The following is a 203,104-nucleotide window of genomic DNA, read 5'->3' as shown; positions in this document are numbered from 1 at the left end:
AGCCATTTTTGTCATCGTGAGCAAGTTTTTTTCTTATCTGGTGGCATAATACCTATCAGAGAGAGACAATTTTAGACACGCAGCTGAACCACTTTGAGTAACATTTATAAGAATATAATTTGGTATTTTGCAGAGCATACGAGGGGAAGATAGATGTGCAGCACGCACGTTGGGAAAATGAGCTGGGTGTAAAGAGGTGAGACTCAGATATGAGGCGTGAATAACAGCGATGATGGATGAGTGGACCTAGGTAAAGCCTCCTGCACAGAGAAGCAGCCTCAAATTACTTCACAGAGCTCAATGGATGAACGATTTGGCGGCTGTGCAGAGGGACAAAGCAAAACCTGCGTCTCTGAAGCACCAGGACCTTAATGAGCAGACTCCATCTTTTTATGCCATCATGCTATTATTCTCATAATAGAGTTAGCAGTAATAGTATTAGGAGAGTGGGTGTACTCCCACACCAGAACTCATTTTACTTTTGAAAGCATTTTTTGGTCGTTTCCTATTAGAGAACATGAAAACTGACAGTGAAGTGCATGCTGCTTCAAAGTAAACATGAAAAGATTAATCCAACATCTGGTCCTACCTTGTAAAAATGTGTTATGTTGCATCTGCTTGGCCACTTTAACATATTACTGGTTCATGTTTGTGATTATTATCCTGATTATTCTCGTTCGTGTGTGTTTATACAAACTTTTATGCTGGTAGCACTGAAGACAGTCATACCGCACAGCTCTGATGTCAGTCACTGCTGCGCTGCTGTTGATGGTCTCAATGCCAGTGTGATAATCATTAGCAAACTGGTTCTCTTTATGTTTTAAAGGTGCAAGCTGCAACACAATGCTCAGAAAATCTATGAAAAGTGAACGCAGTCCAGAAAAATGTGTGAACTTTTACAAGAAGTTCAGTAAAGCACACTCTAGTAAAGCAAGCAGTGGAAGCTGTGTAGCTGTGTGGAACTAGGGGCACTTAATTCCGTGTCAACACTTGCATGGGAGGTGAAATCTGCAGAGTTTCCACATGAAAAGTCATCATTAAAGCGGGCGACTCAACGCAGGAAACGAGTGATGAGCACGGGGAGACGACAGAGAGACAGTGCACAGGAGGGAAGGGCAGTGTGAGAAAAATCTCCCTCGTTTAGACTTTTGAATATAAATGTGACCTTCAGCAGGTGGATTTCCAGTGGATTAATAATTTAATGCTCCTTCATCACAGATGGGCTGGAGACCTTGTTGCTTTCGGTGATGAGTATGCGCAGTTCATAACATAAAGGCATAAACCCTACTGTGACTGATCATAATGCTACAGCTGACAGTGGCATGTTTTGTAGTTATAACAATAGTCTATTGGGGCTGCTGACAATTATTTAACAATTATTTGATTGGCTTCAGTGGATTTCTTCTTTTTGCTTGTAAGATTGTCAAACTGGTATCAATAGCAAGCCAGAGAAAAGCCTTCTGACTTTACGGTTAATTCCCAAACCCCTTACAGTTCACGCTTTGGGTGCTAATCAATTTCAACTGCAGCTGCAGTGAGATCTGACTGATCTGACTCGGCATGTAATCTGCAAAAATCAAACCAACACAGCTTGAAACAAATACTTGATTGTCCTGTGGTGGTGCACAGTCAAGACTGAAAGGCTTACCCATGTGTTTATGAAGATCCAACTTGTTTTACTGAAGCATGAGATATAAAACAATCTTTTTTTCATTTAAAATGTTACATTTATTTCCAGTTTTTCACCAAAGTTTCTTACACTTCTGTTTGGCACTTTTGTCTTTTTCAACACCCTGATTTGTTTTCCTGTATGTTGCTGCCAAATTTAGCTCATTTTAAAAAACTACCTCTCTTGAATATTTAATGAAAAAACACTTAAGGGCATATGGCCAAAATGCCAGTCTGATGCAGTCCTCCAAAGATAGCATTTTTTCTCACAGAACTGCAGCAACAGTCCTTCATTAATCTTTCATCTAACTAGGGCGGTGAGAGGGGCTGGAGCCTTTCCCAGTTCACAGTAGACAGGTCTCCACAGGCTCAAATCCAATCCCTCTCCTACTCCACTATGGTGTAACTCTATTGAGTCTCTGCTATGGAGTTCATAGATTGTATAAAAACAAATAGATGTAGTCACATAATGTCATCCATCAATTTGGCTGCTAACATGTTTTTTGATGCCACAAGTGATCGTGTTCGGATGAGAAGGTGGCGTGCTAAGTAATCAGCTAACAATAGCAAGATTCATAACCCACTTCTGCTTGAGGCTGTTTGGTTTGCAAAAGGAGTCAAGTGTGTAGCCAGAGGGTGCGGAGGCCAGATTGGTACCAGGACTGTCACGGGGCTGACACAGGGAGACAAACAACCCTTCATCCTCACATCCACACCTGTGGCCAATTTGGAATCACTGCCTAACCCAACATGCATGCTTTCTGGACTGAGGGGGTCCTGTACAGATTTGAAGTGGCTATAGAGAGATTTAGAGGGTTGCGTTGAGGTTTGTCCTCTCTGCGTGCTTTGGAAACTTTTTTGCTGATTAGCGGAGGTCACCGTTTTAAATCCTCTGCTTTAATAAAACATGTGAGCATGAGCCTGATATGAATGATCACATCAAAATAATCCTTTTGATGGAATGAAATGAGCATGAAGTCATTAACAGCGAGCTGACTCACAGTCTCACAGTGAGTCAGCTCACTGTTTCTGCAGTCTCCCACGCAGCCCGCAGGGCCTCGACCTATGCACCATGAGGAAGCCCATCACCATCAAATAGGGATCTGCTAGAAACAATAGACTCTGGGCCTTCTTATTCACATGCACTGCACACGTACACACTCACAAAGTCAACAATAGTGGATCAACAAGAACATCCCTTCCAACTCCGCTAAATTATATTTGTTTCTGCATGTGTTGTTACATCTGCTTTTGGGCGGCTTTATTTTACCCCATGGTACCCCGCTCTGCCTCTGCGAGCAGGACAGTTTATTCTGTTCGTGTTTATATTGAGAGACGCTGTATTTATTCAGGTGTGTGACTTAAGAAGAAACAGAGAGGGCCTGCATGCCGAGAAGCCTCAAGCTGTCTCTGCTTGTTTCCCTCATTCAGCAGTGTGTTCAGAAGTGCAACAGCAGTTTCAAACAAACAAGCAACACTCCGATGACCCAGAGCTGACGGGAAATGAAAAACATGTGTATTTGTAGCATTTCTCACATGTATTTCAAAGTGCAATTGAAACATATTTCCATGAAGACTAAGATGAGATAGAATACACTTCATTTATGGGAAATCCCTGCATTAGAACAGTTATAGCAATGAGCTTAATCTGGAGGGAGGCCTGTGAGCTAGTTCAACCAGTCATCTCAAGCTGCACTGTGTCATATACATCATATCTCTGTCCCCTCCCATCATCCCCACCCCACTTTTGGGGTGCATTTAAGCTCCATATGTTCAATCTCTTTGCCACTGTTGCCCTATAATGACACCAGCTGTGTCAGCCCCTCCACCACCTCAACATCCACCTGTATGGGCTCCCTGATTTTTATATGTGACATAACTGTGGGGAACTCTAACTATATTTTTCTGGGGCCATAAATCATCTCAAATGTGGGTTTTCTGACTAAACAGCACATCTGCTTCTGATTAATCATCCTCTTTATCCAAGCATCAGTCTGCCTTGCCACAAGGTTTTAAGAGATGCTTTAACATTATAGAGAGGGAAACCTCCCATTATGTATGCTGACATGGCTTACTGATACTCTTAGAAGGAGCCTAGACTGTGTTAGCATTAATTATTAAATAAAAAGCAGAATGCAGAAAAGCCCATTACCTCTTTCTGCAGCAGTTGCCCCCCCTGTATTTCCACTTTTCCATCAGTCCATTTCTGTCCATAGGAGTAACCCCAATCTCTATTCAACTGTTGTTTTCCTACCTTTTTTTTTATTTTTTTGGTTTTGTTTGCTGCTGCTGTCAGCTTACATCTTGCTGACCTATATCCTTCCTGTTGACAAATCCTATAAATCCTGCTTTTATCCTGCTGCTCTAAACTGCTTGTTGGTGTCAGTCAAGAAAGGCAAGTGAAGGAACAGCAACTCCTGCATGCTGAATGTGAAATACTGCAAATTTAGAGCTCACTGAATATTTTTGCATGGTCCTAGTTCATGAATAAATCCAGTCTGTTTTGTATTATTGTAAAAAAAAAAAAAAAAAAAAAAAAAAAGCATTTCCAAACGCTCTACCTCATTGTTTAGTGACAAAGATGCATCCCCTCTATAGCAAATACTATATGGATCAAACACAGGACCAAACAAGACATTTCCAGCCTTGTGTTTACAACTCACCATATGTTTCCAATTTGGGTGACTATTGCTGACAAGCTGTGAGCCATATTTGAGGCCACCCGGTGATGATGCAATTATCTTGGACAGGATGTGCATTAGAGGGGATCGAAGCCCAGGGGACTCTCCCCTTTACAGTAATGTAATCACCTGACTAAAGTCATCAGAGTGAGTGCTCACTGCTCACTATATTCTCACAGTCTGAAAATATAATAAAAATGCATTAACTACTAAATCTGTTTGAGACACTCCTATCCCCATGGAGGCACAGCACAACATTAAAACTACATATTAATTTGGAGGCCCCCCCCACCACCACAGCAGCTCTAACCCATCAGTGTATAGACAGGGGGGTTCTGGAGGTAACCTCTAGTGCAAATGTAGAAAACATACAGCCAGAGGGCCAGAACTGACCCATGCGCTATCTCAATATGACCCCTAATGTCTTCAATGGGAAATTAAACATCCGCTAACATTTAAAAAATCTATAAAACACAGCCTCCAATTAATGGACCGTGACGTCTTTGACTATAGCAAGTCTGTACTGCCCTATGACTTGATTTTAGCACAGGGTAATCCAAATGTTTTTTCTGCAATAAACTTCAGCACCTTTATTCTAAAGATTAAAATTATATTGTGAAAAATAAAATTGATATAGCTTTTAAATGGATTGTTTTGTGCCACAATACACCATACTGAGGAAAAGTAGACAATTTCTAACACAAAGATTTTTGTTTTTGAATTAAGAATTCATTCTTTTCCCCACAAATGTTCATAGAGTTGAGCATTATGTACAGAATGCTTCTACTCAGTTTGTTCAAAATGCAGCTCTTCATTCACTTTAGCAAATACATTTCTAAAAAATGTTGCCCACCCCTGCTAGTGTGGCACCTGGAAAATGACAGTTGATCCTTTGGATTCAGTAGGTGGTGGGGTGACGCCTCCGTGGATCGGGCTTGTTACATTGCACTCAAAAAAATGAAATTGGGTGGTTGTTACATTTACAAATTTCAAGCTTGTAATGTGAACAAAATAATTTCATGTTTCGGTGGTGAATGTAATTAAATCATGTAGGATCTGCATGAAATTCAGCAACTTAAATTATTCTTGTTGAGCTGACATGATACAATCTACTAAGAGTGGTTAGTTAGCTGGACTCACAAAATTCACAAGATCACCCAAGAGTTCAAACCACAGGAAAATCACTGGGGTTAGAAGAGACAGACAACCATACACACACTATGTACATGCCTTTACTATTTATTGTGGTTTAACCTGTAAAGGACAAAAACGTACAGAAAATTCTACATCAAGCCTTGTAATCATAGCCTCCCTATTTTTTGAAGTCTATATTGACAGCTCGGTGGCACAGTAGTTAGCACTGTTGCCTCGCAGGGCTGGACTGGGACAAAAAATCAGCCCGGGCATTTTGACTAGAGACCCGCCCACCAGGTATTATAGGAAAAACCATAAAGCCTTTGAATGAAAACAAACGCTGTTGTCACAGTGATATACACTGTCTTGTTGGCATATATGTATCAATCTAATAAACTTAAAGTTTATTAGACTGATACATCTACAACACATGGTGGAAACACATGGTGGAAACCTGAAATTAAGACAGAGAAGACTACAGGTGAGACATGACCATTAGTGAATATTAAAAATAATAAATGACAGATTTAAGGGTATTTTCATAAACTATTCATTTACCACATCAATAATCAGCATGGCAGGGCAAGATATTTTTTCTAACATAACCTTTAAAAAGTGAAAGGAGATAGAAAGACAGGTGAGAAAGAATAAAACTTAATTGACTTTTTGATGGTATTTTACACACAGTACTGGTACAGAATCTAGAAAATGTGGGAAAATACTGGCATCATATACAGTACTTAGCTACTTCTGAAGAAATTATGATGGGACCCTAAAAAAAAATTACTATGAACAATAATGGATTTCTATACATTTAGTCAGATGACCACTTTTGTTGTAAGATTCAGATAATTATGTATTCAAAGTTTTTAAATGACATAACAAAGAAAAGTATTTCTTTGTGCCCCCCTTCCCTGTTAATGCCCTACCTGGCCCCCTGGACAAACGTTGCTAGACCCGCCCCTGCACAGTTACCAGCTGTCAGCTACTTAGAAAAGGATCCTGGTGTTATTTGTTTCTCAGAAACAGTTCATAACTTCCCTTCAACTCATTCATGTCACCTAAAAGGTAAATCTGTTTCTCCATCACCTGTTCAGCTCTGATGATCCAGTAAGGACATCTCCTGGTTGCATCTTCATGTTTCCCTCTCACCACATATCCAAACCGACATCATGACCAGCAGCTTTTACAGCTGTGGCTCCAGCAAACATCAGTTGATACTAGAAATTAATATCAAATAAATTCTAACAACAGCTGATCAAGCTTTTCATAACTTCTTACCTGAAATTCAGTTCACCTGACACTCGGACTGGCGGCCGCCTCGGGTCTGTCCTCCTCCTGCCTCCCCTTTCTCTCATCCACCTACTGGCCTCCACCACTTGCTAATGTTACTGAATCTGTGGAAGCTCCGCGATAGCCACCACCAAACAACTGAGTTATTTTTACACATCTCCCAGCATCTGGCCAATCCACCACCTTTCAGTGTTTATACCGTTACGGAAAAACAAACAAAGATCGGCCCATAAAAATGAAAAATCACATCGGCCCACCGGGCAAATGCCAGGCATGCCCGATGGCCAGTCCAGCTATGTTGCCTCGCAGCAAAAAGGTCTTGGGTATAAATCTGTAATCTGGCCAAGTTTGCAGTGGGTTCTCTCTGGGTACTCTGGTTTCCTGCCACAGTTAAAAGTCACGCAGTAATTAGGATTAGGTTAATTGTCGTTTCTAAAATATCTGTGAACATGAGTGCAGATGGTTGTTTGTTTCTCTGTGATAGACTGGTGACCTGTCCAGTACTCTGACTGTCACCCTATCACATCTGGGATAGGCCCCAACCTCCCTGCAACCCTGGTAAAGATAAGAGGATGGATGGAGTGGAAGTTATGATAAATGCCTTAACATTTTATGTTAGCCAGACCCTAGACTGTTGAACACTCCAAAAAAATAACTCATTTAATGAACTTAAAATAATCATGGAAAGGATTTGCACATTAATAAATGGCTTTCTATTACGATTAAGCATTTTTGTCACACTAACGTACACTGTAAAAAAAATCCGTAAAAATACAGTACAATCTACTGTATAAACGTGAAGGAATTTTCCGTATTAGTCATTTACAGGTATTTTTCTGTATTTCTCAACTACTGCAATGCATTGTGGGAAAAAGAACCTGAAAAGGAGGGAAAAGTAAGCGCAAGAGCAGCCATTAGGCTTCTTTCAGGCTTCATCTGGATTTTGGATTCTGAAGTTGGAGAAACTGCCTTCAAATTTCTGTGGTAAGTATTAAAACTCATGTTTCGTTTTATTAAAATAATGTTTTTCAAAAGACTCCGTGTTTTTATTTAGAAAGAATTGTTAATTTATTTGTTAACTGGTTTCGGCTGTCTCCAGACAAGTCAGGAATATTTTGCTGACTCATTTTTTAAAATAATTGTTATTTAGGTTTAACATGACTTAAGCTTTATTTTAATTAATGTTAAAATAATTTTTACTGTGATACCACCAGTTTTGCCCTTCAGTGGCTGAACCAGTTTTCATAAATATTATAGTTAGCTGTCTGTGTCTCTCTGGGTATTACACAGCTGTGACTGCTAACTAGCTAATTAGCGAAAGTCAGCGATGTGGATAACTGGGAAAGTGAGAACTTCATGGTTCTAGAAATTATTCTAGGACTCTAATAAGTACTGTATCAATACCTGTGTTTTACAGTTGGCTCTACTGTACACTTTAAAGGGTTTCAGGCAAAGTTACACTAACCCTAGTTTAAGCCTCAGACCTTCCTGGCTGACGTTAGCAAATGCTAATGTTAGCCTCTGATTTGGGCTGCTAAAGTAAAGACTTTTAGCTAGCTGACCAGCATAGATTATTTCGGTGGTTAACAGACTGTAGTGGTAAAATTATTGAAAGTATAGTTTCACCTCAGCACATTTACAATTACAGTATGTCTATTTTGTAGCACATAGAAATGTTTAGTTAATATTTACAGACAGACACATTTTCCCTGTAACTGTGTTTTTACTCCAACATTTGTTGAAAATGTAATTTATGAAATGCTGAGCAGCATTTCTTGTATGTGGAATATTTTTGTCACCCCACTGTGCTAATGTGATTAAATACTAAAAATTATTACTAAAAAATTCAATAATAAATCAATAATAACTATTTCTTGATTGAACTATAATGTAAGCGCAGTGCTGGTGTGCAGGGGCTCTATATGCCTTGTCTATATCAAGCTTTTAGCCAAATATAAGCAGAGATATTTGTATCTTTCTTAAAAATCCAGATCCTTACAGATTATTTGAGAAATGGATCAACAGCTATCACTACTTGAAGCACTTTAAGTCCTGCAGTGGAAAAATATCCCTTATTTCACCTTTGATCACACACTTTGGTTTTCCAGTGCAGAGCAATGGCCAAGAAAAGGAAAGACTTCCCCGAGTGAAAAAAAAGATGAAGATACAAGCTGGTGATGATCCAGAGCAGCTGGTCTCAGGAAATGAAGAAAAACCCTGATCACCTTCTCTACAAACACAAGGTGAGTTTAATGTTGTGGTTGATTTAGTTTTTCAAGGTATGTATGTTACTTTAATTATAAACTGCTTTGGTTGCAACAGAATGGTGTTATGTGTATGCAACTCTACGTGAATTATAATCCTTTGTAGGGCTGCGTGATATGACCAAAGTCTCATATCCCAATATAAGACGTATCTCTCCTGATAACGATATATATCACAAAATAGTGCATTTTCTGTAAATTCTGTGATTCTCGGGCAACTCGACTTATGTGAAATGTTTTCAGTTGGGCGTCGTGTACCTGGAGTCGAGTGTTTTGACCGATGCATGAAACTATACATTTTTAGACATGAGTTTAAATGGCCGCCATTTTCTTTCTGAGTATTTATTAGACTGCGTGCTGCAAGGAAAAGCCTGTTCTAACGTTTGAGTCTAAGGATTATTTTGAGCACCTGACGACTCTTTTTTTGCTTTTCATTCGTAAACTCTCTCGAAACTCTTTCATGTGATTCTTGTGTAGGTAGTTAAAGAGGTTTGTCGTGTTCGAGTGGTGGTGGGGACCAGTTTGTGGCATAATTTGCATAGTACAGTTTTCTGGGGCGTGTCAGACTTTTCATAACCAAACCATGTCCATGCTACAGAGGTAGCCCCTCATTTAACAATAAGGTCCTCGATTTCTTTTGACTGGTCCTTCTGGTTCTGCCTCATCCTTGCTGGCCATGCTGGTATTCTCTGTGCCTTCATCTGCGTGGTGACTGTAAGCGCCATTTATAGTTACTTGATGTTTTTATTTGAGGTCATTTGTTTGATGCATATTCTGAAATTTTATGTTTGAGAATAATGTATATCATTTCAGTTTAGTTTGAAAAGTCTCAACAGAAACTTGAGCTTTATTGTGAAAGGTTTATGTGGAAAATAAACAAGCGGACGGCGGAGCCACACGATGGTTTTATCCTCATTGTTGGTAACGAAAGTACGCGTAAAAACAGTCACTTGTCCGTCCATAGTGTGGTTATTTTAAGTATAAGAGAAGGAGAGAACTTTAAGAAATAATATAGCAACTACAGTGACCATCAAAACCATGAAAAAAATATTGTCGTAAACAGTTTATTTTGCAACACCACAAAACAAAGAATAGTGTATAATATGAAACGATAGACATTTTTATATCGTAATCTGATATATATCGTCATATCGCACAGCCCTAATCCTTTTTTTGTTTATGTTGTTTATGCTCTAGGTAAAAAAAAAATTATAAAAATACAAACTTTTTAAAAATGTCTTGTTGTTTCTCTTTTTTTCCTCAGAATAAATTGCGACTAGTCTCAATGGCTGACACGGAGGAGCAACACAGCGACACGTTAACTCCAACTGCTGCAGTTCCTGTATGAACTGAGCAACTCTTAAAATCCAAGGAAAAGCTGAGTGTATTTTACTTAAAGCTCAGATGGACCTTGATGTACTAACATGCAGGCTGCATTCAGGACTTTGTCACACTGTTATATGAAGAGCGGTAACAAGACTTTGTAGTAATTTGTCTTACTATTGTCTTATTTGTTGTGATTTAGGGTCTGTGCGCACAAGCAGAGGTTTTTGTTTGTAACTGTAACCTCGTTTTCAGAGCCTTGTCTAACATTTAATGGTCATGAAATATGTCAGACTTTTCCCTCTACTTAACCAGCTTAGAGAATTTGAACACCGTGGAGAAAAAGGTGTGCATTAAGGATTTTGAACTATGATGTTTAAGTGTTGTCACTGCTGAGGATTCGTGGACACAGATCCTTATTTATGCTGCTGTTTACAGTTTAACTTTTCATCAGAACAAGCACTTCTAATTATACTTTGCTCCTCACTGACAAAACAAGTCCCGTAAATACACTTTTATCTTTAAGTTTGGGACAGTAATCTGTCTTAATTTATTATGTGTTGTAGTTATCATATGGGGAAAAGTCCTGTGGTTATCCATCAGTCCTGTTCGAATAAACCCAAAGTTCAGGAACATCTTCTTTAGATCTGTTCAGTTGTATTCATGTGGCACCACTTAAACAGTCAACAAATTTTGACTCAAGTATGTTATATTGTAAGGTAAAGAGCCCAAAGAGTTAATCTCAGACAAATGTTCACACAAATGTGAATTACATTCACTTCATTAATGAAGTGAATGCAATTCAGTAATCAAAGGTGTTTGGCTATAACTGACTACATGTGTATACTGTATCATAAGTGGACAGAGATGGATGTAAACCACACCTTAACCATTTGGCTGAGGCAAAACTACCACAAGGCAGTGATTCTAACTAAAAGGTACTCTGGATATTATTAAATGTGAACATGTCGTTAAATATGACATTTTTTGTTTGTCAGGTGTCCTGTTTGAAGAAAACACTTGGTAGCCACTTGAATGAATGTAAATAAACACATTTACATGAGGGCAACCTGATTTCAAGGAAATAAAAATGCTCAAATTTGAAAGCTTGTGAGTTATTTTGTTCATGTATCAGCTGTTTAGTAGTTTTATGACAAGATGGATGCTGTCATTATATTTAAGTATAGTGTTTGAGTTAAGGAGAATAAAAGAATATTTAACATTAATTGTACCAATGTTGTTGTGTACGAAGCACAAATTAATTTAAGTTTTAATTTATGAATTTTTGAGTACATGGTGTACTAGGTTGTAATTGCATAGAAATGTACGTTTAAGGATATAAAGAACTATATTTAATGAGTTACAGTGAAAAGAAGTGCTTGGAAATAGTAATATAAACAGAAATTTCAATTTTTCTATTAACGGAAAATATCAGTTAATGATACAGAAAATATACTGTGAATAAACGGAATTTTCTGTTTTATAGCTGAAGGAAATGTCCGTAAATAGTACAGAGAGTATACTGTAAATCTACAGAATTTTCCGTTTTATCATTTACAGAAAGGTCCGTCAAACCTCCGTAAAAAAAACAGAAAATGTACTGGCAGAAAATTACCAGGACATTCTCTGTTTTTCTACGGAATATTTTTTTACAGTGTAATTTGCATGGGTTGGATCAACTCAATTAAATTAAGTTGGACTCAAATGTAGTGAAACAGTTGATTCATCATTAATTAATCAAGTGCATTAAGTTGGAATAACAGAATTGCATAATGCTAAAATAAAGCAATTTTAATTATGTGGAAATTCTTTCCATGATTTTTTTATGTTCATTCAAAGAGTTATTTTTTTGAGTGTGCTCGCCCAATTTAAGTCTAATGCTCCATCGCTGTATTTGGCTCTTTGTCATTTTCCTTTTGATATTTCTGACACCGGATTTGTCACGTGGTGTGTGAAATTATTCTCCTGTAGGAGGTTTGTTCTATTGAGGAGCGCCTTTAGTTAGTAAATGTCAAAGTCACATCCATCTGAATCCCAAAACCCACAATTTCTCAGCAGCACAGTGTCACTGTGAATGTAGAAGGAAGCACTTTGTACCCTCTTGCTGGTGAGCCACGCTTTGCTTATTATATGCCATGGATGTTTCCATGCTTCCAAAAAGGCAATTAAGACATGTAACAATTTTGCATGTTATGGCTTATTACCAACAGCTGCCACAAAAAACTGTGTCTGTATTATATCCGTGTAAAAACCAGCTAAACACCTAAACATCACATGCAACTTTCCCCACAAAAATCTTGCTCTTGTTGTTTCCTGGACCCTTTAAATCATGTTCAGGCCCACAAAACGCCCCACAAAGGACAAAAAGCAAACAGTGGGAATGCACTTGTATTGAAATAAGCACTGCTCTTCACAAGAGCTGCATAAATACACTTACCTGCACCCTTTTCTAATCATATGACAATCACTTACATTTATGGCCAATGCTGTCTCTTTATCTTAAAGCGTCTGTTCACTATGCACTTAGTAGCGGCTCAAGGGCCTGAGAGAAGAGCATTAAAAGGATCAATATCAAATCAATAAATGGTTAATGGTTCTCGTGTGTAAGTTTATGCTTCTCAGTGTGCAAATGTTCTACCTAAAAGTGCAAATATGCCCAGAAAAGTGTCTAGCAAGGTTTCTGATTGTAACAAAAAGGGGGGGGGGGGGGGGGAAATGAAAATGCAAACCAGACTGCTGATACATGATCGATTGCAAATAACTGTTAAATACGAGGTTATATTTGTAAATCATAGAGCATAATGCACAAAACACGCTGTAGAAAAACCACTTATTCTAGATATGACTGACGGAATGCTTATTTTCCACCCAAAGATATTTTTCTGCTGTGAACCATGCCTTAAAATTCTGCGGTCGGAAACACAGACGCTCAAAGATCAGCTGCATGACTCTGCACTGGTGCTGCGCGCTTTGCCTGACCCTGGAGCCACCACAGAGGGGCCCTTCTGCCTTAAAACAGGCAGTCTGCGCCTTTTAGGTGACGGGGGACTGTGTAATATGAGTCGGGATGAAAACTGCGCGCTGAATCCGGCTGCCAGTCCAGATGCTGTTCGCTGGAGAGAGAGAGGAGGTGCATGATGGATCCCGTCCCACTGCTGCTCATCATCGTCACATCTCTGCCAATTTGCTCGGCAGTCTACACTGGGCCCCTGCAGCCCGAGATCTCCAATGGCACTTTCCATCACTTCTTCGTCCCGGATGGAGATTACGAGGAGACAGAAGATCCCGAGAAGTGCCAGATGCTGTTTAAATTTTCAGACGTGTATCCATGCGCGGCCTTAGAGGACAGTGACTCTGTAGTGAGGGAGGACTTCGTCCTCACGAAACTGCAGGCGGAGGACTCGGCGCGCCTGCTCGAGGGCATCGGCCGGACTGTGGCCCAGGATCTGGACGGAGAGGACAGCTACGGAAAGTTCCTCCGGCGGGAGATCTCCCAGATCGGCGAGGCTTTTTCAAACGTGGACAAGTCCCTGGTGGAGCTGGAGGTGAAGTTTAAACAAAGTCAAGAGACTGAGCTAAGGGAAGAGCAACAGCTGAACGGGCATGTGGTGAAGCAAGTGGGTGACGTTAGGGACGCACTGAAGGAAACCACCGACATCTCGCTGGGCCTGAAAGATAAACATGAGCTGCTGTCTCTCATCATTCGCAGTCACGGTACCAGGCTGAGCCGCCTAAAGACTGAGTATCTTAATGCTGGTTCTTAGTGGGGCTGTGGGAGCTTTAAGTGTGTGTTTGTGTATGTGTGTATGAAAGAGAGAGCGAGAGACTGAGGAAAAAGAAAGAGCGAGGACGCTCCAGTTCATTAACCAACTGGAAAGTTTATTGTGGCTTATGAATATCCTTCTTAAGCATTTGAACTTCTCTGACCTTTGGTTGTTCCCATTCCTTGGAGCTGTATCACTGAAGGAGCTCTAACAGAAATATTAGCACATTCCTCTGAATCAGGAGGGAACAAAGAAATGTGGACATAAGTTATGTCTGCAAGGAACCCTCAGTGCCACCCCAGAGGAGAAATCTTATCCAGAAGAGAGAGTGTGAAAACAACCCCCCCCCCCTCCCCCAACATGGATTTATTGTCAGTAAAATATGTAACTCTGTATGATTTTAACTATGCTGTTCACGCTGTTAGGTTGTCATAACTGATCAAATAAATATTAAATATCTGATATTTCTCCCTTTCTTTCAAGCAAGACAAAATGTTCTTCATTCTTCTCACCACATCAGGACTTTCAGGTATTTTCTTTTTCAATGTGAGACGTCTCCCATCCTTTAAAATTTGCGATGTGCAATAAGAACTCGAAATCTTTGAAATTGTAATTTTTTTCACTTTCATCACTTTCATGTGACCCTCCTCCTCCCTCATGTCTTGACATCACCGTGTTTGCTGTTGGCACTACAAGTGGCAGGCTCGACTGTCCCTTCAAGTGGCCGTGGTTAATTGGCGTCTGAAGTCTGTCACTGCCTCCCACTTCCATCTGGAAGTAATCTGCTCGAGTATGAAATATGCTTCTTCAAAGGCCGTCACTGTCATCATTATCTAGTCTTTTGTCTGTCATAATCCACGCAGTTCGAGGTTGACATGAGATGTTACTGTGTTTAAACTCTGAGCTGTTTTGGATTATGTCATTTTTACTAAAAATAGGCTTTTAACTGGCAAGTTGTTTATATGCCTATAAAAAAAGCCCTGTTTTGCTCTTGAGTTTATTTCAGAGACACTGTTTATGGATGGAAAATTGTTTTGAATTTCCAAAATAAGCATTAACCCTGGCTAACAGGGTCACACATAAACACATCTGTTAGGCAGTCTTCATTTGAAGTGCCTTGGATTTAATATCACAAATGCCTTTGGTGGTAATCTCTGTATTTTCTTTCTCTGACTACCGTAAAATGTTCTTATTCCAGCCAACGTCTGCAACAACCACAAAGTAACAGCTACAAGCATGCCCACTTTTTTTCTTTCTTACTTTTTTTTGTTAACAGAGATGATGTCTATGCAGATGTGAGTGAGCCAGATGGGCTGCAATGGGCGCAACTGGGTGTGATTTCCTCTGTCTGGTTTTCCTCACAGTCCAGCTTCCCCTGAGGGACCCCTTTTTAAAAAAACAGCTCTTTCTTTCTTAGCACAGTGCAGACCAGCACAGCAAAAACCCAGAGCTGCAGGAGCTCCTGAGAAACCCTATATGTCTATACAGCTCTTAATTTCCAGGGGCACAGTACAGGGCTCCAAGATTTGATTAAAATATTTGGACAAAATTTCCACTGTGTTAGTAAAAGTGGAGCTATTCGCAAAACCTCTCATAAGCAACCTGCCCATCATAGTTAATTTGTCTTTTTTGGCTCTGATATAAATCCACCTATAGGAAAATATTTTTTTCCCGCAAGATTAGATTCAGATCCACGCTGCTTAGAGGCACGACTGCCCGAGCGTTAAGCATGCTGTTGAAGAATTTATTCTCCTTAAGAAAAAGAAAGAAAGGTCAAGAATGCAGACCACAGTCGACCTGAAACTACTCTGACCCGAAAATGACAGGCCTCTGGGGTGCTATTGTTAGAAAGGAGAGATTTGTTAAGTGCTCCATCTGCTACTAGTCTTACCGTTATTATTACTGCAATGAAACGACTGATCGTTTTAATATGATTCAACTGCATCTGACGCTCTTTTAAGGAGCTCTTGTTCAATAAAAATAGAGATACTGTTTAACTTCTCAAGTTTTTTAACACATCTCAGTGGACCAGCTCCATGACAACAGAGAAATTTCCCACTGAGCAAAGTCTGCCTTCTGCTAAAGACCATGAAAGCTCTTGAAAGAGCAGGAAAGTGAACCTTGAGATAAGACTTTTTTTCAGATTGCTGTGTTGAAGGCCAACGCCCCCCCCCCCCTTTCACATACTCAGGAGCAGAATTAATTTACATCCTTAACAAATGTTGCTGATGTAACAAGACAACATAACTAAGTCAAAGACGAAAAGAAGTGAGAGCTTTAACTTCAGTAAAAAAGAAACACTTATACCAGTGTGGTATGCAGGGATGTAAGCAAAAATCCTACATTTAAAATTAATTTTAGTATAGGAAGTATTGTTAAAGAAAACAAAATGCAGAATAGCCCATTCGGAAGGGACGGATGACCTCTTTCACTGCTTAATTGCAATGAAAAAGCATTACTTTGCTGTAAGTGGAAAAGTTGATTCCTTACTCTATAGTAGCTGGTGATCAACTATAACTATTTATGTATATCAGTCTGTCTTATTTTTTTATATTTGTAAAGTCATTACTTAATTGATGAGAAATGGAAAGTACAATATTTTTTTCAAAAATATATTTTAGTATAAACCCGAATAAAATACCAACATTTAAGTACAATGGCCTTCAAACTGTACTTTAGTAAATAGTCCTTGCTACTTTCAGCATCCAGGCCTATGGAAAACTAAGTACACTCTTACTGCTTCCACTGAAATTCAAAGAGTAAGGCACAGTGAGGTGCTACTAATTACTTGATTACACTTGATTAATTAATCATCTGTATGTGTGAGCACCCTTGTAAAACCAGATGTTTTGGCAGTTTGATGTCTGCAGCATTCAGGTGGGTGTTAATGGAATACCAAGAACTGTTCCTGCCCATCAATTTGAGATGAGTTATGAGGCCATTTCCAAACAATTTGAAGTTCATCATTGTGCAGTGAGGAAGATTATTCACACGTGGAAAGCTTTCAAGACACTTCAAGCTCAGACTGTGCAATGCTCGGAGAAACTGCCAAAAACAAAACAAGAGGTACATCTCAGACTCTGCAGGCCTCAGTTAGCATGTTAAATGTAAAAGTTCATGAATATCACAATCAGGAAAACAAATGTGGTTTGTTTGGAATGGTTGCCAGGAGAAAGCCTCTTCTCTCTGAAAAAAACATGACGGCACAGCTTTGGATTGCAAAACTGCATCTGAACAAAACAAAAGGCTTCTGGAACAATTTCCTTTGGACAGACAGGACCAAAGTGGAGATGCTTGGCCATAATACACAGCACTCATCCTGGAGCGAACACTTAATACTAACTGTCAAGCACGGTGGTGGAAAAGTGATGATTTAGGCTTGTTTTGCAGTCATGAGTCGACAATGAACTCTTCTGTATAGTCAAATGTGAAGCCATCTGTCTGACAGTTAAAGCTTGGTGTAAAACTGCATTATGTAACAGGTCGATGGTCCCAAACGCAGCAGCAAATCTTCAACAGAATGGCTGAACAAAGATGTTGCAATGGCCCAAAGTCCAGACCTGTTTGAAATGCTGTGATAGGACCTTAAGAGAGCTGTGCATAAATGAGTCCCTCAGTGAACTGAAGCCACGCTGTAAAGAAAAGTTGGCTACAAGCTACTGAATCATGGGCTGCATTTAGCTTTTCTTTTCACAAGACTCCACAGAGTCCCATTTGACCTTATATAGAGAAAAGCATACACGCTTTTTACTCCACTTATCTGACATGGTATTAGTCACTGTTGGGGTTGGGGTTTTTAATGCAAAGCATACTTAAAGTTCAAGCAATTGAATGCACTTTGGCCAACAAGCCATGGGTATGTAGCATAATTAGACCACCTACAGCACCGGATGACTTTTTAATGATGTGGGCACATGTAGGACATGTATGATTCCTCCTCATTAACCACACAGTCCTTTGTATCATTGATACCAGACACTGTAACACTGCAAAACAAACCAGTCTTCACAATTCGTTTGAACAGTTAGATACATTTACAACAGAGGACTACTGTTTGTTTACATGAAAAATGTTTTCATGTTTCCAGGGGCTGTTAACGGAATAAAAAGGAGCTCTTTGCAATGAATTAACGGTCCACTAAGAGAGTCTGTGCATCCTCTGGCAAATGATTTTATCACTGAATATATTTTGTTCATTTATGATGGAGAGTGTCTGTTTACTTAAATCTCCAGTGACTTAAGTAAACAAACACTGTGCCTAATCAACAACAGGGATTTATTTGAAGACTGCAGATGAAGATTGCCACAATCTGAGCAACAGAATAGCACCGATGAGCAGCAAAAGTTCAGGAAATGAGTGAAGCCAATATTTGAATTAGCTGTCAGAACGATTAATTTTTTTTCTTAAAACTAGTACGCATGAAAAAAAAAACACCTTGAAAAATTATCAGCAACATCAGTGTGTTAATCTGTGAATTGTCAGCATGTTGTGATCCGAGAGCTTTGGATGAAGTTATCCGGACATTCCTCATTTTATGTGGCCCTGCTGTTTATAAACATAGATTGAATTTCCACTGAAGCGTGCAGGCGGAAAAAAAATTACTTCACTTTCATGTTCTATTAAATTTGGACTGATTTATTTCTGTCAGTTTTGTCACTCAGTTTTGGTCACTGACGCACATTTTGGCCACTGACATTTGCACATTTAAGCATTTAGAAGTGGTTGCATAAAACGGTGGCCTGCAAGCAGCTCCAACACCAAGAGAAATAAATTCAGCTGCAGTTTTAAAACAATGCTGTAAACGCCTTGACTCGGTTAGCAGGCCTCTTCTGCCTGCTGGCATAACAGTGAACACATGTTAAGACATAAGACAACCACAAAGGTTTTTTTTGCTTTTGTTTCTTTTTATATGATGTCTGTTCAGTGCATTACATGAGGGGGGAGGGAAAAAAATACTTTTGCATGGCTCTTTTATTTTTCAAAAATATTCCGACAGGGGTAAGACCTCAAGAACAACAAAACACTTCCCTCAAACACAGTTTGGTCTAATGCTCATTATTTTTTTTCCTTGAATAAACACAAATGCATCTGCATACATACAATTCATAAAGTACATGTACATATCTTGTTTTGAATGGGTACATAATGATACACAGTTGCCCTTTGAAATGTGAATTACAAGTCCATGGTTTGATCTTCAGTTCCCATTTGAAAGTTGTGCTATTGACCTCCTGCCAGTGCATCTTTTTCTCTTTTTTATTCTGTTTTTCTTCTCAAACTAGCAGATTTTACAAGAAGAAATTGTTATATTCTCCTCTTGAAGAGCAAGCAATGACACTCAACAGTTTATTCATAAAGAGGGACAGAAGAAAAAAATCAAAAAGCACCAGAGGAACTGAAACCGTCTTCAGTCAAATGTCACCTCTTTATCATTTCCCATGTGAGTGCGAGCAAGTGTCCCATGCTTTCTCTGTGCCTGGCTAAGTGAAGGCTTTCTCTTCTCTCTGAGTCCCTGGGTGAAGCTGTCTCTGGAACAGGGCTCGTCACTGTTTCACAGATGAGACAGGTGTCTGTTTGGTATGCCCGCGGCCTGTCACACACAGCCGTTCTCCTGTCTGGGCTTGTGCACCGCACTGGCCTGTGGGGGGTAGAGGGAGGGAGCGAGTGTGCACAGGAAGCCAGCCAGCAACGTGAGGCCCAGTCCACCCCACGCACAAAACATGGACCAGCCGTAACCATGACTGATGTCCTCTGGTATGCCAAACATGTAGCGCGGATAGCGGGATAGTTCAAAGTTGATTCCGGCCACACACGTGCAAAGGGAGATTATGCAGCACGTCCCTGCCAGAGAGCGAGGATGAAACAAGTCAGCAACCCGATTTGATCCCCCCGTTTTGATGCGCCACGGTTAATAAAGACCACACCGCCCCTCTGCGGTGAGTCGGGGCAGTGCTCTTTATGTAAAGAACTTCTTACCTCCCATGAGGAAGAGAAGTCCGGCGACATACTGCATCAGATCGTGGTCTTGACAGCAGCCCAGAGCGCCTATGATCCAGCCGAACATGATGATGGATATGGCCATTCCTATGAAACTGGCAGTCATCCTCTGGAGATCTGCAAAAAAAAAAAAGGCACAGCAGAAAACACCGTGTATGTCAGGGGGCGTGCTCAGTTTTTCTACATTAATTCATCAGATTAAAAAAAGGTAACTCACGAAGCGCGTGCCACTCATCCTGCCTTATTGTCTTCGTCAGATTGATTGGCAGATTTCTGGGGAGCTCTGATGATGAGTAGTAGTATTTTATTGGTGTGCAGCGTGGAACCAATCCTGTGGATGTAAACAACACAAAAAGGATGTCTCACATTAGCACTGAGACGAGATGAAGAGGATATCACAAGGCTCGCTCCTGCCACCCCCCACCTCCCAAAAATACGCACCCAGCCCCCACTCCACCACCGCCCGCCCATCCACCCACACCACTGTGGAGTAGCTTATTGTACGCATCCCGAGGCTTCTGTTACTACAGGCTGCCCTTTTGTGCTGGGGCGAGAGAAAAAAACAGCACGTCGATCGCATTGTAACTGTACTCCGTGCGATACTGCGTAGGCCTCGAGGGTCTTTGCGCAGCATCAGCACCTTGGATAGCGCATTCGTGCACAAAGTATTGTTACCGACAGCGCCTGTCACTCGACACAAAGCTTCCGAAACAAACACGTTACAGCACAAAAACACGAAGCCCGACACCAAACCTTTAAAGATCAAATCCTCCGTCTCCAAGTCAAACCCTTCTCTGTGGCACTTCCTCCACAGTCCGGTGACGGTGGAGTTGAAATGCCGACTGCAGAGAGACTCCATTGCCGGGGCAGGAGGCAAGAAGTGCCGCTTAGCCCGCAGCAGCATTTCGCCGCTGACACTGGAGCCCTTTCTTTCAACGTTTTTCTCCTTTGGCAGCATCCGAAGCGGAAGGTTGTTGTTGGAGATGTAAATGTAGCCGGGGTCGTTTCTTTTGTTTGAGTAATTCTTGCAGCGTTCCCGGTGCCTCCTGGCGTCAGTCTCGTACCAGTTGTCGGTGCTGATCGCCACCGCGATCAGTCCCAAAGCGCAAAAAGCCAAAAACAGACCTGCCACGGTTAAAGTCCTCATAGCAGCCATGTTCCATGCGTATCTCGCCTCTGTGCCGTGATATTTCCACGGGACAGCAGGACTCCGCTCCTGGCTGCTGCTGATGTCAGTGTCTAAGGTGGGGAGGAAATTTGGCAATACTTGGAAATCGGAAATGCTGATCAATCGGCGAAGCCCTCATTTCTCTAATTTGTCAAGCATCCCCTAAAAGAGCCATATTCGGGGGCGGAGGATAAATAGATTTGGGCCTCGATGTGCTATTTTGGTTGTCTCCTCTATGCCTCTGAACTCAGTCTAGCCTAGATACTGGCCAGTTCAACGTTTCTTTCCAGTAGATGGAGACAGAGCAAATATTTGAAAGCACGAGAAGCCCCAGACCTGCACTTTACGCACCGTGGGTCACGGTTTGCAGTCGTCATAAACACGATTTTCTGGGGTTAAACAAAATAAAGGAACCTTTGCCGTCTTTTAATAGACCATGTCTCAAGGCACCTCAGCTGATGTGTTCCGTGAAACACAAAAATGCAGACAAACAACCTGCTTTTCTCCCTGTGGTGTGCTCACAGGAAACAGTTTCATCACAGCCAGCAGACTGCCTCTGGTAAGTTTCCATTAAACAGAGGCAAAGATGTCAAAGCACAGCGTAATAATGTTTGACTCATTCGATTATTTTAAAAGAAGTCATAAAAATCCACCTCCATGCCAGAAAAAAAAAGTCAGAAGGTGGTTATAAAAATCTCAGTGTTGTATGTATAAAAACGTAGACAAGTTACAGGGACAAAGTGAGTCCAGCTCTTTCCGTCTTTTTTTCACTGGTTTCATCTCATGGTCAGAACTTCCTCAATTGAAACCATAATGCCAAACAAAAAGAGGAACAAGGCTGGTCCAAACTTCACTTTTGGTTTCGACTGCTGCCTGCAGTAGCGATTAAAAAATTCCTGTGTGAATAAACCATACTCATTGTAATTGAGAGTTAGAATCTCATAAAGCCTGCTTTCCTCTTCAATTATGATGTGTTAAATGAAATAAGTGTTGCATTATCTTTAAGTTTAATCATGTTAGGAATGAGTGCAAAGATTAGAGTTAATGTCTCTCTAATCACATCAGTTGAACTGATGAGAGAGAAGAGTTGAAGCAGGGAAGGGCTCGTCATTTAATATGTGATAACCTTCTCCTCTCACTGCGTCTTCTTTAAGGGTGTGAATGTTTTCACAGACATGTGGAGATGTTTTGCACTCAGAGTGTGCTATAACACACAAAAAAAGCACACTGGGCTTCAGACTTTTAATGCATGCATGTAAACATGGTGTATGGCCATCAGGAACTAACTCACCATATGAACCTAGCAACTGGATATGAATGCAGACTGTATATGTTCCAGCTTATTTCTCACTTTCAGTTCCCATTTGCGTGCTGCAGTCAGTGCCTGGCGACACTCCGTATTTATCGGTGAAGCAATAAGAAAAAGTTAAAAATTACCACAAGCTTAAAGAACCAAGAAGCTCATGAAGCCTTGTTTACATGATGGATGGCTATGTTATATCATCTGTAAGTGGATCTCTTTTGATTTTTTTACCATGTATATGTCATACACCAGGAGATAAGGCTTTGATTTCAGTTTGCGACATCGTGAAGGTATTTTGTTTTCCATGTGGGTTTCTGTTAGATTGAGTTTTCAGTTACCTTTGAAGGTTATTCTAGTGACCAAAGTAGAGCTTTAAGACACTGGAGGTGGTACTTTATTTGTTATTAATGTCTGCAAAGATGATTTTTGTTTGTGTTTAAACAGGATATACTTATTTCACTGCATTTTAACCGTTAACATATGGTAAAGTCCAGTATATAATCTGCACTCCTGCTTTATTCAGCTGATTTGATTGTTTTGTCTGTTTTATGTTCTTCTAAAATCATATCTGAAAACATTTTGGAAAGACAAAGAGACTCAAACTTTTAATTTTTCAGAAACAACATCTCATATTTCCCCCCCAAAAGGCTTCAGAGGAGGTTATTGCAAATGAGGCAGAGAACTATCGACCGTCTGTGGAGCTGTACCCTTACCTCACCGGCGTGGGGGAGATTTGCGATGGTTAGTAGACTGGATTTCAGTGTTAGAAGGTGACTCATCATACGGCCATGTGCTTAAACCTCGGTCACTTTTCAGAACGTAGATGGACCTTCCAATCTGAGCGGGTCCAGGCGTCAGACTTTGAGAATCCCCTCACGGAGCTTCAGGCCGTGTCTCCCCCACAGCTGATACCACCCTACCGCTATGGCAGTGAGTCACTGTACCTCCAACTTGATCCTCCACTCGTTCCTCTGTCTGCATCACCACAAGTAAGTCCATGTATGGTAGCTTGAAAAAACACAGTTTCCATTGATGTGATTGGAATTACTGACAAGTGGCCTGACAAGTAACGAACCCCCTTCTATTAGGATACACTCACTGCCCAAGCTACTATTCTAAAGTAGAGAAATCCTTTTAAGTGTACTGCCGGGTTGTTTTTTTTTAATTTGTTTTACTGTGATTGAGGTATTAACATGTAGCAGTGATGTTAGGCAGTGATGAAAAAAACATTTACTCAACTGTTACTACACTGCGTGACTCACATCAGTCTGATTGCTCATTATTTCTTCCCTGAGGGAGAATACATTTACTGGAGTCTTTAAAAAGACCTCAAACATTAAAAGAAACTCAGAAAAAAAAAAAAAAAACCCTAAAGCTTTGGTAATTATTCTCACTGTCTTGAACACAGCCATGTCTGAAGTAACAGTAAATTATTTGACTTTACTCTGATTCATTTGACATTAAAATGTTCCTCATGTAAGGGTCACGTTCACTATGAAGCCTACATAATGTCAGAAAATTGCCTATAACAATTTTCTATACTCCAAGCAGAATCACAGGCCAAGAAGACCAGACAATATTTGGTATTTTTCTACTACACACTTGTAATGAACATATTTAGTTGACAGATTAATCAACAAATGGATTAGCCATTTCACACATAACTGTGTATATAAACTGTACGTGCTCCTGACTTTCAGAATCATTCAACTGCTGCCAAGAAATGAAAACAAACTGTGCTGCTGTGAACTGAATCGGGGATTTAGAAGATTATAATGTGATTTTATCTACACAAATACAGCACATGATGTGGACAGTCTGGGATATTTCCTCTGAAATGTCATCTGCACTGTTGGGTACTGCTGAGCACTGAATTCTAATTCTGGCACGGCAACTTCCTCTTTTAACACAATGACTGAGTTTAAATGAAAATGTCAGGTGATGAATAACTGCAAAACAAAAAATGTTGCCCGGTCTGTCACTTCTGTGCATAAACATGCTTTAAATTTCCCCTAAAGATCCCATATTACACCTCACCCCTGTGCTACCAGTACCCGCCTTCGGCCTCACCTGGACAGTACTACTCAGAGGAGGACCAGAGAGGAATCAGTCCACCGCTTGAGGTATCAGAGGGCGAGGATGAATATGAAGGTCATAACCCTTCTTCCTTCAGGAGAGACACTAGTGGGTATTTTCAAACCTCTTTTTTTTTTTCTTACATTCAGTCATAAACCTTGTAAACTGAATAAAATTGCTTTAGCAATTCTTATACTTTCCACTCCAGACAACAAGAAGAAAATCCGTCTGTACCAGTTCCTCCTGGACATGCTAAGAAACGGCGACATGAGTGAGAGTATCTGGTGGGTGGACCAGGACAAGGGCATCTTCCAGTTCTCCACCAAACACAAGGAAGCCCTGGCGAACCACTGGGGTATTCAGAAAGGAAACCGCAAAAAAATGACCTACCAGAAAATGGCTCGAGCTCTGAGAAACTATGGTAAAACCGGAGAGATTAAAAAAGTGAAGAAGAAGCTAACCTACCAGTTCAGTGAGAATGTGTTGAGAAACTTATATTCACGTCAGTACCCTCAATGACAAGGGAACAAACGCTGTCTTTAATCATGCTAAACTACTCAAATTTTGTCTGTAGATTTACAATTTCAGTTTGTTTTTCTACCATGTTTCCTTCCTTATTTATTTGTAATCTGTGACATTTGCTAATGTCTATATAAACAGCTTAATTTTAAACTCAAATTATGGGTGAATAAGAACAAAACTAAGAGTAAAAGATCAGTGACAGCTGCAAATAAATGTTTTAAAAATGCATATTGTAATTTTCTGAATGCTGTAAATAAATATAATGCTCTGCTATTTTTGTCAAATTATTCAAATGAACTGGGTCTGTCTTTGAACAAACAAAAAATGTGTTTTACTCCTTAAAATAAAAATCTTCCTAGCCTTGTTAAAAAGGCAGAATAGAGCTGTCCCTCTCTGGAAAGATAGAGAACTCATTAGAATATTAAATTAAATAGATGTCGCAACAACACTCTTCGTGCAAAAGATTAAGTACAATAGTTGCTACGAAATGACCTGCGAGTAAATTATAAAGGTGTATTTAGTCTGTACCTATGTAACGTCCTTCCTTGGACAAAACTTTTTCTTCACTCGTCAGTATAGTCCTTATACCTGGCTATTTAAGAGGAAGGACTTTTATTTTTCTTTGTTTTGTTTTATTTTGTTTGTTGCAGACATTTCAAACACTTTTGTATGAATCATTAAAGCAATGTATCCCCATTTACCTCTTGCTGAAGACTGCTGCAGCCCCGCGTTTGGACAAGTGGGAGAAGTTGCACGTACAGCATAAGCTTTTATTTTACAAGTTCTCTGGTTCCGCTCCACAGCTATTTCCGCTTACGTCATTTCACCGGCCAATCAGAGTCCAAGCATTGTTTCGGTCCAAATTTCAAATGCACTCGACAAACGAACGGGCAGTCGGGCAACTACACTGACTTTAACCTAGATTTTTTTATTTGAGGAGTCAAAAGACCGTCTGCAGGAACAGGACGATTCTTTTTAAAACATTTCAATTGTCTGCGGTGGCGAAATGAGAGTGAGGTTAGTACTGAATATAAATATAATTCTTAGCGGTTTATGTAAGTTGTGTTCTAAACTTGCTGATTAGCTTTAGCATTTAATGTTAATTGTGAGAAAGGTCGCACAGCCTGTTTCACACATTGAGACGGAGCAGTCGTTAGGTTATGCTGTCATTACTATTTGGGTTTTTTTGGTCACTCATATTGTTCAGGATTAGGGATACCACGGATATGCTACGCCGTCTGCAACTATTTAAATGTTAGTTTGCTCGGTCGATGGTGGAAGGGCTGTTGCGTCTGGTTTTGCGGGTGCTAACACAGCTGTTTCCTGTCTGGTTTTAAAATCCCTGGCTTACTGTAGTATAAAATAATATACTTTTTTGTTTACATTTTGAGTAATTGAAACACTAGTTAAAATATCAAAGTCCTGCTAACGTACAGGCCGCCCCCCCACCCACCCACCCCGAGGGCCACTTTGAGTCAGGAAAAACCCAGTGAAACCTGTCTGATTTGATTGTTAGCCCCGAATACACACCCGTAACCTCTGTGTACACCAGCTTATTTTATTACAGTATCCACCACACTTTACACTCGGTTACCCTGAACCTGTGAGCGGATACGTTTTTCCGTTTGATGAGCTCTTGAACTTTATTTTTACTTCATGAAATTAAAATTTTACTTGTATTGCGTTGTCATGTTGTATTTTATTTCATTGAAATGTATACCTTTCTACTTTTTTATGCCATTTTGTTATGTTTTTTGTTTGTTTTTTGTATTTAGCTTATTTTTGAACTGCTGCAACAAAGGAATTGCTCAACTTTTGTGGTAAAGTGTATCTTAACAAACTTGAGGATCTGGTTCTCTTCCAGTGAAGTCCACGCTGCTGAGTCTGTTGCCTACCTGAACAGAGCCCTGGTCAGGTTGCAGGATATTTGGGAAGAGATAGGGATTCCTGAAGAGCAGCGCCTACAAAGAACCAATGATGTTCACAAGCACATTAAAGTGAGTTCTGACACTGGTGTACATTATGGTACCTTTTGGCCTTGTAGGACTAATCATACAATTGCCTCTTTGGTTTTTCTTGCCTTCAGGGTTTGCTGGACCTCATGATTGCAGAAGAAGAGGAGCTCAAGAAGAGAGTACTCAAAAGTATAGAGTCTTGTCGCAAGGAACTCAGTATTTTGTATAGTGAGCTTCAGATGGCCCCTTTTGAGGTATTTACATTTGAGAAGTGTGTCTGAGTGTTTTTTTTTTTGTTTTTTTTTTGTTTTTTTTATAACCAACAAGACGATCTGTGTTAGGCCTTACCTTTTGGATTTCTTTGCAGGAGGAGGATGGCTGCAGCATGTTGCAGATGGAGAAGAACTGCCGCACACATCTGGAGGTGATGAAGGAGCACAAAAAGCAAAGAATGGAAGAGCTTAAAGGCCTCGTTGTCAAAGACCGAGAGCTGTGTGATGTTATGTGCACTACCCCATTTTGCATCAACCAGGACTCTGTTCCATCATTGACACAGCTAGAGAGCTATCGGGCCTACGTTGATGATCTCACCAAAGAGAAGGTGTTTTTGATTTTCTGTTTGTTTCTTTAATATTACAGTTTTTGCTTTTGGTTTGTAACCTGTCTCGTCACTGCAGGAGCATCGTCGCAAGGAATTTGTGAGCATCAAAAAGGAGATCATTGTATGCATGGATGATCTGGAGCAGCAGCCAGAGACGAGTTTTGAGACTGATGTGATTTGTGAGGATGAAGAGGCATTTTGCCTGTCGAATGACAACATTGCTGCTCTCAAACTCCTCCTCGGTCAAGTGAGTTTGTGATCTTTCCTTTTCTAATATGATCCGTCTATGGTATTGCATAGAATAACGTGGGTGATTTCTTCTTCTTCCAGTTGCAAAACCGCAAGGCTGAGAATGAGCTCCTTTGTTCAGGTTACCGCACTAAGATCCAGGAGCTCTGGGAACGGCTTCAGATTCCCCAAGAGGACAGGGAAATTTTCTCAGAGCATATGATCAACACAAAGAAAAGAAACATGGAAGCGGTACAAACCTACCTTTTGATTTATAATTTTAAATAATGTGTCTGTTTACTTTCCACCCAGATCCTCTAAGCCCTCGTAAAAGGTTCTGATAATGTGTATCCTGTGTTTCTAGCTCCAGGCTGAGGTCCAGCGTCTAGAGGTGCTGAAAATGCAGAGCATGCAAAGTGTCATTGAGGCCATCCGAGCAGAGATCGCCCTCCTATGGAATAAATGTTTCTACAGCCCCGAACAGCAACAAGCTTTTGCTCCATTCCATGATGGTGAATGTCTGTTTTAATAACAACTGCTTTATTTCAAACATATGCACCAAAGGTCACAGAGGGCGTTACTGTTCTGGTACATCTTTTCTTTACTCAGATGATTTCACAGAAGAGCTCCTCAATCTACATGAGGCTAAGATCACGACCTTGAAGAAGTGTTATGAGGACCACAAAGATCTCTTTGAGGGAGTCACTAAATGGCAGGACAACTGGACGTTGTACTTGGAGCTTGACGTGAGTGCTGTCTCTAAGTTTTTTGTGGAAGCTTTTAAAATGCTTATCTCTGGGCATGGTGACATGTGGCTGTATGCTTCCCCTTTTAGAAAAAGGCTAATGACCCTTCAAGATTCAACAACAGGGGTGGGAACCTTCTGAAAGAAGAGAAGCAGAGAACTGACCTGCAGAAAAGTTTGCCTAAGGTGAGAATTTCTATGCTGCTTCAGTAAAAATAGCATTACTGTAAGCAGATGCCAGCCTGTAAGATATTCTCTTAGAAGACATTTCAAAGATGTCATATTGGATGAATTGGCAAATAAAAGGAGATGAAGAAAAACTCCATTGCTGTATTGCAGGTTTTGTCCAACAGATGGGGATATTAAATGACTGTCACTCTCTGGTTCAGGTGCATATGTCTGTTCATCAAAAGCATTTCAGAAATTGATGTAATCTGAAAGTCCACTGTCAGTGCAGAAGCTGTTAAAAGGGAATCGGCTGAGCTCTACTAATCCAAAAATGCGCATTTTGCTGTTCAAAATGGGCTTTATTTAGATAGCCTAGTCAGGGGACACATGCAGCAAAGGGCCTCTGGTGGGTGGCCCTGCATTTCTGCCTTGCAATCTATGGTCAACTGTATATCGTGTGAGTTCAACTGCTTTGGGATTTTCTCTGGAAAAAGAACAGTTCAGAGCAAATCATTAAATGCTCAAAATTACTCTGACATTATGTCCGTGATGACTGGATGTAATCTTTCCTACCTTACTTCAGGCCCACACGGTCTTTAAAAAACCAGTTGAGTGCAGTTTGAAGCCTTGAGTTTTGGCTCACAGGGATTTTTCTCACATTAGACTCCCTCCTCATTATTAAGTATTGGTATTGTTTCACAGTGGTGTCTGTTTGTTTTTTAAAGTGTACATATAAGAGAAGTAAGTGTAATAAGGCCCCTTTTTGTGACAACATAAAAACTTATGCTTGTTTTCAGTTGGAAAAGAGTCTGAAAGCCCAAATCGACGTTTGGGAGCAGGAGCATGGCAAAGATTTTCTGGTGAATGGACAGAAATTCCTCGATTATGTGCAGCAGCAGTGGGATCAACACCACAATGAAAAGGAGAAGGAGAAGCTTGAAAGGGTATGTGAGGTTATTGCTGTGACACACTCTGTCGTGACTTTCACTTCCCTGTAGCAGTAGTTTTGCCAGTGCATTTTTTTTTTTTCTTTAAATGCATTGTTCTTTGGAAAATAGCAAATGAAGAAAACTAAGCAGATGCAAGAGGAAATGCTGTATGGAACGATGGTGAAAACCCCGTCTAAAAGGCGGATAGGAGGGACTCCAACACCTGGAAAAATGAAAAAGGTAAATGGGTAGATATTTCTGTGGTTTTTCTCAATCAATCAAAGCTTTATTCGTCACATGCAGGTTGCCCTGCAGTGAAATGGGACCCCCCCGACCTTACACATATAGCACAAACATTACATGGGGATACAGGTCGGAGATTGGTAGAATCAGAGAAAAAAACATTGAAATGTACACTACAGTGGGGAAAGTACAAGAGGGGAAAAAAGAGACCCCTACTCATGCTGTGCTTCCATGGTAGGACAGCATGAGAACAGGAAACAAAAAAACTCCTCTGCACAAAAAAGCACATAAATGTCCACAGCACAACATTGTGAAGACATGACAAGCCACAGGGGTGGGTGGGGGGTGAGGAGTAATCCGAAGCGAACACAGCAGCCACCCTGCACAGCGCTACCATTCCAGCGCGGCACACAGACCCGCCGTGTTCCCTCGCAGGAAACAAGGCGTTGGAAAGGGAGGGGGGGATGAGTGAGTGCCTATCAGTGCAAGTGTATGTGTGTGCGTGTCCATAGTTCAGCTGAGACAGTGTCCTTCGGCCTATCAGGCTAAGTAAACAGTCCTCCAGCCAATCCAGGTGTCCTTGCATGGGATGGGAAGAATAGCCGTAACACAGTCGTTATCAGGGAGTGATTGTTCGGCTCCAGCCTTGGGCCTGCAGCTGGCGCCGTGATGGGGATCCGCAATGTTCATGTTGATTTTGTTAATTTCCATGCGAGCAGCCCAGGAGAATTTTCAGGCTGCTCTTTAACACTCCGACGCTGGTCTCTCAATCTCCCGTTGGAGAGTCGCGAGCCTCCCCATGATGGTATCAAACTTCTGTTCCATGGTGTTATCATTCTTTTGATTCTGAGACCTCACAACTGCAGTGATCCGTTCCGCGATGTTTTCCAACTGTCACTCAAGGGTCTCATTTTGAGCAGGCCTCTCTCTGATGTTTCCCCCCATACGCTCAATGGTGTTGTTTGAGCCTTCACAGCAGCTGCAAGCGTCTCCAAGGTGTTGACCATATTACGTTCGTTGTGAGAGGTTGCGCCTCGTTCCATTTCGATTCCAGCGGGCAGCCTTGGGGGGGGTTTGAACAGCCGGTTCCGCTCTCTTATTTCTCCAATAAACCAGGGCTAAGCCAACTCCGATCAGCATGAACCCTGTTATCACGGTTCCGAATAGATGGATATCTTCAGCGTCCTCGATAGACAGTCCCGCCAGGCACATGATCCTCCAGTTCTGCCACCCGTCCATCGTGTATCCGGCAGGGAAAGTCCCTCCAGGGCACTCAGGCTCTCCCGAGCCCAGATTTCTCGTTGAGAAAAGGGTGTCAATAGCATTCAGAGACCAGTTGATCAAATCCATAATTCTCTTTTAGGTTTTAGAGAACGACAGTGTGAGGCTATTCCAGGGAAAGTAATGCACACAAGACAAGGACATAGGCTAAGTAGGGAAGATAAGGGTGAGGAGGAGAGGAGAAAAGTGCGACCGCCTTCGCTGAGAGCTGAAGAAGAAAAATATTTCTGTGGTTTTTCTGTAACTGTGTTAATGTCAAATGTGAGCACTGACTGAAACGCCTGTGTGCCCTGTCCACTCAGCTCAATGGCACCTCAACTTTCTCCACTCCAACCAGCTTCCTGAGTTCAGGCCTCAGTGGGACCATGTGCCTGTCGTCCACCCAGAAACCACCGTTGTCTGCTAGCAAGGTAATGTGCTTCATGTTGTTTTTGACAGTCAAACCATCAGGATTAGATTGGCTTGTTCAGTATCTTAGACAGGTTTGATCATCATTATTTTCATATTGAAACGGTAAAACCTCTTACATTAGTTTGTATCTAGACTCAATGTTGGTCAACGTTTGAGTTTAGTGTGCTCTGAATATGATGCAGACGTTGACACTGATAATCATTCTACCCAACTAGTCAAGTCCAGTGTCGTTAACTAAGATAAATATACATAATATCAAATGCATTATTTTGTATGTCAAGATATTGGACACGGTGAAAGTGCTCATCTGTCATAATGTCCTATATAGTCTTTAAAATGAAAGGGCTTGCCAAAACACATCATCATTCTAGTTGGTCTCATTGTAGGGTCTTGGCCTGCGAACCCCTGGACATGGAAAGGCACCCCGTGCGCTAGAGCGAAACAAGGAAAATATCTCCCACCTTAATAGAAACACTCCAAGTGGCACACCACTAAGGTCTCAGGATACTCAAGATCACACCTTCACCTTTAACTCTATTGCTGGCTCCTATTCGGAATTTGCGGTAAATGGGGTTTTTACATCTGTTTAGTCAACTCAGTGGTAAAGATTATTGTAAGACTAAACATTTGGCTCACAGTTTAAGTTTACCACCAAATGTACAACTTATTTAATTTCTTGCTATGTGGGTGTACATGTATTTTATAATGCAGATGAAATTCCCACATTATGCAGTTGTGATGCAAAGAAAAAGCTACAAAAATCATTTATAACATGATGACAAGACTTTAAGAAACAAAGCTGTCTGCCATCTTTTAATGTTTGAATACATTTATTCCAAATTTCGTCATACAGTCAGCAGTAATTAATATATAGAAAATGTTGATTATTTGTAATGAGATTTACACGAACCACCACCTTTTACATATAAGTATACATATAGTGTTTGACACATCCACTGGGAGAGCGGGCAGGGGGATTGCGTCAGAAGGGGCAGCCGGCATACAATCAAAGTTACTGATTCATCCACTGAGGCAACCCCCTGTTAATAAAGGGACAGCCAAAAGAATCTGTCTACAATGAATGTATAAATTTAAAAAGTCAAAGTACACTAGGTCTTATGAAAAAAATATTGAAATGGCTACGGCCCTGTGCTATAACTAATAAATAAAAAATAAAAAATAAAAAAATCCTGTCATGCCAAAGTTTCAATGACTTATTTGTCTGAGCTGCAGCTAAAACTTTCCACCACATGACTCAAATCTGGTCATCATGAGGTTAAAGGTTTCCAAAGTGAATACATCTACTTAATTTGTCATGTGAGAAAACCATGTTGATACACAAATATTTTACCTTTGATCTTTTTTTTTTCTTCTTTTTTTTTTTTTTAAATATGAAAACATTAATTTGGACTGTTTCTTACAGAGGGACCTCACGAAGTCTTCTAAATCGAATGTAAAGTCAGGACTGCTGAACTCGACTGTCAGTCATCAGTGATGGTTCAACAGAGCTGCTCTGGCACAGAGGGTCGCCCACCTCAGGGGTAGTTTGGTGACACAATGAACAAGAGGGAACTTCTTACAAAAAACTGTAAATATTTTGTCAACATTTCTCTTTATTAGAATTTTTTCCAGGGTTTCCTCTGCTCTTTGCATTTCTCTGGCATTTTAAAAGTTTTACGATGTCTTTTTATTTGATCCTATTTTGGCTTAGATTAAATATTATCTGTTATCTACGGCACTACTGTTTTACTAAATTGGAAAGTGGCACCATGATTTTCTTTTTCGAGCTGGATTGACAGCTAATTTTGCTTATCAGAAACCAAACATAGGGTGGTTTTATTCTTTTCTTTAACCTGTAAATAAACGTTTTAAAAGCAGTTTGTTCTCTGTGGCTATTATTTTCCCATCATTCCTGCCCCTAATTTTTCAGCTGAACATGGTTTTACTTCAGCTGAGTGTAAGCCAAAACGCAGTATTTGATTTCAGCCAGAGGTAAATCCTTGCCAGAGTTATCATTGTAATTGTAAAGTATTGTTCTTTCTATAAAACTATAGGTAGGGGACTGGTCTGGAGGAACTGAGCTCTCACGAGTGCTCTTCTCTTGGATGTAAAAGTCCTTCCCTTCTTTTCACTGGAAATGTGATGACTTATTTAAGCCATGCGTGTCATGAGCTCCTCAAGAGCCCTCTCACGGTGATTTTCATTAACAAGCAGCACTTCTTTGATTGCGCTTTGCTGGAAGCCCATCTCGTTAAACTGAGCCAACAGGCGTAGGAACTCAGCAGCCTGGAAAAAGAAGATATTGTTTTGCTCCTTCACGTCAAGGTACAATAGTGTGTGACAGGTGCTGACTTGGAAAAACTGGATTTACCTTGCTTTCACAGTTCTGAAACATCTCCAAAGCCTCTTCCACCTGTGCTTGGTCATAACCCAGCTGACACAGACGATCACAGGTAACCAGATATTTTAACACCTGTCGATAGCAGAAAAAGCATGAATTTTATCCATTTCTGTGTACAATTTTATGAAGTCTATTCATTAACGTTTGGGAATGTGAATACAGGATATAGCTTGACCGACATACTATTACTTTACAGATGTGTTTTATGTTTACCGGTAATGCATTAGAAAAACATTGGTTTGCCAAGTATTGCAAATTAGGTGAGGGATAATTGTGATTGCTGTATTTTCTTTAACCTCTTCTGATGCCATTACTTTTTTTTTTTTTTAAGTATGTGTGTATTGGTTTTTAAATACTTAAAAAACGCATTTATACAAAACAAACAGGCCATTGGTGGCGGCTCAGAAAAAGCATTACTTGAGTTATAAGTATTCATAGTACAATGTGATATTGTTAATCCACAGGACAATGGATAGAATAAAGATTTATTTTGATCACCAATTTCATGGTGATTGGTTCCCCAGGAGTTCCCTATTTAATGCCTTGGTGGAAAAACTCAAATTAGTTACCCCAAAACGTCTATAAACTGTTACTGTAACTTGTTGAACTCATTAGATAGGGTTCCTTGCTCTGTTCAAAAATTTACACACAGAGGTGAAGTGCCTTTGAATATTTTACTTAATCTAATTGGATAGAAGTATGGACAGCTTTGAATTGAGGTGTGCTGAGCATTTATAGAGATACTGTGAATGTTTACCAATCCAGTTTTACATGCCAATCTGCCTGGAATGACTGAGGATGGATCATTTACATTTGGTTGGATGCTGTAGAGTTGAGACACAGCTCATTTGGAAAATAGCTTAATTTTCAGGAGACCATCCAAGACCGCGTGGCTGGGCTTCTGTTCATCTTTAAAAAGGATACATGTCTCAAGTTTGCGCACGTCTTTCAGTTTTTCAATGGAAAGCTTGAATGTCTTCTGTAATTTTTGGAAAGGGGCAAGCTAGCCCTCTATAGAGGTCTCCCAACTAACTTATACCCTTCTGCCTCCAGATTTTAAACACACAGTCCTCCAAACCTGGACTGAATGATTGATTGAAGCATATTGGGGACTCGACATATACCTTGGGGCCTTTCAGTAGTAAGAGCACCTGAGGCCAGACTTGATGCCCAGTGTCTTTAATTAAAATACAATAGCATATATCTTATCCCACCACTCATAACTGTGATGCTGGGCTAACAAAGAGACAGATACCATTCATGCTCACTTTCACACCTATGGCCAATTTAGATTCACATATTAACCCAACATGCAGGTATTTGGACTGTGCAAAGAAGCCAGAGAACCCACACAGGCAGGAGAACATGTAAACTCAACACAAAAGGCTCCAGCTGGCTAGTAGATTTGAACCTTCTTGGTGCTAACTACTGTATCACTGTGCCGCTCTATCCTAAAAGTTTTAATTTCGAGTCAGAATTTACTCAGTCAGACTTAAGAGTTCACAGTTTCGTAGAAAAATGCAATCATTAAACGGCATGTTCTAGCCCCAGTGTGTTACGTACCTTTTCAGGGCTCCTATAGCCTGTCTTCTGCAGCGCCAGAATAGCTGTTCTTAAAGGGTAGCCTTTCTCAGTGATTGTTTCAAGTAACTCTCTCTCTTCCTGGCTGAGGGCTGTCAAAAGCTCTGCTGCACAGTCGAAGAAAACCCCCCGAGACACACCGCTCGTCAGAACCTGATGATGACAAGGGAAGACCAGGCACAAATAATAGAAAACAGCTTTACCTGCTTCAAGTATTATATTGTTATGTGACGCTCTCAGAAAAACCAACCTTCTTTCTGCGGTTTTTTAAAACAGGCCCTGCAGAGGAGGGTCGTTGTTGCTGCCTCGGTGGGGAAGGTCCAGCGGGTGGTGTGTTTTGGGAGAACTTCCTGCCTGAAGAGCGCTGCCTCTTCTTGATGTTCCTCTGGCCCTGAGGGAGCGGGCTGGCTTGCTGTGATCTGTGCTGCTCGAGCACACGCAGAGGCTGTCTGCACTCTTGGGGAGAAGACGTGCCCCTGTGACCTCTGAAACACTGAGCTGAGCCAGTCTTACAGTTGTGAGGGGAAGCAACAAAGTGCATGTCTTTGACTCTGGAGATTGGGCCTTTGAGTGAAGCGCTCCGGGGCCGCTCCCTGCAATTGATGAGGTGAGGGGCATCTTCAGTAGAGGACATTTCATTGTCCTCATGATAACCATCTTCATCATCAGAGTCAGATACGAGGAACTTGACGGTGCGATGGCGCAGCCAGTGAGCGTCTGCAGAGTTCAAGCTGTGGCTGCGGGGCCGAGGGTTGGGGACCCACTGATCGCTGCTCCTGGGAGTGACTCTGTGACTCTCCTTAGGGCTGCTGAACATCAACCAGTAAGGTGGGCAGGATGGAGCCTGGCAGACTGGCTGCTGGCCAGTTAAAATCCATCTCTCCAGGTTGAATCCGTACTGCAGAAAAATTATAAAGATTTGGAGCATTAGCCTTTTCCACAGCTGACATTTACAGGTGTGGAGGTTACTAAAAACCGTAATAACTGTGTAGTATTCAAGTGTGGACATGACCCTAAATATACAAATTTTATCATACAACCTGTGCTTTTCTTCCAGGGGAAAAAGACCTATACCAGTAATGTTAATAAGGTGCAATAAAAACCATTTTCAACTTCACAGTAAAAGCCCAATCTAGCTTTTTTATTTGAACTTAATCCTTCATTACAGTGTGCATATTGTTTCAGGAGAACATTGTCTTCAGCACTGTTTAAACTCTTATTAGAATCTGTAACTTCAGAAGTGCATTAAAATGAAGAAAAAAAAAAAAGCTTTGCTAAACTCCAAAACTCAAACCCTGGATTTTAAAGTAATTAAACTGAGAAAGTAAAATTGCAAGCAGATACTGAACAAGAAAGAACACACAGGCTCTATATTGAGAAATTTTTTGAAATGTTTTTTTAATGTTTGACCTCAGTTTCCTTCATTATCTGTCGGCAGTCTGGTAGAGTAATGTCCGGAGCAGGCAACAGCTGCATTTCTTCCTCCAGTGGACCCAGCTCGGTCTGAAACGGGACATCTTCCAGCATGTTCATCACCACCAAAATGTTTCAAATCACCAACCTGCATCAGAAGACATGAAGATCTCCTGTATCTTCAGCTTTAAGTTTTAAAAGAAAGTTTTACCTTTTGACATTTTTACCTTGGTCAGATATGTTCTTCCAGGTCCACGGTCCTCTGAAACAATCGGCAAGTGTTTGGAGTAAATGACTCACAGACAGCAGACGCGATAAACCCCTTCGCCACTAAGCCTCTGACATCATTGAGTTTGTTTACCAATACCTCAGGTGCCTGCTTTAACCTCCTAAGACCCGAACTCTTAAACGGCATGCATTTTTAATTTCTCTTTGATATTTGGGCATATTAGGGCCCGATGAATGTAAAAACAAAGAATTACCAGATTTTCTTTTTTTTAACCTTATTTTTGTTTTTAGAAAAATAAGAGCCACAAATGAAGATATTCGTTTAAAATTTTAGAACAGTAGCAGTATAATGTCCTCGTAAGTGGATATCAGGCCCTTGTAGAGCAAAATTGAGTATGTTGGTCTAAATAACCCAAAATGTGATGTCCACATATGTGGACGCCAGGTCCTAGGAGGTTAATCCCACAGTCATACAGCCATTAGAAATATATCAAACAAACATATCAAAATTAAACCATGTAACACCAAAACATATTATACATATATTTTGAAAAACAAATACAGTTGTCTAACATTTATAAGTATTATTATTAAAACTTCACTATTTTATCCCTTTCAGCAGATTGTATCATTTTCCATCTGTATTCAAGGCCACACTAAAGACTTTGTACGGACACTTTGTGACTTTCCTGTGTACTAGGAGGAGGATTAGGGAAATGCTGAGGTATCAGGAAACAAAGCACAGCACAATACTTTCCAGAGATTAGCTGATTACATAAAGGTGACAGCCTAACAGTGCATCGCAACATTGTGATGTCTGTTGCATTCATTTATTCGCACCTCAAACTTAAATGAGAATGAAAGAACAATTAAAAAATTGTACCGAGATATACATTTTATTTGTACACTTTAAACAATCACAATAAATTTAAGATTCACAATATTTTGGGGGTAGGGGGGTACAGGTTCTGTAACAGACCTCTGAAAACTTTAGTAAAATAAAATGAAGCTTCAAGCAAAGGGGGGAACAAATCTAGTTTAATCTAGTTTGAAAGCACAAACAGCATTTTAAAGACAGCAGCAGCATGGTTCAGTCAGAGCATTTAAGTAGAGGCTTGATTACAGACGTGTACTGAGGTACCATTTAGTAACAGGATATTACATCACTAAAGGTAAGGTGAGCTTCCAACAACCAACCAGGCAACCACAAGGAAAATAAAAAATATCCATGCTGCTCTGAGGGGTGTTTGACAATGCAGGTTTGGAGAGGCAGCCAGCATTAACAGGAAAGAGAGCATCTGAACACGGTTCAGTTTTTATAAAACAAAACTTCAGAAGCTATTTCACTGATACTTCAAAGTGACCCGGCTAACCAGCTTTGTGAAACAGCCCTCTGTGAGACAGGTCTGTAAGTAAACACTTATACATTCCCTAAAAAGTGTGCTAAAGGAGGAAGCCAAAAACTGAAAATAACCATTCTGGCTGTTTAAAAGGTCACCATTGTGTCTCACCTGCTGTAATTAGTGTGCTGGTGCATTATACCTCACAATATGTTTTAATAATTAGAGGTCATGTCATACAAACTGCTTACAAATGCTACCTAAGCAGCGTGCCTAAACATTTACAGCTGATTTCACTGTGAGCACCATTATTACAATGGTGGTAAAGGAAAAAGAAAACATCAAAAATATTGATGTGCTCATGGAATATGATGCCCTGATGAGGCATCAGCTAACATGTTAACATCATATCGGGTCTTTCTTTTCTCAGCATCCCATGTTTGCAAGTGTACAGTATGATCCCATAATTTCCATTTGCTTCCCTTGCCATTACAACCCCTCACTACAAAAAGGAAAAACAAACTAGCTACAAATATTTCCATGAATAAAATTTCATTATCTTTATATAGATAAAATGTTAACAATCCCCAGAGATTGAAATATTTTAAGGTCCACCCTGTGAGTGCACCACTATAGAATCTACATCTGATGCACAGGACCCAAGGCTGTTACACTCTCTTAACTTCATCACAAAAACCCTCCCCACCAGTGTCCACAGCTTATTCGTCAGGGGCTTTAATAAAAGAGTTGGTACCAAACTTGGTATCCAAAAGGTTCATAGTGATCTAATGATTTGCGACAGCGTGGCCTTTAGGGTAAAATGGTTCAGTTGTTAGCAGCGTCTGCCTGCCTAGGCCAGTTGTCCTCCTCGATGCCAGAGTCGTATTCCTCTTCTGCCGAATCCTTGGCAGGAGTTCTGAAATTCAAATAAAGGATGCAGGTCGAGTTTCAGTTACTGAGTCGCCATGTACTCTGTGTAAGAAAACTGATCTCTAGCATGACCCATCTACCCCGAAACTGTGAGGAGAGGTACTGACCTGACATATCTGGGTTGGGATTTTCCTTGGACAACATCTTTGTCCAGCTCAACAGCCATGATGTCAGAGTGGGGCACCTCAAACATGGGCTCAAGGAGGAGTTTTTCCTGTGCATAAAGACAAGTTTTCACTTTACACCACACCACAACAAAAAAATAAAAACCTAAGTTTGGCACCTTCTGTAAAAATCACATACCATGATGGATCTGAGGCCACGAGCTCCAGTTTTCCTCTCCAAAGCCATTCTTGCTATTGCCCTCAAGGCATCCTGAGTCACATTGAGATCACACTGAAACAACAGATATTGACCATTTAATTTTAATTCTAAAAATCAAGTCATTTAAGTCACAAACACAAATGTATTATGTTTCTGTACATTGATCTAACAAAAGAAATAGAGGCTGTGTTTAGAGAGACATGATTTTTTGGTACCAGTGAAACAAGAAAGTACATGCATCAGATTACTCTCTGGAAAGTGTTTGTATTATAAATAAAAGGACTGTGTGCAGATATTTGAGAGGACACTGCTGTATTTTGACTCAAGAAAACCTTACTGTGCAAACACAGCAGCCCAAATATGAGAATGTCTACCTCCACCACCCACACAGCGTTGCAGCAACTACAATATTAGAACTCCTACTTTGTCCATGCTGAACAGAGCCTGGTACTGGGGCACTACAGCATTGCGTGGTTCAGTCAAGATCCGGACAAGCGTGTCTTCATCCAAGCTGTGCAGAGGAACGATAACGGGAAGACGGCCAACAAACTCTGGGATCATTCCAAACTCAATTAGATCCCTGGCCTCGACGTGCTTCAGCAGCCTGTCCTTCTCCTCAATCTCTGCTACGGTGTCTGTCTCGCCGCTGGTATTTGCCAGATCTGCAGCAGCAGCTGCGCGGCGCCCTTTCCCCAGGTTAGAGGGAGTTCCAAAACCCAAATACTGGACAGATATGAAACACAAGGAACATTTTAAAGGCAGGAATAACAAACAGGCTGAACACCTGCTGGCGTGCAATACATCTGAGCCTTGTCAAGTTTACCTTTTCATTCTTTCTTCTGCTAATGATTCTGTCAAGTCCATTAAAGGCACCAGATGCAACAAAGAGTATGTTTGTTGTGTCGACCTGCACAGTTTCTCCTCTCAGTTTCCTGGAGTTTTTCTCAGGAACGTTGACAACTGTACCCTCCAGAAGTTTAAGTAAACCCTGACAGAGCAGAAAAAGTGAATGTAAGTCTCAGTTGACCAATACAGAATGAAAAGGACAACAAACAGAAAACCGCAAGGTCATAAATGTAAACAAAATCTGTCTGTGTTCGCACAAAACAAACCAAAAAAAAAAACCTGGACTGTCCTAAAACTTTAACAAGGAGGAATAAATCGAACATATGATCTCTAAATTAAATAAAAGTATAATCAAAAATAATTTGTTGCAGCCTTTAAACAAACTGCTGCATAAAGATTGCACACTAACCTGCTGAACTCCCTCACCACCCACATCTCTCAGCTGATGGATTCCAGGAACACTGCCAATCTTGTCAACCTCATCCAGAAACACAATACCTGCACATGAAACAGGAGAACAAAGCTTAATGTCTTACAAAGACACTGCCTGAGACACTTCTTGTCTTTGATGAGCTTTCTGTGGATAACTGCTTAGTATTTTCTTCCAATTTCATGCTTTCTGGTGCATACACCTCACCAGTATTCATGCTGAAAGCTTGGAAACATGCAGTGCAGAGTACAGTGCATGTGTAAGCTAACTTGTTAATTTAACCTGAAATCCAATTAATTTAAACCTGTTCCTCTTCTTGTCAGTATATTCAACATAGTAAAGCCATAAACACATTCTTTAGCACAGTAAAGGATGCAACATGAAAAAAAGCATTCTAGTTTTTAGATGTGTTGTAGCAGAGTAATTCAGTAATGTATATGAAAATGAAACAGCATTAATCTTCTCAATGATTAAGCTTCACAAAGTGATTTTCCATACAAGAGTCCTATGGTACCATTTTAATTTGTTTATACTCTAATCTTATCTACTCCCAGTCCTCTAATCTAATTACTACTGAGTTTTGGTCTCGCAGTTGAGGCCTTGTTTTTATAAAATACCACTGTGATTGCTTTCTTTTAGGGTCACCATAAATGAATCTGTAAATAATCAGGTACATTAATTTGTACAACAATGGTTTGTATGGTAAACATTGTGACATTCAAATATTTTCTCATTAATCCAACACTTGTCTTAATTTTAGGTAATGATTTGAGACTTCCTATATCAAATGAAATATTATTATTAATTGCATGTTAACATTAAAGAAACAGTTGGGTGGATGTGAGGGGGAGGAACGAGATTATGTTTGTGTTAGATACTGCTGGTGCTTGCTGCTTGTGCTCAGTGTTTTCAAAACAGGCAGTTTCTTACTTAGTAAACATACGTATCATTCTGACACTGGAAACTCCTTCTGTAAATAAAGTCCCTCTGCCCACCTTGCTGTGCTTTTTCCACTGAGTAGTTGGCATCTTGCAGGAGTTTGGCAATAACCGACTCGATGTCCTCTCCCACGTATCCAGCTTGAGTTAGTGTGGTGCAGTCGCAAATTGCAAATGGAACATCCAGACAACGTGCCAGTGTCTGCGCCAACAATGTCTTTCCTGTGAAAATTTATGTGAATCATAAAATTGTCTGGAGAAGGACATAATACAAACACATTGCACAGTGTATCTGACAGAATCAGCTTAAAAGTATTACAAACCAAACTTACCTGAACCAGTTGGACCAAGCAGAATAATGTTGCTCTTCTCCAGTTTAATCTCAGTGTGTGTAGAGTCCAACACTTCCCCACCTCTCCTTTCCTGAGGTGCCTGTTGGCTCGCCTGCTGCTGCATGGACGCCCCGAGAGCATTTCCATGAGGGCTGATTCCTGCAATCTGCAACAGCTCTGGAACAACAAGCCAACCGGACAGGTCACCTCATTACTAAAAAGAACTGTAAAAACTCTATGCTTCATAAATCACTAAAATGCAATGCAATGATGTAATGGATTCCTTTGAGTCACTGTTAGACAAATATGCCATTCACTGATCATGAATGCAACCATTTGTGTAGAGTAACAGTTCCCATACATGGGCTAAAAATACACACACCCTGTTCAGTGTCACTGTGACTTACTGAGAACAGCTCAACTAAAATTAGCAAACATCTGAAAGTCGGTCAAAGGTCAACTTCATCTGCTTGTCTGGTCTGTCAATCATTGAAAAGTGTAATTTTACTGGTTCAATTTCTAGGTTTTATTTTATACAAAAGGTCACCGTTACAAACTGGAAATATACCCTACTATCTGATGTTGACAAAATGCCTTAATCATTTTAGTTCAAAGTTCATCATTTTTTAAATTGGACACGGCCATAAATGCATAAAAAATGTAATCTCTCTGAAAAAGGCAAAACAAACCCTTGACTGTCACAGCGGTCTGTACACTTTGGCATTTGCACAATTTAAAAACAACAAACTGCTGATTAAGTGACTTCAAAAGTGCTAAAAGACAACAGCGAGTAGGACAGTCACTTACTTGTGAACCTGTATTCATCCTCTCGTCTTCTCATCTCTAGCTCTACAGGGAGAGGGTGAAAGTGCTTAAATCAATATTAATACTAATATTGCTATATTACCATTATAACATTATCAATGCAGTTGCTGAAAAAGAGCTTTATGAAATCATATGATAAATATTGAACAAATGCCAAATAATACAGATTATAACTTAAGGCCACAGCTGTAACCTCTCTACGGTTATTTGTAAGGACGTTTCAAGAGGAACCGTTGATACTCTTAACATGCAAATATTAATATTGTTTTCAATACTTAATATTGGGGGTGGCTGTAGCTCAGGTGGCAGAGCAGGTCAGCCACTAATCAGAAGGTTGGTGGTTCAATCCCAGGCTGCCTCCTGGCTGCATGCCAAATATCCTTGGGCAAGATACTAACCCCGTGTTTGCCTACTGGTGGTGGTCAGAGGGCCCGGTGGCGCCAGTGCCCGGCAGCCTCGCCTCTGTCAGTGCGCCCCAGGGCAGCTGTGGCTACAATGTAGCTTGCCATCGCCAGTGTGTGAATGTGTGTGTGAATGGGTGAATGACTGAATGTAGTGTGAAGCGCTTTGGGGTCCTTAGGGACTAGACAAGCGCTATACAAATGCAGGCCATTTACCATTATTGTTTTCAATGTGGCAAACATTAAAGTCTGCTTATTTATTTTGATATTTGCATGAACACATTTCAAAGTGAAAACTTGCATGATCATATTTTGTTAATTTATTACCAGCTTATATAAATGAGCTTTGCTTTTAGGACATACTGTTGCTGTGTCCAAATTCAACTTAGAATTCACCAATTCTCTACTCCAAGTTTGACAGACATTCAGCACAGCCTATTTTCACTTTGAGGTTTAGTTTTGAAATCATTAAAAAAAAAATTTTTTTTAAAGATTCATATTACATTTCAGCTCTTGTTCATTTATGGATCGTGTTTCTGCTTTTAAATGAAGACAAGAATTTCACACAAAATTTGACTAAGCTCGGCACTATCTACCAATACCGAAAAAGGACTTTCATAAGCTTTAAAAAATAAATAAATAAATAGATAAAATCAAGTATGGTTTCCATCAGACAGTAATGGTCGATATTATTTGAAATAAATCCTTAGATGCAGAATGATGCCGTGTCTGCAGAGAAGACTGACACTAACCACGAGGTGTTAAAGATGGCTGTTTTTCCACCTCCACCTGCTGTCGGCTCCCAGAGGGGATGTTATTGTAGATGCGCTTATAGTGATTATACACAGCAACTGCCAACACTTTTTTTGCATAGGACTGGCCAACCACATACTTGTCAAGATAGGCATATATCTGGGAAGGAAAAAAAAAAAAAATCTTTCACAACAGGAGAAAAACACAATCAAATTCCCAATCGAATGTTAAAAGCTTGTTTTGACAAATTGTTTCCTGCTTCAGTTTCTTACCTTCTTTGGAGGTGGAGGAGGTTTCTGTGCAAATGCCAGTTTCACTGCCTCCGCAGCAGATTCTGGCTCTTTGTTTAGCCCTTTCTTAGAGTCAGTTTCAGACAGCACCACGAAGAAGTGATGACATTTCTCACATTTGACAAATCGTGTTGATGCTACAAAAAAAAAAAAAAAAAAAAAAAAAACACCACATACAGTATTAAAGACATTTTTAAACCAAGCTGAAGTAATTTTTAAAGACACTTCAACATAAATTTATGCATTAATCCCACTGATGCTGAAACCTAAACTAAATATGGAAAAAGTGAAAAACTGCACCTTATTATGTTTTTGATCCTTCGTTGTTTTGAATACTGTTCAGCTTTGATTACCAATAACAGTCAACACATGCTCATTTAAGATCCAGTTAAGGACAATCACAATCTAACACATAACAAGCAGTTCTCTTCATCGCATGCATTACAGGCTTAAGAAAATAAACTCCCCAATAACCCCATCAGATTTCCTGTAGCTGCTCATATTCATTTCCTCTGTAAGCTATAGATAGTTCATGAATATTTCTGAGATGTGTTGACTGACTAGTGTGGTGTCGACCATCTACCCCTAGACAACAGGAAAAGCTCAACATTTTCTGCATTTGTTTGTCTTACTGAGAAATAATGAAAACCCAGATATTGATTTTTCTTAGGCCTTTGTTTATAAAGACCTTTATTACCTGCAACTCAGGTTTTATCCTCCTAACTGGAACACCTGATTCTCAAGCTTTTATTTTTGTTTTAATTTGAGCATCAAAACAAACCTCCACCTTTTCCCTGTGGTCTATAAGAGGATAAATTGTTAAACAGCTCACGAACTGTACATCATAAACCACTTCTCTGTCTGGAAAGTGTATTGTAGATTTAGATTGGCAAAAATTAATAAAGCAGGTACAGCTGATGTAAATGTGATTTTTAATTGATAGTACTCACTATGATTGGCCGATTTAAAGTCAGAAAGTCGTAAAAACAAATATACCAGCCCCTCTTGGTTTAAAGCAATGAGTCAAAATGTTTATGTGGCACCGCAAACTCTAAAACATTCCTGAGACAGCAATAAAACCGACATTACACAGTTTATATCCACATCTTTATTTTGACAAGCTGTGCCAGGAAAATACTTGAAGTGGTGGTTTGTGGTGCACTATTCATCTCCTGTGTTTACACTAGTGTTTATAGTTATTTCCATGCACAAAGGTCTGTGTAACAGAGAAATATGAAAGTTGATGTTAACATGTTTTAACACTAAATCATGAATTTAAGTGACGTCTAATTCATCTTTTTTTCTCCCTGCTCATCATCCATGTTGAGAGGAATCCAGTAACAGCAACCATTTATTCAGCAACCATTAGTTTTCTAGCAGTGATAATACCATGTATTTATTTATAATCAGTTTATTTACTTTGGTTTGTTTTTTTTAACAACTGGTAAACAACAACTTTATATCGTAAGAAAACATCTGGGACACAAACATTTCCACAACTGACACAACATGACATGACATCATTCAACAGTTAGACCATTTGTAAATAATTGTTGAAGAGTAATATGTGAACTCACATACAAAGGTCTCTACATGTGTGCAGGGGTCCCCACACTTAGGGCAGCGTAGCTGGCTTCCACCCTTACCCGATCCTCCGGAGCCAGACATTCTCTTCCCCTCACTGAGGCTCTTCTGTGTAAAAACAACTGTGTTAGCACGTGTTAAATTAAAGTATTATCATCCACTGCTTTAACTAGGTTGTGTACGTCCACATTTACAAAATGTTGCAAATAAAGATTACCTTTCCACCATCACTTCCACCATCCTTGGTTGTCCCATCTTTAGAGCCATAACAGACAGAGGTCTCTGAAAACGACCTCACACGTACTCGAGGAGGCAAATGAGTTTCTCGAAACCCGTGACGACTCAGAAAAAACAACTGAATCCGAGAGCACGACAGTCCTGTTAAAAAATTTTTTTTAAAATTTTAAAAAAAGCAACATCCCTTTAGATTTCTATCAGCCATAAGTCTGAAAACTAATGACATTTACATATGATTTTAATTGCGTTTTCCTATACAATGCATAGTGTCCTTAGCATTAATTTTGGGGGAAGAGGGCATAATATTTTCACTTAAATTTTCTTTTAGTTTTCAATTAGGCTTCACGTGTGTCTGGGAAATGGGCAAATAAAGGTTAAAAGTAAAACAAAAATGTTTTTTAGAAACGTTTAAAGATTTAAAAAGGGGCATTTTAACAACATGTCTAATATTACATGTTATAAGGCTACATAATGCATAAATACCATAATACCAAAGACCATATTTCTATTTCATGTATATTATTAAGAGCAGTACTTCACGGTCTGATGCAAGCATTGTATTTACATGGGGTAAAATCGCTCCTTATGTTTTTGTTGTTTGTCATGAAATCATATGTATTGTTGGTCTAAAATCTGAAATACGAAAACGTAGGTGATGTGACAACATTGTCCTAACTTTAGCTTCTAAACTGTCATGAATTACCTTTTTACCTCCTGTTGACGTTAGCTACAGAACTGTCATAACAAACAGTAATCTAGGTCAGCTGGGGCCCTGATTCCACAAGTTGAAGCAAATAGCTCAATGTCATGCAGCTTAACGCAGCTGTAGGGCAGGGAGTGTGTGCGTCTTCCCTTTCGTACCTCTGTTAGCAGTGTTTAGGAACAACCTGGCAGCCGAAGCACATGGACAGGACATCTTTTCTTCTGTCTCAAACTCCTTAAACAAGCAAAAAAGTGTCAAGTTAGCATCGTGCAGCTAACAGACTGCGCTGAATAAGACAGGCCGGTTTAACGCCTCAATACTCCAACGTCACAGTTAGCATTAGCACAGCAGCTCGTTGACGAGACTAGATAGTCGCCACTACAGTCTAAATATTTACACTGTACACCACACGAAAAGGTGTTGGTATTTTAAGCTATCACGCAATGCTAATGCTATAAAGGTACCCTTTATGAACACTCTATCTAGTTAGCTTACGTAAATAGGTAACTGTTAGCTTCGCATGCTAGGCCTTAACAAAATTCACTAAGCGTTTTCTTCTAGAGGAAATGACAAGCAGCCGACGCTGCAGAGCTAATAAGCAGAGTGACTCCTAAGAAAAACAAATTTGCAGGTATCGTTCCCAGCTTATTTAAAACTACTAACTACGAAACACAAAGCAACATTTAACTAGCTTTCCAGTTTTACTCACAGTGCGCGTTGAAAGCAGTCGCGTCTTGACAGCCCCTCTCTGAAACACAAATTTGATAAATCACTAAAGCTTCTGCACGTTTGTTACAGCTAGAAAGGTCAGTGTGTCATGCTAATGCCACAGTGCCTGTTACATGGACTGAAAAGTGTCAACTTCTTTAGACCGTTATTTCACAGGTGTGACACGAACTAAAGTGATGTAACGCCTGCTGTTATGAGCTAGGTTATTAGGTTGGTTACCCGGCTAGCGAACTAGCCTTCCCCAAAGGAAGCGTTAAAAACAGTGTGCAAGGTGTCAGCAGCATGGTGGATTCATTCGTGCCAGAGCATTCAAACCCATCCAGATATTTTGAGATCTGCTCAAACATAGCGCGATTCGTGGTGCGTTCATGACAACATAGTAATATGCAACGTTAACAAAGATATTGTGAAATTAAGTTGCGTTTGGTAGTTAAGGGACATATCACATCTAGCATTATAACCTGTTAACAGTCGTTTCAGTCACACTTTGTTATTTGATAGGCTCAGTTCAGATTCAGTATGCATTATTATGTAGAAGTTTAACACAGCCTTGGTACTCATGAGAGTTAGTTTGACATTTTAATGCATGTGATGAGATGAGATAGCCTTTATTTGTCAGTTGCAGGTCTTTTGCCCACAACCGAGATGACAGACCTTGCCGACCGTACATACAATACAAACATCACATTGGGGGAGACAGGTCAGGCCAGGTAGCGAGGGAAAAAAAACATTGAAATGTGCAACACAAAAGGATAATACAGGAATGCACAGGTATCAACACACCATAACACAATAAACACAGACAAGCAACATGGGAAAGAGTTCCAGTGTGTACACCAGGGCCCTGTGCTTCGTACGTCGCTTACTACATCCAAGATCAAATGAAACATCCAAGACCAAATCATCGCGCTAACTCTGAGCTCGCTATTCCGGTTCCCCGAACACACCTGTTGTTGACGATTAGTATAGCTGGATGAAGTAATGTGAGATCACTGGGTGGCCCAACAGGGGCTACGCATCGATAGTAGAAACATTGATCGGCAACCCTTTGATTGGTCGGCGAAAATGTCGAAGGAGCGCGCTCGGTATTTTTCGGCAGCAGAGCAAGAACTCTTGAGTGAGGGATTTCAGGAGTTTCAGAGTTTAATTAAAACGCAAGGGAACACTGCAAAGGCTGCAAAAGCAAGGAGAGAGGGCTGGCAGAAAGTTGCTGACAAATCAAACTCGTAAGTAATTCAATAATAACAATAATAATGGAGTGGATTTATATAGCGCTTTTCAAGGCACCCAAAGCGCTTTACAATGCCACTATTCATTCACTCTCACATTCACACACTGGTGGAGGCAGCTACGGTTGTAGCCACAGCTGCCCTGGGGCAGACTGACAGAAGCCAGGCTGCCATATTGCGCCATCGGCCCCTCTGGCCAACACCAGTAGGCGGTAGGGTAGATTTATCATATCACACCATATTATCCAATATTATATTACATTATATTATATTATAATATGTTATATTATATCCCCTTTCACATTAGAGCCACAACAGGACCCACTAGAACATGGGAACAAGTAAAAGTGAAATATAAGAATATTCTACAGAATGGTAACATTTATCACTTATATTGCTTGTCGTCTCTTGGAAAGAGACCCTGGAATACTCTGTTTGTTTGTTCATAACAGCAACCAAGAAAAGGGCAGAGCAAAAAAAAAGACAGGTGGTGGTCCTGCACCCCCTCGTCAACAAGTTGGTTAAGTGAATAATACCCTCACGGGAAAATCGATATCTCTCTATGAGCACACTGTCGCGCTGAGCTAAAGGATCCTGTCTGTCCCGCAATATACGCTGAATTCTGAGGACTCTCCTTATCAATCTTGCACCTTCCGCAATGGGTTGCTCGCGTAAACGGACAGGATATGACTGCGACAGACTTCCCAAATCCACCTTCGCTTTTATAGCCGTGGTCTCTCATCTTGATTACACGAAGTAATTTACAATTACTACTCTGAAATATGAATTACATCTGTAATAATCACATACATGTAATAGAATGTTAATAGTACATTTCCCTTTTTTAGGGAATGACCTGTATGTATCTGTGTGACATCAGTAAAAGACTTGTGTCAAGCCAGCCTCCAATTCGAGACTTGCAGTCAAGCCAGCCTCCAGTTTGTTTTACGTTCCCTGTGTATTCAAAGTATTACGGGAATGGATGTGGAAACCGGATTTCAAAATAAAAGCCAACTTCGAGTGAATTAACAGATATGTTAAGAACATAATAACATATAATTTAGGCTTTTTTTTTTTACAAACTCTAATGTTAGATCTATATGACACAGCCTTGTACCCTAATTGTGCCCTGTCACTATCAAGGCCATCTTATTTTGGATTTCAAAGTAAAAGCCCTGTGAATCTTCATTTTTGAACTACTCTTTCAATGACTTAATAATGCTCTTAAAAGCAAAAGTCGTATTTCCAAATACTATTTGAACTTTATATCAACACTTTCCAACCACAGTCTTTTTACAGTGATACCATATCAATATCAAGTCAGTCTGATTTTGCCTTTCATAGTAATGGCCCTTTGAAATTGTCCATAATTGACTTAATCTTCTAACGATTCAAAATGCTCTAAAATGAAAAATTCCTGTTTCCACAGGGTAATTCCACCTTAGATCAACAGTATACAGCCCCACAGTGATACCATATCAATATCAAGTCATTCTGATTATGCCTTCCAAAATAAAAGCCTTTTTAAATTGTCCATAATTGACCTAACTTTCAGTGATTTCAAAATGTTTTAAAATGGAAATTTCCTGTTTCCACAGGGTAATTCCACTCCAGATCAACAGTATACAACCTCACGATGTTACCATATCAATATCAAAACATTCTGATATTGCTTTAAAAAATAAAAGCATTTTCAAACTGCCCATATCTGAGTTGCTCCTGGAACAATTTCAAAATGCTCTAAAATGGCACATTCCTGTTTCCACAGGGTAATTCCACCTTAGATCAACAGTATACAGCCCCACAGTGATACCATATCAATATCAAGTCATTCTGATTTTGCTCTCAAAAATAAAAGCCTTTTCAAATTGTCCATAATTGACCTAACTTTCAGTGATTTCAAAATGCTCTAAAAAGGAAAATTCCTGTTTCCACAGGGTAATTCCACCTTAGATCAACAGTATACAGCCCCACAGTGATACCATATCAATATCAAGTCATTCTGATTATGCCTTCCAAAATAAAAGCCTTTTTAAATTGTCCATAATTGACCTAACTTTCAGTGATTTCAAAATGCTCTAAAATGGAAATTTCCTGTTTCCACAGGGTAATTCCACTTTAGATCAACAGTATACAGCCCCACAGTAAAACCATGTAAATTTCATGTTGGTCTGATTTCGCCTTTCAAATTAATGGCCCGTCGAATTTGTCCATATGTGATATACTCTTTCAATTATTTCAGAATGTTTTAAAAATGAAAATTGCTGTTTCAACACATATTGGGTTTTCATTTTGAAAAGCAAAATCAGACTCAATTGATTATGACAGAATTGAATCATAAAGATGATGTAAAAGGAAGCTGAAATTGCCACTAGGTTGTAATTGATAGTACGTTTATATTTTAAGTCTGTGGAAAGATGTCATGGTTGGTTTGCAAGCTGTTTTGTAATTTCTTTATTTAGAATGACATCTTTCCACAGACTTAAAATATAAACGTACTATCAATTACAACCTAGTGGCAATTTCAGCTTCCTTTTACATCATCTTTATGATTCAATTCTGTCATAATCAATTGAGTCTGATTTTGCTTTTCAAAATGAAAACCCAATATGTGTTGAAACAGCAATTTTCATTTTTAAAACATTCTGAAATAATTGAAAGAGTATATCACATATGGACAAATTCGACGGGCCATTAATTTGAAAGGCGAAATCAGACCAACATGAAATTTACATGGTTTTACTGTCGGGTTGGATACTGTTGATCTAAAGTGGAATTATCCTGTGGAAACAGCATCTTTCAATTTAAGAGCATTTTGAAATCGTTAAACGAGTAGGTCGTCTACGGGCAATTTGAAAATACTTTTATTTTGGAAGGCAAAATCAGAGTGACTTGATCTTAACATCGTATCTCTGTGGGGTTGTATACTGTTGATTTAAAGTGAAATTATTCTGTGGAAACAGAAAATTTCCTTTTTAGAGCATTCCGAAATCACTGAAAGTTAGGTAAGTTATTGGCATTTTCAACAGGCCATTATTTTGGAAGGCAAAATCAGAATGACTTGAAATTGAAGTAGTACCATGGTGTGGATGTACACTTTTGATCTAACATGGATTCATCCTGTGGAAAGAGCAAGTTTCATTTTTAGAGCGTTCTGAATTCTTTAAAAGAGTAGGTCGTATATCGGCAATTTGAAAAGTCTTTTATTTTGGAAGGCAACATCAGACTGATTTGATATTGATATGGTATCACTGTGGGGTTGGATACTATTGATCTAAAGTGGAATTATGCTGTGGAAACAGCAATTTTCCATCTTAGAGCATTTTGAATTCGCTCCAAGAGTAAGTCATATATGGGCAAATTGAAAAAGCTTTTATTTTGAAAAGCAAAATCAGACTGACTTGAAATTGACATGGTAACATCGTGAGGTTGTATACTGTTGATCTAAAGTGGAATTACCCTGTGGAAACTGAAATCTTCCTTTTTAGAGCATTCTGAAATCACTGAAAGTTAGGTAAATTATGGGCATTTTCAACAGGCCATTATTTTGGAAGGCATAATCAGAATTACTTGAAATTGATATGGTAACATCGTGAGGTTGTATACTGTTGACCTAAAGTGGAATTATCCTGTGGAAACAGCAATTTTCACTTTTAGAGCATTTTGAAATCTTTAAAAGAGTAGGTCGTATCTTGGCAATTTGAAAAGTCTTTTATTTTGGAAGGCAAAATCAGAATGACTTGATATTAATATGGTATCACTGTGGGGCTGTATACTGTTGATCTGGAGTAGAATTATCCTGTGGAAACAGGAAATTTCCATTTTAGAGCATTTTGAAATCACTGAAAGTTAGGTCAATTGTGGACAATTTGAAAAGGCTTTTACTTTGGAAGGCATAATCAGAATGACTTGATATTAATATGGTATCACTGTGGGGCTGTATACTGTTGATCTAAAGTGGAATTACCCTGTGGAAACAGGAAATTTCCATTTTAGAGCATTTTGAAATCACTGAAAGTTAGGTCAATTATGGACAATTTAAAAAGTCTTTTATTTTGGAAGGCATAATCAGAATGACTTGATATTGATATGGTATCACTGTGGGGCTGTATACTGTTGATCTAAGGTGGAATTACCCTGTGGAAACAGGAATTTTCCATTTTAGAGCATTTTGAAATTGTTCCAGGATCAAGTCAGATATGGGCATTTTGAAAATGCTTTTATTTTTGAAAGCAAAATCAGAATGACTTGATATTGATGTGGTAACATCGTGAGGTTGTATACTGTTGACCTAAAGTGAAATTATCCTGTGGAAACAGCAATTTTCACTTTTAGAGCATTTTGAAATCTTTAAAAGAGTAGGTCGTATCTTGGCAATTTGAAAAGTCTTTTATTTTGGAAGGCATAATCAGAATGACTTGATATTGATATGGTAACATCGTGAGGTTGTATACTGTTGACCTAAAGTGAAATTATCCTGTGGAAACAGCAAAATTCTTTTTAAGAACATTTTGAAATCGTTAAAAAAGTAGGTCGTATATATGCTCAATTTGAAAGGGCATTTATTTTGGAAGGCATAATCAGAATGACTTGATATTGATATGGTATCACTGTGGGGCTGTATACTGTTGATCTAAGGTGGAATTACCCTGTGGAAACAGGAATTTTCCATTTTAGAGCATTTTGAAATTGTTCCAGGATCAAGTCAGATATGGGCAGTTTGAAAATGCTTTTATTTTTGAAAGCAAAATCAGAATGACTTGATATTGATATGGTAACATTGTGAGGTTGTATACTGTTGAACTAAAGTGAAATTATCCTGTGGAAACAGCAAAATTCTGTTTAAGAACATTTTGAAATCGTCAAAAAAGTAGGCCGTATATGCTCAATTTGAAAGGGCATTTATTTTGGAAGGCATAATCAGAATGACTTGATATTGATATGGTATCACTGTGGGGCTGTATACTGTTGATCTAAGGTGGAATTACCCTGTGGAAACAGGAATTTTCCATTTTAGAGCATTTTGAAATCACTGAAAGTTAGGTCAATTGTGGACAATTTCAAAGGGCCATTACTATGAAAGGCAAAATCAGACTGACTTGATATTGATATGGTATCACTGTAAAAAGACTGTGGTTGGAAAGTGTTGATATAAAGTTCAAATAGTATTTGGAAATACGACTTTTGCTTTTAAGAGCATTATTAAGTCATTGAAAGAGTAGTTCAAAAATGAAGATTCACAGGGCTTTTACTTTGAAATCCAAAATAAGATGGCCTTGATAGTGACAGGGCACAATTAGGGTACAAGGCTGTGTCATATAGATCTAACATTAGAGTTTGTAAAAAAAAAAAAGAAGCCTAAATTATATGTTATTATGTACTTAACATATCTGTTAATTCACTCGAAGTTGGCTTTTATTTTGAAATCCGGTTTCCACATCCATTCCCGTAATACTTTGAATACACAGGGAACGTAAAACAAACTGGAGGCTGGCTTGACTGCAAGTCTCGAATTGGAGGCTGGCTTGACACCAGTAATAAAAGGATCAAGTGCTGCATTATCTTTAGTTACATTGATGTTATTTATTTATGGTGAAACAGTGGTGGAATATCGCTGTTGCTTTCGTATGAATGACGCGGACATACCTGCGTGGCCGCGATCTAATCCTGTTTACATAAAGTAAACCTGCTCCCCAGCAGGTTTACGCTTACGGCTCTGTTGCTATGACAGCAAGTCCCGGATGGGCTTCGGGGAACCGAACGATCCAGGATCACGCGAAATCGTCAACAATCTCATCCAGCTAACTCACTTAGCGCGGTACGAAGAACAGGCCCCTGATCTGGGACCGCTGCAATCTCTCGACTGCGCCTCCAGCTGACCCGATGTCCACATCATGGGGGAGGTAAGCGTTGGAGGTGGCGTTGGATCCGGGGTAGGGAGGGTGATGCGTCAGTGAGTGCTTATCAGTATCAGTATGTGTGTGCGTGTCCATAGTTCAGCTGAGACAGTGTCCTTCGCCCTTGTTACAGGAAAAATGATTCTATGTTTCTTTACCTTCTTTTAAATGTGCAAGCATGCCCTTTTGTCTATGGTTAGATTAGTTTAGAATTATCTTTTTAGACTTTCTCAGCAAAGACATACTGTTTTGGGACATATTGTTTTAGATTGTTTTATCTCTCACAGCTTTCTCCCAGCTCTCTGCTGACGAGACTAGCGCCACATATGGAGTTGTTTATTTTATCTGTTTTGTATTTTTCTTATCCTGTTCTCACTGTCTTTCCTATAAAAAGTGCCCAGCCTCTGTACACGTTGTGAGTTGTTCTTAGCAGCTCACCCGTGTACACGTTTGATAAAGAAAGTAACTTTGTCTCATTGTGTCTTTATTTCTCCTGGGTCTTTTACAGAGTTTTCCCCCAACATTTCTTGGTCCTTCGACAGCTGGAGCGCCTCCATCGTGTCCCATCTCCGTGACCAGTCCACGTTGTTCGTCTGTCGACAGCTCACACACCAGGTGTGTGATAAAAGTCCAAGAGCGTTTAAATTCAGGTCTTGGCCAACGTCTTAGAAAGCGACCCACGGTGGTGGGACCCAATCGAGGTGGACCAGACCCGGCGACACTGACCAGGTAGATACAGACACACTGACACAATCTTGCGTAAAAGCGCATTTTGAATTCAGGGAATTTAAAATAGCGGAAGTAGCTCGTCGACTGGTAGCTCTGGGAGCTCGTCGACTGGTAGCGTAGCTCGTCGACTGGTAGCGTAGCTCGTCGACTGGTAGCTCTGGGAGCTCGTCGACTGGTAGCTTTGGAGCTCTGGGTAGCTCCCCCAGCTGGGTCTAGACTGGGTCTAGGGAGTAAGTAGCTCTGGGAGCTCCCCTTATCATAAGGGTTCTGGTCGCGCGCGCGTCGAAGCTGTGAATGTGAATGTGTGTGTGTGTATTGTTTTAATTAATGGAGCAAGCTGAATTTTCACGGTCCAATAAGAGACTGAGCTGCTCCTACTGTGTTTTTCTTTTACTGCTATTCACTGACGTGCTGGTGAGTTGAGAGAACGGTCGAGTTCCGTCTCGTAAAGTTCACACCGCTTTTGGAAATAGTCCGAAAGTAGAAGGGCGTGTGAGCAACCACTCTCGTCTCTAATACCAGCGAAGGTGATAGCAGCTGTATTGTGTATATATTACTTAAACAAAAATAAGTAAATACATAAATAAGATGGGTAATCAAGCAAGTGAAATTAAAACTCACTCCTGCTGACGAGCAGTGGTGAGAAAAGAAAAGTCCAGACGCCGGACAAAAACAGTGTCTGTAAACTGAGAGATTTAAGAAAACAAAATATAAACAGTCAGAAGAACAGAACTCAACTGCCAGTTTAGTAAAACCAGAAGACGAGACACTGTGCAGTTCCCACAATCCTTTTAGTAAACCATCACTCACTCCTGCAGCCGCATCTGCAGCAACACCCATATCAGGAAGAACATAATAATCCCTTATTAAGTGAAAACTAGAGATCACAGTAGTTTTGTAGTAGTTTAAAAGGGTTGAAAACAGACCCCACTGAGTAGATATAAATATAAAAAGTACGAAATAAAGATGAACAAAGGGAAAGTTACAGTAGAAATTATCTTTAGAGTATTTGAAATTAATAATAGCAAGGATAACAACCTGTAAAGTGATATTATCAATGAAACACAGTTGGCATGATGACCATGCCCAGCATGTATAAAATGAATATAAAGCAAATAATTCACACGAAAATATTTTAATAAAATAAATAAGGTATATTAAGGCTGTGTCATTGTTCAGCCAAGGACAGTGTGTGAAAAGGTAACTGTCTCCACCCTGGGAAAAGGATGATTCTGCAGGTCATCTGAAGCCCTTGATGGATACAAAATAAAATATAAATAATATATTATAATAGAACTGCCTGGTCCGTCATGCAACAGAGAGAACAAATGTGACCGCAGATTGGATGAATTCTAAATTATCTGTTTGCTGAATAAGATGATCCTAACTAACAAATTGGCTCAGGAGTAGTATAGTGGTACACACTGATAAAATATTATGCTATTGCTGTTATATAAGACAAAGAGGATAATATTAACAATGACATAATATTAATATGAAGAGGCACCTTAATCGGTTATGATGTGAGGTGGATAATTGTTAAGCAGTAGTCTGCATCAAGCTTAAGGTTTGCTGAAACTCAGTGTAATGACATGTGAGATGAAGACAATACAGAGAATAACTAAACTAATGAAGTGCATAGAGGCACTTGACCAGCTTGAAACCTATCATCCTAGAATGACACATTGCTGAGATATAGAGCACACCTATAATAACAACCAATAAGCAAAACCCTGTAGACAACAGCTAAAACTACAGGATTGAGAAGCTGAATTAAATATGTAGACACTGCTAAGCTGATGAGCATGTTACACATTTTCTTTTCTTTTTATTTATTTGTTTCTTTTAGAGCAGAAGCTGCTGTAACACACCCAAAGAAAGACTCTAGGTCTGACCAACCGTTTCAGTCATGGGCAAAAAGATGTCAGTCAATAAAATTCTAAAAGATAATTTATTGACAAAAAATATATCAAGAGATAAAAGATAAAACAGTCCAGTGTCCCACTTAAGAATTGTATAAAAACACACAGTCCCAAGGCCAGAGCCAGCTATGCCACACAGCCAAGTTGCACTCCACATGTTGCCTTTAACAGGGTTAGAAGTTGTCCTTGGAGACCCACCACCCTGCAAGCATATAGTCAGTGGTAGTGATGGCCCGCTTGAAGCTGACGCTCCGGAGCGTGTGTCGAAAAAAACAACACACTGGTTCAGAAGCACTGTGTCGAGGCTTGCTTCGTTTGGCAAAAGTCACGTGACCAGTGACGTCCGAAGCTTCATTACGCACGTAACTGCTTCGGTACCTGATTCAAACGGATATAAGGAAGTGAATCATCCACGGGATTCGTGGAGTGTGTTGATGGTGACAGAGAGCGAAGAGGTGATCATTCCACTGACAGATATGGAGCCAGCGAGGAAGAGAGGACGTTCTGGCGTGTGGGAATATTTTGAGTTGATTTTGCTCAATTCATTTTATCTGCCGAAGTGAAAAACTTGAAATGTCCAAAATCATGTTTTCATAATGGAAATATCATTACAGCATATGACTTTAGGAACACTTCCATGTGAATTAAAGCTAATGAAGACTACAACAATGTATTTGACACTATACGTACATTACATTGCTACAGTTTAGAAAATCATTTTGTTTATTGTTTTTAGGTGATAGTCTGCAGGACCCAGGAATACCTGCATATCTACCAGCTTGCAGTGTAGTTCCTGCACTCCACAGCCTCTTCTGTTCCATGCAAGTGGATTTTCTCCAGGGCAGGAGAAACTATTTCTAAGAAAAGAAACAGACTCAGCCAGCGCACAGTAACACTAATCCTCTTTTTAAATGTAAATAACAAAAGGGCTACCTTACATTGATCATGTTTTTACTTTGCAAGTTCTTGATTAGGGGTGGGTTTTGATTATCGCCTTTCTGATTACAATCCATGCTAAATTGAATAAAGTGATATTGATTCATTAAAATCCCGTGTCGATTTGTAAATTAACGTTATTATGCCTGAAACGCCAGCATCTCAGGTTAAACCTCACAACATGTCGTCAAACACCATGCAGCTAAAACAGTAACTGGGAGCAGGTTTATGGATTCTGCATACAAACGTGAACACAGAGCGCGGACCCGACGCGTCAGAATCAGATTTTGGTGTGTCGTCGGGTCCGCGCTGTGTTTGCCTCTTTTTTTTTCGCTGGCTTCTGCAGCTGCAGGTTTCATAACTCTCTGTTTACATCTCTAATTAAGTCTCACATGTGTCAGCTTTCTTTTAATAGATACGAAATTATGGATATATACTGTTAAATGATCAGAATTATAATATTTCTGACTGAGGCAAAACTTTCCAGATTCCAATCAAATTGAATCGGATCCTGTATCGAATCAAAAATGATTCTACAAATCAGTGACGATGCAGCCGTACTCAGCTCCCTAAGCATTTTCCCTTTCCAGTTCACAATCAATCCCACCCCTAGGTCAAAAATATGTATAGGACAATTGGCCTCATCTAATATTTTGTATGAACCTGTCCAGCTGTCCAGTGATTAAACGACAAGTAGATGGAGGCAGGACTTCACAGCAGGGGCATACTCCATAATGTGCTGTGCATTCTCATATGTATATTATATATATTGCTCACTTATTGTATTTACCAACATCAAGGAGTTATGAGCAAAGAAAGGCCACACCATAGTGCATGTTTAAATAGGGAAAGTTTATTGATCAAAGTGTATTACGCAGATACGCATTAATTTTTTTCAGCCCCCCAATCGAGAAAACAAAACCAATTACATGTTCAAAGCAACGGAACGGTGGCCCAATATCAGAGAGAACTCCACTCTTGAGTGAGCAGTGATAATTGAGCAGTCCGTTTTATTTTGCAGATTCAAGCTGCTCTTCAAAATTTTCACCACCAGATGTCACCGGAGAGGACTGTGTTGAAAAGCTTCGAGTAATGAACCGTTTTTCAATACAAGCTTCAGTGCTTCGGAAAGCTTCATTTGTCAGTGGTCACTCAAGCCTCTGCAACTCTGCTGCCTTTAGGCTGTGGCATATAATAGGCCCTGGCCTGCACAGAGAGACAAAACGACACACTTAATATAAAATTCATAGGGCAAAACCCATCCATCCCAAACATATCTGATTTCATCACATTACATACCTGCACAGAGAGACAAAACAACACAGCAGTGTTTGTAGTGTGGGCTATAAGAAGACCAGTGTATCAGTGCAATCAAGTACACCTGCCTCTAATTAGTCCAACCCCATTCCAGCCATTGGCTCACCAAAAATGTGACACACACAAAACCACTCCCAACCCAGTGCAACTTCACACAATAATATGGAGCTGAATTAACACAGGCACATTAGTCTACCATGTTACAAGCTGCATGCTATTACAAGCCAACATATGCAGACTTCTGCCTTGTTCGGGTGGCAGCATTTTTCTTTTTTCTTTTGTGTCCTGACACGTTTATGTTTTTTGTTTTTGTTTGATTATTGTGTTGGTTTTGGAAACGAATTTAAACGAACTTGTGACAATACTTGAGAATCACAGTGACACATAGTGATTAGGCATATGATTGAAAAATGCCTAGGTTTAGAGCTGTGAGCTATGAGCAATGCAAAGTTAAATATATATATATTTGTATAAATGGGAAACAACCCTAACTTGAAAGTTTGAAATGTGTGAGATCCATGAATTGTTTGAAGAACTAGAAATTATCTAAAAATGCCTTAAGTGAAAATGTAGAGTTGCATCTATTCTCCCAAACCAAAAAAAAAAAAAAAAGGAGAAGAAGCATTCTGTAACTTAGAAATAAGGCTGACGTGTTGACAATAGACTAAAACACTAATTCGCAGGTGGCTACCAGGAACAGAGAGGCGAGCAAAGTCACAAACACCAAGGCTGCAGACAGCCACGCAGAAACAGCAGATAACATAGAGACAACGCCTGCTAGAACCGTGGAGAGGAAGGTCACTTCACACGTGATTGTAGGAGTAGGCCACAAAGAAATAATGCAAAACAGTTTTGAGGCAGCCACTTAAACTGACAGTTTTCAAAGGACAAATTAGTTGTAAAGTCAGCTTCAGGCCACACAACTGTACAACAATTAACTGCCCCTTTAGAACTAGTACATACAGCAAGTGGCCGCAGGTGCTTTATTAAATGCATATATGACCCGTCGTGTCCAGTAAATTTGCTAGGTAGAGACGCTCTGACAAAACTTAAGATAGCAGTCATGCCATTCTTTTCTGGTATTACACCTGAGTGCATGCTAAATGACACCCGCCACATCCACTTTCCAGAAACCGACCGAGTATCACAACATTCTGAGATTTAAACAAACTCCAGGCCCAGATCCACCTTATGATCAGCAAGTGTGGAAGCTAGGAGAACAGCATTTGACCTTACAGCACAGGCCGAAATTGTGTAGGTTACGCAGTAACCACAGATAGTAAAATAATAGAAGCAAAACCACTTTCTTCTTCATATTCTGCACAGAGCGCTGAGCTGTCAGCTGTGATTTGCGCATGTGAAATACACAAAGATAAACAAATAACCATTTATATAGACAGCCAGTATGTTTTCTCTGCTGTGCATCATTTTGCAAAAAATCTGGAAAACCAGAGGAATGATTACACCAACCGGAAAACCAGTTCAGCATGCCAACCTCTTACAACGCCTCTTTCATTGCTACAGGCAATAACTTTGCTGACAGAGCAGCAAAACTGGCGGCACAAAAGACAAACATCACATTGATGGCAGTAAACACACATCAGATTCCACTGGATGTGTTGAAAAATGAACAAAAAGCAGCAAGCACAGCAGAGCAGGCAAAATGGCTAAAACACGGTGCAGTTCTGACAAACGACTTAATGATGTGTTATGGCAAGCTAGTGCTGCCAAAATCTCTCCACAAGATGGCGGCATTAGTGACTCATGGCTATACGCATTTGTCATCGGGGGGAATGACCTGTATTGTCAACTCTCATTTCTACACTGTAAATTTTGAAACTTCAGCAAAACAATTTGTCAGAACGTGCATGACGTGTCAAAAATATAATGCTCAGGGAAATCTGCGACCAAAAAGAGGCCGTTTTCCCACTCCACCTTATCCTTTTCACACAATTCATATGGATTTTATTGAACTAAGCGAATGTCAAGGGTCGAAATACGCCCTAGTGGTTATAGACGTGTTCTCAAAATGGCCGGAAATCTATCCAGTGAAAAAGGCAGATGCAATTTCAGTAGCAAAGTGTCTGTGCAATCACTTCATACCCACATATGGCATCCCAGCTTTGATACGATCAGACAACGGCACTCATTTTGTAAATGATGTCATCACTAAGGTCTCTGAAGCACTCGGTTTCAGCATAAAACACCACTGTGCTTATCACCCTCAGAGCGCAGGCCTTGTAGAGAGAACTAACGGCACTATAAAACAAAGGCTCAGGAAATGCATGGCAGAAACAGGAAGGCCGTGGCCTGAATGTTTGGGTTTAGTGAAAATGTGGATGCGCTTAACGCAAGGCTCCCATAAACTAACTCCATTTGAAATCATTCATGGCAGGCCGTTCCCACTGCCGATCACCAGTCAACCAATTGTAACCAACTTTAAGGTATAAAGGTGAATTACAGCGCAATAATTACTTGGGCTCGTAATAAGACCCTGGCCAGAATCAGAAGACACCAAATTCGTATGGAGCCAAAGTATTGAGCAGCAATAATGACCTGGACACAATGTTAACTTTTGAGTAGCCACTCTTGTATTGTTACAAAGTATAACAGGTATTTGTCCAATTTGTACAGATAAAGTATAAAATAAAATAAATAGTGTGCACACTCAACAAAATAAAAGTACTCGTTGGGGCCCTTTAAGAATTTAGAGTTAAGCTGGCGATAGCCAACTTCAAAGGTCCTTGTGAATGTAACTGGAATGTATGAGTGTGTGGTGTGTATCTTCTTTGGGGTAGATCGTCCTCAAAGTGGTTGGCTCGCCATCTATCACAACCAGAATATCGTCCTGGTCCTTGGACTTTTCCGTCCTCTCCAAAAAACCTGACCTATAATCCAGGTCATAAAATGTACATTCTAATCAGTCTGTTTCAGATGCATTGTTTAAGGTTAAAATACAAAATCAAAATATTGCATCACCTCATATTCATTGCATCAACATCTTAAATCTTATCAAATCTCACAGTTCTGTTGTACAACATTCAATTTTCAAGCATATCAAATATGAGAACTAAACATCTAAGTTGCTCAAATATTTCTCTATTCATGTAAACATTAATTAAACAATACTTATGGTAAGTAACCATTGACACTCAAAATACAATACACCATAACAAATTCAGAACTATGTGCAAATAAGCAACAAAATATACATATGAGTTCAGTTCAGAGGCATTAAAGCAGTGTGCTTAATTTCTCCACGCTATAGGCCTATTCGTGAGAGAGAAATGCACTAAAAATTACCCTCTAGATTACTTTAAACTCACAGTGAACTGACAAAATTTAGCTTTAGAGCAGCTAAGAACATGTTGCTCACCGTTGCTCTGTTTCACAAAAGCCCAACACACACTGGCGTTGGAATTGCAGCAGCTCTCCGGATGAAAGGTGAGTGGTTAGCCTGTGAGACACCGAGCTAGCATTAGCATGATCGCGACGGTAAGTCTCTACAAGTTTTTTCCATCAGAATAACACTCGTCTTACCGACGTTGCCTCTCTCCTTCATCCAGCCACTCGACTCCGGACTTCCAGCAGGTAAGTAGGCTGGTTTTCCTTCCTCTCAATCCTGAGTTTTCCTCTCTTTTGTCCGTGGATTTCTCGGTTTGAGTAGCAGATGCCTCCACTCCTCTTGCTGAGATAAGAAAAACCCGGGACACCATGCACCTCCACCTCACTTCCTGGCTGACAGGGTCAATGCGGCCTGGGTAGGCTCTGATTGGTTGCTGAGCTAGGTGCCCTCACGTGGGGTGAACTGAGAGGTGCATTCAATGGTCATAGGAAATACGACGCTTGTTGATGTGGACAGTTAATATAAAGAGAATAAGTATGATATTTTTCATCTGGGCTACACCCTCCCCTCCTGAACTCATGCACGTCCCTGTGCATGGTAGACAGTTAAATGATGATTATTTGACGGGTCAAGGAAGAGGGCGAAGCAGGCTCTTCACCATCACTGATGACATCGGCCCAAGCTGAAGACAGTCCTTGCAAGAATGATTTTGCTGCAGTGATCAGAGGATTGCCTAGCTCCGTATAGTCAAGCCGTCGTGGCGGACGACGGTTTCTCTCAGATCTCCTTACAGAATCATTTGTATCCATGTTTTCCCTTGTATCCACTGGGACTATCTCCTCCACTCTCTCCTCAGAATTCGCACCTCTGGTGCCAGCCTCCTGAAATGGAAGTTGCCTTTCTTGGACGTCTGGGTCATCAACAGGTGAGTCAGTTTCAGTTAAGGTTATTTCATCCACTTGTTCGGTCGGTGTGACTCCATTGGTAGATAAGTACTCAGTATCATCTGTAGTACTGTTAGGCATATCAGGTATGTTGCCAAAATCAGATTGGCTGTCAAAAACAGGTGGGTTGTCAATATCAGGAACATTTACAGGACTCTCACTCACTGTGTGGACAGGGGAACTCAACCAAACAGGAATGAGCAAATCATCTTCTTCGTCTGAGGAGTTCTCTTCCTCTAGCGCTGGATTTGCACGGGTTCTTGGCCTGCGTGACACTGGCTTCTGTACATGCTCACTGCTTTCCTCCACAGGTAGGTAGCCACATGGTAGCAACAGATCCCGGTGTAGTGTTCTTAGGGGACCATCTTTGTTTTCAGGCTTAACTGTATATACTGGGAGGTTGCCTGCCCTTCTCACCACTACATGCACAGTGTGTTCCCACTTGTCTGAAATCTTATGTTTGCCCCGGATACGGACATTCCTGACCAATACCCGATCTCCAGCTTCCAAGTCTGATGCAGTTACATGTCTGTCAAACCTCATTTTGTTCTTGTGAGCCATCTTTGCAGCCTTGTCCATAGCTAACTTGTAGCTTTCTTTGAGACGTGACTTGAGTTTTTGCACATATTCAGAGTGAGATGAGTGTTGTTCCTCTTGCACTGGCAGGTTGAATGCAAGGTCAACTGGCAACCGAGGTTGGCGTCCGAACATCAGTTCGTACGGGGAGAAACCAGTCACTTCATTCCTGGTGCAGTTATAAGCGTGGACCAGGGGTCTTACATGGTCACGCCAACAGGACTTATCTTGATCACGGAGAGTTCCCAACATATCAAGCAAGGTACGATTAAATCGTTCCACAGGATTGCCCCTAGGATGGTATGGGGTTGTCCTCACCTTGTGGTTACCAGCCACCTGACAGAGCTCCTTGATTGTGCGGGACTCGAAATCTGGACCCTGGTCACTATGCAATTTTTCTGGGATGCCATAGTGTACCATAAAGTTCTCCCACAGACACCTTGCCACTGTGCGGGCCTTTTGATTAGGTGTTGGGATAGCAACTGCAAATTTAGTGAAGTGGTCCGTGATCACCAATATATCTTTGGTTCCACTCCTGTCAGCTTCCAGGGACAAGAAGTCCATGCACAAGAGTTCAAGAGGTCGTGTCGTATTAATGTTGACCAAGGGGGCCGCTCTTTCAGGCCGTGCCTTCCTCCGCACGCACCTGCCACACGTCTTCACTTTCCTTTCCACGTCCAAAGCCATCCTTGGCCAATAAAATCTTGACCTTACAAGGTCCAGTGTACGGTCGACTCCCATGTGACCCATATGGTCATGCAGGCTGGTGAGAACTGTGTTGCGAAGCTCAGCTGGAAGTACAAGCTGGTAGGTTTTCTGGGACCTCTCTTGGCGTCGCCGGTACAAGACATTGTTGCGGAGCTCAAGACGGTTAAGCTCTCGGAGGAGCAGTGGAAGCTCAGGGAACTGTGTGCGCACGGTTGGAGGTGGTGTGTCCCCATATTCGATCTGAGAAATAACATGCTTTATACACTGATCGGCTCTTTGCTCGTCTGCCAGCTCTGCCTCAGTTAGATGGGGAATGGTTGGCAGACCTCCAAACTGTTCCTCTTGCCCATAGCTATCAGGTACAGCACTAGGAGACACAGCAAGCACCTCCACCAAGGCAACACAATCTGCATCTGCCTCTCTTTCATTGTCAGGACTGACGCTGTAGGTGAACTGCCTCTCACAGATTGCTTTCACCACAGACTGATTTACAGCATTGATGTTGTCTGGATCACAAAGGTGATCTTGAGTGAACTGTTGTATGCGTTCAATCTCTTTTTGTGATTTCAGGTCGTCCGCTAGCCCTCCGTGTGGTCTGCGTGATAATCCATCCGCATCTCCATTCTGCTTCCCTGGACGATAGAGGAGTTTGAAAGAGAATGTGGACAGTGCTGCTAGCCACCTATAGCTAGTTGCGTCAAGTTTTGCTGAAGTCAGAATGTAAGTCAGCGGATTACTATCCGTTACAACAGTGAAGTGGTTGCCGTAGAGATAGTCGCTGAACTTTTCTGTAACTGACCACTTGAGCGCCAGAAACTCCAACTTGTGCGCTGGATAGCGATTTTCGCTCCGTGACAGCCCTCTACTTGCATAGCCTATGACTCTAAGTTGTCCCTCTTGCTCCTGATACAATACAGCACCAAGCCCGGTGGTACTGGCGTCGGTGTGCAGTATATAGGGTTTCTGGGGGTCAGCGAAGGCAAGTACAGGGGCAGTGGTGAGACTTTGGATGACTGACTCGAAGGCTTCCTGGCAAGCTGGCGTCCAGCGACCTCCGAAAGGGTCTTTTGGGTCATGGTACTGATGTGCACTTTGTCTTGCGTTTACTTTTGATTTCTTGTGGCTAGGTGGGTACCCCGAAGTTAAGTTGTGGAGAGGTTTCACAATGCTGGAATACCCCTTAACGAACCTTCTATAATACCCAGCAAAACCAAGGAACGACTTTAACTCTCGCAGGGTCTGTGGGACAGGCCATGTTTTAAGGGCCGAAATCTTCTCAGGGTCAGTCCGAACTCCATTTCTGGAGACCACATGTCCCAGATAACGGACTGAAGTCTGGAAGAAGACACATTTCTCTGGTGACAGCTTTAACCCAAACTCTTTTAGACGAGTGAGCACTTTCATGAGTCTTTCTTCGTGTTCCTCAAGGGTTCGGGAGAATACTATCACGTCATCAAGAAAGACCAATGCATCCTTCAAATGCATATCCCCCATGCACCGCTCCATTAACCGCTGGAACGTGCTGGGGGCGTTCGTTACACCCTGAGGCATTCTGTTGAACTCCCAGAAGCCGAGAGGGCACACAAAGGCCGTCTTCGGTTTGTCTGCTTCTTCGACCTCGATCTGGTAGTACCCTGATTTTAGATCAAGAACAGAGAACCACTGTGAACCATTGAGGGCTGAGAATGTGTCCTCTAGCTTCGGAAGGCTGTACGCATCTTTTATAGTCTGAAGGTTTAGACGCCTATAATCGATGCACAACCGGACTTGGCCGTTCTTTTTCCGGACTTGGCCGTTCTTTTTCCGGACTACCACTATGGGTGACGCAAATGGGGACTCTGACTCTCTAATAACTCCTGCATCAAGGAGTTCCTGAATGTGCTTCCGGACAGCCTCAATGTCCCGTGGGTGGATTGGCCGGGCACGTAGTTTGAAAGGCGTGCCATCCGAAAGTTTTATATGATGTCGCACCTGGTCCGTCCGGCCAAAATCCAGGTCGTGCTGTGCAAACACCTCAGGCATGCCGCTGAGCTGCTGAGTGATGCGCTGTTTCCATTCCAATGGAACTGGGGAGTCACCAAAATTGAAGGTTATGGTGGGCTCTTGGAAAGACGGAGTGTCTGGAGTTCTCTGGGATAGTTCTGACTGTTTGGTCTTGTTGTGTTCCTTTAATAGGATGGTCTGATAAGCACTAACCTCTGCAATAGTACACTTGGCAGGGATGACAATGTCGTGGTCAGACTCGTTGCTTATAACAACTGGCAACTTGTGGGGCCGCCGCTGGGGAAAGTCCACCAGACCGGCTTTAAGTAGCAGGCCACCGGGCAAGGGGGACGATGATGGGTACTCAATTACAACTGATTTTTCATCCTGAAGGCCCTCGCCAAGGGCGACTCCCTCCACCACTACAGTTGAACCAGCTGGAATGACTTGAGGCATCTTGCCAAGTAGCTTCACTACCCCCTGATGGGTGTCACTTGTCTGCTTCCGTCTCAACTCAATGATTTTGAAGACTACTTTGTAGCCATGTGGGAGGGGTTGACGATTGGCTAAGTCAGTCTCTGAGTAGATGTCGAACAGTACATCTAGGGTGTTTGTGCCTATGAGCATGAGGGATTGTGAAGTGTCAGGGACGATTAAAGCAAGTGTGTTTACATCTACTGGAACACCTATAAAGTCCTTTGGAAAAGTTATGGTCATTTCTATATAGCCAAAGTAAGGCACTAGCTGGCCATTAGCACCTTCCACTTCTAAGAGGTCATGTAGTGGCTTGATCTTTTGCTCTGAAAGGTGCTGCTGGTAAAATGACTCAGGAACAGTGGTAACTTGGGAGCCTGAGTCAAGAAGACAGTTGACTTCTTCACCTCTCACAGTCACTTGAGCTGTACTTCTGGTACCAATCAACTGTTTAGGGAGTTGGAAAGATTGGTTCTGCTCTGAATGGTTTAAGCCAGAACATGTTTGTGCTTTGACAGTCTTTGCTGGGGTACTTACTTTGTTAACCTCAGCTGTGATTTTGTCACCATTGTTTACGTCTGAGGGACGTTGTTGACTCTCCTCAGCTCCTGTTTGTCCCACAACAGGAACTGTTAGATGTTTAAAGGTGAATCTGTACAATCTCGCGCTTCCCACTGGCGTTGTTTCTCCTCCAACTGCTTCTTTTTTTCTGCTACTAGGTTGGGGTTAGCGGGGTCAACACAGCATGGAGCGATATGTCCATCTTCACCGCAGTTGAAACAATACCAGGGCTTGGGTCTGCCCCTTTGCCTCTTTGAAGTCTGTCTTTGCATACGTCCATCTACACCATGTGGCTTTGACATCTTACTCTGCGGCTTCCCTGCAGGGTCCTTGCTGTTTGCAAACTTTGTTTTTTTCTGTGACATGAATGTAGTTAGTTGACTTTGCAGACTCGCCACCTGCTTTCGCAGATCCTCAATAGCAGCAATGCTACTCCCATGTTTCTCCTCTGGTTCACAAACATGTGCACCCTGGAACTGTAACTGAGTTCTCTGCTTTGTGGTGCCAATGTGTTTTCTCATACGGTTAGTTTTTGCTTGCTGTCGATCTTCCTCAGAGCGAATCATTAACAACAGGTCTGAGAATTGGGGTGGGCTGCTCTTCTTTTGCTCAAGTTGCAGGGCGCTGAGTAGGTCGTTGTCCCAACATCCCCTGCAGAACTGTTTAAGTAGATGTTTGTCCACTTCTTCACATGCGACTCCCCCCCTCTTCGTGGCTCTGTTTAATGCTAGCTGTAGCCGGTGAAGGTAAGTGGATGACTTCTCACCTGGATCTTGAAGGGTGTTCAGGAATTGAGCGAAAAGTTCCTCACCATCTTCTACAGTGCCAAAGGCTGAATCTAGAAGCTGCAAATAAGTCACAGGTGGTGACTCAGGCCGCAAACTCTTAACTATATCAGCTGCTGGTGGGAGCAGGCTCTCATGGATCTTTCTGGATATTTGCAGGGGGGACATGCTGGGATCATTTTGGAGCAGTTCAATTTGTGTGCGCCATGTGTCATAATCAGTTTCATTGTTAGGTCTGGGAACCTTACCGGAGAAGGAACGGAGTCTCACCTGGGACTGGATGTGTGGGACAACATCTTGCCTTCGTACGATATGCTCTACCACAACCTTCTGAATGTCAGGTGGGTTCAAGTCACTTACTGAGAGGGACGCTGCTCTCCTTCCATTAGTGAGGGGAACATCATCAGTGGCACCAGTATCACTTGGTGTAACATCTGAATGTGAGGTGTGACACTGTCGCTCTTTAGAAGCGGGCGGAGATACAACAGTGGTCTCGACATACGTGGGAGAAGGTTCTTCAGTGGTAGGTCGCATGGCTTCAACATCCTCCCCAATCTGACACATCATCTCCTTCAGCACCTCACCGTAGTCTTTGCCACTCAGCTTGGCTAGTTCCTTGAGTTCCGCCAAGTAGGTTTTTGTAACATTACTCCCAACCGTGGTAGTGTACATGCTACTGAGTGTTTTAATTTCATAGACAACGCTGGGATCAGCTTGTGCTGTGTATGTGTATGGTAAACGAGGTTCTAAACCTTCTAAGGCTGAACTGCTAGAGTATTCTACGATCAGGTTTTGGTAGAAGTTGGACAGTGAATCATCAACAAAAAGGACTCTTGTGATTTTACCATACTGCTTCAGAAAGTCAATGACCTGTTCATCTTTCTCAGATACCTGTGTTATCCCAGCGACAACAACCGCATTAGGTATTTTGACACCAGACTTTTGTATGAAATCCATGCTGGTCATTGCCTCAATATTGATGCTCAAATCAATTGGCTCCTGGCTGGCTCGCCACTTCTGTAACCAACTTTAAGGTATAAAGGTGAATTACAGCGCAATAATTACTTGGGCTCGTAATAAGACCCTGGCCAGAATCAGAAGACACCAAATTCGTATGGAGCCAAAGTATTGAGCAGCAATAATGACCTGGACACAATGTTAACTTTTGAGTAGCCACTCTTGTATTGTTACAAAGTATAACAGGTATTTGTCCAATTTGTACAGATAAAGTATAAAATAAAATAAATAGTGTGCACACTCAACAAAATAAAAGTACTCGTTGGGGCCCTTTAAGAATTTAGAGTTAAGCTGGCGATAGCCAACTTCAAAGGTCCTTGTGAATGTAACTGGAATGTATGAGTGTGTGGTGTGTATCTTCTTTGGGGTAGATCGTCCTCAAAGTGGTTGGCTCGCCATCTATCACAACCAGAATATCGTCCTGGTCCTTGGACTTTTCCGTCCTCTCCAAAAAACCTGACCTATAATCCAGGTCATAAAATGTACATTCTAATCAGTCTGTTTCAGATGCATTGTTTAAGGTTAAAATACAAAATCAAAATATTGCATCACCTCATATTCATTGCATCAACATCTTAAATCTTATCAAATCTCACAGTTCTGTTGTACAACATTCAATTTTCAAGCATATCAAATATGAGAACTAAACATCTAAGTTGCTCAAATATTTCTCTATTCATGTAAACATTAATTAAACAATACTTATGGTAAGTAACCATTGACACTCAAAATACAATACACCATAACAAATTCAGAACTATGTGCAAATAAGCAACAAAATATACATATGAGTTCAGTTCAGAGGCATTAAAGCAGTGTGCTTAATTTCTCCACGCTATAGGCCTATTCGTGAGAGAGAAATGCACTAAAAATTACCCTCTAGATTACTTTAAACTCACAGTGAACTGACAAAATTTAGCTTTAGAGCAGCTAAGAACATGTTGCTCACCGTTGCTCTGTTTCACAAAAGCCCAACACACACTGGCGTTGGAATTGCAGCAGCTCTCCGGATGAAAGGTGAGTGGTTAGCCTGTGAGACACCGAGCTAGCATTAGCATGATCGCGACGGTAAGTCTCTACAAGTTTTTTCCATCAGAATAACACTCGTCTTACCGACGTTGCCTCTCTCCTTCATCCAGCCACTCGACTCCGGACTTCCAGCAGGTAAGTAGGCTGGTTTTCCTTCCTCTCAATCCTGAGTTTTCCTCTCTTTTGTCCGTGGATTTCTCGGTTTGAGTAGCAGATGCCTCCACTCCTCTTGCTGAGATAAGAAAAACCCGGGACACCATGCACCTCCACCTCACTTCCTGGCTGACAGGGTCAATGCGGCCTGGGTAGGCTCTGATTGGTTGCTGAGCTAGGTGCCCTCACGTGGGGTGAACTGAGAGGTGCATTCAATGGTCATAGGAAATACGACGCTTGTTGATGTGGACAGTTAATATAAAGAGAATAAGTATGATATTTTTCATCTGGGCTACACAATAGACAAAGCAATCAGAGAAAACACATTAGCAGAATGGATGTCTAAGCTATTGGAAAACAAAGAGATCATTGTACATAATCAACAACCTGATGATGTTTCTCCAGTGTCTTGCAGACTAAAGCCCGGTGACTGGGTTCTGATCAAGGTGCTCCAAAGGAAAAACTGGAGCACACCCAGGTGGGAGGGGCCATACCAAGTCCTCCTCACTACACCGACCGCTTGCAAAATTGCGGAACGACCATCCTGGATCCATCAGAGTCACTGCAGGCGAGTAAGTGAAGCCATCTAAACACAGCTGACAGCAGGCTTGCCCACTTGTTGTGATCTCGCCCGGTGGAGGGGTCAGCTTTCCTGGCCGGGGGGTCTACTCGCGACAGGAGGGTGTGTCCCGTCGTCATGAGGTGGTGGCTCTTAATAACTGCAGTGGCCCTGACCATGGCCGGGCTCCTCATCTTTGCTTCCGTGAGGGACAACAAGTCACGCAATATGAAGAAAAGGCAGACACTGTATGACAAAGGACAGTACACCAAGTTTCCCCATGGCTACGCCACTAACTTTTGGTGGCAGTTTATGAACACTACAGCTCACTGGAATAATAAAACTGACTGCTATGCATGTACCCATATGCCCCTATCCTCGCAGACGTCTGGCCTGTGGCCGTACAGCATACCTGAAGATCGCAGTTGGTGTCTGTTGGGCCTGGCAACACATCCAGGCTACGGTACTCTTTGGTCCAAGGCCAACTACAGCATCCCAGCAAAAGCAACCTGGAGGTCATCATCACCCACAAATGTGAACTGTTCCGGACAGACCTACCTACTGACCTGGCCCCAAGTCTCAGACCCACTGCCTGATGTAATTCTACTGAACAAGCTGAACGCAGCGCAACTGCCAGTATGTGTGATGAACAATGGATCGCGGGCAGTGGGGGAGCTGCCTACTCACCTATCTACCGGATGCCACTACAAACAAAGACTCAGTACCAGACAGGATGTGCACGGACGGCACCAAGCAGTAAAGGAACCAGAGTTTCGCATCTGAGGAGGAGTGAAATTCTTACAGAGCTTGATCCCCGGCATTGGAGCTGCCGAGGTGCGGGATCATGTGGAGATCAACCGATATGCTCTGCTACGACGCATCAACTTTGACAAAGACCCTGGGACCGGCTTTAGCAGGAGAACAGAAGGCCATCAGAACGATGGTGCTGCAGAACAGACTGACTCTAGACCTGCTAACAGCATCACAAGGAGGAGTTTGTAAGCGGAGACATTTATGAAGCTTTGCAGAATTTGACCATTCTGCAGAAATATGTCACTGACCACACATCTGGAGCAGCTACACCGCCATGTCTAAGAGTAATGATTTCAAAGATGATAACAACTACAATGACTGCTTATGTTGCCGTGCCTCAAGAAGAACAGCATCCCGTTGCAATTCTGTTAGAGGAGAACTTGTAATAACTGCTAATGAATGACGTGGTGATTAAAAATGACTTGTCAAGTGATCATGCACTGATTAACACATTAGTAGTTTATGCAGGTACAATATAAGGTTTTCATCATTTTAAACATAAGGTTTTCATCCTTTTATTTTTTGTAGTTTAGTTTTATTATTTTTTCTTGTTTATTCCACTTGTTATTTCATTTACTATGATTTTCATTTACTATGATTTTCATTTACTATGATTTTCTTTGTTCTTTTTATTATTTTATTTTGTTTTATTCTTTAGACCAAATGATTTCCATTTCTGCTATGCTGACATTTTGAAAATTAAAAAATTGCTTAAGATAATAAATAACCTTCACAGACAATTGTTGTATACATTTAAAATAAGTTAAAACAGGAGGGAATGTTACAGGAAAAATGATTCTATGTTTCTTTACCTTCTTTTAAATGTGCAAGCATGCCCTTTTGTCTATGGTTAGATTAGTTTAGAATTATCTTTTTAGACTTTCTCAGCAAAGACATACTGTTTTGGGACATATTGTTTTAGATTGTTTTATCTCTCACAGCTTTCTCACAGCTCTCTGCTGACGAGACTAGCGCCACATATGGAGTTGTTTATTTTATCTGTTTTGTATTTTTCTTATCCTGTTCTCACTGTCTTTCCTATAAAAAGTGCCCAGCCTCTGTACACGTTGTGAGTTGTTCTTAGCAGCTCACCCGTGTACACGTTTGATAAAGAAAGTAACTTTGTCTCATTGTGTCTTTATTTCTCCTGGGTTTTTTACAGAGTTTTCCCCCAACAGCCCTGCCAGGCTAAGTAAACAGTCTTCCAGCCAACCCAGGTGGCCTTGTAGGGAATGGGAAGGAACAGACTCAACCAAGTCGTTATCAGGGAGTTTTTGTTCTGGCCTTGAGCTCCGGCCTTGAGCCCACAGCTGGCGCCGAAGGGGTAGCCGCATTATGATGGTACTTGAGAATTTCAAGCTGTTTTTAACACTCCGACACTGGTCTCTCAATCTCCCGTTAATAGCTGCGAGCTTCTCCGTGATGTTATTAGCCATCGATTCTGTGGTCTTGTCACTCTTTTTTGCTCACATAGCAGATTCTGAGACCTCACGACCGCAGCCAAATGCATGTAACTTTAAACAAAGAAAGAAATGAAGAAATACTCTCAGAAATATGGGCTAGGTTTGACATCACCCGTGTTATTGGCAAATATGCACTATTTTGTCTTTGTTCTTGATACTGTGCAGTGTTCTTGTTAATTTGTGTATTTCCTGTTGCGCTATCCAATAGTGTTTGCGATTTTATAGTTCAGTACATCACTTATGGATTCTTGTGATATGTGTCCGCCTCTGTAACCCAGAGCCACTCAAAGTTAGGGCCATTTGTCTGTCTATATGTAGTGGAAGGGCCCGAGGGTTAAAAAATACTGTGCAGTCCTATATAAAGTTGTCTTTGTGTCACTGTTTTGCTGACAAGGTTTTTTGGGACACTTGATGAGATCGAGTCTGTGAAGTGAAAAAAAAAAGTGTATGATTATCTTGACCGTTTCATATGTCATGCTGTTTCTGCACAGCTAATTCTTCACCCTGTTAAAGCAGCTTGATAAAAGACAGACAGAACTTTAAATCAGAAGTTATGCCCGTTATCTATGGATGACAGAAAAAATACAAATTTTAGGGACATGTTTCATCAGAAATATACTGTATGCTACAAACAAGAAGCTGTTTTTTTGTTTTAAGAAGGGGCCATGACACTTTGTCATGGATGTTATATGGATAACGGAAAAACTACTAATTTTAGGGACATGTTTCATCAGAAATACTGTATGCTACTATCATTCAAACAGACGGCTGTCACAAGATGTCTTGTTAAATATAAGTGAATGAATGTGAGGTCAGAGAATAATGGCCAAACTTCTCTGAGCTGATTGGAAGGTAACAGTAACTCAAATCACCACTTGTTACATCCAAGTGTATGCAGAAGAGCATACCTTGAAGCTTCAGCAGCAAAACATAACACTCAAGACTGCATCTCCTGTCAGCTAAGAACAGGAAACCAAAGCTACATTGAATTCACAAATGCTCACCAAAATTGGACAACAGAAGATCTGAAAAAACATTACCTGATTGAATGGTTCTCAGTTTATACTGCAACATTTGTATGGTAATTAAGGCAGTTCTAAAAGCAAAAGGAGGTCCAGCCCGGTACTAGCAAATTGTACCTATAAAAGTAGCCAATGAGTGTATGTGTAAGGTTACAACTTTTTTCCCAGTCAGTTGTACAAAGTAAGACATGCAAACAAAAACGACTCATATAAATTTACATTTAAAGTCTGATTTCAAATGTCTCAACCCAGCTGCACAGTTAGCTGTAAAAGCTGTTCCAGTGTGTCATCTCTTAAGGCTCCTGGACAAAACTTGGCTTGTGAGCTTCTGCCGTCCACCACCACCTGTACACCACCATCATGTATTCAGATAGCTTTATCACATGCACATACTCATTAAGGCAGGCTCTCGAGAGAAGTGAAAAATGCTAAATATCACGTTGACACAGCAGAACCTGATTATTATTAAAGAGGTATCACACACCTTTTATTTGACCGGATTATAAGACTTTCAGTACAGAAGTCTGTCTACAGAAAAATACAAAAATATACGTTGCTATGAATACTATTCATCCTTGGTTTTTTGTTGTTTTTCACAAACAAATTAAACTGAAAAGCACACATCAAGAAAAATTGCGCTTTGTAGCAACTGAAAATAAAATAAATTCATAATTATAATAAAGGTCAATCAAATGGACCAATATGGCAAGGCCATGATGATCCACTTGGTAAAATAAATCCGCTTGGCATCTTTCTTGGCCTTAAGACAACAATTCTGATGGCTAAAGATCCAAACGGGACACAAAAAAAATAAAAAAATTGTAAAAAAATTGCGCAATTATTTACCTGTATATTGTGACAAAACTAAATCATACAATGCCTTGTGAAGCCAACTGCATGATGTCATAGAGTTTGATTATTTATTTTTAGGTCTTTTTGAATTTAACTCTGCAGGTATTCACACTTTTGTTGTCCCACACGTACAAAATCTTTTTGTTGGGATAGTACGACAGCATAGCTAAGATTCCATTACCTGATCTTATGTCAAAACCTGCATCCACAGGACTCTCTTTCTTTAAATCATAGGCATATGTCACCCTTCTGTCTTTGTCATCTGTGAAATACAGCACCCCACACACAATGAAAGCATTTCCTGCTTTAGCTGTCGGGTAGGTGGTGTTTATGACAGACTCTATAGAGAATGTGTCATCGTCGAGCTTTGCGACCAGTGTGCTGTCATCTGCGTTTGAGGCAAAGATGACCCACAGTCCACTTTCATCCACAGCAAACTTGAAGTATGTCTTTGAGTTTCGAAAAAGATAAGTCAGGTTGTGATATCTGGTGTCTGGCATGGTCAGAATCTGCGTTCTCTTCGTTTTCAGACCAAATCTGTAAAAATTTAAAAGATTGACCATTAAATAAATGTTGCAGGCATCAAACACCTCAAGACAGGTGCAGATGGTGCAGCACTTACTTTATAAGTCTGTTTTTTCCGCCGTTGTGGTAGTAAAATGATCCTTTATAAACAACATGGCCACACCCCTGGTAGAACCTCTTGGTGTCTATAGTGTTTTTAGTGTTTTGCAATGTTGAAAGGTCCTGATATTCCCACAAATGTCGACCTGGTGACAAAAAGTTCTTGCGTTAAATCCAATCAAATAACTCTCAAAAGTCTGTTATGAAGTGAGAATTCATGGATGTTGTGTAAGTCACCTGAAAAATGATCGGCCAACCAGTACTGATCTTCATCCAGCTGCGACGCGTCTGACATCCAGGCTCCATAGGTGCTTTCCATTTCAGTGGGCTTCTCTGAGCATTTTATGTTTTTAATAATACACTCTAAACAAAAAAAAGCACACACACACACACACTTTTGTATTTCAGTAAACTATACAGTAGAAGGTAATTAGATAATGGCATGATTTGAAGCTTAATTTAGCAAGTCTCTAACCACTTTCTGTTGATTTGTCACCGGTGGTCACACTGATCTTATTATCAGACCAGAGCTTATTTGAAGAATCTGAAAAAAAAATGAAAGATCATTTTTAATGTAAATATTAATGATGTTTGAGTCATAGCAAGTGATCATTACTTTGTATTTTTGTGTGAGGTGTGAAGTGAAGTGTCAGTATTGAGGTCAAAATGGGACACGTGGCAATTCCTCACCAGTTGTCATGGGTTTATCATTGACGTTTCCACTGTTATTTAAAGTGTCTCTGTTTTTATCCAGTTCTTCAGAAAGTGAACCTTTAAATTGAAAAAAAAAATGAAAGAGTGTATAGAGATTCTAATGATATTATAGTTTCAAAAACACCATATTAGGCACATACTGGCACCAGGTTGGGCCCTCTTTTTCCTTCACACCTTTGATTTTTTTGGCATAGATTCAACAAGGTATTGTAAACAACACTCAGAGATTTTGGTCCATATTGATATGATAGCAACACACAGTTGCTGCAAATTTGTCAGCTGCATATCCATAATGTGAACCTCCCACCCAACATATCCCAGAGGTGCTCCATTGGATTGAGTTCTGGTGAATGTGGAGCCCATTTGAGGAGTCATGTCAATTAACCAGTTTGCTAGAAGCAGCCATTCAGAAGACGTGTACACTGTGGTCATAAGCACATGGACATGATCAGGATCAATACGCGGGTAGGCCACGGTCTTTAATGATGTTTAACTTGTACTTAGGGGCCCAAAAATCCATGCTGTCACATGGTGTTTACGTAAAATTTTAACCATACCATCCAAATGTTCCAGCAAAAATCAAGACTCCAATATAAATAGGATGAAATATTCCATATAAATAAATAACGCTATGAGAGTAACGAGTGTGTTAGTCTTACCTATAAATCGTGTCACTAATGCCTCTGTAGCATTTCGTATAGCAACATTGAAGGCAACATCTTTATCAGCCTCTTTTAGCTCTAGAAAACAAAGTAGAGTGCTTACTCTCTTGTTTTTTTTTCTCTTTTTTTCATATATTTAGACTTCAGTTTATCTCTAGTGTCTTAATGTTTTACCAGGTTCTATTGTTTTATCTGCATCCTTTTTAGAACCAGGAACAGTAAAAGCATCTCTGGTGTTTTCAGCTGGATGTGGAGTTGGTGTTACTGCAGATACAAAGATACAAGTGAGTTAGTACACGTATAAACAGTATAACCAGAATCAGATACAGTATGGCAGTTTTTTACCTGTTATTGTGCTTGTTTTAATGATGGTTCTCCTGCCATTAAATGTATCACTCTTTATGTTGGCATCACGTGGGGCTGCAGAGTGAAATTGGAGCCACATTCAGAACTTTTATTACGAAAGAAGTAACTTAACCATTCAAAGCATATGATTTCCTACCTATTAATACTCTTACTGGCCCCTCTGTGACATTTGCAGTGTCTGTATCATTCCAGGAGCCCTGGCTGTCATTTTGATCAAAATTTAAGGACTCTGGAAAATTTAAAGAAAAAAATGGCTTTAGCATTTTCTCTTCATGTAGTCAGACTAAGGTTTGTCTCATCTGAGGTTTACCAAGTTCTGTTGTTGCATCTGAAACATTCAAAGCACCTCTGGATTTTTCTGGTGAATGTTCTGTTGGTGATTCTACAAAAAGAAAGAAAACTTTTACTAGAAGAGCTGGCACACCAACTAGAATCAACCAGTCCTTATAAGCTTGAGCTTCTTGTCACTAAATGTAAAAAGTTAAGATATTTAAGGTTTAGTTAAATATTGAACCTTGAGTCAGCATAGCTCCTGATTTTGTCAGCAGCTCAGGCATCATTTTGGATATTTATTCAAGATTAGAGTGAAATGATAAAGTTCAAGAATTTTATATAAATAATAACCAAAGTCAAATAGGATATTTCATAATCCAAAGCAATGATTTCATACCTGTTAACAGCATTACTGGTCCTTTAGTTTCTGTGTCATTCAAGATCCCCTGGCTTTCATCGTCATCAAATGTTACTGGTTCTATGATTTTAAAAAATAAGTATTAGGTTGAATTTTGTTTTTTAATATATTCAAACTTATGTTTGCCTTTGCAGTCTTGGTTGATTTACCAGTTTTCACTTTCATGCTCAGATGTTTCTCAGATTCAGAGACATTCAAAGCATCTGTGGTGGCTTTCTGAAGAGGATACGCTGTTGGTGATTCTTCAGGAAGAAACACAAGATGTAACTACAATTTCTGCTGCACACATTAGATTTGTATACAAGTAATATATAAAAATTGGTTTCTCACTCCTGGTTAAATCTCACTGTTCATGAGATAAAAAAAAATAAAAAGCCTAAACTATATATTTTCATAATTAATGATGTTTAAGAGATAAAGCTCTTACCACCCCAAAACATTTACTACAGAAACATAAAACAGCACTGAACTTTAAACAGCTTGAATTTACCAGTTTTCAGAGTTGCTTTAATGAAGGTCTCGCTGCCATTAGAGGAGTCACTGTTTAAATCTGCATCAGGTGGAGCTGTGAAAAGAAGACAACAAAGTTCAACACGTCTTCTTTGCATACCAAGCACAACAAGAGGAGGACATGCAGTTAATAACTCAAAGCACAAGGTTTATTACCTGGTAATAATTGTACTGGTCCATTTGTAACATTTTCAGTGTTGGCATCATTAAAGTTGTTCATAAATGGTTTTGTGTCTAGAGGAATTAAAATGTTGTCATTAATCAGTCCTGGTGAATTTTTTGTGTTGGATTTTTGTGTCAGAAGGGTTACAAATGTTCATACCTCCTCTGGTGTTTGTAGTGATGGGATTTCCGGCTCTTTTTAGAGATCCGGCTCTTTCGGTTCCGCTCACTAAAAAGAGCCGGCTCTTTCGGCTCCGAACCGGCCCTTCAGGTTGTTTTGTTGCTTTAATTAATTTATTATTAACAATAATATAAAATTATGCACAAAAGGAATTACTAACGTAAAAACAAGTGGTTTTATTTATATATGTTTATATATAAATATATGCGGTGGCCCCTAGAGACAAAACACGTACAAACTCCAAAACACATTTCTAGCATGAACTGAACTTCCAAAGCAGAGCTACTAGATCACTTAAATTACACAATTGAAAGCATGTGTGTATTGTTTGTGTATTTATACACAGGCACTCATATATATATTCAAATAATTTTAAAAAAAGTTCATTTACCTGTTATTACCACACACCAAATCCGGTCATTGGTACTTGCTGGCTTGTGTAGCCACAAGATAACAAAGGCTCAACACTGCGCCCAGCATCCTGGAGCACTTCTGTTGTTCTTTTGTACGTGTTTTGAGTTTTTATGTGCTTCTGAGTTTTTATATGCTTCTGAGTTTTTACGTGCTTCGGAGTTTGTACGTGTTTTTACGTGTTTTGGAGTTTTTACGTGTTTTGGAGTTTGTACGTGTTTTTACGTGTTTTGGAGTTTGTACATGCTTCAGAGTTCGTACGTGATTTGAAGTTTGTATGTGCTTTGTCTCTAGGGGCCACCGTAAATATACTTTTATTTATTCACTCCACATAAAATGTAATAAATAAATCATCTAATACAAAAATCAACTATTCACATTTCAAGTTTTAACTATTTACATTTTCAGCTTTTTCCTTTCACAAATTTAAAGTGAAAAGAACACAAAACACTGCAAACCACAACACAATTAAATATAAATTATAATATGAAAACTAAAAGAACATGCATATTCTCTGTCATATGGACCTGCATGAATAAACTTTCTCAATCCTTTATCATCTGCAACCGAAAATAGTTGTGGATGATTACTATACCTTTCTAATGTTGTTGTCCCTGCCTCTCTTTCTCTCTCTCTGGCTCTGTTCCTGTGCTACTGAGTGTAACTACCGCCCCTCCCCCCTCTGCCCAGCGTAAAGCACAAGGCTCGCGTGCAGAGTGAAGCGGAAAAAAAGTGCGAGAGAGAGGCTGAGAGAAAGAAAAAAAAAAAACAAAACCACGTGACGGCTCGCGATAAGGAGCCGGCTCGCGATAAGGAGCCGGCTCGCGTCGTTCACGTCAAAGAGTCGGCTCTAAGAGCCATTTCGTTCGCGAACGACCCATCACTAGGTGTTTGCAGCTGGACCATCTGTTGGTGATTCTTCAGTAAGAAAGAGAAGTTGGTCCACACATTAGAAAAATTATATATTCGAATAGTTAATTGCTTCAATTTGGAGCTCAACTTCATACTCTGCTGCAAGTATCTTAAACAGTTTTTCATTCTTAGGAAAAATTTAATTTGCAGTTTATTTTAATCCCAAAATTGGAAAAATCTTTTTTCATAGAAGTTAAAATCAAGTTAAACACTGCAGACATGATTAAGTTGCTTAAATAAATAGAGCTCAATAACATAGAATACAGTATGATCACATTAGGATTAAAAACAAGTGTTAAAAAACAATCTGAAAGCAAATGAAGTAAAATAAGTATGGATTAAAAATATGAAGTGATAATATAATACTATATAACTAAGGTAAGTATTCAAAGACATTTAAAAGATATTAGTGCACAGTCTGTTAGTCAGTTGTAACGTCAGCTTGTGAATGATTGTGAACGAATAAAGTATCTGCAGCCAGTAAAACTAATCAAACCAAGTATGAGCCCGTACACTCACAACAGGAGCATTTTTAAAACACACCAGTTTTTACTGTTGTTCACTGACAGTTCTGCTGCCCTTAAATGCAGCACTGTTTAGATCTGCATCACTGGGGTCTATACAGTGAAAGCACTTCTAAAGTGACAGAAAGAGGATGTTTTAGAGTTTAATACCTGTTAATTTTCCTGCTGCCTCTGTGATGACTTCAGGGTTTCTAAGAATTGCTGTGCTGTAGCTGTAATCTTCATAAAACGGTGAACGGTCTAGAATGGGGTTTTTTTGTTTTTTTTGGGGGGGGGGGGGGGGGGGGGGGGGTTTAAACTGTGTGGTTTAAATACATTTTTCATATATTCAAATTTAGTTTTTTTGATCATTTACCTGATTCTGTCTTATTGTCCAGTTTCTCAGAGTCAGAGACATTCAAAGCATCTATGAGGTTTTCAGATGGATGTGCTGTTGGTGATTCTGCAGAAGGAACGTAGAAGATGTCACTGGATGATTGGACACACAATTTATCATAATTGTAGAAGAAACTTGCTGGTTTATTACAAACAGCAAGCGATCTTTATGTCATATCGTGTGTAATTTAAAATCACATAATTCACCAGTTTTTGTGTCTCCAGTTATTAGGTGATCGTAAATGTATCGTTTGCAGAAATATAAATGAATTTGTTAACGTCAGTTCTAAAACATTCAGCCGTCTCTTAAATATCTTAGCAGAGACACTCTGACACTCAAATGGTTTCTTACCAGCTTTCAAATATGTGTCTAAAGTTTCATCAGAGAGAGCTTTTCCAGCATCATGCGGCTCACCTGGTGTTGGTAACACCGTGGAATCAAAGAGGAAATCCAGTACAATGAGTATAGTGTGAAATAAGATTTGTGTGTACAATGAATGAGTACCAATATTAACCTGCTAATAAATTCATTGGTGCTTCTGTAACATTTTCTGGGTCGATTTCAGTCAGGTTGTCACTTTGGTAATCTGGGTGAGGTGATATCCAGTCTGCAGAAAAGAAACATGATCAGCATAACCATAAATGTTTTAAATGAATCCAGATACACTATTATACTGTATATGTGGCCAAAGTTTCAAATCCTTTTGAGCCAAAATGGAAATAAGCACAAAAGATCGCATTTAAGGTTTAACTGAGTGGGAAATGCAATTATTCAACCATTTTTATTTGTGTTCTGAAGTGATGTGGCAATACTGATAGCAAGCACAGCAGACATTTTCTTACCACTTTCCACTGTAGTAACAGTAACATTTCTGAAGGAGTCGCTGTTGTTGTCTAAGGCTACACTCAGCAGGCCTGGAGGGAAAAAGAGGACATTTACAATTCTGCAGCATTTTCAGTTGTGACACAAAAAACAAATGATCGTGGCTGCGCTGACTGTTGTTGAAGTTCAGCACTTCTCACCTGCTGATGATTGGGACCTCTCACCTGCTGGGACCTCTGTGACATTTTCTTCTTTGGTATTGTTGAAGGCGTCTTGACTGTGGTTTGGATAAAAAGAACCAAAATCTAGGAAATAAAAGATGTTGAGTTTGATGCTTTTTCTTAGTCAAATATTCGTCTGCCAAACAAGACTTCTTATCGCTCAGAGTGGTAACTAACCTAATTTTATATTTGTGCCACTAACATTCAAAACATTAGTTGTGTTATCAGCTGGACGTGGTGTCGGTGATTCTGTGAAGAAGAAAAAAAGAGACATAAATTGCTACCCTTATCTCAGAGCAGTTACGAAGCACACACCATCCATAACATCCACCCATACAGACATACATATATACTTTGCAACTTGTTGTTTTCTGTGTTGTTTTATTAGCTATTAATTTTAACCCTGTGAGGTCTAAGTCATCATCAGTGATCACCCTGACTCTGACTCTAACTCTAAACAATCAGAAGATGGATGAATGGATGAACAGTTGTCGATCAGGCTAATGGACACCTCTATGACCAGTGTGTTGGGAACTTATCTTTAAGATCAACATGACTGAAACTAAGAGACTAAATAAAATAGAGACAAATCCAGACAATCAAAGAGTTTAAATTAAAATCTAAATAACAGTCTTAAATCTTGTTTCTGTAGGAGAATGGCTTCTGTGCTTTTAAAATCTCGGCATTAATCATGCCTTTGACCAGTCTGATTTGTGAGGAGAGACGTGAAAAGATTTTACTTTGTGGTAAAACAACTAGAACTGTGAATGTTACACTGCTTAATATCATAGTGGATAAACAAGTGATTTTTAACTACTACTGAAATTGAATATAGAGTGAACAAAAGCAACTGAACACTCTTCAGGTCAGCCAACACTGTTTTTTTAATAATCACACAGCTTCTCATATCATGTTTGCGGTCCTTGGTCCACTGGCTCATTGTGGCATTATTCCTACCTCTCCATGCGTAAATTTGACGACTACTTCCTTCAGTAATCTTGTTTTTCATGTCACTGGAACAACAGGTGGAGCAGGGTGGACCAGGTGGACCAGGAAGACCTTTATGTACACAGATTATTAAAAATATGATGTGCAGAACAGACCAAATTAACAATACTGCTAATATAGACTCTTTAATATTAACCCAATTATATTTATATAGTGAAAAGTCAAAACATAAGTCATCTCAGAGTATTTTTACACTGTAAGGCTAAGACTTCACGTGGTGGGTGGGTGGGGGCTCTGATTCTATATTCATTTTGAATGTTACCAGCCAAAGAAGCTGTTATCAGTTATTGCCACTTTCATAAATATCACTGGATGCATAAATATGAGGTGAGTGACTTTAACATGAAGAAAGATCAGCCTGGGCCACACTTATGAAGAGCACACATCAGCCTTGACTGGTTGGGTTAAAGGGAGAGAGGAGAAAATAGGTCAAGGAGACAATTAAAACAAAGAAGGTTGGCTGAGTCAGAAATGTTCAGCTCCAGAGCCAGAGACCTCTGCTGAAAGCACAGGGAGGTAATGGCATGCAATGTTCATGGCCCTTTGAAGTCTGTGGAGTAAAAGAGAGAAGAGTAGAGGAAAGGTGCTCGATGCGTCATGGGAGGTTCCTCTGACGCAGCAGCATAACTAAGTGATGGTTCAGGGTCACCTGATTCAGCCCTAACTACAGGCTTTATCAAAAATGACCGTTTTAAAACTAATCTTAAAAGTAGAGATGGTGTCTGCCTCACAAACCCAAACTGGGAGCTGGTTTCAAATGAGAGCAGCATGATATCTGAAGGCTCTGCCTCCCACTGAAATGCTGAAAATGTGAGGATCAGAAGTAAGTCTGCCCTCTGGTGCTATCTACAGAATATGGTACCATGAGATCTATAACATGTGTCAGAGTGTGATTAAGCAGGACTGCAATTCGGTTCTAGATTTAACAGGAAACAAATGAAAGGGCCTTATTATGACAGAAATATCACCTCTCTCTACTCCCTGTAAGTACTCTTGCTGCAGAGTTTTAGAACAGCTGCATCCTGTTATAAGGTGTATGGTAAGTACAGAAGTCTGGCACAGAAGTAACAAAAACAATAAAAGAAAAAGGAATGCTGTGATGTGGGCTACCCTATTAACTGTTCATATAAGACTGTTTTAACCTTAGTAATGACTTGTTGAAGGAAAAAAATGTCCATCCCGGTTTTCCCTCCAAGGCACGAGCGATAAGCAGAGTTCTGTCCTTTCCTTCTAAGATTCCTAATTATTTAAAGTAACACTCAGGTATGCCATTCAGCGTGTTAGTACGAGCTCGGGAGCAGCTTGGGAGAACAAGAAAACAGAGACTGCTTTAGGTTGCCTTCCCAATCGACTCAAAGGTTTATTTAGTACATAACAGCTTATATAGAGGAAAAAAAGGTTCGTGTGTCAGCTTTCCCAGTTCAAACTGGTACAGACTAAATAAGGAAACGTCTTCCTGCCTTGTGAGCAAAGAAGTATCCTGTGTGTAGTTTATCAGTTCAGCTACAATTTATGATCATCCCAGCAAAATACACTCCTAGACATAGAATACAGAGTTCTTTCATTAGTGAATTCTGAAACAAACCACCTGGCCTTTAACAAGCCTTTTCCAGGAGATAAAGAAAAAGGGAGGATGGGAGTAAGGAAGTGGTCTCGTCTCTGTGGTGTTTTCGACCTTGGGGTACCAGCTTGTGAGTCTTACACATTAATTCTTGGGTCACAGAGAAAGAGAAAAACAACTAGTAGATGGGCCTTATTGAGTAACAGTTTTCCTGTATAAAACAATATCCTGTAAATGCTAACCGTGGTATCAAAATATCACAACACTTGTGATGCCTCAAATGTATTCAGTTCAGTTACATTTTATTTTTATCGTATTAAACCACAACAGCCAACGACCACAATAAAGGTGCTTTATATTGTAAGGTAAAGATGCTACAATAACAGAGAAAAAGCCACAAAAATCAGGTGATATGAGCAAGCACTTGGGGACAGTGGGAAAGAAAAACTACTACCGGGGAGTGGCAGCCTCTGCCATGACTGGTTTGGGAGTGAGTGAAGGGAAACAGGACACAAGACATATTAAAGGTGTGTTTTTTGATGGAAATTAGAACACTGGGGTTTTCAGGTAGCCCTAGTGAGCTGTATGAGCAGAGATTACCCTCATTAACATTTGATGCACACCCAGTTATTTTGTTCTGGAAGCAGGCCTGAAAAATGACAAAAGCTACTCAGTTTAGAAAAGAGAAGTAAGGATTAGCCCTACTTAGCATAAATTTAACACATCACAAAAAGACTGAAGAGTTGAAGGAAGGAAAAGGAACCAATAACAGTTAACAGTCTTTTAAGGTAATGTCAGGCTCCCTGAGTATTCATCAAGAGCTTCATGTTAGTTCAAAAACCTAAATTTCTTCAGAATCTCAGATTAATCTCAGAGTTTAAGCCATGCAGAGTTGGTAAAAAGATACAGTGAATGAGTGAAAGTTTAAAAAAAACAAAAAAACATTGCCCACACTGCAATTTTCAGTTTCAAAACAACAAAAATACTATAATTTGGGCTAATCAGTGCTAATCAGTGCAGCAAACACTTATCCCACTGCAGTAAACAGCTATGTGGCAGCTAAATACAAGTTTCTTGCAGACAGTGAGTGGGATGCTCGTGTTGTGCAATCACAGCAGGAACAATGAAAGACTGTTTGAAATGCACGAGAAGCTTCTGTTCTGCAAATTTGGTTGTTTTCATACAGCTTTTCGCTGAATGGGAGAGGAGATGGGTTCTCAGATTTCTTAGAAATATAAAAGTTCTCACCTTTTCTACCTCGTCTCCCCTCTGGCCCCGGTGGACCTGGGGGTCCAGGTGAACCAGGTTTACCTGACAGAACAAAAACACTTTGTAATGCAGTAGGAATTTAGCATAATTTGAGTAAATTTACTCAGTAAATTTAAATTTCAGTTTTTACCTGGGGGTCCAGGTGGGCCTGGAAAGAAAAAAACAATTCACATATTTAAAAAAAACAACAACAACAACTATGGGCAGTAAATACGCAAATGAAAACAGTGGAGATGCATGTTTTTATGATGTGCACCTGTTAAACAAATTCCTTTGGAGCTCCTGCACATGTCTGTGAAGGCTTTGACCTGAAATAAAGAAAAAGACAGGCATGAGGAAAGTTTTGATTTAGGTGTAAGTTAACCACATATAGGGCCATTTGAGTTAGGCCCTGTTAACACAGAAAGGACAGGGTGTTTTCTAAAGGTCTATATTTTAATCTTTTGCCATGTTCAGTGTTTATTCCCAAAATCCAGCAAAAGAATCATTCTCGTTAACAGAGCTGAAGCAGTTAGAGTATAACAACAACAACAACAACTAAAATTCCCTAAAATTTTCTCACTTCTTAAATGTCTGCTGTTCTTTTAATCTTTAGGCTTTAGATGAAACAAACTGAAAGTGAAGATTAATTGTTAATAAAAACAATGATACTGCCCCCGGCTCCCTCACAAAATATACAGTAGCACGGCTTTGAAGAAATGCCAGTTTTGTAGTGGAAGAAAGTGGAGCCGAGGGAGGAGCAGTCACTCTTCACAGCACAAAGTACTTTTCCAGGAAGCACTCAAGACTAGAAATTTGTTAATGGTTACAACAGACTCCTGGATTTCTTAGATTGCAAGGAGATGCCTCACATGATCGTATTAAAGACACCAAACTCTGGAAAAATAAAAAAATTCAGTTTTTGTCATAATAGAGTAAACAACTTTTAGCATTAGTATTCACAGTCCTACAGAAACATCCAAGCATGCTGATGTCTTACAGGAACCATAGAGTATGTCATGAGCATCAGCATATCCTTCTGATCTTCGCTTTGCATTGGATCTTCTTCCTGGTTTCTCCTGCGGCGGTGGAGCTTCCTGAACTCTCGGGCCTCTCCGGGGTCGATGGGCAGGATTCCCGTCCGCAACCTGCAGCTCTCTGTCAGCTCCTGCATCTGGGACTCCAGCCTAAACAGCTCATCTGCCAACTCTTTCTGCCGAAACAGCAGAAACACTAAACCTGCCGTGCTCAGGAGCAGCAGCACGCACATCCCCACCAGCAACACTTTCCACATGGGAGAAACAACACTTCCCTCTTTCATGTTTGTGCCCCGTTCCTTGGTCCTCGCTGCACAGTGATCCGGGCTGTGTAATTCAGAAGCACATACAGCACATTTCTGAACACCTGCCAGCAGATGACACGTCAGAGAGAAACCACAGTAGAGCAGTTGGAGAGGAATAAACATGTCAAAATCTGCCTGGAACTACAGCGAGAGAGAGAGACACGTGATGCATTGCATAATAACAAACATCTGCAAGACTGCTGAAATCTGTAGGCTTGCATGATTTAAATGCAGCTAATGGACATATTTCCAGAATGACACATCCTCCAGACAGCATAGGGCTTCCCATCATTCTGGTGCCTGTTTTCCTCAGCATTTTCACTAGCTTGTCCTACTCAAAATTACATGGAAGTGGAATAAATAAGCTTCGAACAAGGGACACATTGTTGGGATCTACAAAAGAACTTTCAGAGAGCTTTCAGCAAATGTCTGCGAGTGTGCGGATGTACATGTGTGGGTGTCAGAATATCCTTTTTATGAAAGGGTTTTGTTTTTTTCTATTCATTGCAATATGAATTTCGAAATTGAAAGTTTCGTAAATAGTCAATGTTACATTTTTTTTGATTGATTTTTGATTTGCTGCTTTTTCGGGGGTGGGGGGAAGAGGTCATTGTAGCTTCTGTTGCTAATTTCAGAGCAAGACCAACACATCCACCCCTAGATGTGTGGCCAGTATCTTTAAACAGGGCATACCAGCTATTCACAGGTACCAAGCATGAAAGCCAGCTCATTCACAAAAGCTTTCCATGAACAGTGTTTTTTCCTTTCAACTTTGCAACTATGATTTCTTACACTGGACTAACTAACATGCAATCAATCAATCACTTTGACAGCACTTTTAGATTAAATTATTAAAACTGAGCTTTTAAGAATATAATTATGACATTTTTTAATTCTTCTTTTCCCTTTCTGAACTCCTGAGTAAGTCCTTGTCTCCTTTGACACAGGTCAGTCTGACCCAGCTAATTAATTTCCCTTTCAAAAGCCTCCCGGGTTGATGAATTGGACAGTGGGGTTTCTCTGGGTGCAACAAAGCTAAATGTGAAGTAAGCCCATCTAAACACTAATGCAGAGCACAACCAGTGAAAGCCTTGCAGGTTCTCCATTCTTATGAATAAAAAGCACCTCCTTTGTTCTGCTGGAAACTGCTTTGTGGTTCAGATATGCACTGCTGTGTCTCAGGTTCACTCCTCTGCCATGGTGCTTGTAACCCTCAAGTGACCACGTCTCCAGGCAACTGTTAAAGTGAAAGCTCAGCCAAAGGATTTATAAACACTTGAAACACTGGATTTATTTGCACAAAGGATGCTGGTCACCTTTAAAACCAGTAGAGGAAGTACTGCACCTCTTCAAATTATACTCTAAGTTGGACTGGAGCAGGAGAGGAAAGAGAAGTAAGTAGAATTATTCAACCTTTTTTTGTTACAAAGATTTATGAAGCAAACCTCTCACATAGACTGTTAATTTTTTTAAATTTAGATTTTCTATATATATATATATATATATATATATATTGTATTTGGACCTTGAATTGAGACACTGTGTTTGATATTAGACTTTAATATTAAATCAGTTTCTGCGTCTGGCATCTTGCTTATTTAGTCTATTTATTTATAATGAGCTCACATTTCGCTGCTCATCAGTGTCCTTCTGATGCAGTCTGACAGCAGCAAATTCATGTTGTTCAATTTTCTGCAGCACAGTGATGAAAAACTTAAGATACATGACAAAATACTGTAATTGTAAAATAACTATAAAGGTATAAATAGTTTAGAAAATATCAAAGACAATAAGTAAGATAAGGGCTAATGACCCTATAATTGTAAGATAACAGAGATCATCATGAAAAAAAATCATAATGATGTCTGTAATTACTGTATATTTGATGCTAACTACTTCAGTAATACAAACAGTTAATGATAAAGGTTGATGTGGGTGTATTTTGATTTGAATGTGGCTCAGTGCTATGTTACGTCCTAGACTGAAGGACAGACTCCACAGGAGATAAGAGAGGAGGAAACCCACAGGTTGATCATTTTCTGTTTAGTCTGCTGCAGACTGCAAACACAGTGCTCCATTGGGTGTACCTGGCTAGAGAAATGCAGAGGATGCTGCCGGTAGAGGAGCTCATCGCTGGCCCCATGGTGGCTGATAGAGCGTCAGAAGTCACTGCTGTCCTGCTACTTCTGCTGCTGCTGTTGCTTTTCACCACCTGGAGACAAAGAAAACAGTCACACATACCAGGTAGGCACTAATATATATATATATATATATATATATATATATATATATATATATATATATATATATATATATATATATATATATATAATAAATGGTAAATGGCCTGTATTTGTATAGCGCTTTACTCAGTCCCTAAGGACCCCAAAGCGCTTTACACTACATTCAGTCATTCACCCATTCACACACACATTCACACACTGGCAATGGCAAGCTACATTGTAGCCACAGCTGCCCTGGGGCGCACTGACAGAGTGCGCCCCAGGGAGCCTTTAATTAATATGGTATATAAATACTTATAGTTAGTACAGTAATTACAGTAATTACACTCTAAATACACTTCAAATTACAATTAAAAAATCTTTACCTTATTTATCAAATCCTATTATTCATCCTAAATATCTCTCTATAAGGAACATATTATTCCATTATATCAACATTATATCAATATGAGTGTGTGTGTATACTATATATATATATATATATATATATATATATATATATATATATATATATATATATATATATATATATATACACAGTGGGGCAAAAAAGTATTTAGTCAGCCACCGATTGTGCAAGTTCCCCCACTTAAAATGATGACAGAGGTCAGTAATTTGCACCAGAGGTACACTTCAACTGTGAGAGACAGAATGTGAAAAAAAAATCCATGAATTCACATGGTAGGATTTGTAAAGAATTTATTCGTAAATCAGGGTGGAAAATAAGTATTTGGTCACCTCAAACAAGGAAAATCTCTGGCTCTCACAGACCTGTAACGTCTTCTGTAAGAAGCTTTTCTGTCCCCCACTCGTTACCTGTATGAATGGCACCTGACATACAAGACCACTGATAATCTCCCTCGATCTGGGGCTCCACGCAAGATCTCATCCCGTGGGGTCAAAATGATCATGAGAACGGTGAGCAAAGATCCCAGAACCACACGGGGGGACCTGGTGAATGACCTGCAGAGAGCTGGGACCAAAGTAACAAAGGTCACCATCAGTAACACACTACAACGGCAGGGAATCAAATCCCGCAGTGCCAGACGTGTTCCGCTGCTGAAGCCAGTGCATGTCCAGGCCCGTCTGAAGTTTGCCAGAGAGCACATGGATGATACAGCAGCTATAAATACTAACTATAAATATGTAACTATAAATATATAAATGTACTAACTATAAATACTTATAGTTAGTACGGTAATTACAGTAATTACACTCTAAATACACTTCAAATTGCAATTAAAAAATCTTTACCTTATTTATCAAATCCTATTATTCATCCTAAATAACTCTATGTATATATATATATATATATATATATATATATATATATATATATATACACATAGAGTTATATATACTATATACTATAAGTATTTATATACCATATTAATTAAAGGCTCCAAAGTGTCTTTTTATATCATTTAGCCATCCACTGCGAAGGAATCAGATACAGAGTAAAGTCAGCAAGCATCTAATGACAAAGAAAGGGAAACCCTCATATACACAGAAGGTCTGCATCAATGACAAAACAAGGTTTACTCAACCATCACAGAGCGTGTTCCTTGTCTATTAAAACTATCACAAACAGTCTCTGTTTTGCAGCTCCAGGTGCAAATTCCTGTATACTGATGAAAATGGTTCATGCAGAAGTCAAATAACAGTTACACACAGAACAAAGAGTGCCGTCCTTACTTGCCACTCTCCTATATACTAAGATCAGAGCCTGGCAGCTATCCCAAAAAAATACACTATCTTTCTCAAATTAAACTCAACAGACAAGGTTCTTGCTAATTTGCAGTAGAAGTGGGAGTCTACTATCATAACCTATTTCTCTCTGTCAGGCCCTTCCTTCTTAGCAGGACTCGGTCCCATTCTCTCCTACAGCAGGTTCATCTGGTCTGGGATTGGAACAGCGTGTAACTACTACAACAACAAATATGGGAGCATTGTGCGGGTGTGGATAAGCGGAGAGGAGACCCTGATTTTGAGCAGGCAAGTGGGTTGTTTTTTTTGTTTTTGTTTTTTAGAGTAAACCGAACTTGTTTTACAGTAAATTTTCAGATAAAGGTAAAGCCTGGTTTCTTCTGCAGGTCCTCTGAAGTGTACCACGTTTTGAGGAGTGCCCACTACACCTCCAGATTTGGGAGCAAAAAAGGACTCGAGTGCATCGGCATGTACGGAAATGGTATCATTTTCAACAATGATGTCCTGCTTTGGAAAAAAGTGAGAACATATTTTTCTAAAGGTGAGCGATTACCACACACTGACAGCACATACTGTGGTTAGACTATTGCTTTCTTGAACTGTGGAGCTACTGAATGTTACTGTGCAGCTCTGACTGGACCCGGCCTGCAGAGGACCGTAGGAATCTGTGTGAGCTCCACAGCCAAACACCTGGACAACTTACAGGATATGACTGACCCCTCTGGATATGTGGATACTCTCAGTCTCCTGAGAGCCATCATTTTGGACATCTCCAACAGGCTGTTCCTAGGAGTGCCGTTAAATGGTCAATTGCGTGTTTACTGCACATAGATTCCTAAAACCGCATACTATCTGCAAGAAATTGTGACGCATGAGCTCTGGCGCTGCATCTATTGATTTTTTGTTGTTGTTGTTGTTGTTCTTTTTAATAATTCAGAGAAAGAATTCTTGATGAAAATTCACAACTACTTTGAGACCTGGCAGACAGTTCTAATAAAACCAGATATATTCTTCAAGGTTGGATGGCTGTACAACAAGCATAAGAGAGCAGCGTAAGACACCTCATCTCACAGTAAGTCAGTATTGTGGTTTGCGATTTCTTCAACCTAATGTTTGTGTTGCTTTTTGTGCCAACAGACAGGAGCTGCAAGATGCGATGGAGAGCCTGCTTGAAGTTAAGAAAAAGATGATTCATGAAGCCGAGAAACTGGACGACGAGCTCGACTTTGCAACAGAGCTCATCTTTGCCCAGGTCGGTCTCTTTGGAGGGATTTTTGTCGTCCCCCCAATTGTCTTTTCTTATTCCCGTCTGTTGTGTTTAACAGAACTACGGAGAGCTATCAGCAGATAATGTCAGGCAGTGTGTGCTAGAGATGGTAATCGCAGCCCCCGACACACTTTCCATCAGCCTCTTCTTCATGCTGATGCTGCTGAAACAGAGCCCGGACATAGAGCTGCAGCTAGTGGAGGAGATGAACACCGTCTTGAGTTAGTGCAGCTTTACAGTGTTTCCAATATTCCATATTCACAGTTTCACTCTGGTGAGTAGAAGTATTCTGACACATCTTTCATTTTCAGATGAAAAAGACGTGGAAAATATCGATTACCAAAGTCTGAAAGTGATGGAGAGCTTCATCAACGAGTCTTTGAGGTTTCATCCTGTGGTCGATTTCACAATGAGGAAAGCTCTGGAGGACAACGACATCGCAGGTACAAAAATCAAGAAAGGCACCAACATCATTCTCAACATTGGCCTCATGCACAAAACCGAATTCTTCCCCAAGCCTAAAGAGTTCAACCTCACGAACTTTGAAAAAACGGTAAGTGAGCAGAGTGTAGTTCAGCAATAAATGTTTAATGGTTTAAACTAAAAAAAAAAACATGCACACACACACACACACACATTTGAGTCTTTGCTTTCTCTCTTTGGCAGGTACCCAGTCGTTACTTCCAGCCCTTTGGCTGCGGGCCTCGTTCCTGTGTGGGCAAACACATCGCCATGGTGATGATGAAGGCCATCCTGGTCACTCTCCTGTCTCGGTACACTGTGTGTCCTCGTCAAGGCTGCACGTTCAACAGCATCAAGCAGACCAACAACCTGTCACAGCAGCCAGTGAAAGATGAGCACATCCTGGCCATGCGCTTCATCCCACGAATGACATAACCCCACAATATCAAGCTGCGAAACATAACGGCGCTTTTTACACTTCAGATGAAAACATCTTGAAATGGGTTTAAAGGCCTTAATGAAGTCCTGTACTAGGAAATACTCACAGTAAATTTGTATTAACAGCACATGTACTCCAAATTAAACTTTACTAATCTTTAACAAAGTACACTTGTTAAGTATAGATTTCTGATTAATGTTTTGACAGTGTACACAGCTCATACATTTAATAAAGATGCATTTACAATGATTGAAATAACTGAAGAAAAAAATCACATGCAGAGGAGCAATGGTTCTGTATTTACATTAGTTTTATTTGTATTATGTTTTCAGTTTGATATCAGTTTCTTCTCATCTCATTTAGCATCTGTTGTTTTGTAAGTGGGTCACCCAAACATTACATTACTACAGGAGCTGCTCAGCTACAGAATCTCACGCTATGAACCTTTCTCAAAATTTCTCAAACTACAGTAAACTGTTGCAATGGTGGCACAGTGATTGGTCCTGAGTTCAACTCCACCACCTGGCTTGGGCATGATCTCTCCGGGTACTCAGTGTAGTCTCATTTTTGGCTGTGTTGACAAATTTGGTCAAATTAACTTGAGACTTTTTACTCTGTGGTTTTGTAATTACCCAACATTATGCCTGATTTTTAAAAAAGGTTTTTTAGTTTATATAACTAAAAATAAAGCTATAGAAAAAGTACATTATGGCTAAGAACAATAACCCTTTTCATGAATGATTTACCGTAAATAAAATCTGCATTTACTTTGCCTTTGTGGGTATTTCTATGTTATATAATCAGTGTAGAAATATGCTATAATGCTGTATATACTTCAGCTTCACCATGCAAACAACTTCACATAAAAAAGCTCATTTTAAATATTCATTTTCATTATTGTGCAGAATCAGTAGTTCATATAAATTTTCGTATTATTACTTCCTGTTTCACACCCAATACATGTGTTAATAAGCATAAACTCCATGAGAGCCTCAATTTATTAAATAACCAATGAGTCAAAGTCAAAGGGTCATTTTCACATGTTGAATTTATTCATAAGTTAACTGAATGTAATGACAGGCACTCCAAGAAACAAGGATGTTTTTTTTCCTCTGTACCACAGGCACAAATCAAACATGCCGTACTGGCATTAAAACATAAGGCGTAGGGTTAAAACTGAGTATTAGAGACACTGTTAGCATCACACTGTGCTTCAAACCAGCACACAGGCATAGAAGAAACGCAGAAAGCAAACTTTCCCTTCAGGCTGAATTACTTAAAACAAGCCAAAACATGTCAAAGAAACATACAGGTGTAATCTGGCACAGACCAGTCAAACAGCACATGAAGAACAATGGTTCCCTTTCTTTCAGTGAAATGCATGTAAACATTTTGTAAGAATATAAACGCATAAATATGTTCTTTTAATACTGCAGTCATACAAAAATATAACAACCCTTAACATCCACCTAATGAGAAACATGAGTGCTTAAATAATCAGTCCATACCGTCCAAGACAGACCGCTCACTGTACGTGTCAGAAAGAAAAAAGGGGAAGTTCACGTCAGCCGCGAGCAGGCCAACTGGATATTTTACAAATATTTACAACACTTTAAATTTCATGAATATGCCAAACATGACCGATCAAATGCTTCAATTTCTTATTAACCTCCACGTGGAGTCGTTGTCAGTATCGTCCTGTGCTTTTTCAATAAAGGAGCAAAAGAGCTGCAAATAAAATGAACTAGTGCAAATATACTGTGCGCTCATCCATTCAAGAGACTAAATCAAAATCAGAGGACAAGCTGCTGATTCTTGGAAAATAATCAAACACTGCACTTCTGTTTAGCATCTCATGAGACAAGTCTGTAAAAAGTGAACAAGAGAGCATCTTTCTTCAGTTTTATTTGCATTTCAGCCTGCTGTTATTATGGTGAAAGTCAAAAAAAAATTAAAAGTGTAGCAATTCTGTAAATCCGAGGTTCAGTTGTAAGCAGGAAAAGGTGGTTGGGCTGGTTTTACCATGAGATTTATCGCTAGATCATGATTAGATCAAGTAGAAATAATCTCCATTAAGCGTCTTTAAATATTAAAGCTAGCATGCTTTACATTTACTGGGCATTAGCCATCACAGCTCAATAGGGCTAATATGTTAAAGGTGTAGAATGTATATAGTGGTGCTGCTAATTTTGAAACCGCAACGTTTGCATTTTATCAGCCACCGTGCTGGTCTTTTGGAGAGAGAAGCAATCAATCAGCCTCAAGGGGCCATTTTTGGTTAGTGCTGCATATTTAGCAACCATGCTTGGCTAACGAACTAATAGAAAGTGGCTTAGTGATGACATGATCCTTCAGTTTCTCTGCCGTGGCCGTCATGTAATCCTTCTGATTTGTCTGTGGTTATTCATACACTGAAGTTGCTACACTATCTTTTCTTCAGTGCATCTGTTGTAAATGGGAAAGTGGAAGAGGGACAAGTGACTGTGGACTTACTCGCTCCACTGTTATGATTGTTGTAGCCTAGAAAATGTATTTCAGATCACAAAAAATATATATCTTCTCTCTGGTGTACAGGAAAAAGAAACAACTGAGAACTTCATTATTTTACACTTTGAGAATTTTCTGTTATACAAAGCATACCATCAGAATTTAACCAGGAAGAAGGCTTCAATTGTTTAGTGATTATGGAGCTCTTTCACGACTAAAAGGCAATAATGAAACACCCACAGATGATTAAACACCATCATTTGACCCTGAGCTTTTAACCTGCCATGTCTTTCAATGAGTTATAGTTCTGCCAAATAAATAAAACCAAATCTTACTAAATAACTTTGAGTGAAATTCATAAAGACCGCAAAATAAAGATCAAAAGCCACAACAGCAGGTTTCTCCTTTTCTGTTCAGCACTTCAGCTCTGTGTACCTTCCTCTTCAGTGAGGGTCTAGTGGGTTTAGTTCCTCAGTGGTTTCAGTGGTGGTGAGTGGTGCTGCAGCTCTGAGTCTCAGAGGCTCTGTAAAGCTCTCTGGCAGTGGTAGATCAGGCAGTCGGGCAGGTCGGGCACCGGCGACCGCAGCCAGACAGCCAGCCAGCCGGCATTCACCCGGCAATGCATCAGACACGGCAGATCCTGAAGGAGACGGCAAGCTACGATTCCTTCCATGCCTGAGCAGAAAACAATGAAGGTTACTCAGCAAAAAGTATAGGACACATTAATATCTATGTCTCCTTTTCTATATGCAATTTTAAAATCTTCTTCTTCTTCCCCTTTGTAATGCTGTTTATTGGTACCGCCGTGTTATTTAATGATGTTCATGCTGCATACAAGCGAAAGTTAAAGTTGTAAGTTTTCTTCATAAACTCCTAAGTACACCTCATTAGAGGCATATTTGACGTATAGTCAAGCTGCATTATCTCATCTTTTTAATTAATGTAGTTTTTTAAAACAGTTATTCCTAATGTTAAGAATAAATAAACAGTAGTTACCACAGATGAGTTGGTGAATATTCTAACACACATGTTGATGTGAATGCTGCTTTTATATGCATTAAGCATAAAATGATACTCTCAGTTTGAACAGCTTGAATACGAGCAGGAAACAAATGTTCATTCACCTATAACTTCCACAACATGAAGCTGGAGCTTCTTCTTCAGAGCATTCAGAGTGGCTGTGAGAGGTTCTTGGTTGTCATTTATCAACGTCAGATTCTGCTTTGTGTCGTGAGAGAAGGAAAGCCACATCGTCCCATATTCCTCTGTGGACACCACAAAAGGCCTGCAGGAAACTTGGATTAATTTTATGTCACTTAAATGCTGCACTTCAAATACGAGCACTACATATCTCACCTGATGAAGCTGGTTAAAGGGACTTTATATGAAAACTGCAATGACTGAGACGTCCCAGCAGGCAGCTGGTAAGATACCGTCCCGACCACCTCGACGTGAACCGCAGGCCTCTTCACAGTTAGAGAATACTGGCCCACTGCTACACTGTAGCTTGTCACCTCCCCCGCTGGACTATCACATAGGCAGGATACCTAAAAATAAACAATACAACGAAGCAACCTCATTATAAAAGACTAATGGACACCAAACGACTCTATTGATAATTTTCTACTGAATAATTTACCTCAAGTTCTTCAGAGTCGACCTGAAGCAGCATCTGTTGTATGGCAGACTCGGAGGAGTTCATAATAAAAACAACTAATATTAATGAATCTTCCTTCTGCACATGACAGGCTGAGAGATTCAGGCTTTGGTTGGCACACAAGGGAGCGATTTCTGAGTGTGAAAGGCCAGAAAGCTCTGCAGGAAGATAAGAATCCAGACACACTTCTGTTAGTCTGCCTGGGTCGTTATGTGGACCAGGACCAGCAGCTACCACACAGTTATCCCTGCGGAGAGCAGGGTTACATCCCTTTGTGTCAGATTCAGTTAACTCTGCCTCTGCGTGACAGGTGCCATTAGCAGTAGTGAGGCTCTGAGAGAGCTGAGATGTCTGTTCGGCCAGCTCTGAGGCGTTGTTGGAGTCTAGTAGGTTGTTACACAGCAGGTTATCTACAGCACTAGGAGGAGAGATGAGGGAGCTGGATATTTGCTCGTTTGCGATAAAGGACGAGCCCAGACCTTGACCTTTGGCTTTTCTTCGGAATCGCTGTGGCATCGGCTCAGATTTTCCCATCTGTTAGAAGCAAAAACACATATATGTAGGAAAAATGTTCAGAATCAGCAATGCAAATAGCTGCACAAATAGCTCCACGTTAAGCACTTTCACTTATAGCAGGGGTTTTAAATGAGAATTGGCCCTGCAAGGTCTCCAATGGACTTTGAAACGTGTTCAAGACATACCTATGCAAGTTTAAATGAAAGTTTAAATGAAAGAACTACTAGAACTTTTTATGCATTTATCATGTAATTTCAAAGATCTGGCCCACTTAAGATCAAAGTGCGCTGCATGTGGTCTATGATGTAAAATGAGTTTGACATCCTTAAATTAATAGCATTAGTAGATCCTACCACCCGAGAAAATGTTCAGCCAATCATTGAATATGTTCTAAAAAGCAACACCTTTTGTCTCATCTTAGACTCACCGAGTAGCTAAATGGGCCTCACAAAAATGTAAGAAATGTTTGGTTCATCATCATTAATTTTGATAATAAAAACAGACGAGTGTTCATCCGGTCCTCTTTGTTGCCCTCTATGTTGAAATTGCCAAAAATGTAAAAATAGATTAACACATATTTTATTCAGGGCTACCTTCAGGGATGAAGTGCGATCATAAAGTTCCACAACTCTGGCCATAAATATCAAAAACCGTCACTGATTTAAATGCTCCTTAAAGATCATCTCCTTTGGCAACACTCCAATGTTTTCAGTGTGGCTGCTATTTTTGAATCAGAGGAACTCCTGTTCTACCCCACTGCCCTTGTGGGTGATGCATGCTTTATCTCCTCCTCATTTCAAAATGATGACCCTTCAAAAGAATGAATGAATTAAAGGCAGGCAAATCTGGTGAGTTGGGTGATAAGCACAGACTGAGTTGTCGAGGCCAAAAAAAAATATTCATTTTAATTGTATGTTAAATGTGCTGTCAGTAGGCACATTATGACATGTACAAGTGATGAGCTTGTTTACAGCATAACTGACTCCGGTGACAGTTTAAACTCTGACCTGATGCCCTAAAACTCCTGTGGCTAAAGTGTTTTCGGTGATCCTCCACATAAAAATCAGAACAGTCTGAACCATAAGCTGATGCTTGTTCTTTGCACATATGGTATATGGACTGATAACCTCACCAGAGACACAGAGCTTTGGGAAGCCAGGCCAACAAACAGCGAAGAAGCCAGCTGCTGTTTCTCTTGTTCAGGCTCTGGGGTCGGTGTCTGAGTTGGAGTTTGGCTGTGCAAACTGTCGCCTTCGCCCTGCCGGCCGGGAGACTGAATGGGACTGGGAACCTCAACCTGTGCAGCTTCCTCTACAGGTTCTCTCTGGGCCAGATAGCCCTCCCTTCCCCACACCCTCTTTATGCCATCCAGCTTCAAAGCTGAAGAGCTGAAACACAAACAGCAAGTCTTCAGTGTGAATTCAACACTAAAACTAGGAACTTGATTACACCAACAAATGCATGCATGTGGTGTCCACATACCCTCCTTTGTGTGAGAGGTCAGCGCTATCCCCTGACAGACCCGAGCTCATGGACAACAGTGTAGGAGACTGTCTGTCAGTGATGCTGCAGGAGGACATGCTGATAGGCAGAGAAAGGCCATAGGGCTCCAGGCTCAAGGCTGAGATAGACAACAAAGTCAGAACAAATCCAAACAAGATGCCGAATGTGCTGCCAAGATATTTATCTACATTTTACCTTTTGACTGATCTAATTCCTCCTGCCGTTGGTGGGGAGGTTTGTATGGAGCAGCGCCGGCAGCCAACGCCTCTGACACAAATCTGTCAAGAAATGACAGCGAGGAATCCACCTAAAAACAATCAAACAGTCACGCAAAATTGCCGCAGGACTGAAGACGTTGCGCCTGAGTGCTCTGTGTGCTTTGCTCAGCTACACAAAAACATATAATTACTAATTTATGTGTTTAAAATAAAATTCTTGGCCAAAAGAAGAGAGATTGGTTTTCTTGCTCTCTAAATGAATGAAAGTGAGTCCGATACTGAATGAAGTTCTCTGGAGAGCTCCGCCCTTCAGACTTCTCCAGACATGTTACAGGTTTGATTACTCATAAAATGAATAATGTGATTACAGTAAAGGCTGTCATCAATCTAATTAATTTTGCACCCTGAGGGGTGTTTCCATAAAGTGTTTGCAGGTTTTCACAACCGTCAACTAACCTGCTTTTACTGTGAAAAGAGCTACAGAGTTAATATTTAAATGTTATTAATGTGGCCGGGTTCTCTGCTCACTGCAAACAAGTTAAACACGTTACCTCCAGAGTCTCTGGTTTGGCACCTCGTGGCAACACCCTGGCTCTTAGTTCAGGGTCTTGGCTGAGGTACTGCAACTCATGCGCCCTTTGTCTCAGCACTGTATCCAAGGAGCTGCTGTATGTCTCAGAAACCTCCTGAGTTACAGAAGCATCAGCACCACCTTTGCAGAGTTTGGTCATGGCCATGAGGACCCAGCTCTTGGTTTCACTGCTGCTGTTTTTCATGTCCAAAAGTTTGGCTAGCAGGCTCAGGACTTCAGCAGGTTCAAGATCCTCCCTCAAATGAGAGTATTCCCCAAGCACCTGGGAATTACAGAGAGTAAGTAAAGGTTTAGCATATGTAGCCCTGGCTGTATAAGTAGCTCATTATTTAAATTTGTTCATTAATATTGATAGTTAATTGCAAATGTTTAATGTGTTCAAGAATGTATACAAATGCCTGCAAAGTATGTGATGTGTGTCAGTTAAATGCACAACCTTTTTATTTGTATTTTGAGGTTTATGTCATTATTTTTGATATGGTATTGATATGTACTACAGCTCCAGTGAACCCTGAAGTAGTCTCAGGTAGAGGGGTGGGAGTAAGTGGGGAGCCGTGTGCACTCTGCAGGAAGCGAGAGAGACGAGAGCTGAACAGTGTCGAGTGAACGCAGAGTTCATAGAAGGGCGACACGCATTTTCGGGTTGACGGATAGTTAACTGGAGTCGAGAACTGTTGTACCCTACTGTGAGGTAAATGTGAATTTTGTCTGACACTTGAACCCAATGTTATTGTGTAAAACAGGCTAACTGCTAACCGCGACTAGCCGCTAGCGTAGCCTAGCATATTCGCTAAGCTCTTGTTCTGCTCTGTTTTTATTTATTAAGCTAATGCTAAGATTGAATGTTAACGCGTGTGAACTGGCATTTAGCGGGGTTGTGTGATTCAGTAGGAGGAGACGGACGTCTTGCTGGCGTGTCAGAGAGGCCCCTTCTGCTGGTGTGCTGAAGTTATGTGTTCACGTGGGAGCACGTGGAAAGGACGACCGTGAGTGCTGCTGCCATGGCCTGCTGGTAGCCGTGACCCAGTTTCCCCGCTATCCCCTTGAACTGCCTGGAGGTGTGAGTACTGTTGTTTGCACGTGCTTTTATTTTTACTGCTTGGCAACAAGTGAAGCGACCATATTGTTTTAGGTCCCAACGCACCCGAGCCACGACTCAGGCCTGCAACGAGGGGTTTGCTAGCAGAAAGACTGTAGCACTTGAGGTGTGTGTGTGTGTGTTTGGTGAGAGCGCGTGAGGGCCCACAATATTATTTGATTATTTTGTTTCTGTTGAGGTAGATACCTTACCATTGTTTAACAAACTTTATTGATTTTACTTATTTCCTTTGTGTTGTTAATTCAGCATTCACTAAAGTGGAGTTAACTTTATAATTGACCTGCTTGTGTGTGATTTATTTCCATATAGTGTAGTTTTATTGCATATTTAATACCATAAGCATTAAAAAGGGAGTATCAATAGGAAAGTAAAAACAGGAACCCAGGGCCCCTCTCAATAGAACGTGGGATGGGTGTTACACATAAATATTAATGAAGTTCTGTAGAACGCTTTTAGTTGCAACAAAGGAAAGCTGTAAACTTGTTGTTGTCTCTCTCTTTTAAACTAGTGTCACCTTCTGTAGTGATACCCAAAGCAAGTAGTTTCTCCACCTATTTCTAAAGAACAGTTCCTGGTTATGATCCTGTTTTCATACAGCACTGTGCAAAAGTCTTGAGCCAGCACTCATTTTTTTATATTTTGCTTCCAAGGAGCAACTCTTTTAAAATGGTCTTGAGGAATACTTCTTCAGGCTTTGTGAAGGTTTTCTAAAGTTTTTCTTTGGATATTGGCTGCTTTGTCCCCAATTTCAGTCCAATCTCAGTCCTGAGCCACTTAATATGGACATATGAATTATTCAAGCACTTAATTCAAGGGACGAACTAGTGTTTTACCTACACATACAATAGACAATTTTGCAAAGAACCAGTATCAATCTGTATCTTTAAGTATTTTGTTAGTGGTCACAGTGGAAGGGTGGTTATTAAGCCATTCTTAAGGAAGGGAAACTGCTACCCCTTTTTACAGGTGTGGTGTGATCAGGAGAGAGGAATAATAGTGGGTGTCTAGGCCACCTGTTTAATACACTGGAGGCTGGTTTAGTGTTGCGGTTCAACTAGTTTGGTTATTTTTTGAGTCCTTTTAAAAATGTAATTCTTTATAAATTCAGTAGTCAAAAGATCAAAGTTACCACATAATCCACTTTAATGTGAGGCAACATTTGTGCTCCTTCATTAGCTGATCTCTTTGGGTTTCCCGACTCTTGGGTCAGGAAAAAGCAAACATCTGCACTTGTTCTTGTTGGTTACTGCCTCTATATTTCAAGCTAACACATATTAACCTGGCTGTGTTGTTTTTTGTTTTTGTTTTTTGTCACAGGCTTCAGTTCCTGTGAGCTGACTAACATGTTCTCGACCAGACTCAGATATGACTAAGCGTTCAGCTTCTGGATCCTGAAACCTGTGCAGAATTTGTACATTCATATTTTTTCACAGCACTGATTTTATTTTTCTTCCAGTTATTTTTCGGAACATTAATTTACAAACCGGATTGCAAAAAAGTTGGGACACTAAACAAATTGTGAATAAAAACTGAATGCAATGATGTGGAGATGGCAAATGGCAATATTTTATTCAGAATAGAACGTAGATGACAGATGAAAAGTTTAATCCGAGAAAATGTATCATTTCAAAGGAAAAATATGTTGATTCAAAATTACACTGTGTCAACAAATCCCAAAAAAGTTGGGACAAGTAGCAATAAGTAAAAAGTAAATTTGAGCATAACGAAGAGGTGGAAGACCAATTAACACTAATTAGGTTAATTGGCATGATTGGGTATAAAAAGAGCTTCTCAGAGTGGCAGTGTCTCTCAGAAGCCAAGATGGGTAGAGGATCACCAATTCCCACAATGTTGTGCAGAAAGATAGTGGAGCAATATCAGAAAGGTGTTACCCAGCGAAAAATTGCAAAGACTTTGCAGTTATCATCATCAACTGTGCATAACATCATCCGGAACAATCTCTGTGCGTAAGGGTCAAGGGCATAAACCCATACTGGATGCCCGTGATCTCCGGGCCCTTAAACGACACTGCACCACAAACAGGAATGCTACTGTAAAGGAAATCACAGAATGGGCTCAGGAATGCTTCCAGAAACCATTGTCAGTGAACACAAGCCATCCGCCGTTGCCAGATGAAATGCTACAGTGCAAAGAAGAAGCCATTTCTAAGCAAGATCCACAAGCTCAGGCGTTTTCACTGGGCCAGGAATCATTTAAAATGGAGTGTGGCAAAATGGAAGACTGTTCTGTGGTCAGACGAGTCACGATTCGAAGTTCTTTTTGGAAATGTGGGACGCCATGTCATCCGGACCAGAGGACAAGGACAACCCAAGTTGTTATCAATGCTCAGTTCAGAAGCCTGCATCTCTGATGGTATGGGGTTGCATGAGTGCGTGTGGCATGGGCAGCTTGCATGTCTGGAAAGGCACCATCAATGCAGAAAAATATATTCAGATTCTAGAACAACATATGCTCCCATCCAGACGTCATCTCTTTCAGGGAAGACCCTGCATTTTTCAACAAGATTATGCCAGACCACATTCTGCATCAATCACAACATCATGGCTGCGTAGGAGAAGGATCCAGGTACTGAAATGGCACGTCTGCAGTCCAGATCTTTCACCTATAGAGAATATTTGGCGCATCATAAAGAGGAAGGTGCGACAAAGAAGGCCCAAGACGATTGAACAGTTAGAGGCCTGTATTAGACAAGAATGGGAGAGCATTCCTATTTCTAAACTTGAGAAACTGGTCTCCTCGGTCCCCAGACGTCTGTTGAGTGTTGTAAGAAGAAGGGGAGATGCCACACAGTGGTGAAAATGGCCTTGTCCCAACTTTTTTGGGATTTGTTGAAACCATGACATTTTGAATCACCATATTTTTTCCCTTAAAATGATACATTTTCTCAGTTTCAACATTTGTTCCGTGATTTATGTTCTATTCTGAATAAAATATTGACATTTGCCATCTCCACATCGTTGCATTCAGTTTTTATTCACAATTTGTTTAGTGTCCCAACTTTTTTGGAATCCGCTTTGTAAAAGAATTTTGTATTTCAAGCACTTTAATATTTAACTGTATGACGTAAACCGAGCAGTAACTGCATGTACTGTTCTTTTGCTTCTCGCTCTTATTACATAATAATATAAAAGTCTATTAATGATCCACATCGTGAGAGCATCACTCACCCAGCTGATGACTTGGAGGAAGCGCTGTGGCAGTTTGCCAGGCTCTCCCCGCAGCAGAGGAATGTACGAATTCACAGCAAAAAGCCTCAACTTCCTGTCTTCCTCCACACTGTCAAAGCCTGCGTATTTAGAGAGAAATTCATCATCCATCGCTCACAATTAAAATTTCAATCAATCAGCATCATATCAGTGAGCAAGAAAATCACAGCAGAATCATTTGAACGTGTGGGTTTCTCACCCTCAGACAGCAGTTTGAGAAAACTGTTAGGGATGTCAGGCTGCATCATGTCTCCACCAAGAGAAAACACAGTGTTCATCGTTTCTATGAACCATTCGTTATCTGGTGCATATGTACAGTGGTTTATAGGAAAATACAAGAAATTTAACAAACAAAGTATAAAAGATACACTTTGGGCAACAGGTTGAGGTAAACCCCAGACAGGTTGAAAATCTATCAAGGAGAAAATTGCAGTGAATTTGTACTAACTCAGCATCATAAATAACATTATATTTAAAAATATTTTGTTAATTTCTGTTTACTTTCTGTCACGTGATCTCAACCTCCAATTGTTGATAGTTATGATGTTTTAGCGCAATATTAACTCAAAAAAGTATCAAGGGTTTCCAATAAAAAGAAACTTGAATGTTAATGTTTTCTCTAAATTCATCATATTATTGCTAGGAAGTATAAATTTACATCAGGATTTTTCAAAACCTTTTTTGTGCAGTTTCATCATGCATTCACTGTGGGTGAAGAACACTGAGTCCCCACCACATGTCCATTTGTGAAATGTCCTAGCTACTAAATATTCTACAGTGAATTGTTAGAGGTTTTATCACAAAGGGAAGTGATTGGGATCATGAGAAATTCAGCCACAAAGTTGTACACCTCGTAAAATCCACAAAGCAGGGTCAGCGGATGCTGAGGCACATAGTGCACGGAGGTCACCGACTTTCTGCAGGCTCAATCACTACGACCTGATGGAGGAGTCTGGGTTTAACGGTTGGATCATGGGCCCATAGTTCCAGTGAAAGTAAATGGTTCTTATTTATTTATTCTTTCAACTCTAAGTGTGCATTCAACATGCTTTACACAACTTGCCTCATTCACACAAGCTCTCTTTCTCTCTAACATTCACACACACTCATACTTACAGATTCATTAATTATAATACATTGTTATCATAGTTGGCATGCGGACTGGAGCAGACGGGGGATCAAACCACCACCAATTAGTGCTCTACCACCTGAACTACAGTCTCATGCTTTAGCATACCAGGACATTTTAGACAATTTGACTCTCCCAACCTTCTGTGAACAATTTGGCCATGGCAACTCCTTCCAACATGACTGCATACCAGTGCACAAAGTAAGGTCCATAAAGACATGGATGACTGGAAGAACGTGACTGGCCTGCACAGAGTGCTGACTACAATCCAACAGAACGCCTTTAGGACGAATTGGAGGGGAGACTGCGAGCCAGGCCTCTGTCAATGTCTGACTTCACAAATGCAATTCTGGAAGAGTGGTTAAAAATTCCCATAAACAAGTTGTTACAACTGCAAAGGGTGAACTGACATCACATTATTTCCTATGGATTAAACATGGGAAGTCACTGAAGCTCATATGCCCGTGAAGGAAGGTGACCAAATACTACTTGTGGCTAAAGGGTCGTTCTCCCATCTCTTCTTTACTTTTTAAAGTTTGATTTATGTGAAATCTAACCAGAAAAGCTGAAATGACAGCCTGTTGTGACTCAGCACAACAACATAAGTTTACAAAGAGTTACTTTGAATATGAGTTTCTATGACTGATTTCTTAGCCGCAGCATTTTACAGCTCCAGAGGGCCTCAGGAGTGATAATGAATGAACATTTAAGAAGATTACACTTTAAAGGATATTTTTCCGCCAGTTCTGCCACCTTCCCCACCAGGTCAATGGTAGTGTGATCATCTTCACTGATACACAGAAACTCCAGCATCTTCTCAACAATGACTGTAACATTCTGGCCATTAGTGATGCGAAAGAGCAACTCCAGCGTCTACAAGACAAAAAAAAAGAAGCCTGGTAATGCTAAAAACCTGCAACCTTACAACCTCACATGTTCAGACTACATCACTGTGAGCCTCACCTCACGCTTAATAATGAGGTCAGGGTGATCAAGACACTCTATGATGGTCATCTGATGCTGCAAGGCCAGTTTAGGATCCTGCTGGACAACGTAGGTGAGGGCCTTCAGGCCTGCAGTATCATAGAGAAAGTGTTTTTGTTAGATTTTCAACAAAGAGACATTATTTATGTACAGTCGTGTTTCTCTTTGTCTCTTACCTAGATATTTTAGATTTATCTTGGGGGACAAAACAAAGTTTCCAATGCACTTTGCAGCTTTTTCCAAAAGGTCGGACTTTGGATGAATTGTGTAAATACATTTTACACACTCGTATAAAATAGCTGGAAATAAAGAGAAACGTATATAAGTGGCTGACAGAAGAACTTAAATGGTTACAAAAAGCATACTGATTAGAAATGCTGCATACCATAAGTGATGTTATGGTTCATCTCTGCTCTTTGTAAAGACTCATCAAGGACTTCATACATGACCTCACTTGTACTATGAAGAGAGAGAACATGCACAAAATCAGTGAAGAATCGGGTGATTTTAGTGAGATGTGAAGATGGGACAAATAATATCTACCTCTGATCATTTTTTCCAAGTAAGGAGAGTATTCTGAGCAGCTGAATTTGAAGCCATGGAGCAGGAACAGTGTGATAATTAAAATCCATGGGCAGCTTTCCTCCCACCACCTGCTTCAATATGGTGACAAAACTTGGCGTCAGGTCCTTGTAAGCTTCTGGGTTCTCCTGTATTAAAGCAAAAAATAAATAAATACATACATATGTACATTTCAACAGAGTACTGCAAATTATGAGGAAACCAGTAACTACCTGGATCATCTGCAGGTAGATGTGTAGTGAGGCTGTCATCACACCAGGATCTTTGTCACAAAGAGCTTTGCGAAACTTGTTGTGGATGTGCTGAACTTGATTTGGTGCTATTAGGTAGAACTTGTACAGCGCCAGGACTGCTTTCCTTCTAATGATTTCTCTGAAAGTTTGTTCCGACAAAAACGTATTAATAAAAATATTCAAGCTCAACGGCACAAAGAAATATTCAACCATGCATGCAGGTGATGAGCAGCGTTCATTACTTTGGGTGATTTAGTTTTTCCTCCACTAGAGGAAGGATTGCAGGGATCATATCTTTGGGGAACATCTGGCTGACAACAGTCAGAGCCATGCACACTTCAATAAGATTTGTACTCTGAAGATCCTGTGAACACAAAACACGACAATCAAATATCCTAAATTCCCTTTTGGGCATCGTATGATGAATGTTGTGTAAGCCCACGCCCACCTTTAACACAGTGTTTACCAGGAGGAGCAGAAGCTCGTGACTTTCATTCAGAAATAAGGACACAGCGAGGTAACCTGAAAAACCACAAATAAACATATTTGTGACCAAAGCAGTCTAGCTTTTTCATATTTAACACTGATGTTGTAAATAAATCCATATTCTGCAACACTCTCAACACTCTGAAGCTTTTAAAGTACCACCTTGTGTCTTTTTGTTGTATAAATCTTTATTGTTAAATCCTCAAAAATGACAGTATTATCCTTTAAATTAAGAAAAGAGGAGGGAGTAAGGCCACGTAAGGACGCGCACTGGAACATAAATGTAAAATGATTCATGAGACCAGGTGCGGTGGGGTTTTTTTATTCCTTCGTGGTATTCTTTTACATGTCGTTTTGTGTGCCAAGGATTTAGAGGAAGATCAGCAGCTTTCAACAACCAGCTGGAGCCCACCTCCTATCAGTACATTCTGTTCAGCTGACTCTCTCGTCTCATCAACACCCTTCTCTTCTTCCCAAGTAATCAAACATGAGTTATGAAACTAGACATATGTCAGAATTTGCCACAAAGGACGAAGCTTTTATTGTTCCATGCAATATTCTCCTCGTTGTCCTAACAAGTTTATGCAACCTGCCTCATCATCAGCTGCTCCTCCTGGCCTTGTGTGTAGATCATAAGAACAAATGGGCCCTGACACACGAGACTCTGAGGAATGAGTTATTTATTAAACCTACCGACTCTCTTTTCCAGAACAGTGCCTTGCTGAGCCAGTTTAATGGCATGAATATAGCTGAAGGAAGCCTCGTAGCCCAACATTTCACAGTAGATCGATCGCACCATGAGCTCCTTCATCTGCCTCTGAATCAGATTATGACAAAAGGAAGTAGTAAACACATTGGTAACTTCGTGTCTCGGTGGAATTTTAATGTATATGATTTCTTGTGCAAGACAGCAGAGAAAAACCAGGAAAGATTTACCATGGTGGTGTTGGGAGAGGACACTTGTTCTTTGATCGCCAAAAGCTCATGCTGAATAAGTTTTTCTTCCTCCTATAGAACAGGAGACAATGGGAAGTAAGATGAAATACATTGGTGGTTTACCGAGTCATGCTTATTTCAAGGTAATGAGAAGTTTACAGCGAGCCAGTGATGCAAAGAAACACAAGTTTAAATGTATTTCAGACTGTGAGACGTCAAGGTTTATTCCTATAGAGTATTCCTACTGAACATGAGAATTATTTGAATTATGTCATAATGTTTTCGGCCTTGGCGATACCTTATAGAGCAGGGGTCTAAACTTAAATGAGCGTGGGCCACTGTTGGCACTGTCATCTCACTGGGGGCCACTTCAGTGTTCATGTAGTACAAAATCCCCCACAAAAAATAGAAAACACCCACAAATATTTCCAAAAATGTAGTGCGGGGTTTTTTTTTGCAAATAAACAAATTGGTACTCTCTTTCCTGCCAGACACGTGGCAACACTTCTGCTAGAATTTTCCTACTAATTTCCTACTAAAATCCTAAGAAGCTCTATTTTCTCAAAAGCTTGATTTTATGAGTAATTCACTTTGAAACAAGGGGAAATACTGGCATCAGTGGGCGAAACAGATGGCACTGTACTGTTAGAGACTTAAGAGTCTTCTGAATATTTCTTCACAGTCAAATGAATTGATAGGACTTTGAAGATATGCAATAATGGGGTGGTGGTCATTGTTACTCATGTAATCAACCCTTCAAGTAGGACGGAAACTCTTTTGGGATATTAAGATATCTTCTTAATTCAGAAAAATGGGGAAATGTTTGCTTGGAATTTCCAAGATGGTGTGAAAAGTTAATTTTGGCTGCTCCCTTTTCATAAGGAGTCTCCACAGCAAGTAGTTTTGCATGCTTAATTTGGCAGAGGTTTTACGGTGGATACTCTTCCTGAAACAACCTCAAAGGGGATTTGTATCTGTGCTCGGAAATGAACCAGCAAGCTTTTGCTTGCCAAAAGGTAACTGGAATATACAGACACACCATTTAACACCAAAGAAATGCAGTAAGAATTTCAGGTATGCAGGTTTAACAATACAAGGTTTATACAAACTGGCCACTTTATTAGTTACACCTAGCTCATACTAGTGACTAGTCACTCTCTTAATTCATGATGTGAAACTCCGATCCTACAAATACCAAAGGTGTTCTTTTGGACTAACATCTGTTGACTGTGGAGGTCATTTGAGTACAGTGACTCATTGTCATGTTCAAGAAACCGGTTTGAGATGATTTGAGTTTTGTGACATGGCGTGTTATTCAGGTTATGGAGTTTAATTGATGCTCAGTTTGCACTGGGGTGCCCAACATGTGCCAAGAAAATATCTCTCACACCATTACACCAGCAGCAGCAGCCTGAACCACTGACACAAAGTAGGATGGCTCCAAGATGTTTATGCCAAGTTCAGACCCAACCATCCAAATGTTCCAATAGAAAATGTGAAACCAGGCAATATTTTTCTAATCTTTTATTGTCCAATATTTGGTGACGCCATCCAAATTGTAGCCTCAGTTTCCTGTTCTTTTTTTCCCCTTTTATTAATCAGTTCCTCCAGTCAGTTTCCTGTTCTTAGCTGACAGGAGTGGCACCTGCTATGGTCTTCTGCAGCTATAGCACATCTGCTTCACAGTTAAGTGTGTTGTGCATTCAGAATTTAAACATTCAGGCTTGCTCTTCTGTGTTTTCTCTTTTTTGGGCAATGTTCTCTATAAACTCTAGAGAAAATCCAAGCAGAGGAGCAATCTGACAGACTGAAATACTCAGACCAGCCTGTCTGACACTAAGAACCATGCCATGATCACCTAAATCACGGATGGTCAAGTTTGAACTTCAGCGGGTTCGCATGTCTAAATGCATGGAACTGCTGCAACGAAATTAGAGATTTGTGTTAAAAAGCAGTTAAACAGGTGTGCCTTATAAAGTGGCAAGTGAGTGAATACTGCTGACTACTTGTCCTGTATGCATTGAGTGCTTTCTGCCACAGAGACTAGACGTGATAAATACCAGGATCCTGTCCAAAAAACATTTACCAAAACCTCGGAAATCCCAGAAGACGAACTTCTCCAATTTGTCTGAGTTTACGAAAATGAACATGAACGCACCAGTGAGGATAAATGCGTGAAGTAGCACTGCTATAATTTGTTCTGCCACATGATATTAACATGGCAAAAACAACACAACGCCTGTAAACCAGCCTCTAACTTAGTACAGTAATGTAAGGCATCCAGTAAGTAGGTTAAACGTAAAGACATGCCTATAATGAGTTAGCACAGGCAGCTTAGCTTAGCAACCTTAGACGGTATCGTCAACTTATCTTGTTTTTAGTTCATTTCAAAGGGCAAACTCACATGTTTAGACGTTAGCTCAGTGATTCCTCTGATGAGGTTTCCTAGCTTTGAAGTAGAGGACAGTTTTGCAGACCCAGGGTGAGAGTCTAAAGAGAGGAGGCTCGGCAGAGCTGTCAGCGTCTTCTCCACAACATCGCTCATTTTGGCAGCTAAAAGCGGGCTAAGCAGCTGGCTTCTCTCTTATAAAACACACTTATTAAATCGCTAAACATCACAATAAGAGTCTCTTACATACACACATTAAATGTTACTAGTTAAACATTTAAAACGACTACAAGAGTTACAACACTGGCTCTTCTGTCGGCCATTGTTTTGAATCGGCAAGGCTTTTTGATGATGTCACTTCCGCTTGATTTGAAATTTTATTGGAAACCCTCAACAGTAACAGTGGGCCCTCACTCTGCTGAGATAATAATAATAATAATAATAATAATAATAATAATAATAATAATAATAATAATAAAGAGACACGTAGGAGCGATATTCAAAACTGATTTTATTATGTTTGTAATAGTTTGATTAACAGTCCCCTGCATATCTGTACACTAAACTACAATAATTACTCTAAATATGAAATTACAACCATTGGACAACTGCATGAAAAGGAGTACATTCAATTATATGTATATATATTTTTTAATTAATTTTTTTTAACTTATTAGTATTTCAACAGTGGGGTAGCACAAGTTCAGGGTGTCTCTAGTGCACATCGAGTAGTGAGTGGCTTCCACATCTGGAAACGCAAAAAGATGTAGTAAACCATATTTTAAATTACAGGTATGAAAAAAAATCATTCATCTCATGTTTACCTATTAATGTGCTTTCTTTGCATTGATATTGATACAGTATTATATTGGCAGGTGAGAAGCAGCTGTTGGGTGCACACGTTGTTTGTTAGATGTACATTTAATATAATTTCCAAAATAAAATATTAATTTGTACCTTTCTCCATAAATCTCATTATTATTTCTCATTACTTTTGCCATTCACAGAAAAGCCCCCCTGCTCTTTGATGTCTCCTCTGAATGAATGTCCTCATTTGTTTAATAAAAAATAATAACAATAAGTAAACATGTATTTTCCTCCATGTGGGCTAATTAACACATCACATTATTGTGTCACTTCTATCCTAGACTGATGCAAGCCACTACCAATAATATTTTCAGTAATATACTTGTTTTAAACTTCATAGTTGTAATCGTAAGAACTTCTGTGCACCTTTTCTTCCCATCACATTGTAATGCGAGCTAGCCATTTGGTTTATTACTCTTTAAAATATGTAAATCTACCCTGGCCAAAACACTGGAGTATATACAATGCTATTGATGTGCCCTATGTACAATCAAAACTGAGTCTCTATCTCTGTGATTGTACTCTAGCAAACAGAAACATCAGTGTGTCTTCAGTAGGTCTGTCTACTATTTAATCGTTTTTGTCTTGATGCTTAGGCCCAGATCTGGAAGGCAAAGAAAATAGACATTACAAGATATAACCAGACAGAAACCTGGAGTAATCACATGTGCCAGATCAGATATCATACCCGAAGAGTGTGGTCCCAGGAACCTGTGCAGAAGGCTGTCCCATCAGGGGAAACCCGCAGGGTGCTGACACGGTTCTCGTGTCCAAACAGAATAGAGACCCGTGTTCCTTTGAGAACATCCCAAACATTAATGGTGTAGTCGTTGTAGCCACCAAACAGTAGCCGGCCTGGGGAAAGAGAGGGCACACCCAAAATGTTTTAGCGGCATTATCCTTAAGCTCAGTACAAACAACGGCGAAGGTAAATATTCTATATATCGTACCACTGAGCGAGAAATCAACACTGGAGACGCCAAATATGATGCTGTCTTTGGAATAGATAGCCACTTCCCTGTCTGCCCTTAGGTCATACAGGCGGCACTGTAACAAAGGGGAGTGTTTTCATTTTTTTCTGTTTTTTTATGGTGCAGTGTAATTATGATTAATTATCTGCAGCACGCTGCACATGAAAACTGGCTTCACCAGTCAAAGGTAACATGAAGAAATCAATTCTTACTGTAGCGTCATCCGATCCAGATGCAAAAGCGTCTCCGCTGGGATAGTATCTGTTAAAATACAGACAGCAGTAATAAGAAATCAATTTTTAAAGCTCTTACATGTAAGATTTGAATACTTCTGACTTATAGCAACTCCTAGTGGTAGCATAAGAAAATGAGACTCCAGATTTTAACATTTTTGTTTGCAAACAAAAATATAGAGGCCATTACAATAACATAAAATATGTTATGATAATGCACACATGATGAGGCCTTTAAAACACTTCCTTTTAATGCGTAATTATAAATAGAAAAGGCACTCATCTTTACACTTACCTTCTCTACACTTATATTCAGGAGCCATTACAAGGGTGTGACTTACCGTACGCTATTTATGTCTGACTCGTGAGTTTCAAAGGACTGAATACACTGCCCTGAACGCATATCCCAGACATTGGCCTTCTTATCACAGCCCTGCCAATGAAAGCAAAGCAGAAAGTGTCAAAAATTTCAGTGTTTAGCCTCTTTAAGTAAGCTGTACCGAAAGCTGTGCAGAAAGTGTCCTCACCCCCGAAACAAACGTGTTTCCGGTTTCAGATGGGGCCAGATCCAGACACAACACGTCTGCAGCGTGTCCATGGAAACTCTGTAACAGCTGCCCACTCTCAACATCCCATAATGCACATGTTCCATCCCCGCTGGACGTCAGGATCTTGAATGCATGCGGCAAGAGAAAAAAAAAAAGAAGTCGTTACAGGCTATCATGTAGTTGTAAATGGACTGCCTTTGCAGTGTGACACCTCATGTGACCAGGAAGTCAAACTTGTAAATTATTAACAAAGTATGGGAGCTCTCACTGGAATATAGAAGGAAGTGATATCTGATTGAGAGAAAAATAAAAAGGTAGCTTGCAGCTACTGTTTCCACAGGCATTTTACCCATGATCCTCAGTGGTTTGTGGATGTTTTTAGAGTGTGGTGACAGTTTTCTCACCTGCATATCCGAGTTGGTGAAGCTACAAGCAGACAGGTAGTTTGTGTGCATGGCCACTGACTTCTTCTTTGCAGCTAAGTTCTCATTCTTGTCCAAAGACAGAGGATAAACTGAGCATTTATTGTCCAGGCCTCTGCAACAGAGAAGCTACACACTTTACCACAAAAACAAAATACAGAAAAGCAACAAAAAATACAGCAAAATACAACCAGATCTGGATCATCATAGAGAGTAACGCACTCACCCACAAGCTACAGCGCAGCCAGAGGGGGCATAGGCACAGGCCATCACCCAGGTGCAAGGCATTGTCACAGCATGTTCCTATAAACATCAGAAGACAAGGCTTTTGTGCTCGAGCCGCACAGGGAGAATTCATTATCCATAATCAAAGCAGAACAACTAGCTTTGGTTTGTCCCATGTAGAAAACTTTAGAAAACACTTTTACACAATTTCAGTTTTTATCATCTAACTCTGATGTCTCCTTCATAAAAACAGGACAGTTGGATTTACCATCAGCACACAATAGATATATTGATGCACAAATCCTATGTGTCACTCCTATCTGATCTAAAAAAAAAAATTCTATCTAAAGCAAACTTATTACCATCATGGAAATTTATATTATTTTTATTGTTATCGATTCAAAAGCAAAAAATACAAATATCTAAGAATACGTGACCCATGAAAAGTAAAAGTTACCTTGTTGGTGGTGAAAGCGTCCCACACAATAACTTTTCCATCCTGTATCAAAAGATAATAAAGGTTTGTACACTTTTAAAACACATGCCACCAACAACAAACTTGCTCTGCAGTCAGCTGGAAACGAGACTAGGGGTTTGTGACCTGTGAGGAGCTGACGATCCTCCTCTTGTCCTTGCACCAGTCCATGCACAGAACTTTATTCCCGTGCCCCTTCAGGGTCCTCCGGGTCTTCATGACAAACTGGCCAAGCCCCTCCACCTTCTCTGCCACCTGATGTACTGCACAAACACACATGTATATTATACATTAAACATGTCCCCACATTAACACTCGTGGCAGCAGCCAGGATTAAACTACAGCAGGCCCATCTAAATGGAGAAATATTGAATTAATCTATTTTTAATCTGCCATGTCTCAGATAGCCCGAATCACATAAAATATGCATCAGAAATGACCTGTGCTTGATTTTCACGTTTTTATTTCACACTCTTGCTTTAATTGTCATATTGTTCAGATATTATGAGTAAAATATGAGTAAAAATAAATCAATAAATAAAAAGAAAGAAAGTAAAGGAAAACAGTCCATGGATGAAACATGGATGAAAGTATTAGGCTATGAAATGGGGAGGCAAACAAAACAGCCTGCCCCCGTCTCTTGACAAATCGGTGACATCGGCGCCGATCGGATCGATAATCTGCTCCGCCAAATCCCCCATCTCCGGTAACACCGGCGATCTTTGACTTCTGGCGGAGAAACGTGAGGCTATGAGGAGACGCTCGCTGTTATCCGTCCCGTCACAGGGTAAACGCAGGAATGAATCAGGGCCTCTCCATTTTTTTAGCACTCACGCTCGACATCGTGCAGCTTCGCTCTTTCCTCCTCCAGCTTCGACTTCAGCGTCTCCGACTCCGTTTTGAGGTGAGCCAGAGTCTCGTTCAGCGGTACCTCCTGTGTCGCCATTTCAGGGGTTGGAGGGGATCTCATATATTTCCTTTGAGCAGGAAGCGATCGGCAGCGAAAAGGCTTAGAGCAGAGCTAACAGCTGATGCTGCTGTCATGACGTCAGAGGGCGAAGATGCTCCTCCAGTTTCCAGGGGAGGAGGATCCTGCATCCCGGTGATGCTGCCGCACACACACACACACACACAGGATGCATCCCCTAAGCAACACTACACTCAGCTTAATAATGCATTTTTTTCACGCTGCCCACATGAAGAGAAGGGACAAGCTCGTTTGCCTGAAAGGCATTAATGTGGCAGAGGGAGAGGGAGAGAGGGCTTTCTGGCATTTTAATATGCTGAAATGGAGCAAAGATGTTTTCATTTTAACCAAAAAAGAATTACTGAGAAAACAAGTAATATTGTTTGTTAAAGTAATTTTATTCTTCTTCATTTTTTTTAATGAGCTGTTATGAGTTGGTGATTTGGCATGCTATTTTATAAATTCATATTACTTCATTTTCACATCTTACATCCTCTGATTCAACTACAGGACACACATATGAAAAAAATACACAGTGAGCATTTAATTAACTCATATTTTAGCCTTGCTGTATTTTAACCTGAGTATATGATAGTATAAAATAGGTTTGCATTGGTATAGCTTTAATCCAAGATAATGCCTTTATTCATTTATTTAGCATGTTATTGCAATTTAAATAAAAATGTACACACACACACACACACACACACACACACACACACACACACACACACACACACACACACACACACACACACACACACACACACACACACACACACACACACACACACACATATTATATACAGTACACAAGAATAAAATATCATTGCTATGTCGTGTTTGGTCAAAATGTTGCAATGTTATTCAGTTGTTCTTTGTTTTAAACATGTGCTGTACAGGGTTTTAATGAAAGTGCTTAAATATTTCTATCTACAATCTAGTGCAACTTTAAACAGACTGACTAAGACTCAGCATAAGGAGTAAAAATGTCAAAGGATCTGTGTGTCAGATCCTGTTGAGGAAGTCGAGATGAAGGCTGTTCGGGACCTGCAGCAGCTCCAGAGCCTGTGTGGACGTGCAGAATGGAAACGTGACCTGGAAACGATAATCTGCATCCAGCATCAGCTGTGCGGAGCCTTCGTGGTCTTGGAGCAAAGACTGGAATGAGAAATATATTGACAGCTTAGTCAACTGTATTTATTTTGGCTAGGAGGGTGTTTATATTTGAAAATGAACAGCTGGGCTCACCTGAACTTTGCGGACAAACGATGATGTCACTCTTTTTTCAAAATCGTCAATGGGCGTGTACGAGTTCAAAATTTTGACAATCTACAAATTTTAATGTTAGGTTGGAGTTTAGTGCGAGATTTAAAAATGAAAAAAAAAGAACCCACCAAAACCACATTTTAGACAACAGATGGAAGTACCTGAACGGGGCTGAGTTCAGAGCATTTTTCAATGATCTCCTTGGCATCATCATCAGTGGATTTGTTGACTTGCAGTAACCACGCAGTTTGAGCCAGTGGCTTCAAAGTATCCATAGCATTCACGTTTTGAAGTTCCTTCTCTTTCAGCCACTCTTCTAGATAACTGATGTTGCATCTGAAAAGAGAAAGCAGCTGTTAAACTAAACTCTCTTTGAGTTGTGTTCAAAGCACATACCTGATCTGCGAGCACAGACCTGATCTGCATCCCCTTCCTGCAGGAGCACATGTCCTTGCGGAGCATGATGTTGTTAAGAGTGATCGCAGCCACGAGGTAGAACAGCTGTTTGATCACTTGTTTGATGAGGCCCTGGTCCAGACTATGGTGGTTCATGGTGGAGTGGAAGACAGTTAGATGCTGGAGGATGGAGGAGATGGTGTAGGTCTCTGATTCCTCATAGAAGCTGTTGGAACGCTTCCTGAAGCCCGTCGGCTTCATGCTAGAAATCCCCTGTAGACTCTCGTGCTCCAGCATGCCGGGTACTAAGAAAGTGTAGAAGTAGGGTTTAGCTTACTCATAAAAGGATTTTTTTGGCAAAATATTACATTTGAAAAAACATTACCAATAGTGGGAGTAAGAGTCTTTTGCATGACTGAGATAAACCGATGATAGATTTGGATGGCCAGATCGCTGAGAATCTGTCTGTGTTCCGACAAATCGAAATTCTGCAAGCAGTTTTTTTTCTGGCGAGGTGTACTTTGCTTCAGGAACTCCTTTTGTTAACAGGATGGAAAACAAGAGCATTTTAATATGTATATGATATTATCAACAGACAGAAATGAAACAGTAACTACTGATTTTTTAAAAAAAAAGTAAATTTGTACTTCCTCCCCGCTGTACTGCTTCAGACAGTTGAGGAGCTGGTGGGTGTTTGAGAGCCAGAAGGACAGGAACTCTAAATCTTTTTGATGACTCTAAAACAGGAAAATGTTGTTTACATTATTAGATATAAACAATACCTCAAAATACATCAATCCATTCACCAGTCTATCCATATATATCCAGGGGAACAGAGAGGTGTTCCCAGGCCAGCCAAGAGATATAATCTCTGCAGCATGTCCTGGGTCTACCCCACCTCCTCCTGCTAGGACTTGTTTCTCAGCTAGCTTAACCCCACCTATCTGGGGTGCAAAACCCCAAACGAGAATCTTGAGCTCAAGAGTTTTACTTCCTGGTTAAACAAGGGTTACAAAAATAGTTAACTTTACCACGATTACTTTCTTGACTCCACCAATGATTGCATTCATAAGGGACTTGAGTTTTGCCTCATCGTTCAGGTAGTCCGCATGGCGGATGCACATGAAGAGGATGTAAGCTGGCAGGGTCGGGATCATGTTGACCGCCACGCCTTTGAGTTTCAGATCTGCGAGGAAATTGGGACAAATTTGTCCGAGAATATGGTTTATCCATTCATCCGAGTTTTAATACCCTCACTCCTGCTCACATCCATGGATCAAATAGCTTATATGATTATTAAATAAAAGGCAGGTAACATGGGCATATTGCAGACATAGTGCAGGGGAAGAATACCCAGAATGATGTTTTCAATGAGCCTTGGTTCATCCTCTCTCTTGTACTCCAACATGCCAAGGTAATCTTTGGGAAGGGTGGATGCAGTTTTTTGCCTCGCTGTTTGAGAAACAATAAATGTGATGAAAAAGTTGAGACAGCTTGTATGGACTCGATTTCTTTGTTTACATGTGGCGCAGGAGCTCCAGTGCTACCTCTCTGTGACGTTTCGAGGCTCTTAACTTGAGTCTGAAGTTTCTTTATTAATCTGTCTTTCTGGTCGAGCAGCTCGTCAAAGTCCTGAATTAAAAGTGGAATCAGTTATTGGTTTACTCTCACTGTAACCTTCTACCCTTCGTACGCTCAACGCACCATGTTCTCAGCAGTTAACCGTGAAGTCTCCTCTCTGAGTTTGCTTTTGACCTCATTCTCCATCAGCTGCTGTCTCTTCAAGTGATCATTCTCCTCTTCCAGCTCCTCTACTCGGCCTTGAAGCTCTCTCTTCTCCCCCTCCAGCTCTTCAGCTTTTTCCTCAAAGTACCTAAAAAAAACATCCAAAATCAGGATGAACCAGATATGACCATCACTACTTTAATCAAGAAAGACATCACTACCGCTGAGTAATTTACCTCCGTTGTGAGCTCTCTTCTGTAATCTTCTTTTGAAGATTGTGAGAGATCTCTTTGTTTTTTTCTGTTGAATGACATAAAAATAAAAGAGCAAGTTAAAACAGTAATCTGCTTCACTGCGAGACTCCTGAACAAAAGAGTGTACCTGTTAATTCTCTTTTCTGCTCCTCAACAAGGCCTTCAAGCTCTTGTTTCTGTCTCTGCAGCTCTGAAACCCGCAGCTTCAGCTCCGGGATCACCTGCGAATGAAATTAAAGCAGACGTCACAGTTACATTCTGAAGCTCGCACCTTTAACCCGTGACGTATCGAATAATACGTGCAATGACATACTGAGTTTTCACTGCTGAGTCTGGACACTTCTTGGCAAATATTTTCATTGACATTGCTTTTCTCCTGGAACAGGTTTTGCAGCTTGCTGTTCTCATTCTCAAGGTGGTCCACTTTCAATTTCAAGCCCTCTACTTGAGTCTCATAGCTTTCCTTCTGCTCCCTCTGGTGGTTTTCTAGAATCCTGCCAACAAATGTGAGACATTTAACAAATTCAAGTACAGACACCCAGAAGGAAAGCTGCACGTTTCTGTTAATAAGAAAGTGGTTTGCTATGGTTGAAAAATGAAGACCTGATGGCTTTTTGTAGGCGTTCAAAGGCTGACAGCAAATCTTCAACTTCATAAATCTTCTCTGATTCGTCAGAAGTCATCCTTTGGAGAAACAATGTGTCAGATTAAATGACTAATAGAGATGAAGTGAGGAAACACAGTGCTCAAAATATCTGGATTACCCCAGAAGAACTTCCTCTTCAACAACACCTTCAAGAAGCTGCCTTGCGATCTCACTCACTTTACCTGCAGAAAACATTCAAGGCTCATCAACAAACAACTTCTTTTTCTTTACACAAAGGAGTTTTTTTTTTTTTACATAAAATTCTATACACACCTCTTGCTTGTTCCGACTGCTGCTTCATCTTTCTCTCCATGTTATTTCTCTGATTTTGCAGGTTGTTCAGATCTCTGCGTAGCTCGGGAATTAGTTTGACATGCTTGGTGAGCTGGATGACCTGCTCCTGCAGGTCTGAGTTCGCCTGCGCCCCCTCTTCTAACTTTCTCTGCAGGATGACTCGTTCTTCTTTCAGCCTTTTTATCTCCTCTTTCAGAGTTGCCACCTCGGCCTCGTGGTCCTGTCTCTGAATTTCAATGTTGTTTTCCGCGATCCTTCAGAGAAGAAAAAGCTATCTGATTAAACCAAAGAAGCTGGGATATATATATAGCTTCTTTGGGAGAAATATTAGCTTAAATATTTGCTCAACCATGCTGTACACCAGCAGTGTTTTTCTTTTTCCCTCACACTGTCCCCAAAGTGCTTGCTCATAAGGGGAGCTATATAAACAAAATTGAATTGAATTGAATTCTGCAATTGTTATACTGGTCCCACCGCTTGAGATCAAACTGGGCTGTGTGTTGCACATAAACTAAAAGGAGTTGGAACCCCAGCTGTAGATGATAAATCTCACTTTTTAAATACTTACTTTCTAAGCCTTGCTTCATTTTCTTTTTCTTCCAGAAGGTTCCTCTTTACTTGATCAAAGGTCTCTGAAAGATTGTGAGGCCAGTCACAAATGTGACGCAAACGCAGTCACTGTGGTGTTTATACAGAAATCTCAACTCTTATTACCTTTGGCGTCTTTGGTAGAAGCTTCAAATGTTTTCTCCAACTTCTCCTTCTCAAGGTTGAGAACTTCTACTTCCTTTTGAAGTTGTGCGATTGTCTAGGCAAGAAAAACAGGTTTTCCTAAAGGATCTCAAACAGAGCGCTTCCTCTGCAAACAAAAATGCAGCAAAGACACAAACAGACTTCAGGCATCAACTTCAATACTAACCAAACTGGCATCTTCTTTAGCTTTCTTCTCTCGTTTCTCTAAAGAAGCCTTCTGGTTGGTTGATTTTTCCAGCTGTGTCTCCAGACCCTGAAGCTTTTCCATAGTTTGGGAGTGTGAGTTTGCCAAGCTTGTCAACCTTTCCAATAATCCACGATTCTCTTTGTTCTGTCAGGGAACACATTAAATTACATTATCTGCAAAAAACAAAAAGAAAATCACAGCTAAAATTTGTCTCGAAGCACCGTTACCTGCTCTTCAATCTTCTTTCTGAGCTGCTGCACCCGGTAGGAGAGCTGGACATTAAGCACGAGCCGACGCATAGTCTGAAATCGCCGTCGTGCCAGCCACGCTCTGGCATACTTCTGGATAACCAGCGCTTTGTGTTCTTCTATCATCTGAGGTTTACATAAATCAGGAGGTTACATTCAATTTGTCAACAATATTTATTTTAGTGATGAAAATGATTTGTAAACTGTCTGTTACAGACCTTCTTGTATCGTTTACGAGCTATCCAACCTCGTGTGAAGGCCTGGATGGTGATGGTTGCCAGACGCACTACCTGGTAGACCTGCCTCAGGCGGTAGCCTCTCCAGTGTCTCTGTATCACCAGTGCTGCCCAGCCCTGCTTCAGTGTCGCAGCAGTCACTGTTTTACTGAAGGTTTACAAACAAAATAAGTGTATATTCATTTTATAATCTTAAGAGGAATCTTTACAGGATGCAGGTCAACAAAACTCAAACAAGTGAACGGTTCTAACCGGATTGTCCTCTTTCCACGGACATACTGCTGGAGAATGATGGCGGCCTTTCTTAGGGCCAGGTACTTCCTCCTCTGGCTCCATCCACGAGCATGTTTCTGGATGGTCTCACAGGCTCCTCGAAGTCGGTCCAGACGCAGCTTCTCGAGATAAGCTACCTGACCAGCTCTGAAGAAGATCTTTGTCCGGCCAAACTTATACTGGTTAGAGTCCTGGGGAGCAAGCCATGAAGACAAAGTGATGCACGGCCATGAATGACACTTACATTAGTGAGTGCCATATGATACAACATACGTGAATCAACCTCTGCAGCACATTCTTGCAAGTCTGTTTCTTGTCATTGAGGTCTGCCTCCATGTGTGACATTAGGATACTGTATCTGCTGTAAAACTCAATGTATGTCCACCTACAAACAAAAACCATGCCAATACTCAGCATGATGACATGGAGCTGAACATGCTATAAGTTGTAATTATGCTGCATGAACATATATATATATATATATATATATATATATATATATATATATATATATATATATATATATATATATATATATATATATATATATATATATATATATATATATATATATATATATATATATATATATATATAAAGTCACCTGGATGGGTAGCTCTGTGCACTGATACGAATAGTTTCAAGGACTCCGCAGGCTCGCAGCTGCTGCACTACCCTCCTGGAGTCATACCTAAAAACATGAGAAAACACCAAAAACAGAAACATGAGCAAACACTTCAGTGACACAAGAGTGAAACATCTGAATTAAAAATTCATTAGTAATCATACTCAAATGGGAGCTTTTCATCGTTAGGCTTAATGCAGCGCACGTAGTGAGGCGTGGTCGCATTCAGTGTTTCCATGAGTAAGGAGAGGGAGCTGCGAAACTGCATTCAACAACATCGTTCAAGAGACAGAACAGAAATACAAATTCAGCCGGTTGGATAGGAAACAATACAGTATGTGAACTTCAGTGAGAATGTGAGTTCAGCCTAGAGCAAAGCAGAGAAACAGAGCAAACATTAGCACCTTATCTCCCACTGAGGTTCTCAGGTTTTTATTGGCTGGTTTCACTGAAGGCCTGGCGGGCTTCACTTTGACACTCTTACCGATCGCAGCGTTCTTCTCCTCCTCTTGGAAAAAGTTGGCCAGAAAAGGTAACTGATAACATTTGCAAATAAGAGGAATCTGTTAAAATGAGGAAAAGCAAACATAAAGTGAACATACGTGAAGGCTTTTGATTACCTTACTAGACCTCATCATGTCCACGAGTTCTTCATAGAGAGCATCTCTGTTCTTCTCGAGAAAACCTCTGCACTGATATTCCACCTGTAGAAATATGTATATAAGAAAAGAGTTCATAAAGTTTATAACGGCAGGGAATTTTTTGCTATATTGTGCAGATGCCAGGTGATTAGACTCCACCTTGTCTGCAAAGTGCTGAATCACAAAGGCCTCATTTGATAACCTGGGCTTCTCAAACATAGGGCTGGCTTGTAGGTAGTTATAAAGCTTTTGCAACCAGCTTTGATCGGTGCCTTGAGGGAACTGTGAAGCAGAAAGACGTAAAAAAAAAAGATGCTGACAATCAAGTCAAAATGCAATTTGTGACTGATAACACCAAGATCCTATTATTAATCAGATCTTACTAAACATTCTTCATCGAGCAAGTCAAGGATCCCCATCTTTGCTTCAATCAGATCGATGACAGGTTGATTGTCATAGAAATCTATCAGCGTCCATGGGATGTCCTCTTTCATGTACTCCTCTTGCTCCAGCTTGAATACATGCTGAAAAGACCCAAGAGAATAAACGTGTAAGCTGGTAAAGAGGTGCGTGTGGTAATTAGCAGTGAATGTGGAAGAAGGCATTGCTGACCAGGTTAAACTGCTGTTGAAGCTTTTCGTTTGCATAGTTGATGCAAAACTGTTCAAAGCTGTTGATGTCAAATGTTTCAAAACTGAAGGAAAAAAAACAGAATGGACATTTAAAAATGTCAGCAAAAGAAAGCTGCACACATATTGAAAAAAAGAAAAAGAAAAAAGAGTTGCGCTTGCATTACCCATAAATGTCCAGAACACCAATGAAAGCATGTTGCTTTCCTGGCACCTGTAGTGCTGTGTTTATCCTGTTTATAATGCAGTCAAACAGATGGGCATAGATATGCTTAGCTAGAGCGTCTCTGGCATTTACTGCCCGATCTTTGGGGACCGGCTTCACAACCGTTTCGGCTACCAGAACGATCCTCCGATGGCACAGCCAGCGTACGAGCCCCTCTGCGCTCACCCCCAGCAGCTCGCAGAAGACAGCCAGGTGTGGATCACTGGGCTGAAAGATATACAAATCAAGCTTTGTACATAACCTGGTGAATGATTCAAGATCGGTCGCACACACAAGTTATGAACAGCTACTCACGGGAACTAATGATTTGTCATCGCCTATGTTTTTAATCTCCACATTACCCAAATGCAGAATGGCTGCCAGAACTTTAAACACATCTGACTGAAAGTCCTCCTTCAATCCTGGAGAAAAGACGTTAAAGCTAAGATAAAACTTTAAAATCATAAAGGGAGGTTTCAGTCATGTTGAGGCAACCTTTACCCAGAAGTGAGAAGGTCTGTCGAGTCTCTTCCAAGTCCTTCTTGTCATTCACACCTTCAATGGTTATGTCACCACCCATGCAGGTGTAGTTGAACTTGTCTGCACTCTCTGCAGATGAAAGATTATATTACTGATGCTGCTTATAATAAACTACTGCAAGACTTAGTTGTGTTTTCTGGGTGAGTTAGTTTAAATAGTAATAAAACAGCAGCAGTTAAGTGTCACAGATCCACAATAAACCCTCAGTGCAAATACTTACGTAGTCTCAGGTTCTTAAACGCTGGTGAGTCTGCACAGGAACAAATCTGGTAAAATATGTGGTAATTACGCTCATTTTCTGCCTGAAACAAAAACAGAACTTAAGATTAGTATTATGGATTAAACACAGTAACGAAACTTGAAAGAATCCTGATCTCACAATCATGCATACCTGAAAGACCACTCTGGATTTCTCTAACAGGTAGGTCCTCATGTTTGCTCCGATGATCCGGTACTTCCTGTCAAAGCTGATCTCTGTGTATTTCCCAAAACGGCTGCTGTTGTCGTTCCTAGTGGTCTTTGCATTTCCTATTGCCTTAAGAGGAAATGAATTATAAGAACTATTTATAAGATTTTTTTGTGTATGAATAAATATGTGAACATTTTTGCCTGTTTAGTTCAACAGCTGTTTTGTGTAGTCTCGAGATCGTACCTCTGTTATTGGATTGGATGCCAGGACTTTGTCTTCAACTCGTGTCTTATTTGCAGATTTGCTCACAACAGCAAAGTACCTCATAGCGTATCGAGCAGACACCGTTTTACCAGCTCCAGATTCACCGCTGACTATGATAGACTGGTTCTTGTGGTTTCTGAGAAAGAAAAGGGGGATATAAACAAAGTACGCACCACTGTGTCTTAAAGCATTACTTGGGACTTACTTGGGCAGTTATTGACTAGATTTCATTTTAATGATCACCAGGACATAAACGCATGCACGCATAGCACACAACCATACAGTTGTGGTCAGGTGATGTCATGGCAATTTGGGGCCTTTAATTATTTCTTTGGACTTTTCTTTTTCCAGGGTGGAATGATTATGTTTAATGAGTTTAAAAAACAAACAAAAAAACCCCAACAATAATTAGGCGCATTTTGAAGTGAGTTTGGCTTTTCTCTAACCCCCACAGGGTCAAATAGATATACATACACTCACTCAAATCTAATAAGTGGGGCTGAAGGCTGTACATTGTTTATTATCTTAACAAGGCCAAGGTCTATTAACTTCTCATTAGTGATCATGATTGCCTACAACTGTCAGTTTCCCTTTTCCAGCATAAAAAGGATTTGCCTGACAGCACTTATTGGACTGACTAATACTCAGAACAGTGGGAGACTCCAATGAACTCAGTGATCTGCAGATTCCAAGAGCATCAGTTCAAACAACTGTACATAAGTACAAGTTATTTAGATGTTTTAACACTTTCTTGGTGCTGACCAAGAAAGTTTGCCCCATGCATATGTTAGTAGAGTCCTTTTAAATCTGCAGACTCATGCTCACTGCCTCCAATCTGCATACAGCCATCAGTTCTCGCTGATGTAAAACTACTATAAAACTTAAATGAGGCAATCTCAACTTTTATTTACCTTGCCATCTGTTTGTAAGCCTCCTCTGCCACTGCAAATATATGAGGGTCCATGTCTCCCATGTTCTGTCCTGAGTAGGCATGAATGATTGCATCTCCATAGATAGGAAGCTGCTTATAGGGATTTAGAGCCACCAATATAATACCTGAAATGAGGGAACAACACAGACTGAGCAAGAAACTTAACCTGCTAACACCTCAGTACTCAGTTACACAAATGGGTGACAAAAACGAAAAAACACAACAACAGCATAAAGTGTTTTAGTAAGGTGTTGGTTCACTATGTTGGCCAAAAATCTCTGATGACTCTTAAAGCCATAATATGTGAGTCATTATTTGTATACTTATCATGTTATTCAGTGATTCATCGTGACTGCATCAGCTGCATCAGTATCCTGTTTGTGATCACTTGGAGCAACGTCGTATGAATTTACAGTAAAAATGCATTACAGAGCCACAGGACCACCTCATTGTAAGGGTCAAGTGTGAGAGGTTTTCCTTTAATTTATCACCCATTTGTCAGTTTAAGGCTTCTTGCAGTTGTACCACAGTAGGTATAGATGATTCTGGACTCCACAAATCGCACTTTGAGATTGTGCAGGACTGCAGGTTCATGCAAGTAACTCAGAGCTGTCAGGTCATTCTCCCCCACCAAGATGTCTGGGTTTCGGAGAGGAGGGAGTTGTGGTTTAGACGGGTCAACAGTGTAGCAGTACTCCTGTCCAGTGATAGGTGATGTAGGAGAATCAGGTCAGCTGGTGCTTCTCACCATTATAAATGTAATACAGTCATATATTGAGGGTATTATTAGTCACTTTCCAGTTTACTTACAGAGCCATCCTCCAGAAGCAATTCAAGAACTTTATCTCCTGAATGGAAATCTTTTACAATCTCTGCCGATTTCCACACATGTTCTTCATCTGATATCCACACTCTGTTGTACTAAAATGATTAAAAAAGTGACAAATAATTATTTCAGTTATTAATGCCATGGCTTACTGTACAAGTGACTAAAACCAATACATGCAAGAGAAAATCCACCCAATAGGAACCAATACTCCATCATATATGCTACCTCATAATATTATACTATAAAAAGATGTAGCTAAGTGTTTCGCCTTTAAATTCCTGTGGATCTGTTTGCTTTACAACCTTTCAGAGCGCTGACAAAGTTTCCATATGCGTCTGTAAACTTGCAACCTCTAGACTGTATGGAAACATGATCTTACGTGTATTTTAAAAGATTAGGCTTGTTTTCCCTCTTACCTTGGTGTACAGTTCCAGCACAGCCATGTTTGTGCATTATTTTAGTAACTTTTTTTGTCCGTGTGTTTATCACTTGCTGTTTCACCGCTTTCCAGGTTACCAACACATTTCCTCCCCGCCCCTCACAAATATTCCGGAATAACCTGTCAAGTTAGATTACAAACTCCCGATGATCTTTTTCAAAATAAGAGTCACCCTAAGGCGTTATTTGAAATACACTCTGCATCATTACAGACGTTACGTCATCTATTTGTGTTAATTTATTCGTCTGCACTGTTTTGTATCATTCAAAGCAATTAAATTGTACTTATTATAAATTTACTTTTTTATTGTTGGTAGCCTGTTACTGTCCATTTTGAAAGAATCAAAAGATTAAAAGGGTGAAAAGCAATTCTGCTGTACAGATCAATTTTTACATTTTACTTGAAGCTCTTTCCCTGGACACCTAGATGCTGTAAACTATTAAAACTTCTCTAAATCCTCTCTGGTTAAGTTGATCCAAAATAGATTCAAATCCATGTATAATTTTGTTTACTGTCTGTTGTCTCAATACCACTGCATTCAGTCTGTAACAAATATATAAAAGCATTGAAATACAACAATTAAACATTGACAATATTTTCATAGATTGTTTGAATTATATTGACATTTAATTCTAAGAGATCTCAGTTATTGTCAACACAGTTTTTGTCACTACTTAGAAGTAAATTATCAATAAACCATCTGAAAAGTCTCATGTAGTCATAGCTTTAACTGATCACACGTGAAGGCCGGGGACTGCAGCGGTTGAAAAAGCTTTTGCATTCATTCTGAAAAAACGATCAGTCATCTTCCGGGTTTGTCTCCTCATTTTCTCGGTGCCTTGTCGCTCACCTGCTCCGGACTTTGGATGACTCCGCCCTCCCGTCTTGTGACAGCGGCTTGCCAGAGTGGGTGTGCTCGTTTTTGAACAAGGATTCTCACTCCTAAAGAAACAGGATGCTGACGTCGGCCACCTCACCATATATGAGCAGATGTAAGCACACAAACACTTAACTTCTTTAAAAACCAACTCATCACATTTAAGTCAATCCGACCCAAGACTCACAAAAGACTGAACCAGAAAGGCAAGGAAGCACATTAACACATCCCCAGTGGGCAGCAGGTTAATCATTCATAAATTTTTAGGTCATTTCATCTGTTAAACTTTTGCAAATTCACAGCACTTGTGAACAGGAGATAGCATGCTATTTAGCTGCACAGCAATGTGCAGCTACAAAGGCAATGTTGGGCCAGCACATTTAATTAAATTTTACTCCCAGTTTCTTTAATGGAGGATGTCTACAGTTAGACACAGCTGTATACCTTATTACAAAGAGAAGTGGATGCATTACAGTGTCAAGAGAAATATTGACCATAACTAAAATACTCTTGATTGTTCTGAAAATTCAACAGAACACCAAGCTTGACATACCTCACAAGGTAGTTAAACACTGTGCAGCATTTTAACATCATCATGTTACTGATCAGCCAGCCTTTAATGTGACCGACAACATCAGTTAAATACATATACATATATGTACTTGAAGTCTCTCTTCCTTCCCCTTGCCATGATGTGCATAAATAGAATAACATTACATCAGCAGTTATAAAAATATAAAGAAATACTGGAGTGCTCCCAAATTTCTTACTAAATTAAAAAATATGAACTCCACTTTTGTGAATTCATGTAATCATAAATACCATATAAGCAAGTGAATTTGTGAAACTTCCGACCCATGAACGCAAGAATGAACCAGTGTGTTTACAATACAGTCAGCAACACAAGATTTGCAACCATTAAGAGACCTATATTTTATATTCACTGTTCCAAGAGCATTTATGCTTCATACTAAAAGCAAACAGATAACATGTACACGGCCTCTCCTTGGTTTCTGGAGTCCAATAAAAGCCAACTGTGAAGATATTTTTATATGCAAGTATCAGAAGTTACAGGTCTAGATGCGAGTAAGGAAGCCCAGATTGAGGCTACTCGGGATCTGGACGGTGTCCAGAGCAACAGAGGAAGGTGTGAACGGGAGGGTGACGGTGAAGATTTTCTTGGCATCCATCATCAAAGTGGATGACTCAGCTCTGTCTTTCAAAAGGTTCTAAAATGCAAAGCAAACAAACAAAGCCAGATAAAGAAAAGTTACAAACATATTAAACATTAAGATAATAGTAAAAGAGGCTTTACTCACTTTAATCGTTGTGATGAATGAAGGTGACACTCTCTCTTCAAACTCAATCACCGGTGTGTACAAGGTCAATACTTTGACAATCTGTCAACAATAAACAACAAAAAACAAAAGGCAATCAGAGCACAAGCAGGATAAACTGTCTACAGATTAACAAAGCTGAGTCTTAACTGATGGTCAACCTGCGCTGTGGTGAGGCCAGTGCACATGTTGCAGATGGCTTGGGCATCTGCTTCAGTCTTTTTCTTGATCTGTAGAAGCTGTGCAGCCTGTATGAGAGGCTCCAGAGTTTCTTTTGCACCACAGTCTGTCAGCTCTCTCTCAGCCAGCCACTCCTCCAGCTGCCATACATTGTACCTGAACCCAGAGAAACAATACAGATTAAGCTCCATACTGCCCAGGTAAGTTCTTCCATCATTCTTCTATCCAACCACAGAAATGAAAACAAATATAAAAAAACAGATATGTATTATATTACCTGAAAACTCTGCCACCTTTATGGTTTTGGCAGTGCTATTTGTTAACCTCATATTCAAGGGTAAAGGTCAATTAATATAGTCTTATGTTAGGATCAGTTGATGCCCTCTTCATGTTTTCTCTCTGGTGAATGCCCAACTCAAATCAAAAAGTTGTCTCAAATGGTATTACCTTACATTTTGCTCTTTGAAATAAAGCCCCTAGATTTCTCTCCCGTCGTTCTCCCAGCTAGATCTCATTCAGTGTGCCATCAGTGACCTTGACATTAGTTTGGGTGAACCTGGCTCCCCTCAGACCCCATCTTAACCATCTCTCCTGAGTTACCATTGTGCATTTGAACTTGTTAAACCATATGAACTTTTTTCCAAATGTGTTTGCTTAAGAAGTGGTGAAATGTGTTTAAAAACCTCCTTTGTATTATATCTGGAATATTTATATTTCATGTAATGATGCAGCTATAAAATAATAGCATCTTCTTTACCTGGACAGCCAGGTAAATTATATGCAGTACGTGATCAGTCTGTGTCAAAAGGGGGAAACTTCAGATTAAAATCAAGGTCTAAACATATAAGGCTAATGTAACATAACTCAGTAAGATGGGACTGAGGTCTTGTGTTTGAAATTCATACCTGTAATTCAAATACGACAAGCAGCCGTTTATTTTATGTCTTGACTTTTGAATGCTGATTGATGATAAAGCAGAAATCTTGCCTGATATAAATAATAGACTATCATTTTTATTTTTTATTTTTTATCTTCGCTCTCTTTACCATCTCTTTTTGTTTTTCATGCCCAGTGTGTGTTTGGCTGTACCTGATCTGCAGGCCTTTACCCCAGGAGCACATGTCCTTCCGCAGCAGCAGGTGGTTGAGTGTGACCGCACAGATGATGTAAAACTGCTGCTTGACCACCTGTTTAATGAGGTCTGAGTCCATCCCATGCTGACTCATGGTGGTGTGGAAGAGGCCAAGACGCTGCAGGAGGACCTCCATTGTAACAGCCCCCTCTTCTGAGAAACTGGTGCTCCTCTTCCTCAGGCCTGTTGGTTTGGACCCTAAAACACCCTGGATTGTCTCGTTCTCCAGCATGCTCGAAACTACACATAAGACACAAATTGTAGATGACAGACTTAATAACATATGTTGTTACTTGTTAAGTATCATTAGATTACGTCTCCTCACCTATGAGGTGCTGCAGGATGTCCTCCATACATTTGATGAGTTGACGGTAAATCTGAATGGCCAGATCGCCAAAGACCTGCTGGTACTCTGATAGTTCAAAATTGGTCAAGCAGTGCTCATTCTGCTTAGCCGTGTTGTGCACCATAAACACCTGAAGTCCACAAAAGTCGTACAGATATGTAGGATTAATTAAGTTCTATGTACAGCTACATAAATAACACTGGTATACTGGCAAACTTTCAAGCTTACCTCATCACCACTGTACTGCTTCAGACAGTGCATTAACCGGCAGGTGTTAGCCAGCCAGAAAGACACCACTTCAAAGTCATTTCCTCTCCTCTGCAGAAAGATTATAAAAATTAAATCAAACTAAAAGCGTCACTTACTTTAATAATGCAGATTTAAGTTATATGCTGCACCTTGATGACCCCTTTGATGCTGCTGATGGTTGAATTTAGCAGAGTGCTAACTCTCTGATCGTCATTCACAATGTCTGCATATCGTACGCACATGAAGATGATGTAGGCAGGAAGGCCTGGAGTGAAGCTGACAGCAACGCCGCGAGGCTTCAGATCTTAGCAGATTGAACCATTTCATTACAAAAAACATCAACCACATTTTATTATTTCCTTGAACATATGTTTGTCCCACCTATGACCAGATTCTTAAGCAACCGGCTCTCGTCACCCTGCTTGTACTCCAACATGCCCTGGTACTCCTTCTCCTTGCGGGTGATGTTCACTGCTCTGCCAGGAGGACTCACCACTGAGCGTCTGGTCTCTTGCTCAGTGCTCACTAAACACAGCAATAACATGAGCAATGACAGGATTATTGCTAACATGCTCTTAAAAATAAGTGTAACTATGTACAAACTCAGTTCTTTGTGGTTACCTTCAAAATCTTCAACCTTTTTCATGTAAAGCTTAAGTTGTTTTTTCAGCTTTCTAATGGTTTTGTCTTGTTTCTCTTGCTGTTCCAGAAGTTCCTAAAATTACATAAAAATTAAATGATTACATTATTATTTTAAGGCTAATACATGGCAGAGAGGTGTTTGTTACTGAAACTGTGAAACTAAAAGTATTACTAATATTATTATTACTACCACTTTACTTTAAGGCAGAGTGATAGATGTTGGATAAACCCACCAGGTTCTCTCTGGTCAGCCGTGTAATCTCAAGCTTCAAGCTTGCTTCAATTCGGGCATCTTCAGGCAAAAGGAGGCTCTGAGCCAACATCTGCTGCTGCTGCTCCTTTTCATCCTTCAGCTTGTTCATCTCCTCTACCAGCTTCATGTACCTCTCATTGTGAACCCGTTCCTGCTCGTGCATCTGGTACTCCAGAAGCCTGCAGGATGGAGGGACAGCTTTCAATGGCCTTGAACATGAACTTGCTTTAATAAGTCCTGACTATTATTACTTCATTACCTATTTGTCTCTTTCAAGCCTTCATAAGCCAGCCACAGCTCTCCATCTTCATTCAGTGTGTGGATGTCAGTGGATCTGAGCAATTGGAGCATCACAACATGAATTCATTGCATTCAAATTTTTCAGGAACATTAATATTTCAGCAGAAACCAGGAGGTCTTACTTGTGAACATCTTGATATGAGGGGATTTCACTGAGATCCAATTTCACACCTTCTCCCAGTGCAGAGTCCTGCAGGTCAGATCAATATTATATCCCTCTAATTACTGTTCATTATACATCCATCCATCCATCCATCCATCCATTCGCTTCCGCTTATCCTTTTCAGGGTCGCGGGGGGCGCTGGAGCCTATCCCAGCTGTCATAGGGCGAGAGGCAGGGTACACCCTGGACAGTTCGCCAGTCTGTCGCAGGGCCAACACACAGGGACAGACAACCATTCGCACTCACATTCACACCTAGTGACAATTTGGATTATCCAATTAACCTATCCCCACATTATACATTTTAATGAAAATACAGTGTTTTTAAATGAATGTATTTCCATTTCTTTTAATGGGAATAACAAGAGTATCATTCAATTTTTCACCTTGTGTTTAAGAGCCTCTTGGCGCACCAAATGCGACCGCAGGAGCAGCACCTCCTCTTTCCTCATCTCCAGCTCCTCTGTGGAAGAATTGAGTTGCTCCAGCAGGACTTTGTAGGGCAGAGAACCAGGGGCAGGGGGCACTAAATCACTGTTCTCATTAGTCAGAGACTTTCGCAGCTCATTTAGATCCTGCTTCAATTTCTTGTTCTCAGACTCCAGTTCTTGTCGCTGCATCGAGACATTTAGAAACAAGAAAGACAAAAAAACCAAAAAGAATCAATAAATATATTTTGTTTATAATCATCTTTCAGTATTTCAGTACAAAGAAAGGTTATTATAGACTGTGGTAATATGTTAAAACTATTTGTGGGCACTTTATTTCTGGTATGCTGAAACTGAACCACAGAGCATCACACCTTCAATGTTTCCAAGTCCAGTTCTGCTCTTCCACTTGTTCTCTGTTCCTCGACCACCTTTTATTTAGAAAAATATCAATAAATAATAATAATAAATAAAATCACCAAAACCCTTTAAGAAAAAAAAAGCAGCTATGTATATTTTGCAATTTTACATTTTTGGAGAGAGAAAAATTGCATTCATACTTTTGCTTTTTCTTGCTGGTCTTCCTCTCGTTTATCCAGCTGCTGCCATAGTGACTGTTTCTCCTGCTCCAGCTCTTTCACTCTCCTCTGAAGCTTCAAGAGGACTGGCAGGTCCACTGCAGTCTGGGTCTCATCCTAACAAAACACAGCAAGCCCTGGTTGATCTCTTTAGAATCTAACTAAGAATGCTGCACTAATAGGATTATAACACAGACAATGCCAGAAAGAAATCTTCCCACAGATGATCTGAGGAAGGAGCATCCAGTGCCTAGAGGAAACCCACATAGATAACATGCGAACTCTACCCAGAACCGTCTTCTGAAGTGCCTCATAAAAACGTGTTACCTGTAAAATTCCTCGTAGTACATCCCACAAAATGCTTCACAGCCACCTCAAAGCTGACAGACAGGCGAGTATTTCATACCTCTGTTTGTACAGAGCTGTCTTCACCCTCAGTAGAGCCTAAGCTCTGACTAAACTCAGATGAGTTACTGCTGTAGTTGGAGTCTGTCCTCTTCAGACTAGATTTGCTTGAAGTCTAGGTGAAAATGAAAAAGACAACATGTCATACAGGGAATAAACATGACAAGCATTCCTATGTTTGCAGCACTTAGTCTTTGTCTAGTACTTATAGCTGGTTTTGGTATGCTCTGTAAGTCATTGTGACCATGTAAAAACTGGTCATGGTTTGTAAGTTATGCTTGAAATTCCTAATGTGTGTTTGAATACTAAGTATAGTTCCTCACAGTGTTGAGATCCATCTGTTCCTTCAGGTCTCTGTGCCGCTCCTCCAGATGCAGGTGTTCGCTCAGCAGACTTTGGTATCGAGAACGTTCCTCAGTCAAGTCCTGCTCCAGCTGTTTGGTGTTCTCAGCGTTGGTTTGAATCTCTGGGTCAAAACAGTTTTCTTTATGCATATTTTTTTTCTAAATGTCAGGAATTATTGATGACTAGTAAAGGCCTGACGGTAACCGTTTAGTACCTGTCAGCTGTTGCGCTTGTTCAACGATTTGCTTGTTCAGTTCATCTACGTCATTTTTCAACAAGTTGTTCTTCGTGTTAAGTTCATCTACCACCTGATTGTGAGAGTGGACATAATCATCAGATATTATTTCTGTTCATTCTTTGGAAAATGACACATTTTTAAGGTCCTCTTGCCACCAAATATATGTCATATAACAAAATAATAATAATGGATACTTTATTGATCCCCATGGGGAAATTACTTGTTTTTCTCTGCATTTGACCCATTCACTCAGTGAAGCAGTGGGCAGCCCACTAAGCAGGCGCCCGGGGAGCAGTGTGTAGGGACGGTACCTTGCTCAGGGGTACCTCAGGGTAGCCGTTAAGTGGATTCGAACCGCCGACCTTCCGATCATGGGGCGACCACTTTACCTACTGAGCTATCCCTGCCCCACTCTTTATTCAACATTTACAGTAAGGCAACTTGTTATTCTCTATAGTCTGAGGTGTTATGGAATACAATATTATCTCAATTGCATGTGACATTGTGTCATTAATCTACGATGTCACCTTTTCTTATAATTAACAGGTATGAAAGGAAGTCAGGTCAAGGTTTGAGGCAAATCTCGAAGACTGGAATAACGGCTTACCTGCTCTGTCTGCTCCTTGTAGACCTTTGTCTGCTCTTCCAGGTCTTCCTTCTCTCTGCGGGTGTTTTCCAGTTCGTGCTGGAGGAAGGAGAGCTGCTCCAGCAGTGAGGGTAGCCTCTCTGCTTTAGCTCTGGTCTCTTGCTCTGATCTACGCAGGTTTTCTATCTCACTGCTCTGTCTCTCTATATCCATAGTCTGAGCTTTCTCCGTAACACTCAGCTTCTCACTGAGTTCTCTGTTTTCCTTTTGCTGCGGGAGGGGGGGTACAAACACATGCTGTTCATGTGATATGACAACTCCCAATGAACTTTTTTTCTTGTGACAGAGTAATCAAATACGTACCTCGTACAAATCTAGACCTCCATACTCACACAATACCCACCTGCTCATTTATCTTGTGCTGCAACTGCAAAATCTTGTTCTCCATGCCAATATTGAGCTTCTTGAAGTGCTCCACAGAGCGTGCTTCTACTTTCAGCTTCTTTAGTTCCCTCTTTGCCCTCATGCGACGCACACAACTCTGCAGCAGGATAATGGCTGCCAGGATGCGCTTGTAATGCTGTCTGGCCAGCCAGCCTTTCACCCACTTCTGAATGACTATTGCCTTTTTCTCATACATCAACTGTGAAAACAAAGAAGGGCAAAAGCAAGTCCATAACGTCATATTTAAAAGTGAAGTAAAAGACTTTCACTTAAAAAAAAAATACAGTTACTTGTACATAGTGCTTATCATATATTTAAAAAAATTAAGTCTGTTAGAAGTGCATCTCTGTCTTACACGAATAATCCCAGACCATTTCAGTTTCAAACATCATTAATTACAGATTTTAACTTGAGAATCATATAGAAATAGAGCGAGCAGACATCCTTCTTTATGTGGGTCTGCACTGTGTTTTTCTTTCTCGTAATGAGAGGTTTTCAAAAGTCACTGCTGTAAGGCAGAAGCATTAAAAAAAATAATCTGGCTTTCACTGAATGGAAGTGAGGGCAGGCTTGGGTTTCCGGGGGCTAAAACCCAAGGCGGAAAACAGCTCATCATCACAAGGTCACAAGCCGCACTGAATTCAATGAAAAATACCACAATTAAAAGGAAGTTCAGCTACAACTAAAATCAGGAAACTTCTAATAACTGTCTGTGTTCTCACAAGAAACTTAAAGCTCAAAACATATACCACTTGATGGCTACAGTGATGATTACCAGCAAAAACAGCTATTAAAATAATCATTTTAAATCTTACCCAGGAAAAAAACAGAAGAATACATAAGAATAAAAAGACATAATGCATAAGAATTAAACTTTAGCTTATTTTTATGCTCACTGCATTGACTTAGTGAAGGGGTTGGGAAGACTGCCTTTAAATATAATGTATTCAGATGCTAAATACGTCTCATTTGTAACATATCCCACATTATTAGGCAAAGATGCTCTTTTTCCCATATTTAGTTTGTCGGTATATGGTCAACTTATATTGTTTATTTTTTTGTTTATTGATTAGCATTCAAATCTCTCAATGAATACAGAAGAAAAAAATAGGTAGGATATAGTAAACGTCTAAAGATCAACATGATGTTACCTTATGGTACTGCTTTCTAGCCATGTGAGCCCTCCAGAAGCACTGAACAGTGATAGCTGCAGAACGCTGCTGCTGGTAGAGTTTCCTTTTCGACCACATTCGCACATTGCGCTGAATGATAATAGCTGCTCTGGTTTGCAGCAGAAACTTGGCATAACTGACAGAAAAAAGCATTTCAGAAATACATCTAAAATATCCATAAAGTTTCTAAAATCAAACTTCTGCTCTTGTTTGGCATCCTCACTTACCAGCGTGCCTGGTGACCCCGTACATGTTTCTGAATAGTAATGGCAGACTCCCTCATCCTCAGGTACTTTTTGCGTGCCAGCCAGCAGCGAATAGTCTTCTGGATGGAGACACAAGCCATACGCAATTTGTCCGAGCGCAGCTTCTCCAAGAAAGCCACCTGGCCAGCTCTGAAGAAGATCTTGTTTTTGCCAAACTGGTATTTCCCCTGGTCCTAAAACAAAATTTAAAAAAAACAAAAAAAACAAACACACAGTCTAATATGTATTACATCACATTAAAGTGAGCCTGTGAAAGCTGATTTTATAAAACACACCCATACCTTTATAAGTTTTTCCAGGAGATTTTTGCAGGCCTGTTTTCTATCAGGAAGCAAGTCCTTTTGCTTCATGAGAACCCGATAGCGGCTAAAAAATTCCTGATAGGTCCACCTGCAATAATCAGATCATAAATTATATCTATAATTTATATAGGATTATCTATTGCAAACATTTTTTTAACAGCTTCTCGTGGCTGTTTGCTCTGTATCAGAAGTGCTTTCTGATATGCTACCTTGATGGGAAGCCTGCTGCTGAGATCCGGATAGTTTCGAGGATGCCACATGCTCGAAGCTGTTGTACAGCCCTCACAGGGTCCAATCTTTATTTAAAATAACATAAGCGCACAACCTTTAATCTGTTCTTGTCGAACATAGCTGTATGAAGAAAAAGTGGGAAACAAAAAAAAACAACAACAAAAAACAAAATCTGCCTCACGTGAACGGAGCTTTATGGTCATTTGGTTTGATGCAGCGCACGTAGTGAGGAGTTGTAGCATTCAGTGTTTCCATCAGCAAATGCAGGGACTGTCGAAACTGAATAAAAAGACAAGAATGAATTCTTCCTAAGAGAATAGAAAAATACAATAATTAACATGGTCAGTTACTATAAATTTCCACATTAGTTTTAATTCTCCCCCATCATGCAGTTTCTCTACAAGGATCCTAAACCGACTTGAACCTGAACAGCTGATACAATGTCCACAATCATGCATGCTCTCCAGGCTTTGAGAACAGGGACTTCAGAACTATCAAACATCACATTCACAACGCTTCTTTATAATTTAACAGTTATAAAGAAGGGCAAAATAAACCTTAAATATGAGGACTTTAGTGAACATGGAGTACAAATCAACAGTTAAATCAAAGCATATCGGCTTCTCTGTCTGTTCTGCACAAGCTGGTTATTACAGGTTTAACTAACACTGTGATAAATTCATCTTTACAATGGTTATGCTTACATAATGAGACACTGTATAACTTTACAGAATTCATTAGCACACAGTTACAAGAAAGACCAGCTAAAACCCTGCAATTCTGTCCAATGTCATGGCCGTCTATAGTATGAGAGTTGTATGAGTGGAAATGTCAAAGTTCCTTGGGGTAGTTGCCACTCAACTGGCTGTACATCCAACCTTTATGCTGAGAAGGCCAGAGAAGCCTGGGTTCCACCCCAGACCATATTCTTCATGCCTCCCTCACTTTAACCCTAATTTCCTGTTTGCTCGTTAATGTTCTACCAAAATATAGACTGAAAAAAAAAAGGGGGGGGGGAACAGTCAAAGAGTTACCTGTGAGTCATTTTCTCACCTGCAGTCCAACAGTCTTCTTAGTATCCTTCTTAGCTGATCCAGCCCTTCCAATGCTGCTTGTAAGTTTGTTAGAAGAATTTGCTGCCTTCTCATCATCCTCAAATAGCTTCAGCAGCAGATCAAACTGAAACAACAGAAGTAATCAGTGAACAGCAGATGGCAGCATTTTCAATGCGGACAAGTGTGTACTTCCTTCAATAGTTATGCCTGAACAATTCAAGGGTGTGTGCCCACAAACATACGACATTTGATCTTGGCTAAGTGATGCTGAAATTTAAACCTTCTGAATACTTTTACACAAAAAAACAAAAACACCCCCTGAATATTAGCAGAAGTGAGAATATAATAAACAACAGAAAGTTTATAAATTCACCTTGCTCTTTTTCAGCACATTAATCTGTTCTTCATTGACTGTGTCCTTATTTTTCTCCAGGAAGCCCACACACTGATACTCCACCTAGGCACAAAGGACCAGGTCAGACTGTGTTCTCTCACTAAAAGAGCAAAGATCATATTCACCCAAAGCCTGAAGCAGACTGAGTGGTATGGCTTCAATAAACAGAATCATATGAATCAAACATTTGTGGGAAAGGTATGGATTTTGACTTTGCAGACAGGTACAACTTCACTGTTTTTAGTTTTGCTTAGTAAATGAGTCACACATCCGTCTGTTTCCACACTGCTTGTTCTGTTCAGGATATGGAGAGCTGGAGCTAATCCCAGCACACACTGGGAAAAAGCATGGGTTTATACCACAGAGTAGTCAGTAACCAATGAAGTCACAAGTACACACATTTGCACACACAAGCAATTCAGTTAAAGTTCATTTGAGACACCTGGAGAAAACCCACGAACACACAACAGAAAGAGATCCTGAACCCTTCAAGCTGAAGCAAGGGCACATTAGCGTAAGCCATACAATTCCTTTTCACCTTGTCAGCAAAGTGGTGGATGATGAAAGCTCTATTTGACAACCTTGGTTTTTCAAAGTGAGCATTCTGCTTCAGGAGGGTGTTGTACAGCTTCTGTGCCCATGTTTCATCAGATCCTTTGGGCATCTGTGGAAAGAGGAAGAGCTGACACATCAGTTAGTCACGGCATTACTCATAACCTCCAAGCACAGTGTGGCGGAGAGTCTGAAAAGCAGCTGGACACACTTCTGGTGGGAAGAAAATAAACAAAAACAGCATTTTACCTTACACTCCTCATCCAGAAGGTCCAGGACGCCCAGTTTGGCTTCGATGAGATTAATACAAGGCTGATTGTCATAGAAGTCAATCAGTGTCCAAGGGATTTCCTCTTTCATGTACTCCTCTTGTTCCAGTTTGAAGACATGCTGGAAAGAATGGGAGCTAAAAATGATTTACAGGTACTGTATGTTTTGACAAAAAAAAACAAAACATTATAAGATAATAAGATCTGTCATTATTGTTCAAAATAAATAAATATGTAAAAACAATTTGAAGAGAAAAAGACACATACCAGGTTGAACTGTTGTTGAAGCTTTTCATTGGCATAGTTGATGCAGAACTGTTCGAAGCTGTTGATGTCAAAAGTTTCAAACCTGAGGAAAAATACAAAGTTAAATTAAAAACAAACATATCTGGTGAACTGCAGAGTATAAACAGAGAAAGCTAGTGTTCAAAAACAGACCCGTAAATGTCGAGCACACCAATGAATGAGTGCTGCTTCACTGTGGATTTTAAGGCACTGTTGATACTGTCCACAATCCAGCTGAAGAGTCTGGCATAAATGTGTTTGGCTAGGGCATCTCGGCCATAGATCGCATTAATTTTGGGAACAGGCTTAACAAAGGTTTCCGTGGTTGTCTTGAGCTTCCTGTGGCATAACCAGTGGGCCATTTCTTCGCAAGGCACTCCCATCAGGTCACAGAAAACCATCAGGTGGACATCATCCTGCTGGAAATACATGAATAACATTGATCTGATAAAGACCTACACATCCTCAAAGCAACATTCATACAATTATATATTTTTTAAAAATTGTATGTTGTGTCCTGTGAAAAATAATGTTTACCTTTATGCTGCATCTGTCTGCTGACTGGTCTTTTACCTCCACATTGCTAAGATGAAGAATAGCTGACAGAATTTGGTAAATTTCCATTTGATCACTTTCCCCAATTCCTACAATCAAGACAATAAATGAGGATTTTTAATGTCACTGAGTCCAAAACCAAGACTGTACAGATGAATGACAAATGAACCCTTGACCCCTATAGTGAGGGGATCCCATGTTTCTATAAGAGGGGGGCTTTAGTTAATTGCCAGCATATAGCCCAATTTAATCTCAACTGGGCTGGACAGAAAACATGTTTACTTAATGTGAAGAAGTGCATGCATGTTCTACAATGTTTGCATTTAAGGAACCACATGAAGTTAATTTCTGTAATGTTTCACATTATTCACACTGGACCTGCAAAGCACAGAGAGTACAGTTTGTGTAACTATTTTACTGTGTATGAAGCAAACAACTTGTGGCCATCCAAAAATACTTTCTGCACAATTTAATATCATTCTTTCACAGTGTTCAGATCACTCCATCAAAATTGAAGATATCATGTTATCCAGAGGCTGAATTAGACCTACTGGCCTGCCAGTTCTAGGCCCTGGGCAACATGTTTGATGCCACTGCCTTAAAGCAAAAGTAACTCCAACTCAATACGAAGTTATTCTAAATTATCATCTTTACAAAGAAACATTTTTCCCCCAAAGGGAATTGTTCTTTCAGCAAGAAAATGGCCAGACTCGTTGGATCTCACGAGTCACTGAAAGTTTTGAAAATGAAAATAATGTGAATTAAATGTTGCATCCTTCCCACTTTGGGCTTATGTGTCAAACAAAACTCTATAACACAATCATCAAACGATCTGCTCTACATGCACATGTAAACCTTACTAAAACACAGCAAACACTCACCTAACAGTGAGAAAGACCTACGGGTATTGCACATCTCTTTGGCATCATCCACTCCATCTATGACTGGGCTCTGACCCTGGTTAGTGCAGTGGAAGTCATCTGCGCAACCTTACCTCATTAGTGAAAGAAAATACTGTATTAATACAGACAACTGTAATTGCAAAATGTTTTATTTTTATTTTTTTAAATGCCTAAAGGAAATTTATATTTTAGAGAATTGCACACCTAACCTGAAGGCTTTGAACTCTGGTAAATGTGAAGAGGCACATAGCTGGTAGAATATATGGTAGTTCCTTTCACTGTGGGCCTAAAGTTGTGAATACAGATGTAACATAGTTACCACAAAAATGTACCACAAAGAAAACTTAGTAAAATTAGGCAGAAATTCAAACTAAATGTTGCCTTAAAAATAGCTGGTGTTCTCCCAGACAAATCAAACAGTGGGTTGTTTATGGTTCATTGTTACTACACTGCGCATTAAACACTGTTACACAAACATTACAGTGCTTTAAAATAGCTCACTTTGGAGGAGAAATGCTTCATATAAAAATATTAAATATTCAAGTAAAATCCAAAGAAATGAAATTTACCTGAAACACAACTCGAGACTTTTCCAGTAAGTAGGTTCTCATGTTAGCCCCAGTTATGCAATACTTTGTGTCAAACCCAATCTCAATGTATTTTCCAAAGCGGCTGCTGTTGTCGTTCCTTGTTGTCTTGGCATTTCCAAGGGCCTACATAAAATATAAAAAGTTTCAGTTCAACAAGTTAAAATAAGATGAAGCTCTGACCATGGACAGGGAATTCTGATGTAGATGATCAGGCATGTGTTTGGCACTCAGAAGTGATAGTTGCAGGGTTTTCTGTAAAGGTCCCAGTCTGCTGTTCTGGATCCTAATCTATTTTTAATTTATTTGTCTTGCTGCAGTTGTCATGCTCAAACAATCTGTTAGTGCTTAGTGGCATAATCAAAAGCCACGTAGGCATCAGGGTAGATCAGATTCAACCCACGCAACGCTGTGTTATTTCTACTGTGACAGGAGTGTTGATCCCAACAGTGAAAGGGTATTTCTAAATTAATTGTTGCAGAGACATATAGACCACAGGCAGAGAAAGTTGCATCATGATTTACACTACAGTTGCAATTAAATGAAATGAAAGGGTAAATAAGTTTTTAAAAACAACAACAAAATTGGACACAAAACTGAAAACAATGACACATGTACAAATTTAGTGTATAACATAAATAACATCAATATACGTACAGATGTTCAGTAACTTTTAATATCTTCTATTTTTGTCCTAAGTCCTTTACCTCCATGATGGGACTGGATGCAAGAACTCGCTCCTCCACATTGGCCTCTCCAGAGGAGCTGACTGTTGCAAAGTAACGCATTGCATACTTGGCAGAGACGGTTTTGCCAGCCCCAGACTCACCACTTACTATAATGGACTGATTTCTTTCATCCCTGGATGAAAGTGTCATACAGACTGAACATTAGTAAGAGGAAATACAAAAGAATTTACTTGCTTTAAAGTTTAACATGATATGTACTTTGAAATGTCAACACCTGGCCATCTGTTTGTATGCCTCCTCTGCAACTGCAAAGATGTGGGGATCCATATCCCCCATGTTTTGTCCGCTGTAGGCATTAATGATGGCAGCGTCATAGATGGGCAGTCTCTCATACGGATTGATGGCAACCAGGACAATTCCTAATAATCAACCACAAGAAAAATGTTCACTCTAAATTACAACATCATGAATTGTCTAAAACTACTTCTTCCCATGTATTTAAACTCTACCACGGCAAACAAGCTGCAAAAGCAGACTGGTTATCAGATTGTTAAACATATTACTCAAATTTGGTAAATGAAAATATATCAAAAGCATTTACAGTGGAACCAAAACAATTTCACTTTCTTTGTATCCAGAAATACATAAATATGACAGAAATTAACAAACATGAATGAACATCCGTCTCTTAATCCGATAAAGCTGATAAAATAGTTTGTTTTTTTTTGGGGGGGGGGGGGGGGGGACAGCTTGGGTACGACAAATGATGATAAGCCCTCCACTAGAAAGAAGTCTGTACATATATATAGTATGTGTATATACACATATGTGTATGTATTACTTAAACTTGCATTGTTTCTGACAGCCACCAGAGGGTAAGTAAAGTAAGTAAAATTTTATTTATATAGCACCTTTCAAGATAAAAATCACAAAGTGCTTCACAGAGAAGCTAAAACATAAAAACAAAACAAAAAAAATCAACCAAAAGCAAGTTTAAAAAGATGAGATTTTAGAAGAGACCACTGAGTCCACAGATCTCAAGCTCAAAGGGAGAGAGTTCCACAGTCTGGGGGCCACAGTTACAAAAGCTCTGTTGCCTTTTGTTTTCAGCCTCGTCATACCATTATGGACGAAAAAAGACTTGTGAAAGAGTCTGGGAGAAAATAATCCAGGATATGCTCACAATGACTTCTGACTGGCACGTCTTTTTTCAATGAGTATGTTGTTTCACAGTTAGAGCCACACCTTGCTCATCACATCCACACACAGACAGTGACTCTGGCAACCAGAGACCCTAGAAAGGGACGACATTCGTCATCCATAATTTGTTGCACAATGGCTATATTTGTAATTTTGTCTCTGTATACCACCACCAGGGACTTAAAACAATCAAGATCTGACTGAAGCATAAGCTTCCAGCTTTATTTCAAGGAGTTAAAAAATAAAATGGCAATAACTGTTTTAGAAATTTTATCAACTTTTATTTTCAAGCAGGGCTAGGTGAGGCCTGTACCATCAGTGTTTCAAGACAAATTGAGACGACATATTATCTGAAGTGAATTCAACGTTGAATTTGCATATTATAGCTTTTTACTGTAATTTTAAATATGAGGCTCAGAGAGATGTCAGTGCAAGTAAGAGAGGAACTCTTTAGGCTGGGGGAAAAAACTAAAAATAATGTTATGGTGTGGCCATGCATGGCTGCCAGTGGAACTGGGCCACTAGTGTTTACTGATGATGTGACTGCTGATAGCAGTAACAGGGTGAAGTGTGCAGGGCTGTACTCTCTGCTCAGATTCAGCCAAATGCACCAAAACTGATCAGACAGAGTTTAATATTGTAAATGGATAATGACCCAAAGCATATGGCAAAAGTACCTCAAGAGTTTTGTAAGGCATATTCTTGTCAATGTCTTCAATTCAGTGTCTCCAGTCAGACACCTGATCTCAACCCAAAAAGAGGATGCTTTTATACTGAAGACAAAACCAAATCTAGAAAGATCCACAAACAAGCACCAGGATTTTCAACCAGAAATCAAAAACAATCTCTATTGTTAAAATGACTGTTAGTTTTACAATTAACAATTAGCTCTGAAAAACGCCCCTTTGATTAAAGCTGAAAAATTGCACTTCGATCCCATCTTGATTGTTTGAAAATTTGTTATATGAAAATCCACAGGTGTTGTTGGTGTTGAGAGGCAATACTTCAAAAGAAATGTGGTTTTATCCAACTAACTATGGATCTGGAACTATATGACAGGGTGGTAAATATATTAGAGGCTTACCTAAACTCATGCAGAAAACAAAATATTCACAGAACTCAATGCAGTCCTGTAAAAATCTAAATATGCTCTTACTGATGGTATAGGCATTAACAGGGTAAAAAGCAGGTTCAGCTAATCAAATGACCTGTAGTTAACTGATCATCCACAAGTATGACCACCATAGCACCATATAAAAAACAAACAGAGCAGCACAAACACCTGTAATCAACTTTGAACCATGGTGGTGGAGGGGTGATGATTTGGGCTTGTTTGCACACACAGGATCTGGTCATCTTGGAGTCAGAGTTCACGATGAACTTCTCAGTATACCAAAATATTCTAGAGCCAATGTGTGGCCCAGGCTGCCTACAGTCAAAATAAACGTTGTTTTTCACATTATTGTAGGCAACAGGAGCACAGGAATGTCCACTGGGAACCAACCGCCAGCTACAAGGTGGTAAAATCAAGTATCCATTAGCTTTCACTTAATTCACTTATTTGAAGTATCCTGTATTATATGGTGCTGTGTTCCTTTAAAAGCGACCTGCAGCACATACATCAGCATAACGTAGTGCAGATTATGTCAGAGTGTACAGTGAGCAGAGCTCCAAAGTCTACAGTGACAGTGATAGTGCGAGTCAAAGGAAATGTCGCTCATTACCACAGTATGTGTAAATCAACCTGGAGTCGATAAAGCGCACTTTGAGGTTGTGTAGCACTGCTGGCTCATGGAGATAGCTGAGAGCTGTGAGGTCATTCTCCCCCACCAGGATATCTGGGTTTCTTAGTGGTGGCAGGTTGTTGGTACGTGGGTCTATTTTGTGCTCCACTTTCTAGAAAGACACAAAAAGGTAGCAAAACACGAAGAAGAGAAGAGAGTAAGTTGCTTCCACTTTTAGGGAATGGCATCACCAGGTGTGCCTAATGATGAAGCTAAAAAGCAGCCACTGTGCTCCCCCTGTTCATGTTCACTCACGATAAAGCTTTGGCCTCATTTTCATACCTGCTGTGCATGCCCAAACTCGACATCATAGCTGCAGGCAGCAGCATAGCTGAGGATAACTCTTTCACCACATAATTTTTCCTATTTTCCACCTATTTTGAAGGCAGCAAATGAATTTGTTGACTTCTTTAAGTGTTTTTTAAGGATTTTTGTGCGCTCATCAAACAACTCAGCTGTCTCAAATAATCCTTCAGGGCACATAGAAATTTATGAGGCTCTGTTGCCAGCATTCCTGCAGAGAAATGTGCGCATGGCTCTCAGACAGAAGATCAATGTCCATTTCAGTGCCTCTATGTGAAACTCTTGTGTGTCCCGTATGTACAGTAGTTGGTATTTAATTGTCTCACCGTGCCATCCTCCAGCTGCAGAGAGAGCGTCTGGTCGCCAGGAGTGTAGTCTTTGGTAAGCTCTGCTGATTTCCACACTTCTGCTGCATCTGGGAGCCATACACGGGCATACTGAGGGGAAACGGGTCAGAGCCATTCAACCAACCATTCACTTACAGAAACCGTACAAAAAACTACAGCATAAACATCAGTGACAGGAAAATTGAAGAATAGCAATTATGAAGCATTCACTCATATCATCAGCGCTGACATAGTCTAAAGGTCTGATTTAAAGACCTTTACTAAATGAAGAGTTCTTAAACTCTTCATTTAGTAAACTCTTCATTTAAGCAGACACTCCTATGAGAAAAACGCCATACTTGACCCAGCTGAGTTAGTTAAAAGTTAACTAACTCAGCTGGGTGAAGCTGGATACCTGATAGTCAAATTCAAACCTACCTTGGAGTAAAGTTCAGCGGCTGCCATCTCTTTAACGTCCTCAGTGAGCCTGCTCAAACGTTTTCCTACCGCGAAGAGAGGCGCCGAGCATTTTTACTGACTCCCAGAGTAGAATGCCATTAACTTTTCTCCTCTCCTCCTCCGCTCTCTGGGACTCCGAGCGCCTAGCGGAGAGTGGGATTCAACACATGCGCGTGCTCAGGCACGGTTTGCTCTCGTGCGTCTTGCGTGCCTCCCAGCGGCCAGCCTCAGCCCGCGAGGACAACGCCACACTGTAACCGCGGAACTACTAATTATAGTGGAAAATATTACTGTTTCGAAATCATTACTTGTCCACAGGGAGCATCACGGGGCACTGCGCAGAAGATCACATCTTCTTGTATTAACGAACTGTTTTTGCAGGGCAGTGGAAAATGTATTTAGACGGTTTTTTTCTGTGCCCGAGTAAGATGTGCTGTGCATAATGTGACCTTTCACTTACTTCATATCAGTCTGCTTCTTAGATATGAAGAGAACATCACATTATTAAATTACGTTAAAATATAGGAAATGTTGTTAGTCAAAACACATTTGAGTAGGGCTGCTCGATTATGGCAAAAATGATAATCACGATTATTTTCACTGAAATTGAGATCACGATTATTTGACGATATTTATTTAACCCTTTAAGACCTACCATAGAACCAAGTCCACCAGAGCTTATATTATTTTTTTTACATGCTGTAGTGCCATTTGTGGGAGCATTTCAAGTTGCTATACATCAATACAACTGTTATAGCCCATATTTTAATAATATGTATGCATTAAGTCCATAGTAATTACATAAATTGCAAAAAAGTGCAATAAACTACAAAAAAAATTGAAAATCGCTTTTGTTTTGTTTACATATATTTCTACTTGGAGAAATTTAAGAGGTTTATCCCTCAAAACTTTAAATACAATAAAGTTGCAAAAAAATAGTTTCCCACCACAGGAAATTTATTTTGAGTGTCTTCATAGTTTTATTTTGGAGATACAGCAATTTTTATATACTGCAGGAAAAACAAAAAACAATCCTATGATGCAAATTTGCAAAGAAAACAGCATGTGCATCATTTTACTGTGGGAAGTGTTACGAACAGCTGATAGGAACGGCAAAGCGTGTTTCTGGAATATTATGTTTTTGTTCCTGCAAGCGCTTTTTATGCAATTTTTGCAAAGCTATATGTGGAACGAAACCGTGACCTAGGACAAGCTGATGGCATCAGATGTAAGTACAACTCCTCCGGTTTCATATGCAAAACAAATTATTGTGCTAGCTTACACGGTTCAGATTCTACAGGGATTTAAAAATAGTTACGCAAAACGGAGCGTGCTGCTCTGACCGGCTTTAAAGGGTTAACAATGACTTTAAAAAAAATAATATAAAATAGTGTGCAACACCACTGAAGTTTTTTTTTTTTTTTTTTTTTTTTAACTCTTTTCAACCAACGGCAGTCACTCTCCAAATAACTTCTGCTTAGCTTTCCGAGCTTCCCTCGGGTCCTCTTAATCAGCGGTCTCCAACCTTTTTTGCGCCACGGACCGGTTTATGCCCGACAATATTTTCACAGACGGCCTTTAAGGTGTCGCGGATAAATGAGGGAGGGGCTAATAATCGGCTCAGTCATTTTTAATGATCGTTGAAAGCCCAGATCGTAATCGTGATTAAAATTCGATTAATTGAGCAGCCCTACATTTGAGTGAGTTTTTCAAAACCCAACAATGACATAAGATTGCGTCAATGCAGCAGAAATATTATTATTAGAATGAATATTCTTTCATCATAGGTTTGTCTGAACATGAGTGGAGCACCTGGCTGAAATTGAATGAAATAGCAATATGGACTTTTGTTAGTCATTTAAGTCAAACTATTGCCACCATGCCTCCGTTTGTCTGTAGGTTGTTGAGAGGCTGAGGTTGTTTCACTTTAAGGATAGCCAGATTGAGATGCTTCATGGGCCGGTTCCATTTGATTATAGTCTTTACCTGAAGTCAAAGTCCTGTTTAAGTGTTAGTGCAAAAAGTTAATCCTACATGCTCACAGAAAAATCCCAATAGATTAGCAGTTTCTGAAATAAAGATAGAGACCAGCCTGTCTGCCTCAAACAACCATGCCACATTCACCTTTCCCCCCATTCTGACAGTTGGTTTGAACTTCAGCAGGTTGTCTTGATCATGTCCACATGCCTAATTGGACTGAGTTTCTGTGGTTCTGCTGAATCTCAAACAAACTGGCTTATTGGCAGTTGAACTGGTCTTCTTAGCAAAGTGGCAAGTGAGTGTACATCATTGGATCATCGGTATTGATTCATTAACATGCATATTATTTGCATACAAAATATTATGGAGCAAATGTAGAAATGGGCATACCATTGAAATACTTGAGAGTACAGGTACATTTCACCACTCTATTCATGCTCTCATCCAATGGTTTTGGGCATTGTAATATAAACAGGTTCCAGCTCAGTGGCATCGGGTAATTTACTTGCACACCTCAGAATGTATCTGTATACTAACTAAAAAATATTCAATATAAAAAGTAAAATCTTTTTTTATAAATATATCAATGCAATAGAAACATTTCAAGCAGTTCTTCTGTAGTTTTGCTTCTTAGTAAAATTGAAGCATAAAAAAAAAAAATCATGCAAGGACAAATTCCACTGAAAAAGTCTAAGCTATTATGCAAAACTATTTTTATTTACAAAACAAATGGCACAGTGCGACTGCACAGTAAATGCACATGCACACTCCAGACATGACAGGGGAGTTTGTTTCCATAAAATCATAAATCCCAATCAGACAGTGAAGGACATTTCAGGCAAGATTCACAACTAATATTCTAACAGAGGGAGCAAATATTGCTCAAGAGAAACCATTCATTCATTTTAAGGCCATTTTAGAGGTCAGGATGAGATTGAGACCAGCAGCAAGTCAATGCAAACCAATGTTACTAATTAGACTTAAACACAACTGGATACAAAGCTAGTCTTGAGCACTTCAAAAGCATGGAATCAAGTAGCATGACAGAGAAAGCGAGGGACGTAAACAGAGTAGAAAGAAAAAACACAAATTGAGGATTATTGACTTTTCACCATTGAAATGCCTCCATAAGAGCATGGGATCCCTCAAATTGCTGTAAAATCAATTTTCTGTTCATAGTTCTGTTTCTAGCCTAATGAGCAGGAACAAAGAGGAAAACGGAACCTTTTCACAAGCTTTCAAGCATTTACTTTGGAGGCATATATTCTTAAAAGCGAAATTATTTGTCAACATAAGATAGCCATAACATTTAAATATATAAGTGCGATGACTGTTCAGGAAATATCAATGTATTGAGTCTTTAAGAGCCTGAGAAACACTTTCCCTTAGCTGAATTTGTCTCACTGATGCCCCAGTGCCTCACAGTTGCCAATTCTTCAAGTATTTGGCTTGTTACATGACTTGTTCTTACAGAATACAAACAAAATGAGAAAAATAAACAAAATGTAAACAGTGTGCGAAGTAGATATTAAATGGACATGGGAATAGTAGCAAAACAGTAAACATAAAACCATCAACCAGCCAGTTTACTGGCCACGATGGAAGTTTTTCTTTGAGGTAGGTCCTGAGGTGTTGGGATGTGTCCCCCTGTGATCTCAGTCTTCTCCGTTGGGGCGGATGGCAACTGTTTATTCTTCATTTTTGCCTTGGCCATGTTGTAGTCCCCAGAATCAAAATACTTTTGCTGTAAACAAGAATAAACAGCGTGAGATCTCTATAAGGCTGACATCTTTTAATTGTAGTAGCTAGCCAAAGTTAGGTGAGAAAACTCACCCCCTTCTGGAGTCTTTTCCTGAGAAATTCAGATCCCCCTGGCTTGCCTCCAAGGTTGGGATATCTGGCCTTCAGTTTGGCCTCCTCTGATTTTTCTGGGCTGATTACCTTGTCCTCCATTTCCTGTTGACAGAGTGCAATGTGTAAGGATAGTAAAACTTTCGACTTGCAATTCGGTTTTCCAGCCGTATGCATCAACGTGACAATAACGAAACTTCAATATGTTGTATACTGACAGCAGCACATACTATGGTCACAGATTACTTTGTTTGATTAGATACCGGCGCCGCCATGAGGTAAACTGCTGTTTGCACTAGCATTAAAGTTACTGTTAGCATGATGAGCTACTGTACAATTTTGCATGTACAGTGAAGAAACCTGTTTGCCAGACCCAAAACAGCACAATTTTACTCTACCAACAAACGCTAACAGAATATTAGCCAATTCAGCGACAGCATCGCTAAGGCTCTCAGTCAAGGTTAGCAGCTGGCTAACTAGCTTGGTGCTAGCCGCCAGCTAACCAAGCAGCACTGGCTAACTGGTGTTAATTTGATGTAATTTTCCATTTAGTGGTTACAGTTTACCTGCTGTTCCTCCGAAATTCTCGTTTCTTCAACTTCCTCGGACATGGTTGTGCTGTATTCCCGCTCTGTTCGCAAAACTGTAGTTATGGCCGAATAAGCTCCTCTTCGGGAAGATAAAAGGTAGCACTGTCAAAGCAGCGGGCGAGGACAGCAGCAGCCTGTCATGCAGCCTGTGTAGCAACAGGCCGGTGAATCGATGCTAGAGACGCAGATGAGCGGGACGATAGCGATCATAGAATCTGTAGGCGCTAATAACAAAGTTGTTTTTCTTCAGACTAATTCACGCGTAAAAAAATATGATAGCGTTGTTGAAATTTGATTTTGCATTGTATATGGATTTTTTTAACCCGTCACTTTGTTCAGGTACACCTGTTAAATAAGAAACATAATAGTTTATTAACCCCAAAGGAAATTATGCAACGGATCACAAAAAATGGACAACAGATGACTGGAAAAATGTACTTGGTCTTGACTTCTGATGCAATATTCAGATGATAGGGCCAGAATCTGCCATAGTCCGCATGGAAGCATGGAGCCATCCTGCCTTGTGTCAACAGTTCAGGCTGGTGGTTTTGAAAAGTTGAGAACGATATTTTCTCTGCACACTTTGGGCCACTTAGTACAAACTGAGCATCATTTAACCCTTGTGTGGTGTTCGTATTTTTGTTACTCAGCCAGTGTTCATGGGTCTGGTGGACCCGCTAGAGTTTTGGCTTTCCAAATTAACACTATCAAACAATTTTATGTTAAATTACTCAACAGATGTTTACTTCATCCCAATTACAAGACATATGAACAGCAAACATGGTTAATTTTTTCCCTTTACCTTTGTTAGATCACATTTATGAATTAATGTGCTTCTCGTTTTTCTTTTATATAAAATGTTATAAATAAATCAGTTATAATCAAGTGGAGTGAGTGGAAAGACACAACACATTTACACGTGAAAAAATAATTAATTGTTTAATTTTTCTTTTGAAGAAAACTGAACACGGGTCTCACAGACCCGAACACCATACAAGGGTTAAATACCACAGCCTACTTCACTGCTGTTGCTGGCCATGTCCATCCCTTTACTACAGTGTACTCCCAGTGCACCCATCTTCTTAAGGCTACTTTAAACAAGATAGTGAACTATGTCACAAAGCTCAAATAATCTCAGACTGGTTTCTTGAACATGACAATGAGTTCAAATGACCCCACTTAGGACATCTCAATCCAATCAAACACATTTGGGGCGTGGTGGATCACATAATGGATATGCAGCCACTATGTGATGCCAATTTTGTCAATGCAGCCCAAAATCTGAGCAATGTTTCCAGCAGCTTGTTGAATCCACCTATGAATAATTGCATTTGTTTTAAAGATGTGAAGAGCTACATGCTCAAAATGACCATGTGAAGGATATCTGCTCTTCCTGGCATCATAAAGAGCCAAAAGTAGGACTTATATGTACTCTGACCTCATTATTTGAAACTTCCAACATGTTTATTAGGCACAGCCACCATTTTAACAGTATAATAATAACTGACCCTCACAATTTCTCTGTACAGACAAGTTGTGATTGAAAGACTGGCACAGGCCTATAGTTTTTTTCCTGCTGTATAACAGTTACTGCAGATAAGGATTAAATGTTTACATTGTACAATATATACAAGGGCAGCTAATCTCTTATGATGCTCATGCCAAATAACCTGCTGAAAAAAGTAACACGGTTTATGGTCTATTAGTCTTCCAAAATCAAATCTATTATTGGCAGCAACTTTAATATTCATTCATGTATTATTTGGTAAATGGTAAATGGCCTGTATTTATATAGCGCTTTACTAGTCCCTAAGGACCCCAAAGCACTTTACATATCCAGTCATCCACCCATTCAAACACACACTCACACACTGGTATTATGATCATCTCACAAAATAAAGAGCAGGAGAAATTCCAGAAAAGATGGTTTTTAATATATCGGCAATCTTAATATTTTCAGAACAACTGTAATACATTAGACTTTGCAACAGGGTTAAATCCATTTCTTCACTGCTCCAAATACCACACAGTGAAAACCAAAACAGAGCAACTGGGAAAACTGCAGTTAATGGCTGCTGCTTTGCACTAAGGCCTTTATGAAGTCAATACCTTCAAATCTTTCACAGCAATTTAAAGCCAAATGCTTTACTCAGCACAACAACTGCTATTTGCAAACTTAAATTTCCAAACAAATATACAATAAAGTTTTAGGAGAAAAAAAAAACGTAAAAAAAAAAAAAGGCAACAGAAGATTATTCATCCTCCTCCCGCATATCCACATCTTCTTGCAACTTCTGCACCATTTTGTCTTCCAAATGTTTGGCTTTTCCTGTAACAGATAGTGCAAACCATGCTGAAATTATCTTTATTAAATGGAAAAGTAACCAACAAATATGTATGATCAGTAACTGCATTTACAATGATTCTACTTGAAGAACCTCCATTCTGAAGAAAGGAAAAGCAAGAATAGTAATCTTATTTCTATTTTATGTGCAGACATTGGTTCATCATCTCTTTTATACCTAAAGAGTGCTGCACCATTGACCCTTACCCTGTTTTGTCTGATAAAGTCACACTTGGCTGTAAGACACTTGTACTAAAATCACTGTCACCAAATTCACTATATGCACAGTCATATGGATAACTTCATGAGTCTTTACCTGCATGTGGTGCTTTGATGAGGTGAATGTTTTTCTTGACTTCGCTGATGGCCTCTTCTTTCTCCAACTCTTTGCCCTTCTTTAATCTACAGAACAGAAATGGTTTAGGCAAGGCAAGTGCTTTTATCCCAACCGTTAAACATATTTCCCTAATTTGCAGAGATTTTAAAAGTATCACATTTAATATTCAATATTCAAAAATCTGAACAAAGTCTATTAAAGTATAAAAAAATAAATGCTCACCTGTTCATGATAAATCTTGCCTGTCGTTTATGTTTTATTTCGTTCACTTTCTTCATTGCTTCCACTGCAAAAGTTATCAGAACATAAACACATTGCTTAGAATGAGACAATAACCAGAGGTTTATATGAGTGTGTTCTTTCATGTATGTGACAATCAGAACATCTTATTATAGAGTGATACTTGAAAAACTAGCCCATGGATTTGTTACTGGTTGTCCTAACACCTCCCTGAAAGCTTTCAGCTGATCAAAGATGCTGCAGTCAGAGAAGGAACAACTAATGAGACAGATCACATTTCTGCTAGATAAAATGTAAAAAATATATATATACCTATATACAATTTAAAGCCTTTCTACTCACAAAGCTCGATGATACCTTAAAGACCTTAGAGGATTATAATAATCCAATAAAAACTGTACACAGGCTTCAGCTATCAGGCTCTTCTTCTGCCAGGGTTGGGTTTTGCAGGTAGATGCCCCTCTTCCTCTGAGATTAAACTTCAAACTTTTGTTGTTGATAAAGCTTAAAAGTAAGATTAGATCCTATGATCCTGAATAATTGCTGCCAACTATATTATCTATTTTCATGCATCTTTCATTCGTGTGTTTGTATGCTACCATTACCTTTGTTCCTAGTCTGTCTCACAGTTTGTGGTTTCCCTTCTGTTGCCTCTCTACGTACTTACATGTTATTCCTTTTCTTTCCCCTAACTGGGCCCCCGAGCTGGGTTCTGTATTTGAAACTCTTAACCTTACATTTTTTAAGTGCTCTGAGATTCCTAATGTTGGTATTTAATGGTATACATACAATTAATGTGAACGTTTTCGCCCAAAAAGCTTCTAATAAATAAATATATACATTACCTGTCTTATCCCAAAGCTCCCTGTTATATTTGACAGGAATATTTCTGCGTTTCTCAAACTCCAAAGAGTTATCCTGAAAGACAGCAAGTGTGTTGGTTAAGGTTTAGTCAAACAAATGAACGACGAGGTGGTCCTCATTGATGAACAGCTTACCACTGTCAGCTCCTTTCCTGATGCCTTTCTGAATGCTTTGGTCCATCTTGTTTTTCTTGGGTTGCGCTTCTTCTTGAAGTTCTTGTGGCATTTTGATTTGCAGAATCTGAATGTCTGTTTTATTAAAGAGAGAAAAACAATTTAGGGATCACCCAATAAGAAAATGTGTGGATATAAACAAGCACATGAGTTAATGATAGAAAGTGAGACATTATCAGCAGTAACGATATTACATTTGCTGAAAAATTAATGATTGAAATTTCAAGATTGGAAGTGCACTGGCAAAATCAATAGCTGAAATTGGAGAAATGGTTTAGGACGACCTCCAAAAATAACAGGAAAATTATGAATTTACATATACAAACATACATACATATATATAGGGGATATAGTTGATACTTTACGACTTAAAAATACATTTTCAAAACGTTTACTGCTTGTTATTAGCACTTAAACCTACATTTATTGTACATTATTAAATCCTTTATCTAAACAGTCTTTTTGACTTCCGGATTTCTCTGTGTACGAAATCAGATACACTGAAGAAGAACTACATTATACATTTTTATCTTTAAGAACAAAGTTATGAAACATTGCTGTAACTGTACTACTGAGTATATATTCACAAATAACCGGAAGACAAGAGACATACGTAAACTAAACACAAGCGAGTTTAATGACCTATAGCATATTTTCCCTACAAACTAAGATGTTTATAAATACCATTACCGTGGCACAAAAGTCAGGATTGAGGACCATCAAGTGTTTGTATTAATATTTGTTTACAGCCTACAATTCTAAGCTCCTGGTCTCACACTGAAGCATAAGAGGGCGCACTCACTCCATCAGGAAAAGCCGAGGCCCTCCGATTTACACGTCCAGACTCACACAACAACTTCATGTCCATTAGGTTTGTGAAATAAAGTAATGTGTTTTAAAAAGAACTTTACTGTCTATTTCTTCTCTTTTCCGTCGCAAATACGATTTACGACTGTTATTTACCGTTTTCCAGCCCTAACTCCCTGCTTTGGACCCACGTGAATGAATCCAGCACGTTATGTTAGCATGCTAGTATTAGCCGAACACTAACGAGCCACCACTATCAGTCAAAACAGGAGCTTCGGTTAAAATTAACAGCATTGTTCGGGCAAAAACCTGCGCCATACCTTACAGTCGTTCCGTACAAACATCACCCCATGTCCGGGGTACACTGGTCCCGAGCAAAAATAACACTTTTCGATGCGCATTTTCGCATCAGGAGTGCTGCGTGTGGCAGCTGACAAAAACAAGACCGTTCCCTCTTCTTCTGCTTCTTTTTGTTGCCTGACATCCAGCAGTTTGGTGTCTTTACCGCCACCTAAAGACGAGACTTGAAACTGTAGTTATCCTTCAAGAGATCGGAGGTTTTCCCAAGCATCCTAACTAAACTGTGGAAGAAAATATGTAACAAAAATGTAAATAAATAAATAGATTGATAGAATTCCAAAACTAATTTCTGTGTATTAAAAAGTATAAATAAACAATTTCCAGAAACACATTTAACTTAAATCTTTGTACATTTGGTCAAATTTGTCAACACAGCTAGAATTTGGTGGCATTGGATGGAAATGTTTACTAAGAAATGGGTGCCTGTGTGACTGTTTCAAGTGTTTGTACTGTTGTGTTTTAGTATTTCTATTAGTAGTAGTAGTATCCTGAACTTAATACATCTCACAGTCTAATGCACTCTAAAACTAATTTACTACAGATAAAGCTAACACAGAGTGCCTTTGCTTCTTTAGTATTTTCTGTAAATTATACAAGATTGTTTTTCATGAAGTCATGCTGTCAGAGAGATAACCTCCCTTCGGTATACAACGGAGTCCATGGGGAACCAAGTGATTCTTAGGTGACATGGGCATCCCTCCACAATTACGCTTGACAGTTGGCATGAGGTGTTTGCACTGATATGCTGTGTTTGATTTTCTCCAAACATAGCCAGACACCCCGACTATGGTCTTGTGCAAAGAATATTGATGAAGAAGTCTTGCATTTTGTTCAGATGAAACTTTACAAGTTACGTTGCCATGTTCTTCTTTTAAAGAGATGAAGCCTTTTCCTTGCAACTCTTCATAACAAGCCACACGTTCAGTATTTTTCATGAACTTTAACATTTAACATGCTAAGTCCTGCAGAGTCTGCTCTTGTGTCTTTTTGCAGTTTCTCAGAGGATTGCACAGTCTGACTTTGAGGTAAATTTGTTAGAACATTGCACTACTGGGAAGACTGCCAACCATCTTGAACATTTTCCAGTTGTGAATAATTTTCCTCACTGAATAATTATGGACTTATAAATTGTTTGATAATGGCCCTATAACCCTTTCTAAATTGATAGGCAGCAGCAGTTTTTTCTTAAAGTTCATTGTTGATTACTTTGCACTTTGTCATTGTTCATACATACCTGAATACTGCTAAAACCTCTACTTTTGTAGAGGCACAAGATCAAAAATGAAAACCTAAGTGGTCCTAGCAAACCTCATATAAGCTTTAAAAAAAAAAAAAAAAAAAAAAAAAGACAAACTGAAACAAGTGCAACACATTTTTTCCAAGAATTTTATTATCATCATCATCATCATCATCATCATCTACTAGTGTGATCATCTTGAGAATATCAAAAAAAGGCCTTTTGGAACATTTTAACACATATTCTTTGTTGTGTTGCTCTCTTTGGATCAAACATGTAATTTGGTATTTAAAAGCAGAAATATTTCAAAAAACAAAACATAACTTAAATAATAACAAATACATCTACACCCTAAAATCTACACTCTGAACCCGAATGAAGTCTGCAAAATTATCAGTGGCTTACAACGCAATCTTTCATATTAAAGCATTTCACAGAGAAACTTTAAACTGACCGTAATTTGCAAAATGTCACATTAAAATTAGTAAGTTTTTCTTGACATTATTATAAAATGGGTCATCTAAACTATTTAAACATATTACTCAGGTAAAAACATTTTTTGGTGATAAGCACTGTTTTTTGACATCTCAAGCTTAAAACAAAACAAAACAGAAAAACCCTATGTAAAATGCCTTTTCAGCAACCAAACCCACAGATATTATCACATTTAAATGCAAATAATGTATATAATGTAAATGAAAACCAAAGAAAATTACTAAATAATACACATCAATATTCTTTGGTTAGCATTATTTGTTTTAGAAAGGTATCAAAATTTGATTATGTTGCTCTTCACACATAGGGTTTCCATTATGATAGTCAAAATCCTTCATTGTCGCACCTGGACAGGAAACATTGTGGAGAGAGAAAGAAGTCTTTCCCATACGGCAATATTTGTGAACGGTGACAGATGATTCTCTGAAAAATATAAACCTCATCTGTCACTGGGACGCTGGATCTTTGGTCTTGGCATCAACATTTTCGTACCAAGGATCGACTGAATAAAAGAAAAAAGGCTGTACCCATCTGAGGAAGCAGACAACTCTTTGGATAATAGCATCGGCATCACCGCTGCACTCAGCAATGGTCTAGAAGGCAAATGAAACAAGCCCCGGAGACTCCTGCTAAAGCTTTCACCAGAATAAAGCATTAATAAAATTTACAAAGAGGAAAATCAGCATTCTAAAGGGAAATTTACATCACTGGCACAAGCAAAATTTGGGCAAGTACACCCTTTATGTAAATCTACTAAGTTTTTGGCTGCCTTAGAATATCTTCTGTAGTATCAAAAACTCTTTGGGTATAACTTTTCCCGTCTTTGGATGTCATCATCTAAAGTACGCAAAGCCCTTTGACGTTAAGGCATTATTAAAGCTTGAAGTTCAGTGCACTGGAAATGCCAAACAATACTGTTTGATAAAGCTCTACAAGGTTTGAAAAAAACTGAATTCACTTTTCATCTTCACAACATACAGGATTCAAAGACAAACAGCATGTAACGAAAGCCCTTTCAACCATGAAAACAAAAACTACGCGATAACTTTCGAACACGGTAACAAGACGTGGCAATGAAGTGTTTTCACTTTGTCCCCTGAGTCAGAGATAATACTGCACAATAGGTGGTTAAAAACAAAAGGAGGTAGTAATGTATATAAAGAATAGAACACTGAGGTAGATAATCAGTCTAAAAAGGCTCAACTACATCCTCCGCTCCAGTGGAAAGTAGTTAAATATAATGAAAATGCACCGCAGTACATTTCTGACATTCTCTTTTTTGACATTCATCGTGGGTGAGTTTTGGTTTAGGACAGACCATGCCAAACACAGAAATACAGGTAGGAAGTTGTTTTAAAAAAAATGGAAATAAAAATGTTAGGACAAATGTTCATACAAAATCCTGAGGTAAGTCCAAAGCAAACGCACACATCTTCCTTTGCAGCAGCAGGATTCCTGGTCCCTCGTTTCCCAGGAGATATCTAAAGGGCTTCCACTCGGGAAGCGGATGAGGTAGAAGTGGCATGACTCTGGCTGTTGGGAGAGCAGATGCAGGCCTGATGATGTTAGCAGCTGGCTGCTTGACAAGTACTGGAGACCACATGAGCCTCTGAGATGCCGCGAAGCAAGGAAGCATCAACCTCTTTTTCCACTTTGAACGACTGCTTCAGCTCCAAGACTGCGATGCTGTCGTCTGGCCCTAAAGATTCAGGCCTAGAGCTTCGGCTGCTCGACGGGCTGCTCATCTCTTCGTTGCTTTCTTCGTTGGAGTAGTGTCCAGAGTCACCTGTCTCTTGGCTGCCCTCACTGGTGTGAGAGCTCTCTGAGCGAAGAGGTCCATAGATGATCTCTCGTGATGAAGGCGGCAAGGGCGCTGAGCCGAGATGCTCCTCGTATCTCAGAACAGTTTTGCCAGCTTCGTACAAGCTGGCTCTGGTTTCGATCTGAAGATGAGGACAAAATTAAATTAAGATTCAAAAAGAAAAATCTATTTGGGGAAAAAGCTGAGTAAGCAAAAACAATGCCACATCACTTACATCGCTGTCAGCTGGATTTCTGATTTCTCTGTTGAAAAGCAGCCACTTCTTGCTGCTGACTGGACCCGTACCATTTATGATGATACTAGATCCACCCTGTAAAATGAGAGAACGTATGGAAACTACATGAGAGTGTTTTCTCAACAGACATGTAATCACGAGAACCCTATTTACTGTTCCGTTTCTCACCTTAGCATCTATGAAGTGATCACTCATCATGGGTATAAGGGCCTCAATATTCTCCGAATGCCGTTCACTGGGAAAACCAGAACGTGGACCTTCAGGAGCTCCTACAGCAATGACTTTATGACTGGAAGATTTTCTATTAGTTAAACAAATGACAATAAATATATAAATATCAGAAAGAATGCTTATGCTTTATTATATGATAATATAATAAAGCATATATTATATATGAAAGTATTTTTCCATCATTTGAAATACAGATAATCAGTACCTTTGTTTCCCCTTACTGATCAGAATCAAAGCACATGTAATTATACAGGTCAAAGCGATGCTCACACCAACGATGATCCCCGTCATAGACCTCTGGTCTATGTGGTAGAGACCATCAGAGAATACTGGAAGATAAATAGAGAACAATTAAAGATCTGCTATATTACAGGATTAACAGGCCCTGCGACAGACTGGCGACCTGTCCAGGGTGTACCCTGCCTCTCGCCCTATGACAGCTGGGATAGGCTCCAGCACCCCCCGCGACCCTGAAAAGGATAAGCGGAAGCGAATGGATGGATGGATGGAACTTAAAATACATCTAAGAGACGGAAAGCAGCTGTACCCATTTATTATTATTCTATTCAAACTCCTGTTAAACAAACCTGCATGTTTGTGGTTCACCGTCAATACTGCATGCAGTACTTGAAGTGAAGTCCACCAGGCATTTATTAGAAAAACACTTATATTCCCCCCTTAAATATCAAAATACACTGGACTGCATGGTATGGGACAGACCTTTGCCCAGACCTCTGTAAACTCTTTCCTGTCGAATTTATGGGATCAGTCACTTGTTTCGAGTCTTACTGAATAAAACATTATGTGCATTTTGGAAGTTCTTTGGAAGTGAGATACATCCCACAGTTTTTGTTTTTGCTTCTGCGATTCATCTCACTCTTTTAGGAGTTTTTGTCAACAAAAGGAACGTCCATTCAATAAAAATGAACTGAAATTAAACCTAAAGACACAATCCTAACACAATTACCACACGGGATTTTCAGTCCATTTCATTTCAGACATAGAAATGCAATGCCTTAGAAACCAAAGCCAGATAAAAGCATGTCTGACCTGTACTATCTGGAAACCAGTCAGAGTGTCTGGGATTTTTGCTTCGGTGGACGTTTCCTCGCTTCGGTGCCAGCTCCACAATCTCAGAGAAAGGACCTTCACCCACCTCACTGGAGGCAGCTATTTTTACAAGGTAGACATTTCCTGGCTCCAGCTTCTCCAGCAAGGCCATCGTATGACTCCCTATAAATGACAGCACAATCACACAGTAGAGATTAGATCATGGCTGAGAGGTACAGAACTAGAACACCAGAAGATCCAATTTGTCCAACTTTGCTTTGCAAAATATTTCAGTCACAAATGAGGAGATCATAAATTTGGGACTTTTCATTGTATGTTTTAATTAAGTATGGAGGCAAAGACAACATCATCATATGCAATTAAGAGGTAAAGTATACCAGAAGGAGGTGGTAAACTGGGTGTGAAACATTTTTTCACACTCAGTTTTAGTTTAGTTTGATTTAACTACAATAACCTTGGCTGGATCATTCAATCCCCCAAAGAATTATTCTGAAAAACGTATTTAACACATTATAAAAACAAAGTAAACTACTTGCCCTCTCTCTGGACTTTTTGCCAGTGTCCAGCAATCCAGTCTTTTTGTGAAGCATACAGGATGGTATAGCGTGTAATCACCACGTTGGACTCAGTGGGCTCCCTCCAGGACACCAGAGCGGTGTCTTCCTCAATCAGAGTTACTCGCACTCCTGCGGGAGGTTGGCTTGGTGCTAGGCACACAGAACACAGAACAACTCTGAGTACATTGGTGAAAAATATGCAATGAAATGATCAGAAAGAAACAGAAAGAAACACATTTACAGTAAAATGACGTTGCACTGATAGTTTGTTACCTGCTGGGAGGGTTTGATGGTAAACTACAGAACTCCAGGGACTCGACATCTGGTCCACATGAAGGCGCACCACAAACTCATAACGAGTGTTTGGATCCAACTTCTGAACTGTCACACTTTGCTTCGTACTGCAGAGAAACAAGATTCCCACATCATGGCAATTTGGCAGGAAATAGCCCAGAATACATTCTCACAAATTACATGAAATACAAGATGTGAATTATTAAAGGGATGTACTCATCAAACCAAACTAAAAGCAGGCTTCAATTCTCATGCCTTTGGGAGGTTCTTACGTTTGCAGGTAGCGTATTGCAAAGACGTTGTGAGTGCCCACAGGTGTACAGCGGACTGTATAACTGACAGCCTTGCCAGAGGGGAAAGGAGGATGACTCCAGCGCAGGGACACTGCAGATGAATTGCCATCCAAAACAGTGACTTGATTTGGAGGTGGAGGAGCTGCTGCAAGTTGGTCTCTAGCCGCTAAAGGAGGAAAGAACATGAAACTTTTTTTTTTTTAATTTACAGGCAAAAGAAAAACCCAAGAGTTAAACTTTCCTCATTACAGGCCCCTTATTCAAGGGGAGGACTCAACCTACCAAACTTTAGGAATTATTATCTGGCCTCCCAATACCGATCAATTTTGATCTGGTTATATGCAGAGAGGAGTGAGGTTCGATGGGTTCCAATAGAACAATATGAGGTGAATCCCATATCATTAAAAGACGTCCCATTTCTAGGTACGAAAAAATGTTTATCTAAGCTCACAAATAATTCGATAATATTAAACACCTTCCGTGCCTGGCAGGAATCCCACTCACTTCTAAAAATAAATATTTCTTTTTTTAGAAGGACACCCCTATGGGGCAATCCTGATCTCTCCCATCATATTTCCGACTCCATATTGCGGGGAAGGAAGGATAGAAATATTCGAACTGTTGCCGATCTATACAATAATGACACATTTATTGACTTCCAACAACTAAAGGAAAAATTTAAACTTCCAGACCAAAATTTTTTTAAATTTCTACAAATAAGAGACTGGATCAAAGAAAAAAACCAAAGGAACTTTCCCTGAGATTCCCAAAGAAAGTCCTTTTGAAACGCATCTTTGCACCAAACCATGGAAGTCAATAAAAGGAATAGCATCTTCAATATACACTATTATTAATGAAAAATTACCTGACTACAACAAAACGGCTCTGAAAAGAAAATGGGAGGCAGATCTGGGCTATGTTTATGAAGAGGTAGAATGGTACCATCTAATGGAACAGGCACAGACCATGTTAATTTCCACAAATCATAGACAAATGCAATTTAATATATTCCACAGGACATATTATACACCTTACAGATTACATAAAATTGATATTAATTACTCTCCCAAATGTTTGAGATGTAAGGTGATAGATGGTGATCTCCTTCATATGCTGTGGAATTGCCCAGTAATAGAGGAGTTCTGGAGACGGACTACTGAAATAATTTCAAGGGTGATTGGGATCCAAGTCGAAATGGACCCAAAACTATGGATTTTAGGTGACAGATTCTATAAACGTGGATTACCACAAGAAATATTTTATTTTACTTGCAAGTACTGCAGTTAAAAAATGTATTCTGACACATTGGAAATCTGAAAATTCTCCAACACTGAGATATTGGATTAATGAGTTAGCATCCTACTGTACACCTGAGAAGATATCGCATAGTGTAAAAGGGAAATACGGAACCTTTAAAAAAATTTGGGGACCATTTCTTTCAGTATTACCGTCTTTGGACTTGACAGAATATAGAGATGACGTAAATTCCTCTGGGTTTACCCTGAATTGATCCTTGGTTAGGCCCTTCTGATCAGAGTTCTTGAATGTTGTGCTGATTCTTGTGTATAGACGGGTGTAAATATGGGCTGTTTGGATACACGAATGTGATGAAGTTGATAGCCATACAGGGGTAAAGGGGTGGGGGGATGGTGGGAGGGGTTCACACGATATGTTTTTCTTTTTTTCTTTTTTTTTCTTTTTTTTTTGTTTTGTTTTAAATTTTTGTAATTACCAATACTGTTACTATTATAATTATTATTTATTATTATTATTATTATTAATACGCCCGTATTTTCTGTGTTCGGTCCTCAGATGGTTGAGGCAATGTTAGAAAGATAAAGATACTAGAGTGTGTTCCTGAGAATTTTTTTTTTTTTTTTTTTTTTTTTAAGTCATAATGACCAGTCAAGCTTTGGCTAGTTGATGATACTTTGTCCCATAACTGTAAACGTCTTTTATTGTTTGTTTCTGTTTGTTTGTTGTTCATTTTCAATTTAAAAAATGAAAATAAAAAGTTTATAAAAAAAAAAAAAAAAATTTACAGGCAAAGTTTGTATTTCATTTTTAGTGTCAGCCATGAAAGCACTGAAGTCATTTACTATAAATACACTATATTGTACAAGACCATCATCAGAAGACCAAACTGAATGAATGAAAACACGAAGAAATCATTCATCTAAGGCTTGTGTGTTGACAAGATTTTCACATAAAGGTTTGGGTTGGCTACAAAAGAGCAGTCTTTGGGAATGGATGATTTACACCAATACTTACACACACATCCCGGGGTACTGATGGTCTGGTCTCTCTGATGACCATCTGCAACCTTGCTGACAGCCAGAATCTTGACGTGATACTTTTTCCGTGGATCTGGAAAGATAATATTCAGATTTTAGCCATTTTAATGGACATTTTGCTAGAATAAAAACATTTAATAATTAAAAAATATTGTCTAGCAAAGCTGAAGGCTGAGAGATCATGGTGGTTAATAATCTATTTTAAAAAAAAAGAGTGAGAGGGGGACATAAGGACAATTAGCTGCAGGAGGGTAACTGCTGGTCTTAACTGGCCATCCCCCATGTATGGACAATACTTGGCCTCCTGAGTCACCCCAACCTTTCATTTGTCTCGTGGTGTCATGTGTAACGACCATGAGAAAGCTCAACCAGGCCCAAGCCAATGTAAATAAGGTGACGCGCTCAAATCTCCAGCATGAATGTTGTCACTACATGATTCTGCACTTAACTGACTTTACAACTATGAAGCTCTGACACCACAAGCTTGCTTCAATATACAATACAAATTACTGATGTCCACAGAAATAAACAAAGGTGGATGAGGTAAAATATTTGAATAAGACATTCAGGACAGCCACAAAAAAAAAAAAAAACTGAAGTAAACAAGACCTCTAAGGTCAGAACTTTTCTTTTAAAAATATTCTGTCACATTGCATATTTTAACTTGAGAAACTACCATTTTTCCTCAGCACCTAAATCAGGATGCTTTTAGGGAGCGTTAAAATCTGTAATGCCTCTGGAGTGAAAGGTCATCCTTTGGGTATTGACCAGTGAAGGCAATATGTCCAGGCCTGTTGTGGGGGCTGGGGTAGGGGCAGCGTTCAGCTGCTGGGATTGTGGGCCCATGGGACAGGAGGGGGGTTTGACTGGGGTCCCCGGGTCAGGCCAAGAACAGAAAGAATCCAGGAGCAGGACTGTGGGATAGGAGGTGGGCCTCTTTTGTTATTTTCTATCGCTTTTGTGTTACAGCTTTAAACTTGGAGCAACAAAAGAAGTTCAGCGATATTGTAAAATATCAGACTAATAGCCACTTGTGATTTTTTAAACTTAAATAATACTGAAGAGTTTTGAATTTTTAGACAGGTTAGTAACACAAATAGATTTCCAAACAGAAACATGTAAACTTCTCCTGTTTCAGCTTATTTGGGACTTAGAAATCAAACTGTGCTCAAAGACTAATTCATATAAATAATTTTTTTTTTTTTTTTTTTTTTTTTTAAATCTGTAGATTATTTAAATGGACATCAGAGACAACTGGTGGGGGTAGGGTACTAATCCAAGTGTGCTGTCCCATGGCTAGAGGTCAGTGGCTTGCTCTGGTCTTTGTTCATGTGCACTAGTGTCCATCTGAAAAAAGGGTAGCGGCCAGGGTCTTACATGCCACGTCTGGCCCTGGACAAAACACAATGGCTAAGCATAATTATGCAATGCCCGAGATGGCTAGTAGTGGTGGGAGGGACATCTGGAACCTGACCTCTAAACCTGGGAGCCTCGTACTCCAGCCTGACTGGAGAGTACTGCTGGTTAGGCAGGAGAGGTCAGCACATATTGATCAGGATAGGGGATGGAAATGCAAATGCAGAAGCCGACTGCCCATCGAATTAAATTTGAGTGATGCAAAAATGGCCCATCACTCTCTGCCGTCTCCTGTCCAAAGCACAGGTGCAGATAAAGGAAATTCACTAATCGTAAACATTTTTTTAATTTACTCCTGGGTTCTAGGCACACTCACCAAGGCCACCAATCGTGTACGTATTGGTTTGAGCCTGCAGCTGGATGTCGGGCTGCTCTGGTTGTCCTTCCTCATGGTAACACAGACGATAGCCCTGAATAGCCACAGATTCAAGGGAGCTTTGCCAGCGTGCCACAATGGAGGTGCAGTTTAAAGCTTCAAGTTGAAGAATAGGGGCTGAAGGCACTAAGAAGGCGGCAGAGAGAGCACTCATGAGAATTATGAGACTACTGACATAACAGAAAACAAAAATAACAACAGGACAGCCAAAGAATGGATTGACGCTGCAGTCAAACCAAGAATTCCCTTTTGGTTTTAGTGTTTTACAACAATGTGTAAATATAAAGCTAAAATTCAGCTCTGGTGGAAAAAAACAAAAAAACAACCTCCCCAGCACACCAGGCTATGAAAATAGGATATTCTTTCCCCCACATAGATGCCTGAGGCCCTCTCTTTATGACCCGTGACTGAGGCCAATCTAGCATCACTGACAGCAAAGGGCAAAGGTTTCTGAGTAACCAACACAAAGACTGTGGGACAATGCTAAAACAGCAAACTCCAGTCATACGCTAGCCACTCTGCATGAACTCTAGTGTCCTGGTTTTCAAAGAGCAGCCAAACAGCAATGCGACAAAAGAAAAAAGGTTCTGCTAGTTACACGTTTAAACACCATCTGATTTCACTTTGCTGTAGCATTTACTAATTTGCTTTTTAAACTTAATTTATTTTTATACTGCATGAAAACAGGAATAAACTAGAATCACAATCATGTGATGAGCCTGCAGAGACTTTTTTTTGTTTTTTTTAAAGCAGCTAAATGTACGTTTTTTTTCCTTTATCAGACTTCTGCTGGTTTACCTTTGTTGCTGGAGGTCTTAGGCGTACGGTGTGATGTCCATGCTGAGGGCTCACACCAACCCACTCGGGTGGCTGCGGCCATGCGGAGCAGGTAGATGGTGTCAGGCTGCAGCCCCTCCAGCAGGTATTCAGTGCTGTTCTGCAGTAGCTCTACAGATGTGACGGTGCTGTCTGCAGCTGTGCGATAAGAGAGTCTATATGCAGACACACGACCGCGGCTCACCTTGGCTGGCAGTGGCTGCCAGCTCACCTGGATGTCTGTTGTGCTCTGGCTGGTCAGGCTCAGCTCAGGAGTACGAAGAGGCACTGGAGGAAAAAAATTGGATATAGAAAATGTATTAAAAACTAGAGATTTTTCTACTTATTATTCAAATCAACCAAATTTTCTTAATAAAAATCTGATTCATAACACTACAATCTTGCCAATTTCCTTTCAAAACATGCTTTGCATACAAGCTAGCTTAACTACCAAAATGATTTACTGCGAGGAATGTTGGAAGCGCTTCAAGCTTACCATCCTCCAGGGTATGTTGACTGACTTGGTCTGACATTCGACTGGCTCCCATTGGCATATAAGCTACAATGTAAAAGCTGTAGTTTCGAGCTGGCTCCAGGTCATCGATGATGTAACTGGTAGTGTCGTTGCCAATAACAACTTGGTATTCTTCGTTGTTTAGACCTGGAAAAAAAATAAATAAATAAATAATCATACAGCAAGTCATTAATTAGGGTAAGATTATCCACACAAGAGTGAAAAAAAATAAAGCGAGTTCAACTTGGTAGTTAAGTGTGCGTCCTATAAACAATCAGTGCTTGGAAAGAAAAGTTTCTGAATTCTCTTTTTTGTGTGTAAACGTGTAATGAAAATGATAAACATACAATTGATTCCAGCCAGCATAAAATAAACCCAGTTTAACATCTAAAAGACATGATTTATTGGAGGAACTCAGCTATTACTTTAATGGTTAAAGTGAATACAATCTTACAACTTTAGTTTGCAAAACTGTGATTTTTTTTAAAGCTCGCCGTCCCTTTAAGTCCGAGCAGAATGAGCTAGGGAGTGGACAAAGGGCTGAATAAGCCTGTTGTTATTTAAGTGAAGTAGCCTTGACCCCTGCGCTGTGCAGCAGCAACAGATGGCCTTCACCAAGGAAAGTTGATCATGTGAGAGTGTGATGCAGCATAAAGATGTAGACCCGTCAGCCTTTTAAGGCCCAAATTATAAGAACAATCAAATAAACCATCTTTTTCCTCTCTGTCTCACCTTCAGCCTTCATATAATGGACAGAGTAGGCAATGACTTTGTCCGTATTGTACAAAGGTCTCTCCCAAGCCAGTAAGATAGCAGAGCTTGAGATGGTCTCAGCATGGATATTTCTCGGAGCACTGGGCCGGTCCTCAGACATGACAACAATAAGGCGAGCCAAGGATAGCACAGATCCCTGTTCATTCTCTGCCACACACTGATAGATGGCATCATCCTCAGGAATGATCTGTGTAATCACCAGTTTACTATGAAACAAAAGAAAAAAGGAAAAAGAAAAATCAGCAAAGCCAAAGAAGCCAGCTTATTTAAGCAGGTTTGTCTTTCATAATGTTTAATTAAATTTAAGCGAGCCCAAATCTCCCGTCTATACTTTACCTGTTGTACATCTTAATCCTCCCATTTAAGTGAACTTGTTCTCCATTCTTCAGCCAGGTGATGCGAGGTGTAGGCACTCCCTCTGCTTGGCACATGAACCGGGCAGTGCCTGCCCTCGGACGGGTCTGGCTCTCAGGTTTCTCAACTATGTTTGGTGGCACTGAAACAACAGCATAACAGAAGAGCTAATGGTTACCTTTTATTAAGCCATGGAGTTCTAACTGTGTGGCATCTTGCACCTAACACGTTTGTTACTTGGACGTATAAACATTTGCAAAACCTTTAGTTATGAGTCTGTATACTGAATATAAGAACCAGGCCAAAGATGTGATCTGAAGACATCTGTGGCGTAATCATCAAAGACTGATCATTACCCAATACTGTGAGGTTGGCTGCAGCAGTGGTGTGGTTGCGGGTTCCGGGGGTGGTGGCCCTGCAAACGTAGACTCCGCTGTGCTTGGTACTGACATCAGTAATAACCAGGTTTCCATTGCCCAACACTTTGGCATTGTACACATCGATGGGTTTACTGTCAGCACGGCTCCAGGAGATGATGGGCCGGGGATTGCCTGTGGCCACACACTCCAACACCACCGTTTGGTGAAGAGAAACGGTCACATTTTGAGGTCCAGCAATGATTCTGGGTCTCTGACGTAGTTTAGGGCCTGCATCTTCACAAGAAAATGTAAACAAAAAAAGTCAGGGAATGACAGTGCTTAACATTCATTCGTAAAATGCAGCCAGTGCAATTAATTTACCTAGGTTGACTGTCAGTGTGGCCTCTCGACTCTTCAACACACTACCGATGTTAGTTGCCACACATTGATAGTGTCCGGCATCCTCCAGTTGTACATTGTGAATCTGAAGAACTCCGTTTGGCAAAACAGTTATTCTGAAAACATACAAAACATACAGTCTGGGTCAAGCTAGAACGCTCATGTGAAACCCAACAGAAGATGGAGCTGTAGGCTAAAAAATAAACTGATAAAAATGTGCCTAAATAAAGTTATAATTATGTTTCTGCAGTTACCTGTCTGTCTGCAGTGGCAGTGTCCTTTGGTTTAGCTCCCAGGTTATGGTAGCAGGTGGGCTTGAGATGACTGCACAGGAGAATCGTGCCACAGAGCCCACAGTCACCACAACAGGCACAGGATGCAACACAAACTCTGAGATACCTGTGAAAAAAATTAAACAATCAATTTCAACTAATTAATTTGTTTTAGTACCAGATGAATATAATGCATTTCTTTTGGTAAAATATACATTATGCATACAATGCCCTGACTTTGATGAATGGTAATTGATTAGATGAAAGGTACTGATTTTATTTTTGTGCAGATGAGCTATGAGGTCCTCTTCTGACCAGCTGGCCTAATCAATGGATCAGTCCAACAATGACACTGAATGATGCATTATTATATATGAAAAGTAATCAATTCACTTCACATAAAAAACAAAAAACAAAAACAAAACTGTAAACAAAAGTAGACATGAGAAATGTCGAACAATGCTGAACTATAATGCTGTGGTTATTTTTTGCACACACATGCAACAATTAGCTTTTCTTACACATATTTTAGTCATTTAAATCGACTTTAAAATTACAAAAACAGTGCACTCTTTATTTAGGCACTTCCGAAACGTGTTTTAATAGCCACCACAAATAAACAACCACCAATCTGCATTTAACTGAAGGCTACAAGATATGATCAATGATCTTCATTTATTAAGGTGATAACCATCTCCCTGCCCCCTCACTCACAGGAAGGAAGTCAATATCATGTTAAAGGAAATCAATGCTCTGTTTACCCACTAAAACTTCCACATTCAGATTCTGGGATTTAGAACATCAATAATTGAAGAGCAATGCTTCAATTTAAACTCTCGTCTCATCAGTATCAAACAAATAAAACTTTGATTCTGTATCTGTGAGGCGAATTAAAGACTGCTTTTTGAATGGATTTGGGAATTGTTCCTCTGAACTTGCAATAAGGGGTTGGTTTAAGGTTAATGTACAACGGCAAAATATCACAAAAATAAATACACTTATTTAGTCGCCAATCATTTGTCTCATTGTAAAGTCTGTTACTAGCCACATGCTCCCATTTCTGACACCAAGGCAAGCTGGTGGACATCCTGAAAACACACACAGCGTCTGGTAGGACGTTAACAATACGATGCTGACCACCTGGTTTTGCTCTTGTAGATAGAGGGTGTGGCCAATCTGCTAATATGGTCACCCCTGTTGTAGACTGCAGATCAATGTCTAGGTCAAACAACAGAAAGGTCTCTCCAAAGAGGTCAAAGTGCACTGCAACCCAGTGTCAATTCCATTTTAGCCCAAACTGGCCGGATCGAAGCCAGTTTACCATTGGTCAACCAAAGAGACCTGGTGATTCAAATGTGGGGGTTTTTTTCCTCCCCCAAATGAGATACTTGTAATGATCTGAACTATTGCGAATAGATTTTATATACATATCAAAGGGCAGGCCAAAATTTAAAGCCACACCTGTGTTCATATTTGCAAAAGAAATAGTTTCTATGGCCAGCTGGAATATAATCAGATCTTCTGATTGTCAGATGAAGGCACAAAAGTGTGAGAAAACCTAGCTGGACCTTGCAGCTGTTTCTCCCAACACTTTTATTCCTTTTACATGATTTGTGTGGTTTTCCCAGCAATTAACTGATGAGTTTTACCAACTTAGAAATGCCATCTTTCTTAAAAAAAAAAAAAAGAAAAAAAAAAGTAAGCATTTTTGTGTACTAATGTAGTAAATTTCAACTGCATTCATAATTTTTTGTGGCACACCATTTGGAATCAACTGTTGTAAGCAATGTTCAGAAAGACGTGATTTCTGACATCTTTCCAGTTCTTGGATTTGTTAAAATTGGGGACTTGGTGAAAGAAATAACCTTAAAAATGCCTCCTTTTATGTGGATGATCAGGCTCAATCACTCACATGACAAACTGGCCTTTCTTTAACAAAAGCGCTGTGCTTGACAGGGCAACAGAGAGGCTGATCCAGTGAAAGGGGTTGTGGGCTGGGCAGAAGAACAGCAGGCCGACCCAGCTAAAGCAGGCCTGTGACATCACAAAGCCTTTCCCCAGCTGACCCCTGACCTCAGGACCTCTGGACAGAAGGGGAGCACAGAGGAGCCCCATCCTCCACTCCCCTGCCTGCAGCTGACCAAAAACCTTTAACCCTTTCACAGACAATGGCTGAATCCCAAACCAAACTTGACTTTGGAATATTTTTAAGTGGTCAACTGCTAGAAATTCTTATTAAATAGAAAACAACTGCAAACAGTGCATTTTGGTGGAAAGTCAACAGTGGGGATGAATTTATTCAAACATAAAAAACTTTTGTTTTCCTCCATCAAATGTCCAGTGACAGGAACATGCACTAGCTTCTGTTTGCTAACCCATCAGGTTTATGTGTAGATGCCTCTCTAAATGTCCGTACTGGGCAAATAAATTGTAAAACATTTTTTATTGCTTTGAATCTCATCTTCTTGGATTGAAGTTGTAGTTTTTTTTTCTAATGCTGAGTATTAATGCTAATCTCTATAACCCCAGTGCCCTCTCAGTATATTGCAGAGGCCAGTACTAGTTTCCATGACACCCGTCATGGGATATCCCCTTCTAAGAACTATGAAAAGTGTCCATGGTAGACCAGGCCCATTGTATAGACACAGCTGTCCTGGCCACTGATATGTGGACAAATAAATGCCCTAGGATCAGGCCTTTTCTTCTGGATCAGCCAGGGGCACTCCAAACAAAGGCTTAAAGGCAAATGCTTTTCAGAGATTCCTTGGGGTAGCAGACCATCCGTCAATTACACACCACTATAGTCCACTCATATTTAAAGAAAGGAACTGATAATTCCTTACTTTTGGCACTATTTATAGGATACATACCATAAAATGTGTGAGTGATACTTAGTCAAAATACAGAAAACCTGGTCTGCTTGATTATGGAGTATTTATGAACCTTTAGATTTACCCCCATCTACATTTAGCGGTCTTTTACAGTGATTTTAACACTGGACTAGCAGCTTTTAATTCTGACACAGAAGCTTGTGTTTCAGAGGATCTTCCCAGGAAAATAAAAGCAGAGGGACTGAGGTACATCTGCCTCCCCTTTCCAGGTTTGTTGTCCATGAACTTGCCATTGTGATTTTTGCATGCTGACAACACCACAAAGTCAATACCACCAGCAAGTCTAACCAGTCATCACACTGATCAATGGAAGAAAGTCCAAGTTAGATCCATACTCACTTGCGATAGTCAAACGTGATCTTTGGCTTAAGATAGCTCCAAATTTGTTTTGGGAGAGGCACTGGTAGAATCCTTCATCTGAATCCTCCTTGGTATGCTTTATCTTTGGTATGTACAAGGAGCCATTTGGCAGGAAGTGTATGTGCTCACTTTCTGCCAACTTAACCCCATTCCTCAGCCACTTGATGGTGACTGGAGGCTGTCCATGGGCCTGACAGTCCAATACAGCAGGGTCCTTTGGTAATACAGTAACATCACTGGGTTCTGTGATGAAGGACAACTCGCTAAAACATAAAACACCTACAGGGAAAGAGAGGCTGCATTATTAAGAAGAGAAGAAGACTAAAGCAGGTCATATTTACTCTATAACCTGTCAGAAAAACCTCACTGATTACAGGATTATTTTTATTTTAAAGACCATCCAGCATTATGTAGTTGACATACATGTATTTTCTCAACATAACAAACTCTATAAAAAGCAGATGCAAGTCTTAATGTTAATATTTAACGTGTTAGGACAATTTATAATTGGGAAACAATGATGTGAAAATAGTATCTGACGTGAAAGCTGAAGGTCCCAAGCGACGGAGCTTTATCGCCTTAAAGTTAAACGTTTAGCGACATGCCATCTTATCTCATCTCATTCAACGTGGAACAAAAAACAAAGCTATATAATAGAGCTAAAATAGTTTGTTTCAAAGAAGAACGGCTGTAGGCAATATAAGCGTAATGTACAATCAACGGTAGAGGTGTGTGGACAGAAAAGGTCAAGCACCGCTAAAAGTTAGCTCATTCACAACCATAATATCAATAATTAAAAAAACAAACAAACACTTACTTGATAAAGGAAGACACAAAACAAAAAGCAACCAGTGCCGGAAAAATTTCATCTTAAAATGTGCCATTTATCCAGAGTGCTCTGTCATTTTCCCCCCACCGAGCGAACGCTGCTCCTCTCCGTGATGCTCTCAAATCCCCAATGAGGCTTCTGCCAGCAGAATAGCACCAGCGGCTCTACTGGGGTACCGGGGAGAGGGGGCCCCACCCCGCCCTCTAACGCATGCGCACATAATAAACGAGCGTAAAAGTGAAGTCAGATGACCACGCGCTCCTTGGAAAGTCTCACAAGATGACAATCTCTAATTATTATTATTTTTAACTAAATCTAACGCATGCGCACATAATAAACGAGCGTAAAAGTGAAGTCAGATGACCACGCGCTCCTTGGAAAGTCTCACAAGATGACAATCTCTAATTATTATTATTTTTAACTAAATACTTTTATTTATAACACCTACACAGTGGTCTAGCCCCGAGGTTTCACACATACAGACAGCTCGTCCCACTGGCTGGCTTTGCAAAGTGTGAAAAATCATTAAAAAGAAAAATAACACCTTGCTAGCCCACAGACCACAATTTGTTTGGCATTACAAATCTGATGTAGCTCATTATCACAGCTCTTTAAGGCCCTCACCTGAACAACAGCATATCTCACAGACAGGAATACTTCATGCAGCTAAATGAATGTGACATTGAGTTTCACCCTTTGTGAGTATGTAAATTCCTATTAATGTATTAATAATATCATCTGTAAAAGTAAAGACTGCTTTGTTATGGCATAATGTTGTCCTTTCTTTCTTTTGTTCTAATCTAACTCTGTGTTTAATTACATATTTTTAGCTCAGTGAGACTTTCTGAATATTTAAGGTTTACTTGTTAACGTTTCGTGGGATTTCATGGGGCCTCCAGTTGTTGTCCTTCTCCATTATGTAATTTGCCATTTTTGCTTACTCTGCATGTGACACAGCCTTCCATGCCTATTAGTTTGTTCATGGATTTGTAAATACCATAAAGACCTATAGAAAACTGAATTCAATTCCTTTTAGGCTGTTAACATTTCAGCATCAAGCACTGATCAGAGCATTGACTAGATTACCTACACACTGATCAGAAATCAACAACCAGTTTCCCATGTTTCAATAGATCAAATGTTCTGGACAACAAAATAAGATGAACGTTTGAATTATCAGTTACCAGCAGTTAATAAGGTCATATTGAACAGCATCTGCTCCTATAGTAGAGCCTAGTAATTATGACGAGATATTGATGGCTACTAGTCAGCTGCTTAATGAATTCAGATATTGATCCAGCAACTGTGCCTTTTGACAATGGCCCTCCTGTCTCCAGGCTCTCATTCAGTAGCAATACAATGGACTCCAGCGGTGAGCTCAGCCACGCTGTATCAGCAAAACCTCCCTCCACTGGCACAGGTAAATAAAGTCATCAAGCTGGTAACTGTGCTCCCTCACAAAACATATCACACTCTCCTTCTCAGCTACATCTATGAATGGATGTTTACCGATTTCAGAGGATTACTACTTAAAAACATGCATCGCCAAACTCCAATATCCAATCAAATGAGGAGACACGAGTGTAATTATGTATTGATTAGAACTAACTATTGATTTAATCATTTAAAGCCTTCTAGTCATAACCCAAGGCTCAAAATCATTTGTCAGGCAAATAGCATGTGCTAAAGTGTTTACTCAGTACTAATAATTTATGCGAAAAGTACGTTTTGGTCACCTTCTCAAAACCCTCAGTGATAATAGTAATTGTCACTGTGCACACTTTTGCCCCCCCCCCCCAGTATGTTTAACTGTAGATTCTTTATTTTCATGTTCTAGCCTATCAAAAACAACCACTGCATTTTTTTTCCTTGTGAAATCTGTTGACTCATGTTGCTAAATGTTGGCTGAAGTAACCACTGGCCCCGTATGGCTAAAGGTCAGGGTGTTTGGCCATGATCAATAGGGTTAAGGTTATTAACATATGATGAATATCATGAGGCCCTGGGAAAGCAGAGCAGAGGGCCAAAGAGCTGGACTCTGGTTGGCTGTAGCTTGTTTCCAGGAGGCGCCAACCCCCCTACAGACCTTAGAGGTCAGTTGAAGAGCTGCTGACCTCTAACCTTGGGTCGAGAAGGTGATGGAGAGGTTTGAAGTCTGCATAAAACAGACTGATAAAGTATTAAATGTGTCGGTGTTTAATCAAAGACAAATAAACATCAGTGTTAGTATATTTGGAAAAATCTTTACTGTACAAGCTTTATTTCTTAGTCTCCTTTCCAAAAATATAGAAACAATAGCAGGAATTGGAAATTTTTTAACTAGTAAAGCAACCAATTCCTTTATTTCTGCTTGGTTTTGGCATGCTGTGGGGCATTTTTTTAAACTGTAAAAAACAATTACAAAAATAAGGCCAAGATGGTTGTTGGGATTTAAATATATAATCTGAAATCTTATCTGCTGATTATATTGTTTTAAACATGTGGCTACACTGGTCAAAGAAGGCTAGGGTAGGTGTGACAAAGCCTATAGCGACCCTTAGATTAATAATAATAATGTAATTATTTGATGCGCGTGTGGAAGCAGTGGCCAAGAAGAGCCATCTACACCTGTACTGAGGAAGTTGCTGTTTTTTCCTGTATATAGAAAACTGCTGACTATTTGTTGTTGAATTGGTTTTAACATTTCTCATTATTATGTGGTTTGGAAATATTAGAACCAAGGACAGTATAAATGTGAACAAAGATGTGAGGATAGTCACCAAATATGAGCCCACCCCCAGACGTCACTACCTGCTGCAAAAGGTCCCCCCAGTTGTGGAAAGCCAGACCCAACCCTGCACAGAGAATTTAAACTGCTTCCTTCATGCTGTAAGTACAGGACAGCACGAGTTAGGTGTATTAGGACCAAAAAGTCCTTTGTTCATGTAGCAAAAATGATACAAATTAAAACTGAGATGCAAATGTAACATTTAATTTCTTGTTTAAAAAAAGACTTCAGCTTCAAAAAATTTGAATTTTCTGCCAGTTATTTTGTGTGATATCTGTACCTTACCTTACACCAGTGGGGTTTTTCCCCAAGAAATTTTAGTTTATTTTAACTGGAGGATTATTTATTATTATTTACATTTAATGAATTTTGGATGTGGATTTATGTTTTGTGGTTGTGTATCGTTTTTGTTTTTCCTTGTGGAGGATTTCTTGAGAGAATGCCTGTAAACCAAGTTTCCCAGTAAGAACAATAAAATGACTGAACGTGAACTGAAGCGAAAGAAGAAGAATGAGCACTTAAAACGCGCGCACAAAAAAACCTTCTTTAAAAAAGTTTATTGGCTTTTAAAACCACTTTAAAAATCTCACCAGTGAGTACTTTCCATTGAAAAAAGAAACAACGCGATTGCAATATTAACAAGCTACTGTACATTAAGCGAAACACCAGACAACACCACAGAGGAGGGTTTTTTTTTTTTTTCTCTACTGGTAGAAATGGACAAGATAGTCTGACAGAGTTGGGTCTGGGTCAGTCAAAGGTAAAGAATCACTGCTTGATGGAGCTTCGGAACTCATAAAGAGGTGCATTTCCTTCATTCAAATTCAAATATCAGTGCCATATTGTTAAAGAAAAAAATGAAGAGAAAATGTTAAAGTAAAATACTCTTCACAAAATGCATTTTGCAAAAACAAAATACAAACAAACAAACAAAAAATATGTAAAAATTGTCAGAAAACAGTCAACATAACATACAGAAGAACATTAACTTAGTAAACAGCACACAATGAAAATGATGTAACTCATGAAACTAGCACTGCCAGTCTGGTTAACAGAACCTGCCCAAATCACAGAAGACAGTGGTTACCAAGAATACAACGTACAACAGAAGTAATCACACATGCGTGCGTACAATCATTTATCAACATAATGAGCATGTAGGTTTTAAAAGGTTATTTAACTTTTTTTCCCCCCTCAATGCTTTATATTCTCATGTAAGAGAATGAGTAAGAAATGTGTATCTCACTGAGATTAATGCACATTTTGCTACAAGACAATTAGTCATTTTCTGACAATTCACTGAAACTTCCTTACTCGTTTTGTTGTAAAAAAATTGTTTTTGTTTTTTTTTTCATTTTCTCTTTTTTTTGCGGGCATCCATCATTACATTTGTCCATAAAGATGTGGCAAAGCCATGTGTCATAAAAATTTAGTGCAATAACGTGAACCTCCAAAGTTTGTTGAAACGTGAGTAATCGCTTTTTTTTCATTTGTTTTTTTTCCAGTGTCTGCTGAAAGACTTTGAGCACAATGTCTGTCACAGAGATGTTTGCAACCAGCTAACAGTATCACAACTTTTTTTTTCTCAATATACCATGCTATTGATCCTGCTCAAAGCACACATCACTTCTGCAACTGCAGAGACCTTTGAATAGAACAAAAAAATAAAACTAATGAAAAAAAACATAATCAGCAAGCGAGACCAGACAGCATTACTTTTACGACACACTGAGCCAGAAATGTAACACACAACATACAGTATCTTGCTGACTATAAATCTGCTTTTTTTTTTCCTCTTTTAAATGGCACATACTTAGCTAGAATAATGGCCATAATATAGTGTCTTGATACATCAAATCTCTATGTATCTATCCTATTTACAGATGGAGCTTAAACATGACTTATACAACATTGACAATAGCCAAAAAACTCAAGCAAGCATCCTACTGTATCACTTAGCCTACCTGGCTAGCAGTGATGGTTTCAACATGCTTTCAGGTCCATGGTTACCTATAAAACATAGGACAGTGACCATTTCACAAATATACATACTGTACATAAGATTTATCTAACTTCATCCTTTTCTGCGAATGCAATAGATCTCTTTTATATCTCTGAGGCTGCCCGCTCCCCGTTGTTGTTAATGTTTACAAGGAGTGTTTCTACGTGTAATAATCTCTTATGATTTTCAAACAGAGCATCTTTGGTATGGACATAAGGCTGGATCTCCACAAACATAATAATGTAATTTCCTCTTGATCTCAAGATGACATCAGAACACACTTCAGCCTCCATCCTCCCTTGTAAATGAGCCTTCTCCATACCATTGATATTCTTATCCAAGCTGGGCGTACAGCATGCCAAAACCCCCCATTAAAATAAAAACAACCTCATGACTGTGAGTGCACCTGCCATGGTATCGTGAAATGACGGCATATCAAATTCCTCTAAATTCTTTAACGATAAGGGCACACACAGTGTAGTCGTTAGCCTATACAATACATATCTATACTGAAACACTGCAGAACAAAAACAATAAGAAGTAGTATTGAAAATATCAGAGTAACAGCTGCCTTGATATGATGAAGCTCTGGATGGTTCTGAAGATATCTTAACATTATACTATATACAGTCTCTCTAAAGATGGCGTAAGGCCTTGGACTTTGGAAATAAGGCAGCCAGTTGTTGATTCCTTTCAATGTATCGTCCACAAAGTGGCCTGAATCCCCATCTTCTCACTACAGATTCATCTACTCCCTTTATAAGATAATAAACAGTACAAGAAGTATAGGCTTAAGAAAATTTCACTCTCGGACAATGCTCAGATGTGAATCAGTTTTTCCACTGATTTGGTATATGATAAAGATCATGTCATAAATTCAGCACCCGGCAGCTTAAGAGGCTACCCTTTTAAATATTCAGATATGGCAGGCAAATGTACTACAACTAACATGTGCATATACTACAATATCGTCTCCATTTGGTTGAATTTGAACTGCAAAAGCATATGTTGTTGTTTTTTTTGGTGAAGTCTCTTGTGCCAAATTTCCTACCCATCACTCTTCCTTAATTGTTCATCAAATACAAATATTGCATTATTGAAGATTGCCCTTCTCCTAACGTTCTTAAGTAAGTGCACGCGGCCACTGAGAGAACTCAGATGAGGGAGAAAAGTGGTTCGACACTGAAACTCTGGGTGACAAATGCCAAAAAAGGGGAAGGGATCAATTAAACATCGCGTGTAGGAGAGATTTTCTGGTACGCCTGGCACTTTGAACAGAACAAATGGCAAAGTCCAGACAAATCCCAACAAACTAGAGTTTAAAAACAGATTTACTACATATGCACAAAACCAAACAACAGAGAACAGAAGTCTTACAGAATAAAAGATAACATTAACCCAGCATCTCTACTGTAGTAGGCTGGTCTTTGCTTTCTAGCCAGTCAAAACCAGAGTTCACAGTATCACTGCATATCTGCTGAAAAAGCGGGTCGTTCTTCAGTTCTTCCAGTGTTGAGTCTTCATATTGTTCCTGCTGTTGATTGGGATCAAACAGTAAGTTGGTGTCCAACGTGTTAAGGTCAGTGATGCTACTGGACAGATCTGAGGTCAGTCTGATGTCGTTTGAGAAGTCGGACGCCACGGCGTTGAGCTCCGAAGCTACCTGACCTACCAACTGGGAACTGGGGTTGAGGCCATCATCCCCCAGCAAGTCCTTGACAGTGTTGTTGAAATCCAGCTGTTGCTGTTCATCCTCCACCTCCTGCTGCTGTGTGCTCTGGAGGAGCAGCTGTGGCTGTGTTTGCACTGGATTCTCCTGCAGCTGCTGCTGTTGCTGGTCTTGTTCACCAGAGCCCACTTGTGCTTGGCTGTCCCCAGTAGAGAAACCTCCCTGTTCTCCACTTCCGGTGGTGAGGTAGCCGTGCTGCTGGAGCTCAAAGGCAGCAGGACTGGAGCTGACGGGCAGCTGAGTCTGATGAGCAGTCCCTGCAGCAAAGCCAGGCGTGGTCTCCAGGATCTGTGTGAGGTTCATACGGGCCGTGTAGTTAGAGGGGAGGTTGTTTATGCCTAGACCGCGGACAGAATCATCCCCGTCCGCTTCCATTTTGCTGAGGAGAACATTCGTGATTTTGGCCGTGTTGCTCTGACCCTGCACGGGCAGCATCTCACTCTGCATCATGATGTTCAGAGGTACAGACTGGCTACGCTGGACCATGCTGTGGACAGAGGTGACGGTCTGGCTGTTCGACAGGATGCTGAGAACCTCGGAGGTGATGGGGGAGTTAAAAGGTGAAACCACAGCGCGCGTTGTCGTGGTGGTACTTGTGGTGGTGGTCGCGGGGCCAGTGTTGCCACTGAAGTTTCTCTGGCGCACTGCTGGGCTAACACTGCGGCAACGGAAAGTACTAGATGCAGACGAGGATGAGGCCTTGCTATCTAACGGTGCCGGCACAGCAAAACTCTCTTGTTTTGTAGGAGTTGTTACAATTTGCTGCTGTTGTTGCTGCTGCGGCTGTTGTTGTTGCTGCTGCTGCAGCTGCGGCTGCTGCTGAACTGGAGAGATCGGGGTCAAACGGCCAAAGTGGGCAGCATCCTGTCTTGACTGAGATTGAAATGACTGGCCAGGAATTGCAAATGCATGTGGCTTACGAAACTGATCGTCCACCAGGTCTTGGTAGCTGGGCAAAATGCCAATGCTATGGTTCGACAAAGGACCTGAAGAGTTGCTGTTGTAGCGGTTGTTGATCCACTCCAGCTTGGCCTTGTCAGGGTGGGTTGCCATGGGCCTTTGCATGGGCTTGACAGGGCTGCTGGAGACAATACTGGCGTCGTGGTAACCTGTAATGCTCGAGTTAATGGGAGTAAAAGCAAAAGGGTTCCTGCACTCCACGGGGCTCGGGGGGACGCTGCTGCTGCAGTTGGACAGTGGTGTGCTGATAGGGGTGTGACGACCCATGGCTCCATCCACAGGGGTTATGGGAGCCATACGGGAGCACGGGCTCTCCCTCGTCAGGCTGTGAGCGAGCGTCATTTCAGAGGTAGGGGTGGGTGTCGGGGTTGGTGTCGGCGTGGGGGTTTGGACTGGAGTGGTACTGCTGTGGGCAGACGGGTAGAAGGTAGTAGTGGCCTGGTGAGTGCTGAGGATAGAGCCTTGACTGCTGGCTGACTGACCTTGCAGGGTAACGTCCACACAGTTACCGAACAGACCCTTCAACTTCATCTGCTCCTCCATTTGGACTAGCTCCTCCACAATGCTGTCTTGGGTCATGTCATCATCATTGAATGGGAAATAGTCCATGTTGGTCTGAGAACCTGCAAAATCAACCATTTCCTGTGTGAGGGTGAGCTGGCCCGAGGCTTCAGAGGGTTGGGCTATAATGGAAAGTTGGTCAGCAGGGGCTTGTTTGTGTTCTGCTGGTATCTGCTGGGCAAACGCCTGCTTGCGAAGCTCATCAAGGTGCCCCTCCTCCCATATTGTGCTCTTTAACTCACTCATCACAGAGGCTTCGTGTGGTCCTGAGTTGGCTTGTATGGCACAAGGATCCCCAGTGATCTGCTGCAGCAGCGCCTGATCGGTCGTGTTATTTCCCGCCGCCCCAGTGCTGGTATCGGGGCTGACAGAAGGGTCTTCGTGTTTCACCACCAGGTCTTGGTGTTTGACAACAGTCTGGGTGCTCTCAGTGTGTGTGATGGGTGAGTCAGAGAGTGCGAGGATCTGTGTGGGCCCTATAGAAGTGTGTTTCACTTTGCAGGGGGCACTCTCTGGTCTAGCAGGGGTTCCTGGTCTGGGGATCCTCTTCACTGCAGCGCTGACTCCGGGTTTGGGATTGTCAACTAGAGCCAGCGGCTGCTGGGATATAAACACCCTTTTCACTGGAATTGCATGGGATTCCCCGCCTGTGCGCTTCCTGGGGCTCTTGGCGTCTGCGCAGGGATCCTTTGATGTTGAGGTAACAGCAGAGGAGCCACTAGATGATGTGTTGACACTGGAGTTCTGATTATCAACAGTCAAGTACAAAGTACTGTCATGGCAGTTACTGTTATTGCTGTCCTGAGTCCCAGCTGCAGCTACAGAAGTAGGAGGAGATGTGGAGTCATTTTTTATCCTCGCCCCTTTGTCTGTTCCTGGAGAACATTTAACAAGGAAACTTGGCTCACTAGCAGCCCTGAACTTTGCCACTCTCTCCTCTTTGGCTCCTACAGCAGTTTTCTCCATGCCAGAGGCAGAGTTATTGTCATTTCCGGCTTCAGACACCACTTTGGCGTCAGCAGAGGGCATGGGAGTAGAGGCAGGAGCACTAAGTCTGACTGCAGGAGACTGGGGGGCAGCAGAACTCCCACTTTGTAACTGCTGGGATTCATCCAAAGCAGCGGTGGTGCTCACGCCAGCTGAGGCTGGTCGCACAGAAGTGCTGCTGCTGTTACTACTACTGCTGCTGCTGGGAGCGAGAGCGATGGCTGTCATCTTCACCACGTTCACTGAGCTGACATGGGGAGTGGGCATCACAGTTTTTATTGGGCTGTTGGTGATGAGCAACGTGGGGGGTGAACGCAGCGTGATGGCACTGGTGGCAGAGGGCTTAGGCAGGATCTGGGCGTACCGTGTACTGTGTCGCGCCAGCCGGTCACCTACAGGACTAGCTGAGATATTCTGAGAAGTTTTGGGGGACTGTTTGAGAGACTGAGTGACCACTTGAAAGTTCACAGGCAACACTTTTCCTTCGGCTGTCCCTACGGGACTGGGTGAGGTCATCAACTGCCTGCTTCTCTGTACCTGGGAAAACAATGAGAACATAACAGCACATTTTAAGCAAAATGATCAACAACTTGTCAGATAATAATTAAATAAAAAACTCAGTCACGTACCGTCACTGGGCTAGGGACAGCTGCTACTACAATGCCTATGGTAGGCTGAGGGGAAAGCAGAGCAGGGCTGCCACAGGGGATCGTGGGGCCCGGGGTACTGGCCTCTGTTCTCTTGACCTGGGTCTCAGTGGGCAAGGGTGAGTGAAGCTTCTGCTCCTGCTGCTTCTTCTGGATCTTGCGTTGCAGTTGCTGCTTTGCATCAACAGAAGGCGAGGGCAGGGTCTTCACCTGGGGCTGGAATGAGTTACACTCCGCTGTCGGCACAAACGCAGAAGCTGGAGTTGGTGTCTTCATTCCTATCAAGACATACGAGAGGAAAAGAGCGGTAGATCGTTGGTGGTGTTCTTGTCTTGTCAAACATCTCTGCTGAGGCATGAGCTGTCTGCAGTTCTGGATAGTTAAAATTCAACAAACATGTACTGTGTGTAGCCTAACAAACATTTTACAGCACACAGACATCATGGGGACGGTTAATTTAGATAATGCTTAAAAAATAACTACCTAAATAAGGCCTTGATAGGTGTCAAGAGGGCTACTGATTGGTGTGAATTACTTCAAGTCGAAGTGCTTTGCATAAACATCAGCTAACATCAGTAAATACACTCTCTTGTGCAGATATGCCAATACTGGTTAACAAGACTGATACTGGCCAATGCTGGCTAAAACCGATTGTTGGACAATAACTTGGTGCACTGCTCGAGTATGTGCAATCACGATTTTAAGTGACAGGTTAGTTTTAGAAAGATTTGCATTATGCATGTAGCTTCACTTTAAACATGAAGTCAGTTTTTTCATTTTGGTATTTCTGCTTTGTCGCTTGCAGTTCAAGCATCAGCGTGGCAGAAGCCGCACATTTATTTGCAATTTGTGACTGACGGTCATTTCTGAAACAGGACTTTTGATTTGCATGAAAGGCTGGGCTCAAAAAATTAGGATCACACTTAGAAAACACTCTTGAATCAGTGAGATGGAAATATGTAAAGAAAGAATAACAAACAGCAAATTATATTTTTTGACAGACGGTGATGCCTTCCGAGCTTGTATATCTCAAGTGAAAAAACACAATGTTTAAGATGTACTACAGTGCCCAATGAACTTCAAACTTACATGCACACGAGACAACAATGAAACAAACACGCCAACAGATCAATAGGACACCTTTACCTGTGGGTGTTCCGGTCATAACAGTGAGTGCAGCCATGGACTTAGTACCGATGTAGTGGCTATTAAGCAGAAAACGAGCCAGGTCCTCCACGTTGTCAAACTGACGGCTCAGGACCTTTTGAGCCCACTCACACACTAATCCACAAGCTGCAGACCTCATTTCATCTTCAGCACTCGGAGACTGGCCCGTTGGCTCCATCAGTTCACACTAGTGAGACAGAGCAGAGCAGCAGGGAGGTGAGCGTCGAACAAATTTTTCAAGTCTAACTATATGGATCGGGTTTTTTTGCAGGCAATCTTACCCCATCACCAGACTTCTGAAGGTCCAGGTTGGGTAGGGATGGCATGTGAACAAAAGCTTTCTTCCTTAACCCGCTATAACAGTATGTGCGAAGGAGTTAAGGTTTCTAAAGCATGAAGACTGTGCAAACCTAAATGATTATAACATGCCGATATTTGTACGTTTTTTTGAAATTCTGCCCTAAAAATATGACACCATCTAAGGTCAGTCATCAGCCTTTCATCTGTGAGCCAAGGATTCCCTGCTACTACCTTTCTACTTCTGTAGCCAGACTCTCTTGGAATTTTGACAAAATAGTTCTCCAGGCTTTATGAAGGTATTTCAAAGCTTTTCTCTGGATATTTGCGGTTTTTTCTTTTTTTTTACCATTTTCAGGGGAATGTTGTTTAATTTCTTAAGCCACTTCACACTAAACTATGAATCATTCAAGCACTAAAAAGGCACTTAGTTCAATGGATGAGCAAGTGTTAACACAGTTTAACAGGCAAAAAATATTTTTACACTAACAAGCTGATTCCCAAAGAGATAATAGTTGAAAACGTGGCTTCCCAGCGTGGTGTGCAGTGTGTCTTTAAAAATATCTGAGGGCACTGGACTCTTTTTGAGTTCACAAACTTGTATCTTTTCCCTTGGTTTGGTTTCTTTTCACACAGCAAAGACTCCAAGCAAACTCCAAGTGAACCAAAATGCATCACCACAAACCACATGAGAACATTTAGTCTGCTTACTGCTCAGACGCGTCTGGTGTGTGAGCAACACAAGCAAATACAAGAAGAAGGTGCTGTGTTTTGGCCTTATAGAGATAACATGGAGAATTTACATTCACTTTACAGCTAGCTGCTAGCCCATACTGACTACTTATGCACTCTGCACATCTAGGTTACCATGCTGCATCCCAGAATTCAAGAGAAGATGTTCAGCTCAAACTTGTTGCATGCACCTGCTAGTTGGCTCGGATCACGTTCACACCATAAATGAACCGCTCGCTTGGAAGTGGACTGAGACCCCCGACCATGTTCACACGTGCACAAGCAAACCACACCAAGATTGAAAACTATTTTGGCTAAACTAAAAACTGGCTAAACACCGCAGGTGTGAAAGCACACTAGGAGAGTTCAGGTATTTTGAAGAATAAAGGTTTTCACACCAAATATTGACTTAGAAGCTTTTTAGAATTGTACTAACTCTGTGTTGCCTTGTCTACTGTATTGACATTTATGTTTGCATGTTTCAGTAAATCCTTGCGCCTATTTCCCATTTTCCTAGCAAAATATAAAGACAGATGCCTCAAGACTGTTTAACTTTTTTCTTTCTTTTTTTATTTTATTAATAAATAACGGAGCAGCTTTGAAGCTTCCTCTTTTGGGGCAGCATGAGAACATGAAAAAAAACTCAAACTGGGCGTGACAAACACCCAGTTTGAGTCTTTCTTGGCATGTAAAGCCGAGAACTTTACTTTTTTCCCTTGAATTTTTTCCCCCTGAAGCTTTGTAATCCCCTTATGTTGTCTGGCCATAGGGTCTGAGCTCAGGTAAGCCTGTCCATAAAAAAGGGACCGTAGCAAATAAATGGCAAACTAACTTACATGCACTCTGGAACTTAAATTCACAGAAGCCAAGCAATGATAACTAATGGCGCAACTCCTCTCTTGACTCTATCCTCTGTGGAATTTTGAGGTTTTAATATATTTATAAAAAGCTTATTTTAAGCCCAGCTAGTAGTATCATGTTGAGATGAATTGCCTAAGATCTCTGCAAGCAAACATTAATGATCTGCCTGCTCATCATCCATACAAGCCCAACTGCACACAACTGCAATCACCTAAAAGAATCACTCATGTTGAAAAAAAAAAAAAAAACGAAGAAAGAAAAAAAGAAAGAAATACAACCAGGGTAACACTTTGTTTAAGGATATTTGGATTTCCCTCTCATTCCCAGACGACGTGCCTTCATGTTAGGAAAGACATTCTTCATGATCTTTCCAAAGTCTGCTGCACTCAGTGGATTGTAGCCGAGATTGTCACAATAGCTCCTTGTAGGAGAAGAGAACCCACATGAGATTATGACGAAACTATAACTGTCTGAGAGCAGATCGCACGTCTTCTGCAAGGTTATCCACTTACTTGTATTCATCATACACCTCTTGCTTTGGGAGGGAAGTCTCTGGGTGCTCTTCTAGGTGATTGCGTATCCAGTTGAATGCATACATCTGTTGAGTACGGCTTGACGACATGGAACTCTGATCACTGAAAGTGGTGCATAAGAAAAAGACATTTGGTGAGGCAGTACCCTCGACTGCGGTGCATCATTTCTTGTTAATACAGAAACTTTAATACCATAATCCAGGAGTGGAGGACCCCCTCTCATTCTCAGTCCAAATGGGCAGAATTTGGGGGTTGGGGTGATGAATAGATATGGGGAAACAAATGAAACACAGACAGCTAGGTATAGCAAAAGTCTACAGATTTCAGTGGTTCAATCATACAGCTGAAATGTTGAAGAAAAAGAAAAAACCCTCAACAGTGACTTAAATTCAAATTCGATGCCCCTCTAGCGTCTATCAGCCTAACCTGTGTCTGTGTAGCAGCCAGTGGATTTTTGACAAGCAATGAGACAGTGCCGATAATGTAATGAGAGCCACAACAAAGCATGTATTTGTGTGTGCGTCTGTGTGTGTGTGTGTGAGAGAGGGAAAAAAAAAGCCAGAGAGCAAAGTGGAAAACTTAGTTTAAGTGCTCGCCTGTGACATACCTTTTATCATTGCCACTGCTGGGACCAGAAGGCAACTTAAGGTAGAGGTAGAGCTTTTCGATGTCTGTAAACTTCTCAACATCTTGCTGTAAAAATAAAAACATCACAGAGAGGAGAAAAAAATGAATATGTCTGAAGAGTTTAACACACGTGCTGACGAAGGCTGTGGTCAGGCTGATGGTTTAAAATCTGGTTCATAATTCAACTCAAACAAACACGGACTCTGGAATTACAATTGTATGCAAAAAATTTTATTATTGATCCCAACTTAAGTGCTTTTCATCTGGTTTCTAAGAATGGATTCATCTCACCTCTTCCTTTTGTATTTGCCTCTTTGTTGCTAGGGGAACCAATACTTAAATGAACGAGGTGAGAGCTGTCAGCCAATAAGCAGTGAACGAAGACGCTATTTACTACACATCACTGCTGCAAGCCCTGAGTGAATTACATACACAGTCCTGACCTGCTGGCCACTGGCTGGAACCTAACTCTTCCCTTTTTAAACTTCCTGAACTTCTTTTTGGTTTTTAAGTCTGATCTGATGATCAAAATCACACCACGCCTATGTATTTCTTAAAAGACTTGCATCAAAAACAACTGCAAATGCAGATTATACTGGTGGAAATTTCTCTCAGTGCTATTCTCTCTAAAGTTACACAAGGGTTTTACTGCATAGAGAAATTTTTGGCAACCGGCAAAGAGATTTTAGCCAGAGCCAAAGAAAAAACTACAACAAAACAACACTGGAATAAAACTTTGCTTCTACTAAGTGTTATTAATCTGAGCTTCATTTACTCAAGCATAAAATTTGCTAATCAAAAAGGTCAGAAAACAAATGCAAGGCAAAACAGACTGCCACTAATCTTTGAGGTCTGATTGTGCACAGCCCTCCCAAAAAATCTCACTCTGCAGGAAAAAAAACCACTTCAATGTGTCACCTGTTCAATAAATTTTTCTACATAGTTTAAGGCATCTCGTTTTACCATTTTTGCATGACAACAGTGGATGTTAGTGGCAAACATTTGTCACAGACATAAAAAAAACAAACATATACATTTTATCTGATTCTAAAATGACAATATCATATATGTATCTTATTACTATCTTATTAATAACAGAATATACAATTTGGTACCTTTGACATAGAAATTCTGTGCACATAATGATATGCCGATAGTAGCTCTATCAAACAAAGTTATTAATATAACCACATCTCAGTGCGTTTTGAAAAAGCCGCCCTTTTAGATGTTTATTTACTGTTTTATGTGGAAGCATCAGAGGAGTCAAAGAATGGATTTTTTTTAAAAATCGAGACAAAAATGGAATAAAGCCCAAAAAACAGCGAAAACAAAAACATCTGCCTAACACCAGACAGAGGTGTTGAAATTAAAATCCAGGCTCTGTCTGCTTTACTGACGACAAAAAATAGACAAAAGCTTTATCACGTCGCTTTGATGTCACTGACACTTCTTTGCAGCTGCATAGGCGGCGAGACAGAGGGAGACGCAGCAGTTTGAGAATAATCTAAAACTGTGCATGAATAACCAGCTGAAACCAAAATACAAAAATCTTCATATATTTATATAAACATTGGAAACACTTTTGTCATTTGCTTCGCACAGTGCAAAAAAAAGGCATTCATGAACATAACATTTAATGTGTTTACATGTGTTACTAAAAAAAAAGAAAGAAAAAACACAATATAGCGTTAAGATTTCTGCATGTAAATATTAGTTAATCAAATTGAAGCTTTGTGGGGTTGGCTTTGTCTACTCTGCTTCATCAAGCATGAAACATATTTAATCATTTATATGATTTAATGAAACATTCATTGCACAACTGTTCTCCGAACGCAACAACAAACATTAACACATGACTCTGATAATGAGGGGATTGCAGATTAAGCAGTATTTACTGATACTCACCAATATGCTGTCCACTTTTGATTGTACAGATTTGCTACAATGAGAAAGAGATAAAAATTTAAGAAAGTGAATAAATAAGAAATAAAATGTCATGGATGCATGCAAGATTTTGTCAACATTTCAGCAAATAAAAGAAAAAAATCTCCCTTCCGGGTTACATTATTTTTGTACGTCGTTCAATACGACATATTTTATCATTCGCTGATATACTTTGAGAGCATCTTTGATAAAGTGAGAACATGTTTTAGGAGATTTATGAATATATTAAATCTGTAAAAAAAAAAGACATTTTGAGTCCTCTGTCTGGCAGATTCTCTCTAGGTCGCTCTCTCAAGATGAACTAAGGCAGCGGTCCCCAAGCCCCGGTCCACAGACCGGTACCGGTCCGTGAGTCGTTTGGTACCGGGCCGCGAGAGTTGAGGCTCAGCTGTGAAATGTATGGTTTTCAGAGGCTTTATCAGTTCTTAGCATTATTTTTTTTATCGTTACCCTGGTTTCCCTGGGTCTTTTCCCATGTGTTATGAATAAATCTTCTTCCTCTGGTACCGGTACTGGTTTTATTTTGTTGTATTTATCCGCGACACCTTAAAGGCCGATCCGTGAAAATGTTGTTGGACATAAACCGGTCCGTGGAGCAAAAAAGGTTGGAGACCGCTTAAGTAAGGGACTGAGTTCCAGGTTTTGGTGGTGTTGTCTTCTGTATGCTTCGGGTCACTATCATGCTGAAATATCGTCTGTGTAAGTTTTTTGCATCGTGTCTCCACGCTGCAGAAAGCTGGCATCCAATATATCAGCACCAGTGCCTTACTGTACGGCTGATGTTAGCCAGACTGTGAGTAACAACTAGTGCCTGTATCTCTTGGTCACTCTCCCGACCAAAGCTCTTCTTAGACCATCACAGAATTTTTCTGAATGACCAAATTTTAGGAAAAATTCTTGTTAATTTCCAACTTGGCTGGAACCCACTAACTTTTTATGCCTCACGGCCAGATTTAAACATCTATGGAGATCGCAATGTGGGTTTTTGAATCACACCCAACCAATGTGAATCTGCCACAGGTGTCTTCATTTACTTGCTACTCTCAGCAAAACGCTTGGTGACATTTTATCATCATTTTAGGGTTATCACGAGCAGATGCCGACTGTTTTTTTGTTTGTTTGTTTTTTTGCAATTAAAAAAAAAGCAGCATATTTTGAGTCTGGTGTTACTACACAGTAATGCTTCCATGCCATACCGGACTCATAATAACAGGGAAAATTCCGATGCGATTAACATTGCTGAAGTCTCCGTAGCGTGTGCAACAACGTGTAAAATTAGGCCTTCACTAATCACATTTTATACAGCACGTGCTCGTCCATACCATGATGCCGACGCAAATAACACGGTGGCCGGTTTCAGTTAAAAGAGACTCATCACTAGAAATATCACAAGGCTAATCAAAGCAGGTGTATCAAAGGAAGATGAGCTGAATATTTATGTAAATGAAAAGTTTCACCTTTTCATATGAAACCCCAGAAAACTAAACACACCAGAAAGCACGTTTGCAGCTTGTCACTGCTGGTTATTGTGTGTGTAATGACTACTTCAACTTAACCTTTTATTTTTTTTTAATTAAAGCCTCAGTGTAGTATGACATATCATCTGAGCAGACACGATAATAGCAGCAAACGTGCATCTGGTTAATCTTAATCCCAGTGCTTTTAAATTTGCGACGTGCTTCTTTTTCCTTGTGGTCTTCATGAGTGATCTTTACTTTATCCCTCACGCGCTTCTGACTCTTATCTACGCACAGATGCTGTTTACATCTTTGGCTTCCTTTTTTTTTTTTAATTGCTTTCTGCTGGAAATGAGCCCGTGTGGCCATTGATCTCTTTTTCCCCCTTGTATTTAACATAAACTTAATTTGCTGTAGAGTAATGATGAGGTAAGGGAGGGAGGAGGGACAGAAACTGGTGAGTAATATCCAAAGCCACAGTGCACAAAATAACGTACTGGTTTTTCAGAAGGAGCATTTCTATTTATAAACACACGTTATTCCCCCAAATGATGCAGCCCTCTCATTAGGAGCATTAAATCAGAGCGAGGCTGGACGTGTGGAGCTGCCTGCTTTGACACCTGTCATCCCGAGCATCAGCACCGCCGGTGGAGTCGGTGTCATCTATTATAACATGGCCTCCTATGGCTCGATGCTAATGACCATAGCTACCCCTGTTGTAGGTAACCCGACGTTACCGTGTCGTTAGCGCACAAACAGGAACCAGACGGAGCGGCGCGGTTCGGTGCCGTTGTGTTTCTCTGAAATATTTACGCCTAGCACGGCAGCAGCCGTGTTGTTTTTCGGGCAGCTTTTTGTGCAGCACACTGCCTCCTTGCCACTCCACAGTCAGATACGCTAATTACAAGGCTACGGCTAGCGAAAAGGACATTGTGGCCGCTTGTGGATCGCTTCCATCCTTACCAAATTGAATTCTTTATTTTGAACTGTAACGCGTTAGCCTCGGGCCCCTGGAGTCCTGGCACCAGCGCTGGAAGAGAGCCTAATCCCGAGGCAGGCTTCTGACCAGGTTGTTGTTGATCATCAGCCATCACGATGGAGGGGTGGTGGGGGAGCTTTAACAAGTAGGCCTCATCCCCGGCTGTGCACTGCACCGGACCCACCGCTGCTGGAGCGGCTCAGTCAGCTAGGACAGCCCGCTGAATCCACCACAGAGCATGGCTACAAACACTGTGATCTGACCCTCGTGAAGCACAAAACAAAACCCCCCAAAAAACACCCGGGAATACAAAAGGCATATCGCAGGGTTATCTCCGCTGCCGCAAATTGCACGCCTGCAGCAGCCAGCAGCAGCTACAGACGGAGCTGCCTGCGTCAAGACGCACGCGAGCTGCAGCGCCAGACCGGAAGTAGAGAGGTTTTTTTTAGGGTGAAAATAAAATCCCGATGTTTGCCATGTCGAAAGTTCACTCATATGTGTGTGTGTGTGTGTGTGTGTGTGTGTGTGTGTGTGTGTGTGTGTGTGTGTGTGTGTGTGTGTGTGTGTGTGTGTGTGTGTGTGTGTGTGAACTTATTAAATCGGTGATGAATTCTCTTAAAAGTCATAACACACACCAGGTAGGAAGCATAAACTTGTTTTGGCTGCTAGAATAAGTTTAGGAACTGCTAATACACACCACAGTGTGTAAAATCCACAGTTTCTGCACTTGAAGTACTTGAGAAACCTGCATTTAATTACATTTTAATTGTTAATTGATTTGAATAGTGAATCTAGGACGCCACTGACATTGCCCCGTAGAGCCATCCATTTTACCCTTATGCGTATCCATTATATTATATACATTTAAATTTACTTACCTTTTCTAATCTGCATCTTTGGAGTGACAGATGAGGATGCTAAGGATAGGGTGAGATAGAGGCAGATGATCTGCTGTAGTGATCACTAAAGGGAGCCGTTGAATGAAGAAGAAGAAGAAGAAGAAATATTTTAATGAATGATAGCTGGGCACAGCTGTTATCTAAATGTCTGTGATGTGGTTTTTTAAAATTATTATTATACTTTATTATCTTCCACTGCAGACCAAAGAATTGAACAGGCAGCTGAAAAATGTCCCTGTTGTTAATAAGAAAGACATTATTAATCAAATTATGTTAAACAAAAAAAATAATTCTTGCCTTAAATTTTCTTCAGCCTTATGTATAAACTAAGCAATGAAGCAAATATAGGGTGGGTCTGCTCAATTCTATCTGCCTGATAAACTTAGAAACTTAGTTTCAAGTAACAGTGCACGTAGTAATTGATTTAAACATGACACACCATTATCCCAACATCTGCCTTTGAAATTTGAAAAATTCCAGGAGGCTTTTATTTGAAAAGTCATCAGCGGGACTTCAGGGTCTCATAGCGTCTCACTTGACGCGCTGTAGTTCCCACATGCACCTGCAGGGGGCTGCTGCAGGAAGCTGGTTGATCAGATAGTGACAATGACGGGTAAACAGCCAGGATAATATCACTTTGCCATGTAAACCAAGCATTTATAAACAAATATATTGATCTCAGTATCTACCGACGCACTTGAATAAAACGGTGATCGAAAGAGACGATAGACGAGGAAACGCTGATACACCAAAGAGGTGTCACAGACAGGTCGCTCCAAGATTGTCTTTGCTCATTGAGCAGCTTGCTATTTTTTTCCTACTTCGGCTGAAATCTGAGACACAGTCGGCAGGAAAAAAATAGCCCAAGAGCATGACACTAATCGAGACCATCGGCACCAGATCTAAATATAACGTTTACTTATGCTACATCTGCCATAAATGAGATATTTCCACGTGGCAAATTAATTCAGTGGTAATAACCTGTTTTAACCAACGCGTGATCAGCAGTGGTTTATAGAGCTCCTATAAGGGAAAAATGCATGTGAAAATTCAAAAGAATGAAGTAACCAGAGCAAGAAAAACAAGACCTAAATAAATGCTTATTCATGACTTATTTTATGCTGCCATCTGTTGATGGAAACTGGTAATGTTACTCCAATACTCTACAAGAAAGCAACAGACACACATGGGTGGGTGGGCACGTATGAGCAAGTACACAGTGACTGGAGTGACCTCATGGCTCCGAAGACAAGAATAACAGGAAGAAGAGGAAATAGTACCAACGGTGCTGCTCGATTTCTGCTACTTCTGCAGGACTTCATGCTGCTCTGCCCCAGCTGTGTTTGTCCACATGTTTGTTTAATGTCCACAGGACTGTGTGTAACAGCTTCTCTGTTTGCCTTTGCAGTGACTAAGCCTTTATTTTTTCTCAGTGTGAGTGACCTTATGAGTCAGAGGCCCAGGTTAGACATCCAGGTGTGGAGATATTAACGTTACTGACAATCCAGTGCATGGCTTCTTTAGTTGAATGTTACAGAGTTTAGTGTGCCTGCAGTGAATAGCAGAGAACTGGCATAGAAATTAAACTCAGGTTCAGCTAGACGGGTTATTCTCATTTTAGCTTGTGTTGCAAAATGGGACGAAATAGTATTTGTGAGTGAATGATTCCTGCAACTAGTTCCTTGTGAAAAGCACGGCAAGAGCACTCAATTCATTTTCTATTCCTATAATTAAGAAATAGTAAAACTCAAGGGTCTGGTTGATTTTTACACACTGCACAAATTATATATAAAGAAACAAGGACACAAACTGCTTCCTGGGAATATTCTAAAGTGATATTCTGAAAGAGACAGAGGATACAATTTGGGGAGTTAAATTTAAAACATGTATCTGTACATGTCAAAAGGGCTAAAGTCTAAAAAGCACCACTAAAACATGTGTTTTGCACGGTATGGGATGAAATGGGGCTTTGATCAGGTGTTCTCACAGACTATTTAGTCTATATGTGTGTGTGCATGTGTATCTGTGAATATGCAATACTGGGCCTGTTACTGGGATTATAAAACCAAATACATGTAACAAATTATAATAAAGGATTTATGACGTAATAGAACAAGAAGGAAAAGTGATAATTATTTGTTAATAAATAGTGGAAAAAATAAGCTTATGCTTCTTCCTGCTCCTTGTTTGGAACATGTTAAGCTATTTATTATAATTATTATTTTTTCTTGTGTTTTGTTTGTGTTTTTTATTGTTGTTGCGTTATTTTTAACGTGTTCAAAATAAAGCCACACATTACATTACAATAAAAAATGGATTGTATTGTATCACAGGAAATAATGTGTACTGATGCACATTACATGCCGCTCTTATCATAGGAAGGAAGTTGGTGTCAAAGCCTGAGTTGAGACGCCTCTGACGTTGTCTTTTAATTTTTCTTCTAAATGTACAGTAGCTGCATTATATTTGATGATGTGTATAAAATGCACTCTCACAGATATCCCCAGTAATTATAAAAAGCATGCATGTGGTAGGAAAAGCTTCTAAATGCTTTTTCCAGTATGGACTTTCTTCATGATTTTTCCTGAGATTAATTCAGTTTGGTTTGGATATAAAAACATGGGGTTTTACTCCCTAATCTACTATTTCATATTTATTTGTCGCTATATAAACTATTGTTCTATTATAAGTGATAGAAAAAGTATCCAAATACACTTTTATTTGTTGGATGCTTTTATTGTGTTGTTTTCATTTAGGAGCTTTACAAAGACTGTGTTTGGTCAGTGTGCGCTTAAACCTCTGTTACCCTTCAGAGACGGTTGCTTTCATTTTATCACTGAAGAAAAATTGTGTGTAGGTGTTTCTATAACCCTGTGGTAGCCTCATCATGATTATGTTGTGCAGGTGTCAGGAATCCAGGCCAGTTCCTCAATTTAAAAAAAAGTGTTTGTGTTCAGGTAGTTTTGAACATGCAGACATCTACTGTATGTATGTTATTGATGTTTTATTTGGTATTAGAATTCATCTTTTTTAAATCATCATATTTCATGTAATTCACTTTAGTTTTAGGATTATTACATTGTCCCATTAATGCATTTGGGCTCGCGGAGCACCTACTGCAAGTTATATAATACTGTTTTGGTAAATGGCTGTTTCAGTTGCTGTTCATGGAAAGTCCTGCCACCTATTTTGCATCTGAGATTTAGATTACTGCCTATTATTAGATGTCATAAGGTCATATTTGCTGAGATTTACGTAGCCTTGTATTTACAGTGTTACCCGCTGATTAATGAGAAATTATGGAAACATCTTGAGCGGCCAAATGTTACTGAAATAGGGCCAGGTTTGGATAGCGGGCCACTATTGGCTCACTACTGCTGCAGTGGTTTAGAGAGCTCATGAGGCAATATTATGTATAATAAGCTGTCCCATAGAAAGCACACACGTGGCACAAATGTTGAAGTTTTGTGTGTGTGTGAAATGTAAAGAATTTTGTTTGTCATAAGGATAAAACTCGATCCACTGCTGATTCAGTACAAACCAAACTTGAAAAAAAAAGTCAATATTCCCATGTGTTACTGGAAATAAGATGTTTATAACTTGGTTGTACCCTAAAACCTACAAGAGTATGAACAAAATGTATTACTGGCCTAGATATTCTGGAAAATTTACCCCATCTTTCCATTGCTATCACACACATCCATCAAATGTTGTCATCTCTAACTTGTTAACAACACCGGGGGTGTAGAACGGTGGCTCTTTATCTGAATTTCAAGAAAACGTTGTTTCCTTGTTAGTCAATGTTTTCTCACTCTATTTTTGACCTTTGGTTGCTGGCTACTCTGGACTGATTTATTTTACTGTCAATCTCCTGTCACTTCTGATTTGGGATAGAAGCCCTCATCTCTGCAGTCTTTGCCCTTGCTCATTCCTCCAAATGTTAAGTTTTGCTCAATGATCTCCTCAAAGTGGCATTTTGGTGGCCATTTCACACCACACTAAAAACTTACACGTATCTAACCCTCTTCTTTTTAGGACATAAATTAGACTTCAAATATAAAGCCAATATTAAAACAAAGGATAACACAACAGAAGCCCAAGAATTTTTTTGATAATTTTAAGAGAAATGAACCAATGCTGGTATCCCACACAGTAGCTTATCAATGTTTTGTTTGTTGTACGGATTTAATTTAATGACACACTTCCTGTTGATCTAGTTGGTGACATATAAGACTGGCGGTGACCTACAGCCGCTTCTCCTCATAGGTGCAGATGAATGTGGGACTGCGAGGTCATTGTGGCGGAGAGGACAGTCAGCCTGGATCTCACGTGCAGCCGCGGCCTGTCCAATCCTCTTACAACCCCCACTTCTTTCAGCATTCAGGCCAAGATCAGCTTGCTGTGTGCAGGTCTTATCCTGAGGATACAGAAGATCCTCGGTGCAAAGTCACGCCAGCACGTATCAAACGCCACGGTAACACATCTACCTCGTGATAGCTTTTGAGATGCATTCACTCACACACTTTTTCAGAGAGTTATCTGCACATATCTGCTCTATGGCTTTTAAATTTCATTGCTTCTCCAGATATAACCACATTATAATGAAATCAACAGATAAATTTGCCAAATCAAACCATTTTATTATCTATTTGTATGCTATTGTCAGCAAAACAGTTATATTAGAAAAAAATAATTTATTTCTAATTAAAGAAATCCAAAGCTCATTAAAGAATTAGTTTAAGAGGTTCAAAAGAAGAAACACAACTAGTCAGTGAAAAAACCCGATGATTGCTGATGTTTAAAAAAATCACATGATAAAAAACTCAAATACAAAAAAAGCCAATTATTTAATTGATGAAAATGCTAAAAATCATCAGTGGCACTGTTATTTCTGTGTTCTGTAAAAAGAAGAAAAAGCCACAAGGAAGCACTTTCAGTCATTTAACCTGTTATCAGACCCTCCGCTAAAAAAACAAGGATCTGACCACAATGTGTTAGTACTTTTGCTCACTTTTTCCGTTGGCTTATCAGTTCTGTAACAGGGTGAAATATGGGAGTCCCTGCTTTGACGTCACTTACACAACCTTTCCCAGGCCAGGCTGTTATTACAGATTTTATTCAGTGTTTTTTCCCTTCATTTTCTTGGCATCCTGTGGAAGAGCGGATGGGAAATTCTGATGTCATCAACCTTGGCACAGCGGGACAGAGGAGCATGCAGACCCTCAGGGTGCCACTATTGGTGCCCATGTGTTTGTGCCCCGTAGATGGTGAAATAGATGGTGTGGTGCTGCCCGCCTGTGCTGCACCTGCGTCCCAGCATGCTGATTGATCAGTTTGGTCATGTGGAATGTCACCATCTGCTCCCTAGTCCCACTCACCCCTTCTTGTGTGAATGCCAATCACTGGCAGGAAGATAGTTATTTAAGCCATGTCAAATCAAGCGCATGGCGAAGAGCAATATGCCAACAACACTTGAAATGTGCGTTGCAGGCATAGTAAGCACAACAGCACATCTTACATAAAAAGACTAACCATAAGAGCTGCAGAAGAGGTCTTTACTTCTGGTTCCCTTTTCAGTTTCGAATTATCTTCTCACATCTATGCAAAATTCAAATTTTGATTACTGAGTTTAGCAATCACGCTGTGCAAGTGTTTCTATGTGTTTGCATGTGTAATTCCTCATTTAATTTTGATCACGACTCCTTATTTGTTTTTCCTCCACCCCCCCTTGGGTTTCTCTTTTTTTCTTCTTTTGTTAGCTTCTTAATGGCCAACAACATATCAGGGGGCCATCAGGAGTGACATTCCTCTTTGTGGAGCGTCATAACCAATGACATTTCAACCGTGGCAAAATAAAGATATGCAAATCGGAGCTCATTAACATTTGCATTACCTGTTTGAATAATCGCACTTCTGACAAGGCAGCAATTAGCTAAGATTGATGCAAAGTTCAGGGTCAGGGGACTGTATATATTTGCTCTTGGATCATTTGCCCAAGATATGTGTGAGTGTTGGTGTGTCAGATAGAAGAGCTGATCTCTGTCAGCGGAAAAGGTCAGTCAGTGGCCACTGGTGTACCTGAATACCTGAATTAAAATAAAAACAAAACAGCAACACACAAATATATATATATATATTATATATATCTATATATATCTATATATATCTAAATATCTATCTCTCTCTCTCTCTCTCTCTCTCTCTCTCTATATATATATATATATATATATATATATATATATATATATATATATATATATGGATGTATTCTATAAATTTAGAATATTTACTCAGCATCTTTTTAATAAAGCACAGTCCTGAAGGTCAAGAAATTGTTGTTTTGATGAAGCCGAAGTGACTGACCTCCTAACCCAATTGAGCAGTCAGGATTAGGCTTTACCTTAAGGAACCTGAGTGCACTGCACAGCTCACCTTCAGAACATAACATGTTTTTCTACTCTCAGCTCTATAGTTTGCAGTTTATTCAGTAGAAAACTGTCATTTAAAAAAAATGCATATTTATAAATTGTAATTAAATGATCCCATAATGGGCAGCCACGGCAGACACCGGGTTAAAAGTTTAAATATAAACACAAATTTCAAGATTCTAGGTCGCTGTTATTTTGGCCACTTTGCTCCCACTGCCCTGCGGTGTTACTGTAAACACTGGGGACGATGACTTCAAGATAAAGGCTTTGCTGCTGTCTTGCTTGGAATTATTTGATTGGATTCTAGTGAGGGCTCTTTGAGCCAAAAAGCTGTGCCAGGACAGTGTGCCACACTGTGCATCACGCCAACCACAGTGTACATAAGATCACAAAACATAGATTTGCTGGTACTATTCAGAACTCATTCGCTTTATTAATCTTTTCCCCCCATGAATTTGTGACTCCCAGATGTTGTGCCTTGAGGTGAGTCTAGGTGTGCACATTACTGCTGAAACTGCATAAAAAGCAATTAATTAGACTTAAAATTACTTAGACTTTAAGCGCAGATCAGTGGGTATGCCTGACAACAAAGAGCACAAAACTACAACAAACTACGTCATAGGTGCCTTCACCTAATAATATGCAATTAAAGAACATCTCAGATCACATATAGGCCATTTTCCCCACAGGTGTGGCTTGACATTTTTTGGCTTTACCTTTTGTATGCTTTAAGAACCACCGGTGTAAATATCAGTTGTAGGGCATCAGACAGCGGCTTTGGCCTCAAACAGGATGTCTGACTGTTAATGTTACGCATCACCCAGACAGACTGCAGTATTAATAACCTTTGACCCAGCCGCTGCAGGAGCTTCTCACGCTACACGTGCCTACAAATTAAGACTAGTTTCTATTT

At 40.2% G+C, this 203,104-nt stretch overlaps 17 protein-coding genes and 3 long non-coding RNA genes across 33 annotated transcripts; 7 read left to right on the top strand and 13 right to left on the bottom strand.

Annotated features, from left to right (window-relative positions):
* The first annotated feature begins 7,548 nt into the window (after positions 1–7,548).
* LOC308392058 lies at positions 7,549–11,893 on the top strand. Its single transcript, XR_013970754.1, has 3 exons — positions 7,549–7,760; positions 8,885–9,019; positions 10,305–11,893. It is a non-coding gene; the product is annotated as an uncharacterized lncRNA (long non-coding RNA).
* A 1,441-nt stretch (positions 11,894–13,334) lies between these two features.
* Positions 13,335–14,575, top strand: fibina (fin bud initiation factor a). The gene has a single exon (XM_080874255.1). The coding sequence runs from the start codon at positions 13,498–13,500 to the stop codon at positions 14,125–14,127; it is 630 nt and encodes a 209-aa protein (XP_080730381.1). The 5' UTR covers positions 13,335–13,497; the 3' UTR covers positions 14,128–14,575.
* Positions 14,576–18,840: 4,265 nt separating this feature from the next.
* On the bottom strand, positions 18,841–21,540 carry tmem276a (transmembrane protein 276a). The gene is made up of 4 exons (XM_080874827.1): positions 20,878–21,540; positions 20,342–20,455; positions 20,104–20,241; positions 18,841–19,968 (listed from the first exon to the last, which is right to left on the bottom strand). The coding sequence occupies exons 1-4, from the start codon at positions 21,278–21,280 to the stop codon at positions 19,721–19,723; spliced, it is 903 nt and encodes a 300-aa protein (XP_080730953.1). The 5' UTR covers positions 21,281–21,540; the 3' UTR covers positions 18,841–19,720.
* A 151-nt stretch (positions 21,541–21,691) lies between these two features.
* Positions 21,692–25,437, top strand: spi1a (Spi-1 proto-oncogene a). 3 transcript variants are annotated; one of them, XM_080874831.1, is made up of 5 exons: positions 21,692–21,851; positions 23,243–23,336; positions 23,412–23,584; positions 24,614–24,779; positions 24,880–25,437. In XM_080874831.1, the coding sequence occupies exons 1-5, from the start codon at positions 21,729–21,731 to the stop codon at positions 25,188–25,190; spliced, it is 867 nt and encodes a 288-aa protein (XP_080730957.1). In that variant the 5' UTR covers positions 21,692–21,728; the 3' UTR covers positions 25,191–25,437. The 3 variants fall into 3 exon arrangements, with proteins under 3 accessions (XP_080730957.1, XP_080730958.1, XP_080730959.1); XM_080874832.1 differs by lacking the exon at positions 21,692–21,851 and adding an exon at positions 22,663–22,798 and having other exon boundaries at positions 23,213–23,336; XM_080874833.1 differs by lacking the exon at positions 21,692–21,851 and adding an exon at positions 22,665–22,798.
* Positions 25,438–26,050: 613 nt separating this feature from the next.
* LOC308391831 (protein regulator of cytokinesis 1-like) lies at positions 26,051–33,589 on the top strand. Of its 3 annotated transcripts, none has more exons than XM_080874588.1 (14): positions 26,051–26,210; positions 27,058–27,190; positions 27,280–27,402; positions 27,516–27,749; positions 27,826–27,996; positions 28,080–28,229; positions 28,342–28,489; positions 28,587–28,723; positions 28,813–28,908; positions 29,688–29,834; positions 29,949–30,059; positions 31,646–31,753; positions 32,141–32,250; positions 33,178–33,588. In XM_080874588.1, exons 1-14 carry the CDS (start codon positions 26,200–26,202, stop codon positions 33,209–33,211), a joined length of 1,713 nt encoding a protein of 570 aa, XP_080730714.1. In that variant the 5' UTR covers positions 26,051–26,199; the 3' UTR covers positions 33,212–33,588. The 3 variants fall into 3 exon arrangements, with proteins under 3 accessions (XP_080730714.1, XP_080730713.1, XP_080730715.1); XM_080874587.1 differs by having other exon boundaries at positions 32,141–32,317; positions 33,178–33,587; XM_080874589.1 differs by lacking the exon at positions 32,141–32,250 and having other exon boundaries at positions 33,178–33,589.
* Positions 33,590–33,773: 184 nt separating this feature from the next.
* On the bottom strand, positions 33,774–37,285 carry LOC308391832 (ubiquitin-associated protein 1-like). The gene is made up of 5 exons (XM_080874590.1): positions 37,147–37,285; positions 35,987–36,634; positions 35,719–35,889; positions 34,126–34,227; positions 33,774–34,040 (listed from the first exon to the last, which is right to left on the bottom strand). The coding sequence occupies exons 1-5, from the start codon at positions 37,267–37,269 to the stop codon at positions 33,906–33,908; spliced, it is 1,179 nt and encodes a 392-aa protein (XP_080730716.1). The 5' UTR covers positions 37,270–37,285; the 3' UTR covers positions 33,774–33,905.
* Positions 37,286–38,877: 1,592 nt separating this feature from the next.
* On the bottom strand, positions 38,878–55,055 carry clpxb (caseinolytic mitochondrial matrix peptidase chaperone subunit Xb). Of its 2 annotated transcripts, XM_080875223.1 has the most exons (16): positions 54,915–55,055; positions 48,020–48,058; positions 47,469–47,544; positions 46,588–46,748; positions 46,364–46,478; positions 44,769–44,923; positions 44,496–44,655; positions 43,325–43,366; positions 42,518–42,694; positions 42,243–42,407; positions 41,227–41,315; positions 40,795–40,959; positions 40,395–40,694; positions 39,951–40,043; positions 39,755–39,861; positions 38,878–39,633 (listed from the first exon to the last, which is right to left on the bottom strand). In XM_080875223.1, the coding sequence occupies exons 3-16, from the start codon at positions 47,521–47,523 to the stop codon at positions 39,543–39,545; spliced, it is 1,875 nt and encodes a 624-aa protein (XP_080731349.1). In that variant the 5' UTR covers positions 47,524–47,544; positions 48,020–48,058; positions 54,915–55,055; the 3' UTR covers positions 38,878–39,542. The 2 variants fall into 2 exon arrangements, with proteins under 2 accessions (XP_080731349.1, XP_080731350.1); XM_080875224.1 differs by lacking the exons at positions 43,325–43,366; positions 54,915–55,055 and having other exon boundaries at positions 48,020–48,250.
* On the top strand, positions 48,738–58,687 carry LOC308392255. Of its 2 annotated transcripts, none has more exons than XR_013970783.1 (4): positions 48,738–49,265; positions 54,969–55,171; positions 55,674–55,894; positions 58,553–58,687. It is a non-coding gene; the product is annotated as an uncharacterized lncRNA (long non-coding RNA). The 2 variants fall into 2 exon arrangements; XR_013970784.1 differs by having other exon boundaries at positions 48,739–49,265; positions 54,966–55,171.
* Positions 58,688–76,767: 18,080 nt separating this feature from the next.
* On the bottom strand, positions 76,768–80,257 carry LOC308392105 (uncharacterized protein). Its single transcript, XM_080874974.1, has 13 exons — positions 80,244–80,257; positions 80,078–80,155; positions 79,902–79,976; positions 79,561–79,653; positions 79,391–79,471; positions 79,031–79,102; positions 78,857–78,949; positions 78,700–78,774; positions 78,529–78,618; positions 78,352–78,432; positions 77,669–77,749; positions 77,454–77,522; positions 76,768–77,341 (listed from the first exon to the last, which is right to left on the bottom strand). The coding sequence occupies exons 2-13, from the start codon at positions 80,139–80,141 to the stop codon at positions 77,157–77,159; spliced, it is 1,059 nt and encodes a 352-aa protein (XP_080731100.1). The 5' UTR covers positions 80,142–80,155; positions 80,244–80,257; the 3' UTR covers positions 76,768–77,156.
* A 2,739-nt stretch (positions 80,258–82,996) lies between these two features.
* On the bottom strand, positions 82,997–88,668 carry LOC308384559 (uncharacterized protein; the record flags this gene model as incomplete). Its single annotated transcript, XM_080863087.1, has 8 exons — positions 82,997–83,094; positions 83,330–83,401; positions 83,510–83,614; positions 84,488–84,589; positions 87,348–87,410; positions 87,499–87,516; positions 87,625–87,676; positions 88,348–88,668. 8 exons carry the CDS (start codon positions 88,666–88,668, stop codon positions 82,997–82,999), a joined length of 831 nt encoding a protein of 276 aa, XP_080719213.1.
* Positions 88,669–89,950: 1,282 nt separating this feature from the next.
* Positions 89,951–95,567, top strand: cyp19a1b (cytochrome P450, family 19, subfamily A, polypeptide 1b). The gene is made up of 10 exons (XM_080874295.1): positions 89,951–90,083; positions 90,737–90,933; positions 92,777–92,927; positions 93,026–93,180; positions 93,268–93,444; positions 93,577–93,691; positions 93,777–93,891; positions 93,965–94,127; positions 94,218–94,459; positions 94,573–95,567. The coding sequence occupies exons 2-10, from the start codon at positions 90,789–90,791 to the stop codon at positions 94,801–94,803; spliced, it is 1,494 nt and encodes a 497-aa protein (XP_080730421.1). The 5' UTR covers positions 89,951–90,083; positions 90,737–90,788; the 3' UTR covers positions 94,804–95,567.
* A 253-nt stretch (positions 95,568–95,820) lies between these two features.
* ap4e1 (adaptor related protein complex 4 subunit epsilon 1) lies at positions 95,821–113,177 on the bottom strand. Of its 3 annotated transcripts, none has more exons than XM_080875086.1 (21): positions 112,861–113,177; positions 110,457–110,528; positions 110,214–110,337; positions 109,483–109,556; positions 109,277–109,398; positions 109,014–109,173; positions 108,763–108,929; positions 108,605–108,678; positions 108,396–108,518; positions 108,199–108,308; positions 107,969–108,108; positions 106,306–106,418; positions 106,068–106,186; positions 101,740–102,042; positions 101,166–101,277; positions 100,950–101,088; positions 100,600–100,855; positions 98,934–99,485; positions 98,651–98,841; positions 98,419–98,579; positions 95,821–97,969 (listed from the first exon to the last, which is right to left on the bottom strand). In XM_080875086.1, the coding sequence occupies exons 1-21, from the start codon at positions 112,999–113,001 to the stop codon at positions 97,809–97,811; spliced, it is 3,414 nt and encodes a 1,137-aa protein (XP_080731212.1). In that variant the 5' UTR covers positions 113,002–113,177; the 3' UTR covers positions 95,821–97,808. The 3 variants fall into 3 exon arrangements, with proteins under 3 accessions (XP_080731212.1, XP_080731213.1, XP_080731214.1); XM_080875087.1 differs by having other exon boundaries at positions 109,501–109,556; XM_080875088.1 differs by lacking the exons at positions 109,483–109,556; positions 112,861–113,177.
* Positions 102,202–105,946, top strand: LOC308392171. Its single transcript, XR_013970778.1, has 3 exons — positions 102,202–102,471; positions 102,669–102,985; positions 104,197–105,946. It is a non-coding gene; the product is annotated as an uncharacterized lncRNA (long non-coding RNA).
* Positions 113,178–113,350: 173 nt separating the features above from the next.
* On the bottom strand, positions 113,351–117,648 carry gnb5a (guanine nucleotide binding protein (G protein), beta 5a). Its single transcript, XM_080875005.1, has 11 exons — positions 117,421–117,648; positions 116,713–116,849; positions 116,569–116,610; positions 116,113–116,189; positions 115,869–116,001; positions 115,444–115,587; positions 115,258–115,349; positions 114,896–114,944; positions 114,663–114,759; positions 114,401–114,567; positions 113,351–114,316 (listed from the first exon to the last, which is right to left on the bottom strand). The coding sequence occupies exons 1-11, from the start codon at positions 117,554–117,556 to the stop codon at positions 114,305–114,307; spliced, it is 1,086 nt and encodes a 361-aa protein (XP_080731131.1). The 5' UTR covers positions 117,557–117,648; the 3' UTR covers positions 113,351–114,304.
* Positions 117,649–117,917: 269 nt separating this feature from the next.
* On the bottom strand, positions 117,918–129,444 carry myo5c (myosin VC). Its single transcript, XM_080875004.1, has 40 exons — positions 129,324–129,444; positions 128,889–128,999; positions 128,604–128,775; positions 128,059–128,203; positions 127,127–127,283; positions 126,866–127,009; positions 126,695–126,776; positions 126,436–126,543; positions 126,250–126,356; positions 125,897–126,162; positions 125,713–125,794; positions 125,484–125,624; positions 125,260–125,382; positions 125,080–125,163; positions 124,864–124,995; positions 124,624–124,721; positions 124,439–124,525; positions 124,108–124,219; positions 123,814–124,025; positions 123,544–123,709; positions 123,305–123,451; positions 123,057–123,221; positions 122,852–122,945; positions 122,706–122,769; positions 122,117–122,391; positions 121,962–122,025; positions 121,801–121,881; positions 121,511–121,691; positions 121,325–121,418; positions 121,180–121,243; positions 120,923–121,091; positions 120,766–120,850; positions 120,572–120,670; positions 120,250–120,404; positions 119,866–119,955; positions 119,604–119,754; positions 119,238–119,523; positions 118,984–119,158; positions 118,805–118,885; positions 117,918–118,714 (listed from the first exon to the last, which is right to left on the bottom strand). The coding sequence occupies exons 1-40, from the start codon at positions 129,348–129,350 to the stop codon at positions 118,562–118,564; spliced, it is 5,229 nt and encodes a 1,742-aa protein (XP_080731130.1). The 5' UTR covers positions 129,351–129,444; the 3' UTR covers positions 117,918–118,561.
* A 536-nt stretch (positions 129,445–129,980) lies between these two features.
* LOC308392125 (unconventional myosin-Va-like) lies at positions 129,981–149,337 on the bottom strand. Of its 5 annotated transcripts, XM_080875000.1 has the most exons (40): positions 149,159–149,335; positions 148,721–148,831; positions 148,032–148,203; positions 145,382–145,526; positions 145,126–145,279; positions 144,401–144,544; positions 144,036–144,117; positions 143,811–143,918; positions 142,912–143,018; positions 142,528–142,793; positions 142,357–142,438; positions 142,070–142,210; positions 141,807–141,932; positions 141,248–141,331; positions 140,873–140,998; positions 140,001–140,098; positions 139,798–139,884; positions 139,568–139,676; positions 139,248–139,459; positions 139,000–139,156; positions 137,808–138,047; positions 137,426–137,674; positions 136,795–136,888; positions 136,559–136,701; positions 136,237–136,350; positions 135,813–135,947; positions 135,627–135,683; positions 135,211–135,438; positions 134,785–134,852; positions 134,622–134,696; positions 134,343–134,541; positions 134,089–134,182; positions 133,849–133,992; positions 133,617–133,771; positions 133,447–133,536; positions 133,198–133,348; positions 132,830–133,112; positions 131,722–131,896; positions 131,543–131,623; positions 129,983–131,452 (listed from the first exon to the last, which is right to left on the bottom strand). In XM_080875000.1, exons 1-40 carry the CDS (start codon positions 149,183–149,185, stop codon positions 131,300–131,302), a joined length of 5,466 nt encoding a protein of 1,821 aa, XP_080731126.1. In that variant the 5' UTR covers positions 149,186–149,335; the 3' UTR covers positions 129,983–131,299. The 5 variants fall into 5 exon arrangements, 4 of the variants coding, with proteins under 4 accessions (XP_080731124.1, XP_080731125.1, XP_080731127.1 ...); XM_080874998.1 differs by having other exon boundaries at positions 129,981–131,452; positions 133,849–134,182; positions 149,159–149,336; XM_080874999.1 differs by having other exon boundaries at positions 129,981–131,452; positions 133,849–134,182; positions 142,528–142,790; positions 149,159–149,336.
* A 2,518-nt stretch (positions 149,338–151,855) lies between these two features.
* On the bottom strand, positions 151,856–153,758 carry arpp19b (cAMP-regulated phosphoprotein 19b). The gene is made up of 3 exons (XM_080871590.1): positions 153,577–153,758; positions 152,993–153,115; positions 151,856–152,903 (listed from the first exon to the last, which is right to left on the bottom strand). The coding sequence occupies exons 1-3, from the start codon at positions 153,619–153,621 to the stop codon at positions 152,733–152,735; spliced, it is 339 nt and encodes a 112-aa protein (XP_080727716.1). The 5' UTR covers positions 153,622–153,758; the 3' UTR covers positions 151,856–152,732.
* Positions 153,759–155,512: 1,754 nt separating this feature from the next.
* On the bottom strand, positions 155,513–158,843 carry rsl24d1 (ribosomal L24 domain containing 1). The gene is made up of 6 exons (XM_080874528.1): positions 158,686–158,843; positions 157,520–157,633; positions 157,367–157,439; positions 156,504–156,567; positions 156,261–156,346; positions 155,513–155,929 (listed from the first exon to the last, which is right to left on the bottom strand). Exons 1-6 carry the CDS (start codon positions 158,764–158,766, stop codon positions 155,853–155,855), a joined length of 495 nt encoding a protein of 164 aa, XP_080730654.1. The 5' UTR covers positions 158,767–158,843; the 3' UTR covers positions 155,513–155,852.
* A 2,040-nt stretch (positions 158,844–160,883) lies between these two features.
* On the bottom strand, positions 160,884–176,761 carry LOC308389465 (protogenin B-like). Its single transcript, XM_080870893.1, has 19 exons — positions 176,603–176,761; positions 175,765–176,064; positions 172,517–172,661; positions 172,245–172,378; positions 171,861–172,157; positions 171,487–171,646; positions 171,109–171,356; positions 170,359–170,523; positions 169,845–170,150; positions 168,987–169,172; positions 167,232–167,327; positions 164,940–165,126; positions 164,647–164,774; positions 164,349–164,523; positions 163,796–163,974; positions 162,951–163,074; positions 162,683–162,815; positions 162,494–162,589; positions 160,884–162,400 (listed from the first exon to the last, which is right to left on the bottom strand). The coding sequence occupies exons 1-19, from the start codon at positions 176,667–176,669 to the stop codon at positions 162,023–162,025; spliced, it is 3,504 nt and encodes a 1,167-aa protein (XP_080727019.1). The 5' UTR covers positions 176,670–176,761; the 3' UTR covers positions 160,884–162,022.
* Positions 176,762–179,921: 3,160 nt separating this feature from the next.
* rfx7b (regulatory factor X7b) lies at positions 179,922–195,271 on the bottom strand. Of its 2 annotated transcripts, none has more exons than XM_080870476.1 (10): positions 194,849–195,271; positions 192,390–192,423; positions 190,466–190,550; positions 190,050–190,137; positions 189,837–189,959; positions 189,629–189,745; positions 187,716–187,800; positions 187,414–187,621; positions 186,250–186,545; positions 179,922–186,157 (listed from the first exon to the last, which is right to left on the bottom strand). In XM_080870476.1, the coding sequence occupies exons 1-10, from the start codon at positions 194,974–194,976 to the stop codon at positions 182,777–182,779; spliced, it is 4,545 nt and encodes a 1,514-aa protein (XP_080726602.1). In that variant the 5' UTR covers positions 194,977–195,271; the 3' UTR covers positions 179,922–182,776. The 2 variants fall into 2 exon arrangements, with proteins under 2 accessions (XP_080726602.1, XP_080726603.1); XM_080870477.1 differs by having other exon boundaries at positions 190,050–190,089.
* Positions 195,272–203,104: the final 7,833 nt, after the last annotated feature.

Source organism: Rhamphochromis sp. 'chilingali' (assembly GCF_963969265.1).
Source record: "Rhamphochromis sp. 'chilingali' genome assembly, chromosome: 2".
NCBI classification, from domain to species: Eukaryota; Metazoa; Chordata; class Actinopteri; order Cichliformes; family Cichlidae; genus Rhamphochromis; species Rhamphochromis sp. 'chilingali'.
The sequence above is the reverse complement of the archived record's forward strand: the minus strand, read 5'-3'. Positions and strand labels throughout refer to the sequence as shown.

What these genes read in the sequence shown, in the direction of transcription:
- tmem276a (XM_080874827.1), bottom strand. Translation starts at nt 21,280, where the DNA reads ATGGCTGCTATGAGGACTTTAACCGTGGCAGGTCTGTTTTTGGCTTTT. An exon ending in GGAGGATTTGATCTTTAAAG is followed by an intron (nt 20,456 to 20,877) that starts GTTTGGTGTCGG and finishes TTACATCCACAG; the next exon opens with GATTGGTTCCACGCTGCACA. An exon ending in GGATGAGTGGCACGCGCTTC is followed by an intron (nt 20,242 to 20,341) that starts GTGAGTTACCTT and finishes TTTTTTTTGCAG; the next exon opens with ATCTCCAGAGGATGACTGCC.
- fibina (XM_080874255.1), top strand. Translation starts at nt 13,498, where the DNA reads ATGATGGATCCCGTCCCACTGCTGCTCATCATCGTCACATCTCTGCCA.
- ap4e1 (XM_080875086.1), bottom strand. Translation starts at nt 113,001, where the DNA reads ATGAGCGATGTTGTGGAGAAGACGCTGACAGCTCTGCCGAGCCTCCTC. An exon ending in GAACCATAACATCACTTATG is followed by an intron (nt 108,519 to 108,604) that starts GTATGCAGCATT and finishes CTTTATTTCCAG; the next exon opens with CTATTTTATACGAGTGTGTA. An exon ending in CCAAACCAGAGACTCTGGAG is followed by an intron (nt 101,278 to 101,739) that starts GTAACGTGTTTA and finishes GATTGTTTTTAG; the next exon opens with GTGGATTCCTCGCTGTCATT.
- clpxb (XM_080875223.1), bottom strand. Translation starts at nt 47,523, where the DNA reads ATGTCCTGTCCATGTGCTTCGGCTGCCAGGTTGTTCCTAAACACTGCT. An exon ending in GTGGTGAGGGAGTTCAGCAG is followed by an intron (nt 40,960 to 41,226) that starts GTTAGTGTGCAA and finishes CTGCTCTGTCAG; the next exon opens with GGTTTACTTAAACTTCTGGA. An exon ending in GTGGCCTCAGATCCATCATG is followed by an intron (nt 39,862 to 39,950) that starts GTATGTGATTTT and finishes CTTTATGCACAG; the next exon opens with GAAAAACTCCTCCTTGAGCC.
- gnb5a (XM_080875005.1), bottom strand. Translation starts at nt 117,556, where the DNA reads ATGAGATCCCCTCCAACCCCTGAAATGGCGACACAGGAGGTACCGCTG. An exon ending in GGATCGTCAGCTCCTCACAG is followed by an intron (nt 116,611 to 116,712) that starts GTCACAAACCCC and finishes CTTTTGATACAG; the next exon opens with GATGGAAAAGTTATTGTGTG. An exon ending in ACGCTTTCACCACCAACAAG is followed by an intron (nt 116,190 to 116,568) that starts GTAACTTTTACT and finishes TGATGTTTATAG; the next exon opens with GAACATGCTGTGACAATGCC.
- LOC308392125 (XM_080874998.1), bottom strand. Translation starts at nt 149,185, where the DNA reads ATGGCAGCCGCTGAACTTTACTCCAAG. An exon ending in TAGGTCTTTCTCACTGTTAG is followed by an intron (nt 143,019 to 143,810) that starts GTGAGTGTTTGC and finishes TCTTGATTGTAG; the next exon opens with GAATTGGGGAAAGTGATCAA. An exon ending in GCTTAAGAATCTGGTCATAG is followed by an intron (nt 133,772 to 133,848) that starts GTGGGACAAACA and finishes CAATCTGCTAAG; the next exon opens with ATCTGAAGCCTCGCGGCGTT.
- rsl24d1 (XM_080874528.1), bottom strand. Translation starts at nt 158,766, where the DNA reads ATGCGCATCGAAAAGTGTTATTTTTGCTCGGGACCAGTGTACCCCGGA. An exon ending in GGAGCTTTGGGATAAGACAG is followed by an intron (nt 156,568 to 157,366) that starts GTAATGTATATA and finishes TAACTTTTGCAG; the next exon opens with TGGAAGCAATGAAGAAAGTG. An exon ending in GCAAGATTTATCATGAACAG is followed by an intron (nt 156,347 to 156,503) that starts GTGAGCATTTAT and finishes TCTGTTCTGTAG; the next exon opens with ATTAAAGAAGGGCAAAGAGT.
- cyp19a1b (XM_080874295.1), top strand. Translation starts at nt 90,789, where the DNA reads ATGCAGAGGATGCTGCCGGTAGAGGAGCTCATCGCTGGCCCCATGGTG. An exon ending in GAGACCCTGATTTTGAGCAG is followed by an intron (nt 92,928 to 93,025) that starts GCAAGTGGGTTG and finishes TTTCTTCTGCAG; the next exon opens with GTCCTCTGAAGTGTACCACG. An exon ending in CAGAGCTCATCTTTGCCCAG is followed by an intron (nt 93,892 to 93,964) that starts GTCGGTCTCTTT and finishes TGTGTTTAACAG; the next exon opens with AACTACGGAGAGCTATCAGC.
- LOC308389465 (XM_080870893.1), bottom strand. Translation starts at nt 176,669, where the DNA reads ATGGCACATTTTAAGATGAAATTTTTCCGGCACTGGTTGCTTTTTGTT. An exon ending in TTTGTGTCTTCCTTTATCAA is followed by an intron (nt 176,065 to 176,602) that starts GTAAGTGTTTGT and finishes CTTTCCCTGTAG; the next exon opens with GTGTTTTATGTTTTAGCGAG. An exon ending in ATCACGTTTGACTATCGCAA is followed by an intron (nt 172,662 to 175,764) that starts GTGAGTATGGAT and finishes TTTTTTTCACAG; the next exon opens with GTATCTCAGAGTTTGTGTTG.
- LOC308392105 (XM_080874974.1), bottom strand. Translation starts at nt 80,141, where the DNA reads ATGAACAACTTTAATGATGCCAACACTGAAAATGTTACAAATGGACCA. An exon ending in TAAAACAAGCACAATAACAG is followed by an intron (nt 78,619 to 78,699) that starts GTAAAAAACTGC and finishes TTGTATCTGCAG; the next exon opens with TAACACCAACTCCACATCCA. An exon ending in AGATAAAACAATAGAACCTG is followed by an intron (nt 78,433 to 78,528) that starts GTAAAACATTAA and finishes TTTGTTTTCTAG; the next exon opens with AGCTAAAAGAGGCTGATAAA.
- spi1a (XM_080874831.1), top strand. Translation starts at nt 21,729, where the DNA reads ATGTCTCAAGGCACCTCAGCTGATGTGTTCCGTGAAACACAAAAATGC. An exon ending in CAGCCAGCAGACTGCCTCTG is followed by an intron (nt 21,852 to 23,242) that starts GTAAGTTTCCAT and finishes CCCCCCCAAAAG; the next exon opens with GCTTCAGAGGAGGTTATTGC. An exon ending in CTCTGTCTGCATCACCACAA is followed by an intron (nt 23,585 to 24,613) that starts GTAAGTCCATGT and finishes TTTCCCCTAAAG; the next exon opens with ATCCCATATTACACCTCACC.
- LOC308391832 (XM_080874590.1), bottom strand. Translation starts at nt 37,269, where the DNA reads ATGAACATGCTGGAAGATGTCCCGTTTCAGACCGAGCTGGGTCCACTG. An exon ending in AGATAATGAAGGAAACTGAG is followed by an intron (nt 36,635 to 37,146) that starts GTCAAACATTAA and finishes ATTTTTCTGCAG; the next exon opens with TACGGATTCAACCTGGAGAG. An exon ending in GCTATAGGAGCCCTGAAAAG is followed by an intron (nt 34,228 to 35,718) that starts GTACGTAACACA and finishes TGCTATCGACAG; the next exon opens with GTGTTAAAATATCTGGTTAC.
- myo5c (XM_080875004.1), bottom strand. Translation starts at nt 129,350, where the DNA reads ATGGCTGTGCTGGAACTGTACACCAAG. An exon ending in TGCTGCAGAGGTTGATTCAC is followed by an intron (nt 124,026 to 124,107) that starts GTATGTTGTATC and finishes CTTGCTCCCCAG; the next exon opens with GACTCTAACCAGTATAAGTT. An exon ending in GAAGAGAGCTCACAACGGAG is followed by an intron (nt 121,092 to 121,179) that starts GTAAATTACTCA and finishes TGTTTTTTTTAG; the next exon opens with GTACTTTGAGGAAAAAGCTG.
- LOC308391831 (XM_080874587.1), top strand. An exon ending in AGAAAAGAAACATGGAAGCG is followed by an intron (nt 28,230 to 28,341) that starts GTACAAACCTAC and finishes CTGTGTTTCTAG; the next exon opens with CTCCAGGCTGAGGTCCAGCG. An exon ending in CACCGTTGTCTGCTAGCAAG is followed by an intron (nt 31,754 to 32,140) that starts GTAATGTGCTTC and finishes GTCTCATTGTAG; the next exon opens with GGTCTTGGCCTGCGAACCCC.
- arpp19b (XM_080871590.1), bottom strand. Translation starts at nt 153,621, where the DNA reads ATGTCCGAGGAAGTTGAAGAAACGAGAATTTCGGAGGAACAGCAG. An exon ending in GAATTTCGGAGGAACAGCAG is followed by an intron (nt 153,116 to 153,576) that starts GTAAACTGTAAC and finishes CTCTGTCAACAG; the next exon opens with GAAATGGAGGACAAGGTAAT. An exon ending in GGAAAAGACTCCAGAAGGGG is followed by an intron (nt 152,904 to 152,992) that starts GTGAGTTTTCTC and finishes TCTTGTTTACAG; the next exon opens with CAAAAGTATTTTGATTCTGG.
- rfx7b (XM_080870476.1), bottom strand. Translation starts at nt 194,976, where the DNA reads ATGGCTGATGATCAACAACAACCTGGTCAGAAGCCTGCCTCGGGATTA. An exon ending in TCCTCCACTCCTGGATTATG is followed by an intron (nt 189,960 to 190,049) that starts GTATTAAAGTTT and finishes CACCACTTTCAG; the next exon opens with TGATCAGAGTTCCATGTCGT. An exon ending in TTCAGAAGTCTGGTGATGGG is followed by an intron (nt 187,622 to 187,715) that starts GTAAGATTGCCT and finishes CTGTCTCACTAG; the next exon opens with TGTGAACTGATGGAGCCAAC.